We start from the raw sequence: 235718 nt of genomic DNA, 5'->3' as shown, positions 1-235718 counted from the left end.
CCCGCCTTTTTTTTTTTTTTTTTTTTAGAAACAGGGTCTCACTGAGTTGCTTAGGGCCTTGCTAAGTTTCTGAAGCTAGCTTTGAACTCACAATCCTCCTGGCTCAGCCTCCAGAGCTGATGGGATTATCAGTATGCACCACTGTATGCAATAAGTACTGTGCATTTTGTGGTTAAATTTACACACCATAGCCTAGTGGTTACAAGGGTAGCATCAATGCTAAACTGCCAGGACTCAAATTTCTACTTGGAAATGTTACTGGCTACTGCTCTGAGGTAAATCATTGAATTTCTCCGCTCCTCAGTATTCTCTGGTAAAAATCATCATTATCATTATCATCTCAAGAGGATGTTGTAGGATTAATACAAAGTGCTTAGAATGGTGTATGTTACCATTATTATCCTAAGAATTTTATAATTTTGTAATTGGAGATTGAAATTGTGCTGGGCATGGTGGCACCCTCCTGTTATATTAGCTACTCTGGTGGTCCAGATGCCAGCCAGGGCATCTTAACAAGATCCTATCTCAAAATTAAAAAGATCCTATCTCAAAATTAAAAAGAAAAAGACCTGGGGATATAGCTTGGTGGTAGAGTGTTCCTGAATTCAATCCCCAGTATTGTAAAAAAAGAAAGGAAAAGAGGAAAATTTGAAATTGAGATTTACCATTTGAGATGCTTATTACTAGAGTAAAATATGATTTGTTTTCATTATATTTATCATGGATCCAGTTACCTCTCCCAATTGCATTAAGTCTTTATTACTAGAGTCTTTTGGATTTTCTGGTAATACAATCACTTCAGCAATTCAAAGAACTTTATGCTTTCTTTTCAGATGGTTATAGTAATTCACTGTCTTGTCTTACTGCATTCAGTAAAATTTCCAAAATATGTTAAATAAGAAGAAGAATGGCAGACATCTCTGTCTAAATTCTTCCTGAAATATATCTATTTCCTCTAAATTTTAAGTTGGTTGCTGAGGAATTTTAAACTGTAATTTCTTATCATTCTTTAATTTTCCCTTTTATCTGTAGGAAATAAATAAAATTAATAATAACTAGTCTTGACTATTTTTACTCTCTTTTAGGCCCCTTAATTGTGCTTGCCTAAGGTTTACTTTTTTTTGGGGGGGGGGGTTACTAGAGATTGAACCCAGGGGAGCTACATCCCCAGCCCTTTTTATTTTTTATTTTTTTAATAGTAGACAGGATCTCTCTAAGTTGCTGAGGGTCTTGTTAAGTTGCTGAGGCTGGCCTCAAACTTGCAATCCTCCTGCTTCAGTCTCCTGAATTTACAGGCATGGACCACCATGCCCAGCTACCTATTTTATGATCCCTTTAAAATAACAACTTTTTGGACTTATTCATCTTTTTTAAAATTTTATTTTTCATTTCTAAATGCTAGCTTCTGTCATAATTATTTTCTGTTTTCTTTTGGTGTCTTTTCTTGGTGTTTTAATAACTTTTAAAAATGAGTACTCCCTTTATTTTTCCTGTGGGTTTTTTTTTTCTTTTAAGCTTGTTACCTTTATGGCAGTTCAGTGGATAATATATGATACAAGGTAATTAAGAAAGTATCCAGTGGTGTACTATTTTTGTTCATTCAACATTTATTTTGGAAATGTGGTGAGTTGTTTTTTCTTTTTTAAAACCAGCTTTATGGGCTGGGGTTGTGGCTCAGTGGTAGAGTGCTTGCCTAGCATTTGTGAGGCGCTAGGTTCAATCCTTAGCACCAGGTAAAAATAAATAGAAAAAGGTATTGTGTTCATCTACAACTAAAAATATTTAAAAAATAAAACCAGCTTTATTGCATTGTAATTTTTGTATTTTTTATTTTTTGATGGTATTGGGGATTGAATCCAGGGCCTCATGCATGCTAAACAAACGCTCTACAACTGAGCTATATCCCCAGCCCTTGCACTGTAATTTTTAAAAAAATTATTTTTAATTTGAAACAGTCTTTTGCTAAGTTGCCCAGGCTGGCCTTGAACTTGAGATCCTCTTACTTCAGCCTCCTGAGTCACTGCGACTACAGGATTCACCACCTTACCTGGCTACTGCATGAGCTTACATACAACAAAGTTGATCAGTTTTGAATTGTAGCATCCTGAGTTTTGAAAGATGTATTCAACTCTGTACCCACCGGGTCAAGACACAAAGTATTCCTATCACCCAGAAATTCACCCCTTCATCTTTGCAGGCACTTCCCCAATCCTGAAACTCAAATACCCCTGTTTTGACACTGTTACATAGCTCTGCCTTTGTTTATTTGTCTGATAACTCTCTTCATTTTTATTTTAAAACTCTATCGCTTTGCTTTAATTGTATTTCTCTTAAGTTATATGTACCTGAATTATTTGATTAATAGCAAAGTGTGACAGTCTTTTTGTTTTTGCTTTTGGTACAGGGGGCACTTTACAGACTGAGCTACATCTTCAGCCCTTTTGTTTTGAAACACAGTATCAATAAGTTGCTTTAGTGCCTCAGGAAATTGCTGAGACTGGCCTTGAACTTGTGATCCTTCTGTTTCAGCCTCTGAAGTGGCTGGGGTTACAAGTGAAGACAACTGTACCCAGCCTGACAGTCTTTTTAATGTGAGGATTCACTTCACTTGTGTTTACTGGTAAAGAGTGATGCTTTTGATTTTATTTTTTTCCATCTTACTTGTTTTTGTTTCATTCTAATGTTTTAGGGGGAATAGCACATAACTTTTATTTATATTTCCATGTTATGGAATTTCCAGAGAACAGTTTAGACACAGGGGCTTTTTATGCCCTAAGGAAATAAGAGGGCCTGGAAACCACTCTAGGGGAAGCCATGTTGGACTGACTGGAGCAGAATTGGGTTCCTGGAGCCAGGCGCCATGGCAAACCTGGAAATGTACCATTATCCAAAATAAATAAATAAATAAATATTTTTTTTAAAAAATAAGAGATTCACAGGACGCATTATAGAAGGTGTCCCATTTACCAGAGCCAGCATTGAAGTGTCTTGTATTAGGTTTGTGGAAAGAACTTGAAATCATTCTAGAAAAAGCCAATTAGAAAGGTAATTTTTCATTTTAGCTAGCTTTAAGTAGAAAGAGTGGAAACATGGATGAAACAATGGAAGATGAGACTTGTCATTAAGGTCTGTGGAGCCCAGGCAGTGAGGCTCACCTGTAATCCCACTCGGGAGGCTAAGGGAGGAGCGCAACTTCCAGGTTAGCCTCATCAATTTAGAGAGACCCTGTCTCAAAAGATTTTCAGGCTACATTTTTCACAGGGTATTATTTGTTTTAAAATGTTTACATTGATGCTGGGGATATAGCTCAGTTGATAGAATGCTTGCCTCTCAATGCACAAAATCCTGGGTTTAATCCCCAGCACCACCAAAAAAAAAAAAAGTTGCCTAAAATGTTTACATTGTTGTTAACTCTTCTTTACCTTGATTGAATGGATTGCTATTCACTACTTTTTTCCCTTATTACTTTGGAGTTTTTCATCCTATTATTAGTTATCATCCTCGTCGCTGCTCTCAGATACACACGACTCTTCTAGTATATAAAACAGAATAACTATTTCCAAAATATTATAATGATCTTCTACTTCCTCCCCACCCCAGTGAAATGTGATCTTGAGATTACTTTCACTACCCTTCTTTCCTCCCCCTTTTCTTCCCTGCCTCTCCTCCATTAGACTTCCGGAACACTTTACCTTCCCTTTATCCCTGCCATCTGATTCCAGAGTAAGATAATTTACTTTTCTTAGAATTTCCCTTGCAGTGTGTTCAGTTTCAAGAGTTCTTATTTAGCATGTGAGTTACACATTATAAATAAGTTTGGATATAAATACATAGATCATGGTTCATTACTCCCCGCTGCTTTCTTTCCTCTTTTCTTCATCTTCCCCTGTCTTAAAGTTCTGATTCATTTGTTCCTTAATTAGGGTCGTCTCTTCTCTCAAAAGTCTTTCTCAGATGAAGTATAGTGACTTCAGCACACTGTCAAATATCTTTTATTCTTCCTTGACTGGGTTCAAGTTGCAGGCCTTTTACTCATTAACCTTCATTCACTTTTGCTGCCTTTTAACTTCTAGGGTTGCAGATGAGAATAAAGACCTTGAAGCCTGTCAGGTGGTGCACACCTGTAATCCAAGCGGCTCCTGAGGCTCCCGAGTTCAAAGCCAGCCTCAGCAACAGAGAGGTGCTAAGCAACTCAGTGAGACCCTGTCACTATATAAAATACAAACTAGGGCTGCGGATGTGGCTAAGTGATTGAGTGCCCCTGAGTTCAATCCCTGATATAAAAAAAAAGAAAAAAGAAAAAGAAAAAAGAAAGAAAGAAAAGAAAAAAAGTCCTTGATTTCTGACAGAAAAAGTGTGTAGGACTCTTAGGTCTTTCCAGTTTCCTTACCTGTTACGGCTGTGTGTCTTTTTCTATCAATCTGGTCTGGAATTTAAGTCTTTTTCCAGCACATAGAAATGTCATCTATTATTTAATCATGACCTCTTCTTTCCTGTTCCCTTTCTTCTGGAACCCAGTGTGTTGCAGACCTCCTGGGTCTGTTTCAGTCTCTCATCTTTCACTACCAGACATGCATATCTATATTTTTATTGTACATTTTGAGATATTCTATTTCATTTTCTGGACCCATTTTTTGGGGGGGTTTCAGCAGTAGCTGTCCTCTCTTTTGGTACCTTTGGTACTGTTATCACATTTTCTAGTTCAAGGAAATCTTTTGTGTTTGAGCTTCATACTCACCTCCTTCAGGTCCTCATATTTTCTGTTAGGCATTCATCAGTTTCTGCAAACATGTCTATTTGCTCTCTGGTTTGTCTGTATTTTCCCAGCTTCAAAAGCTGAGAAATGCAATCCACTAGTAGGTTTTTTTGTTTGTGGCTCTTTTTTTGTTTGTTTTTGGTGGCAGTGTTGGGGGATGGTCAGGGAGACTGCAAAGTTATTGATTGTCCTTGAGAAGCAGGTTGTTTCTGGGACTTGTTTTATTCCTGAAGATCCTTGTCCTTGGCTCTGAGACTGTCCTCCAGAACTTGTCTGCAGGGAATTCTTTGCTGGGAGTCCAGTAGAGCCCAGTGAGAGGGGAAGTGGAAGGATGAGCCTCATTAGGATTGCCAACTACCCGAATCTTCCCGCAACTTCTCCCCACCACTCTGGTAGTCTATGTGTTATTGACAAATACTTATTTGATAATCATCAAAAGACTCAGAAACCATTAACAGTAGTTGCCTCTGGGAACTACCACTAGAATGTGGTGAGGAAGAGGTTTATATCAGGATTTTTATTTATTTATTTATCTATTTTTGCACTTCTGGGGATTGAACCTACTGAGCCACATTCTCAGCCCTTTTTTTTTTTAAATTTTTTTATTTTGAGAATTTTGAGACGGGATCTCACTAAGATGCTGAGGCTGACCTCAAAATTACAATCCTCCTGCCTCAGCCTCCCAAATTACTGGGATAGTAGGCATGTGCCCCCATGCCCAGCTATTGACTATGTTGTAGGATGTTTAGCAGCATCTTTGGTCTCTTCCCACTAGCATCTATCTCCTCCTTACTTTTGACCACCAAAACTGTTTCCAAGGCAGGGAGTACAGCTGAGTAGAGAGCATGAAATTAGTATGAACAAGGCTCAGGACTTGATGACAGTACTAAAAAAAGAAAAAAGAAGAAGTTTCCACACAAACTCCTGAATGTCCCCTAAGGGGCAGAGTTCCCCCCCTGGTTGAGAACCACTGCTGTATACCCTTTATTTTTTTAATATTTATTTTTTTAATATTTATTTTTTAGTTTTAGGTGGACACAGTATCTTTATTTTATTTTTATATGGTGCTGAGAATTGAACCCAGTGCCCCACGGATGCTAGGTGAACGCGTTACCACTTGAGCCACATCCCTAGCCCCTCTGTATACCCTTTCTATAACTGTAGCTTCTATTTGATTTTTTAATCACGTACATACACCATTTCTATAATTAAACACTTCACAGAGGTCACAGACAGAGAAGGAAATGTGAAGCTGTGGTGAGGAAATAGAAAATGTACAGTAAAGGATAGGGAACTAAATTAGCAAAGTAGGAAGAAATTTGGATATATGTAAAAAAAGTAGAGACAGAGTGAGTGAACAAGGATCAGAAACAGGAACATGAAGACCCACATTCTTCTGTCACTGAGGCCCCAGTACTACAGAGTTCCAAGATCCAGTAACATACTGCAGGGCTCCCAACTGCCTCATGTGTCCTCATAATAAACACTCCTTTTCCTAGTCTGTTCTTACAAAGTCCTAGGAGATTTAGTGCTCACCCAAAGGCAGGCTGCCACTGTACAGGCCAGTACCCCGTTCACACTTCTTAGCCTCACATTTTACGGTGGACTCTGATCAAGCAAAACAATAAGAGTAACGAGTAGGTTGAAAATACAGCTTATTAAAACTATAGAAAGGACGTTAGAAAACTCTTCTTGGAAAGAAAAAAACATACATCCATAAGAACTGGCTACTAATTCCTCAAAATTGCCATATTCAGGAGAAGAAGACTGTTGTATGATTGTAGATCAGGACAAAAGTTACAACGATACGTATTTGGTTCCAAATAAAATGTTTTTTTCAATAAGAAAGATTGGAAATGAGTGCTTGACCAGTAGTGAGGTCCCCATCTCTGCAAGTGTTCATAGGGTGGTTCCTGCAGTAGGCATAAATTTGGACCAGATCTTTTATCCTCCTTCTAGCTATATAATTCTAGAAACGGATAAACAAGACAATAAACCAAATTAACCCTCATAATAAGCAGAAATATCTCAGGGTCAAGTGACATGATAGTGCATGTGAGTTTAGAGAAGTGTGGCTCATGGAAGAATTGAGCAATAAGTCAAGATATCAAGTGGTTCAGCATCTTCCTTTGCCACTGGTCTGCTGACATTTCCCTACAGAATTACTCAGAACTCTGGGCTGCAAGAGATAAGGAAACCTAACTTTGACTTAAGCAAAAAGGGAATTTATTAGCTTTCATAACTGAAAAGCTCAGAAGGTGGATCTAGCTCTGCATGATTTCAAATTAAGGCTTTATCTCTCTGGATACCTAACTCTGTTTCCCTCCTGTAACCAAAACCAGCTTGGAATTTAAAACCATCTTTTTTCTTTTTTTTTACGTTTATTTTATTTATTTTTATGTGGTACTGAGGTTCGAACCTAGAGTCTCGCACATGCTAGGTGAGTGTCCTACACGGAGCCATAACCCCAGCCCCAGAATTCCATTTTTTTTTTTTTTAAAGAGAGAGAGAGAGAGAGAGAGAGAGAGAGAGAATTTTAATATTTATTATTTTAGGAGAGAAAGAATTTTAATATTTATTTTCTAGTTTTCAGAAAAACTAGGATCCAACCTGGGCCGCACGCATGCCAGGCGAGCCGCTACCGCTTGAGCCACATCCCCAGCCCAAACACAATGCCTTTATTTTTATGTGGTGCTGAGGATCGATAAAACCATCTTGACAGACTGCAAAGCAAAGTCAAAGATGGAGGGGCCTTAGCTAGATGATTCCAAGTCCCCTTCGCAACTATAAGTAATTCCTTAAGTTTTGTCATTGAATCTTTGTCTCAAAAACCATTCTTGTTTGGGTCTTAAGTTTATTTCTATTCTCTAAGCTGAGATCTCAGGAAGAGAGGGAAAGTTGGGTCCCCAGAAGTCCTAGTGGCTTCCTTAAGTATCTGCCCCTGAAGTTGCTTGAGACAGGGGACCCCTGGCTGGAATCATACACCATTAAGGCAATGGATCCCACCAAGAAAAGCACCTGGAGCTATGGAAAGGGAAAGGAATGTCAGCAATGACAAGCTGACCAGCTAAAGATGTGAGTATATTCTTAGTTTCAGAGACCAGTTGGGAAGCTGTCATGGTTCTGGTGTTCATCCTTCAGGAGTTAGGCCAGAGTACGAACTTTGGTGATGGAGACAAGGTAAGAAAGTAAGAAAAAAATGAAGGGTCATAGAGGAGAAAGAAGGCAAAGGAAGTTCAAACCACACATGTTGCATCCATCCATGAAAAATAAAATCGTTTTAAAGAAACTCAATTTGAGAGCAACTGCAAGAGGACAGTCATATCACCCGGCTTCTCATAAGATCGAGTCCGCTAAGTTAGCGAACGAGTGAGAAGGTTGCAGCGCCTGAGCTGGACTTTGGGGAGGCCTAAACAGTAGGACTACAACTCCCAGGATGCCGCGGAGGCGAGCAGTATTACGACTGCGCAGAGGTGGCAGTAATACCATGCCTTGCCCCTTGGGGGCGCTGGCGTCTAATTCTGGGTGCTGAGGGTAGTGGCTGGGAGAACGGGTCTAGGGGCTGAAGTCGCCTCCTGCGCTTGGAGCGTTGGAGCCCTCAGCCCTGATTCCTGGCTGGTACCAGATCCCCGCCTCTTCAAGGTTAGCTCTCACGATTTCCTAGCTCGCACACTCTGAGCCATCTTCAGAAACGCAGCAGCTCTCAGAACTCCACATCCTGCTGCCGGTGGCTACCCGCATCCGTTGTCCGCCCCCTAACCACCTTCCCTCCTACGCAGCCCAGCTGCCTGTTCTTACTGCGACCTGGGCGTCTCCTGGGGAGGCCCAGGTTGTGATCCTCTGAAGTCTAGGGACCCAAGGGCATTTTGTTTCTAGTGAGGGTGTCCCCTTCTCATTGTGACCATCCGGCCAGTCGAGAATCAAGCGCAGGGTTCCCTGCTCTGTGGTTTTCTTTGGGACTCATACTGAAGTGGGAAGGAGTGAAGCTTTGAAGTGAAAACCTCAGCTTCCCCTTTCTTCTGCCCCTCAAACCCCAGGTCTGTCAAGCTGGACAACGTCTACAGAGGCCCTAGAAGGAGATGGCCTACAGCTCAGACTCAACGTGATTCTTACCCCTGAGCCTGAGGTGGTTGGAGCTTTTGCCAGAGTGAGGGATGGATCATAGATGGGCTACAGGAAAGGTGGAAGAGACCCCGCTACTGGAGTGCAAGAACTAAGCAGTGTGCGAGAGACTGTGTTGTTACCAGGGCAACGAAGCTGACTACCTGGACCCATTCGGAGCTAGGTTGTATTATTGTGGTAGAGATTGAGAGGGGGGGTTGTTTCGAGTGCTAACCGGAAAGATAGAGGATGTGATAGATGGTGGCTCTCCATCTCCTCCCTACTGGGGATTGAAGGAGGACCTTGCACATGCTAGGCCAGTGTTCTATCACTGAGCTACATACCCAGCAGCTTTTTTTTTTTTTTTTTTTTTTTTTGGTATTGGGGTTGAACTCAGGGGTACTCAACCACTGAGCAATATTCACATTCCCAGCCTTATTTTGTATTTTATTTAGAGGCAGGGTCTCACTGAGTTGCTTAGCACTTCGCCGTGACGAGGCAGGCTTTGAACTCACAATCCTCCTGTCTCAGCCTCCTGAGCCGGTGGGATTACAGGTGTGCGCCACCCCTCCCGACACCAGGAGCCCTTTTTAATTTTTTTTTTTTTAATTGTATGCCAGGACCTTGCTAAGTTGCCCAGGCTGACCTCAAACTTGAGATCTTCCTGCCTCAGCTTCCCCAATAGCTGGGATCATACACATGTGTCATCACTCCCACCCTAAGCATATAAAATCTATCACCTTCTCTCCATCCCCACTGCTACTGCCACCAATTTCTCTCAAAGTTTGTAACATCTTCCTAAAAGCTTCCTGGCTTCAGTGCTGCAGACCTCCAGATCTACACAGAAGCCAGGGGAGTTAGTGCCTCTCTACCATATCTGTGTTCATCCCTTGCTTTAAACCCTCAGTGACTCCCCTCTACCTCATCTCCAGGATAAAGTCCAAACTTCTTGGTGTGGTTTATAGGCCCCATGTGATCTGGCTTCTGTCTCCCACCAGCCTTATATTACCATTTCCCCTTTCATATCCCTCCAGCCCTGGTGGATGAATTTCCATCAGCTCCTCCAAAGAAGCCCTTTGCCATATGGTTCCCTCTGCTCTTCTGTTGTGATTCATACTATGTATTATGTTCCTGCTTATAGTTTCAACTATAAGCTCCTCCAGAGTATTCAATTTTTCTCTTATTTTAATAATTATTGAGCACTCTCTTCTCCGTGTTTTACATTTGGTAATTCATTTAAGTCACACAACATCCTTTTAAAAATAGACATTAAGCCTGGGCGTGGTGGCACACGCCTGTAATCCCAGCAGCTCCTGAGGCTGAAACAGGAGGATCACTGGTTCAAAGCCAGCCTCAGCAACCGCGAGGTGCTAAGCAACTCAGTGAGACCCTGTCTCTAAATAAAAAACAAAATAGGGCTGGGGATGTGGCTCAGTGGTTGAGTGCCCCTGAGTTCAATCCCTAGTACACCCCCCCAAAATAAAAATAGACATCAATATCCTCTTCATCTTTTTTTTTTTTTTTTTTAAAGAGAATTTTTATTTATTTATTTAGTTTTTTGGCAGACACAACATCTTTGTTTGTATGTGGTGCTGAGGATCGAACCCCGGCTGCACGCATGCTAGGCGAGCACGCTACCGCTTGAGCCACATCCCCAGCCCCCCTCTTCATCTTGAAAACCTGAACTCAGTCTGGGCATAGTGGTAGACACGTGTAGTTCCTGCTACTCAGGAGGTTGAGGCAGGAGGATCACAAGTTCAAGACTAACGTGAGGAACTTAGCATGACCCTGTCTCAATATAAAATTTTCAAAAAGAAAGAGGCTGGGTAAGGCATGGTGACACACACTTGTAATACCAACCACTCAGGAGGCTGAGCCAGGAGGATCAAAAGTTCTAGGCCAACCTCAGCAACTTGGTAAGGCATATAAGAGAATCAGAAAGACTGTGCCTCAAAATAAAAAAATAAAAAGGGCTCAGGCCTACCATGCATGAAGCCCTAGGTTTGATCCTCATTACCGCAAAGAGAAAGAGGGGCGGGGGGAGGCGGGAATGAATGAGACTGAGGCTCAGTTGCTCAAGAACACACAGTTGGTAGTGGCAGGGGTAGAATTAGACGTTGACCTCAGATGGTCAGGCTCCGAAGCCCACGGTTCTAATGTCAATGCTAACCTGCCTATTGTGGCATTCTATATAGTACAGGAAGCTAGAGTTAAGAATAAAGCAGATGATGGGTGGAGAGGGAGGGCATATTAGATAGGGATTAAAATGAAAGTGGTAACAGGCAAAGCTGTTGCCAGGACCATAAGTGACAACTGAGAAATTGAAGTAGAATAGGATGGAGTGAACTGTTGCCATAGTGATGAAGAAAAGGCCAGAAGAAGTGTACAACAGGGGTATAGGTGAACTCATGAGGCATGAGGGGATTGATAGGGGAACTGATGGAGGAGCTAGGCCAGCAGATTGTAAGCAGGCGGTAGCACAGTTGCAGAGGTCATGGGGCTGGTGAGCTTGCTGACCCAGGGACAATGAGCTGGCCCTGAGTGCAAATCCTGGGAATGTTCTAGCAGCAGCAAGAGCAGCTGAGGAGCTGAGCTCCAGCCCTCTATCCCTAGCACCTACTTCCCTCTTGGTCCTTCTTCTGCAGCTAGGAATCCCCAGAAATGATCTGTGTGGATGGCAGCACACACCCCCACTCTTGTGGGGCCTGTTGTTTGTAGACTTCTAGGTAAAAACCGAAACACTTTTTGAAAAGTTTTATTTCAAAATATGACAGAGACAGCAGCATAGAGACAATATTGTCCTGTCAGGATTCTCAGGTTAGAAGCCAGGTTTGGGTCCCTCAGGTCATAGGTCCTAGGACCCTTCCAGCCTATGAACTCCCCAAAATGATTCTTACCCACATCCTCTCAGGTGCTTAGACCTGCCACAGTACCTACTTCCTGTGCCTGAAGAGACACTGAGGTGCAGGGTAGGCTGTGAGGGAGGGGATTGAGGGGAATCTGGTTGAACTCCGGAAGGAGAAAGAGGTGACAACCTGGGAGTGTGAGGGCTGAGAAGAACAAATAGAAAAAAGAAGTGGGGAGGGGGCCACTGTCTTTGCTTCCTCTATTCTCAGGAAGCCTTGGGCCTACCATACCCTGAGATGTCTCCCTCGCCGCTCAGATAGGAAATTCTGGGTAGGTCACCACCTGTGACTGGGTAATAGCTGGCAGTCCTTGGGTGTGGTTGGAAAACAGGCATGCCCCTGGCAGGGCAGCAAGAGTCCTTGTGACAAAGAGGTGGCAGTGCATGGCCACTGCTCCAGGCCCTCCTCCTCAGCTGGGTGCAGGCTGGCTGTTGGCATAGGCCTGATCTGGGAAGGAAGCCCGGGCTCTGCGTGTCTGGGCACACACTGAGGCATAGAGCTCTGGCTCAGGGCTGGCAGCCTGGGGCTTTGACTCGGAGTCCAGCACCACCTCTGAGTACTTGATGGGGGTCACAGGACTGGTGATCCGGCCCTGAGGAGGCCGCAGCTGCAGGCTGGTGTAGCACATCACCTCCTCTGCAGCCTGGAAATGAAGGCTGTCAGAGTTCACTGAACCCTTGGAAAAGACCCCCATGTCCTTCCCTCCCTTCTTCTTCAGCACCATCTGACTCACCCTGGTAGGACCTCCCGGGGATGGAGCCTGCTGGTCTGGTCCTGGCTCTTGAGACAGCCGTCCTTGGGCAGGGAACAGAACTCTGGTCAGCTTCTTGTTCCTCCTTCTACATACCCCCGACCCACCCACCAGGACCTGGCCCCTGTGCCTGTCCCTCCTCCGAAGCACCCTACCTGTCTGTAGATAGTGTAGGTTCCCATACAGGGGGACCTCTTCCACAGACCCTCCAGAACTGCAACACAGAATTGGGGGATAAGCGGGACTCCTTGGTAAGGAGGAACTCTAAGTTAACCCATCCCTTTTGTCCCCCACTCACCGTCCCTGCCCTGGCTGGCTCTTGCTCCGGCCACTGGTCCACTGGGACAACAGTGCAGCCAGTGAGATGAGAAGCATCAGTGTCACAGCTCCTAAGAGGGCCCACAGTCCCCAGGCCTGGGTTATGGAAGGGATTCCTGTGGATATGACAGGGTTGGGGTGGTGGGGGTTGTTACCGCCCAGCCACCTATCTCTACCTTTGCCAGCAAGTGGGACATGGAGCCACATGACCCCTCCCCCAGAAACCCCTGCCCCGCCCAGCTCACCCAATGCTAGTAGATCCGTGCAGTTGTCACCTCTGCTCATGACTGCTGATGTGAGAGTTGGGTCCATAAACACACTGCCCTGAGCTGGCCAGCCCAGCTCATGGCTGGACAGCTGCCACAGCCCCCCTTACTCCCATCCCTCCCTGGGTCTGGCCCCCACAGCTCAACATCCCCAGTACTGAGGGTGGCAAAGTTGCTGGTTTCCCGGAAGGAAGGGGGAGGGGAAGGATGATCTTGAAAGAACAAAGACCCCGCCCTGTGCCTGCACCTGCACCACTCTGCAGTTCCTGAGTTCCCTCCACACTCAGGCTGAGTCCCCTTCACCCAAGAACACCTGCAGGCCCAAATGTTCTGTGCCATGTGTAGGTGAGCCCATAAGGACCAAGGGGCAGAAGTGGCATGAGACATGACCAAAAAGGACAGGAGCCCCCATCCCATCTGCCACTTTATGTCCACTTGTTCTGTCTAACTCTGAGTCATGAATGGATGAGAATGTATTCCTTAATGAGCATGCTGTCAAGCGCAGTGGCCTTGGGGTGCCTGCAGTCTCATCACAGTCTAAGGTTGACTGAGAGAAAATATTTGCATGAGGCCCTGGGTTCCATTCCTAGCAACCTGAAAAAAATATATAATTATTGTCATTGTTATTACTACTATTATAGTGGGGGGAGAATAAGGAAGCTAGGTTCCCACCCCAACCTTTTTTTTTTTTTTTTTTGGTATTAGGGATTGAACCTAGGGTACTTTACCACTGAGCTGTGTCCCCAGACTTATTTATTTTTATTTTGAGACAAGATGCTCAGGCTGTTCTCAACCTTGGTGATCCTCTTGCCTCAACTTCCCAAATTGCTGGGATTATAGGTGTGATCCACTCTGGATCCATTTGACCCATTTCATCCAAACTGTTCCTAAGAACTCTCATTTCATTTAATTGTATTAAAGGAATTTCTGAACCAGGACTGTTCTAGCAAACTTATCTCAGTCTTTGCACTTGTTCTTTTTTCTTTTTGGTACCAGGAATTGAACTCAGGGACACTCATCCACTGAGCCACATCCCCAGCTCTAGTTTGTATTTTATTTAGAGACAAGGTCTCACTGAGTTGCTTAGTGCCTCACTTTTTGCTGAGGCTGGCTTTGAACTCGTGTTCCTCCTGTCTCAGCCTCTGGAGCTGCTGGGATTACAGGCGTGCTCCACAGCCGCTGGGTGCACTTGTTCATTTTGAGGGAGTGCCAACCCTGAATATAAATTTAAATTTAGATTCAAACTACAGTGGCCTGCCAAGGCTAGGAATAAATAGAGAAGTCCTGTCCTTTTGTTGCAGACAGGAAGGGAGTGTATTGTCTGTATAGGCCTTAAAAAATAAAATAAAATAAAATTCAGCTGTCTTTTTATTTGTTATCACCATATTTCAACAATTTTTAAAAATGTCAGTGACAAAATACTCTTCACAAAAAAATATTTTGTAAATCTTAGTTCTAAATTGTTGTAGTCACTGATAAGTTTTAATGCTATATAAGCTTCAAATAAGCATATTTTTTTGCTCCAAATTGGCACATTTTTTTAAAACATTGTAATATACATGGAAGTTTACACTCCCATGCAACCCCCCCCCCTTGGAACCCCAGGTCACTTAACCACTGAGCTAAGTCCCCAGCATTTTTTTTTTTTAGTTGTAGGACACAATACCTTTATTTTATTTATTTGTGTGGTGCTGAGGATCAAACCCAGTGCCCCATGCATGCAAGGCAAGCGCTCTACCACTGAGCCACTACCCCAGGCCACATTTTTAGTTTTTTGAGACAGTCTCACTAAATTGCCTAGGGCCTCACTAATTTGCTGAGGCTGGCCTTGAAATTGCAATCCTCCTGCCTCAGGCTCCTGAGTCACTGGGATTACAGGCTTTGGCCACCTCGCCCAGCAATCCAGAGAATTTTCACTTATGCAATAGCCCTTGACACAAGCTGACTTGTCTATGTGTGTTTAAATCTAGAATTAGTTCTTAACAGTTTGGAATTGTTCAAATTTGCTTTGAGTGCAATGTCTGTCTCCAGCCCCAAAGATAGCTACATATTTCTGTATTTAAAATAAACAATGAGCTGGGTTTAGTGGCACATGCCTGTAGTTCCAGCTACTCAGAAGGCTTAGACAGGCAGATCACTTCAGCTAGGAGTTTGAGGCAATCTGGAAAACATGGCGAATACACCATCTGAAAATAAATATATTGATTTAAAAATAAATAAAATAAACAATGAGAGGCTGGCTGACGGTAACTCAGTGGTAAAGCATGTGCTTCTTATGCTTGAAGACCTGGATTCAATCCCCAGAACAAATAAATAAATAAATAAACAAAATAAACAACTATAGCACCCTGATTGTAAAATCAAAGAAACTGAACTTGAGTTCTTATAATTCTCTCATTCTAGGTGAACTGTTGAGGTTTATTTATGTGGTATTTAAATTTTCTGGAATTCACTGTGAAATGGGACTTTTGTGAGTCTTTGCCAAATTTATTCTTATGTTTAAGATTTTCCTATTTGTATACCTGTTGCTTCACATGAAAAGAACTTTTTGAAATAATGTTTAATTAAATAATATTTAAGGGGCTGGGGATGTGGCTCAAGCAGTAGCGCGCTCGCCTGGCATGCGTGCTGCTCAGGTTCGATCCTCAGCACCACATACAAACAAAGATGTTGTGTCCGCCGAAAACTAAAAAATAAATATTAAAATTCTCTCTCTTAAAAAATAATAATAAATAATAATATTTAATATTTAATAATATTAATTAAATTTATTTTAATCAACTTCAGTGAAAGTCAACAAATCTGGTTATACTTCTATTGAATACAAATAAGATTATTTTTGACAAATTTGCCAAAGTTAAGAATCAAAAAAAGAAATCATGACCCTATTCAGCATTCCAACAGATTAATATGTGGATACAGACTGGGAGTGGTGGTACATGCCTGCAATCCCAGCAATTGGGGAGGTTGATTGCAAGTTCAAGGCCAGCCTCAGCAATTTAATGAGAACCTGTCTTAAAATAAAAATTAAAAAAGGGTTGGGGATGTGGCTCAGAGGTTAAGTGCCCCTGGATGGTTCAATCCCTAGTACCACACACACACACACACACACACACACACACAAAAAAAGAATTATAAACTCATTTTCATTTATTGTCCTGTAATATTTATTTGATTTAAAATTGTTAACTATATCTATTTTATACTGATCTGATTATATGTGGAGTTCAATAATAAAAAATGTTCACTGTTTTTTAAAAAATATTTATTTTTTAGTTATATTTCACACAATACCTTTCTTTTTATTTATATGTGGTGCTGAGGATCAAACCCAGGGCCTCCCATGTGCTAGGGGAGTGCTCTACCGTTGAGCCACAACCCCAGCCCTATCTGCATTTCTTTTCTGGCCCTTATTATTTGTTTCATTTTGTGATTATTACTGAAAGTAATTTTGTCACAGAGAATTTAATTTATTTCTTTTCTTCTTTTTTTTTTTTTTTGGTATTGGGTATTGAACTTGGGGACTTGCATATGCTTGGCAAGTGCTCTATCAGTGAACTACATCTGTAGCCCTAGAGGAAACATTTTTAAAATGATTCTTTTGATCTGGGTGTGGTGGCACACATCTGTAATCCCAGCAGCTCCGGAGGCTGAGGCAGAAGAATTGCAAGTTCAAAGCCAGCCTCAGCAATTTAGTGAAGTCCTAAGGAATTTAGCAAGACTCTGTCTAAAATAAAAAATAAAAAGGGCTGGGGTTGTGGCTCAGCTTTTAAGTGCCCCTGGGTTAAATCCCCAGTACAAAACAAAAACAAAAACAGAGATCCACTTGAAGCTAGGCATGATGGCACATTTCTGAAATTCTAGGGACCTGGGAGGCTGAGGCATCCTGGGCAGCTTAATGAGACCATGTCTCAGAAATAAAAAATAAAAAGCTCTAGGGATGTAGCTCTGTCATAAAGCACCCCTGATTTAGTCCCCAGTTCAAAAAAAAAAAATTCATTTGAGTGTAAAGTATACTAAGTATACCATTGACTCCTTATCAAAATTGATAATTTTCAGTTTTTTTTAAATTTAAAATTCCAATTTTAAAATCCTGATTGGTTAATTCTTTTGAAAGAATCAAAAGATCCAGCAACAGTGGACCTGAGTTCCTAAAGGTAACAGTCACCTGGCACTCATTTATCTCATCATAACTGGTCTCAACTGGCTATTTAGGTCAACTGAGCCAACCCACTTATATTAAGGGTTTGGACTTCCTTACTCTCCTACCCAGGCTGCCTCCAGGTAATCAATTAGACTCTGACTATTTCCCTGAGTGCAGATCTCTCCCTGCCCTGCCCTGTCCTCACTCCCTTTTGGAAAAACAAGAAGATACACCCATATTTTATTCATTTATTTGACACATATATACCTATTGTCGGCCATATGCCAAGCTCTGGAGATAGAAATGTGAAAGGAACATGTTTCTTTCTTCAGAGAACCTTTGGTCTAGTTGGGAAGATGGCCTTGTGTATCCCAGAAAATTAAAAGGCAATGTGGAATATAGAGTGGAACACCGTGCTGCCTGAAAAAGTGGAAGGCAGAAGGGTGAGCAATGGTGAGGCAGGTGGTATGGAGATAGGCAGAAAGGGTTGGAATCTCTCCTCTGCCTCTTCTTACCTGATTCATAGTTGACTTAAATTTCGGAATCCATAGTTTCTTCATCTCCCACCCCTTTGTACTAGAGATTGAACCTTAGGGTGCTCTACCATTGACTTAACATCCCCACCCCTTCTCAATTTATTTATTTATTTTTAAATTTTGAGACAGAGTCTCACCAAATTGCCTCCAACATGTGATCTTCCTGCCTCAGTCTCCTGAGTCCGCTGGAAGACTGCAGGCGTGCACCCATGCACCCAGCTTCTTTATTCTTTAAAATAGCCTAATTATATTTTTGAGGGGTGGTTGTGAACATTCATTGATTTCATTGAATTATTCATTGAATGCCTGTTAGTGCCAGGTGCTGTGCTAGGCATTGGGATAAAATAGGAAAATAGAGACGAGGTTCCTACTCTTGTGGGACTAATATTCTAGTGGTACTGAAGAAAGTAAAATTGTTGCACCAAGGAATGAATTAGAAACTGTTAAGGGTTCTGAACGAAGGGAAGGAACACACTTGAGCTCAAAACTGAAGGGTATGTAGAAGTCAACTTTGTGGCAAGGAAAGGACTATGGAATACCCGGGAGTTAGTATCATTTCAATCATTTCACTGCCTGACTTATAGTAGTAGCTGACAAGGTTTAAAATCACTAATAGCTAGGCACAGTCCTAAACTCTTTAGATTTTCCTATTTAATCATCATACAAACCCGTGAGGTGCATGCATATTACTACCTCCATTCCTCAGAGTGGAAACAGGTACGGAGAGATACTAAGTAACTTGGCTCAAGTCACCTGCTTTCGAGTTAATGAGTCGGGATTCTACTCCAGGCAGACTTCATAGCGTTTGTAGCATGGTACACAATAAATGGTGCCTGTTAATGAAAGGCCTCTACATCTGGCAGAGGGCAGAGTGGGAGGCTGTCAGAAAGAGGGAACTGCAAAAAGTGGCACAGGGAAGTGCTACCAAAACCTTTTAGTAGTCCATATTTTGGGTAACACCAACAATTTGTTGGTGCACAAAAAGCAGCCGCGCTGAGAATGAGCCCCGTGCGGTTGGTGCGCGCAAGCACGCACTGCCTGCGTTACTAGAAGAGATGACGGACGACGCCCACGCCACACGCCGCTCAGCTCCCCCGTCGCAAGCGCCGGGATCGCTTCTTGGCGGATAAGCCAGTGACTGGCGGGAAGGTCTACGTGCAAGCGCACGTGGCACTCTCTGCCGGTGGTCCGGGGACTTTCCCCTAGGCGGAAAGGTAAGGAACTAGTCCCTCGTTTGTAGCCTAGGAAACAGGCCTTCAGCACGAACTGCGGCTTTTGTTGTGCTCTGTGGCACTTTATAGCTCTACGAGAAACTTAATCTTTTGATTAGGGTGAAGAAATTGGTGATGAGGGATATAAAAGAAAGCATTTTCAAGCATAACTTTTTTAAAAAAGCTTAGGTTTCTGGGAGCATTTTGACTAATAGAATACCTAAATCGGTGGAAAATGAACTAACTTAAGAAAGCCAGGAGTTGGTCTTATGCAAATATCCTATGGTCACGCCCCACACGATTGGGAGTGGCCTCACTGGGGGATCCCGCGGGCGGGATCCGCTCGGGTCGCGTGCGCGCCTGCGCACTAGGGAGGGAGGGCAACGCGCAAAGTCTGGGCACCAAGCTTGCCCGCCTGTGGGCCAGCAATGGCCGGCGCGGTTTCGTCCTCAGGTGTGCTGGGGCTGATGCTTATATCTGCGCTGCTTGGGGTTCTCGGAGAGCCCCCCAGCTCCGACTTCGGAACACACCCAGGTACCGTGGAGGGCTGCTGGAGGGAGGCTGGGACTGCAAGGGAGGAGTCCTCGCTCTGCTGACGAGTCTCTTCTCTCCCTCCGCAGGACACCGCGCCCAGGTCAGCCTTGGGGCCTCCGAACCCCGGCGGCGGTCGCCGCCCAAAGATCAGCGCGAGCGGGACCAGGCGGGCGCGCTACCTTTGGGGGCTCTGTACACTGCAGCTGTCGTGGCTTTTGTGCTGTACAAGTGTTTGCAGGTGCGGGACGGCAGTGGGTGGGGCTTTCCAGGGCCTGAATTTCCCGTGGCGGCGCTATAGTATCAAAAACAGGACTCCGCTTCCCTTCTGTCTATAAATTGCAGTCAGTAGTTTCTTGGCTTTCCCACGTTATAGGGTTCGAAGGATCCAGACAGGTAATGGATAAGGAGGGCTCCTGGTAAATTGTAAATGAAGACCGTCACATTTACTTCTTCCACAATCCAATGAAGAGCGATCACTAAGTAAATAGTGGAGCTGGGATTTGAACCCAGCTGCTGTGTGTACTACGAAAGTGCAGTTCCTGGTGAGGATCCAGCCTTGGCAGCAGTTGATTGCTGCAGCCCCAGTGTGTCCAGAGTTCAAGACATCAGGCAGTCTCAGGTTCTCCTTGGGAAAGAGGCCCTGAAATATGAGCTGACAGTACATTTTGGTGGATTGAAACTGTTGAAATGGAAAGTAGCACCACCCAGGGCTGTATCTTTAGTCCTGATCCTATCACTCACTTGCATTAGAAAACAGGGCTGAACCAGTTTGGAGATTATATGAAACTAGAAGAGTTAGCTAGTAATCATCCCAAGTATACTTGACAGGCAAGGATGAGGATATGAATTTAATGATAAAATTTAGTAAGTTTTGGGGCTGGGATTGTAGCTTAGTGGGTGGAGCGTTTGCCTTGCATGTGTGAGGTACTGGGTTTGATCCTCAGCACCACTTAACAATAAATAAAATAAAGGTATTGTGTCCGTCTACAACTAAAAAAAAAATTAACAAGGATAGATTAATGAGTTTTATTCTTGGGCCCAAGTACAGTGAGGAGAAAACAACTTAGAACCAGCACCTATAAAAGAGGCATTACAGTTGACTATTAAGTTCATTGTGTGATGTGGCAACCCACTTCCCAAATCAGTACACTGAACAAGTTATTGTGCTCCATCTGCACTACATGCTCAGTAAAGCAACTGGAGAAAAACATGTGAATGGAGCCCTGACAGAAAAGATTTAAGATTTTATACCAGAAAAGATGGGAAGGAGGCAGGAGTGCAACCATTGTCTTCAGATTCCTGAGGGGCTATCATGTTGAAAATAAAGACATTATTTGGAAGGCTTTTGTCAGCATTATGGATATTCAAAGGAAAAATTTTTGACTTTGTGTATGAACTGATAACCAAAGCTTTATCAAACTGGAGAGGTTTGCTTATTCCTGGAGATAGTTCCACAGATAGAGCACATAGGGGGCATATTGATAGGTTGCTTCATGTCTCGGGTAAGAACCTGGACTAGAAATGAGATTCTCTAAGGTTAAAAACCCAATAGCTGGGACTGGGCTTGTGGCTCAGTGGTAAAGTGCTTGCCTAGCACATGTGAGGCACTGGGTTTGATCCTCAGCACCACAATAAAATAAAGTATTGTGTTCATTTACACCTGAGGAAAACAAATAAACAATAGCTTTCTACTGCAAATTCTCCTGTCCTTACTAGTTATGGGAGACTTAGGTGCTAGAGCAGAACTTTGTTGCTACTATATTGCCCTTTTCTTCTCCCCCTACAGGGCAAAGATGATGCTGCAGTTTTCCAAGAGGAGAAAGACAAGGAGGAATCATTGCAGTCAGGTGGGTTAAGCATAAGTCTGTCCTTGGTGGTGATGGTGAGGAGACTGGGACAGCAGAATGGTTACTTAACTTTGCTCCCCTTTTCTCCCTACACAGAGAGGCATCTGGCCCAGTTGACACAACAGCTGACCCAGACAGAGCAGCACCTGAACAATCTAATGTCCCAGCTGGACCCCCTTTTTGAGTGGTAAGAATTTGTGGCAGGTGGGAGTCATGGAGACAGTTTGGGCAGCCCCTGAGTGAGTATTTCTGCAGTGTGACTACTTTGGTTGGAGCCCAGCGGGAGCTTCTGAACATGAAGCTACAGACCATCCACCAGCTTCTACAAGACTGCAAACCAGATAAAGGTGTGGAGGTCCCAGAACCAGGTAAAGGGTTGAGAGCTGAGTCTGGTGATGGGGAGATAGTCTCTGAAACTGGAACATGCTGATCTTTCCTTTCACAGAAGCCAGCATACCTTCTCCTGAGGACTTAAGAACAGAGGAGGATGAAGAGGCTGGTGACAGTCAGGACTGGGAAGAACCCATAAATTGGAGCACAGAGACTTCCTGGGAAGTAAAGCAGGGGCTAAGGAGAAGATACAGTAAGACTGTGACAAAGGAATCCAGATACAGCTCCAGCCAGGAAGAAAGGACAACAGCTGAAGGTTTAGTAAAATAAAGTCTATCCTTTAGTAAAATAAGTCTGCTTCTGTGCACTTTTTTCTCTCCCCGTTGGTCATACACCCATACTAGGTGCCTCAGGCCTCCTTGAAAAGCTTCCCTTATTAGGACAAAAGACACTGCCTTCCAGAGTGAGAGCAGAGAAGACAGAGGGAGCTCCAGTTCTTTTCCTTGTATTCCTGAGGCTACCAGCACACCAACCTTCAGGCCCCCCCCCCCAATCCCTTTTTTCATAGGTGAAACAGAAGAATCTTTCCAAAAACATTTATTAAAATCCAGTGGGAAAATAAATTATAGAAAACTATATACAACATAAAAACAGCCACCCTTAACAAAGCTGCATACCCATAGAGGGCATGAGCTTACCAGCCCCAAATCCCCTCATCTGTGTTGGAGGGTCTAGTTCAGCTGAGGTTGTTAGCTGATTTCCTGATTTTTGTCTGCAGTACTGGGGACTGGACCCAGGGGCGGTGTACCACAGAGCTACATTCCCAGTCCTTTTAATAATTTTTGAGACAGGGTCTCTTGCTAAATTGCCCATGCTGGACTTGTACTTGTGATCCTCTCGAGTTGCTAGGATTATAAGCACCAGCCACCATGTCCCCAGCCTGGGTTCCTGATTCTTAAAATGATCCCTGTCAAACTAAGAAGGGTTCTGTACTTTTAGTGCTGAAGAAGATTCCTTTGTACTTCTGGCTCTGACCTATCCCTGAAGTATTCTGAGTTTTGAATTTGTAAGATTCCTCTAGTTCTTCTGGCTGCTGTGGAGAAAAAACAGTTCAGGTACTAACATGAGCACTCCATTTAGACACAGCCACCTGCAGGGTTGGGGGAGGTCCCAGGAGATATAGGAATGAGGTAGGATTAGACCTGTGATCCTGCTCATTTCAGTCCTGGGTCTTGTCACAGCACTCTTCTTGATATAAAGACAACACTACTCACCTGATAGCCAAAGTCAGACTGTGGTACCAGTGTGACAGCTCCTCCTGGTCTGTGGACATAAGCAGTAGCTTCTCACGGGGGAAGGACAACTAGGGAGAGACCACCTCTTAGTGCATGGCTCAGAAAGGTCCAGGCTGAAGCCCTTGCTATTCCATTGAGGTGATTTAGGACTGAGAACTATGAGGCTCAAGCCCCAGGTATTTCTCATATCCTCTCATTACTATGAAAAGGGACCCAGGTGAAGGAGATAAACAGGCCCAGCAGTGTTTGAGATATACTTTGGATCTAGGATTCCTGCTATTACTTACGCTGAGCAGTCCACCACAAGGGCCTCCTGAGTGGCCAAAGACCCTGCAGAGTTGACACTGGGCCATAGGATAGAGGGCTTTACAGGCAAAGGTGCCACTCTGCAGCAGGTGCAACTGGGGTCGAGGCTTGGCCATGAGGAGCACATCGGAGAAGAGAAAAAACATGCGAGGCCGAGGTTCCCCACTGGAAGGCACCACCAACAGCCACCCCTGGCGTAGGAACCAGCGTCCTGGGGGATGGGAGAGCTGTTATTTTGGTGCAGCTCCAGGATCCATGGGAATAGGAGGAAAGAGGTAGAGTTTGAGGGGCATGTGTGGGTTCTATAGAGGAAGAGATGATAGGCAAGAAGGATTTGAGGATTGAGATGAAAAAGTAAACAATCTACCTGAAGTAAGTCCCTTTGCCTGGCGTCCACTGAGCAGAGCCTGGATACGCCGGAGGTGCTGCTCATTCTTCTGTTTCTGACCAATGCTGTGGACTCTCTGGGCAGTCTCACTTATCAGCCGGGCAGCCCCTAGAATATAACACCTTCAACCTCAATGCTCACACACTTTTGACTTTGGGTGACTGATTGGTACCGGTGAAAGACAGGCTATGCTGGAGGAGACTGGGTCAGGGTTTAACTTCTTGAAGAAAAGGCAGGGCAATAAGGATATATTAATGGAAGCTAGGGACATACATTGTTGGAAATCAGAACCAGAAAAGGATACAAGAGCCAGCCTCCTGCCTGAGCTGAAAAGGAGCAAGAACTTACGTGTGAGCTGTTGATGGTCAGGACTATTGGGACCTGTATTTTCAGCCAAAGCAACAACCAGATTCTCATACCTGGAATTAACAGTGTAAGTCTACAAGGGGAAGTAGAGCCAGGCAAAATTCCCTTTGCCTCTGCTTGACACACAATCAGCCCCCATATATTCTTCAGTTGCAGGTCCAGGAAAGATCTGCTTCTGGCTACTGTATCCCCTTCTTTCATCTGGGACTTGGAACCTGGGCTCACACCATTTGGCCCGCTTCAATTCCACACTGAAGAGTCAAAGGCAGGCCACAGTCTGGAAGGCCAGGTCAGGATATAAAAGTTAATCAAACCTAGAAGGATGCTGCAGACAACCTATGAACCCTTAAACCCATTCCCAGGGACAGAGATTCTAGTGTAGGTTGGCCACTCATTTCAACAAACTTCTCCAGATAACTTGCCTCAGACCCTATTGCAGCCCCACTCACTTTACAGGGTTCCACAGTCTCAGACTATGGGTACTTGTGGGTTCGCATGTACTCTTGTAAAAACTTCTTAGAAGAAATCTGGCTCAGGAGAGAGCCAGTAGGTTGGGATGACCCCATGACATCCCCCAAAACTGAGGACAGCAGTTATACAGTCTCAAAGAGACTTGGTTGGAGTCGAGGGGAGTTCACTCACTGCTGCAGCCGCTGCAGAGGCAGAGGGAGCAGATCTTGAAGCTTAAGTCCCCCAAACTCAGGGCGACCTTCCTGAAGGTGCACAAACCTCCGAAAACGCTTGTTTTTCTTTAGTTGTTCCTAGAGTGACGGGAAAATAATTGGCAACAAGAGAAGCCACTCCTTATATTGCATTCATCTGTGTACAAACCCCAGCCTTCAGTAACTGTGTGCTCTGTGCTCCTGAGAGAAACTTGGTCTCCCTAGGGGAAACTCGACACAGGCTAAGCACCCAGAGCTCTATAAATGCAGGGATTATGTGAATGAAGTTTGGTTTCTAGATGAAGAGAAAATGTGAGGGGCAAGCTAGACACTAGGGAAAAGGGATGGATTTGAGGTCATTTCCAGGTTACCTGTAGGGTGGTCTGGGACCTCTCCGCATTAGCTGCAAATTGGGTGTAGAGCTCCAGGTGGTGGCAGAAGCCTTCCAGCCCCTGTCCCCAGTGTCCTTCTTCCAGGTAGGGAAGCAGCATTCTGTGTGGGCAAAGGCAGTAAAAGGGAAGCCCAAGAACTACTCAAGGACTCCCTCACTTAACTCTCATAATTCTACCCCGAGGTAGTGCTATTAACCCATTTTACAGATGGAGAGGCTGGCAGGTTAAGGAATTGGGCCAAGGCTACAGGTGAGAAAATTGGCAGACCTGATTCGCTCTGACTCAAGACAGAGCTCCTTGCCAGAAGTTATGGCCCTCCCTCTTCTCGCGCCCCTTCCACTCACTGGCTGGCGCCGTAGATGAGCTCCCAGGACCCAAATAGGGCCTGGCGCTCGGGTGGTCGTAGAGTCCCCTTGGCTTTCAGGATCCCCAAGAAGTACTGTGGAAGGAGCGAATACAGGTGTCGGGAAGAATGGGCCAATGCAAGCTGCAGCCAGACAGACGCTTGCCTGACTCCCTATATGCAGAATCCAAGACCCACCATACTCGGGGTCGTCACCTAGCAGAGACCTTCCCACACCCTGGGCTCCCAACCCCACACGAGGAGGCCGCTCGGGGCCCGCACCGTTGCCACCAGCCCTAGTTGTTCCTGGTAACGCCGCTCGGTCTCGAGCAGCTCCCTGGCGGTGCAGGCGCGTTTCCGCTCCCACCGAGCACGCTGCTCCCGCACCGGGCACCGCGAGCTGGGATCTGGGATCTCCATTACTGTCCGAGGGTTGATGTTTCCGGCCGCAGCCCGCCGGAGATTCAAATTCCAACGCTCCCAGGGCGGGGCCCCGGGTGGGATAGGGGAGGAGCTCTCAGGAATGAGCATGCGCAATGGCCATCGGCTCGCCTCGGCTCTCCTTTTCCTGTGGTCGCCCCAACACAAGGGCAACCCTGTAGGTGAGCGTGGACTGTGGAGGCAGCTGGATTTGGAGTCAGGACACTCAATAGGTGCAACCACTGGCAGAGCCTCATGTCTTTTTTTTTAAATCCCCTTTGGGTACCTGGGACTAATCTCAGGGACACTCGACTACTGAGCGACATCCCCAGCTCTATTTTGTATTTAGAGACATAGTCTGAGTTGCTTAGCACCTTGCTTTTGCTAAGGCTGGCTTTGAACTCGCGATCCTCCTGTCTCAGCCTCCCGAATCGCTGGGGTCACAGGTGGGCGCCACCCTGCCGGGCTAGCCTCAGTGTCTTATTTGTAGAATTGGGAATGGGACAATCATTACGGTATGTTCTGTCCTGGGCCCATGCCAGTCTACAGAAGGGGTTCAGTCATTCCCAATGTTTTCAACACCTTTCTGGCCCCTGAACAAACAAGTTTACAGATTTTAAGTTATTGTTTTATTCATTTCCTACTGGTCCAAAGCCTGACAGATCACTAGCTTCTGATGAGGATGTCAATTAAGTGGTAGTTCTGATTTGCTGTAATTTTGACCCAGGGCAAAAGCTTTGAGTTGATGGGTCCTTGCTGCCTTACCAAAAATGAAATGTACTTGGCCTGGTGTGGTGGCCCATGCCTGTAATTCCAGCAGCTGGGGAATCTGAGGCAGGAGTGTGGCAAATTTAAGGCCAGCCTCAGCAACTAAGAGAGACCCTGTCTCAAAATAAATAAATAAAATAAATTAAAAAAAAAAAAAAAAGAGGGCGAGGGATGTATCTCAGTGATAAAATGCTCCTGGGTTCAATCCCCAGTACCTATAAAATAAAAAATAAACATAAAATGTACCTGGGCTGGGGATGCGGCTCAGTGTTAAAAGTGCTTGGCTGGGTTTGATCCTCAGCACACAAAAAATAGATAAAATAAAGTGTACTGGGCTGGGGTTGTGGCTCAGTGGTAGAGTGCTTGCCTAGCACGTGTGAAGCACTGGGTTCGATCCTCAGCACCTCATAAAAATGAAAAAAAGATGTGTATGTCCACCTACAACTAAAAAACAAATACTTTTAAAAAATAATAAGGTGTACCAGCAGGGCTTGAGGCCTGAGGGTGAGGCAGGAGGATCTCTGTGAATTCCTGCCAGCCTAGGCAATTTCCTAAGACATTGTCTCAAAATAAAACTTATTTAAAAAACAGCTGGGATGTAGCTTAGCTGTAGAGTACTTGCCTGCCAAGTACAAGGCCCTGGGTTCAATTCAGTACAAAAAGAGTAATGATACAAGATTTAGTGTTATAAGATAATTATTGTACTATACATTTGTGTTTTGTGGGCCAGGTGTTTATCAGGGTGTAACGAGGATGGCTTGTTTATGTTAATTATGTTTGGGGCCTCAAATGCGGCAAAATGATTAAAATGGTTGGTGCTGGAATAAAAAAAATAGTAATGATAATAATAATAAATGTAGGGGCTGGGGTTGTGGCTCAGTGGTAGAGCGCTTGCCTAGCACATGCGAGGCCCTGGGTTTGATCCTCAGCACCACATAAAAATAAATAAAATAAAGGTATTGTGTCCAACTACAAAATAAAAAATAAAAAATAAAATAGAGTGTTTCCTAATTTAAAAGAGCAATAATTCCTAAAAAATAAGTGGAACAATTTAAATCTATGAAAATAGAGGAAGGTAAAACACAAAACAACAAAGTTAAAAAAAAAACCTTAAAAAATAATAAATGTACCCAATTTTCCTAATCTAGTCTTTTGAAAAACTGGAAATAGCCATGTGGTAAATTGGCAATGCCATTTTGTTAGTATGTATGTATCAGCTCTTTTTTGTGGAGGTACTAGGTATTGAACCATAGGGTGCTTTACCACTGAGCTACTTCCAACCCCTTTATTTTTGATTTTGAGACAGGGCCTTGCTAAGTTGCTCAGAGCCTTGAACTTGTGATCCTCTTGCCTCAGCCTCCAGAGTGTATCAGACTAGTGGTTCCTAAATGCATCTTAATGACTATGTGGACAAATATATGTGCCAGAATGTCTGGCACAGTGTTTGTAACAACAGAAAACTGGAAACCACCTAAAATGTCCAATGGAAAAGACCTGGTTAGAAAAATTATGGTATAGCCAGGTGCAGTAGCTTATTCCTATAATCCCAGCTATTTAGGAGGCTGAGGCAGGAAGATTACAAGTTTGAGGCTAGGCTCAACAACTTATTGAGAACCTCAAAATAAAAAAGTGTAGGGATGTAGCTCAATGGTAAGGAGCCCCTGGGTTCAATCCCCAGTGCTACCAAAACAACAACAACAAAACAAACAAACAAAAAATCCCCCAGCTATTTGAAGGAATAATATGAAAACATTAAAAATGATGTTTAAGGGGCTGGGGTTGTAGCTCAGTGGTAGAGCACTTGCCTTGCACATGTGAGGCACTGGGTTCGATCCTCAGCACCACATAAAAATAATAAAAAAGAAAACACTCATTATAAGTATATTGTTGAAGGGAAAAAGCAGGCTATAAAACTGGGTAACATATAAAAGGAAGACTAAATAATCAAAAGCTAATTGTGTTTTTAATCTCTGTGTGATCAGAGTGAAGATAATTTGGACAAAGATGTATTATGTACCTAACCTGTTCCAGACAGTGAATCACTAAGATTCAAGGTACAAATTCCCTCTTCACCTTCCAAGTATTCAGCTTTGAGCATGCCTTATTTATAATTAGAAGATACATTTCGAAGTAGGAAACAAAATGTTAAGAGAGAAACTACCATTTTGGATTCTCAGGAATCTGGGCCCCAAGCCAAGAACCAGGGGATTGTCAGGGTTCTAAGCTCCCCTCCAGCTCTGATATTCTAAGAATTCTAAGAATGGGAAAATGCTGGGCTTGGACCAGGCAGGAACAACTTGAAGATCTTGGATGGAGAAAAGTTAAGAGTTTGGATCAGACTGTATCTTATGCTCAAGTCCCGTGGAAACTGGTGACAACATATGGTTACACTGTCTCAAATGAATGAGGCACAGTTCATACTAAAAGCTCAAGTATGGAAAAAGCCAGAGAATTCCATAGTCATCAGTATCACTGTGACCCCAGGTGATGAGAACAGAACATCATAATGCCTGGTGGAGGCAGTTGGTGACCAGTATGTTTGAGGATGCTGCCATTGTGACTGTGCTTAAGGGAGAGAATAGAGCCTACTGTGAGCTCAGGTGAGGGAATCATTCAACTCTGGAGGAAGGAGAGGGAAAAGCTGAGAAGACATACTGAGGACATTCTGTGCATCCACTCTAGTTCCACTACACTGACGATAGACTAAATAGTGGCCCCGATAAAGACATGTCCAGGTCCATGCCTTTAACCTGCAAATGTGACATTCTTTGGAAAAAGGGTCTTTATAGATATGATTAAGGATCTTGAGATGAGATCATCTTGAATTATCTCAGTGGGCCCTAAATCCAAAAAGTGTGTTTGTATTGATACCCTGTGGGGCACACCTGTAATCCCAGCAGCTCGGGAGGCCGAGGCAGGAGGATTGCCAAGTTAGAGGCCAGCCTCAGCAACTAACCGAGGCAGCTTAGTGAGACTCTGTCTCAAAATAAAAAGGGCTGGGGATGTGGCTCAGTGATAAAGTGCCTCTGGGTTCAATTTCCAGCACCAATCAATCAATCAATCAATAAATGAATGAATGAATGAATAAAGTAAGTAAGTAAGTAAGTAAGTCACCCTGTAGAAAGACACAGCATCAGAGGCAGCTGCCACATGAAAGAGGTAGATAGATATTGCAGTATGCTGTATCCCGACCTGGGAAGATTCAGGACACAAGAATTTCAGGAGTTACTAATTAGCAAAAAAAAAAAAAAATTCTAGGAGCTCAAACCTGTTTTATGTTTGGCAGACTCCCATATGGTGTTATTGTCAGCCTCAAGCCCAGGAGTCATAAGAATCTAGAAGAGGCAAGGAAAGATTCCTCCCTGGAGGCTTCTTAAGGAGCCTGGCCCCACTAATACCTTAATTTTAGACTTCTGGCCTTCAGAACTGTGAAAGAATAAATTTCTGTTGTTTATACCTAGTTTTTGATAATTTTTTTGTTTGTTTTGTTTTTCTCAGATTTGGGGGATTGAACCCAGCGTCGCTCTAACATTGAGTTACAACCCAGTTTTTATGTTTTAATTTGAACCAGGTTGTTGTTACATTGCTGAGGCTGTCCTTGAATTTATGATCCTTCAGCCTCAGCTTCCCAAGTAGCTGAGGTTAAGGTGCGCAAGACTATACCCAGCGAGTTTGTGGTAATTTGTTACAGAAGCCCTTATTACAGCCGCCCTAAGAAACTATTAATACAGATGGTGCAATGGGCCAGAACTACAGGTCAGCCTCAAAGCTCCAGAAAGGCTTTGACCTGTCTTTGTTCCCAATCCTTGGTTGGAGAAAAGGGATCTTTTCTCATTCTACCCTGTCAGCAAATATCTCCCTCCTCTGCAACCCTGAGCTAATCAGAAACACGTTTAAGTAACGTGTTCCTGAGTGTTTGACAACACAGATCCAGTTGACAGAAAACTTGGTCTTAAACAACTGCAGCGACTTCTGCACCAGGTGGGGACTACCCCAGTTGATTAGTCCTGAGTATGCTGTGTCCCCACCTGGGCAGATTCAGGACACAAGAATTCCAGGAGCTCAAACCTGTTTTAGTGTTTGGCAGACTCCCAGCTGTGAAGGTGTGATCCAGGATCAGAGTCCACATCTCCACCCAGGCCAGAGGAACAGTAACTAGAAAGGCAAGGGAGAGACGGAACCATAGGGAAGAGTGTTTGGAAAGTTAGTGAGCTGTAACAGAGAGAGAGTTCAGCACCTATAGGCAGATATGTGATCTGAAATACTCCACAGATAGTGGGGAGGGATGTACATAGAGATATGGGGTCATAGCTAATGCTTCAGAGAAGTATACGGAGAGATCCTGCCTAAAAAAGAAAAAGACTCAAATGTTCAGAATATTTGGAAAGAAAAATGAACAAAAGCTGACTCATGTTGGAGAAAGATGTCTAGTTACAGTCTCCAGTTAGCATGGTACTTTTACCATCTCTGCTCCCATAACCTCTCACACCTCAACTAAATTAGTTACCACATTCTGTCTTGCACAGGCCCATCCAATTCAGATCTTACCATTTGCCTTCCAGGTTTTGGCTGCCAAACAAGGTGCTGACAACATAGCTCACTACCCAGATTGCATGCTGGATCAGAATGCTACAGAATTGGAATATGGCTTGGAATTTGGCTTTAGAAAGACAACCTAGAATTTTGGGCTGACTATCTCATAAGATGACCACTTGGAGAAGAGCTTTTATTTAGCCATACAAGTTTTGGGAACAATGAGAGTCACTCAGTCAAGGCAGATAATTTGGGGTGCCATAAAAAATGTGATGTCATCCTCCTGGGACAGCAGTGATTTGAAATACAAAGGTTATTTTTTTTTAAATATTTTTGAGAGAGAGAGAGAGAGAGAGAGAGAGAGAGAGAGAATTTTAATATTTATTTTTTAGTTTTCGGCAGACACAACATCTTTGTTTGTATGTGGTGCTGAGGATTGAACCCGGGCCGCACGCATGCCAGGTGAGCACGCTACCGCTTGAGCCACATCCCCAGCCCCAAAGGTTATTGATGATGAGCTGAGGGGAAGGAAGACATCTCAGTCATTTTGGTATTTTTCAAGCACCTGGCAAGGTGATCTACCTAATAGTTACTGAATAAAAGATTGACTCAATCAAATACTGGACCCTGCCCTAATGGTACTTAAGGTTATTAGAGCAGATAAAATGTCATAAATCACCCTAATATGAGTTAGATGGAGGGCAAGGTTATTATCAAAGGCGGGCAAAGAACTGTGGTAGCTCAGAGGCACTAGAGATCTCTTCTGGACTGGTGGTAGAGGGCTGGTGAAGGCTTCCTGGAGGAGTTGGCCTGTGAACTGAGTCTTGAGAAGAGATTTAGACAAAGGACACAGGGAGACAGTTTAACTCTATAGTTTAGCACAAGCACCAATGTGTCAGAAATGAAGCATTCAAATGGGGTTCTGAGGCTCCTCTATGCTAGGCATGACCCCTTTAGATAAGGAATCATGAGGACAATAGTGTTCCCAGGGAGGAGATGGGATAGTAGGGTACCCTGGATTAAGGGGCTGAAGCTGTATGCCAACATGATTAGAAATATTTCAATATACCTATACAACTATGCTGGTTCATGCTTGTTGAATGGCCCTAGATATGGACATGAAATGACTTGTCAGAGCCTTAGGGGCCTTTCTAAAATATGAGCTACAGAACAATGAAGGCTGTTTTCTGTTCCATGCTGCATCCCTAGGGCTGTGAGCAATACCCGGAGGATTGGAGGAGGCTCAATAAATACTCATTAAATGGGCAAATTAGGAGGCCATTCTTTTTTTTTTTTTTTTGTGGTGCTGGGGATTGAACCCAGGGCCTTGTGCATATGAGGTAAGCACTCTACCAACTGAGCTACATTCCCAGCCCTAGGAGACCATTCTTGATGTCCTTTCACTCTTCTACCTCATCCTCTTACATCCAATTTCCCCCTCCAATTTACGGTTGGGACTTACTCAACATAACATAATTGGCCACTCTCTTGCTCAAAATATTTTATGCCTACCCTTTTTTTCAGACTACCATTATCCCCATTAAAAAAAAAAATCAATTGGACTGCTACTTCTTCCTCTTCAAAGTCCTGATCAAATTTTACCTACTTATTACTTTCTGAGGCAGAAGGACTCTCTCTCCCCCAAAATATGAGAGTACTTGCCCTTGCTCACTGGACAGTGAGCTTCTTAAAGAGGGGATTCTCTTATTCATTTCCAGACACCCAGTCCAAAGCCCAGTGCTTGACATACAGAAGGTGTTAAATAAATAGCAAATGCAACAGTGAATGGCATTGGTTGGAAATGTAGCTCAGTGGAGGAGTGCTTGCCTATTACAGAGGATGTTCTGGGTTTTATCTCCAGCACAGCAAAACAAACAAACAAAAAGTCTTCAGTGAATGGCATTAAAGGCAATGAGAACTAGATTTAAAAAGGTGGTAAACAGTTTGGAGCAAAAAAAAAATAAACTAGGCATGGTGGCACATGTCCATAATCCCAGCAACTCAGAAGGCTGAGGCAGGAGGATTAAGTGCAAAGCCAGCCTCAGCAACTAAGCAAGGCCCTAAGCAACTCAGTGAGACCCTGTCTCAAAATAAAAAAATAAAAGGGCTGGGGATGTGGCTCAGTGTTAAATACCTGTTGGGTTCAATAGCCAGTATCCAAAAAAAAAATAGAAAAGGGGAAGAAAAAATGAATAGTTTGAGTTAGATGTGGTGGTGCATGTCTAAAATCCCAGCAAGTCAAAAAATAGGAGGATCACAAATTTAAGGCCAAGCTTGGGCAATTTAGCAATACTCTATCTCAAAATAAAAAAATACAAAGTACTGGGAATGTAGTTCTCAGTGGTAAAGCACTCCTGATTTCAATCCCGCATACCAAAAAAAAAAAAAAAAAATTGGGGGTTAGGAGTTTAGCTCAGTGGTAGAGCACTTGTCTCCCATGAGGCCTTTGGTTCTATCCCTAGCAACACACACACACACACACACACACACACACACTATCCCCAGCACCACACACACAAACACACACAATCCCCAGCACCACACACACACACACACACATACACACACACATACACACACACACAAAATCCACAGCACCACACACACAAACACACTATCCCCAACTCCACACACACACACTATCCCCAGCACCACACACATACACACATACACACACACTATCCCCAGCACCACACACACACACACACACTCACACACACACACATACACATACACATGGAAAAAAAAAACAAAAAAAGGGGGGAAAGGAGTTTATGAAAATGAATGGTTTAATTTGGAGTATGAGGAAGAGTGGGAGGAGATAAGATGGAAAGATCTCTTAGGAAAGGTTTTGAAGGGACATGCAAGCGAGAAGGAGAAAATGGGCATACTTTGGTAAGCAGTGAGAAACCAATGAAGGTTTTTGAGCAGGTGGAAAGATGAAAACAAGATAAATTTAGTTTAAACCCACCAGAATTTCTTTCAGACACCCAGTTTTTCATTCATACATTCAGTTTTTCATTCATGCTCAAATTTGCCTCCTACCTACCCTTCTACACATTTACCTATTTATCCTTACAGTCCCTGTACAGCTTGCCCTGCTCCATTCTGCTCCCTGGCTGGGCCAGAGGTGGGCTGCTTTCCCTCTTAGCCAGGTGACACAGGGGCCCCAGCTTCCCTGTCTTTTCCCTTCCTTTCTTGGGGCTGGGAAGCAGGCCAGGGTTAGCTGAGGCTGCTGCTGGCAAGCAGCTGGCTGGTGCCAGGGAGAGCCTGTATAGTGCCAGGCGGTGCCTTGGGTTCCAAGCTGGGCCCATGACCCCGATAACCTTGTGCTTGTGAACACACCTGCCCCTCACTCCACCCCATCCAAGCTTTGGTATCGGGGAGGGGGCACAGGGCCAGACAGACCCGCGGGACTTTGGCTCCATCTCTACAAAAGGGCACTCTGTGAGTCAGCCTGCTCCCCTCAAGGCTTGCTCCTCCCCCACCCAGCTCCTGTTTCCTATGCACGTACAGCCCGTACACACCACACCGTGTCCCGGGACACCCCAGTCAGCCGCATGGCTTCCCTGTGCCCCAGCCCCTGGCTCCCTCTGTTGATCCCAGCCCCTACTGTGCAACTGCTGCTGTTGCTACTGCTCCTGGTGCCTGCCCATCCCCAGAAACTGTCCTGGATGCAGGGGGATCACTCTGTGGGAGGAGGTTCATCTGGGGAAGACAGTCCACTGGGCCAGGAGGATTTGTACAGTGAAGAGGATCCACCTGGGGAGGAGGATTCACCTGAAGTTACTTCTAAACCAGAAGAGGACAACTCCCTGAAGTTAGAGGATCTACCAACTGTTGAAGCTCCTGGGGACAGTCAAGGTCACCCAAGTAAAGCTCCAGGGAACAAAAAAGGTAAGTGGTCATCAGCCTCCAAATTTAGGCTCAGTAGAATCATGCCACCTCTCCCTACTCCTGGCAGAGATCATTCAGGGAAGGACCCCTCCAGGGGGCTCCCACACCATTAGACCCCTCTGTCTTTCAGCGCTAGAAGAGGAAAGATGGGGAAAGGAAAAACATGGAGAACTGCTGGAAGAGATGGGAAAGAATGGGGAGATTGGAGAGGAGAAGGAGAACAGGACTGTCCAGAAAGGGGGGGATAGGTGAAGAGGAAGAGAGAATGTGAAGAAAAGAGGAAAGACCAGGGGGAGAGGGTGGGTACCAAAGGAAAGGCAGAACCTGTAGACTTTCTCAGCTTCAGTCTGCAAGGAAGAAGCTGGGACTAGGAAGAAGGAATCAACAACAGGAGAGGGACCTGATAACTTGATTTCCAAGCCAGGAACTTAGGGAAAAGAGTTGGAGACTAGGAAGGGCAGTGGAATGAGTATGGGAAAGGGATGAATAAGGGAGAGAGGAAAAAGATGGTCTACTGAGTTGGGCCTGGGGACTGAGGCACCCACCTACTCTACAGATCCAAAACTAGTGGTTGCAAACAGGTATCTCTGGGGCAATGGGGCCATTGTTTGCCCTCCCGGCTCCAGTGTTATGTTTGGTTGCAGTCCACTGCGTTTTTGCACGTGGTCCGCTTCAGACATTTGTTACCTGCTATGCCCTGTAAGACATCTTAATTTATGGGGCCCTGCCGCGAGGTGGGGGACCTATTTCTCCCGACCCCTGGGAAGGGATGGGCTCTAAGGCTGGCTTGTACATCCTTCTCATTTACGCAGGGGATGGCCACATTCATTGGCGCTACGGAGGTGAGACACCCACTCCCTGCAGAGATCCAACCTGGGAACCCGGCTCTGTTGATCTGCCCCACAACCATCCCAAGACTGGTTTCTGGGCGTCCCATTCACGGCAGGCTCCGGTCCCCGCAGGCTCCGGTCCCCGCCCACATCCCTGATTTCTATTTCCCGCTCCGAGGCCTCCAGACTCCACCCGCTTCACTTTTTCGCCCAGGTTGCTTAAAAGTTCCTTACCTAGTCACCAGACTTCTCCACCATACTCTCTATTCCCAGGCAACCCGCCCTGGCCCCAGGTGTCCCCAGCCTGCGCAGGCCGCTTTCAGTCCCCTATAGATATCCGCCCGGAACTCACTGCGTTCAGCCGCGCCCTGCGACCCCCACAACTTCAGGGTTTTGCGCTACCGCCACGTCCGGAACTGCGCCTGCGCAACAATGGGCATACCGGTGAGGGGGTCTGGGGTGGAGCCTCAGGGAAACCGAAGGGACTGTCTGGGGATGGGACTAAGATGAGGGCGGTTGGGGAGGTGCTTGGGGGTTAGGGTGGTTTCACCCGCGGGCAGGCGAGACAGGGTCGGGCTCACCTGGCGCTCCCCCCGCAGTGCAGCTGACTCTGCCTCCCGGGCTGGAGATGGCCCTGGGTCCCGGGCGGGAGTACAGAGCCCTGCAGTTGCATCTGCACTGGGGTACTTCGGATCGCCCGGGCTCAGAGCACTCTGTTGATGGCCACCATTTCCCTGCCGAGGTGAGCATCCGAGTAGGGGCCAAGGGGCGTGGCCCGAGATATACCCCACTTTGACGCCAGTGTTTTCTCCAGATCCATGTAGTTCACCTCAGCACTGCATTTTCGGGAGTTGATGAAGCCTTGGGGCGCCCGGGAGGCCTGGCGGTATTGGCCGCCTTCCTACAGGTACCAGATCTGCACACCCCTCCCACCCCCCGTTCCCTTCTTCCCTGGGGTCTAATGTATCTTGCAGTCAGAGATCCCATCCCCAAACTGTCACTCTGGCCTCTAGCCTTCATCCTCATTCAACACCCATGTTGAACCAGGCACTGGACCATAAAAAAAGATTCAGAAGCTGTGGGTCCTTGCCTCTAAGGAACTCACAACCCGTGGGAGCTGACATGATAGGTAATGGGAAGGACACAGTAAAATGGTGGTCAGGGAGGAGGTTAATTCTGAAGCTTTTGACAGGAAAAAAAAGGGAAACATTCCAACCAGAGAGAACAGTATGTGCAAATACAATGTGGCCCGTTTGGGGAATGGCAGATGAAACAGTTAGACATTGGAAGAAGTAATTTCTCTATTAACTCTTGTAACCTGTCATTTCCCTTCCTAAAATGCAGCATTTATTGACCTCTTTGGACCTTAATGATCAAGGATATATATGCCATGATTAGAGGAGGCCAGTAAAGGGAAAGGATGAGAGACCTGCTAGGCTCACTCACAAATGCCATACTCACAGCACAATGTTCAGAGAAATGCCTCAGAAATAGCACGTCAGGACCAGGTTCCAAAAGCCAAACATGAGTTATTAAAGTGAATGCAGAAGTAGCACAAATACAAGGTGTATTATGGTTTTCTGTGGGAGAACTATGCAGTGTATGTATAAAAGTTAGCAGAGCCAAGGTCCTTGAGGGCCTAGTATCCTAGTGAAGTGGCAGCTTCTCCTCCTCCTCCGCCTCCTCCTCTTCCTCCTCCAGTTTGAAACCCAATTCACCAAGCTCATTAGTTTGCAAAACAAGAGTAATAAACTTACTCAGTAAGAGTAATAAGATTTCCTCTCAGAGGTGAAGAATGGGGGAGGATTATTGGAAACCCACCCCATGTTTAGGCCTCCAGGCAAGGCCCTAGATTATAGGTATAAGTCTGTTTTGCATTTTCACCCCCAGGAGGGCCCAGAAGAAAACAATGCCTATGAGCAGTTGCTGTTGCATTTGGAAGAAATTGCTGAGGAAGGTCAGTTTGTTGGTCTGGCCACTACTTTCTATACCCTAATGCTTAAATACTTGCCCTGGGGAGCTGGGTATGGTGGCACATGTTTGTAATCCCAGCTACTTAGAAGGCTGAGGCAAGAGAGTTCCAAGATTGAGGCCAGGACAATTTAGTGACACCCCATCTCTAAATAAATAAATAAATAATAAAAGAAAGAAAGAAAAAGAAAAAAAGACGTAGCTGTGCAATGTGCATACCTGCATTTGTAATGCCAGTGACTTGGGAGCCTGAAGCAGGAGGATGGCAAGTTCAAGGCCCTCCTCAGCAACTTAGCAAGACACTGTCTCAAAATAAAAAGGGCTGTGGATGTAGCTCGGTGGTAGAGTGCCCTTGGCTTCAATCCCCAGTACCATTATTTAAAAAAAAAAAAAAAAAAAAAAAGCTTTTGAGAGCTTCAGATCTGAGAATGGAGATTGGATGGAGATGGGTGTGAACTAGCTTTGATCTGGATAATAACTGTGAAGTTGACCACAGGCAAGCTGTTGCCCATAGGCTTGATGATTCCAAACCAAAAACCAAACTGAAAACAAAGTTAGAAAAAAAAGGAAAAGAAAAGAAAAAAACGACAAAAAAAAAAAAAGTGTTTGGAAATTCCTGGGTTGAGTGTGGAAAGATACACTTTTTCTGAAAACTCTGTTTCTCATTCATAATCATCAAATATTTGAAGTTTTTAGAAACAGTTGTTGGAAATCTTTCTCAGTTGCAGTGGGTCATTTTAAACTTCACTTACTCCACTGGACCTTTAGGTTTTTGCTAAATGGAAAGAAGTGTGCCTTTGGAGGGTTTTTTTGTTTTGTTTTTGTGGCATTGGGGATTGAACCCAGGGGTACTTCACAATTGAGAAATATCCTCAGCTTTTTTTTTTTTTTTTAAATTTTGAGGCAGGGCTTCAGTAAGTTGCTGAGGCTGGTTTTGAACTTGTGATCCTCCTGTCTGTCTCAGCCTCCCCAGTGATTGGGATTATAGGCATGTGCCATCACACCCAGCTGCCTTTGAAGTTTTGTGTCTGTTTTTGATAATTATGAATATTAGTTTATTTACAAGTTATTCAAATTTATTTATTTAGTTATACCAGGGTTCAAAACCAGGTCTTTACAAGGCAAGGTCCATGCTAGGCAAGCATTCTACCTCTGAATTATTTCCCTAGCCTCATTTTTTCTTTTTAATTCACTCTGGGCTTAAATTGGTGATCCAGCAAGTTATGATGGTATGCAAAGTAAGAGTGAAGACTCAGTCTTCTTTTCTCACTCTGTGAGGCCTCATCGGATTGCTCAAAGCCCTTTACTTCCTTTTGAGTTGTCCTATGTGGAGTTATGGGAAGGGACCACACATAGTGAAGAAATATGCTCAGGGAGTTAAGTTGGCTTCTGGGAGGTGAAACTGTATCTCTCTGCCTCGGAACTTTAAGGGGACATAGTCTAAGTGAGACACCAACAAGTCTTCTCCACAGACTCAGAGATCTGGGTCCCAGGACTGGATGTATCTGCTCTGCTGCCCTCTGACCTCAGCCGCTATTTCCGATATGAGGGATCTCTGACCACACCCCCCTGTGCCCAGGGGGTCATCTGGACTGTGTTCAATCAGACAGTGAGGCTGAGTGCTAAGCAGGTAAGACTTGGGCATGGTGTGGGACCCTTTTGTTTCCTTTTTTTATTTTTATTTTTTTGTGGTGTTGGGGGATTGAATCCAGGGCCTTGCATATGCTTTGCAAACTCTCCACTAGTGAGCTACATCCCCAGCCCTCTTTTATTTTATGGAGTCTACCTGTACTATCCGTTGACCTTCCCAGCTCCACATCCTCTCCAGTTCCCTGTGGGAATCTCATGACTCTCGGCTACAGCTGAACTTCCGAGCCACGCAGCCTTTGAATGGGCGAATGATTGAGGCCTCCTTCCCTGTTGAAGTGGACAGTCACCCTGAGCCAGGTGCAGCTTTGTCTGGTGTCCCATATTGCTACATCACCCCAGCCATAGGTCCCTCCTCCTCACATGTCTTCATTTATATCAGAGTCTATCACTGGTGGTTATAGTCTCTGGCTCTAATGTCTCCTTTTTCTCTTCAGTCCACATGAATTCCTCCTGCCTTGCTGCCGGTGAGTCTGTGTCTCTTTTACTCTTAGCATCATTCAGCCCCAGGGGGTAATCAGGCCACCTATGCTTCCTCTCCTCTTCCTTGAACAGACCCCTGTCCCTAATATGACAGAGTCAGACTGGTGAGGGGGATTCCCCCACTGACCCCATGACTTAGTTGATTAGGATGAAGCTCCCCAAATGTTCTAGCATCCTCTCTCCCAAACAATTTTTACCTAGCTGTTAGGAAGAAAACCTTCCAGTGCATCCATGGTTCTCTGGGCTGGCCTCTTCCAGAGACAGAAGTCTGGGGCTGATGGTGTGGCAACCATTGAAGCAGGCCTAAAGGGACCCAGTGGACCCCAGGCACCCCTCTTAAGGTGGTCCTTCTCCTCTTCCTCTCAGGTGACATCCTGGCCCTGGTGTTTGGCTTCCTGTTTGCTGTCACCAGTATCGCCTTCCTTGTGCAGATGGGGAGGCAGCACAGGTATTCACTGACCCTCTCCTTCAGTACAGCTCTCCCACCCACCCTTTGTGGAGTGCATGCAAATTAACTCATCCAGGGCCAGTTTTCTGATTCAAGTTCCTTGTTGTATAGACACAGAAGTAGGACCAAAGAGGGTGTTAGCTACAGCCCACCAGAGATGGCGGAAACTGGAGCCTAGAAGCCCGGAACTTGGAAAATATGCAGATAAGCCAGCTAGAGGATTCTGGGGGGAGCTGGAAACTTTTTCCTATTTTGCCCACTAGATGATTCCTTTTTAATTTCCAAAGAATGTTTCTTCTTCTTCTTTTCCCCCCTAAAGCCACTGAAATGGGATCTTATAGTAGTGAAGCAAGATTGCACTCAACTTCCAGATTTTTTAAAAAAATAAATATTCCTAACAAAATGTGTAAGTCACCTTTTTCCCTCAAACCAGAAGGTTGGTATATTAGTTTCCCATTGCTGCTTTAACAAATTTTCACAATCTTGGTGGTAATGCAGATTTATTCTTATAGTTAGTCCAAAATGAATTTTAGGTGTCCAAGTCCAGGGGTCAGTGGGGCTGGTTCCTTTTTTTTTTGAGAGAGAATTTTTTTTTTAATATTTATTTTTTAGTTTTCGGCAGACACAACATCTTTGTCTGTATGTGGTGCTGAGGATCGAACCCGGGCGCACGCATGCCAGGCAAGCGCGCTACTGCTTGAGCCACATCCCCAGCCCAAGGGGCTAGTTCCTTCTGAACATTCTGAGGGTAGAAGGTTTCCTGGCCTTTTTCAGATTCTGGAAGTTCCCTGCATTCCTTGGCTTATGGCCCCTTCCTCGCATCACTCCAACCTCTGCTTTCATTGTCACGTGTCCTACTGCCTTTGATCTTTCTCCATCTTGGAAGGACCCTGTGATTACACTGGGCTTGCCCAGGTAACATAGAAGAATCTCTTCATCTCAGACCTTTTGCTCAGAGTCCCTTTTCCTATGTAAGTTAACATTTCATAGGATAAGAATGTGGACATCTTTGGGGGAGGGGGATTATTCTGTCCACCACAGATGTTATCCAGAATGGAGGTGACTGATATTTCTGAGATGGGTGTGTGTGTCAGCATGGGTGTTGGGAGGAGGGGTAGGCTACAAGCTACTAGGCTTAAAATTACATTGAGGCTTTTAGGCTTTTACCCTGTTGGAGGAAAATCTGTCTTTTCTTGCAGTTTTGTCTTCAGAACATATCATTTGACCCAGCTGCCCATTAGAATAGGGCAGTGCTGCAGATGACAGCTCCTTTGCCCTGAAGAGTAAAGGTCAGGATATTCCTCCACCCCTTAGGATCTTCTGCTTTCACATAACCTGTTCAAACCTCTCCTCAGTGAGCCTAGCACCCCTTCCCCAGGGCTCTGAATGAAAAGGAGTTCCCATCATAGAGCAAGGACTCAGGCCATAATCATTCTGATTCCATTGGCAACCAAAAGAAAGGCTTAAAGGGCCCTGGGATGCTGGTAAATCAGTTTTATTGGGTTGGGGTGGCAACTATACCCTGGCTGGGAGCAGGGCCAGCCCTCACAGGTTGTTGAGTTCCAGCAGGGTCTGGTCCAGGGTCTGGTGAATCTCCACGTTCTCCTCCTTGGCACTGGCCAAGGTCTCTGTGAGGGGAGGAAGCTGGTGAGGAGAGGGAAGGGAGACGGGGAGCATGGGGGAGACAGGGGGATGCCATGGACAGGGGAAGGTGACACAGACATGGGGTGGGTTAGGAGACACAGGAAGACATAGGAAGACATAAACTTTAGGGACCTATGGGCTCCCTGGCAGGGGCAATTGGATGAATTAAGCAGGACAGACAGATGCCTCACTTAAGGCCTATGTGGTTATGCAGGTGGGAATGGGGAGGTTTGAGTCATAAACTAGTTTACCCTCCTTCTTTAGAAGGTATAGCAAAAATTGAAAACCAAAGGAAAGACAAAGGCTGAGCCAGGAAAGAGAAGACCAGACAGACAGACAGACAGAAATGAGTTGGAAGACAGACCTGCAGCTGCAGTGGAAAGCCCTGTTGCTGATATCCAGTACTTTTTCAAACTTCATTCCACGATCTTCTTGTCCCTCCCCTGTAGCTCACCCCACCCTATTTCCTTTCTAATCATTCTGTTAGATCCTGGAATCCCAGTTAAGTGCTCTAAAGTCTGACAGGCACCAGAGGAGGCCATGGTACTTGATGGGGTCACACATGCCCACATGCAATAATGAGAGTCAGAGACAGAGACTGCAGTGCAGAGAGGTCTTGGTGTGGGTCACAGCATTTTGTAGGGGGATTCAAGGCAGGAGGTGAGGGTCACAAGATTGGGTGTGTCGGTAAAAGCCAGGGTCTCAGGAGTGAAGGAGTGGTCTGTGGCAGTGAAGAAATGCTCTCTGGAGGGCAGGAAAACAGCATGGAGACCAAGTTTAGAGTTTATTAGGCAGCAGAGAGGGCTGGAGGGCAGCAGGTGGAGGGCATTGTGCAGAGATTGAAGGATGAAGCCAGTGCCAGAGTGGGCAGCAGGGGTGATGGAGACTCTCCCTAGGCTGTTCCCAATCTGGCTGTGCAATGATGCCAATTTTTGCTCCTCCTATCTGCCCCTCCCCATAGAGAAAATGAAAAGAGGGGAGAGAAGGGGGCTGAGATGGTCACACTGATGTGGGCTCAGAGGGAGGTGATGTCATTGAGTGCGTTGTCCAGCTCCTCGCTGATGGCCTTGTACTTCATCTTCTGTGCATAGACTTCATCTGGGATGACCAGGGGAGAGGGGCCAGGTGGGAGTGTGGGAAGAGGGAATGGAGGGGAAGAAAAAAAGGAAAGAGAAAGGATGATGGGGAGAAAATGAATCAGAGAGGCAGAGAGAGTAAGAGAAAGCGACCAGAGAACAGGCTGGATGGTTTTGGGGGCTCCCTCCTCCCCTTTCTCTACCCCGTCTCTCTTTTGCCCTTCTCTTGCCCCAGCCTGGTTCTTCCCCTGAGCATCTGCCCTCCCAGGAACCTATGGGCACAGTGCTCTGAACAGGCAGGCATGCTTGCTGAAGTAGGAGAGGGAGGGTGCTTGAATCAAAGAGGGCTAAAGTCCTAAAGTTGGAGATAAAAGTAGCACCTGCCTGAGAAGAAGCAAGGCACTGGGAATTGTGAAAGTTAAAGAGTTATCAGATAAAAAGGAAAGGTGACCTTGAGTACAGCAGCATTGTTGATAACAGAAATAACCAGAGACTAGCAAATATCTGGATGTTTGTTTTCACCAAATGTAGTGTCTTCCATTAATGTTGTCAGGCAAACTCAAACACTACATCAAATAGCTGTCTCTTCAATCAAGAAGGCTCTGTGATTGGTTTCTATTGTGTTGTGCTTGGAGATGGCTTTGCTTTGTTAGATCAGTATTATGCAAAGTACATTCTACAGACCAGCAGCATAGTTATTTCCAAAGATCTTGTGAGAAATACAAATTCACCAGCCCTAGGACAGCAATCAATCACTTTGGATTAGAATGCAGGTATCTATGGGTATTTTTTTTTACTGAATTCATGAGGCGCTTAACCACTAAGCCACATTCCCAGCCCTTTTTATTTTTTATTTTGAGACAGGGTCTCAAGAAATTGCTTAGGGCCTTGCTAGGTTGCTGAGGCTAGATTTGAACTTGTAATCCTGCCTCAGCCTCCCAAGATGCTGGGATTACAGTCACCATGTCCGGCTCTATGTTTTTTTTTTTTGTGTGTGTGTGTGTGTGGTGCTGAGGATTGAACCCAGGGCCTTGTACATGTGAGGCAAGCACTCTACCAACTGAGCTACATCTCCAGTCCTCTATGGGGGTTTTTAAATGTGCTGTACAAGGAACTATACCCTGAGCCTTCTGCATGCTCAAGTCTAAGAAGTACAAGAGCTGATGCACTCTGGCTTGTTACAGCTTCTTGAATTGTGGGCATAGCCCACCAGAATTTGTGGAGTCCTAGGTAAGTCCAACCCTAGTTTATGAGTGGTAAATATAACCCGATGAGGAGATAAGGGACAGGCCTACAATGACAGGTGTGTGGGGGGAGTATCCTTTACCTTCCAGGTCATCAATGGTTTTCTCCAACTTTGCCACAGACCTTTCAGCAAATTCTGCTCGGGTCTCAGCCTGTTAATAAGGGTGGGATGAGTGACATGGTAAAGAATTAAGCATCTCAGAGAGACTCAGCATCTAAGTCAATCTTCTCTCCCATCCCTAGTTCCAGATCCCCTGTCACAGGCAGCCTCTGGCAGGGACAAGGATGGCTTGAGGGGAGCCTGGGAGCTAGAAGAGAGCTCTTACCTCCTTTAGCTTTTCCTCCAGCAGTTTGATCTCCTCTTCATATTTGTCCTCTTTGGTGGAATACTTTTAGGGACATACACATGCCATTAGTAATTCGCCTTCTCAAGTCTTTCATTTCTCCACAGAGGCCCTCAGGTTCCTCTAACTTTGCCTCCATTGAGTACCCAGCCCTCCCTGCCTGGGCCCTCACCTCCCTCCCCTGCAGGACCCAATCTTCACTACCCCTCTACCGCCTCTACCTTGTCCGCTTGGGCCTCCAGGGATTTCAAGTTGTTGGTAACAATTTTCAGCTCTTCCTCTAGGTCCCCACATTTACTGCAGGGGTGTGCGGCAGGGTGGGGTGTGAGGGCACAGTGAGGCGAGACAGCAAGGATGCATAGTGGGGGAAGGGTGGAGGAGAGAAAAGAGGAGCCAAGTGGTGAGAGTGACAGCAGGCAGAGTTTGGAAGCCCAGGCCCTTCCCAACCCTTGGCAGGTGAGAGAGAGCAGCCTGAGATGCTGAGGTGGGAAAGGGAAGATGAGCTACAAGAAAGTGGCATTGCCCAGAAAATTCCACAGAGGTCACTACCTCCTCCTCTGAGGCCATCAGGGACTTGAGGGCTTGGTCCATAGTTCGAAGTTCCTCCTCCAGCTGCCTGGCTCGGCTGGGGGCAGCAGGCAGGGGTCAGAGGATAGACCCTGTCCCTAGGGCACCCCAGGCCTGGGAAATCGACTGCCTACTGTGCAGGGTATCCCACAGCCACTGGCTCAGGTCCAGTTCCATCGGTCACCCCAGGGTATCCTTACCTCTCGGCCACCTCGGCTCTCTCTTCTGAGCGTTCCAGCTCTCCTTCCAGGATCACCAGCTTCCTGGCCACCTGAGAGCATTGGGAGAGAGCAGATCAGTGGTTACTGATTTGGGGTGTGAGGCTTGGGAATGGGAAGGAAGTGGGGTAGGGCTCTCACCTCCTCATATTTGCGGTCGGAGTCCTCAGCAATATGCTTGGCCTCCTTCAGCTGCATCTCCTGCAGCTCCATCTTTTCCTCATCCTTCATGGCCCGGTTTTCGATGACCTTCATTCCTCTGAGAGTCAGGGAGAGAGGTGAGTGTGAGGTCAGCACCAGCAGAGACAGGCTCCCTCCCCTGTCCCTGAACCTCCCCGCGTGCCCCTCTCCACCTCTCGCTCTCATCAGCGGCCTTCTCAGCCTCCTCCAGCTTTTGCAGGGCTGTAGCCAGGCGCTCCTGTGCCCGGTCCAGCTCCTCTTCTACCAGCTGGATGCGGCGGTTCAGGGAGGCCACATCTGCCTCAGCCTGTGGGCCAGAGGTCAGAGGTCAAAAAGCTTTGTTTGCCTTGGGTGAGTCAGAGGGGCTCCAGAGGATGGTAAGACTCCTCTCAGAAAGAACCTAGGCTTCCTGACTTCTAGATTTTAACCTGTTTTTCTACTAACTATCTTCTGTTAAAACCCTGCTCTAGCCCAAAACATTACTTGACAAGCTTCACTCCCCGGCCGTGGGGCCTCTTCTGGCACAGTGCATGGTGAGTCTCTTGATGGTTGGTCACTCTGTTCTTTTTGAGAGCATTTGAAGTGCTGAGACTGGTCTGAGGTAGCCCTGATTCCTCCTCAGCAGAGCACAGGGTGGGTGGGTGGGTGCAGGACAGGTAAGGGGGAAGAGTTAGGCCAAACAGACTTCACCATTGCTAAAAACGGCCAATCACAGAATTGAACTCAGTGATGTCACCAGCTGCCAGGCAGACTACCAACAAGGGATCCAAGAGGACACACTAGGTCAACATCCATGGTTATAGCGAGGGGCTTCCTACCAAGGCCCCTGGTCTTACAATATGGAAACAAAACCTTTGAGATTTTGGAGAAGGCCCATAAAAAACAAAAACTGAGGACATCCTGAGAAAAGAGGGCAGAGCAAGACAGGCCCCCATAAAGGAAAAAGAGCAGCAGTGCGGTTTGGTATTACGAGCACAGCTCTGAGTCAGACTGCTGTCTTGGAGCCATGGAGGCCACTCAATACTTGTGTGACCTTGGGCACCTTATTTAGTCTCTCTAAGCCTCAGTTTCCTCTTTCATAAATTGGTGTTAATGATCAGTTCCTTCTTTTGGAGACTGTTCTGAGATAATGTAGTGCTTCTAGCACTTCATCAATAGGACCATCTGGGAGACTTAAAAAACTAGCTCCATGCTAGATCCACTGAACTGAGACCTACAGGGTAAAGAATGGGAATCATTTTTTTTTTTCAAGCTTCCAAGTGATTCTGATGATAAGCCAAGTTTGGGAAATTATGAAACAATGTGCAGAAAAAACTTGAGCACATTGCCTGCACGAGCACACTCCAAAAGTTTCTCTCCCTCAAAGCCATAGAGACCCCATAGAGTTGTTTTTTTTTTTTTTTGTGAGTGTGTGTGGTGGGGGGATACCAGGGATTGAACTATGGGGCAACCGACCACTGAGCCACATCCTTAGCTTTATTTTGTATTTTATTTAGAGAGAAGGTCTCACTGAGTTGCTTAGTGCCTTGCTTTTGGCTGAGGCTGGCTTTGAACTCACCATCTTCCTGCCTCAGCCTCCAGAGCTGCTGGGATTACAAGCCTGTGCCATTGCGCCCAGCAACCCCACAGAATTTTAGGACTGGAAAGGATAAAGAGCCAGTGTAAGGGAAAAAGTGAGTGGAGGGGAGAAGCTGAGTGGCAGCACTGGTAGCAGAGGGTGTAGAAGACAGGCCCTGGTGGCACTACAGGGCAAGAGAAACACAGTACCATATATAGAAAGTGGATTATAGCTTGTCCTCCAGGTGCTGAAGGCACCTGGAGCTTGGCCACCTAGAGTGACAAGAGCCCATCATAGGCTCAGGGCCTGATGACTCAGTGTGGAAAGATTCTGGAGACATCACTGGTGTTGGGAAGGAGGATATTGGGGGCTACTCTAGAGAGATGAGACTCCGTATAAGGAAAACTCTCTTCATGGTGGTGGGATGACAAATGACGGCCAAGTTTGGGAAGTACTAGGGCCCTCATCACAGGTCTGACATTTGCCATTGCCTGCTGCTCAAGTTCCTCAAAGCTATGGCTGTTCTTTAATCAAAGGGAGAAACTGAGGCACTATATAACTACTGTGTTCAAGGTCACACTATAAATTTGATCAGTGTTTCCTCCCTACTTCTGGCACTGCTGCCCTGTCCCTATTCCCAGGGCTTTCCACTCCATCCACCATCCCCCCTCCAGCCCCCACCTAGCTCCTTGGGTTTCCAGTCTGGCCTCTAGCTGCACTGGGCCTTGGTTATTTATAGAGTATCAAATGCCCAGGGTCATCTTTGCTAGCAGCTGCAGGTCAGTTCCCTCCCATGTGCCAGGGCTGGTGAAGAACCAAAACTGGAGGCTGGAGGTCAAAGAGGCCCAACCCTGGGGGTTGGGAAGCATGAAGTATGGTCAACAGAAACAGGAATGTCATCTCTGATGTTCAGACCATACTTTATGCTAACTACTGGCACACCCTAACCACAGGCCCATCTTCAATTTAAAACAATTCCTGGGGGAAGGCAGATGAGACCATTGAGACAGGGATTCGTGAGAACCACATCTAAAGTCATATGCCATTCTTCTACCATTTGGTGGGGTTGGGAATCCTAAGAAGTAGACAAGTCTGGTTGGGGCTGGAGGTGCAGGCAGAGAAATCTCAGGGTAAGCAGGACCTGCCAAGGTGGCTGCTTTGGCATTGTGGCCCTGTCCTTCTGCCCATTAGCCTGGCATGGTCTGAAGCCTGACAGCTTAATGAGGGTAAATGAGGAGCCCGTTAGAACCTGAGCTGGAGCCCCAGGGTACAGCAGAGCTGCTAGAGCCAGAGGTCAAGGCCAGGGAATTTCTAATGGTCCCATAGGGATGTAACTCAAGCTAGGGCCCCATCTTTGGATCCCTCTATCTCTTCCTACCCACTAGTACCTCACACTTACACTCCACCCCCCAAATATAGCTGCAGTCTCCTTACCATTTTCAGCAGCAACATTAATTGAGGTAGACAGTAAATTCTCACACCCCCACCCCCACGATGACTCACTACTGGATGGATCACTGTACTTTCCAAAAGCTGGAACCAAATGGAATTACAAGACTTAAGTCCTGGAGGGAAGTGGTAGGTGGTTTTGATTTACCCACTGTCTTGTATTATTTGTGTAAGCCTGCCCTAGCTTGGGTTACGGAGAGGAAACTATTTCTGTGCTAATGCTGGGAAGATCTAGGTCTGCTTCACTACTTATCTCCATGCCTGGGACCCCTCCCCAGTTCATTAATGCCCCCCATATCCCCCAAGTCCACACTCACGTCGGTGGCCTTCTTCTCAGCCTGCTCCAGTTTCTCCTGGGCATCCTTCACCGATTCAGAATACTTTTCCACCTCATCTTCTGTCCCTTTCAGCTTCTTCTGGAGGGCCTGCTGCTCCTCTTCCAGCTAGGGGAGAGAGGAAGTCAGCTAGGCCCTGGTGAGGGCCTAGGAAGGAGGAGGGGTGTACGTGGGGGCTACTAAAAGATATTTGGAGGCTGTTGGGGAGGAAGAGGGATAACAGAGGACAGTCCAGTTGAGAATGTTGGGGGAAGCTGGTGAGGATAGAGAATAAATCTCAAGTCCCAAGGGGTAGGACCCATCGCTGTTATGCAAGGGCAGGAGTGGAAACTGAGGGACGGGCTCCCTGGGCAGCCATGGGTGAAATGGAGTGTGGTTTCTGCTGGGCCCTTGAGGGTCCTGTGAGGGCCCCGGAGGCTACTGGGTGGGAAAAAGCCTTGGGAGCAGGCCCAAGTTTGGCAAGGGCCCATCTGACCCTTAGTGGAGGGGAAGGGAGAAGAGGTTGCACTGAACGCACGGTCCCCCCACCTGCTTGCAGCGGTCTTCAGCTTGCTTTTTGTCGGCTTCGGCCTGTTCGGCGCGGTCGATGGCATTCTCCTTGTCCAGCTTCAGCATCTGCATCTTCTTCTTGATGGCGTCCATGGCTGCGGTGCGGGGTGGGCCGGCGGGCGGGTGGTGAGAACCTGGTGGACTGGGCTGGCTGCTAGGGCTCGGCGGACCAGGGCCGGGTAAGAAGGACTGAGCGGGACTGGGATGTCCCAACTGCGCGGGCGCCTAAAAGGCGGGGAGGGACCAGGCGGAGCCGGGGACCAAGACCCTCCCCCACCACGGCCCAAACCTTGTAGGGGCACAAGCTCGGCCCGGCCCGGGGGCGCAGCCGCCCCCTGCGCACACTCCGTCGGGCCCGCCCCTTGGGGTCCCGCCTCTGCCTCCCATCCCCTCCACCCCCAGCCAGCCGTCGGGTGAGAAAGTAGCCCGCGGTGGGCTGTAAAACTCCTGGCCCTGCGAAGGAGGGAGGGGACCCTTGGGTGGGGGGCTCCGCGTTTCCTCTGAGTGACAGCCGGACCCAGTGGCAGCTGCGGCTGGGGCCCCTGGGGCTATTTCGGGGCGTGAGCTCACGGCAGCTGCCCGGGCACAAGGACCTGCGTGTCCCCCCCCTCCTCTCAGCTGCAGCAGCCGCTGCCCTTAATTTAGAAGTTTCCTGTAAATCCCCCCAGATTAAATGTCTCTTGGGAGGCGGAGCTCCTCCGCGCCTCGAGTGCCTCAGTTTACCCCGAGTTCCAGACCGCAAGTTTGCGTTAAGGGCGTGGGGGTGGTAGCTCAGTCTCCCCATGGGCTGGGTGAAACTGGCCGGAGGAGCCCCCGTCACACTGTGGAACGCGGCCCGGCTTGCTGTCCCCCAGGGCGGGCCTGACCTCTCTTTCCCTAGAGTCCCCTTCCAACCCAGCTCAGGAGCCAGGGCCCTTCTCCTGAAAGCGCCGGGCGGCGGGGGACCCAGCTCCTCGCCTGCCCGCCCCGCCCCCCACGTGCCCCGNAAGTTCAAGGACTCATCTGCCTCCTGCAACAAAGACATACAGATTGCAGGGAGAGATAAAAATTCAGGAGACCAAAGGTGGGGACCTTCTGCCATTGGAGGGGTGCGGGGAGGGGAAGTGGAAATTCACCCCGGAGGAGGGGGTTGCGGAGGAGAGACCTGGCGGAGGAAGCCTGGAGAGAGCCGGGAGGGAGCGGGCTGCCGCACTCCCCAGGGCTTATGGAGCTGAAGGCTTAGGTTTTGGTGGCGAGTTGGGGGCAGTGGGGAACCCTGGGCTGAGGGCCGGACCTTGGGGTTGGGGCGCGGAAAAGCATTCAGATCTGCTTGGCCGCTTGCTTAGTAGACAAGAACAGACCTGACCTGACTACTCAATGTTCACTCCAACCTATCGCCGTGTGTTTCCCAAACTCTGCGAAAGACATCCATCTAGTAGGTTCTGCTGGACTCTGGGTGTTACCAGGGGCGCTCTCCCATTCTTCACTTCCCACATCCACTTAATCCTGGGATTCTACAAATTTGTTCCTCCTTGAAGTCGCCTTGGGACTTCTTTTGCACAATTCATGTAACCTGCGGCTTGAATGAATCTGTTTTGGTCTTGCTCCTGGTTCCCCAACTCATTTAACCCCTTGACATTGCTCCAAAGACCTGTTCATTTGTTTACTTATTTTGGGCTAGCGGGTATTGAATCCAGGGACGCTTTATCCCTGAGCTACATCCCCAGCCCTTTTTTAAAATTTTGAGACAGGATCTCACAAAGTTGCTTAGGGCCTCGCTTTATTGCTGAAGCTGACCTGGAATTTGGTATCCTCCTGCCTCATCCTCTGAAGTTGCTGGCATTACAGGCTTGTGCTACCAGGGCCCAGAGCTATCAAAGACCTTTAAAAAGTTAATGCAAATAGGATCCCAAATTCTCCAAAACTCCTCCCTAACCCCCCCCCCCACCAAGATGTAAAAAATCCACATTTCTTAATATGGTATAGAAGGTCCTTTGTTTAGGCCCCTGCCTATCTCCCTAGCCTCATCTCCGTTCATCCTCAACCTTGCCACCAATACTCAGACTTTTACTCCAGGTTGCATTCAGATTGAACAGTGTACAGGAGCTGGAAATAAGAACTTTCTTAAAGCTTCCACATTTTGTGCATTCTGTTTTCCTCTCTCTAAAATGCCCTTCCCCTCTGTTGATTCCTGGTGTCCTCTAAGACTCAGATCAAGTGTCAGCTTTTCTGGGAAGCCTTCCCTTCTCACTCTCTCCACCTAATAGGTGCTTGTTCTTGGTGCAGACTCCTGTGATTCTCATCCTAGTCCCATGTTATAACTTTTTGTATATGCTTGTCCCCTTCATTTGTGTGTCCTCCAGACATGGACTGTTGTTTTTCAATTCTGAATCCTGAGGGCCTAGCACAGCACCAGGCTGAGTTTTTACATACCAGGCAGAAGTTTTTACATACCAGGTTCTAGATACACTAATATGGAGTGTGTCTGTGTATACTAATATGGTGTGGGTGTAGAGGAACTCACAGTCTAGTGCCACAGTTCCCTCAAACTTTTGGTCTTAGTGTCCCTTACACTCTTTATTTATTTATTTATTAAGTTGTAGTTGGACACAGTATCTTTATTATTATTTTTTTTTAATGTGGTGCTGAGGATCAAACTCAGCAACTCGTAAGTTCTAGGCCAGCACAGCCACAGCACCCCCTTACAGTCTTTTTTTTTTTTAAAGATTGATGTGATTTTTTATACCTTTATTTATTTTTATGTGGTGCTGAGGATTGATCCTAGCGCCTCGCTCATGCTAGGCGAGTGCTCTACCACGGAGCCACAGCCTCAGCCCCTCCCTTACACTCTTAATAATGATCAAAGACCCCAAGTAACTTTTGTCGAAGTGGGTTCCATCTATCAATACTTTGCATATTAAAATAGAAACTGAGAACATTTAAAAATATTTATTAATTCATTAAAAATAGTAAAAATGGCCAGGCATGATGGGGCACACCTGTAATCCCAGTGAATCAGGAGGCTGAAGCCAGAAGAATTTCAAATTCAAGGCCAGCCTTGGTGACTTAGTGAGGTCCTAAGCAATTTAGAAGACCCTATCTCAAAAAAAAAGAAAGAAAAGAAAAATAAAGAAAGGGACTGGGAATATAGCTCAGTGGTAAAAGTGCCCCTGGGTTCAATCCCTCAATACCAAAAATTAATGAATACATATAATAAAAATGAATCCCTTACACATTAACCATGTTCACATAAATGTTTTAAATGGAAAATAATTATACTTTCCAAATTAGAGTGCGGCAATTATACAATTTTTGCAAATCTCTTTAGTATCTGTTTAGTAGAGGATAACTGGAGTCTCAAAAATCTGCTTCAGCATGCAATCTGTTGTGATATGCTGGTTTGTTTGAAGTACTGGATAGGAATAAACCCAGCCTCACACAAATATGCGGTTAGAAAAAAATACATGCTTAGAGCTTTTCCAGATAACTATGGGTATTCTTTGATGATACAACACCGAAGCTTGGACAAATGGTAATTTTTTAAGGGTTAGTTGCAGTGTAGACTCTGAAACCATATCAATGCCTGCCCCGTTTTCAGAACTGGAGGTTGAACCCAGAGTCTTGCACGTGCTAGGCAAGTACTGTACCAATAATCTCCATCCCCAGCCCTTCAAAAAATTGTATTATTTATTTATTTTTGTAGTACTGGGGTTGAACCCAGGAACACACGAACTTTGAGCTATATCCCCGGCCCTTTTTATTTTTATTATTATTTTTTTTTCGAGATAAGTTCTCATTAAGTTGCCAAGGCTAGCTTCAAACTTGGGATTTTAACTTAGTTGAGGATGGAACCCACTTTGACAAAAGTGGGATCTCCTGCCTCAGCTTCCTGGGTAGCTGGAATCACAGGTGAGCATTACCACTGCGCCAGACTAAAATTAGTAATTTTCTACTATTTCATCAAGTATATATGTGTGTATGTACATATATATTGTATTATTTTTATATTGATATTAAATCCAGGACCACTTTACCACTGAACTATATATATCTCCAGTCCTTTATTTTTATTTTGAGACAGGGTCTAAATTGTCAAGCCTGGCCTCTCCTGGCTTCATCGAGAAATCAACAATATTCTTAAGTGAAGCTGGCTTTTCTTCCCTCCTTCCTTCTTTCTCCTTCCTTCCTTTCTTCTTTTCTTCCTGGCCTCTCCTGGCTTCATCAAGAAATCAAGGATATTCTTAAGTGAAGCTGGCTTTTCTCCCTCCCTCCCTTCCTACCTTCCTTCCTTCCTTCCCTCCCTCCTTCCCTCCTTCCTTCTTTCCTTCCTTCCTTGTTTTGGTACCAGGGATCAAACCAAGGGGTACTTAAACACTGAACCACCCAGGGGTGCTTAACCACTTAGCCACATCCCCAGCTCTTTTTATATTTTGTTTAGAGACAGGGTCTTGCTGAGTTGCTCAGGGTCTCGCCAAGTTGCTGAGGCTGGCTCTGAACTTGAGATCCTCCTGCCTCAGCCTCCCAGGACGCTGGAATTACAGGGATCACTGTGCCTGGCCTATTTCTTAAATTGCTAATGCATGGTGCTGAAAAATACAACTATTAGTACAGTTTTGGGCACTGCCTTGATTTGTGCTAAGATATTTTTTACCTTGTCAGTGCAAATGTTGACAATGTGACAAAGAAAATTAATATATTATTATTATGAAAATAATTTTGACTTCTGGACCCTAAAAGGGTCTTAGGGATCCCCAGTGGTCTGAGGGCCATATTTGAAGACCTGCTGTTCTAATGGATATTAGAGCCTCTCCCCAGAAGTCTCCTAGGCTATCACCAGTGATAGGAACGTGAGTGGACACAGTTCCTGAGGACATGACAGGGAAGTAGCACCAGGAGTAAGCAGTTGTTCTGGTTCATAGCTGTAGTTCAGATTCTTGGATTGTTACTTGTCAGGGAGGTTGTAGAAGGGATTTGATCTCCAAGGTCCTTAACTCACGATGCTGTGACACTGAATCTGGGGTTCAGGGACCACAGCAGTATGTACTGGAATTGCCAGTCTGTGCGTCAGAGAAGTGATAATGCATCTCAGTTTTCCAGGGCTTAGCATGGGCATGGCTTAGTAAATATTGAATGAATGAATCACAGGTGACATGGGTGTCAGTAGGAAGTTGGACTGCCCTGAGGAGGGCGAAGTATTTGCATCCACTTTAAACTTACTCTAATGCAGGGGAGTAGATGGTATTAGGCTATGTTTGTGTTCTATTTCGAGGAAGAAATATTGTGGAAACAATATGCCTAGCAGTGGGATTGGCTAAAAATCATGCATGAAAATAGTGGCTAACCAAGAGGATTGCCAGAGGGCCCATGCAGTGTGGGCCCAGGGGTGTGAATGTACAAGGAAGTGGAATCATGGAAGCACACATCATTTACCTCCTTGACATGTCTCCTCATGGAACCTTCAGATGAGGCAAGCAGCTGGAGCAGGGCGACCACAATTAACTGGCCACTAGGGGTGCTGTTCCCCTCCAACTAGAAAAGTCTCACACCTGGGCCAAGTTCCACCCTCTTTCCTTTTAGCATGATTCTATACTGGAATAATCTCCCCATCCCACTTAATAGTTGTAGCACCCCAGACAGCCTCAGGTTTTAACCAATTCTGTAACCACAGTTCTTTTAGGCTCAGACACATATTTTATAGGCTGCTTATTTTTAGCAAAGATGCTTTGAAAATTCAAATTTGGTGAGGGATTAGACCTGTCATATACTCTTTAAGTAGTTACGAAGAACAAAGTATCCTGGTAGCCACAAAGAGCAATGGCAGCTGTTATCCCAGTGACAGAAGACAACACTTTGGTGAAGCTCAGGCACTGGCCAATGAAATGGAGACAACAGGAATGTGACTTCTCAGGCACAGCTTCCTAACTAGGATGACTTTAGGGATTTGAGTGCAAAAAGGAGGAAGAGGTCTGAGGGGGCAGATGCTCCTGTCTCTCCCAACTCCTACTTTGATCCAGATCAAGCTGGGTGACAGAACTCAGTCCCTTGCTCTTCCCTGCTGTCCAGGAATAAATGTTGTATCTCTTCAAGAAGCCAAGCAGGATTTGTAGGTAGAATATCTTTATTGGAGCATGATCTGTTGTGGGCTAACAACCCTGTAGCCCCATAGGTGGCTGGGGTTGGGGATAGATAGTATCAAAAAAGATGAGCCGAGCTGATGAGGCCGTGGGGACTGGCTGGAAGCTGCTGGCAGGGTGGAACGGGCTGGAGCCCTGGCAGGTTCAGACTGAGGTACAGCAGCGTTAATAATACTCTTGGAGCGTTAATACTCTGGGAAGGGGTAGGCACTTAGGGGTCCCAGGGCATGAAGGCACTTGGAATCAGGGTAGGGGCAGGGGATGTGCAGTGGGACTGGGCAGGGCCAGGCCCGGGGTTTGGCAGGCACTTTGGGGAGTGCTGGGGTTGGGCAGGTTGGGCCCTGACAGCCCGAAGGCTTTGGTAGTGGCAGGCACAGTCTCTGGGCTGGGTCTGCATAAATAGAAGTGGCATCCCTAATGCTCATCTCGAAGCTCTGAAGGTAGGAACTTGTACTGCTGCTGCCGGATCTGGGCCAGCTTCTTCCGAGCCTCCTCCAGCTCTCTTTCCTTCCGGAGCATCTCTTCTTGCGCTGCAATGATCTGAGGGACACAAGGCCAAGATCGGTTTGGTCAGTATTTTCATTAGGGGCAGAGCATGGGTGGGGTAGTGTGAGCAACAGAACTACCCTCCTGCCTGAGAGTGGCTCACCTGGGCAATGCCCCCAACCATCTTCTCCTTCACCACCACCGTCTCATTCTCCTGGTCTTCAAAGGCTGCAGCCTTTTGGGCTGCCTTCACCAGATTATCTGAGGCTCGCTTCACTGCATTGCCTGCAGCCTGAGCATGGAGAAAGCAGCATGAGTTAGAACTCAGTTAGGAGCCCAGCTGAGAGTCCCTAATTTCCTCATAGAAATGTACATCTCAGCAGCCCCAAGATGGCAGCCACCATGAAGAAGGCAGCTGCAGAAGATATCAATGTTACTTTTGAAGATCAGCAAAAGATAAACAAATTTGCCTGGAATACAAATAGAATACAAAAAGCTAAAGGATGAAATAGAAGTAAAAAAGAAACAACTCCAAAATTTAGAAGATACCTGTGATGACATCTGAGAGACACAGGGCCAAGATGTTTGCAGATGATGACTGTTTAATGATACCTTATCAAACTGGGGATGTTTTCATTAGCCATCATCAAGAGGAAACACAGGAAATGTTAGAGGAAGCAAAGAAAAATTTGCAAGAAGAACTTGATGCCTTAGAATCCAGAGCGGAATCAATTCAATGGGTGTTAGCAGATTTGAAAGTTCAGTTATATGCAAAATTTGGCAGCAACATAAATCTTGAAGCTGATGAAAGTTAATATTTTATAATACTCTTTTTAAACTTTTCATTTATTTAATGGAAACTTGCCTATTTTCACATGTTGTGCTTATTTATTTTATATACTTGAAAATGTATTTTGCATAACTGTTATATTAAGCTTAGGGGCTTTATATCATGTTATTAAAATCAGTTAAGGGCTGGGGATATAGCTCAGTTGGTAGAGTGCTTGCCTTGCATGCACAAGGCCCTGGGTTCGATCCCTAGCACCAAAAAAAAAAGAAATGTATGTCTCAGCATCTCAGGAGTGACAGTTGGATGAAGTATAACCCAAGGGACAATGGGATGGTCAGAATTCCTCACCTGAAGCCGCTTCATTGCCTCAGAGTCCTGGTCAGCCTTGACCTTGCAGGCCACGAGGAGTTGGGCTGTGGAGGCTGCTACCTGTTTGGCAGAGGAGATGAGCTTCTCCTGGCTGGCATGGCCTTGGACAGCTGCATTGGCTGCCTCGCACAGATTGTTGGTGGCTGCTGCCACCATCCGGGCCTACAGCAGGGAGAGTTAGATGAAAATATGCCTCTTGCCCTGGTCCATCCCTCCTCCAGCCTTTTATGCCTCCCCAACTTGAGACCCAGAATGTGTAGTATACTCACAGCAGAAATAAGACCCTGGGACCACTGCCCATCGTCCAGTGCATTGGCTGGAATGGCGCCCACCTGTGGAGGAAGAAGGAGAGCCCGTTAGACCTGTGCTCTCCTTATGTCAATCCTCTCAGGTAAGAATATGGTGTGAATAACAAAGCTGTCTCCCTGATCTCATTATTATTATTTGTGGTACCAAGGGTACCAAGGATTTAACCAAGGGGCCTTCTACTACTGAGCCAGCTATTTATTTATTTATTGGATACTAGGAATCAAATGCAGGGGCACTCAACTGAGCCACATCCCCAGCCCTATTTTTTTTTTTAGCTGTAGAGGGACACAATACCTTTATTATTTATTTATTTATTTTTATGTGGTGGTGCTGAGGATTGAACCCAGTGCCCTCACATGTGCTAGGCAAGCACTCTATCACTGAGCTACAGCGCCAACCCCTCCCAGCCCTATTTTGTTTTTTGGGGGGATTTTTTTTTTTGGTACCAGGGATTGAACGCAGGGGCACTCAACCACTGAGCCATATTCCCCAGGCCCATTTTGTATTTTATTTAGAGAGAGGGTCTCACCGAGAAGTTTAGCACCTTGCTGTTGCTGAGGCTGGCTTTGATTTTGCTATCCTCCTGCTTCACCCTCCAGATCTGCTGGACTTTTTATTTTTTATTTTTCAGACAGGGTCTCCCTAAATTGCTCAGGCCTTGAAATTACGATTCTCCCACCTCAGTCTCCCAAACAGCCTGGATTCTAGGTGTGTACCACTGCACCTGGATTCTGGGTATTAATATTTTAAGTATTTACCTTTCCTTGGGCAACCAGTTCTCTCTGGGCAGCTGATGCGGCCTTTACCAGTGCACTGGTGGCTGCTGCGATGGACTTGGCAGCTTCTAATATCTGTTCCTCAAAGTTCAAGGACTCATCTGCCTCCTGCAACAAAGACATACAGATTGCAGGGAGAGATAAAAATTCAGGAGACCAAAGGTGGGGACCTTCTGCCATTGGAGGGGTGCGGGGAGGGGAAAGCACTGACCTTGGGTTTGGCCCGGGGCTTCAGCTGCTCTAGCTTTTTGGCTGCAGCCTCAATGGCAGCTGCCGCTCCCAGAAGCTCATTTTCAGCAATGACTGTGGGGTCCTCAGGGTCCACCCACTCTGTTCCTGATGGGATGAAGGGGAAAGGAGGAGGCTAAGGTAGAGCAGGGGGGTCAGAAGCACTGGAAAATTTGGTTAGTACCACTAGGTCCTGGCACCTGTGGGGACTATGTTAGCTCAGAGATATCTAACCAGGAAGCAGAGATCATACCATTGTAAGGCTTTTCCTTCCCTCCCAGTCCCTGGTCACTTCTCACCCTTCATGGCCTCAGCAGCCTGTATGAGCTCAGTGACTGAACCAGCCACCCGTTTTGAGTGTCCTGTCAATTGCTGCTTCAGTTCTGGGTTTGGCTTCTGCAAGGTCTGGGGGGGCAGGAAACAAAAAGTATAACATCTTAGATTCCACTCTGATCTATGAAGCAGGGCAGACCATGCCACCACCCCATCCCTAAGCACTCCACAGCACAGCCCTCAAACATCATGCTGCCTATCCAAGTATACTCCGTGTATCATGCTGCACACATGGTGAGGAGCAGGGCTTTGTCACTCACCGGCTGACAAGGAGCAGCAAGCAGAATGATGAAATAAAAAGACAGATGATGAAGGTGCGAAAAGACAAGAGGAAGAAGAGGAAGTAAGAGGGAGAAACAAAGACAATAAGAATGATAGGGCCCCAGAGAAAGGGACTTTTGGAAACAAGAATGAATTTGGGAAATACATGGCAGGGTATGGAGGGAATTTTAAAAAAAAATAAGAGTTGGGTTTGAGCCTTGTGGGAAGAAGACTATGTATTCAGGGAGGCTGGGATGATGAGCAAACAATGCCCTCCTTACCAGCAGCACATGGTCCAGCAATTCCAGGTAGCCATTGGCACATTCTCGGCCATAGTGCAGGGCCCGAAGCCGTACATCAGGGGCTACTTCTGGGTGATAAGCTGCTTCCTGTCCCCAGAGTAATATATTAGCTTTAGGATTCCATAGACCTCCAGGCCTCCCAAGTCCCTGCAGTTTCATGGCCCTCATATTCTTCCCCAAGGCTACCTCACTATTAGCATTCCTACCTTGCAAGCCCGAAGCATATCTGCAATAGCACGACGGCTCAGATTGGCTGTGGCAATGACATCTTCCTGGCGACAAGAATTGCCAGCAGCAACAGCTTTGGCTGTTGCCATGGTAATACCCTTGGTCATTCTGATGAAATCTTCTGGGGTAGAGGTCTTGGCAGGTGGCTCTGGGGAACAGAAAACCTGTTGGAGCAGAATAAGAAGAAAGATTTTACAGTGACTGAGACTGTAAGACAATGTCATACTCTATGCTCATGTGATTTGCTCAATCATCTGTGATTGTTCAGCAAACATTCCTTGAGTATTTATTGGAGGTTAAGTCCTTGTGGACATTTGTACATAGCTAATGGAATTGAAGGCAGCTGATTGATGTTTCTACTGAAACATGACTGGGGGAGAGTTTGTTTGAAATGAAAATAGAGGCTTCTGGCTGGGGATGTAGCTCAGTGGAAAAGCACGTGCTTAGCATCTACAAGGCTCTGGGTACAACTCCTAGCACTGAAAAAACAAAGAAAGAAAAAAAAAAGTCAGAGCAAAGCAAGTAGAAAAGCCTACAGCTGGCAACAGCCTGGCATGCTCTTAGAAATGATAAGAGTCCAGAGGAATAGGGGCACAGAAAGCAGAAGAGTGGGATGTTGGCAGAGGCCCAACAGTAGTGGGTTTTAAGCAGTGAAGTAACATAATCTTATTTATGCTCAGGATTGAACCCAGGATCTCAAGCATGCTAGGCAAGCACTCTACCATTAAGCTCTATCACCAGCCCTAATTTAAAAATTTAAAAGATAATTTGGGCTACTATAGAAAGAATAGATTGGAGGGGCAAGTGCTGAAATGTAGAGATCAGATAGATACTATTGCATGAATTCGGCTAAGGACTGTTGATGATCTGGACAAGGCAGTGGTGGTAGAAGAGATGGGGAAGAGACAAAGTGAGATCTATCTGGAGGGAGAACTAACAAGAATTGCTAAGGAGAATGAAAGATTTTTAGATGTTAAAGCTGGGTTTCTAGCTTTAGAAAATGAGTTATTCAAAATTTCCATTTACTGGGATGGAGAAGACTAGGAAAGGACTAGGTTTGGAAGGCAGAAAGTTGAGAGTTTCAATTTGGATATCTGGTGAAAACAGAGCATCAGAAAGATGAGGAGAGAGGAAAGTGGTAGAGGCTGAAAGCAGGGAGAAGACTGGTATAACAGGCAAAGTGAAGGAGAGAAAATAAAAGTCTGAACAAGAGGGCAGACAATGGGGCTAGAGGGGAGGAATGAAAGGAAAAGGGCATGAAAGCAGTGCTGGTGCATACCTACAATCCCAGTGACTAGAGAGGCACAGGCAGGAGGATCAAGTTCAAAGCCAGCCTCAACAACTTGATAATATCAAGACCTTGTTTCAAAATAAAAATTAAAAGGACTAGGGATTGGGCTGAGGTTGTGGCTCAGTGCTCACCTAGCATGTGCGAGGCCCTGGGTTTGATCCTCAGCACCACATAAAAATAAATAAAATAAAGGTATTGTGTCCAACTACAACTAATATATATGTATTTGTTTATATAGCTAGGGATTTAGCTCAGTGATAAAGTACCCCTGAATTCTATCCCCAGTATTGCAGGGGGATGGTGGTAGAGAAAGTTAGAAAGGAAAAGGGACTAGAGAAGAGGAGTGGAAGGGTTTTGCAATGGCTTGGATGTGGTGAATAAGTTGGAAATCAAGGATGTTTGAGAACTCTTCATGATTTCAGGTTATGACCACTGTTTATAGAGGTGGCCTTGAGGCAGAACTGCATGGAGGCGGGCTGGGGATGTGGCTCAAGCGGTAGCGCGCTCGCCTGGCATGCGTGCGGCCCGGGTTCGATTCTCAGCACCACATTAAAAAAATAAAGTAAAGATGTGTGTCCGCTGAAAACTAAAAAAAATAAATATTAAAAAATAAAAAAAATAAAAAAGAACTGCATGGAGGCACTGCATCTAGGTGGTGATATCAAACAGATAGTTGAGATGAACAACGAACAGGAAGTCAGCTTAAAGAATGAAAATGAAAGTGATTAAACTCACCCAAGATTGGAATAGAGAAAAAAGGCTATTTTTACAATTCTGGAAAGGCCTCTGCATTTACTAGGTTGAAGGTGATCTAATGATGGCTACTAAAATGACGTTTAAGCAGCAAGAGAAAAGCCAGTATCAAGAAAGCCAAAAGCAGAGAGAATTTCAAAGAGATGTTTATTAACAGAGTCAAACGCTATGGAAATGTTTGAAGAGAATAAAGATCAAAAAGAGATCACTGAATGTAGCAACTAAGAGGCCTGTGGAGAATGGAGAAAATGGGAAGATGGTGGTGAAAGCAAATAGCTATCAAATGCTAAGGAATCAATAAGAAGGGAAAGACACACAAGAAGTTTGGCAATAAGAATGTGTTTAACTGTATTTGTGAATGTGAGGTACGTGTTTACAATCTATCATGTTCCCTCTCTCTGACCCTAGTTTGTGATGCCCAGACTTCTTGTGCTCACCGCCAGTTCCTGCCGTATGTGTTCTGTAGTTGCCTCCAGGGCCCGGGTGCCTTTGGTGGCTTCGTCTTCCACAGCTTTCACTGTCTTGAGCAGTGATGTCACATTGGTCACCATCACCTAACAGCGTCAAAGAGTGGGGGGAGGGGATCACTTTAAAATAACAGGAAGAAGTGCATTAATCACCCCCATCCTGATAGTGCTCCTCATTCCCTTCAACCTTGGCAGAATTCTTCAGCTGCCACACTGCAGGGTCATCCCCAACTTTGCCAGCTGCAGCCTTTGTTGCACTGATGAGGTCTCCTAGGGCCTTGGCTACATCCTTCACTGCATTGATCAGCACCACCTGTGTATAAGAGAGGTGGCTCTGGTCTATGGGAGAAGGAAGAGGAGCAGGAAGTAGTTCTAGCCAGAATTAGGGATATCAGGTGTATAGATACCTGGGTCTCAGGGTCCTCGGCTCCCAAGCTGGCTGCACCAAGCTTGACCACATCAGCAAGGCGGGTGATGGTGGCAACAGAAGACTGGGCAGCCTGTGCCAACTTTTCCTGGCTCCCAGCTGCATTCTGCACCAGGACCTTGGTATCCTCCACCAGCACCTTTGCAGTCTTCAGAATGCCCTCCCTGAGGAAGGGTCCAGCCTAGTCAGCTCTTCTCAGATCTGACTGCCCACTTGAGCTGACCCAGAGTTCCCAGACTAGGTTTTTCCCCAAACAAGCTAATGATATCCTGCCTTTTTCTGGCCCTATGTCCCAACCTGGGTGCTTCCCTCAGGCCAGTTCCCTCCTCACCGATGGTCAGCAAAAGTTTCAGCACCCTCACGGTTGAGCGTGCCAGCAGTAGCAAACATGATGGTGGTGTCGAGGTCGGCGATAATACCAGACACAGCACTGGCTGCTGTGATGCAGGCCTGGGTGCCACGATTCCCAGCCTGGAGTGCAGCCAGGACATGGGAGACCTGGGATAGGGAAAGTTACATGGTGCCATGTATAAGGGAAAGGTCATCCACGCTTGGAAGAAGAAACAAAAGGAAAGGGCTGGGAAGGCCAGAGGAGTGTGGAAAAGACTTCAGGTTGGGGAGCCAGCCCTGCAGCCCATGGTCACCTTCTCAGACACTCTCCGGGCACACTCGATGAGTTCTTTCTTGGTGTAGGCATCACTGGGGCTGCACTGCAGGGCACCTGCCTTGGTGACCAGAGCAGCACAGCCATGGCCCAGCTCCTGTACTCGGTGCTTGATGTGGGCACCTATCTGTGAGCAGGGGGAAAGATGGATTTTACAAGGGGCACTCAGGGCACCTCCACAGTATTTAGAAGAGTAACCAAGGATATTAGGATCACTGACAAATGGAATTGTGGAGAAAAGCTGCCAGCACACTCTTCTGGTTTCATGTCCTTTAAGCGGAGGTCACCTCATACACATGGAAAACAATAGCATGTAGGCACCAACTGGTGAGGTTGTGTTAAGCACAGTGAGGAGGAGGAGAGAAGCACTTTGTACTTGAGGGGTTGGACCAGAGGGCTGTGGATTACAATCTGGCCTGTATGGGACTGCAGTAGGTTTGGGGTTGGGGATTAGGTTGTGTCCGGCTAAGATCCAATTACTTGCTTTCTTGGAAAGCCAGGAGCTTAGGGAAGGATGAGCGCCATGAGTTTACAACAAGGAAGAGCTAAGAAGGGATAGTGCCAGTATAGACTTGTAGAAGAGAAGCAGAGGGTTGGCAGAGGCAAGAGAGGCAGGGCTGAGAAGTCCTTAGAACTTGAGCTATCTCCCTTATCCTTGTGACTGAAGGCTTTGATCTCCTCTGTCCCTATGTAGAGCCCTGATCACTCTTTAGTAGAGGGGCCCTGAGGGCATGTTCCCTTTTCTGCCAGATTAGATAAAGTCAGAGGGACAACCCTAGAGGCTGACAGATGGGAACAAAGGGCATGCCCCAGGGATTTCCTGTGAGGGGGTCAGGGAAGGTCAGAGCTGCCTCCACCTTTACCTCTTCATTTTCAGCAGCCACAGCTGCAGGCTTGGCCTCCAAGGCCAGCCGGCCATAGTCACTGGTCAGCTGGTTGGCGAGAGGGCCTAGCTCCTCAGGACTGGTGTTTGACTTGGTTACCTAATGATAACAGAAAAAGTCATGTTCTATCCAAACTCAACTCTCCAAGGGCAGTCCATTTACAATCTCCTAAACTCACCATCTCCTGAACAGTGACTGCAATGGCCTTGGCTGTCCGCACCATAGTTGTTTGGTAATCCACAAAGGAACCTTCTGGTTCACCCATTGGTCCTTCATCTAGCTGAGTGGGGGGAGTGGGGCAAGGAGGAAGACCATCAGGGTCTCTGGCACTGCTCAAGGCCCCAGGCCAGGATAACCTCCATACCCACAGGGACCCAGGAGTCTAACCTGGTTGATGGCCTGAGTGATGGAGTCCACCATGCCACCAACAACCCCTGCAGCGCTGGCTGCCTCATTCAGGGTGGTTGTTAGGTCCTCTACAGCCTCTGTCATCATCTGCACAGCTTCCTCCAGGGCTTCCTGGGTGTGAGCTGCTTGCTGTGGGGCACAGTGAGTTAGTGGAAGGGAACCCTGTTATTCCTGCTCCTCCCACTCTCCCTCCCCCTCACTACCTTGGGGTTACCACCAGCCTCCTTGGCAGTGTACAGCAACTGCAGGGCAGACTCTGCCAAGGTTTTAGTCTGGTCCAGAAGCGCCATCTGCTGCGGGTGGCTCAGAGTCTTGGAGGCAGCACCCACTGCAGCCAGGGTGAGTGGCTCAAAGTATTGGGCCATCTGGGACACCTGAGGCAAGGGGTTAGAATGGGGTCAAGTACTCTCTCTCACCTTTCCCAACCAGGACTCCTCACAGATCTTCCTAGGTACCTTGTGTCCCAGCTGGGAGGCTTCAGCTCTGGCCGCACTGGCCAGTGGCTCGATGAGATGGGATATCTCCTGCACTGCAGTGAGCATCTGGGTGTGCAAGGCCTGGGGATGCAAGTGTATATCAACTCTGATTGTGACCTGTAGTAGGATCCTGTGGTGCACAGAACCCTACTCTTCCAAATTTTTTTTTTTTTTTTTGGTACCAGGGATTGAACCCAAGGGTACTTAACCACAGAACCACAACCCCAACCCTTTTTAAAATTTTTTATTTTGATAGGATCTTGCTAAGTTGCTTAGGGTTTAGATAAGCCACTGAGGCTGGCCTTGAACTTGGTGATCCTCCTGTCTCAGCCTTCCGAGTTGCTGGGGTTATAGGTGTGAACCACCATGCTTGGCTTCCAACATTTTTTTGTGGTGCTGGAGGCTGAACTCAGGGCATTATGCACAATAAGCACACACTCGACCCCTGAGCTACGCCCCTGCCCCAATCTTCTTCCCATACAGAACTTCCTAATCCTGCTGGACGTGTTTCAGCTCTTTGATGTCTTTGTGAAGCCCAGTCTCTGATTCCCTATCTTCCTGGAGTCTGATGTCTTCCTTTTCATGTAAACTTTCCCTTTACCTCTTGAGAGATTCCTTCACGGGGAGCAAGCTGCTGGCTGACTGCAGCAAGGGAAGCCTGGTCTAAGTCCCGTAGACAGCTGTTCAGAGCTGCAATGGCCGTCTCACATTCCAGCTGCCCTGGGGCCTTGTCCCTGTAGATGCATCACAGGTTCCATACCAAGAACATCTCCTTTAAACAGGGCTAGTCTATCTCCTCCATGAATTCCCCAAATTTGGAGTAAAAAGGTGTCATTCAACCCTACTCCATCTAACTGTATCTAAGTGCCCACCTTCTCCATTCTGCCATGTTTGTCCCCCAGCCGCACCAGTTCTGCACCTCACAGTACCTCATGCTTGTAATGAGCTTCTTGATGGAGTCTGAGACAGTTCGGGAGTGGCCGGCCAGCACTGACCAGCGTGGGGGGTCCCGAGGATTGACTGCAAGGGCCCGGGCTGTCTGGATGAGTCCCCCAGCACTCTCCAACATTGTCTTGGCAGAGATCACAATGGGCTCCATGGCAGCCCGGCCCTAGGGAGAGGGGAGCAGAGAGGTTGGTCTCACAGTACCCCAGAAGATGAGGTGACATGTTAGGTCTGTCAGTTCTCTCTTCACTTTGTCTCACCTCAGGGCTGATCTGGGCAGGGATGCTGGAGAACTCAGGGTTTGATGCAAAGGCACTCAGATTGTCCACAGCCTCCAGCAGAGGGGCTGTTGCTGCCCTACACTGGGCACGGTTCTCTTCTGTAAAGGCCCCATCTAATGCCTGGAAATGACAGGAAGGTCCTGAGGATTCAGCTTGTAGACATAGAAAGTGAAGCCCATACCTCCCTCCAGAGCTTAAAATATTAGGAGACTGGCAGTAGCCACTGGAATAGGAAAGGGCTTAGGCTTAGTTAGAGGATCTGGCAGAAGGCCTCAGAGAATGAGTGGGAAACTGAGGGGGAGAAACCAGGGCAGATCAGGGAGATGATGAAATTCAATCACTGGAAACCTTGATGGTCTTGACAAGATTGGCTGTGCTATTGGCCACCTCCTTGGCTGATTGTACAAACTGGCGTTTGGCAGTAGGATTGGCTGTACGGGCAGAAGCCAGGCGGCAGCTGTTACACAGCGCAGAGGTGTGTTTGGCCACAATAGTGGCTGCAGAGAGCACCTGAGAAGACAGAGATATGGAAAACTCATGACAAGGGCAGGAAAGAAGTGCACATACCCAAGGAGAAGCCATTTTAAGGTTGGAGGATGGAGAACAATGTTCTTGGATGTCTAAATAGGAAAGACACAGTCACCAGATAAGTCAAGATTGGAAACAGAGATACCTAAAGATGAATTGAGGCAGTAGGGAGGAGAAGATGAAAGACAGATACATTAACGGAGAAAAACCAAAATAGGGCAACTGGGAGAATAATCTCAATCATCTGTAAGGAAGTTGTGAATTTAGCTAGAAGAATGATGAGAAATATGACAGAAGACATTACCCAAGGAGAAGCTCTGTGTGGAAGGTTAGAGATGGGTCCCTCCCCTCTCCTCCCCACATATGCTTCCTCTCCCTCTCTCCCCTTGAAGTCCAGACTGCTCTTTCCAGATTGCCCATGGTACTTGCTCCCTTGTGTTACCTGGGCCTGGGTACAGCCAGGCTCCCCCAAACTCTGACAGGCCATCTGAATTGCTTGGTTTGCCCTGGCAAACTGTGTGGGTTCCACCAGTCCTTGCTGTCCTGCTTGGCTGTTAGGGTCAGAGACGCCAACCAGATATGCTGCCTAAAGAGAAAAGGGGTGGGGGTGAGGAATAAAGATTGCAGGTCAGAAATGATTAGTGAAAGTAGGGACAGAAAGAAAGAGGAGTAAGTTTAGAGAATAGGGTTTATTTTTCTGAGTTCTACATAAGTGGAAACACCAAACTCCTATTTTGTTAAATATTTTTAAAAATTTCAGAAGATTAAAAAAGTAATTAAAAAAAAAAAAAGCTAACAATAGCCAGGCACTGTGGTGCATGCCTGTAATCCCAGTGGCTCTGGAGGCTGAGGCAGGAGGACCACAAGTCCAAAGCCAGCCTCAGCAAAAGTGAGGTGCTTACAACTCAGTGAGACCCTGTCTCTAAATAAAATACAAAATAGGGCTGGGGATGTGGCTCAGTGGTCAAGGGCCCCTGAGTTTAATCCCCAATGCCAAAAAAAAAAAAAAAAAAAAAAAAGCCAACAACAAAAAACACATACAAAGGATTTTAATGAATATCTATTTAGAGATGTGTGTATGTATGTGTGTGTTGGGCCCTATAGTGAAAAGTATAGCTTACTGTGAGTAATGGTGAAAAAGTTTCTCTCTCTCATCCCCCAACCCCACACATATAGGTAAAGTCTCTTTAAAGACAAAACTATGAAGGTTGTTAAGTTAATTAACACTGATGGCATCTCTAAGCTTCAGATATTTGAAAAACAGGAAGGGATGGGGATATACTGGATATAAAAAAGTTTTTTTGATTTATACCTCCATCAGTACATGAAAGCTTTGCTTTTTCCTGTTTATGTTTATCAGAAAGAAATGAAGAAACAAAAACAAAAAGATTTTCAAAAGCTCAGATACACAGAGCTGGGTATCCAAAATAATAGGACAATGGGAGGTGGAGTTTGGGGGAGTAGATGGTGGGCTTGCAGGGAGACACAAGTCTAAGAAGGACTCTCCAGCTAGTTTAAGGGTCAATGCATTAAAGTAAAACACTCTCCAAGCTACTAGGGAGTTTTATACTTGATAATGTAGAAAATGATAGTTAAGTGGTAACTCAAGTGACTAGAAATGTTGTTTCTGATACTATTTTAATAAAAAAAGACTTCACTTGGGCAGAGAGTGTGGTTCAGTGGTATAGCACTTGCTAGCATTCACGAGGCCCTGGCTGTAATCTCTAGCCCCCCCCCCACTAATAATAAGCAAAACAAAACAACAAAGCAACCTCACAGATGGACAGTGTGATCATAACTACAGCTCAAGGTTTACAGCAATCAGAATTGTTGCTATTCAACAATTGCTGTCGAGTATCTCCCCTTCAGGAGGGGGAAGCCCAGATTTCTTTTTTCTTTTCTTTTCTTTCTTTCTTCTTTAATATTTTAAAAATATATTTTAGTTGTTGATAGACCTTTATCTTATTTATTTATATGTGGTGTTGAGAAATGAACCCAGTGGGAAACTCAGATTTTAAAGAGTTGGCTTTGTAGACACAAACTTCTTGATTTATGTACATGTGAGGGGAGATGGGGCAAGGAAAGTAGGAATTATTCCCAGAACCTGTTTCAGGGAAATAACCTGTGCAGCTGCTTCAGTGAAGCCACAGAGGGCCTTGGAAGCTGTGGCAATGGCCTCCCCAAATTCTGGCAGGTTTCCATTCTTGGCATTTTGGGAGATGCCAGTCATGGCCTCACCCAGCACCTGAGGAACAGAGAATATGAGAGTTAGATGGTGTCATCTGAGCACTAAGGGCAGCATCTAGTTGGTACCATCTTCCTAGCCTCGTTCCTCCTGGGCTCCCAGCTGCATTTACCTTTGAGTTCTCCATGACACTGTCCAGGCAGCCAAAGTAGGACATATCATTGATGGGCTGGACTGGATTCTCCAGAAGTTCGCGGACTGTCTGTGTGAGTGGAAGGAGATAGGAAATACAAGACACCTCCCTCAGCCCCAAACCCAGAGCACCCTCCTTGAGCCTCTAACCCTAGCCAAGTGCTCACCTCCAATTCCCTCAGGGCGTTATCACACTCCTTCTGGCCTGGTGCCTGCTGAGTGCACATGGTGATGAGCTGGTTGATGCTATCAGTCACTGCCCTTGGGGGACAGAAAATTGAGTAAATAGGTTAATGGGTGAATAGGTGATCATTCCTAGGTCCTTTGTACACATGGGAAGTCTCTATTTCTCCCTTTTTCCTTATTGTTCCTAAGCTGGGGACCTCACATGAAATGCCTCCTCCCTAGTTTCTCTCACATGCCCTAGGGTTGGGCTTCCCAGTGCTGACTTACCTGGCAGCTGTAGCCAGCTGACTCTTGAGGTTGGGGGCAGCAGGGTCTGTGGACAGGGCCTTAGCAGCCAGAAGAAGTTTACTTGAAGACATGGAGATGCCCTTCAAGTTGGATACAACTTGGGCCCGGTCCTCCTGGCTCTGTTAAAGGTGAGAAGGTCATATGTTCTCCAGTCCCATCTTATTTGTCTCTAAAAAAAATCTTTTGTAGACATTCAGGCACTGCTAGAGAGTGGTGTAAGGAGGGAGCCAGGAGCACATCTAGTCTCTGTGGTCACCCAAGTCCTCCTAAGTGGCCCCCAAAGGAGACCATGTAACTAGACCCCCTGCTTTCATACCGGGGCCTGTCCTGCCATTTCCACGCCAGCTTCTAGGAAGGTACTGAAGTCCTGTCCAAATCGACCTGAAGCTCGAGCCAGGTCCTGAGGGGTTCCCCGGGAGGCCTGCACCAGTTCTGTGGCTGCCTGATTCAGCCCAGCAGCAGCTTCATTCAATCGGCTCTGAGCTTCTTGAAATGTCCCAGTGCTGGGAGGAAGCTGCAGGGTTAGAGAAGAATGGAATGGTGTGGGAAAGGAGGGTTGGGAGGGTAGGCACAAAACCTGAGGGGAAAAAAGGGGGAGAGATCTGGGCAGTCAGAATCAAAAAAGTCTATCAGTAAGAAGGGAAGGCTTAGAATATTCTTGACTCTTCTGTTCTCCTACACTTTGGTCCCCTTACCGAGTCACTCAGGAGTCGCTTGCTGGCATCTCCAACTGCTCTCAGGGCATTATCCACATCTCGTTGGCCGGGCAGGCAGCTGACACAGCGGTTTAGTGCCTGGGTCACTGCTTTAGCTACCTGAAGTGGAAAGGAAATAAGGTTGCCAAAGTGGGAAAAATCTAGGAGTTTTCGTCTTCCCCATTCCTGAGACACAGGAGATAACAAGTGCTCCTGATTCCGAAAGTGGAAAAGGAAAGGGGGTGCTCTAGCTGAACAGGCTGGGGTCAGAGTATCAAGTGAGTGATCAAACTTCCTTAAACTTGATATTTAGCTAGGCCCATGCTTTAGCCTACTGAGATACTTTTTCCAAGATTGGAAGAATGAAGGATAGAATCCAGGAAAAAGCTCTCATGAGCAGGTCCAAGACATCCCTCCGTCAGTGTGCATGAAGTTCTGATGGGGTTGACCTTATTAAGAGAGCAAGTGGCCCTTCCTAAAACCTGACCTGGGCAAGACGCTGCTGGCTCTCAGGATCCCCTGGGTGGCCAGCTGCCTTTTTTGCTTCCTCGATGAGGCTGCTAGCCTTGTCCAGTACATCACTGGCTGTGTCAAGCACAATGGCTTGCACTGTGGGATCTGATGTCAGAGCAGCTACACCCCTAGCAGCCTGGGCCAGTGACCGCAGCCCACCTGCCACATCCCGAGCAGCAATACCTGGGGAAAAGAGAGGAGGGAAGGGAAAAACTGCCTTCAATGGAGGGCTCTGATCCCAGTGGTTTCCTCTGTTGGCCCCATCCCTCATCTAGCTCCCATTTCCCCACCTCCCTACCATATGCCCCGTTCCTGGCCCTCTGCCTGCATACCTGCATAATTCTCATTGCCCTGTGCGACCTCCCCCAGCAGCTGGGCAATGGCAGAGCTCACTGCTTTGGTGCTGTTGCCAAGGTCCTGGGCACATTTCTCCATCTACACATGATGGGAGAAATAGGCTCAGGGGAAGGAGGAATGAGGAGAATGCACTTGAGAAGGTACCTGGGTACAGTTTAAATGACAGTTTCGGGCAGCTCTGTAGCACAGCTAGCAAGGAAGACGTTTGGGATTTGAGTAAGAAGATGTTAAGAATACTCATTATCAGGGCTATGGGGGTAGCTCAGTGGTAGAGAGCTTGCTTAGCATGGCTATAAAGGCCTGGGTTCCATCCCCACCACACACACACACACACACAAAAAAAAAAACCTCACCGTCTCCCCAGGTAAGGGTTTAAGCTTGCCATCTCGAGCTGCTGCCTTCACTTCCTGCAGATCTCTCTCTAGATTCTGTACCACACTCAGTGCAGAATCCATCTCCAAAGGCCCACATGCTTCCTGAGCCTGCAATGATAAGAAGGGGTTTGGGGTGTAGGAGGTATGGGTATGTCTCACCGACACCTCAGATTACACACTGTCCCTATAAAAGGTAATACTATACAGATTACCTATTATACCAGGACTCTACCCTCATTTCCCAACAGCCAAAAGTGGCTTTCATACCTTCTGGGCAGCTGTTCGGAGTTCAGCCAGTGCGGTGCCCAGGTTCTTAGCACACTGACTTAGCTGCATGGCTGAAGCCTGGTCCTGAATTGTTGGCACTGAGGCCTTCGCAGCTGCCACCATCTTCCCACCTGGCTGTTAGGGAACAGATGGGCAGATAGGGTGTGCCATCCTCCCTTTGAGCTTGGGTGTAGGGACTAATAATGGTCAGGACATGGTGAGCACTGGAGCTCAGTATTAGCAAACATTTAAATTGTGGGAGAAGTTGGTGCTGGCAAGGTGGGGAGGGCCTGGTCTAAGAGGAAGGAGAGGGCGCCTTGCCTGCAGGAAGCTCTGGCTGGCAGCAATGAGGGCTAGCTGAGCGCTGGGGCTGTCAGGTTGTGCTTGGCTCCCTCGGACGCCCTGTACCAGCAGTGGAATCTGTTCTGCCACAGCCTGTAGATAGAAATGTCATCAGTGCCACCTCCCCACAGACTAGGGAAAGTCCCCTTCTTCTCATCTCATGTGCCTCTTGGAGACTTACCTTGCAGCTCTGCACCAGCAGGGGCTGAGGACCCGCAGAGGCCTTGGGGGTGGAGGCTGCATGTTGGGCTGCAGCAATGGTCTGTGTGGCTGAGGCTGCAGCCTGTTTGGCTGCGTGCTGTGAGGACAGAGCAGTCAGGACAACCCAGGTATTTCCAAATTCAGTCCCAGGTCACCTGGCCCCTGCTATGCCCACAAGGACACACTGACTCTCCTGCACATCCCTCTGGTTCAAGCCTCTCACAGCACCCACACTCTCTTGTTCTTGTTGACTTCTCAGCCTCACCTCCAGGCGTTGTACCAGCTTTTTTTTGATGGCATTCTGTGCAGCTGCATTGGTGGCCATGCGGAGCCCCTCAGCCGCCTCTCGCAGCCGTTGCTGCTGCTCCTCACTGTCAGGGTGGGCAGCTGCCCCCTGAGAAAAGTGGACAGTCATCACCCTGCATCCCTGTGGACCCTCAATATGCTCTGCTATGACCCCTCTAGACTTGATTTGAAATACATTTGTTTTCCTGAGGTCACTTCTGTTTGTCCCACACTGAAAGATAATCACTATTGATAGGAACTGTCTTGGGAAAGTCAACAGGAAGCCTCAGGGGCATATGCATTCCCTCTGGGATGGCAAATCCCTTCTTTAGGTAGAATTGTTCCTTCTTTCCCTCATTTCCTGCCCCACTCCCTAAAGCACCCAGAATACTACAGAGAGTGCAGTGAGCAAGGATCCTTGGAAAAGTGAGGACTCAGTTTAGAGTAGGGACCTCATGATTCCTAAGCAGGGAACTGTCTCTCCCTGCAAACCAAAAAGCTCTAGAGCTCAACAGGTCTGGGAATCTTTGGAGCTTCCAAAAGGACACCAAAGGAATTTTGGTCCTCTGTACTCTTATGTCTTAGTGTCCCAATGCCTTGTCTTTGTGCTACTAGTGCCAAGATGCCTGGGACTGAAGGCCCATGCACCTCCACAGGAAAGATCAGGAAGGAGAGGAATCCCAGGCAGGTGGTGGCAGCAATGTAGGGAAAAGTAGGAACAGCAGACCTTGGACTGGACAGGAGGAAAGGGTATGGATGCCTGGTAGTCACAATGGCTGGGAGTCTAGGTTGCAGCCACCTGCAGCAATGGGGACACACTTGCTTCTTAAGTATTCTTTGTTCTTTTATATTTTCTATTTTTCCTGGGTCTCCCCATCAGATGAAGCTGAACATCTAGACCTTTCTACTTCCTTCAGGGCCCAGTCTGGGGTCTGCCAAGAAGGCTTTTTACCTTGGCAGCCTCCACCATCTTGGCTGTGGCATCAGCCAGGATCTTGGCAGCACTCAGGAGCTTGCGAGAGTTTTCCAGATCACTCTCTCCCTCAGCATCAGCCTTGATGGCATTGACCAGGTCTGAGGTGGCCTGGGCCAGGATACGGGCCTGTCGCACCATCTCTCCTGAGAGAACAGGGTATAATCAGGTTAGGAAGCTAGAGACTGAGAGGGTAGTGGGTGGAGACAATGGAGAAGGAAAACAGTGAAGACAAGGTAGGTGGGGGATTTTAGGGACAGGAAAGAAACTGGCAAAAGTTTTTGAGTGATTTCTAGCAAGTTCTTTTTCTCTGGGCTTAGGATCTTGGGGAAGATTTCCCTGTGAGTTCTTATGGGGGACAGGACAATCTCCCATGGGTTATTTTCAGGAAACAGTCTTGAGAAGACAAGACATTCTTTGTGAAGGCTTTTGGAATTAAGCAGGTAGTATGGGGAAGGCTATCTCTCTCTCTCTTTTTTTTTTTTTTTTTGCTTTTGTTTGGTACTGGGGATTGAACCCAGCCGGGAACGTGGGCCAGGCCACGTTTACCTTTTACCTCTGAGCTACATCCCCAATGTTTTTTTTTGTTTTGTTTTGGACACAGGGTCTTGCTAAGTTTCAGGTGCTGGCCTTGATCTTGTGATCCTCCTGTCTCATCTCTACAAATGCTGAGTTTACAGGTGTGTGCCACAGTACCTGGTAGGGCTAGCTCTTATATTTGGCATATTTGGGTGTGTACTTTGTTATATTTTTATTGTTTCCTTTTTTTTTTTTTTGGCACTGGGGATTAAACCCAGGCGTGCTTAACCATTGAGTCATATCACCAGCCCTTTGTATTTTTATTTTGAGATAGAGTTTCATGAAGTTGCTTAGGGTCTTGCCAAGTTGCTGAGGCTGGCTTTGAACTTGTGATCCTCCTGCCTCAGTCCCCTGAACTGCTGGTATTACAGGCATATGTCACTACACCTGGCTATTCCCCTACCTTTGGTATATTCTTTAAAATACTCCAAGGAAAGCAGAGCTGGGCTCATGTTTTTGCTTTATAGATGGGAAAGTGGAGATTTTAGAGATTAAACATTGAGCCTGTGGTTGCATGGCTGAGATGGCCACACGGTGCTGAGCCTTTAGGGGTAGAGTGGTTGGGTTGGCAAAGGAATGTCCAAAGGCCTGGGGAATATCATCCGGGCTTTTGTCTTCCTGGGGGTGGGTGTCCTTACCAGCATCACCCATGGAGCTGAAGATATTCTCAGTGACAGTAAGGATGGTGTCAGTGGCCTGGTCATAACGGCCAGCAGGCCCGGCCCCTGTGGCGTGGGCCTTTACATGCTGCAGCAGTTCATTCAGGGCCTGAGTGACAGCTGTGGCTGCTGCTCCTACCCCTCGCAACAGCTGCCCATCTTCTGTGGCTGCCTGGGAGGCAGAAACACAGCCTTCCACAGCTTTGGCCACCAATCTTCCGGCCTCTACCAGCTGCTCTTGACACACAGGTGAGCTGATTGTAGGTGCCACCACCTATGGACAAAGATGTAGGCAAGGGAAAGAAGTCATGAGGTGTTTGTGGTTTTCACATAGTCATTGGGATAGGTAATGAGGCCTCAAAACCCAAAGAAATAAAATGAGTGTCTGGTAATATCAGTCCTAGATGCAGGCGATAGTACTATTTGGGCTTACCTTGGTACAGGCCACCAATTGGGAGGTAGACAAGGCACACTGTGTGGCTGCAGCAATAACTTGGGTCTGAAGGCCTGAGTCCTCTGTTCGCTGGGCCACACTCTTGGCCTTGAGGACCAGGGCAGCTGCAGCACTTGCCACTGCCTTAGCTAGTTGCATTAGTACATCCTATGAGAAAATAGCAGTTAGTATGACCTGAGATTGAAATTGGGATCCATAGACATTTCTCCAAAGCATAAGCTGCTTCATTATTCCCAATGACTCCAATCAGAGGACAGTGTATGCAGAAGCAACCAGAACCTATTCCTAGTCCCTGCCTTGAGCAACCCAGCAGGACAGAAACCCCACCAAGGAACAAACCTACACCAAAAGAAATAGAGCCTACACCAAAGAGAAAAATGTACGAGGCGGATACACTCGAATGGTGAGGGAGGGATGGCACTAGTACAGTAGGATGGGGAGAGGAGGGACCTTTGGGGTCCTTCCTACCTCCAGCTTCTCTTTTTCCTTTCTTCTCAATCTTGGTTTGCAAGTAAGCAGTCGTCCTGGCATCTTGGGAACAAGTCCCTGAACTACTCTACCTGATCCCAGTTCCCCAGCCTTGCCTGGGCCAAGCCTCCTCATCTCCCATTGTGTTCTGCTCCCCTAGGAGGCTGGGGGAGAGGTACAGAAGCGAGTGTATGCGGCTCAGAGAGGACCAAGCTGGGAAGGCCCAGGCCAGAGGCCGTTACCGTAGGGGAATTGGGGGGAGATGGAGCCCCGGCCCCTCTGGGTGCACATATCTGCATGGGAAATTCAGGAGAAAAAGTCAGCTGTGGCAACTGGCATGGGGTGGGGAAGGGGAATAGCCAGAGGACCAATGTCCTCAGGGTAATGTGATTAGAGATTCAAGACAGCCTCAAGCTTGGGCAAGGGCTATATAGGGATGACAGGGCTAAGAATATCATCGTTGAGGGCCAAGAGTAAATTAGTAGGTTGTTTGGATTCAGGGATTCTCAATTCTTACTGCCCCCCCACTCGAAAAAAACAAAACAACAAAAAAAAAACCCTGTAAGTTCAAAGTGTCATTCCTGGAAAGAGACCCAGGTTGGTTTGAAGGGGTCAGTGCATAGAAGCAGGGACTGGGATCTGGATTCAGGATCAGAGGTTACCTCCTAGAAGCAGGGGTTCTAGGGACCAGGTAAGTCACCAACCTGGAAATGGGGGTCAGTGTCACTTTCCCCAATTTGCTGCAACAGCTCCCCACTGGCCTGGCCCACGTTCCCAGCTGCTTGTAGCAGGTTCTGACGGGGCTGTGGAGAGTGAACACCTGTCAGAAGCTGCCCAATATCTGCCCACGTACCAAAGGGTCTCCTAGTCCCCTGGGCCACACTTCCATCTTACAACTTGGACTGCCCTTTCTCCTTGGACTGGAACCCTGTGTCCACCCTCACTGCAGCCCCCTGGCCCCTGACCTCAGCACTGGCTGGTTGGGCACTGCGCAGCAGTTCTGACACTGCTCCTGCAAGACCCTTTGCTGCCTGTAGCAGGGGCCGGCCACTGCCGCCTTCATCCTCCAGCAGGGCAGCCAGCAGTTTCACCCCACGGGACATCTCCGTCAGGTTGGAGGAGATTGTAGTGACTGCACAGCCTACTGCAGTATAGTCTGTCTCTGCAGGGTCTCCTGAGGGCAGAGGAAAAGCATGAGACAGGGCAGGCTAGACAACAGGCTAGGGAAGGAGCATTGTCACACCCAGTTAGTCACATACAAGTCCTAAAAGAGATGTACACACATAGAACATTCCACAATGAGTCAAGGTACAGTCACACATGGAGCCAGTCACACGCATGCTTGTACACACTTGTCCTCCCTTCCCTGGCACACGCACACATGTTGGTATCCAGCCTACCTGCTGTCAGGTTCACCACAGAGGCAGTACCAGCTGTGATGGCATCTACCTGGGAGTGGATCTCATGCTTTGATTCATCCATCTTGTTCTTACGCCAGGCCTTGGAGGCCTGAAAGAAGGAAGCAAAAAAAAAAAAAAAAAAAAAAATCCCCCTTAGGATCTGTTTCTGGTTTGGTTAGTCCCTCTCTATCCCTTGGGAGCTCCAGCTTTAGGACCACTGGTCTCTCTTCCATTCCATACTCACAGCATCCTGGCCAAGAGGGGGAAGAGTGTCAAAATCATCCAGAGTGGCCTGGGCAGCCTGCACAGCCTGCATGCTGGAGTTAATGGTTCCGGTGAGGGCTTGCTGTGCTGAAGTCTAAAAAACAAGGGAAGGAGGAATAACAGAGGCTGGAACGGAAAGTTTAGAAGAAAGAGAAGTTAAAGGGAATTCAAATAGGAACACAGAAGCCTGGGCACTGCTGACTCCTAAGTAGGCCTGGCAGAGGGTAGAAGAAGGGCCCAGGTACTGGGGTGGAAGATGGGGCATACTTACCAATGGAGGCATGTGTCCTCGGTGCATCTGACCACTGGTAATCTGCTGCTGGGCAGGTGGCATGCTGCCCACCTGGAAGTTCTCAGGCCCAGAGGCTCCAGAGCGCATGATGGCAGGAAGGGCCACAGAACCATGCTCCACTTTCCCCACCCGATTATACTGCTGCTGAAGGACTGTTGACCTGGAGACAAGGTGGAGGACACAGGACTCCTCATCTCCCTGCCACCCTCCAGTAACACCGCCACAGCAGGTCCTGGGATCTGGGGGTTTATGAAGGATCATTACAGCCTATGCCTAGTGAAAGAACCATCCTAGGGATCCCTGTCCCCCAACAGTCGTTGAAGTCAAGCCTTGCCTTCCCTACCCAAGGGATGGGATCAGCCCAACTCTCTTCCTACTTTTTGGGAGACACTGAGTCCTCCAGCATAGTAGACTCCTCATCTCCCTCCAGCCCAAAGTGGTCCTTGCTTTTCTTCTGTAGGAAGAAAAAAGGAAGAATTGGGGGCAGTTAAAGAAGAGGAAGCTGGGAAAGGGAGTCTCTTCTTTCTATAGTCAGCTGTTTCACACCTGGGACCCCATTTCTAAAGGACTGGCTTGGGGAAGGTGTTGGGGAGAGGAGGTGAAGATGAGTCGACAGTGCTCACCTTCTTCAGGATGATGTCGATGTAGCCGGCAATAAGCTGTGCAATCTGCTCTCCCTCAGTTGTCTGGACTGAATAGTAGCCATCCTGATAATCCCCAAAGTCCTAGGGTAACAAGGTGGGGACTCAGAAGAAAAGTTAAAGTCTAACTAGAATGGAAAGTCGAAGTAACAGCTTTTCTGGAGTCGCACTCAGTGCACCTATCCCAAGAAAAGGGGAAAGACCTCTATAGCTGTCCCTTCTCAGAAAATCCCAAAGCCCTTCCTCATTGGAGTCCCCAGACCCACCAGGGTGAAGCTTTTGGGAGAGGCAGCCCAGCGTTTGATGTTGGTGAGGCTCCACTCCTGGATCACCTCCTTGGTCTTCTCATCCACACGCATCACACACTCTTTAGTGATGCCTAGAAGCCTGGGCACTAGCTTGTTCTTCCCTTTCATCTTCTCCTATAAAGCAGATTGGTGTTGGTATTTCAGGTCAGAGGTTGAATGAGAGGCAAACTGTCAGATTAGCTCTAGATCACAAGGGATGCTAAGGTTGTTAGGAGGGCTACACAAGGGTGTCCATGAATGGGCCTGGGACAAGGGAAAATGCTAGGTAGAGAGGGAAGTAGCGGTGGAGGACTGACAACAGGCAGGTGTTCCAGGCAAGTTTCACAAGATCAGAAAAGCAGAGAATGGGACTTTTGGGGAAATATTGGGAAATGTGATTGAGGGAAGAGTCAGAGACTTTCAGAGAGATAGGAAAGGACAAGAGTGAGAAATAGGAGGATAATGAGAGGGACCAGAACCCACCTTGACCAGGAAGAAGGAGACACCATAAGTCTTGAGGGAACGGGCTAGCTTCACATAGCGTACCTTGGCCTCAATCTCACTCATCTGCCCACAATTCTTGTGTGCCTTCAAATATGAAATGGAGAAAGATTCAGCAAAAATATGGGAATAAAGCTACAGCTAAGAAGTCAAGGTGATATGTTAACTGTATCAAGAGAATATTATGGGGACACAGAAAGGTTCAGGAGCGCAAAAGATGAGAAATGATGGAATGGGGACTGGCTAGGGATATACAGAAGCGATGACTCATGAGATATGGATAAAGAACTTACAGATAAGGATAAAGAACTTACAGATATTCTACAGTGAAATAGGTAGTTAGGAATTAAAAGTTCAAAGAGAAGGCCTTGCGGGATGAGTATTCAAATAATGGAGATAACACCTCATCCTTGGACAAAGATTATACTTTCACAGTAATTTCAGGCATAGTAGCCCATTTGATGCTCCCATCAATCATACACGGGGTGTAGGCACTTTTATCCCACATTAGAGGTAAAGAAAATATTGAACTGAATTCCATGGCAAAATTGGTGATGGGGCTGATATCAAAGCCCAAGTCTTCTGCTTGTTTGACACAAGACAGGTAGAAGAATAGCGGAGGGTAGAAGCAGGGTAAGCAGAGATGGGCAGTGGGCAGGGGTCCACTTAGTCAGTAGGATCAAGCAGCAAAGCTCCCAGATCATCCCAGACACTCTCCCCTACCCCATTCACCTGGAAGATCTTACGCTCTCCCTTCTGCTTCACATATTCCTTGGGCAGGAAGTCCTTCAGGCTACACCAGAAAAGGGAGGGTCAGCACATAGTGGACAGCATTGGGGGACATGTGGGACATCAATTTTGGGCCTAGGGGTATGAGGAAATGTCTAGGACAGTGCTACCTCTAGGGAGAAGGAGGACTCTAAGGAAACTGGGTCTGGATTATCTTCTGAAATGGAGATAACTTAACATGAATTCTTGAATGCAACCCGTGTCTCCCTCTGTGGGGAAAGGGGCTCATTAAATCGGAAGTTCAGTCTCTGAAAGAGAAAGGGTCTAGAGCACCATTTCAGGGAACCAAGAAGTGGAAGAACTCCCTAGAAGGATGACCATGCACTTAGGAAGCTAGAAAGTCATAATGAATTATGCATTCCTAGAAATACTAGTAGATGAAACTTGGGAGATTTTTTTTGGGGGGGAGCCGTATGCTAGGGATTGAACCAAGGGGTGCTTTACCATCAAGCCACATTCCCCTACACCCAGTACTACTTTTTTTTTTTTTTTGACAAGGTTTCACTAAGCTGCTAAGGCTGGCCTCAAACTTGCAATCCTTCTGCCTCAGCCTCCTGAGTCACTGGGATTATAGGTGAGTGCCATCATACCTGGCTACTTTAGAAACTTTTTAATCTAATTCCCCTACAAGGAAAATGTTATCTTATTTTCCTCTGGCTACTGCAGCAAAATTCTTCAGGGAATCTTAAATAAATAGACAAGAGTTACATACTTCTGGGAAAGGGAACAGGGGCAGAGATACAGCACTACAGTCACACACTCCAATGGGACCAATAAGGAAAAAAAGAATGATGACTGTGTGGGTCAAATCCTGGTTCCTTGGAAGAGAAGACAGGGGGAGAAGGTCTGGGATGGAGACAGGCTTTTTGGGGTGACAATGGTAGGGAGTCTGGGCCATGACAGAGCATGGGATGTGGGTTACTCACTCGAGGAAGCCAGCCTTGTGCTTCTGTTCGTTGTGGGGTCCAAACTGGATCTGGCATTGAAAGCCAGCAAATTCACAGGCTTTGTCAAAGGAGACAGGGTGGGAGCCATTCAGGATATCATCTCGTGCCTGGAGAGCATAGGAGGAGCAAATGTTGTGTGGGTGTAGTGATACCCCACAATGGCTGTCCTGCACCAGCCAAGTCCTTTTAATACCTGCACGTAAAGGAGGTTCAGCTGTACAGGGTCTCGGGAATCCACATTCTGGTCTGAGTAGAAGAACTTCCTCCGCAGCAGCAGTGTCTCATGCTCCTCTACTCCCTGTTCCCTCAGTGTCCGACCATGGTCCAACCAGTTCACTGGGACATAGAGAGTTCCCTCAATGTCAAATCCCCATTGCTCCTGAGCTGCCTGCTGTCTGGGTTTTTGTTTATTTCTTCATTTCCTACTTTCCCTCACTAAAATGTAAGTTCCGTGAGTGTAGGACTTGTTTTTATTATAGATGCATCCCCAGTGTGTAAAACAGTGCCTTTTACAAGCTGATGCAGAATAAATAAGGAATAACTGACTGCCCTTCCTGGCCCTCTCCCAAAGCCCTCTTTTTTTGTTTGTTTATTTTTTAGCTTTAGGTGGACATAATAATATCTTTATTTTATTTTTACGTGGTGCTAAGGTCGAACCCAGTGCCTCATGCATGCTAGGCGGCACATTACCACTGAGCCACAACCCCAGTCCCCCCAAAAGTCCTCTTTTTTCCAGTTGCTTACACTCATCATCTGTGTGCAATTTTTGCTTTAGTTTCTCCATCTTCTTTTCATCTCGTAGCAGTGTCTTGTCCTTTCGCAAAGTGCCTGTTCCCTCATCCTTTTTCTCTTCCATCAGCTCTCGAACCAGTGAATATTCGTCATGGTTGGTAATACCTGGGGAAGGGGGACAGTTTGATAACTTTCCAGGCACCACATCTAGATCTTATGGCAGAGTTGGAGCTTCCAGGCCTGGGCCCTCAGCTCCACCAAGACCCCTTACCAATGCGAGCACAGATGGTCATGAGCATGTCAGTAACAGTCTTGGAGTCATCCACCATGATTGTCTTCACAGTTCCATCTAGCATCCGGATCTTCAGAGGTCTCTGTTTCTTCCTGTACTCCATAGTGTCCTATTGGGGTAGGAGAAGGAGGTCAGGCCTACTTTAGGCTAAAGGCATTACTTCTATTTCACATGGCCTGAGGGGAGGAAACTAATTTACCAAAAGGAAAACTATCATGATTCATTCAAAAGTAGGGTATTATGACTGACTGTAACAGAAAGCAATATGGGAGCGGGGCTGGGTATTATTTATTTTATAAGAGAAAGCAACATGGGTTGAGCATTTACATAAAGCCCTGGGTTTAATCCTCAGAACCATTAAAAAAAAAATAACAAAATAAAGCAAGAGGGGGAGGGATCAGAGACAATAGATGTGGGTGCTGAAAATAGGAGGTGGGACAGTGATTGCTGATAGAAGAGGATGTTAGTGATCCTTGATGGACTGATACTCACCCCATTTCGGAGCATATAGTAATCCAAAGCTTTCCCAGCCTCCAGCCATATACCTTTTTTGGGGTCATCATCTGACAGAAACAGCCCGAAGTCGCTGGCTAAAAGAGAAGATGGATCACCTTAGACTTATAAAGACCCCACTGTGGCTGGCTACATCACTGCTCCTTACCATTTCTCCCATGACCTTAGGCCTAAAGAGGAAGAAGGGAACAATGGAGCATAACCATGAGGAGTGAGTAGTCTTAGGGAACTATGAGGTCATCCCTCAAGTTCAAGAGCATGGAAAGGAGAAGAGACAGAGGACCCCTGCCCCAGCCACTGGGTAGTTAGACTTACGAGGGCCAGCCAGGGCCTCTGGGATACGCTCACGAATAATGCGGCAGGCATCGTACACCATGGTAGATGGCTCAAACTGCATCGTCTTCACCACATTCCCAATGCTGATCTTCAGCGAAAGTGCAACCATGATGGCAGCTTCGGCTCTCCAGCCTGGCTATACCTGTCCTGCGACATTAGGGCATTAGAATACACTCTCAATTGGAAAAGAGGCTTACCAGTCAGTGAAGTTCTAGAGAGAAGATTTTTTGAAAGGGACTCACCAAAACAGACTAAAGCTGTTTTTTTTTTTTTTAAATTTAGTAATTTAAAAGAATTAAAGATTCATTACATTAAAAGGACCAGTTCTGATCATTTAAGACATCCAGGGGAGAGGCTAGTCTGCAGGGTACAATAGTGGATCTGAAATACTATGTTACTGTGGGCACTGCCCTGACCCACCACTGAAATTTTGTCTCCCTTCTTTCATCTAAGTGCCTCTCTTGCCACTTGTCCCTGCTCACTTCCTTTTCAAGTCCTACCCCACCTGTATTTTTCTCTCTGTCTCTTATTCTTCTCTCTGCTGGCTTTTCCCTGTCTGTGCTTTTCAGAGCTCTGCCCTAACACATCACGTGACCTCTTCTCTTAGCTTTAGCCTTTTCTGCAAAATGAAGACGTTATATGAGATAATTCCCAAGGGTTCTAAAGCCTGCAAACAGACTCTAGCTAGCCTGGCAGGGAGATCGAGTGCAGGCTCTTCTGGCCATCCAGGCCCACTCCTGCCCCAGCCTTTCTTCAACCTGAGAGGTTGGGGGGTGGGTGGCTCCTCAAGGAGCAGAGCCACATATCTGGTTTCCCTGCCAGTCAAGCTAAAATTATGATTCTCTAGTCCAAAGGGATCTCAGAAATTATCTAGCTAACTCTTGAATTTTGCAAAAGGGGAAGCAGACCCTGGGAAGAGAGGACAAAGTTTCAAGGCAAGTGAGAGAAAGAGCCCAGTCCTTCTAACTCAGTCCTTGTTCCTTCCAAGTCACCAAGTTGATACTCAGGTCTTGCTGCAACTCCTATGCACTCTCCGCTTCAGCAAGTCCTTCTCTGCCCTCCACCTCAGTTACCTCCTCTTACAGTATTAGTGCAGCTTAGCACACAGGGGTCTTACCCGGCTTTTCTGCTCTTGGGGCACCACATCTCAGAGGGCTAAAGGAGCCACTGTGGGCAGCAGGTGGCGCACAGGCTAGAAGAGGACAAGTCTGCCCAGCAGCTGATGATGTGACCCAGTGTGGTACAGGGATTGGGTGCTTCTTAATTAAGAGAATGAGGTCCCCATTCCCTTCCTGGCAAACTGCTAGCTTCAAGTGGGGAAAGCAGGACTGGCAAGCAGAGGTGGGGTGTCTGAACACAGAAGGCATTTGAGAACCAGGGAAGTTGGAAAGGGGTGGAGGGTAAAGAGGTCAGGAGAGATGAGTGGAGAGAGTTCAAAGTCTAGGTAGAAACAGGAGGCAGATGTGGGAAAGGTCTGGATCAGTGACTACTAGACCATTTCTGACCTTATAAATAGTCAAGAATCTCAAAAGAGAAAAACGATGGCTCACTCTCTCTCTTTTCTCCAAAAAAAGAAAGAACCCTTCCAATCTCCCCTCTTCCCACCTGTTCTCCTGGGGCACTTCTCCCAAAATGGACAGACCTGGCCATGGACTGCTTACCACAAAAGTGAGGGCTGGAGGGTCAGAGAAGCTGCCAGGAGTCTGAGGAGCTAAAGCAGGACTGAAAGGACCCTTCACCCTAAACTGAAATTGCATGTCTCCCCCCATTTCCTCCGGACATATGGACACCCACATCTTCCTCAGAGGCCTCTGGTGAGATCCCGATAAGGCAGTTGAGTCATGCCTACCCTAACTCCCAGGCTGGTCCTGAGTGGACATCTACAAAATTGGGTGAAGGATGGGGAGGGTGAAGGATGGGGAGGGAATTAGTGCACTGGGGGTAGTGGTGGCAAAGAACAAGGCCCCTGGAAGTATGAATAGAAGCTAACTGATTCCTGCCCTGGCCTAAGAACTTTGCTCCCTTTTCCATCATGTTTTATGGAACAGCAACAACACCCCCTCCGTGTCCCCCTCCCAGGGAACTCCTCCTCCCTCAATACATTCCTGAGATGCATTCCAGAGGAGTTGGGCAATTGGAGGGGGGAGGTGGGACAGAGGACAGGAGGTCAAATCCCAGCAAGGAATGGAATGTAAGTGTATTGGGGCTAAGGAATTTTAGGGTACGTGGAGAACATAGAGCAGATACCCACAAACAGAACTACAGAAAGATAAGGAGTTATGGAAAGGGACAAAGAGAGCGAGAAAGCTGAAGATGGAGTCAGAATGTAAGAGGGTTGGGGGAGTAACACTCAGTCTGTTACCAAATTTGGCCTCTGAGTCCTCAACCGCGGGGAGGGGGGGAGGGTTTGTGGGTGAGACTGACATATCCGGCCTCGGGCTGCTGGAGGCTCATTTAGGGCTGGACTGGACAGCTGAGCTGGGCTTTGGACCTAACTTCCTCCAACACAGCCCCTCCACATTTACACATGCACACTCATTCTCCCCTAACGCACCCCAGCATGTGCACAGACCTCTTTCCCACAAAGCCACCTACATTGTCTCTATATACATCTTATCTCAACCACACAGCCTCTACACGGATCTTCTTATAGGGTCCCCATCCCACACACATAGCTTCCCCACAAATCACAAGCATGCCATGCTTCAGTGCTCTGGTCCCCAGCATCTCTCTTCCTATTACGTACACATTCTCCTTCATTCACCCAGCCAGAATTCCTTGAGGAATGGGCCAAACTTTCAGTGGCTAGGAACCAAGATGAGTAAGACCTAGCCTTTGCCTTCAATGGGCTCCCAATCTTCCAGATAGGTGGGTAAGCTAAATAAAGAATTACAATAATGTGATGTGATAAAAGCCAAAGAGTGTGTGCTCAGAAGACAGATCTACTTCCAAGGGGGGGAGGGGGAAGTAGGAAGATTAGGGAGTGGGATGAAAAAATGTCCATGAAAGGTATCATTTGAAGTTAGGATTTAAAAAAATAAATAAATATAATAAGAAGTAATAGTGATCTAACATTTATTGACTATATATCCATTGCACTGTACACATAATTTCAGTTATCCTTACAACAACCCTGCAAGGTAGGTGTCATTATTTCCATTTTTACAGATTTGGAAACTGAGGCTCAAGAAAATTAAATACTTGTTCAAAGTACTTGTCCAAATACTAAGTTGGTGAAGTCAGGATCCGAACCCATGTCTCTCTGACTCCAAAGCCCAAGCTCTCTCCATTACGCCAGCCGGAGATGAGTCAAAAGTAGCATTCCAGGCAGGGAGAATAGCTTAAGCAAAGGTGGAGAAGCAGGAAATCGTGGAGGAGCAGTCAGGGAAGTGAGTAGGCAGACTGGTTGAAGCACAGGGTACCTGCAAGGGAGCAGTGGTGAGGAAGTCAGGGTTAGGATGGAAAGGCAGGGGAGGCCTACAGAAGAGTATGAGAATTTTACCTACTGGTGGGGGACAGGAGACAAAAGGAAGCTTTGAAGCAGAGAAGGAACATAACCAGAACTGCAATTTAGGAAAATAACTCAGAGATTGTTTACAAAGACATTGTTTAGTACAAGTAAGAAGTAAGGAAACCAGAGTTAGAATGGTAAAGAGGAAACCGCCACTCAGGAGAGACTTTTTGGTGGAGGGTACCGGGGATTTGAACTCAGAGGCACACGACCACTGAGCTACATCCCCAGCCTTATTTCATATTTTATTTAGAGACAGGTTCTCACTGAGTTGCTTAGCACCTCACTTTTGCTGAGTCTGGCTTTGAACTTGCGATCCTCCTGCCTGAGTCTCCTGAGCCACTGGGGCTTACAGGCGTGCACCTCCGCACCTGGCTCAGGAGAGATTTTTAAGAGGTAGAATTGACAATACCTAATGACAGTCTGTTCTGTCAATCTCTTGGACCAGAGCCCAAAGTCAGAATGGGATCTCTTAGCTTCCTATCATCAGTGGATAGAGCAGCTTGAATTTAGGTAAGGAATTGGGACTTTCCCAACTGGGGCAAGGATGAGGGAAAAGAAGACGGGATGTGATTAATAATCAGGTAGGAAAAATACATATACTATCAGTCACTGGATCAGGCTGGGGGAAAGGGAGGAGTGACTACATGGATGATGCCTAAGTCAGAGGAAGATGGAGTGAGGTTAGAGGCCAAGTCAGGCTATAGGGGTTTGAGAACAGATGGAGGATACAGTAAGTAGCTAAATTAGGCTGAGTAGGGTGGGGAAGTAAAGAGATATTGGCAGTGTCTAAAACTGGAGCTGTGGTGGGGGGCAGGGCAGTCTAGGGTATAGACAGTAGCTGAATCAGGATGGGTAGGGTATAGTCAGTGGCAGGGTCAAGCTGGGAGTGAAATGGGGGTGTGGTCAGTGGCCTGGCTAGGCGTGAGATCAGCAAGACCCAGTTTCCTCTTTGGGTCTCATTTCCTCTTTTCTGTTGGGGAGTGGGGGAAGGGGATCTATAACTGGATCAAGAAATTAAAAAAGACTCAGAACTAGTGGATGTACATGGCAGGGGCTGATGGGTGGAAAGGTATTTAGCAGATGACCAGGTGGTATGCAGGAAAGTGCAGGTTTGGGTGAGGGTAAATTAAAGTAGCATATGTGGATTAAGAGGTGGGGTTGAGGCAGCAGAGAGGATGGGAATGGCTGGAACAACATAGGAAAGTCAAAGGCAAAGAAAGTATTCTATAAGGAGGTATGACAAAAGGGTATGTAATCAGAGACAGGGATGAGAGTTGGAGAGGGACACTTAATATCTAGGGAAACAGTTAAAGGGAAGGCAGTGTAGCTAAACTGTCAGGGGATTTAGTCATCCCCTTCTCCCCTGGCAATAGTGTTTCCTTGTCTGCATCCCCCTTAGTCACCTGTCTCCTCTTCCCTAGGCAGTCCCCCACTTACCACTAGGCCTTGTAACATCTTCTGGGTCCCTGTTTATTTTCTACATCCCTTCTTATAAACAGAGAGTCAGGAATCCCTGTCCTCCAACTGTGGTAACCACAGTAAGAGCCTTGGGCATAGAGAGTGGAATAAAAAAGCTGGAATCCCAGATACCTCTGATTTTAGCTGAATCCCAGAATCCTGGTCTGAAATTAGTTTATCATCTCTCTGCGTGAAAGAAGCTCCTGTGACTACACAGGAATAAGGGACCTCTGCACAAAACAAAGGCATCTACTTACTACAAACTTCTTAAATTTTACCTGCTCAAGGTCAAGGACCCTGGCCTCAGCCACAATCCCAAAGTTGCCTCTAAATCCTAACATTAACCCTGACCCTAATTTGTTTCCTGATCCCCAGTACTAGCTTTAACATTCTTCTCTTTCCTAGCAGACACCCATACTGGTCTAATTTTTACCTTTAGCACCAGCTCTCCTGTCTATAACCTTAAAGGTTGAGCCCTAAACCTAAAACTCATTTGTAATTTGATTGCTAAATCTCATTTTCAGTTTGTCCTTAATACTGACCATGACACGGTCTTTAACCCCTAAAACGGACTACTAATCTAATTCCTGTTGTTGACCCTTAACCCGACCTTGCACTCTGACTTACAGTGGCCATTTCATAAAACAAAATAATGACCTTAATCTAAACCTCACCTACACAAAACGGACCTGACTCATAGGAATAACTGAAATTTTAGCCCCGTTTTATAACTTCTAAGCCAACCCCAACTAGTCCCAAACTCACCCAAAACTTTTCTACCACATACCCGCTATCAGCTAACACCAAAGCACATCGCCGCCCTGAGCCTCACTGCCACCCATTCCTCACCCTCCCCAAAACCTAGACCAGGCGGGGGACGGTTCCCAGGAAGGGCCTGTCTCCCGCAAGCCGGCCTACTTAACTCCGATACCTAGCTGAGACACACTGGACACTGACCTCTCCCACTGAACCCGAAACACCACACGCAGGACAGTCGGGGGCCCCGCCCGTCCGCCCGCCTTCCGGGCCGGGCCCCGCGGCCCCACCCCGAGGCTCCAGTTCGCCCGGTCCGGCCTACCTGTGCTGCCGGGCTCTGTGCCCCACCCGCCGGCCCGCTAGCCGCTCGTAGTCCTGTTTTGTTGTCGCCCCTCCCTTCGACACTCTCCGCCACTTCCGTCCCGGGAACGTCCCCCACCCGCGGGCGGCGCCCTGGGCCCGCGCTCTATGGTTGCGGGGACTGCAGGAAGCTGCTCTGGCCCCAGCTCTCGATGCTCGGGAGCCCGCCGAAGACCGGCAGCCCCTCCCCGGCAGGAAGCAAGGGTGCGGCGCTACCGGAGAAAACACCCGAACTACGCCCGAGTTCCCTTTCAGACTCTTTAACTCTTCCTTTTTCTAGCTTGGAGCGGAGGCGTGGCCGGATCCCCGAATCCCCGCCCGCAGGGTGTGAGGTAGCCGCGGGGACGTCCCAATCATTTGCATAGCCCCCGGGACGTGGCGCGGCCCGGAGGCCACTTCCGAGTTGGAGAGAACTCCAAGTCCCAATATGCCATGGGGTTGGATGCGTCATTTATGTTGTGTTGGAGGCTGAGGAGCCCTGGAGCTGGGAGTCGGCTCCGGCTTGATAGCGACTGCTAGCCCCCAGCGGGGCAACCCAGCGGACGGAAAAGCGAGGTAGGGGAGATGGCCTGGGGTCCGGCCTAGAATCCGGGGTGGAGCCGCGTGGAGGGGTGTACCTTTAGTTTCTGCCTATCTTTTCCGTAGATGTCCCACATGGAGCTGGCCTTGGACCCTGGTGACCAGGACCTGCTGGGCTTTCTGCTAGAGGAAGGCGGAGATTTGGGGGCTGTGCGGGACGAAGTCGTGGAGGCTCAGCTGGACGGGAAGCTGCCGCCCTCCGAGGTGGATAGAGGTTCTGAGGGGGAAAGCTCGGGATATCTGTGAGCCCGGGAATGGGGGTGGAGATCAATCAAAGCCTGTTAATTTGTTAGGACTCCGTGCAATTACTGAGCGACTGGGAGGCAGAGGATTTACTGAGCTTTCTGCTGAGTCCCCCACAATCCTTGGATGCTCTTGGATCCTCCGACTCTAGCCTTGTCCACCACGATCACACCTACTCCCTACCACAGGAGTATGTCACCGTCGATCTAGGTGAGTCTGAAATAAGCAGTTTTGGGGGAGGGAGGGTTCATGGGTCTGATTATTCCTACTATCCCTTTTTGTAGATAGCGGGAGCTGTGGAAAGGAGGTCCAGATGACTCCACTGCATATGGAGGAGCCCACTGAGCAGGTACTTGACTTGGTTTTCAAGAGGATTATTCCCACATTGCACGGGTGGGGCCAGAGTTCCCCATTTCTTTCTGACATCGGCCTGCAACTCTGCTGCCCATTTCCCATAACCCCAGGAGATTGCTAGGCTGATACTGACAGAAGAGGAGAAAAGGCTATTGGAGAAGGAGGGGCTTACTCTGCCCAGGACACTTCCTCTCACTAAGGTAAGGCTTCCATTGGTGAAGCAAAGGCTGGATGCAAATTCCCAAGTAGGCAAATTCTGTGACAAAGTTAGCAAATCTGTTGCTAGTAGGAAACTGGGGCAGTTCCTGACTTCGGTGTTCTTTTTAAGAAAAAATAAATTCAAAATTATCAGTGCAACATTAGTATACAGCCTTGGAAAGATCTGTCCAAGTGAAGGGCATTCTATTGGCTTCATGGTAATCCACTTCTTACTCAGTTGTAAAGTGTCTTGAGTTCAACAATTGGGACCAAGCAATATAATAAGAATAAGGATAAAATCCTGTTTTAGGTTGCAAGCAGTGAATGGCAACTTCATAGGCATAGTATTATGATACTATGAGGAAATCAATGTTCACTGGCAGAAAGGTTAAGGGAATTTTGAGTTCTTAAAAAGTACAAAATGAGTCAGCAGTGTGGTGTAGCTAGCAAAAAGTACATGGGATTTGGAAGCTATTGATAGAGGTGCTACCCCTACAAGGGCAGTGACTAATTTGCTCTCCTTTATACTAGTTAAAGGACATTTTAGTGTGCATTTTAGAGTTCATCAATGATTTAAAATTTTGTTGAGGTTTTTTTCCTTTTTAAATTTAGGCAATGTTAAAAGTGTCCTAAAATAGTTAATTAGGGTTTGTTCTATTTGGCCCCAGAGACTAGGTAAGTCTGATGGGCAGAAATTATAATGAGAAGCTGGGCACGGTGGTGCACTCCTCTAATCCAAGTGACTCGAGAGGCTGAGGCAGGAAGTTCACAATTTTGAGGCCAGCCTTGGCAAGTCAGTAAATCCTATCTCAAAAACTGGGGATGTATGTAGCTCAGTGGTAAAGTGCTCCTGGGTTCTATCCCCAATACTGCCCACCATGCCCCAAACCAAAAAAATAGAAAAAAGAAAAATTGTAAGAAGGCTGATGTTTGTTCAGAATAAAGTTTTAAAAAAATAAGCTTGTTAAAAATGTCCTGGCTTGTGAGAGGGTTAACACTGGTCCTTAGCATCCAGACAGAAGTAGAATGACTACTGGTCAGGGTAGCTGTTAGGGATTCCTACACTGGGAATATTGAACTTGGTTGCCTTCTTTGATCCAATACTCCTCTGATACTCTATCCCATCTTCTCTCAGATGGAAGAACAAGTTCTGAAACGAGTGAGGAGGAAGATTCGAAACAAGAGGTCTGCTCAAGAGAGCCGTAGGAAGAAGAAGGTGTATGTGGGGGGTTTAGAGAACAGGTATGAAAGGGAGAAGGAATAGAATAGCTGTGTTAAGGTTTTAAAGGGAGGATACGGCCATATTCCCATATTCCTTTTATCCTCCAGGGTCTTGAAATACACAGCCCAGAATCTGGAGCTACAGAACAAAGTACAACTTCTGGAGGAACAGAATTTGTGAGCAACCTTCCAGATAATTTCTCCCAAACCTGCCACTTAATGTTGTCTCTTCCCTGTTATCCTACACTTGATTTGTAGGGGCAGCTCCTCAAATGCAAGGTCTGGTCATTGGCCTTTACTCTGTCTATGATTACAAGAAGTTCCCAATGATGGGGATAAATTTATAAGTATCCAAGGAGTTAAGTACCTGGAAAGTGGAAGTAAGTTAAAGACCTCATAGGGCAGTAGTAGCTGAATGCAGTTAGGACTGTGGGGAGGGATGGGTAGAGAAAGCATTCTAGGCAGAGAGAACACGACAGTCAGGTTTGGCTGGAAGGCACATTGGGCTAGAAGGTAGAGAACACAGAGTACCTGGTGAGAATTATGTGCACTGCTGACCAGGCACTGACGAACTATTGAAGGTATTATTTTCAGTCAGGGAAGTGTTTTATTTTAATGAGGGACTCAGTATTTTGTTCAGAGAAGAAGTCATTTGCAAAAATAGGACAAAATAATAAGAGGATTCAGGGCAGAGGGAGGAGATGGGCATAACAGAGGTTTTCATTGTGGCTTAGGATGCCAGCAAGGAGTATTCAATACAGTACCCTCTTCTAGGTCCCTTCTAGATCAGTTGAGGAAACTCCAGGCCATGGTGATCGAGATATCAAACAAAACCAGCAGCAGCAGCACCTGTGTCCTGGTGAGGATGGTGTTGGGAGGAGGGATTCCTCAGGGGTGGAGACAGGAGTACAATTCAGATCCCTTTATCCCCTTTTTTCTATGCTCCAGGTCCTACTATTCTCCTTCTGCCTTCTCCTTGTGCCTGCTATGTACTCCTCCGACACAAGGGGGAGCCTGCTGGCTGAGCATGTTGGTAAGAGGATTAAGGATATCTTTCAGGCACTGACTAGAGGCTTAGACTCCTTCTGTGTTGTTTCCTAACAGTTCTTGTCTTCTCAGTGTTCCGCCAGCTTCGTGCCCTCCCCAGTAGGGACCTGCACCAGCTGGAGCTACTTGCACAGCAGTCAGACGTACAAAAGGACAACAGGAACCAGTTACTGGACAGCTCAGAACATACACTCCCGGCCCCTGGCAACTTTTCCTGCCTGCAATATCACATGCCTCAGGCTTCTCAGGAAGAGCCTTCTCTGCAGTGGCCACTCCCCAACCTCTTCTCAGAGCCCCTCTGCCCAGGACCCACTCTTCCCCTGCAGGCAAATCTCACAGGAAAGGGGGGATGCCTCCCTACCCACAGCCCATCACCTGTCATCTTGCAGGATAGATACTCAGGTTAAATGTGAGAATATAGGTGTTTCAGCAAAAGCCCACCCCACCCTGCTGTCTGTGCAAATAAAAAAAGAATAGGAGAGGGTTGGCTTTCACTCCTGTGCCCTGCTAGGATGCCTACAGGCTCAAACACACAACACTTACTGGCTTTGTGGGTCTTTTATTTGTACCCATGTGTGTCTATTATCCCATGAATGGATCTGGGGAAATCAACTGACCACCTCAAATATTTCATGCAGTGAGGGAAAGGGTAAGGAAATAAATAAGTGATTCTGATGCATGGTTCACCCTCAGCCCCTCTTTACTGGCACAGCAGGGTGGGGAAAAGGGGAAGGCATGATTGTCCTGGTGGCTCAGGGATGCAGGAGGTTTGGGGTAAGGAGCATCAACCAGGCTGGAGGCTGGCTCCCACAGTTCAGAGGGCTCACTCTGGGTTTAGATTTGCCAAGGCTTCCTTTGGTCCACATTTGGGCCCTGTTCTTGGTCCTGTGCTCTGTTCAACTATTGGCCTGGAAGCCTTTTTATGCTGCTGCTGTTGTAGGGCCAGCTGCATGGCCCAGATGCTTAGTGGCCGCATGTAGGCCAGTGAGCGGAATACCCGCTGCTGGCAATATGCTTCTGGGGTCTGGAAAGCCAGGCCCAGGCGTTCCCACACAGTACGGTAGCAGCCTTCAGCTGTCTGGAAGCCCTCCCAAGTCAGGCCCTGTGGGGAGAGATGGAAGTTACACATATAACTTAGCACTCCCAGTGTTATCAGATAGATAGAGAAGGGACAGATAGAGAAGTAAGGTCTCTGCCCTCAAGGAACACCCAGCTATTAGGGAGATAAAACTTAACCCACAGGGAAAAACCTAAAGGCAGCGGGTGGAACACATGCCAAAGAAAAGGGGGAGGCTTTATGGACCGATGATGTGGCACTGGGTTATGCCTTGATGTCTGGTGGATTATCAAGTTTTCTGGGCCACAGTACAGATGGTAGAGAGGAGAAGGAGTGCATTACATTACCTCTTGGATCATGGTGGCTGCCAGCCCATAGACTACACCCACCCAGACTTCATCAGACTGCACACTGGATCTATCGGGGACACCATGGGGCTGCATCCCATTCACAGCCCCCATGGCCCCTCCTGCAAAAGCCTGGACGTTGAGCTCAAAGATGGTTTGGAGAGCACGAACCACATGCGGGGTAGGAAATACCTGGAGGGTCAAGGGCAAAGGCAGGGACATGAATTATTATACTTGCTTCCCGTGTATTGGGGACAATCCACCTTTTTCTCTGGTTCTTCCTTTCAGTGTCTCTCACCTCAGTGTCACCTTCTCCTAGGCCACAGGCCCTCAGGAACCACTGTCCAGCACACTGATCAGACATGATACTACGAGATTGAGGCTGAGAGCTGCTATCATAGTTGTAATAGCGGCCTAGAGTAGAGGAAAGGTAAAATAAGCATCCTGGGCCCCTGCAGCTGCCTTAAGACTCCTCAGGTTGTCCCAACTCACCATTCCATAGCAGTCTCTCATAGGCTTCTTGGCCCCGGCTGAGGATGGAGGAAAACTTATCCTGGACCTCTTGTGCCCCACATAGAAGAGCCATCTGGACCATCACAGCCACAGCTGCCAGCCATAGCCCTCCACAGTAAGCACTGATCAGGGACAGGAGTTTGGGGGGTCAGACTGGCAACTCAAGCTACCCTCATGTAATCTAACAGTTGTTCTTTCTTAAGCCTTCCCCATCTCTTGGTGCCCAATTCCCCATCTCCAGCCTCCTGGAAATTCCTGCCCGCTCCCTGCCTCTAACCTGGGGCCTGTGGTGACCCATCCATCATAAGTCTGGTCTGCATAGCCTCCATTTTCAATGAGTCCATCATGGTCCTTGTCAAACTTCATTTCAGACTCCATTACAGCCTAGAGAAAGACGAAGAAATGGAAGACCTAGGTGCTAAGAAAAGATAATAGCTGGGCTCTCCCCAGATGCTAGTCATGCCTGACACACTGGCTACTGCACATGCATCCCTTACCAAACACACAGGCCACATGTCCTTCAAGAAGCCTTGGTCACCCGTCAGGTAATAGTCCCGATAAACTTGCAGCACAAACTTCAGGTTCAGGTCCTTCCAGTCAGCAGTATCATGGATCAAATATGCATTGACCCGGAGCCATGGCTCATCATCTGTGAGAAGGAAGAGGACCTGGTTCATTTGCATTGGTGGACAAAGTGAAGGGTATAAAAAGTTGAAGGAGGGCATTTGACCTTGAGGTGGAGGGATCTTTACCTGGGTCCCCAATATCATGGGGGATGACGTTCTTCCTTTTCACAGGTGCCATTACTCCACTCATCAGATATCGTCGCCGTGTCAGGTCCTCCCTGAGAGTTGCCAGAGCTGGAGAAGCAGACATACAAGTGGGAGGGGGAAAAGCATGGAATGGGCAGGTTTGGGATGGGGCGCAGAGCTATGTATGCCACCCCAGAGGGGAAATGAACAGGCAGATATATTTGGAGGAAAGTGGAAGAAGAGATAATCTGAGGGACCACAAACATTCAGGGATATAGGAAGCTAAGGGGAAAGACACAAAACAACACAAAAGTTACCCTCACCCATGTCATACTGTAGGCTGAGCTCGAGTTTGGGCCAGAGCATAACGAGAGCAAAGGAGGCATAAAAATGAACATCATATGTGTTGTACATGCGATACTCCTGGCCTAGAGGAATGAGGGAAGATACACTGTTGCCAGAATTCCTGCTTTCCCTTCATAGCTCCCTCCCCACATCTTCCAAAGCTAGAGGCAGAGCATTGCCTGTGATCTGTTCATGGTCACCACTGACCCCCTCATCCCATCAATACCCTGGATGGTAAAAATCATCATCTGGCTTTGTGATAGGTCACTAACTGACCTGAGGGGTATGGCCTGCCAAATCCCACAAGCAGTCCATACCCTCAAGATAGCCAAATCGACCATAGTCCCGCAGAACAGGGCGGAGCCAACACATGTTTCCTCCCAGCTCTTCTGGTAGGGAGTCCTCAGGAACTTCAAGCCATACTGTGCCTCCATCAGCAAGGAAGTATAGTTCATTGAACAGTGCAGATTTGTACCAGGCAGGCAAGGATCTGGGAAGTCAGAAGGAGGCAATGGTTTCATGAGTGTGGACCACCAAGGATAGAAAGGATTCTGGTGTTCAACATAGTGGAAATTTGGTGGGTAGCCAATGAATCAGAGTCCCAGTTGGAAGGGCATGCCCAGAAAAAAGGTAAGAGAAGACTCCTCTGGCACCTGTCATCTAATACTGGGCTCTGCCAAGCTGAGATCCTGTCTTCCCAGTCTGCATATCGGCATAGTGCATAGTGGCTAAGAGCAGGTGCTGCATCACCATCTAGGCCAAAGAATCTTGTATACCGCCTGTGGTAGAAAGAAACGGAAGGGATGAGAACACCTGTTCCAGGTCAGAGTTCTAGAGTCTTGAATCATTAAAGGTTCTTGGTCCCCACACCTGTAGTGGACTTGGCCTTTAGCTCCAAACATGATCCTGGGCATGTCCCAAGCCAGTGAAAACTCCAGGCGGCACTGGCCTCGAGGTGGCAGCTTGCCCGAAACACATACAGCCCCAGCAACGCCTTCTCCTTTCTGTGAGGGGGTGCTTTGGCCTGAGAATCACAAGACAAATCAGCAAAGGCACCCTCTCCAACACCAGGGCTGGGGTCCCTAAAATGAGAACAAGGCCTGTTTATTATCAGGTCTCCCACCCCTAGTCCTTAAGACAGGTACAGTCTTTCTTCCCAACCCTCCCAGTCAGACCCCCCATCACCAGCAGGGGAGTCCAGTTGTCCATCCTGAAGTAGGTCCTGCCACACCTGCTGCCCAGTACTGTCAGGGTCGAAGGCTGTGATGTGGGTTACTGTGGTATCTGCCTGTTAAGGGGCCAAAAACTCTGTGAGGACAAGCTCCACAAGTATGCTGGATTCTGACTAGCTGTCCAGCTCCTCTTACATACTATCGCCTCCAAGTTCCAGAGGCTGAAGGACTCTGATGAGGGTGGGACTTAGGGGTTGAAGAAATGAAGAGAGCATGATGTACTGGGGGTGGGTCTAGAGTTAGGTTAAGGGTAGGGGCTAAGGTAAAGGGCAGGCTCTTCCATTACCGTGAGTCGTGCAGCCACAGCCATGGTGTAAGGATTTGGAAGGGTTGGGTGATGCAGCAGTAGTCCCTGTACAGTCTTCCCGTCTTGCTCCAGACAGAAGGGCTCATTCCACAAACCCCCTGGGGCATCGTCTTCACCCCCTAGTCCATTCCGCATGGAGAACATGATGGACACATCCATAGCTTCATCCCCTTCATTTTCCACATCCCATACAAAGACTCCTACAGGTAGGCTGCTGTCCTGGGGACAAAAAAATTGGACTCACACGGTCTCATTGTAGCCCTTTCTGGTCTCACTCCCCAGGATTATTCCTGGGCAAGAAGGACCTATCTCATATATCCCCAATGTACTCTTGTCTTCCACTTGCATCTCCCCATATTCCCAGGCAAGCTGCCTACCAGAGTACATAGAAGACAAGGTGTGTGATGTTCATGGCTCCAACCCCTCCCTTTCACAGGTCATGGAATATTCAGCAGAGGTGGATCTGGGGGAGGGAGGGCAATGGAGGAAACAGAAAGAGAGCCTCACCTGGTAGTCATGGGGCAAGATGGGTGTGATCTGACGGCAGGTGAGGGTGACATTCTGGCCAGGAAGCTGATAGACAGTCCAGGCTCGGGGATAGAGGGCGTGGTAGAAAGCAAAGTACCCACACAATCCCCAGTTCCAGCTGCGCAGGACACTTGGGCGCTCCAGGGACAGAACTTGCTGGTATACAGTCTGCCCCTCCCGACGCAAGCACACTGTGAACTTGATCAAGAGGGCAGATAGGCTGGAACAGGGCAACCCACAGGTACCACACACTAGTCTTCCTCCCCTTGAGCAGTTCCTCCCCTCCCAGAGCCTGGATCCTCACAGCTGCACCACCAGCCTCAGTTTATCCCCCAGGCCTTCCTCTAAGCTCAGTAAGCCACCAAGTCCTGCTGCCTCCCCCATTATCTAGCTCCCAGGTTTCCTCTTTCCTTTCTACTACTATGGTCTCCACACCCTAATCTAAGTCTACAGTCTATGCCACTTCTTATCTGGTTAGCAGAGTGATCTTTCTTACACACAAATCAAGATATGTTAGTCTCTGCTTCTAATGTTTCATTGACTCCTATGGTGTAATGCTAAAGTCTAAATTCTTTTTGCCCCTTGTTAGTACTGGAATTGATCTAGGGATGCTCTGGGACTTTTATTTTTTAATTTTATGATAGTGCCTCACTAAGTTGCCCAGGCTGGCCTAGAACTTGTGATCTTCCTGCCTCAGCCTCCCATGTAGCTGGGATTACAGCTGTGTACCACTGCACCTGGCTGAAGTCTAAATTCTCTTACCTGGCTTCCAAAGCCCTTCTTAATCTGATCTCTACCTCTTTAAACACTTATATTCTGGTTACATAAAATACTTCCTGTTCCTTGAGCACACTACATTTCCTCCTCCATGGATCTGCTCATGTTCATTCTCCATCTAGTAACTCCTCCTGAACCTTCAAGGGCCAGGTCAGATGCTATCTCTTCTTCCTCCAGTAGTGAGTCATTCCATGTGTCCCTCTGTTGTAGCATTTGTGTATTATGTCAAAATGTATTTAATTGCCATTCTATTTCCCTGATTGCTCTATCGGTTCTTTTGAGACTCTTTTAGTTCACTGATGTGGCCCTCTGCAGAGCTGGCATGTGTGTAAAGCGAATGAGCAAGTCTGTACCATACAAAGTCCCTTTTCTTAGTAGACTATCTATCCTCACCTTGCCACTCACAGTCTCCCGTTTTCTCTAAGTTCTATTTCCCCAACAAAAATTCAAGCTGCTAAGGCTGGGGATATAGCTCAGTGGTATAGTGCTTGCCTATGTGTAAGGCCCACCACACACACAAACATATACATTCTCTTTCTCTCTCTCTCTCTCTCTCTCACACACACACACACACCCCTCCTGGAGAGTAGGAGTTATGAGAGATTAATAGCTCTTCTCTTGGTTCAAACTACTCCTGGTATTTTTACTGTACAGAAAATAATTTTTCATGTTCTTGGAACAGTACATAATGGTTAAAACCACAGGTACTTTATCATAGAAAGAACTGGTTCTAAATCCCAATCTTTCCTTTTACCACTCATGTGACCTTGGATGTAATACAGCCCTCTCTGGCTCTTAGTATCCCCATCTATAAAATGAGCATAGGATTGTTTTTAATATTAAATATACAAGAAGTCTAGCACAGGGCCTAGACATATTAAGCATGCAATAATTATTTTAACTGTAAAGTCATGATTCCAGAAGGCATTCCCTTGGGAAACCTAAGGGATGAGGCAGAGGGGGATCTTGGGGCATTGGGTGGGGCTAATAAACTTGAATTAAGAAGGGCACTGTCATCAATGGGACTAAGATCTGTCAGTCATTTCTCCTTTGAAGATGAGCTGAAAGCGGGAGGCATTCCTCAAACAGGGAAGAGGAACAGAGGAACTTGGTAGATAAATAAAAAGGTAGGCCATTAGAAAGATATGATGAAAGGCAGGCCATGTACCTCTGGCAACTTAAGACCCAAACAATGTAGAAGCAGAAGGGGACAAGAAGTTTCAGAAAAGGAAAGGGCTAGAGAAGGTTGTGGGGGCCCTAGCCACAGAGACCTGTGATTCACACAAAGAAGTTGACCTCCAGCTGAAGGTTGAACTATGATCTTTTTTTCTCGTTGACTTTAGAGACTTGGTTTTCATTTTCCTTTTTTTTTTGGTGGTGGTGCTGGGGATTGAACGCATGATACGCAAGCACTCACCCAACTGAGCTCCCTAGCCCCTTAATTTTCCTTTCTAATCCTACCAAATGTTCTTTCAGCCAGGTTCAGTGAGCTGGGAACTCTCTGTACTCCTTGTGGTGGGTTCTGGCTCAGCTAGTAGAATTGGGGCCGCAAGGTAGATAGGAGACATTTAATACAGAAATGCCAGGGCTGTTTCCTTGTTCAACAAATGTGTGCCGTGCGTGTCTTATTCCCACTGTATATCCTAGAAAGGACTGAGCACACAAAAAGCATCCTAAAAGTCTTTCTTGGATTGAATCCTGTCTACATTTAACTGTCCCACCCTAGCCAAGAGGCTCTTCTTTGAAACTTTCCTCTGCCTCTTGGCTCTTACTTGGTCAGCAATGACTGTCTGGTGCTGGTACATTCCAGGGTTAAGCTGCCAACGACAGAACTGGCCTCTCCAGCCACGGGTGATAGTGCCTCCCCCGATGCCACCCAAGGGACAACCTAGAGAGAGAAACATGATGGTTAGTGGGGTAAGGGGAGAAGAAAACAATGCCTTTCTCACTTTGTGGACTATAAAAACCACTTCCTCTAAAAACCTAGGGAATGGGGCAGTGCAATTTGCATAACCTGGAAGCCTCTTTGCCTAACTCTATAGTAGACCTGAATGCTACAACCTTTCTGAGCAGGGCAGAAGTGGGGTGAGGCTCACCATAGATCTGCCTCAGGGGTACACAATTGAACATGTCGATAAAAGGTGTCTTCTTCTCTACCTGGGTCTTCCGGTACCACCACTTTAAGTACCTGAGGAGCAAGAGGTAGTGAGTACAGGGGTGGATAGGCAGTTCTTCACAGGCTGCAATGACTTGCCTTTCAACATCCAGCAGTGACATCCCATTAAATGTAACAAGGCATCATCACCTTGGCTTCCAAGCCTTTCCTTGTCTTGATTATTCTACAGTTCAAGGCCCCTTCATTTTCCCAGTTGCCCCAGCCATTGGTGTAGGATAGCCTTTGTTTCTCCTCTTTATTCTCTGCAAAAGGGGCTTTCTGATCTTTCCTTTCCTCTCCAATTCTACTACTATTGCTTTAGTTCAAACCTTAGGAGCTTTTGTGTGAGATGTTGAAAGGGTCAGTTATACTTCTCTGTCCACCCACCCACTCTACCACCCACTCCCTACCTCCCAAACAGGTACAGGCTGCCAAGATAACTTTCTTCTTTTAAAAATGATTATTTTTCTTTTTGATTATGAAAAATGAAAATCTGGAAATACACTAGAGAAAAAGAAAAAAATATCTCACCCAAAGAGAACCAATATTTTTGTATCCAGCCATTTCCTTGTAAGTCTTCCTTTTTAAATTCAGCATTTAAACTATAAGCTTTCAGATTTTGCTCTTTCATAATATTCCAGTAAAGTCTTCTAAAAATCCCAACAATTTCCTGGTCTTGTCCCCACTTTATAGCCAATAGACAAATGACTAAGGCTATCTCCAATACGTAAATCATTCCATTTCAAGGCGAAGAAAGCCCCAGCCTGCCTTCTAATCTTATTTCCTACAAATTCTTATTCAAGATGGATCTGCACTAAGCATGCCCTGCCAGACTCTTTTCCACTTCTACTCTCTTCTCTGGCCCAATGATTTTATACCCGATGTCCAGTGACACCACTTCTAACCAAGTAATTAGGTAAGTATACCCTAAAGCCTGTTCCCTCCATCTATAAAATGGGCATACCTCCTGCCCTAGCTATCTCATAGAGTAAATGAAATATCAAATGACATGACAGATAAGAAAGCCATAAAGTGGAATACCTGTGACAGGTATGCTGATTGTTATTTCAATGTTCTCCATGTGAGCCTGACAAATTTTTAAGTTTCTTGGGGAAAGGGATAGTGACAAAGACTAATTCAGTATTACTCTCAGCTCTAAGTACAGGGCAGGGCACATGGTCTGCAATCCATAAATGGTTGCTTACAAATGAATGTACAAACAATGGGACACAACAGACTTGAGCTAAGGGAGGAGAAATGTGATTAAGGAACAGGGGGCAGTACATTATGGAGGCAGGGAGAACAGCTCTGAGGATGAAGGATGAGATGTGGGGAGGCAGAGGTCTTCTTTGCTAGCTTAGAGGAAACTAGAGTTTGGTACTAAAGGCCAAAAGGGATTGGTGGAAGGAAGGTGGGTGCAGCTGTGATTAGGACAGCCATGGAAAAGAAATGAAAGATATGAAGATAAGCAGAACAAAGGACTATTTGGCATGGAACAATCACTTGATAAATATTTATTGCATGAATGGATTCTGGTTGAAGGGAGTCATCAAAATTGAGCTCCCACCAAGCCCAGGCCCAGAGAACTCCATCTTGCTGTAGCTCCTAATGAGAGTTCCTCCAGTTGGGCTCCGTCTTAGCTTTTGCATTCCCCTAATTTAGGAGCTGGCCTTCTCCATAATTTCTGCCCTAACTCAAAAATTATCATTCCAAATTTTTCCTTGTCTCACTCCTGCTTTCTTCTCAATGAAGACTATTCTCTCATTCTAGAAGTTCTGTGTTAATGGCTCCTACCCTATCCTGGGATGGGGAGCCAGGGTCCAGAGGACTGAGCAAAACTTCAGGTCTCTGATTCAGCTCATATTTAGGGACTAAGGGGCTAGAATGCCCAGATGTTTTTTACCTCATGGTCCCCAACACATGCAACCAACTGTACTTGTCTCAGTACCCTAGATCCCATTTTAACCCAAAGGTTTTTAGGGTCAAATTTGGACTGGATTAGTTTCAGAAGCAGCCTGGAGGGATGATTCTTCTGTGGTACAGGACACTGCAGGCACTAACAGAGGAGTCAGATGTCTAGGCAGCACCAGGTCCTTCCCATAGTCCAGGATTGGGCTTAGGTAAGTGACCTTCCCACCACAACCCTCAACACTGGGGAAGTGAAGGATCCCCTGCTTTAGAAATTATCAGGACCCAGTTTCCCAACATATATACCTCCCTCCCCAGCTCTGTGTTTACTGTGTGGGACTGACTCAGGATGACCTCAGGGTGATGCTTTCTGGCCTCACATCCACCTGTTCCTGTTAACAAGTATGGTTTCTCATCATAGTCTTTGAACTCAGTGGGAACCCAGAGGGTTTCTACAGCCCAATAGGCTCTGTGGGTGTCTGTAATCTTAAGGTAGGGGAGAAGCCAGGGCACCCTCTGTAAGACTATTACTAAGACCTCTGGGGACATCTATAGCAGCACCTCTCTGATCAGAAGGCATCTTTGCGGAGCTAGGGGTGAAGTTCAGTGGCAGAGCACTTGCATGCAATCTACCACTGAGTTGTTTCCCCAGCCTACTACTCCCCCCACCCCCACTTTTGACACAGGTTTCAGTATGTTGCCCAGGCTGGCTCTGAACTCCTGGGCTCAAGCAGTCCTCCTGCTTCCACCTCCCAAGTAGCTGGGATTACAAGTGCATACCAGTGTGCCCAGCTCCCTGTCTTTGCTTTTTATATAAGCTGTCTGATATAATAGAGAATAGAGTGAAGTTCTCATTACCCTCTCCTTGGGGATGACAACAGGCAGGCTCTCACCTACTCACTGGAGCTAAACTTTGAGGAAAAGAAACCAGACCCAGACAAGTGTTGGAAGTGTAATACTGTCTGCTTAAAGATGGTACAGAGAATGCTCCAGCTGCTCAGAGTAATCTGGGNACCCCGGGCGCCTGGAGGACCCGAGCTTCTTCCGGTCCGGACAGCCGGGTGCTTCCGGCCGGAAGGCGCTCCCTGAGCGGGGCGGGGGGGCGGATCTGAAAGGAAGTCCCGCCTCTGCCGCGCCACCTACGCCGCGGACGCCGCAGCGTACCTGGCCGGGTCCCGGAGGGGCCCGGGCAGGTGAGGACCTTGGTGTCCTGAGACCCTGGGTTTGGACCGTGCGAGGTGACAGGCGGCGGTGGTCTTGGGCTGGGATGTGAAGTCTTGAGGGAAGTGGGGTGTGGAGGCCAGCCTGTGATGGGGGGACTAAGCCGGTGCTAAGGGGAGCTGGGGTCTGGGGACCAGAACGACGCCTTCCCCCTAGGCAGTACAGGGTCAGCAGCCCCGTGACCCTCCTGTCCTGCCAGCTACCCAAAATCCTGGCATTTTCCTCTGGTACCGAGGTGTTGACCACCAGTCCTCTGACACTTGTAAGAAAACCCCCATATATTGGTCTCTGGGACTCAGTTCTAGACATACCCCTAGGTTCAGGCTCCCTCCCTGTCATGTTACTGACCTCTGATCTCCCATGTTTCCTTCTAGATCTGAATCCAGAGCTGCCATGATTGAAGTGGTAGCTGAGTTGAGCCGAGGTCCTGTATTTCTGGCGGGGGAGGCACTGGAGTGTGTGGTAACCGTCACCAACCCCTTACCTCCTACAGCCACTTCTGCATCCAGGTGAGGATGCTCCTGCTGAAGGTGGTGGCCCTTCTGGGAGGAAGCTTGGTATCTCTGGTGCTATGACAGAGATCAGGTTGTTCAGTAGCTATACCACCAACTTCTTGCTCATTGTGTTCTCATTGTAGGAAAGGGCTATTTAACAGAAGGGGTGGATGACATAGCCCTCCACTCTCCTCCTCCCTTCCCTAGCCCTCCCCATTTCCCTTTGTACTCATAGTATACTTTAATGTAATGGTTTCTCTTTGGGGGTTCCAAATTTCCTGATCACTAGGATAGCCTTCTAACCTTGTTGGTCTCATCAGACAATGTGGTAGGGAGTTTGGGAAAGCATTTGTGAGGTCAGGAATTACCCTCTGATGTCTCCTTTTCCTCTTTCCACAGTGAGGCTCTGGCTTGGGCCAGTGCCCAGATCCACTGCCAGTTCCATGCCAGTGAAAGTCGAGTAGCACTGCCTCCCCCTGATTCTAGTCAGCCAGATGTCCAGCCTGACAGTCAGACTGTGTTTCTGCCACACCGAGGTTAGAGATGGGGCATTTGCCTGGGGTTCGGGGGTGGTTGGAGTCATTGTCACCCAGTGTGATTTTAAGTTGTTCTCGTGTGTTACAGTCCGTGTCACACTGGGGATGTAGAGGAAGGTAGCTGGTGCTTTGTGGTGTAAGAGTCTGTCCCATATCACAACAGGAAAAGAGGTGGCATCCTTTCACTGCCTCCACTTGCTTTACTAGCCTTGTCTGACATTGGACAGTGGAGTCATTAAATTGCAGTCTTTCCTGATTTTTATAGGTGAGAGAGGTCAGTGTATCCTTTCTACTCCACCAAAAATTCTATTTTGTGACCTGAGGCTAGACCCTGGAGAGTCCAAATCATGTGAGTGACTGTCCCTAGCCCTGGATTGCCTTCTAAGTCTCCTGGAGGGAGGACTCCTCTGGCTGCCTCTAGCTGCCCTGACTACTGCTTCCCAACCAGACTCCTACAGTGAAGTGCTGCCCATTGAGGGACCACCCTCCTTTCGGGGTCAGTCGGTCAAGTACGTCTACAAACTGACTATTGGCTGCCAGCGTGTCAACTCACCCATCACTTTACTTAGGGTCCCTTTGAGGGTTCTTGTACTGACTGGTAAGTAAGGGTGCCTGGAGGGAAGGGCTGGAGTAGAGCATTGCCAAAGCAGAAATAATCTAAGAGGGCTTGCAAGCGGGGCTGCAGGGAAGCTTTCTTAGGGATGGTGCTAGGGAATTGGGGAGGGAGGGAGCGTTCTGGAGATTATGTCAAGATGTTGACCTCATCCAATGCTTTCCTTACTTGCACTTCTCTCAGGTTGGAGTCTAAACTCAAATCTCTATTTTCATCTGTTCCCTCCTAGCACTACCTCTTCACTTTTTCTCTCTCTAGGCCTTCAAGATGTCCGGTTTCCCCAGGATGAGGCTGTAGCCCCATCTAGTCCATTCTTAGAGGAGGATGAGGGTGGCAAGAAGGACTCATGGCTTGCTGAGCTAGCTGGGGAGCGTCTCATGGCTGCCACATCCTGCCGTAGCCTCCGTGAGAATCCTTTCAGAATTGTTCCACCCCATTCCTCCTTGCAAATTATTCCCATGTCAAAGACAGTCTCCTAACTACCACATGTTTTTGTGGATGATCTGATTATCTCACCCCGGATTATAAAGATAAGTCCCACCTTTTGGCCTCTGGAACACAGTGCTAGACATCCCCCAGAGTAGACTCCAGGCTTATAGTGTTTCATTCTCCCCAGATCTGTATAATATCAGTGATGGTCGAGGGAAAGTTGGGACATTTGGCATCTTCAAATCTGTGTACAGACTTGGCGAGGACGTGGTGGGAACCTTAAACTTAGGGGAAGGAACTGTAGCTTGTTTGCAGGTAAGAAGGGAGACTGGGGTGCTGGGCTTGAAAGGCTGTTGTAGAAGGAGGCCCTACAGAGAGAGGGGTGGTATGTAGAAGTGGACAGTGGGGTCACCCAGGGTGCCTTTGGTAAAAAATTTTGAGATTGGGCTACTCTGTCACTTATGTCTGCATTTATAAATGCCTGCTTGCATGTAACTCTCTTCTTGCTCCTAGTTTTCAGTAAGCTTACAGACCGAGGAACGGGTACAGCCTGAATACCAGCGGCGCCGGGGGACAGGGGGTGCTCCCTCTGTGTCCCATGTGACTCATGCCCGGCACCAGGAGTCCTGCTTACATACTACCAGAACCAGCTTCTCTCTCCCCATCCCTCTCAGCTCTACCCCAGGCTTCTGCACTGCCATTGGTGAGACACTGACCAATATTGGAGAAAGAATAAAATTCTGTATTAGCTAGAGTGTAATGGGTCTTGATTGCTAACACATTTCCCTATATACCTATGTTCATCCTGTGACCCTTAATGTTTTCTCAGAGCTTTAACCTCTACCTCTGTTTTTGGATGCATAGAACCCTAAACTCTTCAGCAGCTTTGTAGAATTCCTTCCCCACTCCAACCTACTGGGACTCTGTGATGCACTGATCTCTAATTCTTCAGAACATTTACTTCAATCTATGTAGTCCTGACTGTCCCATTCTTGGGTTATTAGGTAGTTGATACTGCTCTCCTTAACAGATTTCTTCAAAAAATGCCCTTGATCAGAACTCCTTGTGACTTCCCTTTTCCTGAATACAAATTTTGTTTTGTATTGTTTCTCATTCACTAACCACATCCTGCTGTTGGCTTTTACTCCTGCTGGCTTCTAATGCCTCTATCTCTCTTTTTTCCCATAGTGTCCCTGAAGTGGCGACTGCATTTTGAATTTGTAACATCCCGAGAACCAGGATTGGTACTCTTGCCCCCTGTGGAACAACCTGAACCTGCTACCTGGACAGGTCCTGAGCAAGTGCCTGTAGACACCTTCAGCTGGGATCTTCCCATCAAGGTGCTGCCTACAAGCCCAACCCTGGCCTCATATGCTGCTCCAGGCCCCAGCACCAGCACCATAACCATCTGAAACTGGCCCATCTACCCACCATGACACTAGCTTCTTCAAGATTCTGAGAACTTAGCATGTGGACTCTAGCTGGAATCCACTTTTTCTACCTAGGACCTAATAGCACAGACAATTGAGAGGCAGTCTGGGCTGGGAGTGTAGCTCAGTGGTAGAGCATTTGTCTAGCATGTGCAAGGCCCTGGGTTCAATCCCAGCACGGGGCGGGGGTGGGGGGCGGATATATATATATATATAAAGAGAGAGAGAGAAAGAGGCAGGCTTTCAGCTATAGCATTAATTTATTTATTCAGAATAAATTGGCAGCTGCTAGTGGTTTCCCTGGAAGTGGCAACAGCAGTGAGCAGTCTGCAGACAGGTGATCAGTTGAGTTTAGCCGGAGTGAGGAGCAGGAACCCCAGGAACAGGGGTGTTAGCTGAGCCCCACTCTGGGTCGGGTCTTCCCCCTTTGCAGGGCAGCCGAGGGTCTGATTTTTGCACCAGGGAGAACTGGCAGGTTCCTGCCTCTTGACGTACCTCACACTCAGCAGGGAAGTCGATGGGGTGCTGAGACCTAGGGAACCAAGGATGGGGAAAGAGCTCACAGTAAAAGCCCACCTTTATGGTACCCCCATTCTTTCTCACTGCTGCTGTCTTCCTATATCTTCTTCACCTACTATACAAGAACTTTTGGGCTATGTAGCAGGAGTATTTTCCTTCTAGATCTGCTTCCACCTCCCTGACTTTGTGGCTTGAAGCTTTATCTTTCTCATTCTTGTACGTACTTTCAGGTCTGGCCAGTCTCATACTGCCCTTCTTATTCATTCTAACCTCATAGCAATCTAATCACCCCCTGGCCTTCCCTCAGTCACTCACATCAGAGGCATTCCCTCTGGCCATTCTTGGTTACTCACGTGTCACAGCAGCCCACACCAACAGGATGCAGACAGGTGCAATGGAAACAATCCTTGCGGAGCCAAGACTCACCCAAGGTGAAATATTTCCCCTCATAGTGACAGGGGGCTAGGGAAGAATGAGAAATGTTAGTAGGCATGGGAGGGGTGACAGCAGACAGTCTCTTCTGGTCTGAGGTTGGAGAGAGTCTGTTCATACTATCCCTATATTTAATCTTTCTGTCCTGTTTCACAGCTAAAAGGAATCTGAGTAATTTGATTACCATCATCTGTAAAGCCCTCATCATCACCCCCAAGCCCATTCCTTATTCTTTGATTTACTCAAGTCTCAACCCACTTTACCTTGAGCTTGGAAGTAACACTTGCTGTGGACTCCTGGGTACTGCAAGAAAAGAGACATCACCAAACAGATGATCCCCCAGCCTCCTAGGATCCCTTTGGTCTGTCCAGCCCAGAGCATCCTCAGAGCCATTCTTGCAGCACTGCCCTCTTGGACCCTTCTTAGCTTCTGTTCAGGATACTCTGATCTTGTCCTTTTGGCTCTTCTTTGCTTTGCTCCTTGAGTCTTTAGTTTTGCTCTTTTTCCCTGGCCTCCTATCTCACACCATCTCCTTGCCCTCTGCTCTCACAGGCTGGGATGTTTATAAAGTGAGGACCCTGGCCCCCTGCTGAGTAGAGCTGGAACCGCTGTAACTCTGTTTCCTGAGGTGAGGGCATGAAAACAAGAGGTCCAGCTTTAACAAGCTGTGAGAGCTGATTCATGCCCCAGCACGGCTAGAAGGAGGGAGGTGGCTGTGGAAGGGGCACTGGACTGGGCAGTTCCCCAAGCAAGGAGGTGGGAGGGGTGAGAGCTCCAGGTGGTCCCAGATCTCCCTGAAATGGAGAGAGGAAACATTCCACCTTCCCCCACCCCACCCTCCACTACCACCACCAGGAGTGTGTGTGCTGGGATCCCTGCCTGAACCGGAGGGAGGTATTTCCTGGGGATGGCTAATTCTGTGCCCTCGCCAAACCAAGGAGCTACAGCAGGGTGCAACAGCCAGAGGCTCCAGGAGAGCGAACAGGCACCTGGAGTGGAGAGCCTGTTTCCTTCAGATCCTGGGGCAGGTTTTCTTTGATGCATTCAAGAAACAGGGCTGCCCTTCAGAGATGTTGGGAGTGAGGGGTGTTTTCCTCAGGCATCCCAGAGATGAGCTATCCATAATTTATCACCCGCAAACATAAAGCAGCTGCTGTAAGACTGCCTCATGTCTGGGGATACTTCTGTTCCCATTTCAAAGAGGAGCATTTTCTCTAGGCACCCTAATCACCTGCTTGAATCACCTGTTTTACAGAGGGGCCCCATCTTTATTCAGGGTGGAATGAGGCTTCAGGAATTTATCTTTTGGCATTCTCCTTTGAGTTTCCTTCAGGTTCTGAAGGACTCAGATGGGTGATTGAGAATGTAGGCCAAAGAGATAGGCTACTGGGATTCAGATCCTGACTTATTAGCCATGTGACTTTGGGCAAGTTACTTCATCTCTCTCAGCCTATTTCCTCATCTATAAGTCAGGGATAGTAACGCCACATCATAGAGTTGTTATGCAATAGCATAGGGAATATTCTTAGCACTGTCTGGCACATAGCTACTGTGTTGGTGCTAAAGCTCACAGACAAAATGGGTGGCATTCTTTACTTTGAATGACACGGAGTAGCTCTGTGCACAGCTGAGGTCATCTGTTGAGGACTGCTCTCTCACAGCCAACTTCTTCCCTTTCATGTATATGCTCTGTGTTATCCCTACCACCTCCTTCAAACATGCATCCAGGAATATTTTGATTTGGGTCCTAATATTGAATTCTAAGTGTCTGGTTTGAAAAACAATGTTGTTGATCAACCTGCTTTTTCCTCATATCAGTGCCCTCATATCTTGCCTGGGAAGAGGTGTTCTTTCTCATTTCTTTCCGGCTAACTTTAGAGCTTCTACTTTTTTTTTCATTAGGATTCTGATCCATTTCTTCCCATCCACACTGAAGTGGCTGCTCAAGTTCTATGTTCTGATCACTCTAATATTAGCTTTCTTTTTGGTACTAAAGGCCCTGGTCAAACTGGATTTCTTTGACTTTTCCACACTTTGAAGGCCCATGCTCCAGCTCTTCCCCTCCTACTCATGGGGCTGATCACTGCCATTGTTACCATTTTTCCTCCTAAATGTCTGCTTCCATTTACTTCAAGACTTACTCTGTCACCTGTAGGTACAACTACTTCTGGCAAACTTTTTCAGAGGACCACCCTGTCTGTCAACATCCTCTCCATTCAGAAATGACTTTCAGTGCACTTCAAACTCCCTAGCAATCCTCTTCCAAAATATTCTTTCAGAGGAGTGCCAAGATAAGAAAGAAAAACTCACAATTGCAGCAGGGTGCCCTGAGGTAGGCTGGTGTGTGGAATACCATGGCCTTCGACTGCTCACTTGGTTGGAGCCCCGGAATTAGAAGCCCTATCTGGCACAAAGGCCCAGAAGTCTTGTCAATTGTCAGTATCTCTGCGGCTATCTTTGGTGGGGTCCAGCCAATGTCCAGGAAGCTGAGCCATAGACTATAACCTGGGGCCGACTCCATAGGGGGCAGGCGTGAGTGGAGAGCGGGAGTGCATGGAGGTGGCGGTTGTGATGCTGGAAGGTGAAGGGGCCTATTATTCATTGGTGTGTGAGGTTATGGATACAGGAAAAATGAGGGTTTTCGCCTGCAATGGACATGCGGTCAGTATATAGGGGCAGGAATAGGGGGCTTTTGGGAAAGAGGCTTGGTGAGCCAGGATTCCTCTCCCAGAAGTTAGAGGGGTGGGTGTGGAGGTGTTGGTTGATCCAAGTATGCATTCCTATTAGTATGTCCATGTGTAGGGAGTGTCAGTGCTTGGGGTCCAGCCCTCTGAGTCCCAGGGAAATGGCCATTTGGGGCACTAGTGGCGGGGGGCACAGTGGTTGGCATGCACTGCCAGCGCAGGAATAAGGAAAACATCCGCCGGAGGCCCAACCGGGCAGCGCTCCAGCGGAGCCGGCAGGTGCGCGGGATGAGGAAGTGAGCACATTCCGGCTCCTTCTCGGCCACCCGCCTTTCAGTGAGTCACCGCGGACCCCCGCTGGCCTGCAGCCGGATAGGAGCCACCAACTCCCGGGCCAGGAGGGAGAGAGCAGCGGCCTTTGGGGATGGTGGCACCTGGAGATTTGGGAGCCTGGACCCCAGAAGGATCATGGAAAAGCCCAGAAACCATGGGGGAGGGGTATCTGTGCGGACAGTGTCCTGTTGGTACAAGGGCAAACCGGAAAGCACGCTGAGTATGTAGCTTGTGACTGAATGGAGTTTCTTGGGATGAAAGTCTCTGGGAGAACTTCATGTACTGGGAGAGGCCCTAGAAAACTCACACAGAGAAAAGGGCCCTGGGGAAAACCTAGAATCTTGAGGAGGTACTCAGAAAGGGAAGAGGAGCCCTAGGACTGCAGTACCAAGAAGAAACTCCAGGTTGGGCCTTAGAGAACTGAGAGACTCAGTGCAAGGAAAGATACTCATCAGATGAGAGGTGGAACTGGCTAGTCCCCTCCAGAGACCTGTGTGGACAGGGGAGGTTAGGCAACAATTGCGATTTGGTCATTGAAGGCTTTTAGTACCAGGATGAAGAAAGTCTATTTGGCCTCCCAGGTAGAAAAAACCATCATTGGTCTGTGTCAGAAAGAGGTGGCTGAAATGCAAAATTATGTGTCCAGCATTATTGCCTGCCATTCAGTTTTTGCCAAAGAAATTAAGCATTAATCTCATTTTTATAGTCATTTGAAATTGCATGAGTATATCTATCATGATTAAGTAAATTTTTTGAATTTTAAAAACAAAATTTTAAATAAAATTGAAAAGTTGAAAAATGATTCAATATTTGATTTAAAACCTAAAGGCAGGTTCTTACAATTAGTTATATGGTGTTGGGCCTTTCCTTTGTTGCTCTTTGTGACAATTTTATCTCAGTGAGAGGACTGAATTTTGTGAGTCAGTGCCTCATTTCGTCCTCATCTGTAGCATAGCACATCTGCTTCTTTCCCTCTCCTTCATCTTATCCTTTTTTTTTTGGGGGGGGGGGGGGGGGCCTTGCACTTGGTAGCAAGTGTTCTACCACTGAGCTACATCCTCAGCCCTTTTAAAATTTTTATTGGTCTGAATAAATTGCCCAGGCTGGCCTCAAACTTGTGATCTTCCTGCCTCAGACTCCCAAGCTATGCCAACTTTATCTTTTCTTTCTTTCTTTCCTACTGGGGATTGAACCCAGGGGTGCTTTATCATTGAACTGCATCCCCTGCCCTCCCCTACCCTTTTTTTTTTTTTTTTTTTTTTTTGAGACAGAGTGTGGCTAAATTGCTGAGCCTCCTGAATTTGCAATCCTCCTCCCGCAGCCTCCTGAATCTCTGGGTTTACAGGCCTGCATCACTGTGCCTTCCCAGTTTGTCCACCTATTTGGTTGTGCTGGGGATTGAACCCAGGGCCTTGCCCATATGAGGCAAGCACTCTACCAACTGAGCTAAATCTCCAGCCCCTGTCCAGCTATGTTTACTTGACTTTTTTTCCTGCTTAACTCTTTAACCTGCCCTTATATATCCTGAACCAAGTAAAACATTTCTTGGGGCAGGGCATGGGTCATTGAACTCCAGTCTACAAAGACAAGTAACAATTCTGTCATGGACATTAGGTTACTTACTATCTTCTGTGGGTAGTTATGTAACTACAAAGTTTCTATGTTTACCCTGTGGCTGATAAAGAGAAAGCTAAAGCTGTTTCATTCACTGGTAGTATTTCTCAAGGTGCTTCCTCCTTTTGGTACTGGGGATTGGAATGCATCCGTGCTATACCACTGAGCTACATCCCTAGACCTTTTTTGCTTTTTGAGTCAGGATCTTGCTAAATTGCCTGGACTAGAGTTGAGGTGCCTCTTGCCCCTGCTCCCCTCCCACAAGTCATTTTAAAGATCCTTAATTCTTCATTTGCCTTTGGTCCCAAACAAGAAAATCTGGGTCAGCTAGTGAAAAAAAAAAAAAAATTTTTTTTTTTCTTCTTACTTTGGATCCTGTTGCTTTCCTCCCATGCTATTTCAGCCCTAGCCCTGCCCTATTCCCAGTGGCCTTTACCTTCATTCCTTCTGTGCTCTGCTGGGCATCTTTAGAGGAAAACTTCACACCAACTTCCTCTACTATAAATTTGCTCCCTCCCTTCATCTCTACACTTGTCTTTGCCAACATACACCACAACTTCTTCCCTACTTTTTTTTTTTTTTTAAAGCCCATATCCCTTCCTGGCTCTTTTCCATCTTTAACACTCTTGTTGAAATCCTCCCCCCTCCTTTTTTTTTTTTTTTGATGAGAACTGGGGTTTTTTAAAAGGCTAGGCTTTGGTTATTTATTCTGCATGATCCACTTCTGCCTTCCTTCCTCTTCTATCACCTTTTTTCTTATTCTGGACTGTTTTGAAACTCCATTATGCTTATTTTCACCCAAAGCCTTACACTTTTATGATTAAAATTATTCCTCTGAATTCAGTAAAAACTACATTTTTTTTTAAATATTTATTTTTTATTTTTATTTTTCGGCGGACACAACATCTTTGTTTGTATGTGGTGCTGAGGATCGAACCTGGGCCGCACGCATGCCAGGCGAGCGTGCTACTGCTTGAGCCACATCCCCAGCCCAAAACTACATTTTTTTGTATAAAAATAGTTCTCAATTCACATCTCGTTCAGTCTCTTCTCCCAATGTTTTGCATCCAGAGATGTGACAGGTCCATTACTGTAAAGTTCATTGAGTGAAAATTTAAGATTTCTTAAAATAATAGATTTAAGATTGGTGTTGTGCTAAGCACTGTGTAGTGAATTTCATAATCCTGGTACCAGATTCCTAAATGCTTACAAACAAAAAATGCTATCACACATGTGCATGAATGTTGCCATACACTTCGCACAACAGAACCAAAAGCCAACAAATAAATAATGCACACACAGGCACATACAATTACATTACAATCAAGCCAATTACATTTTGGGGTGGAAGATGAGGGTAGGTAAGCAATTAGGATAGAAACAAAAAACCAACCTTTAATATTTTGTTTTCAGACTAGAGAAGGGTGAGAGGAAAGAGTTATCCCTGTGAAGATGGTATCTTCATAAAAGAAGCTGAGTTTCAACAATTGGGAAGGATGACTTTAAGGCTGTGGTGAATGGAAGGAGGATGGGTGGAGGGCCAGAGTTCCAAGAACACAAGGTTGCTATACCCAGCAGCCCAGTATTCTGACAGAGAATATAAAAGATTTTCTCACTGTGATACTGATTGCAACCATAGTTAACTTTCTAATAATCCATTTTGAAATTTGTCTATCTCTATACCATTGGAGTCATTCTTTTTTTAAAAAAAAAAATATTTATTTATTTTTTCAGTTGTAGTTGGACACAATATCTTTATTTTATTTATTTATGTGGTGCTGAGGATTGAACCCAGGGTCTCACATGTGCTAGGCGAGCGCTCTACCGCTGAGCCACAATCCCAGCTCTGGAGTCATTCTTTTTTTTTTTTTTAATTTATTATTATTATTTTTTAGTTGTAGATGGACACAACATCTTTCTTTATTTATTTTTAAGTGGTGCTGAGGATCAAACCCAGGGCCTCACACAGCTAGGCCAGTGCTCTACCACTGAGCCACAATCCCAGCCCTCCCTGGAGTCATTCTTAACCAAAATTTTCTTTATTATTTTTTCTACTTACAAATTCCTATATTCATGATAGCCCCCTACCAATTAACCCCTAGTTAACTACTATTAATTTTCACCAAATTACCTATCTACCTGTATGCTTTGATTTTTCCTGCCTGCTCCACAATCTACTTATGGTAGTAGTGGCTTAAAATTCCACTTGTGACTCTTGCCTTTATCTCATTTGTAGATTACTGATTTCTTAAAATAATAGATTTAAAACTTGATACTTTGAAGGATTCTAGTTTTTTATTTTTTTTATTTTGTGTGTGTGTGTGTTTTTTTTTTTACCCAAAACAGAATTTACAGTTCTACTTATCTTTAATAAGCTCTTTGCCCAGCTGTCTCTATTGAATGGATTGCTTCTTCCTGAGATGGAGCTGCCTGTTCTACCATTATCAAGTTTAGTAACTAGAGAGTAGTGAAGCTGAAACATATCTTGCTTATCTACTCCTTTTCCCCTCTTAATTCTACTCTTTGGAACAATATGGGAGACATCAGTTTTCAATATGGCAGCTTTTTAAAGATTTGAAAAGTTTGGGGTTTCTTTTTGTTAGCTATTTGTCTAAGCTTTCTCTTTACTTCAACATTGTCCAATGGAACTTTCTGCCAAGGTGGAAATGCTCTCTCCCATGTGAGCCACATGTGACTCTTAAACATTTGTAATGTGCCTAGTGAGACTGAGGAACTGTATTTTAAAATTGTATTTAATTTTAATTTAGCTAGCCCCATGAGTCCAGTGGCTTCTGTGTTAGTACAGCTCTGACTCTTTGGGAGTTAGTATTTGTCACACAGTTCTCTTCTTGGCCACTTCATAAATCTTATAAAGCATGGTAAAAATGTGTAACTTGCTCTTGAAGTTACTGTCTTCTGAGGCCATCTCACATTATGCAACTGAGAAATAGCTCAAACTCAACTCCCAAAGCCCTGATGAATAATGTCAAATTTACCAAAGTTTTCTTAGAAGGGCAAGAAGGCAAGGTTGTAGCTCACATCCCATACCCCAAAAGAAGAACTTAAAAATGTCTTCATTGAATATCTGTCTTTTCCTAGAGTCCCATTCCCTAGTGGCTCCCATACTGGCTACCAAATCACCCCTCTCTTCTCTCCTTCTCTTCTTTATCAAAAGAAATTCTTTTTCTCATTGAGCTTTGCCTGTCCATTTTCTTTAAGCACCACCATTTGCCCTCTTCCCTTCTGAGGAGAGTTTTTAGGTGTGCTTTTTAAATTCTGGGGGATGGTTACTGGGGATTGAACCCAAAGCCTCATGCACGTAAGGCAGACATTCTACCACAGAGCTCTACCCTAGCCCTCAGCTGTGCTTTTGCTTTTCTATCCTGTCTGCTTTAAAACCAACAGGCATTTTCTGGACCCACTTTCTTGGGGGGTATAACTAGGGGAAGAAGGTGATAAGTACATATATATTTTTTCCTCTTATACATAATTCCTGAATTCCTTCCAGTAGTCCTCTCATCTTTGCTGGACATTCTTTTTTTTTTTTTGCATTGGTTTTTTTTTTTTGGCTGGACATTCTTAAGCATTGTTTTACAGAAGAATCTTTAGTGTCTTTTTTTTTTTGGTGGCGGGGTGTGTGGGTACCAGGGATTAAACCTAGGGGCACTTAACCACTGAGCCACCTCCCCAGCTAATTTTTTTAAAATTACATATTAAATATTTGAGACAGGGCTTTCTCTTTACTAAATTACTCAGGGCCTTGCCAAGTTGCTGAGGCTGGCTTTGAACTTGTGATCCTCCTGCCTCAGCCTCCTGAGCTGCTGAAATTATAGGTGTGTACCATAATGCCGGCTAATGTCATTTTGTCATTCTATATCTACAGTTGAATATATCCTAAAGCTACTTTTATAGATAGTTCCTTTGTCAATTTTCCTTTGGTTTTTTGCTCTTAACTTTTCCTTCTATGTTATTTGTAATAGGTTTATCATTTTTACCGGTCCAGGCATAAATATGCCACATCCACTGAAGGAGCAGCATTTATTTTTCTGCTGCTTGTCACTCAATATCTCATCCTCCATTGATTAACTTTTTGACTCATCATTGTTGTCCATACTTACTTCCCTTTATTGTCTGTTGTTCTCATCTCTTCCAATCCATCTCTGAATAAAATTCACTTTTTTATTTTGGGGGGTGGGGTGGGTACTGGAGATTGAATCCAGGGACACTATCACTGAGCTATATCCCTAACCCTTTTTACTTTTCTGTTCTGAGACAAAGTCTTGCTAAGTTGCTGAGGCTGGCTCTAACATGTGATCCTCCTGCCTCAGTCTCCTGAGTCACTGGGTTTTCAGGCATGTGCCCCTTTGCTGGGCAAAATTCACTATTAAAGATAGATAATTTTCAGGGTCTCAAAAATATTTTGAGGGATCTTACATAAGTCTTTGTACTGGGACCTAATTTTGTATACGTAGCATTGATTTCCCTGTGGATTGGAACTGATGGGGTTTTGGGAGCAGAATATCCTCTCATGCAGAGTTTGCCAACCTTGGCACTGTTACCATTTGGGGCTGGATTATCCTTTGTTGGGAAAGGGGTGCTCTCCTGTACATTGTAGGATATTTAGCAGCTATTCACTAGATGCCATTGGTATCCTCTCATTTATGACAACCAAAAATGTTTCCAGACGTTGCTTGTTCCAGGTAGGCAATATTTCCCCCATTCCAGTGTTGAGAACTATAGTACTAGAATAATTGCCTTCTGAATTTTATTAGTTGTACCTTTTCTCCCCAGATGCCGATTTTGCTTAACCTGGCCTGTAAAAGTGTGGTCTTTGAACTTACTTGATAGGAGATTGCCTCTCAAATCGGGTTCCTGAGCTTATCCTAGATCTACTGAATCAGAAACACTGGAGGTAGAATCCAGAGATGGGATTTTTACATAACAGTCCCCCTGCCCTTAATCAGGTAATTCTATGCCCTAGGTTTGACCCTCCTGTGGCATAACTGCTGCATTACCCACATTTTTTCCTACAAGTCTTCCTGGTGCTTCAGCTTTGCTTCCGCTCTTGGACTCATGATGCCAACACAAATAGGGAGGCCTCAGGTAACCAGGACAACTGGAGCACAGGAAACCATAAAGACTCAGCGCTCCCACAGGCATCACGGATGGTGGCTATCCTGGCTTGCTTTCTCCTTAGGGACTCAGTCAGCCTTCTTACTTCCTAGCCTCAAAGTACCCAGACTGGAAGATACCCAGGTCCATACCACAGATCCTGACTTCACAGACCTGGTAATGGAATATGGAATGGGCAGGGGCTGGGGATGTGGCTCAGCACATGCTTGGCATGAAGTCAGGGTTTGATCCCAAGAAAACAAACAAGACACAAAAGGAATGGTGAGGGAAGCTTTTGTTCTAACATTGATATTCCATGTCACCTTGGTGATAACTAAATGGTGAATTTTTTATGGTAAGAATTACATTTCCCCGAGAGCTAGTTAGATTACAAGTTTTGAAGTCAGGATGTTTCCATTTATTTATATTATTAATACCTATTTCATTGGACCTTGAGTATTGGATGTTTTTCATCCTCCTCACTAGATGTTCATAATTTGTTTTGGGCCAGAAGATTTAGAAAGGTACTATTTTTTTTTTTTTTATTGTGGTGCTAGGGATCCAACCTAGGCCCTCATGCATGCATGCCAGACAAGCACTCTACCAATGGGCCACAACCCCAACTTAGTAAAAAGAATTTAAAAAAAAATTTTTTTAAATTTTTGTTATTGAGGATTGAACCCAGGGACACTTAACCACTGAGCCACATTCTCAGCCATTTTTATTTTTTATTTCAAGATAGAGTGTCCTTAAGTTGCTTAGGGCCTTACTAAATTGCTGAGGCTGCTTTTGAACTTGCAATTTGAACTTCTTCAGTCTCTCAAGCCACTGGGATTTTATGTGTGTGCCACCACACCCAGCTCAGCAATACACTTTTAATACACTGGGAACAGGTAAGGTTTAGCCAGAAAAGAATAGTTGCTAAATAATGAATTTAGATTTAATTTACACTTCATTATCAAAGCTAATCATTTGTTTAAGGAAAATCATCTGGCTTGGTTAAGTCCTGTTAAAATCATGAATAAATGAAAAGCTACTTAGATGCTTGAAAATGTTAAATTGACCACCTCCATGGAGCATTCAAGACAGATTAAAGTAAGGGACCGAAAAGATCCCTTAAAGTAAGGCAGAATTGCTAATTCTTTTCAAACAGTGGAAGGACTGTCATGTGGGGGAGGGATCACATTTACTTGGTTTAACTCCAGAAGGTGGAATGAAAACTTTTATTTAGACGACAGTAATAGTGGACACATTTTGGCTTGATAAGGATGAACTTTTGAATAATTTTAGGACCCCAAATTGGAATGAGATAAATTATTAGGGAGTGAATTATTTGTGACCTCCATTACATTCCTTATGTAGAGGTTAGATTACCATTTGCACAAGTTTGGATAAGGTTTTGGTCATTAAATTAGGTTTAACCTGTAAGGAGAAACAGGCAAATTTAGCCAAAATCAATTCATCTTTTTTTTATTATATGATTCTGTGGCAACTGTTCAAGTTATTACTATTTTTTTAGGCATTTCTGCCAAGTTTACCCCCTGAGTCATTCAACATTAGAGTTGTATAAAGGTCTTTAGAGAGTTCTCAAACTTTGTTCCTTAGCCTTCAGGATATTCATGGTCTCAGAAGTGGTTGAGAAGGGTGAAGTGAAAATCTCTGGGCCCTTTACCTATGCTTTAACCAGAACAATCTTGCTTTTATTTGTTTTAAAAATTAGATTTCCTTCAAGAAGGAGGGCTGCTAAAAAAAAAAAAGTGCATTCAAGGGTGCTGGTATTCTAATATCTTTATTTATGGAGGGAAATTTAAGATATGGACCAGGGAAGTGTCACACAGCTAATAAAATTCACAATCAGTTTTCAAATCTAGCTCTTCTAATTTTTTTTCCTTTCTCATTTTTCTTTTTGGTGGTGCTAGGGATTGAACCTAGGGTATTACACATGCTAGGCTAGAACTCTGCTATTGAGCCACATCTTGAGGCTGGCGTCAAATTTGTGAACCTCCTGTCTCAGCTACTTGAGTTGCTGGGATTTATAGGCGTGAATCACCATACCCAGCTTTCCCTCCTCATAATTCACTAAAAGTATTCTTTTGTTTTGTTGGCCTCCACCATAATCTAGAATTTTATTTCTTTAGATTTACTATTTTATATTAACCACAAGTAGTCTCCTTTCTACTCAATCTATCCTCCTTATGGTTGGCATCATATATACCATTGCCATTTTATTATTTTTAAAATATCTTCATTGTGAGATTTTCCTGCTGAAGAATCTTCTCTCTATTGCCTTTAGGACTTTTTTTAGCCTATAATTTTAGCATTCTTTAGGATTTTCCTGTTCAGCTTAATGTAAGACCAAATCCATCCTAGTATGAGTAATTAATGGGCTATATAATAGTGAGAATAACTGAGTCCCCCCCTACCCTACCCCTAGACTCCAACTTTGGCAGGGATTTTCATGTGTATGGTTTTGTTGTTGTTGTGTTTGTTTGTTTTTTTTTAACAGGAATTAAACCCCGGGGTGCTTAACCACTGAGCCACATCCCCAGCCATTTTAATTTTTTTTATTTTGAGACAGGGTCTCGCTAAGTTGCTTAGGACCTTACTAAATTGCTGAGGCTGACCTCAAACTGTGATCCTCCTGCCTTAGCCTCCCAAATCACTCAGATTACAGGCATGTGCCACCATGCTTGGCTTTCATATATATAGTTTTAATCAGATGTGATGAGAAGATAAAAAAAATCACAGCTAGTATACAACAGTTTCATAACAACATGTATAATCCTATTTATAGCGTGCTTGCATAGAAATTGGAAGAAAACACATAAACCTATTGACATTAATTCTGATGAAAGAGGTTGAGAACAGGTGGGGAGTGGGCAGGTGAGGAAGGGGAAAATTGAAATATATATTTCTCTACCAAGATGAAGCTTCCCAGGATAGGAGGGAAACTGAAAGAACCCATCTTGGAACTGATGGAGAAGAGCTTGGTAGCCAGAAACTACTCGACTGATTTGCCTGGCTCCATTGCTCACCATTTCTTTGGTTATTGTATTATTGCTAAAGAAGTAAGTAAAATCCCAACAGATAATTTGGTTGTTCAAGTGCCATCCATTGTTCTATCAAGATGCACAGAGAAAGAATCTAAGGGAAAGAGTTCCTAGGGAACTCCTTGGTTTCTGTTAAAGGAGGGAAAACACTTGATTTTAATCTTCCAACAAAGGCTATACAACAGAGGTGGTGAGTTAATTGCTTGAAAGAACACCAGAATACTCAGAGGAAGAACATGGATGCTGGAAGCTAAAAATGACAAATTTCCAGTTCACTAAATCCACCCCCTTCACACACACTTTTTATCTATACCTTGATCCTGGGACTTTTTTTACACTTGACCCAACCCAAGCCTTCTGGTATGATTTTAACACTTCCTGAAGATTGACAGACCATGTGTTAAGGGGTCAGGAGAGAGGAGAAGTGCAAGATGGACAGGTAGGGCAGTTAGGGTTCACATTTGCTTTGATTCCATTCCTGTGCCTGTGCCAAAAAGCCTTTTTGGTGCCTGATACTTAAACTTTGAAGTTGAATTACAAATTTTAAAAAAGTATTCATCTAGCTTTTCTAACAACCTACATCTCTGATGGTGGAGCCATTCTTTGCTATGCCATATCAGAGTGGCCAAAGGGGCATCTCTGACTATCTCCTGTGCTTGTGTGTGGAGTGGTGGTAGTGTCCTGCTAGATGATTCTCTGCCATCTTGAGAAGGTCCAGGCTCTAAGCTGGTTATGTAACAATGTTCTGTTTTTCCTACAGCAGGGATTCTTTACTTATGAACTATTGACCTTTTGATAAAAAATGGCTCATTTTAATCCTTTTCATAGCTTGGGGCTGATTTTTAAATTTGAGTTAATCATGAAAGGGTATGCAAATTTACACTATGAGTTCTTTGGATGGGAAAACAAATTCCCTAACCCACTCCATTTCCACTAGATAGACACATCCATTACTCTGGCATGTTTCAGAAGGCTAAAAGAGCAAGGATAATCTTATGCTGCCAATGAACTAATTAACCTCTGTTATGATTTGTTAGACAGCTACCATTGATAACAAAAAAAGAAATTTTTTCTCTCTCTTTTATCTTTTAGTATTAGGGATTGAACGCAGGGGCACTTAACCACTGAGACACATCCCCAGTCTTTTTTATTTTTATTTTTGAAACAGATCTCAGTAGTTGCTTGGAGCCTCACTAAATTGCTGAGGCTGACCTTGAACTTGTGATCCTCCTGCCCCAGCTTCCCTAGTTGCTGGGATTACTGCACAAAAAAGACTTGTAAGTAACTCCTTAACTGTCTCAAAATAGTTATGTTTTCCATTTTTTAAAATAAAATTTACACATGAAAAGGTGCACAAATCTTAAAGGACCATCTTAAGTCCTATGGTAAATGTATGATTCAGTGAGTTTTCACAGATATGGTGTATACCTGTGTAGTTATCTCCCCAGTCAAGGTATAGAACCCCTTATTATCCCCTCATTATTATTATTATTATTTTTTTGTTTAAAATTTTAGTTATAGATGGACACAACACCTTTATTTATATTCATGTGCTGCTGAGGATAGAACCCATTGCTGCATGTGTGCTAGGTAAGTTTTCTACCACTGAGCTACAACCCCAGCCCCTACTTTTTTATTTTTTTTGGAGAAATGGTCTCACTATGTTGTCCAGGCTGGCCTTGAACTCCTGAGCTCAAGAAATTCTTCTGCCTCAGCCTCCTGAGTAACTGGCACTACAGGTGCTTGCTACTGTGCCTAGCCCATTACCTTTCACATCATTTTCCCTCACCCAGTCATCTGATTTCTATTCCTGTAGGTTTTTGGTGTTTTTTTTTTTTTTTTTTTTTTTTTTTTCCTATTGTAGGGCTTTNTTTTTTTTTTTTTTTTTTTTTTTTTTTTTTTTTTTTTGGCCTATTGTAGGGCTTTATAAACAGAAGCACAGAGTGTGTATCCTGTGTTTGGCTTCTTTAATTCAGCACACTGTTTTTGTTGTTGTTGTTCATGTGTCTGTGTATATCAAACATAAAGTATTGTAGAACAGTGTTTCATGGGGTGTCCTATACCACAGTTTATTTATCCATTCATCTGTTTATGGGTATTTGGGCTAATTTCCACTTTTTGGAAGCTGCTATGAAAATTTACAGACAAGTCTTTTTGTGGAAATATATTTGTATTTTTCTTGGATAAATACCTGTGAATGAGACATTAGATCCTGTGGTAAGTGAATGTACTTGATATAGAATGAGCTGCTTAACTGTTTTCCAAAGTGCCTGGACAATTTTACACTTACCAGCATTGTGTGAGAGTTCCAGTTACTCTTCAGCCTCATTAGCACTTAGTATTTTTAGTTTTTAAAAGAATAATTCTAGTAAGTGTGTAGTGGTGGGTGTCTCATTGTGCATTTTCCTGATGATTAATGATATTGAACATCTTTTCATGTGCTTATCTGCCATCATTATCTCATATTTGGTGGAGTCTACTCAAATCATTTGCCTATTTTTTTAAAAAAGTAGAATGTTTGGTTTCATTTTATTGAGTCTTAAATGTACTTTATTTTGGATACAACTCCTTTGTGAGTATATGAATTAAAAATATTTGCTCCCAGTTGGTGGCTTGCCTTTTTATTTTCTTTATATGGTGTCTTTTGAAGAGCAGAAGTTTTAAAATTCTGGTCAAGCCTAATTTCTTACTTCCTTTGGCCAATTATTGCATTTAATTAGTTTCTTCCTTCCCCAAACAGGGGAAGGAAGAACACTAACAACATTAACCTAAGAATTTTAAATATATACTTTGCTGACTTCTTTTTTCTATTTATGTATTATTTTTATATAGTTTGCTTCATGGAGCAGGAGGGAAGTTTACTGCCATTAAGGTCAACTCTCTCAAATCTTTCAAACAGTCTTTTCCTTGGGGAGTTGTCCCATAAAATTCTAATCATTACTATTACACAATGTCAAAATACCTTATATATGTAGCATCAGCAGCACACATGCCCACACCCAAAGAAGCAAAGTCATTTCCTATGGAACTCGTGTGTGTGGTAGGTGATACCATGATTGTGGATGAACTCACCAAGGAAGTCTGGGAAGAAGGATGTAGAAACTGGAGGACAGGAGCTCAGAGGAAAAGCCTGTAGTTCAGAGGATGAAGAGGCTCTTCATGGTGAGAAATTAGTTGGACCTTGAGAGTGGAGGATGAGTAGGAGTCTGGGTTGTTGTAGAAACTATTGTAAGAGATTTTGGAAGGAAGTGACAATCACCAGTGTCAAATGATTGAGGTGTCACTGGAGGGACATGATGTCACCTGTAAACTAGTAACTTTACTATGTTCTTCCTCATTTAGATCATTTACTAAAATTTGACACTTGACTATTCAACTCTATAACAAGTATTTATTATTGAGCTAAATGCAAGCTGTGGAGGTGTTGTCTCTTTCTCGCTCTCTCTCCTTTTGTTCTTTGCAGTGCTGGGGATTGAACCCAGGGCCTACACATGCCAGGCTAGCACTCTACCACTGAGCCACATCCCCAGTCCAATTATACCTCTTTGTAGACGAGTATACTGATCATTTATACATGAAAGCTCTATCAATTTTTAATGGTTGCTTTAGTTCATTTTGTGCTGCTGTGACAATGCTCAAGAGTAGGAAATTTATAAAGAACGGATTCATAGAGATCCATTTCTTCCAGGCCCAGGGGTCTTGCTGGTGAGGGCCTTGCTGCATCATTCCCTGTGTGGAAAGTAGAAGGGTGGGGGGAGAGAAAGAGGGAGAGAGAGGTCAAACTTATTCTTTTTTTTTTTTTTAAAGAGAGAGAGAGAGAGAGAGAGAGATTTTTAATATTTATTTTTTAGTTTTTGGCGGACACAACATCTTTCTTTGTATGTGGTGCTGAGGATCGAACCCAGGCTGTACACATGCCAGGCGAGCGTGCTACCGCTTTAGCCACATCCCCAGCCCAAACTTATTCTTTAGTTAGGAACCCACTTCTGTGATAATAATCTTGATCCATCCATGAAGGGACAAGTCCTTAGGACCTAATCACCTCTTAAAGGGCCTACCTCTCAACTCTGTTGCATTGAAGATTCAATTTCCAACACATGAACTTTGGGTGACATAGTCAAACCAGAACACTGGTATATTTGTTAAATGAACTTATTTCAGTGATGTTTAAAATAACTCTTTATTCTTTCATCCTTATGGAATCTTTTTAAGAAAAATTTTTTTAGATGTTGATGGACCTTTATTTTATTCATTTATTTATATGCAGTGCTGAGAATTGAACCCAGTGCCTCACACATGCTAGGCAAGCACTCTACCACTGAGCCATAATCACAGCCTCTCCTTGTGGTATCTATTTTTTTTTTTAAAAGGAGAGAACATTTTTTTTTTAAAGAGAGAGAGAGAGAGAATTTTAATATTTGTTTTTTAGTTTTTTGGCGGACACAACATCTTTGTTTGTATGTGGTGCTGAGGATTGAACCCGGGCCGCACACATGCCAGGCGAGCGCGCTACCACTTGAGCCACATCCCCAGCCCCCCTTGTGGTCTCTTTAAAAGAAAACTCTCAGACATTTTCATTACAAAAGTAATAATAATCATTGAAAATCCAGAATATGTGTGTGTGTGTGTGGGGGGGGGGGAGTGTTAGCCTCTGATATCCCCAAGAGATAACCACTCTTAATATTTTGATTTATGTGTATGTATATTTTAGGTGAAAGTGAACATTCTGTACATTTTCAACCTTCTGTTTTAATGACATATGGTAAAGTCTTTGATATATCTCTGAAAAAATATTTAGTGGGTTGCTTAGATTTTAATATACAGGCATAAAAATTTATACAGTATCTGTAGGTGGTGAAATATAAGACAAGTTAGTATGTGACAAAACTGGGATATTACCATTTCAGAGTCACATCTATGTTAGTCAAAAAACAACTTTACCCATATTAATCATTTATTTCATTCAAGTAATTTAGAATAATTTCTGGCTTTTATTTTTATTTATTTTGTTTATTAATTTATTTTGGTACTGGGGCCCTTAAACACTGAGCCACATCCCTAGCCCTTTATTTTTTATTTTGAGACAAGGTCTTGCTAAATTGCTGAGGCTGGCTTTGAACTTGGGATTCTCCTGCCTCAGCCTCCTATAATCTATGAGTCACTGAGATTATAGGAATGTGCCACCATGCCCAGCAATTTTTGGCTTTTTAATTATAAATAAATTAATAATTTATTTATAATTAAATAATTATAATTATTTGTTACCAAATAATTGAGAATAATTATTTGTTACCAATAAATGCATATTTTTAAAGATGAAATAACAATGGATGTTATTTTTTCACCTATAAAAAAGACTTTTAGGAAATAATATACTGTTTATAATAATGAAAAATTAGGAGAAATCTAGAATTTTTTTTTTCTTTTTGACAATAGGGATTGAATTCAGGGACACTCTGCCATCAAGCTACATCTCAGCCCTTTTTAAATTTTTATTTTGAGACACGGTCTCACTAAGTTGCTCAGGCTGGCCTCCAATTTGTTGTCTTCCTGCCTCAGCCTCCTGAGTAATTGGGATTATAGGTATTATTTGGAGTTTTTATGTAAGACTGATCTCTGACTCATCCCAATGTTTAAGGGTTGTCAATCATGTTCTGTTCTTTGTCAGCAGCCCCCTTCCCATGTTATCCTGAGGACTGGGATTTAGTTCACTTTGGATAGGAAAGACCCTTTAAAATTACCATAATAGTTAACATTTACATAAATTTTTACAGCACACAAGTTTCTTTAATATTTATTTTCAGTATAAATAGGTCTTACTCTGGGGATCCTGGAATCTGTTTTTTTTTTTTTTTAACTTTTATGAAGTTAGTTTAAAGCTTAGATTTGAAAAGAAAACATGAGGGTTGTTTTGATTTTTTTTTTCTTGTGAGCCACAAGTGATGGGTAGACTTTTTTGACCTTTTTGTTAGCAGTTGAGTTACTCTCCAAAGCTGACAGGAGGTGTTCTCAGCTGTCACTTAGTGGGAGAGGCCAGTATCACATTACCACTTTTTTCCTTCCCAGAGATCTAGCGGGTATTGTGGACAATGACTGAATACCCTACTGCTCACATGGTGTTTATGCAGCCATATAGATAATGCCTGTTGTTTTTAGAATCCTATTCTCATCTAAACACATGTTTTATTTTTTGATTATCATTCGTGGTTCTCAAGGAAGAGTATACATCAAGTCTTGTAGTTCATCTTGTCTGGTGTTTGATCCAGATTTGTTTCATGGAAAATCAAAACAATTGACTCAGTTCTAGGGCCAGAAAGACCCAACCAATCTCAGTTTTGTTTTTGTTTTTGTTTGTTTGTTTGGTAGCAGGGATTGAACCCAGGGATGCTGTGTCTCTGGGCTACATTCCCAGCTCTTTTCCTTTTATAATTTTTAAAAATTTGAGACAGAGTCTCACTAACCTTTTTTTGGTGGGGGAGGGTACTAGGTATTGAACTCAGGAGCACTCAACTACTGAGCCACATCCCTAGCCCTATTTTGTATTTTATTTAGAGACAGGTTCTCACGGAGTTGCTTAGGGCCTCACTTTTGCTGAGGCTGGCTTTGAACTCTCCATTCTCCTGCCTCAGCCTCCTGAGCCACTGGGATTATAGGTATGTGCCACAGCTGAGTCTCACTAACTTGCCTGGGCTGACCTTAAATTTGTGAGCCTCCTGCCTCAGTTGCCCCAGTTACAATGTGTGCCATCACATCTTGTTTAGCTTTATTTTTATGACATTATACATGAAATTATTTAAATCATGTTTTGTGCCTTTTTTTGGTACCAGGGATTTAACTCAGGTGTGCTTAACCACTGAGCCACCTCCCCAGCCATTTTAAAAAATATTTTATTTAGAGACAGGGTCTCACTGAATTTCTGAGGCTGGCTTTGAACTTGTGATCTTCCTGCCTCAACTTCCGAAATTGAGGATTATGGGCATGAGCCACTGTACTCAGCAATACTTATTTCTTGTAAGATGTTTTAGTCATAATGCTTTTCTTTATACCTATTAATGTGAGACTACACTTTCTATAATACTTCATTATTGTCTTTTGGCTCCAAATTATTGGCTTTCAGAAAAGCCCTTTTAGTTCTGATATCACCATTCTGCCCCCCTGATGTTTTTAATCTCTATGATGGCCCATTTTGTCCACTGCACAGTATGATAATCACTGAAACTGTAAAGGTCAGGCGAGCGTCGGAGGAAGAGACCACCAAGAGACTGTCTCATGCAACAGCAAAGGGTTTATTGGGGTCCAGCATGCTGGGGCTCAGAGCTCACTTGAATAGAGCAAAGAGCCCTGAGAACAGCTTAAGCAGAGCTTATATACTTTCCTTGGAGAGGGCAGGGAGGGAAGTTCATTGACGGGTCAGGGCGAGTGGGCGGTTTGCCTGCAACTGGGTGAGGGGATACATTCTGCAGTTTGGCAGTTGGGGACAGCACATTTTGGGAACAAGATTAGCAAACAGTTCTCAAGATTATTAACCTTTCAAAACTTTGAGTTTTATAAAACAGAAATTGTTAATTTGAAAGGCACCAAATCTGTCTCCCCCTGTTGCAGGTTTAGAGATATTTGTGGGATAAAGAAGCAGAGTAAGCTGGGTGCAGTGGCGCAGCCTGGAATCCCAGAGGAAGCTGAGGCAGGAGGATTGTGAGTTCAAAGCCAGACTCAGCAGAAGCAAGGTGCTAAGCAACTCAGTGAGATGTGAAACTTGTCTCTAAATAAAATACAAAAATTGGGTTGGGGATGTGGCTCAGTAGTTGAGTGCCCCTGAGTTCCTGAGTTCAATCCCTAGTGAAGAAAGAAGAAGAAGGAGAAGGAGAAGGAGAAGGAGAAGAAGAAGAAGGAGAAGAAGCAAGGGGAAAGGTGATTGGAGAGGAATATTAGTGGTAGGCACGTGCATAATTAATCTTTGTGGCTCTTCTTGTGATGCATATTCAGAAATGGTGGCATTAGCATGATCTGAGGGTGATTTCAACCTCCTGACACCAAAAGGCCACCTACCATATACCCATGCAGACGCAAGTGAAGAGTTGGTGGTTTCAACAAAAACAGCCTACAAGCTGGGTGTGCTGTGGTGTGTGCCTGTAATCCCAGCAACTCGGGATGATGAGGCAGGATGATTGCAAGTTCAAAGCCAGCCTCACCAAGTTAGTGAGGCCCTAAGCAACTTAACAGGTCCCTGTCTAAAAATAAAAAGGGCTGGGAATGTGGTTCAGTGGTTAAGCACTTCTGTGTTCAATCCCCAGACCAAAAAAAGAAAAAAAAAAAAAAAAAAAAAAAAAAAAAAAAAAAAAAAANGCTTTAGCATGTGAGGCACTGGGTTCGATCTTCAGCACCACACAAAAATTAATAAAAGTATTGTGTCCATCTACAACTAAAAAAAATGCTGTTGTTGGGAGCCATGTTGCACAGCTGTAATCCCAGTGACTCAGGAGGCTGAGGCAGGAGGATCATGTTCAAGGTCATCCTGGGCAACTTAGTGAGACCCTATTTCAAAAGAGAAAAATAGAAAGGACTGGGGATATAGCTCAGTTGTTAAGTGTGGCCCAAGTTCAATTTCCAGTACCAAAAAGAAAGCTTTTATTTGCTATTCTACCCTCAATCTGTCTTCTTTCTTTGTCTGACAATACCTGTATTTTTTTCTCACTTAGAAGATGACTTTACCTCCTCATTAGGAATATAGTTGAAATCCTTATTTCATATGACCCTCCCTTTGTTTCAATGTATTGTAGAAGATATTAAATGAGTTTTTTTTATTAATGCCCTGAAATTGGGGGCAAAAACTGGGGCCAAGGAAGCACAAAGTACACGTTTTAGAGATGGTTGCTAATAAATTAGATCAGATAACTTTCTAAGGCTTACAAAGAAGTAGCAGAACTGGCCCTGCTACTTCCAATCACTGATCCAACCCGTCCCTTACACCCAACCTCCATTCCCAACCTATCTAAGATATGACTTTAAGGGAGGGAGTCAGGAGCCTGCCAGGAGTGTGTTCCCCTTCTTTCCCTCCCAAACAAAGCAAGTGGATATCAAAGAGAATCTACATGAAGGAGAGGCTGACTTTGTGTTCCTTGGTTAGACAGTTTAGACAGTGCAGTTGCTCAAGTGCTGTACCTAGCTGAGAAGGAAGGCAATTAGAGACAGGTGGAAGGGCAGAGTGAGGGAATTATCTGTACTCCTTCTGCTTGGCTTAGCAAGGATATGCAAGTTTCTATGATGTAAGGGATACTGAGGAAGATAGCTGAACTTGAGTCATCTTGCTGGTAACACATTCAAAAGTTGCTTGCTGAACAGAAACTAGGAGGATTAAGAGATGGTGCATGCCTGTAATCCCAGTGACTCTGGAGGCTGAGGCAGGAAGATCACAAGTTCAAAGCCAGTCTCAACAAAGTGAGGCGTTAAGCAACTCAGTGAGACCCTGTCTCTAAATAAAATACAAAATAGAGCTGGGGATGTGGCTCAGAGGTCGAGGCTCCTGAGTTCAATATCTGGTACCCCCCTCCCCCAGAAAAAAAGAGATGACTTGGAGTAGAATTGTCTACATTAGGACATAACTCAGTGGAGAGGCCCCAAAGGACCTTCTGAAGAATGCACAAATGTTCCATATTGGAGCTAGCATCTTGACATCTGTGAACAGTGCAATTGCCACCATTAAATAGACAGTTGTCCCTTTCCTTCCTGCTTTCCTCCCAGTTCTCAACCACTGAAGAACTAGAACCCATCTAGAGAAACTTCCAGAGGATTAGAAAGAAGAGGAGAAGCATCAGAAGGGACCTAACTCTCCTCCCCACTTCAGGTTCTTTATGCCATCGCTCAAGTCTGGGATGGAAGAAGGGAGGCGATTAGCTCTTCACTGGACCTGAGAGTGGTGTTTTAAACTAGGATGGGCTGAGTTTGTAGGTAGCCAAAAGGGTACAGAGTGTTATGGACCGTGTCCATAATGTTGTGAAGAAATGCATATAAGGTGTTTGTCATGGCATAGATGAAGTCTGTGGTAAATCTGGGAGTGGTAGCACATACTTGTAATCCTGGCTACTTGGGAGGCAAGGCAAGAGGATTGCAAATTTAAGGCCAGCCTTGGCAACTTAGATACTGTCTAAAATTTTAAAAGTCTGGGGATGTAGCTAGGTGGGAGTGCTTATCTGGTATGCAGGAGGTCCTGGGTTCAATCCGCAGAATTGCCAAAAAACAAAACAACTGAAGTCTATATCTAACTGAAATACATTATATTTACCTATCACTAAATCCATATTTAAATTTATCTATCACTAAATCCATCCCTGAATCCATTTTCCAGTCTTTCCTTGAAGTCTCAGGGGAATTATTTTTTTCCTTTAATGTGAATTTCTCCATCTATACTCTTGTTTACCAATAAGAAAACATTTCTTTGACATCTAAAATATATTGCCAGTGTTGACATACAAAGATGAAACATGGTAAAATTCCTTCTGTCATGGAATGTACCACTTAATGGAGAAGATGGAGAGTAACTACCTAGTTTAAAATCAAAGCACTAAGTAAGAGATTATGAAAGATGGTCTGGGAAGGTCTTAAAAAAGAGTAGTTATAAGGTAGGAGAAAAGGTATTTCAGGTGAGCTGGGACTGTGGCTCAGCAGTAGTGCACCTGCCTTGCATGTGTGAGGCACTCGGTTTGATTCTCCGCAGCACATATAAATAAATAAAATAAAGATCTATCAACAACTAAGGGGAAAATATCTTTAAAAAGGATATTTCAAGATGATGGACAACACATAGGCATGAAATTAGGCAGCTCATTTAGGAAATTATACATAGGTTTGTGGGTTTAGAAGACATACATGGCTTCAGAGAAAGCTGGAGATCCTGTGGGTGAGGGTTCTTATTCTGTATTCTGTAGGCTAGTGACTCTAAATAGTAGTAGGACTTCCCCTGGAAAGGCATTTTAGAAATCATGGGCATTCTTAGTTGTGATGAGGGGTGGGGGCTACTGGACTGGCATTTTAGTAGTTGGGGACCACAGATGCTAGACGCTGCAATGTGAGAACAGTTCCACATAACCAAGAATGTATTTCATGAAAGAAGGAATTTTGTCTTAATCTTTGTATCTAGATGCTGATAATACACTTTAAATGTAAAAAAAAATGTCCTGAAGTCTGCATGATTTAGATATTCTGAGTTCTGCAAGATCTTTGTATGTTCCACTGAACAGTTGTGTAGGGTATATATAAAAAAAATCTTGTTTGTTATCCTAACACTGGTGTTTAATGTATTATCTTTCTTTATGGAATGGCTTCTGACCTTATTTATCACTTTTTCTCTATGTTTTTTATTGGTGCATTAGAGTTGTGCATAATGGTTGGATTTGTAGTTACATATTAATACATGCATGCAAAAAAACATAATCTGGTCAATATCATTTCCCAGTAATTCCCCCTTTCCTCCCTTCCTCCCTCCCCTGATCTCTTTACTCTACTCTATTTATCTCCCTTAGATTTTCATGACAGATTTTATTTATTTTAAATTCTGACTTACTCATTACTGTAATTAGGTGGGAGTATCTGAGTACTTCCTTAAATCTTTTTTTTTTCCTCCTCCTCCTCCTCCTCCTCCTCCTCCTCCTTCTTCTTTTTTATTTTTGATACCTGGGATCGAATCTAGAGGCACTTAACCACTGAGAACATTCCCAGTCCTTTTTATGTTTTATTTTGAGACAGGATCTTGCTAAGTTGCTTAGGGCCTCCCTAAGTTGTTGAGGCTGACTTTGAATTTGTGATCCTCCTGCCTCAGCCTCCTGAGTTGTAGATTTTATTTGTGGTGTCATACCACCATGCCCAGCTTCCTTATCTCTTCTATGCATAGTCATTCAACCATTTGCATATTGAAATACCTATTATTTTATTATAAACTATTGTATTTTATTTCTTGTTTATATTATAGTTAGAATATTTTGTTGATGCTTTGAAATTGTGTGTATATGTTGGTTGCATCATCTATGAATTTCATTTTGGGTTAATAAAGCCTCATTTACAAAATATTTATTAGAAGAGGGAAGACAGTCTTTTTTTGGTGGGGAGGGTAGCTCTATTTTGTATTTTATTTAGAGACAGGGTCTCACTGAGTTGCTTAGTGCTTTGAAGTTGCTGAGGCTGGCTTTGAACTTGTGGTCCTCCTCCCTCAGGCTCCTGAGTTGCTGGGATTATAGGTATGTGCCATTGTGCCTGGCAGGAAGACTTAGTTTTGATAGCATCAGGAGTCACTATATAGCCATTGATTTTTGGTGTTATTTTGAATTTCAGAGCTCAAATATTTTTGTTTATGAATTTCTTAAAATAATAATTCCCTCACACAGTTTTAAGTTGAAATCTAACACTTATTAACACAAGTTTAAATTTACACATTGTGAATAGGAGATAGAAAATATTAATCATAAATCAAATAAACTGAGAATTATATTTTGTGATGATTTAATAAAGCAGACTTTTAACTATTTTATTGAATAAAGCACACCAATTATGAAATAAGTCACTGAGTACTTTTTTAATTCATGGGTTTTATTGAGTTTATCTAAAATTTTTTGGTGGCTTGCAAAACTTTCCAGTTGCATTTTTCTGTTTGTTTTATATAGGTTATTAAATTTTTGTATAGTAAAATTCAACTTTTTAGGTGTATTCTAGATCTTTAAAAGAAGATGTGTCACACCACCAATAACAACAGAAGAAGAAAATTACAAACCAATATCCTTGATGAACACAGGTGAAAAAAATCCTCAATGAAATATTTGTAAATTGAATTCAACAGCACACTAAAAAGTTCATACTCCATGATCAAGTTGGTTTTATTCCAGGGGTACAAGGATGGTTCAATGAGTTCAAGTCAATAAATATAATATACCACATAAGTAGAATCAATGATAAAATCACATAATCATCTCAATAGATGCAGAAAAAGCCTTTGACAAAATCTAACATCCCATCATGATAAAAGCCCTGAAGAAATGAGATAAGAAGGATCTTACCTCAACATAACAAAGGCTATATATGAAAAACAAATGGCCAACATTATACTAATTGGGGGAAAACTTTTTCCTCTAATATAGGTCTAAGATATGGATGTTCATTTTCACCATTGAATGTAATATTTGAATTTTTAGCCACAGCAATTAGGCAAGGGAAATAAATAAAAGGGATACAAATAGGAAAGGAAGAAGTCAATTTATTCCTATTTGCAGATGATATGATTCATACCTAAAGGCTCCATCAGAGGACTTTAAGATCTGATAAACAAATTTAACAAAGTAGCAGGATACAAAATCAACATATAAAAATCAATAGCTTTTCTATGCATGAATAATGAACCTGCTGAGAAATCAGGAAAATAATTCTGATTTACTATAGCGTTTTTAAAAAACTAGGAATAAAATTAACCAAGAAAGTGAAAGACTTCTACAATAAAAACCACAGAACACTGAAGAAAGAAATTGAAGAATTAGAAGATGGAAAGACCTTTCATGTTCATAGATTGGCAGAGTTAATATTATTAAAATGACCCAATTGCTGAAAACAATATATAGATTTAGTTCAATACCCATCAAAATACCAATGATATTCTTTGCAGAACTAGAAAAAACAATCAGAAAATCCATATGGAAACAAAAAAGACCCTAAATAGCCAAATCCTGAGCAGAAAGGGCAACATTGGAGACATGACAATATCAGATTTCATACTACAGAGTCATAGTAACAAAAACAACATGGTACTGGCATAAAAATGGATGTGTAGACTAGAGGGATAGAATAGAGCTATTTATTTATTTATTTTGCTTTACTGGGGATTGGACCTAGGGTCCTATGCCTACTAGGCAGGTGCCCTACCACATTGAGCCCTACTCTCAACCCAGAACAGAACTTTTCTACATAATGAGTATAAAAAGCTACCGCCATCTGATTCTTGCCAAAGGTGCTAAACACTTACATTGGAGAAAAGACAGCCTCTTTAAGAAATGGTGCTGGGAAAACTGGGTATCCATAGGTAGCTGATTGGAATTTGGTCTTTCTCTTTCACCTTGTACAAAAATCAATTCAAAATGGATCGAAGACCTAAGTGTAAAATCTGAAACTTTGAAACTGCTAGAAGAAAATGTAGGGGAAACATTTCAAGATACAGGCACGGGGCAATGACTTCCTGAATAGGATTCCAGTAGCTCAGGAAATAATAGCAAAAATTGACAAATGGATTGCATCAAAGTAAAAAGCTTTTTGCACAGCAAAGGATACAATCAACGGGGTGAAGACAGAGCCTGCAGAAAGGGAGAAACTCTGCCAGCTACTCTTCTGACAGAGAATTAATATCCAGAATAAAGTACTGAAAAACCTTAATACCAAAACCCCAAATAACCCAATTAATAAATGGGCACACGAATTGAACAGACACTTCTCAAAAGAAGTACAAGTAACTGGTAATTGTATGAAAAATGCTCAATGACTTTAGCTATCAGGAAAATGCAAATCAAAACTACATTGAGATTCAGTTTCACCCCAGTTAGAATGGTTGTCATCAGGAAAGCAAAATAAGTGCTGGTAAGGACACAGAAAAAAAGGAACCCTTATATTCTGTTGGTGGGAATGTAAACTAGTAGACACTATGGAAATCAGCATGGAGGTTTCCTCAAAAAATTAAAAATAGGATTACCACGTGATCCAGCTATACCACTCCTCTGTATATACTTGAAGGAATTAAAGTCAGAACATTTGGGGCTGGGGTTGTGGCTCAGTGGTAGAGCACTCCCCTAGCACCCGTGAGGCACTGGGTTCCATCCTTAGCACTCCATAAAAATGAAATAAAGATATCATGTCCACTTCCAAGTAAAAAATAAATATATAAAAAAATGCTACAGAGATGCCTGCCCACCATGTTTATTGCATGGTTATTCTCAATATTTAAGTTATGGAATCAGTCTAGATACACATCAAAAGATGAATGGATAAAGAAAATGTGGTATATATTAATGGAACATTATTTAGTCATAAAGAAGAATGAAATCATGTCATTTGCAGGAAAATGGATAGAACTGGAGATCATTATGTTAAGCAAAGTAAGTCAGACTCAGAAAGACAAGTATCATGTTCTCCCTCAAATGTGAAATCTAGGGGAAAAAAGAGGATGTGAAATCAGAAGGGAGAATATTAGAGGGGAAGGAGAGAGGGAAGAAGAGGGGTTGAGGGGATGGAAGTGATCAAAGTATGTTAAATGCATGTATAAATATGCCACAATGAAAACTATTATTCTGAATAATTAGTGTATATTTAAAAATGTGTCACTAACATATTTTCCTTTGGCTGTACTGGTTATAGAGAATTATAACATTGGCTAAAACACCCCATTTCTATTTTATTTTATTTATTTGATGGGGCTTGGAATCATATAACACCCCATTTCTAATGCCAGGCTTTACCCTTCAAAGAATATGAATACAATGGGGAAAGGCCAGAAAACACATAGTTTAAGGCATCTTGGTTAATCTTTAAAATTTTCTCTAGGCCAATGCTTTCGTTTAAATATCCTTTTGCTGGGTACTTTGGAAGTTCTTACACCCTAGGACAATGAGTCACAATAAGACTTGGCATGGGTGAAGGATATGTCTTTCTTTTGTAAAGTGGGACAAGGACTGATGTCAGCATAGGTCATACTCAGGCAGATCAGTTTTAGGAAAGGGTACGTATGAAAGTTGAGGATCTGGAACCAGTTCTGTATATATATCCCTTGGAAAACCTTTTTGGGCTACCCCTGTTTGATGGCCACTGCCCAGAGGTTTCTTGAAGGTGCCTCAGAGGCTCTCCAAGAAGGGGGAAAGAGAAAGGGATCTCAGGACCATTCCTACTGCTTCATCTGGAGCAGAAGCATTTTTTTCTTCCAGAAGGGCATTTTTTCTTTTTAGTCATTGTCATCTACTCCTCCCCCTCCTCCTAAATTCTGTTTTACATTTAAACTTTTTATTTGAAGGAAGGGCTTTGCTGCTAAAAATAAGTGTGAAAAACACAGCTTCCATGGGGAACCATTTAAGGATTTTAAGCAGGAAAGTGACATAATTAGGTTTTTGCTTGAAAAGGTCACTTTGGCATCTGAACACATTGTGGAGGCTAGGAGGGAGGCAAACTGGATATCCAGAGACTTGAAATGGTCCAAAGGAAAAATTATCAAAACTGGCAACTCTGGGCTCCATCCCAGAGTGGCAGCATCTACTTTAGATGGAGCAGGGGCTTCTGGGATTGCCAGTTCCCACCCAGTGCCCTCTCCATTTGCCTAGTTCCTGAGGATCTTGTCCCTGTCCTCTATCTTTGGGACCCCTGCCTTAAAGTAATCTTTGATTCATTGCTCTTCTTCTTGCAGATGTGATCTATCACCAAGGCTCATTTCTTCCTTTAAGTTATTTGAGTTTTGTTTCTTCCTCTATTTCCATCCCATCAGCCTACATTAGGCACTATTTCATGATTAGATTTCTCTAGTAACTCTTACCTCTTCTTCCTGCTTTCAGTTTACCTGCCAATCAGTCCCTCGTTGCAGTTGCATAACTATTCTATTTTTCATATTACAGCACACGCAGAAATAGTTTTGTTTTGTCAAAATTTTGCTTCAGATTTCTTTCCCTCTCCCCAGTTTTCATCTTCTCTAGAAAATTCCAAGCAAAATAGAAGGTTAAAATAGTGATGGATGGGGGCTGGGGCTGGTGCTCAGTGGTACACTTGCCTGGCATGTGTGAGGCACTGGGTTCGATTCTTAGCAGCACATATAAATAACTAAAGGTCTATCAACAACTAAAAATACATATATATTTTAAAAAATAGTGATGGATACTTTTCCATTCTCTGGAAGCTGTAGGTACCCTGTTTACCTTTTTCTGGTGAGTTATTTGAAAATTTGTCAGGACTTAAAAGGTGAGGGAACCCATTGGCACTTCCCTCTCGACACTTCTCAGGGAAAGATTTTGTGAAGAAAGTGGAATTTTAAGTGGAGTAGAGCAGAGCCTATAACAGAGAATATTACATTAGAGATTTTATACTATCTGATGTTCCTCAGAGGTGGCAAATAAATACTGGGGTTGGTAATGATGGTGAAGGGTGACAGTGGGAACACAGGGAAGCAGTCTATGAACTTGGGAAGAAAAGTCATTGGAACACTCACAGAGATGTTGGTCCAGCCTGGATAAATAGACAGGCAAAATACCATTCACCTGGAGGTTGAATCATCAAGAATATATGTGTATATTCTTTCTCCTCCTGACAATTATTAAATTCCTTTTGAAAGAGTCATTGACAGTCTATGATGCATTTTCCACCGGAAAACCATTCATCTGGAGTGTGTTTTCAATAAAGCCGATGTTTCTGGCTCCCATTCATCTTTTATTACACATATGTAGACAGGTAAGGTGGAAACTGAAAATATTTTGAATTTAAAATCTTCTTTCTTTTTTGATGGTGCTGGGGATTGAATCTAGGGTCTTGCACATGCTAAGCTTGCATTGCACCCCCAAGCCCTTAAAAACTTTTTTAGCTCCTCCAAAGAAAGAGATGTATGAATTCAGAGTAAAAACCCTTGGTGCCTTTACAATCATAGCAGCTTTTTGAGGGTGTTGGGAAGGTGAAGTGGACTCAAGATCTGTGTGCTATGTGGTTCTGGAAGGGAGCAGGAAGTGGAGGATAGTGGTGCAGGAACCACAATGGTTTGACCTGCTTTCAGGATTCCCTCTCTGCCTCGCTGGGGCAAGGGAGAGAAATACAGTAATACAGAATTATAATATCTTTCCTTGCCTTCTCTACACTTTACTGATCTTCTCTTTTCACACTGCTGCCTCCTTTTCCTTAATGAAATGTGTCATGTAAAATGTACCTTTCATGACTTATTTGATCTTACTTTTCATGGCTATTCTCTGCCCTCTGTTGGTAGATTCTCTTGGACCTGTCTGTTTTATTCTCTCACACCTGTGTGATGAGGGCAACTGCATATAGTTAAAGTCTTTTTCTGTAAGTCTAACTGATCAAGTGGAGACAAGACTGGATGATGTTTTGTTTCTCTGGAATCCTGCGGGGATGGGAGGCACAGTCTGGTGTAGAGTAAACCCAAGGATCCAGATTTAGTTGTGAAATCAGGTCACTTATAAAACTGTTCACTGCTGTCAGTTTGGGGCATCAGGGACAACCTACCATGGAGAAGATTAATATGAGCCTGAATCCCATGGTGGTTCCAGAAGTCTGCTAAAGTCTTGAGTGTGGCTGGGATTAGGATTTCTTTCTGCTAAAGAATATGGCAGCTTAGAAACTACAACAACTTCTAACAGCTAGCCAATTTGATGCTCTGCAGTTTGGTTATGGATCAAAACCAATCCAGAAATATGAATCAGTGTTTGGGTTGACTCTGTCCAGAAGACATTACAGGTGATACCTGTGGATTGTAGGAAACCATAATGACCCTACAGAAAGGATGCTGGGACCCTAGCTGGGTGCTTCTTAGGCCAGTAGAGTCTATTTTCTCACACTTTGTACGTGCTGTTCTATGGCTTCCTTTTCTCCTGGGTTTGAGGCAGCAGACATTGTCATTGGGGGCTTGCCTTTGATCTCTGCGCCCTAGAGATTCCAACAGTATGTTCCTCAAAGGAAAAGGTTATATCATTCTGCTTTCTTTATATTCACCTCTACAGATTGTGCACTGTTTCCAGAGTTCAATAAATAAATATAATATCAAAGAATAAAATGGCATTGTCCTTAATATCCTTCCCCAAACCACTAGGTGTCGCCTTCATCTCAGAGAAACTGCCCCTCCTCAGTTTACACTCCCACCCCTCCTTCTGCTCAGGAGCTCTTAGCTTCTTGGCACTGTGATTTCTGAAGTGGCTTGAAGCAGAAGAGAAACGGTGGCTCTCAGCAGGGAAAAGAATGGGCTTATGTGCATTTCCTTTGTGACAGTTTGAGAAAACTCCCCAAGGTCCCATAGCAGTTCCCCCTGCAACCATGATGTCATCTCTCACAAGCTGTTCCCCAGGATGGGATCAGCACTCCAGATGTGGGTACTTGGGTGAACTTTCTAGGTTGGAAGCTTGAGGGGGGCGGGGCAGGAGAAGGAGGAGTACAATGGACTTCTTTGCTGGGGCCAGCTGGCTTAGTCATTCTATAAGCATCCATCAGGTGCTAGCCTCTGCTGTACCGGGAGACAAAAGAAAGAAGAGGCCTCAGAGCAGATGGCTAGTGGAAGCTGGTGGGCTATGGCTGACCTCTGAGGACATGTGGAGGGCACAATAGGGACTGTGGTGTCAGGAAGAGGGTGAGTGGAGGGTTGAGTCCCCAAGAAGGAGACTCATGGGCTTCATAAGGTCTCATGAAGAACGGAAGGTGAGAGCCCCTTGGTGCCTGAGGGACCTGTCTTCCAGGGAGCAGGCTTGTCTTCCTACTGAAGGAATGACAGGTCTCTGTCTTTAGGAAGGTAGTATGGTTTTCTACAAAGGGGACTGGCGAGGATACCATAAGTTTGGGGATTCTTGACTGCTTCCTGCAGATTGTAGCGAGCGAGGGACTCAGGGAGTTAAAGAGAAGGCACCTTAAGAAGAGCAAGGTAAGAGAGGAGGGGCAAGACGGCCATGGGGTCGCCCGTGAGATGGAAAGAGAGCGGCAGGGTGGACCAGGGGCTTGCGGGAGGCCCTTGGAGCATGGGGACGCCCGGGAACCTCGCCGGCCTGAGAGGCGCTGGTGCGGAGCCCCCAAGCGCTCACTGNNGGAGCGGAGAGGAGCGGGGACACGAGCGGGGACACGGGCGGGGCCGCCGCAGCTCCGGATGGGACCAGCGTCCGGGCCCGTTAGTCCAAGCTGGAGCTTCTGGAGAAGCCTTCACAGGGAGATTTACCCCTGCCTTTCCCTCCCCTCCGGCCCAGGCCTCGCTTCGCTGCCCGCCTGCCCATGTCCCAGTCCTTCCGCGGCGCGGGCGCCCTCCCACCTTAGCCCCTTGGTCCTGTTTTTCGCAGCTCCCTGCCCTCCCAGCCCCTTAAACTGTGAGGTGCCCCCAGGCCGTTTCTTTGTACCCCCTTCCCCCCACCCGCCACCCCATCCCAAGCTCAGATCCCCTTCTCTTTCTCGGCTTTGGATTCGTCAGGCCACTTCACCCTCACTGTCCCCATCCCGGTCGCAGGCCCCCTTGGTCCCTCTCTCCTCCTGCCACCCTACCCTTAGTCTTAGGTCCTTCCCCTAGGCTGGTAGCCCACTCCTTCCCCACCCCAAGGCTTTCTCCCATCTTCTCTCCCGGTCCCCAGCAATTTGTGTATCCAGACCGACTTAGCTTGTCCCTGTTTCTCTTCCTGGCCCTCTTTCCCAGGCGCCAGGCTGGGTGGCGCTTGTGCCTGCCCGGTAGGCCAGAGTGGCCCCAGGTTCTGGGGGCGGTGGGGCTGCTGCTTTATCCCCATGGCACTGCCATCATTGCTGCTGGTGGTGGCAGCCCTGGCAGGTGGGGTGCGTCCTCCTGGGGCTCGGAATCTGACGCTAGCGGTGGTGCTGCCAGAACACAACCTGAGCTATGCTTGGGCCTGGCCACGGGTGGGTCCTGCTGTTGCACTAGCTGTGGAGGCCCTGGGCCGGGCACTGCCCGTGGACCTGCGATTTGTCAGCTCTGAACTAGATGGCGCCTGCTCTGAGTACCTGGCACCTCTGAGCGCTGTGGACCTTAAGCTGTACCATGACCCTGACCTTCTGTTGGGCCCTGGTTGTGTGTACCCCGCTGCCTCTGTGGCTCGCTTTGCCTCACACTGGCGCCTTCCCCTGCTGACTGCTGGTGCAGTGGCCTCTGGTTTTGCGGCTAAGAATGAGCATTATCGTACCCTGGTTCGCACTGGCCCCTCTGCTCCCAAACTGGGTGAGTTCGTACTGACACTACACGGGCACTTCAATTGGACTGCCCGTGCCGCCTTGCTGTATCTGGATGCCCGCACAGATGACCGGCCTCACTACTTCACCATCGAGGGCGTCTTTGAGGCCCTGCTGGGCAGCAACCTCAGTGTGCAGCACCAGGTGTATGCCCGGGAGCCAGGGGGCCCTGAGCAGGCCACCCACTTCATCCGGGCCAACGGGCGCAGTGAGTGTGGCCCGGGCTGTTTTAGGGTCGGGGGAGGAGGGTCACTGTGTTTGTGAAGCTCAGCACTGGGTAGCTGAAGATGGAACTAGGCATGGAGAAGCTATGTGTGATGGTTGGAAAGGAGAAATGATTGTGGACAGAGCACCTGGGAGAGGGCTCCGGAGTTAGAAGAGAGATTCCTAGTTGTCATAGGCAGAGGGGTTCATGGTCATCATAGGCAAATGTAAACAATAGGAGCACAAAAAAGTGAAGCTTGTCTTGGTAGAATGTGGGCCTGGGGGATGTTGAGTTTGGGGAAGCAATGTGGGGACCCTAAAGTACTGGATGTGTTGATGACCACTCTGCAGTCTGTGCCTCTTTGTGAACACAGAATGCACACCCCCTCTTTCCCCACCAGACTGGGGCTCTGGGACCCTTTGGTGGTGTACAAATAGAGAGAACTCCTTAAATGGGTTCAGGGCTCAGCAGATATGGTTGGGAAAGGCAGATAAATCTCACTTTGAGAAATTCTGAGCAGCCAGCATCTTCAAGCCTAGGGAAAGGCAGGGAAGAGGAGCAGCAGGCAAGGCTCTGGGGAAAGGTCTGGGTTGAGTGATCACTCCTTTTTTCTAGGGTCTGGAGTCAGGCTCTGACTTCTGCCAGATGGTCCATATGGCCTCAGGGGACTTATGACATGGGTTTCATGGGGGAAGATGGGGAACATCTGCTGGGTGGTCGATAGGTAGGGCACTCTCTTGCTAAAGAGGGACTTGCAGATGATTGAGAGAGGGGATCATGTGGGGGACTGAATGCTTTCTCAGGGTGCTCCTCTGTCATATGCCTGCTCCCAGTTGTGTATATCTGCGGCCCTCTGGAGATGTTGCATGAGATCCTGCTTCAGGCCCAGAGAGAGAACCTGACCAATGGAGACTATGTCTTCTTTTACGTGGATGTCTTTGGGGAGAGTCTCCGTGCGGGCCCCACACGGTCTACAGGTCGTCCCTGGCAGGACAATCGCACCCAGGAACAGGCCCAGGCCCTCAGACAGGCCTTTCAGGTATCATTTGAGCCCTATCTGAAGGAGGAGGGGACGAGGTACTTGGATGGGGATTATCTGTTTCTCACACGACCTCACAGAAACGCCAGAAGCAGAGCACAAGTTCTGAGCTACAGAAGTGAAAGGAACAGGCTTTCAAAGTCTAGTATCTGTCTTTCCTCCTTCCCCAGCTTTGTGACTTTTGTTGTGTCTGTCAAAGATCCCAGAACACTGATTTTTCTAAGTGCCAGTAGTAGGCTACACTGTGTGTGGGGGGGAAAGTTCAGAAAAAGATCTGAGCCAAACCCCCAGGAGGCCTTCCACTCTTTCTGGAGAGGCAATGCATAATTGTAAACTGTTAGAAAAAAATTCAAAAAAGGGTATGAGTATGTGCCTGAAACAGACAATGAGAGCTTCAGGGTTTGGGCAGGGTTGTGGGCAGGGTTTAGGGAAGGCTTTTTATAATGGAAGTGAGACTTCATTGTGATTTTAATGATAGATGCCATGTTCACAGAGTGGAAAAGGGGATCCAGGCTGCCTGGGCAAAAAGAAAGATAGGCATGGGTATGTTTAGGGGACCTGGAAAATACTGGAGTATTCTTCTTGTCAGCAAGAAAGAAGGGCTTACTTAAAGCAGAAATAGGAAATAAAGTTGCAAAAGTATAATCAGATTAAACAGGGCTCTAAACTTTAAGCAGTAGGGCTTGAATTTTGGGTCTTTGACATTTGTTTGTGAAGTTAAATTTAGTGACAGAATTCAGGTTGCATTAGATGAGAAGGAGACCAGGCAGTGAGACCAACTACTAGGTTAGAAAGGAATGAGGTGATTGAACAAGGATGATGATAGTAGGAATGGAAAGAAAGGAATTTAAGAATTTGTAGAGAAGGTTCACATGACAGTTCATTTCCCTCCTCAGCTCCAAACTTTTAATGACTTGTTACCTCAGAATAAAATCCTGACTGCTCATCATGACATCAGAACATATATAGTATGTTCTTAACCCACTGTTTCTACTCACCTCCCTTGTCCTCAGGCCCAGAACTCCAGCTGAGTAGCTGTGCTCTTTCCGTCATCCCAAATCCCTTCCTTGCAAAACCATGCGGGGGTGGTGGGGTGGTGGTGGTGGGAGTAGGGGGGCCAGGGTTGTGGCTCAGTGGTAGAGCGCTTGCCTAGTACACATGAGGCACTGGGTTCAATCCTTAGAACCACATAAATGTAAAATAAAGACATTGTGTCCACCTAAAACTAAAAAATAAATATTAAAAAAAAACATACCCATGAATCCTCAGACCCATAAATCTTTCCCTGGTTCCCTCACTAATTTTTTCTCTGAATCATTTATATAAGTGTTTCATATTTATTTATCCATATCCCTTGTTTTTCCCCAAAAGAATTTGAGGTGGTTTATGGGATACCTTGAGGTCCTTTTCAACCCTGAGATTCTTTGGTTCTAAGTAGACATGTATAAGGGCTGGACCTGGGTGGCCATTCTTCTCCAGTGAGTAAGGTTTTATGTGGCTGTGATTATATATTTGGTTGTGACTGACGAGTGTCTGACTGTGAATGACATATCTGTTTGCATGCCTGAGTAGGAGTCTGTGACTGTCACACTTGAACATGGCAATGACAGACAGGTTTTATTTATGCTATAATTTTTTCCTAAAACAGCCTTCTCACCTTTTGTGTCTGGATAATGCTTCCATATTTTTTAAGACTCAGACCATTTTTTTTCCTTTCTAGGAAACAATCTTTAAATCTTCAGGTTTCCTACCCTTTGCTTAACTCTATCATAGAAATTTTTCTGTGATTTGTTTGAAGACTGACTCATTTTACTAGTATTACTGAGCATCTTTTATGCCCCAGTGATTGTACTGGTATTTGGTAGAGAACATAATAGATATATTTTTGGTCTTTTTGGAGTTTACATTTAATAGGAGAGACAGACACAAATATAAGCAAATATAGGAACATATTGTGATTAGTGTTGCCAGGTGGGGAGGTGAGTGGATAAGAAAGAAAAAGGAAGATAATAGATGGTATGAGAAGAGAACAATGAGGGGATTATGGTCAAGGAAATTCTGTTACTCTCCCAGATGAGCTGTGTTCTTTTTGTGGGAAAAAAAAACACCTCTTTCTTGTATGAGAATTTCTGCCAGCTAAGAGTTCCCAGCACTTAGAATAGGGACCTAATCAACTAACAATCAATTATATCAATCAATCCTCTGTTCTCCCCTCAATTCAGGTCTTATTGAAATAGGAAAATAGAGAAATATTTTGCTACAACAGAAAGAGAAGGGAAGTAGGTGGTGAAGAATACGCTGAGGGAAATCAGGGTATAGTGATGTGCTCCTGTAATCCCAGGTTCTTGGTAGGCTGAGGCAGGAGGAATCATGAGTTCGAGGCCAGCTCTGGCAACTTAGCAAGACCCTCTGTTAACCAAATCAAACCAAAACAAAACCAAAGAATATGCTCAGGGGAAATCCAAGGTGTGGTATAGGGTAGGATGGGTTGAGGGGTGGTGAGGTTCCCTCTGGCAAAGCTTCTTTCAATTCTTTCCCAGTGCTTACACAGAACAGAGAACAGGGAAGTTGGGTGGCCAGCTCCAGCCAAGGATGAAAAAACAGAGCCCTTCTTCCAGAGTCACTGGCCTACTGGAGTCCTAGTCCAGGCTGGCCTGGAAAAAGATGATAGGTGAGGCAAGGTGGCCCTGGTGTAAGTGTCTGAAGCCTTTTCAGGATGGTATTATACTTAAGACAAAGTGCCAGCACAGACTGGATACCAGCCACTGGGGGAGAGGGCTCTGAGATTAAATATGTTGATATGATTTTTTTTCTCCCATTTAGTCATAGCAGTTCATGGTCAGAGATCACACTCATATTTGCATTCCACATGTCTAATATGTAATGGGCATTTAATACATATTTGTTGAATTGAATTAAAGTGTGTGTTTCGGGGCAGGGATGAGACTAAAGAATTGGTTCAGAAAGTAGTAGAGCTTGGTACTATAAACCAAGGTGATCAACCAGGAGAGGGAAGAAAAGTAGATGAGTAAAACTAAATAAGCAAATGAGTAGGGTCTGAGGATCCAGAGGCCCAGGCTGGACAAGTGGGGATGACAGGGTTAGATACCCAGGCAGAGGGGCTGGGGTGTAGCTCAGTGGTAGAGCGCTTGCCTAGCACGTGTGAGGCACTGGGTTGAATCCTCAGCATCACATAAAAATAAATAAATAAAATAAAGGTATTACATTCATTTACAACCAAAAAATAATAAAAAAAAGAAACCCAAGCAGAGAATGGTTTGACCAGCCTGAGACTGGTTTACAGATGGGGAATACCTGCAAGCAAGAATGGAGGAAAGCACTAAATCAACAGTTAAAGCAGACCATCTTCTTGGAGACCATTTGATGTCTCCTCAGGCTACTGTTGACAGAACCTCCTGCTGTGGCCAGAGCAGGTCGCAGAGTGGGTGGCACAGGCGGAGGCAGGCACCTCTGGCCATGCACATTTCCTAGGTGCAATGTGCACTCCTGGCTACCACTCACCACTGAACCCATGTTTGGCCATCTTTGCTTGTTTTTTTCCACCTGGGGTCCACTGTGAAATGGGACTCATTTACCTACCTTCACCTTCTCTCTAGCCCCTGAGCAAGCACAGAAACTGTTTGGAGTTGTTTTTTTTTAGAAGCTAGTTAGTGACCACAGCAAAACAGTCTAACAGTCGTTTTCAAAGTTGGTCTTTGGGATCCTGGGGGGCCCTGAAATCCTTTTAGGGGAACCATGAGGTTAAAACTATTTAAAAAATAATACTAAGATGTTATTTGCCTTTGTCACTCGCAGTCTGGTTATACAGTGGAGTTTTCCAACTTGTGATGACATCATGTTTCTGACAGCCATGGAAGGCATGCTTCTGCATTCTTATATCTTCAAAATCTATCAGTTTTAATTTCTAATATGGAAAATACTGATAGATAAAACCCATATGAAGTTCTTTGGGATCATAATTTTTTATTTTTTATTTTATATTTTTAGTTATTGATAGACGTTTATTTACTTACACGTGGTGCTGAGAATTGAACCCAGTGCCGCACATGTGCCAGGCAAGTGCGCTATCACTGAGCCCCAGCCCCAGCCTGTTTTTAAAAAATAGTTTTAAAAACTATTTATTTTTTATTTGTAGTTGGACACAATACTGTTATTTTATTTTTTTATTCTTATGTGGTGCAGAGGATCGAACTCAGGGCCTTGCACGTGCTAGGTGAGCGCTCTACCGCTAAGCCACAACCCCATCCCTGGGATCATAATTTTTAAGACTATAAAGGCATGCTGAGACCAAAAATTTCAATTATTGCTAGCCTAGCAAACAAACCAACCTAGAGAATTACTGTGTTAAAAAAAAAGTGTTAAAAACCTCTCATGGCCTTTATTGAAATATAAATTATGTAAACCTGGTCTTTTCCTTCTTTTTTTAAATACTATTTATCAATAATGTCCTACCTCTTTATTGTTCTTTTATTCTTGGAACAGTTGTTAATGAATGAACCCCATTCCCCCGCCACATTATTATTATTATTATTATTATGCCTGAGTGGGAGAATATTAGAGCATCTAACTTCTTTAGCAAAAATAATTACATCTTTTTTTCCTTCTTTCATTCTTTCTTCATTCCTTTTTTATTGCTTCCTTTTTTTATGAAAGCAAGCAAGCAAGCAAGAAACTTGACTCTTCTCTGTTTTTTTTTTTTTTTTTTTCTGGTTTGGCTTTTTAATATTGTTGTTTTTAAAGAATAATTACATCTTGAAGCAAACTCCAATTTAATATAGTGAATGCATATTAGAAGTTGGCTTCAGTCAGGAATGGTGGTGTGTGCCTTATATAATCAAAGTGACATAGGAGGCTGAGGCAGGATTGCAAGTTCAAGGCCAGCCTCAGTAATTTAGCCAGTCCCCAAACAACTTAGTGAGATCTTGTCTCAAAAATGAAAAAAATGAAAAGGGCTGGGGATATAGCTCAGTGGTAAAGAAAGAAAGCAAGAAATTGACTTCATTATTTCCTACCTGGAATGAATTTATGGATTGTAGATCATATGTGATATATCTAGTACCTCTGTGATCCACATGTACTTTCTACAAGAATGAATAGAACTTAAAAAAAAATTAATTGTAGATGGACACAATACCTTTTTTTAAATTTTTTTAAACATTTATTTTTTAAGTTATAGGTGGACACAATATCATCTTTATTTTATTTTTATGTGGTGCTGAGGATTGAACCCAGTGCCTCACGCATACTAGGCAAACGCTCTACCTCTGAGCTACAACCCCAGCCCACAATACCTTATTTTATTTATTTATTTTTATGCAGCACTGAGGATTGAACCCAGGGCCTCACATGTGCTAGACAAGTGCTTAACCACTGGACTACAACCTCATCCCCAAAATGAACAAAACTTTTTTTTTTTAATATTTTTAGTTGTAGATGGACACAATACCTTTATTTATTTTTTATATGGTGCTGAGGATCGAACCCAGGGCCTCACACATGTGAGACAAGTGCTCTACCACTGAGCCACAACCCTAGCCCCTGAACAAAACTTTTAATGACTAGATTTTAATCTATCATTTCACAAAGCTAGGTTCATAAAGTATATTGAATTGAAGTCTTCCCTTGAAGTTATAAGACCTATTTCCTGTCTGAGCAGAGGCCAGTCTCAGTGACAGTATGACCTGAATCTGAGAGGTCCAGCAGCTAAAGAAGGGGAAACGTGAAGTTTAGAGAGCCAGGCATGCACTTCATGGGTTAAAGGGAGCCTGGCAGGTGAGCATGAAGAGACACCTTTGAGTCATGTGCCAGTGTGGGCAAGGCTTCACATATCATTTGCTTATCTATGCAATGTGTGTGGGCATGTGACTTGTGAGTTTGTCCCTGTGATTCGTCTGCTATTTATTTAGTAAGCAGGACAATGCTGCTTATGGTAGGTGTTCCATACATGTGGAATGACTGAACTCACAACTTTTCACAGGTAGAATTTCTGTCTCGAAGTATTTCCCACAGTTGCCATAGGGGTTGAAATCTCTTTAATTCACTGTGTGGAGGCACTGTGTGCAAGTGACCCACATGAAAATGTCAACTTCGAACCAATAACATTAAACAGTAATTAACACTTTGGAGAGGAGCTGTTGATGAGTGTTGTCCTTGATAGATATTGGTACTTGGAAAAGATGGGATGGAGGGCTTCTGTGAGAGCTGTGGTAGCCCAGCCTGGGAGGCCTGGTGGTGGTAGGGAGTTCAGGAAGATGATGGGCTTGGTTTGGGAATGGAGTTAGCTTCTTCTGTTGCTTCCCAGTCTTACTTTCCCATCCTTGTCTGCCTTTCATGGAGGGGTGCCACTCCCCTCACCCATATCTCACCTCCACATAGTTTCGTGCCCTTTTTAGCCTTTGCACTCTCCTGTGTATATTTAATATCGTGTATTTTACCAAGTTTCCCTATTCTGCTTCTCTCTTCCCCTCATGCTCACTTTGAATCCTGTATACTCTTTCCTGTGTGCTGCTGGTAGACTGTATTGGTGATTACATATCGAGAACCCCCAAATCCTGAATATCAGGAATTCCAGAATCGGCTGCTGATCAGAGCCCGGGAAGATTTCGGTGTGGAGCTGGCTCCATCCCTGGTAAGTAGATAGATCTCTCTCTCCTTGAGAGTCAGGCAGACTGGGAGAAAGGGCTCCCTCCTTAACTCAGCATCAAGTCTTGGCCATGGAGCAAGCCGCACTTGGGGGCTATCTACGTCTATCCAAGATATTTCTTTTTGCTGTAGGGACCAGTTAGGTAGGGATGGTACTTTAGGAATGAGAGGAGGGAAGAAAGTAAACCAGAAGGGAGAAGAGGTAGAAGGATATTCCAGGGCTGGGAAAGGTGGCTGGGAAAGGGCCCTTGCAGGACACTTGGAGAGCACTGCTGAAGTTGCCACCCCCAGATGAACCTCATTGCTGGCTGCTTCTATGATGGGATCCTGCTCTATGCTGAAGTCCTGAACGAGACAATACAGGAAGGAGGCACCCGAAAAGATGGACTTCGAATTGTGGAGAAGATGCAGGGACGAAGATATCACGGTAATAAAAAGGGGCAGATGGAGGCCTGAGGGTTGATAGCAGGCTCAGGAGTGGAGTGGGCAGAAGAAACACATCAGGCTCCACAGGGAGTCAGTAGGGTTTGGGATCTTGGCTGAGGTAGACACACTTCAAGAACAGGGGCAGGCTCAGACTCTGCAGCAGCAGGGCAGAGTTGGGGGACAGGATAGGGGCCTAGGGTAGACCTCAAAGTGAGAGGTACTCTTTTTTATCCTAGGTGTCACTGGACTGGTTGTTATGGACAAGAACAATGACCGGGAGACTGATTTTGTTCTGTGGGCCATGGGAGACTTGGATTCTGGGGACTTTCAGGTGATGGGGGAGGAGGCAAGGAAGAGAGTACAGTCCTGTAAAATCCAGCTTTCAAGTGTTTGGTGGGGGCAGAATCAAAGGTCCTAGGGGCAGGGACTTATTTTTGCTGCCAGAGCTGTACCCTGGCTGGGAGAGAAGCAGCAAAATAGCTGGGGTCTGGGGGAGGAGGCTGGCGGGAGCAGGCCTGTGGGCCCAGTGTTCTGCTTCCTCACAGCCTGCAGCCCACTACTCAGGAGCTGAGAAGCAGATTTGGTGGACAGGACGGCCTATTCCCTGGGTGAAGGGGGCCCCCCCCTTGGACAATCCCCCCTGTGCCTTTGACTTGGACGACCCATCCTGTGATAAAAGTGGGTGTGTGCAGGGACTGGGAGCAATTCTTCCTCCCTTTACTTTCCATTCTTTACTTCCACCCTTGCTGACTCCCTGCTCTTAGCTCTAATTTTATCTCTATATCCGTTGCCCTACCTCCTTACCTCTCCCTCAGGAAATCTGTCTACTCCTTGTACCTGTGCCTCTCCCTTCCCCATTCTTACAGCCTCCCACCCAGTCTTTCTCAGGGTCTCTCTCTCCCCTTCAGCTCCACTTTCTACTCTGGCAATTGTGGCTCTGGGCACAGGAATCACCTTCATCATGTTTGGTGTTTCCAGCTTCCTAATTTTCCGGTGAGTTCTGGGCTTTCCACCGACCTGTTTCTTACCTCCCCATTGCCACAGGGTCTCTGGCTGAGGCCAGGGGTTCCTGTAATGTGAGTTAGGGGCAGCAGATCACCTAATCTGGTGATTGTCTCAGACTTAGTGACATCTTCCTCTTTTACCTTTCTCTTTGGTTGTCTTTCAGCCTAGGTGTTTGTTCTACTTTTGGTTCTAGCCTGGGTTACTAAGTAGTGATTTTGAGTGGGGTTAAGGTCAAAGATGACTTTTCTATGGATGGTACCATTTTAAGAAAGAACTTGCATCTCCAACCTCTAAGTTTGTGAGTACATATAGGCATGTGCCAGACTTGTAGAGAATATGTACTTATTTTCTAGTCCTGTTCTGTGTCCCCAGTGTAACAACTGTAGCTTTAGGAGCTGCAGGGAAGCCCCTGCAACCCTACTGTTGGCTTGGGGGGCACAGGATCGGGCTTGCCAGTCAACTGAGTGTACAGTCCTTACAGAAAACTAATGCTGGAGAAGGAGCTGGCTAGCATGCTGTGGCGCATTCGCTGGGAAGAACTGCAGTTTGGCAACTCAGAGCGTTATCATAAAGGTGCAGGCAGTCGCCTCACACTGTCACTGGTGAGTCCTTGTCTCTGTTGTTCCTGCTGCCTCCCTCTGAGTTCCTGTCCTTTCCACCCTGGACCTTTCCCAGCACATTGGCCTGTAATGATAGCTCCTGCACTACCACCATCATCTAATGTTCCTTTCATCCTTCCGCCTCCATGTTGCCCTTGGCCCCAGCGGGGATCCAGTTACGGCTCGCTCATGACAGCCCATGGGAAATACCAGATCTTTGCCAACACCGGTCACTTCAAGGTGAACAGTCATCTGCTTGTTCTGGTCCCCACCATTTCATCCTGTCTCATCCCATCTGCCACCTCTGCCCCTTAACCTCTTCCCCTCATAACCCCTTCTAAACCCAGCTGGTCTCCTGGATGCTCTCACGGTTCTTCAGTATTTCCTAGCACCAAGAAACTCCTTCTGATACTTACTTTCCTTTTCACTTTCCACCCTCACTATCAGGGAAATGTTGTCGCCATTAAACACGTGAATAAGAAGCGCATTGAGCTGACGCGGCAGGTTCTGTTTGAACTCAAACATGTATGTAATGCTGAATGGGTTGAGGGTGAGGGATAAAAAGGGAGGGGGAAAGGATAGGGGGAGACTATGGAATACTAACATTGCCTAGGAGGACAAGGGGTTTATTTATAGTTGATTTTAAGTTGTAGGTATAACTAAGAGAAAGGTCCTCTTATAGTGGGAGGTTTCTATATCTGATTTTTAGCTCTTTCAATTCTCCTTCCCATTTTTTCTAGATGAGAGACGTCCAGTTCAACCATCTTACTCGCTTCATTGGAGCATGCATAGACCCTCCCAACATTTGTATTGTCACTGAGTACTGTCCTCGTGGGAGTCTACAGGTGAAGGATGGGTGTAGGGGATAACAGTGTGTGTGTGTGGGTGGGGGGATTCCCCAAAGTTACATTGACTTTGTGCCAAATGATAGCCACTGGGACTGGGACAGACACATTATAAATCTATTCCATGTCACTTACCAGGATATTCTAGAAAATGACAGCATCAACTTGGACTGGATGTTTCGTTATTCACTTATTAATGACCTTGTTAAGGTGAGTCTCTCCCACTCCTTAAGAGCTTATCCTCTTTTAAATACCTCCATCATTCAGTCTTTGCTATGATCTCTCTCTTCCTAGTCCTCTGAAAGTCCTGTTCTCTCCATCTCCCCTTATTCCTGTCATTGGGTGATAGTGGATAAACAAAGATTCTGGGGTTTATATTTGGGGGAGTGAGATTTATAGGCCACAAGGAGTCCTATACTTGGAGAGAATTTTTGTCTTTCTGCCCTAGATATCTCAGATGTTTCTCCAGTATCTTTTTAATAGCCAAAAGATCATATTAAAATCCCTACACAGGGAAAAGATAAGTGAAATATCCAAGTGTATTTACCTCCTGTTTTTACTCTCATCATTTTACTCTCTGACCAATATTTGGCACACCTATTTTTTTTTTTTGTTCAGAAACCAAAATTTTAAAAAGAACATTTACTGTTTAGACTAAGAGAAACCAAGGAAGATTGTACTTTATTATTCTTCCAGTATACTAGGTTTCAGCTATTTTGAAATACCCAGAGGCCAAGGAATTGTGGAGGCATAAAATTGAATCCTGCATGGGTTAGACAGGTGTTGAAAAGAAAGTCTAGTGGCTCACACTGCATTGTACCTGAAGCCGGCTTTGGTTTTCTGCTAAAATCTCATGAAGTAGTTTAAAATTTGTGTGTGTGTGTGTGTGTGAGAAAGTTTGCCATCAAATGAGAGAGAAAAATATTAGGTAAAGTTGATACATATAAGAAAACATGACTCTTTTGAGAGAACAATGATTTGATGGAAAAGTGGTTTGGAAAATATCCTTGCAGTTTCCACACAAGTAAATTCAGAAATTGGGAAATTCTTGAAGTTTTGTGGCTAGAAAAAAGAATGGAAAGGAAGAGTTCACAGGGACTAGTTTTGAGTTGTTCCAAGTCCAGAGCTAAACATTTAGCAGAGGTATTTTATGATAGCATATAGAACTTATATCCTTTGTGTGTGTATGTTACTGAGGATTGAACCCAGAGATACTGTATCTGAAAGATGCATCCTCAGTCCTTTTTAATCTTTTTATTTTGAGACAAGTTTTCACTAAGTTGCCCAGGCTGGCCTCTAATTTGTGATTCTCCTGCTTGTCTCTCAAGTTGCTGGGATTATAGGCATGTACCACAGTGCCTCACAGTCCTACTGGCACTGACTGGGGTGGCTCCCAGAGTTTTGTTTTGGGGAAGCACAGCCCTGTCCTTTTAAGATCTTTTAGTTTTTGGAAGCAAAGTTTCTCTCATCTCTGGGCCTGTGGAGCCAGCAGCCTCAGGCTTCTGCATTGGCCTGACAGTTGTCTTCTACTTTTGTCCATTTTCCAAGTTTTTCTAATTTACTACTTTCTCCACTTTCTGCTGGTCCAGCATCCCCTCTAGTAGAGCATATTCATCCTCCATCCTGACCCACATGTCTATATATACATGGTTATGTGTTAAAGTTTACAACTGGTTAGTCTTTGGTGCATCTAGCTACTCTTGTAACAGGGTCTCAAGTGTGTCTTCCTATTAGTAGCCTAATTAGGCATTAGAGGCCACCACGAGTGCATATTATTCTTGGAGTTCTCCTTCATAATTCTTTTCCTTTCACTATTCAGAAAATTGACTGCCTTTCCAGGATAGTAAGTGGTAGCTCCTCTTATTCCTGCTCTTAAGCATTTTTTATATTGCTGGGTACCTATATATATTCATATTACCAGGAAGGAATGACTCTCCTATTCTTCCTGCTTCCTTGTATAGAAACTATTTAAGGGATGCCTTCCAAAATCAGCTTATTGTTTTTATGGTCCCAAGATTTTTAGGTAGCTAACCTAGTGCCCATCTGTTGGAAAGGGTATAGTTAAAGTCAGTTATGATCCAGATACTTGATCTGTATCCTATCCTGCAGGGCATGGCTTTTCTCCACAACAGCATTATTTCATCTCATGGAAGTCTCAAGTCCTCCAACTGTGTGGTGGATAGTCGTTTTGTGCTCAAAATCACAGACTATGGCTTGGCCAGCTTCCGATCAACTGCTGAACCTGATGATAGCCACGCCCTCTATGCCAGTGAGGCCTGCCCCATAATGCACTTTTTACACTGCTCCTCTGGCCTTGATCAGTTCCACTTAGGGAGGGTGGGAGAGGGAGACAAGTTACAGTAATAAATGAGTGGGTGGGGGTACCCTATTTGGGGGACCTGGCTAGCTTGTTTCCTCTTTTCAGAGAAGCTGTGGACTGCCCCAGAACTGCTCAGTGGGAACTCCTTGCCAACCACAGGCATGCAAAAGGCTGATGTCTACAGCTTCGGGATCATCCTGCAGGAGATAGCACTTCGCAGTGGTCCATTCTACTTGGAGGGCCTAGACCTCAGCCCCAAAGGTGAGAGTTGATCTGCTATCCATAGTCTTTTCTTCCTTGGGGGACTCTGTTCTTCATCCAAACCTTTTATCACCCTCAGAGATTGTCCAGAAGGTAAGAAATAGTCAGCGGCCATATTTCCGGCCAAGCATTGACAGAACCCAACTGAATGAAGAGCTAGTTTTGCTGATGGAGAGATGTTGGGCCCAGGATTCAGCTGAGCGACCGGACTTTGGACAGATCAAGGGTTTCATTCGCCGCTTTAACAAGTGAGAAGACACTAAAGGGCAAGGGCTCCACAGGGATAGAAGCCTCATCAGGTCTTCATGGATGAAGTGGGGCTGGTGGGTTGGATAGAAAGTCTGGGGAGTCTTGAGAATCTTGGAGCAGGTGACATATCCTGGCCTCCCTGCAGGGAAGGTGGCACCAGTATATTGGACAACCTCTTGCTACGCATGGAACAGTATGCCAATAACCTGGAGAAACTGGTGGAGGAACGCACACAGGCTTATCTAGAGGAAAAACGCAAGGCTGAAGCTCTGCTCTACCAAATTCTGCCCCAGTGAGAACTTTGTCCCCCTTCCTGAATTTTCCTTTCGGATTCAGCTGTTGAATTCTGCCTCAGTCTCCTGAAAGCCCATTTCCCAAGCCTCCAAACCTGTTTTGTTATATCTTGCCATAGTGAGCCCTCCTGGCTATAGACTAATTGCTTTCATTCTGTCTCCAAATGAGCTGGGCTCTTTCTGGGGTTTCTCATGCTTCCTCCTTAGGACACTGTTCTACCTTGCCTCTGCTTCAGCAAGTATATGTAAAATAATCCCAAATTGAAACACTGTGTCCCCACCACTTATGCACCTTACTATGTGCTAGACAATGTCTTCTCAACCACTTTCCTTTTCCTTCACCAACCCCAGCTTTCCCATTACAACTTAGCTCTGTCTGCTGCAGCCACATATTGCTTTCCTCTTTCCCTCTCCCACATCTTTCTTGGAATTTCGCTCACACTACACCCTTGTTCTCTAGTTCAGTGGCAGAGCAGTTAAAACGAGGAGAGACTGTACAGGCTGAGGCCTTTGACAGTGTTACCATCTACTTCAGTGACATCGTTGGCTTCACAGCATTGTCAGCTGAGAGCACCCCTATGCAGGTAAGAGCCATGTGTGAGAGGTAGTGTGTAGGATAGGGACCTGGGAGCTTCACTAATAGGGAAGACTAGTTCATTCTGGAGTTCCCATATTTTGTTAAGAGTTTGTAGCTTGAGAATGCTTAGAAAGTTGGGCATGAGCTTCAGGGCCTCTTCTATCTTCTTAGGTGGTGACACTTTTTAAATTATTTTAATTTAGGTGGTGACACTTCTTAATGACCTGTATACCTGTTTTGATGCCATAATTGACAACTTTGATGTCTACAAGGTGAGAGTTGGGGTTGCCTTCCTACTGAGACCCCTTTAAGGTCCAGGCTCCTGGAACCTCCCCACATAGATTACCCACTCCATGGTCAGTTTTCACTCTAGGGTCTCTAGAGTGCAATGCTGAAGTGCACTTCGTACATGGATGTGGCTCCAGGATTCTAATTGTACATTCAGGTCTAATAACTTGTGAACCCTTAAGCTTCTTTAATCAGAACCATCACAGACTTTAGTCCCTATCTCTCTGAGTATATAAATATTGCCTACCCATCTTCTCTTTTTCTCCTCCAGACATGGAACAATCCATACAGGATATGGGTACAAATTGATTCAGTGGGGTGAGGGGCAAGTATGAATAATGTTGTAAGGCTTTTTGTTGAAGTCACCGACTTGGCAGAGAGTTAGCTTTATTGTCCTTGGGAGTGCAAATGAGCTGTATTTAAATATTGGCTTTATAGCTAGCTTTGTGGTCTTAGGTAAGTAACAGCACCTCCCTGATCCTTGGTGGTTTTAAGATGGGAATAATAGACTGAGTGCAGCAGTGCACACTTGTAATTCTGACTGTTTGGGAGGTTGAGGCAGAAGGATCACAAGTTCAAGGCCAGCCTGGGCAACTTAGTGAGACCCTGTCTCAAAATAAAAATAATAAAATAAAAGGACTAGGATATAGCTTAGTGGTAGAGAACCTTGGGTCCTGGGTTCAGTCTCCAGTATCAAGGAAAAAAAAAAAAAAAGGAATAAGAGATTGTATGGGAAGTGCCTAGCACTGTGTAGTGCATGGTAGATAATAAATATCCATTCCTGCCCCTTCCCTTTGGGTTTACTGATCTATAGTTTCTGTAACAAAGAACTCCCATCAGATACATCAGTTATTCTATCAATTGTTTCTATTTTCCTCTATTTTATTAAAAAATCTATTTATATAATTATTTTCTAAACCAAGAGTAAGTTTCAGATAGAGGACCAGTTTATCCCTAAATTCTTAGTGTGTATATCCTAAAAATTTCACAGCACATTTCCTAAAAATAAGAGCATTCTCTTGTATAACTTTGGTACAATTACTAAAATCAAGTGCCTGCTTTCTCACTGTCTGGCAGTTTGGGTGGTCTGGCTCATGTCATTGGTCTGCTTTACCTTCTTGCCAGTCTTTGTGCTCTTCAGGTTAGCTCGTTTTCTTGCTTTCCATTTCCTGGCAACAGGGCCTGTCTGTCCATGTCCTGTTGTGGAAAGGGTGTCTAGTCATTCAGCAAATGCTTACTGAGTATTTGCCAGGGTTTCTTGACTGCCCTTCTTCCCAGATTCTCAGGACTACAGCTTTTATTTTTTAGTTGAAATTTTGGCCTCCCAGGTGGTCAGGATGATGCCTGATACTGTCTAGCTTGTCTACAGGTACTTTTTCTCATTCCTACTGATACAGAGAGAAGTGATGTTTTAATCCCCCTCTAAATCAGGTGGAGACGATTGGGGATGCCTACATGGTGGTGTCTGGCCTCCCAGGCCGAAATGGTCAACGCCATGCACCAGAAATTGCCCGGATGGCCCTAGCGTTACTAGATGCAGTTTCTTCCTTCCGTATCCGCCACCGACCCCATGACCAGCTGAGGCTACGCATAGGGGTTCATACTGGTAAGACTAACTCTCACTCCAACCCTAGATGTCATGTTTCCCAGGCTCTCTCCAACCTGTTTCTTTTCATAGGGCCAGTCTGTGCTGGGGTTGTTGGCCTGAAGATGCCCCGCTATTGTCTTTTTGGAGATACAGTGAATACTGCTTCCCGAATGGAGTCTAATGGTCAAGGTGAGACATTAGCCTTCAACCCCAGCCTCAGCCTCACTCTGTCTTGCTCTCTTCTTTTCAGAGCTCCTCCAAATCTTCAATACAAGAGATCACAACTCCTAAGTGGCCCATCCTTGTGCACATTTTGGTTCTAGTGAATGTGTGTGCTGGGAGGACTGGGAGCCTCCTGGGGGGTGGTTGGTTGGGTAAGGTGCTCTTCAGCACTGCCAATTCTTCTATTTCCTTTTTCTTTGACTTTTTTTTTTCCTATCATACCCCATGCTACCCCAGCCCTGAAGATCCATGTCTCCTCTACCACCAAGGATGCCCTGGATGAGCTAGGATGTTTCCAGCTAGAGCTTCGGGGTGATGTGGAGATGAAGGTGATGGCAGGCCATGGGGAGGGGGTCATGGAAAGGGAGAATGAAAGTGATTATGTGGCTGGGGGTGAAGAGAGGGAGATCAAGGACTAACAGAAGAGTCTGAACCATGTTTACTCCCTCTGCTTCCAGGGAAAAGGAAAGATGCGAACTTATTGGCTCATAGGAGAGCGGAAAGGACCTCCTGGACTGCTGTAAACCCTACATCTTCCCAAGCTAGACAATCTCCTGCTTCTGGCACCTGGATGAGCAGTAGCCACCATCTCTCCATATACCAGAAACAGACGTTGTCACATGAGATGGAAAATGTGCACAAAAACCCCACCTTATATGGAAGTCATAGCCCTCTGCAGCTCAGTTTTGTACATATATCTGTCCTTCTCTGGTTTGGTCCCCTTCTTCCCTACCTCCTGTAAATATATATATCTAAACCAGAATATTTTGGCCAAATATAAAATAACAAGAAGTAGTAGTCATGGTGTCATAGTCTGGGGTAGGTAACTCCAAGGAAAGGTTATAGGGTATGCACACAGTGACTCACAGAATCAGTCAATTAGCAGTCTCAGGATGAAGAACCTTTATGTAAAGCTCCTTCATCAAGTACAGAGGGAATTAACTTCCTTCTGCTCACCTCTCTGATATAAGCAGAAACAGATTCCAAATTCCATATCCAACTTCCCCCTTCAACTTTTACACAGGACCCATTCTGCCCCCTGGATGCCCCTGCCCTTCTCTCTGACAGGCAAGGGAAGACATTTCCCCTAATTGGTGGGGATAATTCTCAAGTTCATAGGGCAAAGGCTGACCCAGAGTCAAGGGCACTGGTGTTGAGAAGCTGCAGTTCTTCCGGAACGGTGTGTCCAGTGTCCTGATGTTACTGACACCCTGGATCAATGCCAACATGAGGACAGGTCCCTCTCCCCACAATAGACAGACTCTTCCCTGTCTTCTCTTCTCCATCCCCCCACACCTAGTCACTCTCACACACCGGTAACTGCGGTGCCCTCTGAATCCAGAAGCTTTCAGGCTGTTCCCGACGATAATCATGAGGCTGTAGGGAGAAATACTGAATAATTGGACTTTGGTCCTTTCTCTCAACTTCTGGACTAGGAACTTTCCCACCACCTATCAATCAGAGCCCTGCTGTGCAAGTGGGGTAAGATGGGTTCTCACCTTCGTTGGGGCAGGAGGCCCTCCTTGCACCAGCTCCATTCTGTAGTCATGGTGTGTCACTGACTCCGCCTTAAAGGGCTTCTTTATGGGTTCCAGATCTGCCTGTACCTCTTTACTATGCAGCCCTGGGAGATGTCAAGGCCATTCTCCCCAGTTTTGCTCTTCCCCCTCCCCCTCCCCCTCCCCTAGTTTCTCACCAGATCTGGTGGTGCAGGAGCATCTCCACCATGGCTTCACGCTTCCCTGTGGGAGGGTGAAGTGGGAGTGTGATTACAAAGCAGGCCCCAAAAATTAAAAAAAAAAAAAAAGAAAAAGAAACAAATTTGAGAAAAGGAGTGGGAATCTTAGATTTTGCCCTTATATCCATCACACAATCCACAGTCCCACCAGAAATTCCTTCCTCTTTTTTTCTCTGCCTGATGGGCTCATTCTGGCTGTCATGCTTCACACCTTGAAGAGGCTGAGAAAGGTTTCTTGGGGGCTGGTATGAATCCTTCTGGGTGGTACTCGAGGGCATGGGTGAAGGTGGTTGGGTGGTCAGCAGTCCCTGGTGTCCATGTCGGAAGAAGAAACTCTCAGAGATATCCTGCCAGTTTGGAACTTGATCCAGGTGGTTTGTAGCTCTCTGTGGGCCGTAAGTTGAATGACTGTGATATCCCTTGTTATCTACCCTCATCACAAACTATTGGCTCCCCTAGAAACTTGGGTCAGCCTTCAAAAAAGAAAAGAAGGTCAAAACTTAATACCTCTTCCTCCCAGTTGTAGAGGAGGCACTGGCCCCGTGGCATTGTTTCATAGAGAAACTTAGGCTTCCCTTCATCTTCTCGGGTTTTCCACAGCCCTCGGGCACCAGGTTCTGAGACTTGCAAAGATTCCCAAGATGGTTGTTTCTGAGGATCCCAGTGGCAGTATTGATTCCAGGAGGTATAATTAGGAAAAAGATCTGGCCTAAGGTTTTTGAACCTTTGAGGAGTGCTGGGCCTGGGCTCAGGGCCAGGGCTAGAACCTGGACCAGCTCCAGAGGCAGGATCAGGACCTGAGGCAGGACCGAAGCCTTGGCCAGAGGTATGGCCACGACCAGTGTCAGAACGAGGGATAGTGGCAAGGCCAGAGGGAGGGATAGTGGCAAGGCCAGAGGGAGGGATAGTGCCAGGGCCAGAGGGAGGGATAATGCCAGGGCCAGAGGGAAGGATAGTGCCAGGGCCAGAGGGAAGGATAGTGCCAGGGCCAGAGGGAGAGACAGTTCCAGGGCCAGGACCAGTGAGGAAGCCAGGGCTAGAGCCACTTCCAGGACCAGTGCCAGAACTAGGGACTAAACCACGGTCAGGAACAGAACTGGAGCCAGGGAAAGAACTATAGCCACGGAAGCCAGGACCGGGGACAGGGCTGGAGCTGGAACCAGTTAAAGGGTCAGAGCTGAAGCCAGGAACAGGAGCAGCTCTAGAGCTAAGGTCAGTTGTAGTATAGGGATGCCTAGCAGTAGAGGAAACATAGTCAGGGTCAAAGCCAAGACTTTCACGGCCTATTTGTGGGGTTCCAGCATAGACTGCCCCAAGAAAATTGTCAGAGGAGGGCTCTGTGAACCTAGAATAGGGTGCTGGGGTCTCTGTAAATAATGCAGCTGCTCTGGCGGAGGCGGCGGCTGCGGCAGCTGATGCAGCTGCATCAGCTGCAGTGGTTGCGGATGCCAGGGCTGATGCATGGCCATGTGAAGAAAGAAACGGTTCCGAAACAGTCCCTAGTTCTTCGGCGCAGGGTTGTACTTCTAAAGATCTAAAAGAAAACAAAAGCGTCAAGGTATCAAAAGCCCAGCAGAGGAAGTCCGCTGACCTTTCTTGTCCCTTTTCACTTGCAGCCAGAGCTGTGGCTCTCACCGCGACGGCGATCCCTCTGTAGATTCGTTGGGCTCCATCTTCAGGCTTCAGCTACACGGTTGCCATAGAGACAGCAAAAAATTCCAAGAGACTGCGCAGAACTAAAGCTGGGCGGAAGTGGAGGGAAGAGGTGGAGGCAAGTCCTCTGAGGGGCGGAAGTCTTAAACTGGGTGCGCTCTCCGTTTTCTGGTCCCGACTCCATGCTGCCTCAGACGCGGTTTTAAGGTTCCATTGGCCTGAGACCTCGACTTCCCTGTTCAAGCCTGATTCTTTGCGGCTAAGGTGATTCTTTATGGGGATACCTTGGAGACTGGCATAGGACCGTGGCATCGGACAAACGCCTAGTTGATGTGTTGTGGAGGACCAATAGTAGCTTCCTCTTAATTTGCTTGGTTCATTCTCAAAAGTGAGGAGTGAGGAGGCTTTAAATTGTTTTTAAGGATGAAAATATATAAAACAGTTAAAGAGCAAAACAGAGAACATATGGAGCAGCATATAGCTAACAGCTGGTGTGTTCGTGTGTGTATGTTACTACTTTTCAAATATTAGGCCCTTATATTGACTACCTTCCTCCCAATTCCCTTTTGAACCTGGTTGGGCCTCTCAATGAAGTCCAGGATGCAGCTAGTCTTACACCTGGGTTTCAGTCTCTTTCTACTCATTCAGGCTCATTCCTACTGCTACTTTTCTAAAGTTTGACCCAGGGCAGATTACTAGTCATGAGGCATATCTACAGGCAGGTGCTTTTTTTGACCACACAGTGGGCTTCCTCAGTGTCTCTTACTTTGATCATTGTCAAAGGAGCACACAGCAGAATCACTCTTCTTTCCCCTTTGTGGTATAAATCCTTTTTATTAAAGACAGGCATGCAAAAGTGAGGGAGAATAGGTTTATTAGCATCACAGGGTTCCTTTTCCCATCCAAACATCCAGATCTGAGTTTCTTGGGTCAGTTGGCAGGTTCAACCTGGAGGCCACTGGAGCTGCCGGCCCCCAAGTACGTGAATGTGAAGGTGATATACAGATTGTGCTCCCAGCTTTCCATCATTGATCACTGAAATAGAGCTTGAAGTTAGGGGGTCAGGATTATGGGAGAGGTCAAAGAATGAAGATCATATTGAGGAGCAGGAATTCATAGATGAGGGACCCATGGGCCAAGTCACTCACCAAGTCGGTATCCATCTCCCAGGCCCTCAGCTTTTGCTGTTTTCTTGGCTACAAGGAGAAGGTGTCCTAGAAGCTATAGGGAGAAGGGAGGGACATAGTTGTCTTTATTCACAGAGGGCAAAACCTCTAGCTTTACCAGGGCTCTTCCCACAACAACTCCTGGCCTTGTTCTTCCCACCTGCTGGTCTTCTTCTTCAGCCTGGCTAATACGAGGAATGGGCTTCTTAGGAATGACCAGAAAATGCACAGGAGCTTGAGGGGCCACATCACGGAACACCAGACACTGGGAGCAATGACAGGCCAGAGACAATCACATTAGTTTATCAGGCTAGCTGTATCTATGAAATTCCTAAGGGGTTTGGTTCCCACCTGTTGGTCCTCATATAGAATGTCAGCTGGAAGGCTTCTGTCCAGGATCCGGGAAAAGATGGTTGGAGCTGCTCCTCCAGGAGCTGCCTGCTGGGCCTTAGCCACTTCATTCCCATTTATCATACCTGCAGCTCCTCGGACCTGCAGGAGAGTCAGATACACCCAAGGGAGGGAACTGGCAATAACTCTTCCATGTACTCAGTTGGAGCTGGCAGAGTTGTGCTTTGATAGTTATCAACCTATTACATGCTGGTATTCCATATGTAGGGTGTGTGTGTGTGTGTGTATGTATATATGTATATGTGTATGTATGTATGTGTGTGTGTATGTATATATATATATATATATATATATATAAATGACTATGAGACACTGGGACATAACTGGCAATATTATGCAAGATTCAGGAGTGCAATTGATTCCTGCTAATGTGTGTATAAAATCTAACATGTGCAGGGAAAAGGATCCAAAATGGGAGTCTCAAGATTTATGTCTCAGTTCCTGTTCTAACACTGAATTACCTCAGAAAAATTTCTTCTGTAGCTTCATATAAAAAGGGGCGGTTTGTATTATCTCAACACAGCTTGAAGGTCTGTATACTCCCACCTTGTTAGTATGTGTTCACTTATTTCCATTACTTGTTTTCTGATATTTAAGCCTGGTTACCTGTTTATTTAGGTTTTAATGCATATGTCCTGTTTGACTCTAGCTCTTTCTCATTTGGGTGTCATGTCTGATCTCTTACGTGGATTTTAACTCTAGTAACTTACATCAGTGGAATTACATATTAATTTAGCCAGGCAGTGGTGCACACATGTAATCCCAGAGGCTTGGGAGGCTGAGGCAGGAGGATTGCGAGTTCTAAGCCAGCCTCAGCAATTTAGCAACTTAGTGAGACCCTGTCTCTGAATAAAATACAAAAAAGGGCTGGGATGTGGCTCAGTGGTTGAGTGTCCCTGGATGGTTCATTCCCCAGTACCAAAAATATATAAATAAAATAAATTAAAATAAAAAATAAATAAATCAGCTAAATGAACTCAGTCCTCCCCCAGTTATCCAGGAGGAAGAGATATACCCGTTTCCCATGGACTCAGAGAAAAATAAAGTCAGTGCGTCATAATGGGGGAGAAAAGAACTGGACGAATTAGGCTCTTGACTCCCGAGTTGCTACTGCAAAGTGGGGAAGATCAAAGGTTAACACCTTTGTTTATTAGAAGGCCCAAGGGAGCAGGCAGAGGACTTGCTCTGAGAGACCTCACTTTCTACTGAGGGAACTGAGGTGACCGGCCAGCTGGGCTTCAGACAACGGAGGGCAGCAGCTGCTGCATTGACCCCGTCCTGACCTCGGCGCCAGGGCCTGTGCGGGGAGGCGGTGATCGCTAGTTCGCTACACCCGCAGCCATCAAGTCCGACCTCACCGCACAATCCTAGAGCTTGATCCTCAGAAAGGGCAGTGGCTCTGCAAGGCTGCTGGGTTGCTTGCGCCGTGGCTCCCGCCACAGAGGGCGTCAGAAACTGAGGAAGTCCCTCCTTGTCCCCGCGGACACTTCTCACCTGCACCCCCCGGGGCCCAGAGGCCGCCAAGGCTCTGCTCGCCGCGCGCAAGCTGGCGGCTAGCACCACCGCAGCAGCCATCCTCCCGGAGCTGCGGGAACCGCTCACTCGTCCCGCACTCTGCGGCCTACGGAAGGTGGGCAGTCGGAGAGGGAAAGCTGGGGTCATTGGCCCCTTCCGCGGCCGGGGGCGGGCCTGGCCACCTCCATTGGATCGCGGTTCCGGGCGCTACTCAAGCCATTGGCTCCGCTGCCACTTTAGAGGCGGAATCTTTTCATCCAATTGGCTGCATCTTCCAACGCAGGGCCAATTCCCACTCCATTGGCTTCGTCTTTTAGCGTAAAAGTTCCTTATTGAGTGTTGTCTCTAACTGATTTCGCTACGAGATAAATTTCCAAGGATTAAGAAACTTGGAGGTGTAATTTTTCACCTAGTTGGCTTTGACTCACAGCCATAGCTCGGTTTAGGTTAGGGACCCCGAGCTTTCACGTTCCCGGCTAGTCCTTCTCAGTTCTGGCCCCTACTGGTGGGCTGGAGGAAGGGGGCGGGCTCCGTCAGTTGCTGCACAAAGGTCTAAACGTACTTTGGATCCTTTCACTGTTTTGGCCAGGCGGCGGGCAAGGTTCTGAGGGCATTAGGTACATGTGGTTCCAGGAATCACCTGGGTGGGGCTAAAGATGAACCGGAAGGGGGTCTTTCTAATTGGTGGTGTTGATACCCAGTATTTTCTCCACACGGGCGGTTTCAGTCACTTGACCATTTCAGAGATTTTTTTTTTTTTGTGATACTGGGATTGCACCCAGAGCCTCAGGCACACTAGGCAGGCGCTCTACCACTGAAGTACGTCCCCAGCGCCCCTCACCTTTTGGGGATAATTATTTTCAAATTTTGAGACTGGGTCTTGCTAAATTGCCTAAGCAGTCCTCAAACTTGGGATCCTCCTGCTTCAGCCTTCCAAGATCACAGGCTTGGGTCACCGCGCAGTAACCATTTGGAAGATTTTAAAAGGCAATTCATTCTTGTGTTCTCATTAACACATTCACACCATAAATTATTTCCAGGTCAGTTTTTTTTTAATTGGTTTTAGATATATATGACAGTAGTGTGTGTGTGTGTTTTATATATATATGTATATATATATAAATTATATATATAAATTATATATCTATAAATTATATATATAAAAATTTTATATATATATATATATATATATATATATACATATATATATAATTTTTTTTAATCGGGTGAAGATGGGAACGTCCTACCTTTACTGCACCAAAAAGCAAAGGAATATGCATCTAATGTTCTTTTCTAATCAAGAGTATGATATAGTTAGCTCAGGAGTTTTCAGGGAGACAGGTTCAGCTGGGGTTCATACTTTTGATATAAGAAACATCGTGTCACGAAAATACTCAAGACAGGGTGAATTTAGTCTGAAGTTTAACACAGGATAAATCTCCACTGTTTTTCTTTTTTAAAAAAGCACATGACCTGCCACATACAGGAGCTTAATAACTGTTTGTTGAATTAATCAAATTTGGTGTTACATTTTTTTATAATATATGGCATATTATTCTCCCATCAATTTTTCAAATTATTACATAGGCTATGTCAATATATCAGGTAATGGGGCTGCATACTATTTCCTTAATGAGTTTACCATAGCACTCTGTAGCTGACTTTTAAATGAATTAGTTTTAGATGAATGGTTATCAAGGAGCATATAATCAGTATTGGAAAATTCTTCTAGAGTTAGTACAGTCTCCTTTTCTTTAAAGTTGTGGTGCTGGGGCTTTATGCCTGCTATACAAGGCTCAATCACTGAACTACATCCCTAACCCTACCTGATCTCCTTTATATAACTATATTATTGTTAGAAAGTCCATTGTTCTCCAAAGGGCAGACATTTTTTTTTAAATTTACTTTTTAGTTTTCGGTGAACACAACATCTTTATTTTATTTTTATGTGGTGCTGAGGATTGAACCTAGTGCCCGTGCATGCCAGGCGTGCCAGGTGAGCAGGCTATGCTTGAGCCACGTCCCCAGCCCCAGGGCAGACATTTGATCCTGTGATGTTCCCTAGGGGTCTTAGTAGTCTAGGCTGTATTCCTTCCCTTGGTAGGACAGACGACCTCCCTAAATGTGAGGAAATGTAGAATGACCTCTTCTCTGTATCCCAGAGGCTTCCTTTCTCTATGCTTCTGGGACACCTGAAGACCTTAAAACTCCCTGGAGAAGGCAAGAGGTAAGTGGAACTGAGATCTAGAAGAGGAAGGAAACCAGCCTGGAGGGATAGTGAATACAAAGCTTGTTAAAACTGGTTATTTCCTTGGGTTTTCACAGAGAACAACACTGGTTAATCCTGCTTTACAGATCCAGAAACCAAGGCCCAAAGTGGGGAAGTTCTTCTCTAGAGGCACAGAGCTCCATCAGTGTCAGGCTTTCCAACTCCTGGAAGAATTACCTATCAACTTCCTTGTTACTCCCCCAAATTCACTGTTTTTTTCACAGTTTTCTCTATTCTAAGTCCTTGTTATCACCTACAGCTGTTCTCATGTGAAAGCTGTAATGCTTTGCAGGCTCTGATTGTTGTCTTCTTAATTCAGTCCATGCCACTACAACTGCTACTGGACCTCATTAGAGACTTTTATTCCCTTTCAACTCATCAATTGATTCCTGGAATCATTTTCTTTCCCTATTTGTATCATCCACACCCTCCACATCTTTATGCCAATTCCTTTTGCCTCATTTTCCTGATAATCCTTCCCGACAACCTCCCATTTCCATCTATCAGGTAATCTAAACATTTTTCTTAGGTTTTTCACTTCCAACTGTACCTGAATCCTAAACTATGATCAGGATTTTCTCCAATTCCCCAACATTAGCCTGCTTAAACTCTCACCTTTCCCTTTTTGTCTCCTAATACTCCCTCATTCTTATCCTCTTCATAGAGAAGCTATCAGAAGGGAAATTCTCTAATATGTTTCCTGAAGCTCAGTGAAGGCTCCAAACTTTCTTTCCTCTTCTTGGTCTCAGGAAGTGATGTTCCTTTTTGTTCAGAGCATATCCCTTCACCTCTGCCTGATCTCATACCTTTTCTTTTTCTCTGGGATCTTGTCTCACTAGGAATCTTTCCTCTTTCTTCTGCATCTTTCAAGGACATTTTATCTACTGGTCTCTTCCCCCTTTCCTTCCTAAAAAACTGCTTCCTTGACTCCATATCTCCCTCTGGATATTGTCTGACGTTTTCCCTGCATTTTTCATCCAAGCTTCTGGAAGAGTCCCTTTCAAACTCATAGCTATTTTGTTTCTCCCTCTACTATACCAGTATGAAACTGTACTCTCTGAAGTCCCCACTTTCTAATTGTAAAATCCAATGGGCACTATTTAGTCTTTATCTTACAGAAGCCCTAGCTACATCTTAAATCATTGCCCACTTTATCCTTCTTGAAATTCCCTCCCTTCTTGGCTTTCTTGAAATCACTCTGCTTGTGATGTCACAGCCAGAAGGTTGAATGTGGGCATAATGTGGGGCAGATAGCTGGATCCAGCCTTTATCCTGCTTGGTGCTGTCTCTTGCCCCCAAACAGTGCCAACTCTAATGACTTTTGGTTGGCTTTTGGCTCTACTGCCCCATATAGGACTACGTCAGATTCTAGTGGCTTCCATTTTATTGCTGATCTGGGCCAGGCTCAGAAGGGCCTATGCCGTTTGTTGAAGTGTATGTCCCTGGAGGATGGGAGAGTAAATGTTTAAAGGATCAGGTATGGCGGTCAGATGGGGGACCAGGCTGGAGTCTGTGTGGGCTAGGGAATGCAGGGGAACTAGGGTGGGGACTGGGATGACAAGGGAGCCTTTGCATCTGGAGGGCCTCGAAGTCAGAGCTGTTCAGGATGGTTTCTTGGAGGACAGGCATGTCTGCAAATGTCACATATTCTGCTCCTGGGGGTAGAAACCAGTTCAGGCATTGGATTTGGGGAGTGAGAAAATACAGTAGTCCTGGAGGGGACAGTTAAGGTGCCTTTCTGCCCAGCCTCCTGACTACAGATGCTGGGCTGGCCCCCTGTCCCAGATTGCATCCTTACCATGAGGTCTCCCTCCTCGTCGGCGTGTCTCCTGGGTCTCAAAGAAAGTCTCATGTTCCTCCCAGCGCCGGTCACAAGCGGCACAGAGGAAATTAGACTCAAAATTGTTGCAGCCACAACCTGAGACAAAAGGACAGCCCAGGAGAATATAGAGAATGGAGAGGCATCTCCATGGGCTGACTACATTCTCAGCTCTTCCTTACCCACCAAACACCAAACAAGTATCTTTTTTATCAGCTCCCCACTCTCCTCCCCAAACTATTTGCATCCTATACTCACTTCTTCCCACCCAATACTCCCCTGCATTAGAAGTTACCACGATGCCTGCAGGGATGAGTTCCAGTGGCTGCATGCTCTTCATGGCTATGTTTGTAGCGACATTGAGCCCTCCAGTCCTTGGGATCAAAAGTGGCTCGTCTCTTGAGCCAGAATTCACCCACCTCTTCTGGGCGTGATGGGATGAAGCAGAACATGAGGCAGCGGCACTGACTCACATTGCAGGGCACAGTTATGTCTATGGGACAAGGATGGGTGGTAGGGTTGGATGAGCACCTGACAGGGCCTGGCCTGCCCATGCCAAATCCTCCCCATATTAACACACACACACACACACACACACACACACACACACACAGTTTCACATATCCCAAGACATGATGACAGAGTTGTCCCTCCATACCTGACAAAGGCTGGTCACTTCTCCCCTACCTGAGATAATGTGGTGCTCTCTCAGTAAGTGTCCACAAAAGCACTTGGACTCATCCCCAATCCGGAAGCAGTCCCATAGGTAATGGGGACAGCGCCAACCAATGTAGAGACCTATAAATGGTGAATAATAGGGAATTGTGGAAGGAATGAATAATATGGAAAAGTGAGAAAGAAAAAAAAATCCTAAGCTCTCCCAGATATTTTGACCTATTTCGTGGGGTCAGGGTGGAGCTTCACCTCTACCCCAGGTATGTTTATCTCCACCCCACAGTCCTCACAGCTACCCCATTGACTTTTTCCCTCAAGGTTTTCTGATCATCCCATGTCTTCAATTCCCTTCCTATCCCAGGATCAATTCTATATGAGTCCTCCAGAGATGACTGAAGAGTCTTCAGTTTCTGAGCAGGAAGATTACAGGTAAAATTTTGTTTGAAGGTGAACATGAATCTCACTGAGTTCTTTGTGACTGTGGGGTTTCTTTTCTCTTTCCCTCTCCACATTAGAACCCAGCTTTGCTTTGTTCCTTTGAAGTGTTAGACACTTAGAGGTGAGGAAGAGGAAACGTGGCCAGATATACAGTATGTGATAGGGATTGGTTCCTAAGGAGAATGGTTAGTGACAGACCCTGAAGAAGAGGAGGTGGTTGGGAACCCTTGGTACCAGGAAATAGAAGGAGGACTTCCCCTATCTTCTCTAGATTGGCTCCTTCATATGTCTCTTCTGTGTTCCTAGTGTTAAGGAACTAATACCCTCTTTGAGCCTGAGAAGGGCTGCCTGTTGCTCTCCAAGGCCCAGGAAAAGGGGGTAGGCCAGAAGTTATGGCTGTTGAAGACCAAGAATATGTTCTGAGACTAGGAAAGGAGACATAGAAAGGAAAGCAAGCTTAATAAATATCCCTGAGAGCAGGCACCAGCAGAAGGCTACAACCTTTGAGAGCCTGGTTTCAGCAGTGGGATCTGAAGCTTTCTGGCTTCATGGCCAGTCTCACCATGAGGCAAGAGTGGTGCTATGTCAACATGGTAGGAGAACCAGAGAGCACCTCCCACTCAGATTTTCTCATCCTTTGTTCTTCTAACCAAGAATTCTGCCTGAGTCCCCATGGAGTAGGACCTGAGGCTGCAGGACTCTTATTCCCTTTTGAAGTTTCAACTGAAATTTCACCTCTTCCAAAAAGTTGCCCCTGATTTCCCTTGTCTGTCTAGGACCCATTCCACAGCTTCTTGTGTTATTCCTACCATGATTCCCATTAGTGTGTGAGCTCCTTAAGGGTAATACCTGTCTTTTCATACACATCTCTATTCCTAGCACAGGGCCTGGCATGAAATAGGTACTCAGAGAACACAGACTGCCTGACTGTGTGAGCAATTCTAGGCATAAACCTGAAGTTCCACAAGGAAAAAGAATTGGCATGCTTTGTTTTTAACTCTGGCCAGGGTCACAATCCACAAATTTGTGCCTCAGGCCAGGTTTCCTAGTCTTACCCATAGCTTCTTAGGACCTAAAACCTGTTCAGATGCGTCTTTTGGCTTGGCTGATTCTGTCTTGATGCTGACAGCTTGTAGTACCAATGCCCTATTACACCAAGAAAGCATGGTTGAGGCAGTGTCACAATGGAAATGGGTGGGAGCCAGGATTCCACCAGAGGAATCCTGAACCCTGTCTGGAGTAACAGGACACAGTGGATAAGCAGGTGATGTACAGAAGTACAGAACAAGGGTCTGTGCCCATAGATCAAGGCTTGGCCTGAGATATGGAATTACCTGGTTATCTTTATATGTTAGGCCTTATTTCCATCTTAAGGGAGAGGAAGTATGAAAGACTTTTAGTGATTCTGAGTTGCCCTCAGGATATAATTCCAACTCTTTAGCTGGGCACAGAAATGCCTGCATAATTCTTCCCTTCCAAAGCTGAGCTGGGTTACTCCCCCTCAAAAACACTATTTGCCAGGTATAATATACTGCTGCTGTTCCTTAAGCTGCCTTGTCATGTCTCACCTTACTCTTTTCTTGACTTGGCCGCCTCTCCTTACTATCTTACAGATATCAATTGAGAAATCTTTCCTTGTAAGACATTGTTCCTTTACTACCAAAGATTGGGTGTCCCTCTTCTCTACCCCTGCAGCATTCTTGGTATAGAAATTATTAAAGTGAATTATAATTGTCCTTATTGGTGTCACTTATTAGAATGCAAATTAGTTTTTTGGACTCTAATGAGGAATTTTGTTTTTGAAACTTTTCCAATCCCACCACCTCCACAGCTAGGCTCGTACTGGCACATAGTTGGTGCACAAATATTTGTTGAAATAATTTAAAAAAGCTTACATTTGACATTTATCAACATGTTACATGTACTGTCATGTAGTCATTACTCTCTAGGGACTGAAGATACCCAGTATTAAAAGGGGGCCCCAAATATCTTTGATCAGGATTAAATTACACTTCCTGTTTCAATAGGAAAATGAAGGCATTCAATTTAGAAGAAGAAATGAGAAGAAGGTAGTAGACAAGAGTGTCTAAGAAGGGAAACTAACAAATCCTATATTTGCAAGAAAATAAGCAAGAGTAACAGAAGATATTAAAATAAGCAAAAAACAAAACAAAACCTGTCTCAATGCCTGAAATAAACTGAGAAGCAAATTAGATCATTGTGACTTCATTGGCTAGAGGTAGAGTGGGGAGGGATCCTGCATGGGAATGGGGAAAGTAAATTACACAGAGAAGGGATAAGGATATGGAATTACCTGGTTATCTTTATATCTTAAGCCTTATTTCCATCTTAAGTAGAAAGGAAGTATGAAAGACCAACATAAATGTAGTGACATATATAAATTTATTCTAGAAATCTCAGAATCTTCTCATCAGGTCAGGGTGGCCCTCTTACTGAAGTCAGTAATCCCTATAGATATGAAGTTCAATAACACAGGTAGACATTGTTAAACACAGGATGGTATGTGTTTACACAGCTCGTCTGCACACCCATTACAGAGATACTCAGAGCATGCTGCTAACAGCACAGTTAAAGGTACTAGCTCTGGACTGAGACTTAGATTCAACAGGGCTAGAGGACACAGCTCTCCTCTTCAGTGGGGAGACTCAAAACTTTTGGATATACAAGTTATCATGGATTTCACAAGCAGGGATGGCAGCTTTTTTTTTTTTTTTTTTGTACCAGGGATTGAACCCAGGGGTGCTTAATCCCGGACCCACATCCATAGCTCCCTCCCTTTTTTTGGGGTATTTGGAATTGAACTCAGGGGCACTCAATCACTGAGCTACATCCCCATCCCTATTTTGTATTTTACTTAGAGACAGGGCCTCATTGAGTTGCTTAGCACCTTGCTTTTGCTGGGGCTGGCTTTTAACTCATGATCCTCCTGCCTCAGCCTCCTGAGCCGCTGGGATTATAGGCATGTGCCATGTGCCCAGCCTCCCAGCCCTTTTTATGTTTTATTTTGAGACAGGGTCTTATCTTTCTGTGTTGACAGCCACACTAAGTTGAGTCTGACTTTGAACCTGTGATCCTCCTGCCTTAGCCTCCTGAGCTGCTGGATTATAATCATAAGCCACCACACTGTGTGAGCAATTCTAGAAATAAACCTGAAGTTCCACAAGGAAAAAGAATTGGCATGCTGCTTTGGGATGACAGCTTTTAATTGAGTTGCACCAAAGAGGCTAATGGTTTTTGCCATATCAGAACAACAAGTCTCCTGGAGACTGACCATGGTCCTGGGCCATGTCTGCCTTAGGATCTGTCTGGTACAGGCTACCTGGATCTGGGCCCTAGATCTTGGGCTGGCCTCTGGCCCTTCTGTTTTTAATAAATTTATTAAAATTATTATGGGCCATCTGTGCTTGCCTGGACTTTGTATGAATATTCTCACCTTTTGTCAGACCCACACTGCTATTTCTTGGCTTACCCGCTTGCTCCCCTTCCAGATTCCAGGCAGAATGGCATGGCTGTTTCCACAAGGGGCAGCTATCTATGGAATGGGCAGGTTTCCAGATCCTATTGGATTGGAAGATATCCATGGGCCCTCTTACAGGCCTCTGAAAGGCCACCTAGGCTCACCTGTCTGGATTCAGGGATGCATCCTTCTCCCATTGGAAAAGATGATTCAACTGAGCACCAGACTTCTCCCTTTCCATTTCCTTAGTCAGGTCCATCAGCTCTGCCTGCTTAGCAGGGACCACTGGGCTGCCTATGTAACCTGGGAAGGAAGGGGATGAGTAACCAGGCGAAAGTGAGAAGTCCCTAAAATTAAGAGGAAGGGCCATGTCCAAGAGGAACACAGTCCTCTCCTTCTGGAGTAGGTCAAGGACAGTAGACAGTGATGAGAACAGGGGAAAGGGCAGGAGCAATTACGGCCAACTCCTTTCTTCTCCTTTTTCTTGCCCAGCTGGTGTTCAGGATGGGCTGTCTGAGCAGTGATGTCATTGGTATCCATTCCCTCCTTGTTCTCCCCTGAATCTTCCTTCTGCTTGGTAGATGTATCCATGTGGTTCTGGGCTGAAGGGCCTGAAACGAAGTGCTTTGGAAAAAGCTCCTGGGAGGATGTCCTTGTCCATGAGACCTCAGTGGAAGAAGACTCAGAGAGGTCATCATCGCTCAATGTATCAGAGGAAGAGAGCTGGTTTACTGGTGAGGACTGAAAAGCAATATGCTTCTCTGGTACTTCAGAATTGTGAGTCTCAAAGGTAGGGGCTTCCAAAGGGACCATGGAGGCTGACTCTTTTAAAGAGGTTACATAGATAGAAGGCTCCAAAGGATTTTCAGAGGTATGGGGCTCTAAAAGGGTCTTGAAAGTGGATTTATCTAAAGGGGGTTCAGAGACAGAATGCTCTAAAAGGCTCTCAGAGGCCTGGGCCTCTAAAGGGATCTGGGAGATGGAAGGCTCCAAGGTAGTTTCAGAGAGGGGGGGCTCCTGTAAATCTTCAGTAGAGGGGTCCTTGGAAGAGGGGTGTTTCTTGGCATCCATGGTGGTATGAGGCTCTTCTGTGACCTTGTCTGCTTCAATCTAATGGTAGAATAAGGTACAGGCTTCGTTAGTTTTAGACTGGAGGGTCTACAAGTCAGGACAGAGAGCATAGGGTTCACAGGGTTGGGGGCGGGGGTGTTATGGAATTAGGAGAAGATTCTCAGTACATGTGAGACACAAGAAGAAAACAAAAAGAGTGTCTCCAATCCCAATTGATTCAAATGTATGAATTGCCAAGATCATTGTAATGTCATGTGTAGCTAATTAAAAAAAAAAAGAGTGTCTCCAGGTATAATGCCAGGAGGTTCTCTCATGTGGCAAACATGATGAGGCATGCTGCTAATGGGAGGTTAGGGAGCTGAAACTTAAAAGTTTGAAAGGCCGAAGTAGGGCTGGGGATGTGGCTCAAGTGGTAGTGCACTCACCTAGCATGGGTGAGGCACTGGGTTCAATTCTCAGCACCACATAAAAATGAAATAAAGATATTGTATCCACATAAAAAACTAAAAAAATAAATACTTTAAAAAAAAAAAGAAAGGCCGAAGTAGTCAGAATCCCATCAGTAGATGGTAGCAGAGGACCATGCCCTAGGAGGGAGTCTGAACATAGCTATTTGGCCAGTCCAAGAGTTGGGTCCTAGGTATGTCTTTGGCCCCTGGAGGTCAAGCTATGGCATTCCAGAGATTGAGAATATCAAGCCAAAGTTGGGGTTGGCTCTCAAGAGTGAAGAGTATGCCATGATGCCTAAGGCAGGGAGGCCCTGTCTGTAGTCTGGTTTTGTTTAGGGACCACATATACCCTCTCTTGATGACGTCATTTATATTTAAGGATTCAACTACTTCTAGCTGTGTGCTGCTGACTTCTAAGTCCATATTTCCAGTGTAGATCCTCTCTAGACTCTTGTATTTCACACTCACCCAACTGCCCATGGGACATTTCTAAATGGATGTCCCAGAGACATCAAATTGAACTCTGAAAATTATCCTAGTCTTCTTTTTGCTAAGTCCTGATCTTCAAATAGGTAATGAGAACTGCATTTCTATTTTCTAAAAAGTCTTGATACGCATTCTCTCCTTTGCTATTCCTCCAATTTTGTTCATGTTCTCATTATTTTCTGCCTGAATTGTGTAATAACTTTGCCTCTGTACTGCCACCCTCAGCATATTAATTCTTTTTTTATTGGTTGTTCAAAACATTACAAAGCTCTTGACATATCATATTTCATACATTAGATTCAAGTGGGTTATGAACTCCCATTTTTACCCCAAATATAGATTGCAGAATCACATCGGTTACACATCCACATTTTTACATAATGCCATATTAGTAACTGTTGTATTCTGCTACCTTTCCTATCCTCTACTATCCCCCCAGCATATTAATTCATTTACCCATTATTTTATTCATTTATGTAATTTACACTTTTTGCAAAGAGCCTGATCTTATGCTTTTACTCAAGCACTGTACTAAGCCTTGGATTCAGCTGAGTTTGGGAGAGACAAGTCAACTAACGATGACAAGGAATAATTGATATTATGCTGGGGTAAGTATAGGATGCTATGGGGCTGTCTAATTCCTCCTGGAAGGAGGCCCCAGATAGGTAGTCCTTCTTCCTGACCCAATCAACACAAACCCAACATTAGTCTTGCCTTGCTTAAAAGCATTCAATGACTCAGTTTAAATTTGGATTAAGTCCAAATTTCTTTGCCGTTGACATTCAAGGTCTGTTATCATTTGCGACACTACTGAGAATTCCTGCCTTTACTTTCTCTGCTCTCTACTTTTTGCCTTGCTCCAGAGACACTAGATATATCACTTCTTAAACTCATTGGGTGGGTGCAGTGGCACATGACTGTAATCCCAGGAGTTTGGGAGGCTGAGGCAGGAGAATTGCGAGTTGAAAGCCAGCCTCAGCAACTTAGAGAGGCCCTAAGTAATTCAGAGACACCCTGTTTCTAAATACAATAATAAAAAAAAAAGGGCTGGGGATGTGGCTTAGTGGTTAAACACCCCTTGGTTCAATCCTCAGTACCAAAAGACAAAAAACAAAACAAAAACAAACAACAACACAACAAAAAACCCATAATCCATCAGAGCCTTTCCAAAGGAAAGTTTGGGACGGGAAGTAGTGACAGAGGTAGGGTGATAAGTGGGAAGAGGCTCAAAGTCACTTAGAGGGAAAAGTAGCCGGAGGCTGAAGAACTAAAGAATGGGAGGAAAGGAAAGGGAACCAGAGGGGGAGGAGGGACTGAGGGATGGGGAGGAGAAGGATGAAAAGTAGAAGGTGGCAGGACAGGTATTAGGAGGGGACGAGGTTGAAGGTTTGGGTGGGAAGAACCATTGGAGAAACTACATACCTTTGGGCTTTGGCTTGGTTGTTGTCCTTAGATCAGGAAATTCTGGTAGATTGAAGAGCAAAGTGTCGATCCCAAGAGAGGAGATGATCTTGGTTGTGGATGAGCTCGGCTGCAGGAGGTGAAAAGTGAAAGGCCTTGCTTGAAAGTCTATTGTTTGGGGAGACTTGAACATCCGCAGACCTTCGCAAAGGGGCTCTTAACCTTACCTGGGGAGTGGCGATAAGGAAGAGGGGGTCCAGGGTCAAGGAGAGGGGATTGACTGAAACCCCTAGAATCCGGGCCGGGAGAGGAGGGATCGGTCACCAGGACAACCGGAACGCCCAGTATTCTCCCTGCCAAATAGCAGTCTAAACATCTTTCTCGAGGCTGCTGTTTCCTGAGGGGACTACCTTGGACCTGCTAAGGGGGTTTTCAGCGAGTCTCTAGGTAGGAAGTGTCGATATTGTGGGTACAACCGTGGGGAGTCTGGATTTGTGAGGGTCCCTCTAGGGTTCCTGTGAGATACCTGTGAGGTGTTCAGTGGGGGCTGTGAGGATCTGAGGGGTCAACGGGCTCAGTTGTATGAGCGAGAAGGGAAGGGTCTCAGGTGAATTGGGCTGGGCGGAGTCTGTTCTCGAAACCCAGCAGGACTAAGTTAGAGACCAGTAGAATTGGTCAGGGGGCGGGCTTTATTGAGAGGGACCAATCGGACTGGGACAGGGGCGGAGCGTCATACGACGTCAGGCCCAGGCCGCCGCCGCGGGGCCTGGTTATCGCCGGTTCAGCGCAGCCCGGAGTCGCCCAGGCCTGAACTCCTACCCAGGTCCCAGACCCCGGCCCCAGGCCCTCGAGGACACCGGAGGCCACCCCTAGGGGGTGGGGAACGGAGCCGCGGGTCAGCTCTGCGAGCGTCCCGTATTGGCCAGTCCGGCCCCGCCCCCGCCCCGGGCCATGGCCCAGCCCTTATCCCGGCCCCTCATCCTATCCCAATCCCAGTTTTGGCCTCCGGCCCCGCCCTCGCCCCATTTCCCAAATCTGTCCCAACCCCGGTCTGGGTCCCAGCGAATGCCAAGGTCCGGGTCCCAATCCAGGGCCCCCCTCCAGTCCCAGTCCTTGTCTCTGGCCTGGCTCCCATCCCGGCCTCGGCTCTTGTTTCACCCTCTGTCACAAATTCTAGCCCAGCCTTTGCCCCCACCCCATTCCCAGGGTTCGCTTAAGTCCCTGACCCAACCTCGGCCCTTGCTCAGGTCCCCACCACAGTCCCACCTTCCATCACACCCCCTGCCCTTATTCAAGCCCCAGTGCTCAGCTCAGCCCAATCCATTATCTCAGCCTTTGCCCTCATCTCTGTGTTTACCCAAGTCTCTCCCGCTGGCCCCCCGCCCCTCTCATACTCTGCCCCTCTCCCAGCCTCGACTCAGGTCTGGGCTCCAGCTGCCGCCAGCCCTATTGCTGTTGTTGCTGTTCTCTGTCCTTGGTCCAGGGGCTGGTGAGTGCGGAAGCAGGAAAAATTGAGGCAAGGATGGGGTTCCAGTAGGGCTGGGTGGGCTGGGGAGAGATTCAGGAGAGATGGGACCTGGGGAGCTAGATCTCTGGGGAAGAAGTGGGGAGAAATAGGGAGGAGAGAGGGTTTATACAACAGAGGAATTGGCAGCATCAAGAGTGGAACTGGGTTTGAGACTCAGCAAGTGGCTAAGAGTCCCTAGATCAGAGACTTAAAGATTTTCTCTGCTGGTGTGTCCATCTTGACCCCCCTTGATTCTGGCTTTTCCAAGGAAGTCTTGAGGGCTTTGCTCCTCCTTCTGTCAAAGTTTGATAGGGGAAGACATAGCCTTGTATCAGAAGCCTCTAGTCCACTCTGAGAAGATATGGCCTAAATCTTTGAGATATTGGATATGCTTAGTGCAGAGTATTGAAGATAACATGTAGCAAATAGATGGACCTAGATTAGTTGCCAATATAATGAACTTTCTTCTTGTAGTGAGTCTTTTTTCCAAACAAGCTTGATTTGCCTAGAAATAATTCTTGATAGTTTTAGAGCATGGTTGAAACCCAGAGGCTGTTTTACAGATGGGGAAACTGAGGCTCAGTGAGGGAGCAATTTTTAAAGGTCATATCATTTATAAATGGTGCTGGGGCTAGAAAAAGATTTCCTAAATCCTGTCCTTACTAGTGTTTCCCTCTTCCCACCCCATTGCAATGTACACTGAATAGGAAACAAGATGAAGTAAGGAAAGGTTCAAAGTACAACCTCTCTTCTCCCCAGTCTGCCTACAAAGGGGCTTCATCAGTGAACTGTTTATTATTTATCAACTGTCAACCTGGGGCCACCATCTAGCCCAGAAAGTAACTTGGCTACTAAGAGGTCCAGCTTCTTAGTGAGTGGAATGAGGGAGGAAGAAGGGGTCCTGGCCTAGGGGATTTGCCATATCAGTGGCTCCATAATGAAATGACTGTAGTCTTCATGGCCTCAGCTTCTAACTACCTTCTAATTACCTCTGCTGGATGATGGCACTCTAGATCACATGGAGATGTGCCTAGTGGAATCTTTGGCAATAACAGCTAACAGAACAGCTGTGGGTAAATGTGGGTTTCATTGAGCTCTGTGGGTCTGATTTAGTGTATAGACTTGAGGAGATCAATGCAAGCCAGAGGTCACAGACCCTGCAGAGATGCCTGCACATTTATATGCTGTGTGTTAACTGAGGGATCTGTAAGAATATTGGCATGTGCAGTGTTTGTACATGTTTGTGTGTTGATGAGTATAACCACAGGTTTTTGTGGGGTACGTGTAACCCAAGTGTCCTCAGAATACCTATGTTTTTGTGTGAGCATGAGGGGACATGTGGTTCATGCATAAACCTCTTCATCTCTATCTGCTGCTTGTACAGACTTATCACTGAAGTGTTACCTTTAGAAGTAGATGGTTCCTAGGTTGAAGACAGTGTTCACAATATGTAGAACTAATCCACTGGTCTCCAGCCCATCTCCTAGAAGGAAGGAATCATTGAGGAAGATGGGGTTCAGTGTTGATTGTTACATTTGGCAAGTTGGGCACTCAGCAGAGTCAGCAGCCCATCAGCTTTTCAGTTTTGATGAGGGAACCCATACTGGTTAGTTAGCCTAATCCATAGCTTCCATCCCTGCCACCAGAGTTTCTTTGTTCATGAGCCCACTGGGCTGGCTAGGGGAGGAGGGAGACTGCAAGCCACAGTGTATAGGGCTGAAAGTTGTGGATAAAAATATGATTGCCCAGAAGCAGGTTCACTGCTTTGGGGAGAATTATAATGAAACTGAAAAAGAATTCCAAATAGGCCCAACAGCAGGTGGGGCTTCCCTTAGTACTGTTATTAGCCAGTGCCTTGACAATTGTGACCTGGCATTCATGGGTGCTCTGTGACCTAGTGGTGGTGATGGGCTTTGTTTGAAGAGAAACTGTCAGTGTCATAGGATCATCATAGTATAGGACTGCACAAATTCTTATTGTTGATTTCTGGATCTTCTGATTCTGTCTCTGATCTTTGGGTCATTCCTTAGGTTTAGCTGACTCTGGTTGATAACCTGGGCATGCCTTGTCATTTTGAGAAATGATCTTTTGGTGAGGTGTGGTAGCACATGCCTGTAATTCTAGTGACTTGGGAGGCTGGGGCCAGAGGATTGCAAGTATGAGGCCAGTCTCAGCAACTTGGAGGGATCCTGTCTCAAAATAGAAAAGGGTTGGGGATATAGCTCAGTGGTAGAGCACCCCTGGGTTCAATCTCCAACATGTAAGTATGTGTGTGTGTGTGTGTGTGTATGTATATAAGTATATAATATAAATATATTAAAAATTCTATTTTGTTCTACCTAGTGCTGTTAGGAGCAGTGTCAGCCTCCATGTATGTATATGTGTGTGTATGCATGCATGTGCACATGTGTGTGTGTGTGCAGGGGTTAGTAGTGGTAAATCTCCCTAGCTTCATCATAAAAGTACTGGGACATCAGGATAGGATCATCTGATCTTGGCTAAGGCCTTACTTATGTTTCTTCTTTGGCACAGCTCTGATAGGCCCTGTTCAAGTCCCATATAAAAGCTTGGGGTGAATGGAGCTGTGGACCCTTTCTCAAGGATGTGTCCCCAGAACCACTTCAAGGTTCCTCCCAGCATTCTCAGCTGCTGCTCACTCTTTTTTGCCACCAGCCTATTCTGTGACCTCCACAGCCCCTAATCACTTTGGGGATGGCTTACTAGTTCCCTGATTCTTCAGGTCATACTACTATCTTTCAAATCCCAGGACTCTTTGTGCTCATCTATCCATGTTTGCTAAAAGTCACAAGCTGCTGTTTACACTAGCTCTCTGAGGGACTGACCAACATGTCTCCTAAGAGTAGCAAAGGCTCCGCTACCAGCTTTGAGCAGGAGCAGCCCTTCCCTAAACCCAGCAGAGGGTGCTCTAGAGCTCTTATTTTTTGTAACAGAATCCAGGCTCTTCAGCTGTAGGCCTTCTGTTTCACAGTTGTCACAGCCAGGGCTCCTAGAAAACCTGCCTTCCCCATCAGTTGGTCCCGATGTCCTTTATCACTCTTGGATGCATCTCCATTGCTTTCTGAGTGCTGTGCTGTGAGCCTAGAAAGGTTCCTGGGCAGTGCTCAGCTTGCAAGGTGGCAGATCTTTGCTGACAGTTGAAACTGATGGTACTGTTGGAACTGGAAAGAGTAGTGCTTGAGTGTAACCATCACCTTTGAGGATAAGCACAGACCAATTTAGAGCAGTGACTTCTACCTATATAGGGAAGCTCTCTGGAGTGTCTGTGACTCTTAAAGTTGCCTCAGTTTAGTGGGGCCAACCTTTACCATGTTCTCTCCTTCAGTAGCCATGCTTTTCTAGATGCCTTTTTCTTTGTTATTTCAAGGAAATAACATTTTGGGAGTTTGTGTCTCCTGTCTTTAGAGACTGTCAGATTTAAACCCTTTTGATATTTCCTGCTTGCCTGAAAACTCCCTTCCAGAAACTCCCCACCCTAACCCCTGTTCTGCCTGAAAATACTTGATTTCCCTACCTTCTCACTTGTCATTAAGACATGCTACTAGGCTTCTATGGGGACTGGTCTGAAGTCTCCAGAGTGGTCAGACTCCCTAGAGCTTTACTCTGGAAGACCTTGCCTGTCTTTTAGAACCCTCTTTTTCTATCCAGATAAACTGCTGGGTTATTTTCACCACCACAGCAGTCCTAGTCACCACATGTTGGCTTGGATGGTACTGACACCACGTTCCTGCTCACCTTGGCTCTGCTCCTGACAACTATGATCAGGTATCTCGGTATTTCAGCTAGAGATGACCGCTTCCTCCCCACCTCCCAGCCTGAATATTCCCAAGTGGTTTGAGATTCCACTGGGTCACCAAATGACTGCCTCACAGGGCCTCCCTCAGGGTAAACACCCCTGGCTGCTTACTCTAACCCTAGAGGGCCTAATGACTCTCTTTTCCTGGGCATTCTGCTGGTGGTCTGCCAGCTCCTGTTCTTGCCTCTGCCACCCAAGCAGGCCCCCTTGTAGCCTCACCACACCTTCCCCTCCCTTCTCCTGCTCTGAGCTAGTATACAGACAGCTCTTGTGAAGCTTCTGAGGGATTTTGCTGCTCCTAACCACCAGGGAACAGAAAGGGGCAGAAAATAAACAAGGAAGTTACACAGTTCCATGCTGACTCCCAGGCCCCACAGGTGGAGTTCTAGCCTGCTCAGTGGCTTAAGAGCCCATGCCAACACACACACACACACACACACACAAACAAACAAACACACCTTCTATACCTCTGTTTTGCTAGGTTGTTAGGTTTGGTAAGAAGAAAACAATGGCTCCTAAGTAAGGGGGCAGCTGTAGATTATCTAAAGGGCCCTGGTTTTAAATCCTCAGTTTGGTCTAGGTAGGAGCCTCAGTTTCCTTATTTGTAAAATAAGATATTTTTTCTTTTTCCTTTTTTTTTCCTTCTTAACAAGGTCCCTATAAGGATTATACCAAATGCTTACTAGGGCATCATGAGATCTACTTCCTGGCTTGGAGGAGAGCATTTGTTGATTTGGTGCTATGGTTAGGGTGACTGGCATGCCTAATGGAAATGCCCTCTGTTCTGTTCTGCTCTTTTATCTTTCTCCTACTTCCTAGGAGGCCTTTTCCTGACTGATTACTCCACCTGCTCACCCCGAAAGCTGAGTCCTTTTCGCTCCTTTGCCAGCACCGAGCTCTTCCACTTCCATGTTCCTGAAGACACATTCCTGGCAGTTTGGAACCTCATCATATTCAAGGAGCAGGGAGGAACCTTTGGAGATCACTGCCCAGATCAAAGTGTGACTGTGTAAGTGTCTGGGTTGCCCTCCCACTTCCCCTTCTAAATCCAGAACACTTTCCAAACTAAAGTGTGACTTTATGAGTATGTAAACTGATCTCTTGACCCTGATCTTGACCCTTATCCATATTGGAGGGGGTGACTGAGGGCCGTGAACTCTGTCATCTAACTACTTCCTGACTACTGTATAATAGTGTGAGCAACTGAGCTGACCCTTTTCCCCTTATAGCCTGAACTTCTAACCTGGAACCACTTTATTGTATGGGTCAGTATAGGGAATCCATTTGTTTTTCTGATGATGAGGTACAGTTCTCCTTTCTTTCCCCCATTTCCTATCTCCTATTCCATTGCCTGCTTTCCTTCTCTCCTAATTCTGGTCCCTCAGGTATTTCCGGTCCGGGGCACCCCCTGTCATCAATCCCCTGCATACACACTTCCCAGGGGACACAGCTGTGCCTGGGGTTTTCTCACTGACCCTCAGCTGGACATTGCCCAACCGCACCTCAGGCATCTTTAACGTCAGCAGCCCGTTACCTGGGGACTGGTTCTTGGCTGCCCACCTTCCCCAGGCGCATGGCCACATCTCTGTCAAGGTGGGTGTATATTGCCCAGGGTAGGAGGGATCAGAGTTGCCTCTCCATCTCTGCTGAATTTATTGCATGGGCTACCAGTCACACTAATCTTGAGCCAGGGTGGGCAGCAGCACAAGGGTGGTTGTGGTAGAGCATGGCTTCAGGCCAGCAGGTCATTTGGTGAGATAGTCTGCAGGATACAACTTGGGAGCCTTAGGGAGATATAGTGGTTCCAGGAAAATGAAGACAAAGTCCATAACCTGGAATTAGAGGTTCTGGCACTGGGGTGTAGTGTCCCTTCCTATTGGAACTTACTAGGGTTAATCAAGGTGACCAGAAGCCAACAAGAGACTGGTCATATCTGCTGTACAAATTCAGCACTGGTCAAATCTGCTGTACAAATTCAGCAGTGTTGTTTCTAGGATCTTGTTTACATTTTGGCTGGTGAGATCCCTGAAGTCTCTCTTATTTCACAGCCTAATCTCTAGAACAAGAGGGAGTATGTTGCTCATCCATCATAGTTTCAGACAGCACTCCTCACCCTGTGGAAACCATAAGAGAAGCCCTCTTCTGTTAAAAGGAGATTTTGGGTGGCCAGTGTCCATTATGACTTGGCCTTCATTTGATTTAAATATCAGCACTGATTTTACAAAGCAGAGATTATTAAAGTCTAAAGGGCAGGTTAAAGGTCAGGGTGCTTCTCTGGTTGGGAGAGGAAGGAAATGTCACAGTGTTTTCCTGCCACTCTCATGTGTTTGGCTGGGTTTCCTCGCAGTTGTAAGGAGAGCTGTAAGTTTCCTACTCCTGTTTGTTGGAGAAGGGGGGAGGGCATGATGATTTGGACATTGTCAGAGTGGGATAGCCATATGTGTGGGGCTATTAGTAAGGGCAAAGGTCAAAGCATGAACAGAGAAAATATTTAAAGAACAGGACATTATAGAATAAGAAAGCTGGTGGAATTTGGTCACTGATAATTGGGAGTGGAAGAAATTCCCACCCAGGTCAATATTTGACTTTGATATATCTCTCCAGGATAAGTTTCTTGAGGAATGAGACAGTGATTGTGTCAGACTCACCTCTTCACTTCCTGTTGGAGTCCAGCATTAAGAACATGTGTTAATAATGCCTTTGAATGAGCTGTGAATTGCACAGGGACAAGTACACTGGCTTTGTTGTTGGCAGAGACATGAACTAGGAATGAGGTAGTCTCTGGAGGCCTCGATAATAGGCCTAGTTTTCCTAAGAGTGATGAGGAAGAGAGCCTGGGAGCCCTCTGGATGAGTTCATGCTGGAAGCTTACCTGGAAAAGGCTCTGGGATCTAGGTAGGCCTTGAGCTGTATCAGAACCAGGGAGGAATGTCTTCATGGGTCTTTGGCCAAATTTCAAAGAACCTGCTCCTAATCCCAACTCTGATCCTTGACTTGCTTTTTGAGAACTGATGAGGAGACTCTTCAATCCCTTCTCTAATTATCCATAATCTTCCTAAATGAGCAGAGGATCCTGGGGCTTAGTCCTGGGCTGGGATTATGGCAGCTGTGGCCTGAGTAGAAGTGGACAGGGTTTCTTATAGCTGCCAAATTGGGAAAATGGGGAATCAGAGATAGTAGTACAGAGAAAGGCTGCTCTAAACCTAAAGCATGATTCAAAGTGCTCAGATTAAAGGGAGCTGGGTAATAAGAAAAGAACCAGGTCTGCCATGCTTATTTACTTCTATTTAGAACAAGTCCTTGCTACTGTAGCTGGAGCCTCAGCCAGCAGGGCTCCCAGGCAGCAATGTGACTAGGGGGAAAGGGCACAGCTCTTGCTCATGAGGTGGCAAAAGGTTTAGACACCAAGAAGATGTAACTCTTTAGCCAGTCCTGCTCTAGAGGTTAGTTGTGTGTGATCCTTCTAAGAATTTGATTGCCATCTGAACTCTTATACGCACCTCCAAGCTCTCCATACCATGGCTAGTTTTCCACACTCAAACCCATGGGTTTATGCCCAGAACATTCCTCCATCCTCTCTACTTGTGTAGTCCTTGTACCATGGTTGTTCTGACTTCCTGTGAGACTCATCAAACACAGGAAGTTATGGGGAATCAGGAATAGACTTAGGTGAGAGCTAAAGAGTTCCAACAATGAAAAGGCAGTGTTGTTTCTAGGATCTTCCTCAACTCTGGGGATAAGCTCAGATAGCCTTTATTCCTTAGTCCTTTTGCACCTGCTTGTACTAGGCCTTGTGTTGGGTGCTGGGAACACTGGGGTAAATAAGATATATATTGGTGAGATACCGGAAATGTTTTAAGAGGACAAAGGAGAAATGGCTAATTCAGTTTGAGAGTTTGTTGGAGGTGATATTTGGCAAATGTTAGAGGAAGTAAGACCTAAGGATGAGGAGGGAAGGCATTCCAAATAATGGGAGTAACATAGGCCAAAGTTCAGAAGGGAGAACTGGAGTAGTTCAGTGTGGGCTGGGTGTTAGGTTGGGTGAGGAAGGTGGAGGGATTAATGGAAGTCATCTCTTGAAGGGCCTAGAAGTTTGAACTGTATCCTGAGACTGTTGAGGAGCCTGGAAAGGTTATAAGAGGGAAGTAATTTATCTGGTATAGGCTGCTCTTCTGAGCTCCAGTCCCACACTCTGCTAGAGCCCATATCTGCATTATTTATTACTAGTACCCAGCACATTATCTGATCCATGGTGGAGCCTTGGCAATTTTTTTTGCCCTCCTGCCACCTTCTCAAACTCTTATTTCCCAAACTGACTTAATTTCTCCTCCTTCCCTTGTTGCCTTCTTCGTGTCAACCACTTCTGTCTTGTTTCCCTGTTCCCAATATCCTTGCCTTTCCTGTCTTGAAGAATGTGTTCGTTTTACAGTGCCTAGTTGCCAGCCTGCCTGGAGAGGCTGGCCTTTGGCTTGTAGATTTCAGCTGGCACCCAAATGGCTCATAAGGATACTTCATAAGGAGAAACTTCTCCTACATGGATAGGTGTAGGTTCTCCTCAAAGCCTTCCTCTTCTGGGTCTAAAATTTGAAACTAAATAAAGGGTGAAATAAAGAAAACAACCAAAAAGAAAACAAAGAAGCTGAGTTTATGGAGGAAAAGAACCTGTTCGATCCACTAACTAGGACTAAGTTTGACTCAATCTCACCTGAAGTGGTTCAAATCTACTAATAGTACCATTGCTATTTTTCCTCCTCCTTCTAAGTTATTGTATTTATATATTTCAAATAGGTAATATATGCACCTGGTACAACATTCAAATGGTACAAAAGGCGTACAGTGAAAAGTAAGTCTTCCCTTTTTCTCCTCCCAGTTCCCAGTTTCTCTCCTCAGAGTTAACTTGTAATCAGCTGTTAACTAGTTTCTTATATTACTCTTTCCTTCTTGAAGTACTTTCTCCTCTTGACCTTTGTAACATTATAGCACTGTCCTTGTTCTCCTTCCCACTACCCCTGACCCCCTCTCTTTCTCTTTTCCTGGCTGCTTCTCTGCTTGATCTGTATGTACTGTAGTGATCTGATGAATGGTCCTAGAACACCTCCTTTTTATTTTTTTATTCTCTTGCTTGGTGTAACCAGCACAATTGTTTAAAATATCATCTATGAGTTAATGCCTTTTAAGAGTAGGCAGCCAGTCCTAATTTCTTTGAATCTCAAACTCAATTTTCAACTGCTTATTTGGCATCTGCAATTGGATGTCCAAGAAATGTTTCAAGCTTAGTATGTACAAATCAAAGCAAAGTTAAAGGTAAAAAACTCTTTGATTCCCATTTCACTTCTTCCAATCCAAGCCTCTTCTTTTTCCAGCTATCTTCTTAGTAAATGTCACTGTCTTGATTCCTATTTTCTCCATAACCAATCCATAAAGAAAAATTTTTTGTCAACTTCTAAAGTGTTTCAATTCCATTTTTATCCATTTCCACTCTTAGTGTACCTTCTCTTAGCTTTCTCCTGGGTCACCATGTTAAACTCCTAAATGGTCTCCCTGCTTCTGCTTCTGCCCCTTGCAGTCTCTCTGGCCATCATTTACTTTCCTGTTGAGTTGGTGCTGACAACTGTGGGCAAGGGAGCTGGGCCAATAATAGGCTATTTCCAGAGAAGGCCAAGTTTCTTTGGGCATCTTCCATCTTTTAAAGAAATGCAGCTCACCCATACAAAGACATTCCAGAATCCATCTACCTTGTCTTCCACACCAGGATCTTTCAGATTGTTTCTCATCTACTTCTAATTCTTGACTCTCTGGTTTCTTGAGTTTCTTTGCTTTGAACCTGTTCCTTCCATGGCTGTTAATGTTGGCTTGGTCTGTTGATTTAGTCTGAACTCTCTTACATGGTTTCTGCCTTGTCAGTTCTTGAGGACCTGACTTCTGGGCCCTTTCTCTGCCCTGTAACTTCTCTGTTTTCTATTCCATATCGAGGGAAGGGGCTGGACATGCATGTTTTACAGTTGAAGGAAGGAGCCCATTTTAACTAGAGAAGTCATGTCATATGATCCTTACTGAAGCCCACAGCAAATAGCAAACAAAATGTGGAGCAGTGTTTATATCCCTGAACTGTCTAGCAAGGAAATGGGCTACTTCCTGAGCATGAGCCCCACCCTCAGGACTCACTCACTGAAAGATTTTTGTGGTGATTTCCAACTTAAGAGGTGGGGCCACTGAAATGCCTTGTTGAGAGTATTTCTGATCCTTAGGGTATGACACCATAAATGACAGACATGTGCTTTGTATATCAGAGAGGGAAATTTGTGAGCAACTAGATTGTTCAGTAGCTCTTTGGAAGAACCCTCTTTTGACACTTAACTTACTTGATGGCTATTATTTCAACTTGATGGCTGTTTTTCTTCGGCACCCAGTGTGTGCCAGATCCATGCTAGGCACTGGGGATGCCATTCTTGTTCCAGGAAGAGGATAGTGAGATCTTCTGGCTATCATCTCTCAAGGCCTCCTTCCAACCTCATGGAACTTGGCAGGGAGTCAGTATCTTGACTGGATTATTCCATGGCATGAAACTCAATGGAATGTCAGGGCCTAGAAATTTTATTTCAGAACAAGGTTTGGAGGTATGTCCTGGTCAGAATAACCACATAAGTGGGTCATGGCCTTACTTTCTTGGGCCAGCAGAAGACCATTTGTCCAGAAGATTATAGGAAACAAATTAGGAGACCACTCTGTCCCTTAACTGTTAGGTTTTTAGAATTATGTATCTGAAAATGCTGGAGAAGAGGCATCATAACAAATGGGACTGTGTTCACTGGAGTAATGGGGCTCAGTTGGCTGGGGTGGTGTCAGTGCAGTAGAGAAGAATGGGCTAGGTAAGTTGTCCAGGACAAGATAAGCTGGGGGAAATGTTGTCCTCCAGTGTCAGAATAAATAGTCTCAGGCTGAGGAGACAGGTGTAACTGTGGGTCTCAAGGACAGAGAGGTGGGAAGGGGATTCAAAGATGATAGGTTTTGGCTTCAAAAATGTTCGAGCTGCCCCAAGCTGGTATGTTTCACTATTGATTCATTTATTTATTTTTATTTTGTTTATTTATTTTCATGTTGTGCTGAAGATTGAACCCAGTGCCTCACATGTGCGAGGCAAGAGCTTTGCTGCTGAGCCACAACCCCAGCCCCTATTGATTCATTTATTAAACAGACATTTATTATGTATTTTGTATACTACATTTGGCTTTATATCGGAAGGAACAAAAATAAAATAAAACAAAGGTTCTTGTATTCAAGTTACAAAGAGTCTGGAGGTTGCCTGAGAGGTGATGAGTAACCCTCACTGGGAGTATCGAAGCAGAAACTAGACAAGGGAGGGAACAAGGTGGGACATAAAAGCAGTGAATGATTCAGATGGTGGTGGTGGTGGTGGTGGGAGTTGGCTAGGAAGGCTTGAATGAGCTTCCCCTGACCCCCACCCCCCAGAGAGCCAGTGTTCTGGTCAGGGAATGGGGTGGTTTGAAATTACAGCATCTTGGGGCTAGATAGGAATGCTAAAGAGAGAGGGTTGGGTTGGGAGAAGCACAAGGGCCTGATTATTGGGTGGGTTTGGGCTTAAGTCCCCAAATCTGTCAGTGCTGAGGATCACAGCAGACTTTGAAGACCCCGGTAGACAGAGGAGATCAGAAATGACTGCTCAGGCAGGAAGGACCAGAGCTTAGAAAGACCACAGTCAGAGCCCTGGGATCAGGTGGACAGGGGAGGGGGATGGGCAGGGAGGGTTCTCTCTAATCTATTTAGCAGATTCCTTAGCTTTGGTTTACTAGCACCCCTGCTGTCTCTCCTGCTCCTGCCACCCTTGCTTCTGTCTCAGGGTCTCCAGGATGAGTGTCAGTATCTCCTTCAACCGCAGCTGATTGTCCGGCGTTTGCTGGACGTGGCTGTACTGGTTCCTGGCCGACCCTCAGAGCAAACCCTTTTTCCACACAATCGCTCAGCTCTGTACAAGTAAGTCAAATACTCTATACTGGGCCCCTTTTCACTTCCATGTTGGATCTTAAGCAGATGGCAGGGTTGTTTTGGTTTCTCAGCTACCTGCCTGGTCCTGTTCATCCTCTGGCTGAACTAGATGGCTGGGTGACCCAGAACCCCCAGGGTGGGTTGGATTCCTGCCTCCTCTTTTCTAGCATAGAGGGCAAGACTTGAAAAGGCCACCTATGCTCCTGTGTTTCCTATCCCCTCCCTGTTCCCTTCTTCCTCATGTTTCCCTCCTTCTGGTGTCCCTCTCACCTCACTGTCCTTTCTTGCCCCCAACCTCTCCTCTGCCCAGGGTCTTTGTGCCCAGCTTTACTTACAGGGTTTCAGCGCAGCTGGTGTGTGTGGGGGGCCGAGGGGTGTCTGCCTGCCCTCTGACACTGCGCCTACGTCCCAAGGCCCCACCCTTGCACAACTCAAGCTCCGTGGCCTGTGGCGGTGCCTCAGTATGCCAGCTGGAGCTGGCACTGCCCCCCTGGGGGCACTGGGTCTACGTGCGTGTGGAGACATCATACCGGGGCCCTGGCAGGACCATCCGCTTCCAGCTATGTGTGTGGCTACAAGGTCAGAACCCTCACATGTACCCCAGTCACTCAGCCTGTACAAACATCCATGACTGGGAAATGATCTGGATTGCTGCGTTCAGTGACCCTCTGCCATATGTCTACAATCTTCCCCATCCCACCCAGGTTTCTTCACATTCCCTGAATCCCCCACAATTTGGGCCTCCAAATCATTAATGGCATTGAGATCATTGTTTTGCACCTGCCTTGAGATAGCTGATGACTCTTCATTATTTTTCTTGATTTAAACCTCTTTCAATTTCCTGGGGTAGGCAGGAACAGCTAGGATTTCTGGGGATACTATCATTGCCAAAGTCCATGCAATTCAGTGAGACGGTCTGTCATACTTAGTTACCTGTTTCAACAGTGTTTCACTGCCCTTAGGGGAGGGACAGATGACCTTGATTCCTTCAACATGATGTTATATTAGCTGTGTCCACTGGGAAACACCTGGACCCTGTCTTGCAAGCTGGATGCCCTACACTCCCAAGAGATATCATATTCTAGTTCTTACCCCTCATATCCTTTGATAATTCCTGTCTGGCTCAGTTCTGGTTTGTGGTGTGGCTGTAGGGCTGTGAGGGCTACAGGTGTCAGCTCTGGTTTCTTCTGCTTTACAGAGTGCCCACAGCCCAGTCTGTCCCGTGCCCTGGTCCCTGGAGCTGCTATGAACATGCCTCAATCACTGGGCAACCAACCACTTCCTCCAGAGCCACCATCCCTGAGGACTCCTGCAGAGGGGCCTGAGGCCACATCTCCACCTGAGCACTGCTGGCCAGTGCGCCCGACTCTGCGCAATGAGCTGGACACCTTCTCTGTCCACTTCTACATCTTCTTTGGACCCAGTGTGGCTCTTCCACCTGAGCGCCCAGCTGTGTTTGCCCTGAGGCTATTGCCAGTTCTGGACAGTGGAGGTGTCCTCAGCCTGGAGCTCCAGCTCAATGCGGTACTCTTTTGTAGAATGGAGTGGTTGTCCTGTGGGGGAGTTGAAGGGGAAGGTGTCAGCGGTGTGGAGGGCCTTGCTTCCTCCAAAAAGCCAGTCCAGACTGCTTCCACCTAAGCTATTGAATGGGTCACTTCCACCTATCCAACAAGACCATGCTCCCATTTTAAGAGAACTTGTCTCAGTCCAGTTTTGGTCAGAAAGCATGCTCTGCATATTGACTCTGCTGAGAACAGGCTGGGTCAGCCAGGGCAACTCAGAGTGGTCTGAGTTTCCATTTTTGTAGGCTGACTGCCTTTGCAGAGGGCCTCTCTAATGGTAATTGGTAATTGTTCATTTTTTTCTTGCATATCTTCTGTAAAGAGGGGCTCACCACTTCTTGTGGCCAGGCAGTCCTTGTTTGGGTAGCTCCTTTTGCCAGTGATGTTTCTGACATTCCGTCAAAGTCTGCCTGCAAGATTTTTTTTTTTTATCTTTGTCTTGCTCAGAAGTCATAGCTAGTAAATCTATCCCTGTCCTTTTAAAAAAATTAATAGACGTGCTAGGCACAATGGCACATGCCTGCAATCCCAGCAGCTTGGGAGGCTGAGGCAGGAGAATCTTGAGTTCAAAGCTAGCCTCAGCAAAAGCAAGCTGCGAAGCAACTCAGTGATACCCTGTCTCTAAATAAAATACAAAATAGGGCTAGGGATATGGCTCAGTGGTTGAGTGCACCTGAGTTCAGTCCCTGGCATCAAAATAAATAAATAAAATAAAATCAATAAACTACTTTTTTAGCGCAGTTTTAGTTTATAGAGTGAGCAGAAAGTACTCAGTTCAATGCCCTTCTCTGTCTGCACAGTGTTCCCTGTTACTGACATCTGATCTTGGTGAGGTGTGTTCACTATATCCCTATTGTATTTGAACAGCCCTCTGATGTTTCCCTTTAGATTCCCCAAAGTTGAAACAACCTTGGTGACTTGGGCCCCTAGTATTCAGATCTCTCTTTATCTGCCACTTCTTCTCTGGTCATACTTCTACTGGTCATCCTGTCTCTGAAATAAATGATCTGAGGTAGTCTGACCAGAGTGGCAGGCAAACCTTGCCTTAGATTAAGTGAGGTCCAGTGAGGTCTGGAAGGGTGGCTGGTGTAGGAGTCTGGCGGGAGGTGGTGGACCCACCTGAAGAATCTGACAACCTCATCTCAATACCTTTTCCTACAGAGCTCTGTGCACCAAGAAAATGTGACAGTGTTCGGATGCCTGACACATGAGGTGCCTTTGAGCCTGGGGGATGCTGCAGTGACCTGTTCCAAAGGTGGGGTGAGGAGTAGGAGGGAGAGGAGGCTGATGTCTGGGCTTGGTGGGAGATGGTGTGGAGGAAGGACAGGGTCTCTGGGCAGTGGGTAAAGGTGGGTAGAAGGTTCCTGGATCCTGACCCCAGGCTGACTGCTTCTCCTCCCTGTCTCTCATGCTTCTTCTTTCTTCCCTCTCCCTTCCCTCTTCAGAATCCCTGGCTGGCTTCCTGCTCTCAGTCAGTGCCACCTCCAGAATGGCCAGGCTACGTATCCCATTTCCACAGACAGGGACCTGGTTCTTGACTCTCCACTCCTTGTGTGGTGTAGGGTCTCGGTGAGCAGTGCAGCATGGATGGGGGTGGAGTGGGGAAGACCCCGGCTCCAGGTAACAGTCATTGTGTGTACAGGTTTGTGCGGTGTCACAATGCAACTGCTGAAGTGCGGCTGCGCACTTTCCTGTCCCCGTGTGTGGATGATTGTGGACCCTACGGCCAGTGCAAGCTGTTGCGTACACACAATTACCTATATGCAGCCTGCGAGTGCAAGGCTGGTGAGCATGCTGGCAAGGGAGTGGGCATGCTGGCCTTCCTGACCCTGGGAGGTGGCTTGGAGTGGGGAAATGCTGGGCTCCAACATGGGCTTAGGACTCTGGGGGCCAGCAGAAGTATCTGCTGAACTTGTGGCTACCTCCTGTTCTCTACCCTGTGCCCTCCCTACCTACAGGGTGGCGGGGCTGGGGCTGTACCGACAGTGCCGATGCACTCACCTATGGATTCCAGCTGCTGTCCACGCTTCTACTCTGCCTAAGCAACCTCATGTTTTTGCCACCTGTGATCCTGGCCATTCGGAGCCGGTATGTGCTAGAAGCTGCCGTCTACACCTTCACCATGTTCTTCTCAACGGTATGTGATGCATCTTTCTCTTTACCATGTTCTTGTCCATAGTGATGCATGAGGGTCTGCATTTCCATCATGTTCTCTACAGGCTGGGGGATGCATACCTTTAGGATGGCTTTTATAATAGTATTCTAACCTCCCATGGCATGCATTGAAAGTGATAGTTTTGGTAAAGACCTTGGGGTAAAAATGAACAAAGCTGTTTGCAACTGAATACAACAGGGTGAGACTCTAGCTGCCCCATACTCTGTTCTTCTGGAGGGCCAAGGACAACTCTATTCAGCACACTGGCCAGGAGACAATACAGAAGTATGTCTATACCTTCACTCTGATCTCCTCTGGGTGGGGACAGGAAATCTATGCTTTTACCCATATCTCTGCATTGAGTCTTCACCATCATGTTCTTTCTTTCTTTTTTTTTTAAATTTTTTAGTTGTAGATGGAAACAATATCTTTATTTTTTATTTATTTATTTTTATGTGATGCTGAGGATTGTACCCAGGGTTGTATGGTTTGAGGCAAGCGCTCTACCACTGAGCCACAACCCCAGCCCCTCATGTTCTTTCTTGATATGAGCTCTAGCTCCTTTGTGCTCATGTTCTCAATCATCCTGGGGGAATTTCTATTATCTTTAGCATGTTCATCTGTAGCGCATGAAGATATGTCTCCCATTCAGTCACCATGGGCTTCTTGACTTCTCATAGGAACTTTTGGAAGGCAGAGGAGATTTAGAGACAGGTAGGAAAGCCTGGGTCTCAGATACTTGGTCCTGAGATATCGTGGGATATGGCAATGTGATCTAAAACCCCAGCTCAAAGGAGTGCATTTTGATATAGATTTGTAGAATTTTGTTGTTGTTTTGAGATGGGGTCTCACAATGTTACCCAGGCTTGTCTGGAACTCCTGAGCTCAAGTGATCCTCCCACCTCAGCCTTTTGAGTAGTGAAGGGCTACGATGTATGCCACCATACCTGGAAAGATTTGTAGTTTGGAGTCCCTCCATTCTCAATAATGGAATCTCCATGATTCCTCCCCTGAATTTTTCTACTTCTCTTAACCATAAAAGTTCATATCACAAACAAAAATTTCAGGTACTATTAGGGAATGTAGAGAAGTGAATCTACTAATGTGATTTTCCCCAAAGGAGACTTTATGCCCCACCAAGATTCTACATCTAGGGATCTTGTCATCTCATCTGTTCTTGGCATCTTATGGCATAGAGTGCCTGCCCATGAGTACTGCAGGAATCTTAGAGGGATTCAGACTGTCCTCATGTCTTGGCAACAAGGATACCACAGAAACCACTGGTGCCTCCCTGGTGTCCAGCATTACTAGATCAGACATATGTCCACGTTACAAAAACCTACTTGTCATCTGGGAGAAAGTAAAGGTCCAATGTGCTTAAACTGAGGGTCCTACCACCTGACCCCCAATGCTGGTCCCTGGTTGAGGAAGTGTGGGCTACAACCATGTTGCACAGACCTTGACCCTTTAAGCTGCATGAGAAGAACATATACCAGTTTTTCTTGGTTGGGTCCCTTTTCAGGCCTGCTCTGATAGTGGCGCACTCTATTTTTATATTAGACACTGTCTCCCCTTCTCATTGCCAGATGCCCTCCATACTGTTGCTCACCAAATCCTGTAGCAACAGCTGTTCCACCAGCCCACTCTTGGCTTCATGCAGGTGGAATGTGATTCACAACTGGTATGAGTGCTTCAGTGTGTCAGGAGCATGGAGCGTGTGGGGAAAGCATATTCAGTCCCCTGGACTTGGCACAAGCATCCTGGGCATTGGCTCCAGAGTGTTCTAGGCTGGATGACCTTTCCTTTTCTGGATTCAATGACATGTTGACTTGAGAACAAAAGACCTTCTTTTCCCTAGTAGGAGTGCTGAGAGAGAGAGAGCTCCCACTTTCTCAAACCAGGCAAGAAGCAAGAGAGTAAGGAAGAGCTTCTGGCTTTAGGTGTTGGCTGGAGTCCTTCTCTGACTCCTGTTCTTTTATTACATGGGCCAAAATGAGAGGTCCTGGTCATCCAGTTTCCAGGGAAGTTTCCCTATAGTCTCTCCTTTCCCATTCTTTCAGGAGTCTAGACTTGTTTCATTCTGCAGCAGTTCCATTTGAGGAAGCATTGGTCATGTTGCAGTTGACAGTACCAGGGCAGTAGATGACAATCAGGTTCCTTGTCTTAAAATCTAGGATACTATACTCCTGGGATTGTTACATGGGTTCCTAACCAGGGCACAGAAGCAGAGAGCAGGTTTATAATTCAAAAGTTTACAGATATGAAATATGGGGGGAAAAACAGGCCACAAGCTTGCTGTTGATTTTGTATGTAGCCAAACAGTTCAGATAATAACAGCAAAAAGACATACATGTACTGAATATGTGTTGTGTCACATTCTGCTAATTTAATCCTTACAGTAGAACTATATAATAGGTAGGTCTTTTTATTCTTTTTTAATTTTAACTTTTTGTAGATGAAGGAAAGTTTTATACTTTGTCTAAGAGAGAAGGTGAATGGTAGAGCCTAGATTCTCATTCAGCCTGACTCCAGGTCCCTTACGAATAATCATTGAGATATATTGCTCTTCTGATATCCTGGACAGTGAAATTATTCATAAATTTCTAATCTGACTTCTGTTCTTCTGATATCCTGGCATATATAAACTCATGACCTTAGATTAGTAGTTCTCCCCACATTCTTGTGATAGTTTTTTTTAAATTTGTAAATGTATATGGATAGAATGCCTTTATTTTATTTGTTTGTTTATTTTTTTATATGGTGCTGAGGATAGAACCCAGTGCCTCAGGCATGCTAAGCAAGTGCTCTGCCACTAAGCTACAGCCCCAGTGTGATAATTTTTTTAATTTTTTTTTTCAGTGCTGGGGATTGAACCCAGGACTTCATACATGCTAGGCGAGTACTGTATCACTGCACCACATCCCTAGCCCTTCTCCAGTTCTTAAATAATATACCAAACCAAACCAGGAAGAACACTGCAATTGTGCAGTGCTCACCCTTTCGGTGCAAGCCACAGATCCTTCACAGTGCTACTTATAATCAGATCCCAAAAGGCCCAGTTAGAGCCCACATCGTGGGCTATGCAGCCTTCCTTGCTGATTGCTGACATCCTGGCAGCAAGCCCACCCTCTCATTACCTCTTCAGTTCCTTGACCTGACACATGTAATTCTCAGTGGCCCTTAGCAAAATCCCAAAAGTGTTTCCAAGAGAAAATGAATTTAGGAAACAAAAAAATGAGAGTGACAGTTAAGTTACAGTATATGCTGAGTGTAAGTATCCCAATGTGTGCATGGGTACCCTGTTTTGGAGCATTAGATGAACTATATTATAAAAATGTTAAATTGTATAGAAAAAAGAATTTAGGATAATTTTCCCAAATTTACTTCAGATAGAATATTATGTTAAATAAAATAAGTTTGACTTATAATATCAAGGGTTGATTTGGACACTAGAGAGAACAAAGGAAAGAAGGTGGGATGGGGGCACGAAACTCTTGAAAATAGATGGGAGACCAGTAGAAAAAGGGGGAGAGGAGTGAAAGAGGAATTAGATTGACCAAATTGTGTTATGTGCATGTATAAATATGTCACAGTGAATCCCACTATTATGTATAACTGTACCAATTAAGAAATAAAACATACAAATGTCCTCATATATAGTATCCAAATCTGAGAAAGTCATTAATTTGGATTAGAATTATTTTAATAGAATCCAGTTTGTAATGGAAAATTTTAAATTCCCGTTTTTCTGTGTCATTTCTACCACTTTTTATTGCTGTTGACAAAAAATACCAATCTAAAAATAAGCCCACACATTTCAATGGAACAATTCCCTCACATGGCAATTTAATTTAACCCTACTCCTGTGGAGTTTCCACAACCTGAAACAATCACTACGACTTTTTATTGTATTAGGAGAATTCTAGTCACAGAATATCAGTGAGGTGATTTCTCTAAAACATCTCTACTCCAGAGACAATATATGCATTCCCCCGAGTCTTTTTTTCAGTGCATAGAAATTCCTAGAGAAAGTCGGCTCTTAATGTGTCTTCACTATTTGGTTAATTCAACACTGCTGATCTGTATCTTCCTTTATTTTTGATCAAATGATTCATTACAAGTTCTTCTTCCAGACACTTTGGGACACTTTCTATATACTTGAAAGTCATGTATATGAAGCAAATGCTTAGTTAAGCCTGAAATATAAAAAGATGTTTGAAAAAAAAACACTCTAAAATGTGAAATAGTTTGGGTAATTTGGTGGCTGTAGTGCTTACAATCTGGTCTTAGAAGTGGAGAATAATCAGTGTTTTATAGCTAAAATAGAAAAAGATAAAAATGTTGATTTGTTTAAGAACAAAATCAATCAACAATTAATCAGCATGTGTAAGAGAAAAATCTGAAAAATAAACAAATCTCAGGCATAGTCAAACATTAATTCTCCGTAGTGTAGGAGAGGTGGATACTGTCCCCATATTGTTCCCTGTGGTGTTCTCATGGTGTTCCCATGTTGTTCTCCTGGGCCTTGATGACTGCCTTTTTGCCTACTGTGTGCTCCCCTTGGCACTGGATGGGAAGGGATGAAGAAGGCCAATGTGTGCAAGTCCTGAAAGTGAAGTCCATTTCATAATCCGATTGATCTATCAGGAGAAACTGGAACATTTAAGGGAATTGGCGGGTCTAGGCTTTCAAAGAGGCCAGAGCTAGACCCAAAGTGTGGGCCAGGGATGGCGATTATTGATGGAACCTATGATGAGCATGAGGAGAGAGGGAAGGGATTGACCTCATCTTGAGAGATGTGTGCTCCCCTACTCCTGGCCTGGCACACTTCACAGCACATTCCAGAAGTGGAAAGATTTAGAAGGCGAGGACCAAGGTCAAAACTTCCAGATGCTTATGGCTTATGAGGCAGACCTGGCCTCCTTACCACATTCTTCTCAGGAGTGGGGAGTTGAGCATTTCCTGGTTCTTCTCACCTGTAGTCTCTCACCTCTGCTTCTCTGACAGCAGTATACCACCCCTGTGGCCTCTTTCTCTAGTTTTGTAGACCTAGATCTTGGCCCCAAGTTCCTTTAACACCTGTCATTTCTTCCTCCAGTTCTATCATGCCTGTGACCAGCCAGGCATTGTGGTTTTCTGCATCATGGACTACGATGTGCTACAGTTCTGTGATTTCCTGGGCTCCCTAATGTCTGTGTGGGTCACTGTCATTGCCATGGCTCGGTTACAGCCCGTGGTAAAGCAGGTCAGTTTGGATTGGGCCCTGGGGGACAACCATAGCCAAAATCTACTTGAAACCCACTCCTGCCTTCTCCCTGGGGGATTTTCCAAGTACCTCTGTCCATTCTGGCCCAGTCCCTAGAGTGCTGTCACTTGGCATTAGCCCAGCCCCGGAGTCCTCTTTCCCTAGGTGCTGTATTTACTGGGGGCTATGCTGCTGTCCATGGCTCTGCAGCTTGACCGACATGGACTCTGGAACCTGCTTGGACCCAGTCTCTTCGCTCTGGGAATCTTGGCCACAGCCTGGGTAAGGGCTGGGAGGCTGTGTGTGTTGGGAGGCAAGGGAGGAAGACTTGGATGAAGGGCCCTGGCCATCTGCTCTCCGTTTAAGGTGGGCATGGATTCTTGTTACCACCTGCTGTTCATCGTGTACACTGTAGTCTTGGCAGGTGCCTTTAGGTCACAGCTAGGGCTCATGGGAAGCCTGAGCATGACTGGCTTTGGCTTGGGTCCCAGGGCCTTACATTTCTGAGCCCCATTTCTCTGCCTCCCCTAGACAGTACGCAGCGTCCGCCGCCGGCACTGCTACCCACCCACGTGGCGCCGCTGGCTTTTCTACTTGTGCCCAGGCAGCCTTATTGCAGGCAGTGCTGTCCTCCTGTACGCTTTTGTGGAGACCCGGGACAACTACTTCTACATTCATAGCATTTGGCATATGCTTATCGCTGGCAGCGTGGGTTTCTTACTGCCTCCTCGTGCCAAGACTGACCACCGGGTCCCGTCTGGAGCCCGGGCCAGGGGCTGTGGATACCAACTTTGCATCAATGAGCAGGAGGAGCTGGGCCTTGTGGGCTCAGGAGGGACCACTGTCAGCAGCATCTGTGCCAGCTGAGTGGGGCTTTGGGCCAGGCCCCTGAGGTTATGAACCCTTCCTAGGGATTTTCCTGGGAATGTGGAGCCCTCCTGGTGCCAAGAGATTGTTGTATTTCTTGAGGACATGGAGCATTTCTCAAGGACATCAAACTCTTCCAGGGACCTGGAGCCCTTCCAAGGACATGGGGAACTTCCTGAGGGCTTGGAGTTCTTCTGCAACCATGGAGTCCTTCTTAAGGACTGGAGCTATGCAGGGCAGAGAGCCCCCTCAGGACCAAGGAGTCCCTCCTAGTGGCATAGAGCCCCTAGGATATGGAGCCCTCCTATATAGACACTAGGGAGACACTGCTCTGTTAGGAATGTGGCATTGTTCCAGAGGAAATGGAGTCCATCTTGGGGAAACTGAATCTTAAGATTTTCCCAGAGACTCAGCAACTCTGGCCTCAGGCTTCCTTCCCAGAAGCAGCATCTGGGCCTGTGCTGTGCTGGAAAGGGAGGATTGTAGGACAGACGTAACTGGAACTGGGGCTGGGTGGCTGATGTCCTGAATTGATGCAGGTGGGATCTGGAGTGTCTCCAATGAAGTATGTGCTGGTTCTGTGCTGCCTTTTTCCCCTGGGCTCAGGGAGTGGGGAGAAGAGGAGGAGAGGGTCCCTGAGGTAATAGAAGGGGTGACAGGACCCCAGCCTACAGGAGCTGCTGGGAGCCTACTGTCTGAGGCTTCTGCCCTATCATGTACACTCCTGCATCCCTCTCATCTGGTCCCTGTGTTCATTTCTAAACAGTTCCTGGTGCCTACTTTTCAATTCCTGTGGGACCTAGACTGCAGTAATTAAGAGGGGTGTGTGTGTGTGTGTGTGTGTGTGTGTGTGTTGGTCACATATAAGCATGCACGTGTTTGTGTATGCTGAGATGCTTGAATCAGTGAGACAGACCTCCTTCATGATAAGCCCACACTCACAGGAAGGAAGCTGAGGTGCCAGGAAATTAAGTGACAGGTACAAAGTTCAACTGTGCAAGAAATATCACAAGAATGTCACTTCTATTTTGAGCCTCCATTTTTTTTTCTGAGTACCAGAAACAATCTTTTGTTAATTAGGATTTAATAATTTCCATCAGGGTCATAGCTGAGTTCTGAGGGTTTTACAAAATGCCAAGATATTGATGTTGAAAGGAGCATTCTCTCTGGCCTCCAGAGAGAATGGCCTCACCCATCCACTGAGACTTCCATCATCCCATTTGGTTCCCAGTTAGCATTCCAGGTAAGTCATCTGGATGAGGGAGAGATCTTGTTCCTATCTATATAACCCTTCTGGTTTGAAGGTCTGTGCCACATGCAAAGACCTACAAGATTGTCTAAGGCCTTTGTTATGTGGACACCATGAAGCCATTTCTACTGTGGGGTCCTTTTCTGAGTTTCTCTTGACAAACAAGGCATAAGTTGCTCTTTTAAATCCTACAGACCCACGCAGGGGCTTGGCTCAGGGCCCCTCCCTTTGGGATCTTTTTGTGGCAGTGATATCACTTCATTTCCTCTTCCTTTCTCTTCCTCCATTTGTTAATCTTAAGGAGAGGATGGGGGAAGCCTTATTGTTACTTGCCATGTTTTCTCCCAAATCTTTTATCTGTGCCTTAAGTTTTTTTCTGTTCCCTTTAGGGACTAAGCTTTTGATCCTCAAATGCCAGGAAAATCTCCCTTTATCCTCTCCTCCTACAATCGCATCTCTTCCTTGGAGTTACTTAGTAGAGAATGATGTGGCCAAATGAATTGTGAGAATGAAGATATATGACCTTGGTGTCTGTTTTTACATCAGAAATTTTATTTTCTTTCAATACTCATTTGGATAGAGCCATGTTACTAAGATGCTTGAACCCAATTAGCTGGGATTCAGGATAGAGTTAGTGGAATCCAGAAGACACTGGAATAGGCAACCGAGCTAGGACACACCTCACTCTGCTAGGATGGGTTGGAAGGGGCTTCTGGAAATGAGGGGCTTGAATGAGGATTAAATGAATTTCTATAATGCCAAGATGTTGGGAGAGTGTTCTCTGAGGTCGCCAAGTCCATGTTATATCCCTTCCACGAGATTCTTATCATTCCATCTGGTTCCCTTTCAGTAAAAAACTTAGAACAAAGCATATTCCCTAGGCTAGTGTGTGACGTGTATCCAATATATACTAGTCAAAGGCCGTGGAGTATTGGGATGTGGGGGGAGACTGAGGGTGAGACACAGGCAGGAAGGAAAGATATTTACTCAGAAAACTGAAGAGTGCAGTGTGTATGGGCCATGTTTGTTTGTGTATGCCTATGTGCATTTGTGCGTGAGTGTAGTGGGGTGTTGTTGGAATGCAGCCAGTGATGTAGTTGGACAGGTAGGTGGGTTCTGGTCTTTGCTCAATAGGAAATGAGGAACTGGCTGGTGCAGGGGACAGGTTTTAGGGAGAGTTTGGAAGATGAGAGTGCAGTTATACAACTGTTGCACTATTTGAGAGAGAAATAGTAAAAACTTTATGTGGCATCAGTAGAAAGGAGGGGACCACTTTAAGAGCTCTTAGGAGATAGATGGTGCAGGACTTAATAACTGATTGAACATGTAGGTGGTGAGGTGTGAGAGAAAGTCTAGGATAACCACTATGTTTCTTACTTGGGGTGATGGTGTCACTGAGATGGTCCCACCACTTGAGGTTGAAAATGATTTAATTTTGGACATTTTGAGTTTGAGGTGCCTATAGGTTCATGGGGGGAGGGGATTAGCAATAAAACCAGGCTGGGTATAGCACTCAAACCAGGCCTAGAGCCCTTGTCTCTCCCCTAGCTTGTCTTATTGGTGACAGGCCAAGAACCAGACCAGCCCTGCCTTCTATAAGGATGGGGCTGTGGTCAGCTGTGTTAGTGCTCATTTCACATATCTTTACACAGCCACACTCTTAATTCCTGACCACTGGCAACTGCCTGTAGCACATTCAGCACCACAGAGCTCAAGCCCCAATGGTGAGCTGCTGGGTGAACATTTAGTTCAGAAAAACTGCTCCTGGGAAAGCCCTGAGGGCTATAGAAATAGGTAAGATATGCTGACTTCCAGTCCTGAGGGAACTCAAATGGTGGTGAAATCGCACAAAAGAAAGGATGAAGTACAAAGGGAAAGGTGCCATAGGATGTAAAGAGGACAGTCTCAAAGTGCATCAGAGAAGATTGCATGAAAGAGATGGTGTCTGAGCTGGCTTTGAAATTTCATCCCAGGGTGACTGAGAACAGCAGGAGCAAAGACCTGGAGGTGGAGAAAGCGCAGAGGATGTAGTAAGGGGCCAGCCTGTGTGGAGGGGGAGAGGAAATCAGGCCAAAGAAGCAGATGTAGCCAGATTCTGGGGAACTTGAAGACTAAGCAAAAGAATTTGAACTTAATGCTGTGGTGATGGGGAACCATGAAAGATTGTTGATCACAAGAGTGATAAATCAATTGGGATTTCACATTAAATGGCAAAACCACTATGAGAGATGTAAGAAATTTCATTCAGAGACTAGATGGACACAGTCATGGGAGCAGCTGGAGAAACCAATGAAAACTGGTACCTCTGCATTAGGTGTTGGGCATAAAGTTGCTCCAGGCCTCCTGGCTGGCAGTCAAAAGGAAAATTGAGTGTGAAAGGGGGAGAGGAAGGGCAACGGAGAACCCAGGATGACCAGTGTCTGGCTCTCAGTGCCTTCAAATTCATTGACATAGGTGACTTGAGGGAGTAGCTGGCACCTTTTGCCAATGGAGCTGAACCTGGCCCAGACTGAGGACAGCTGAAGGAGGAAACATGGCCAGAACTAGGAGAGCCAGTGCATTGGTAACACAATGTCCCCCAAGGCCTGGTGCTGTTCACCTTTGCCTTCCACCCTATGTGCATTTATCTTATGGGCAAACACAGCTCACCCATAAGGGAAGGAAATCCCCAGAAGCACATTTCCAATCTAGCTTGGATGACCCATTGGAGAGCTATAAGTGAGCAAAGCTGGGCTTTCTTGAGATGATTGATCAGGCAGCAGCCTGTGAAGGAAACACCATGAAGGAAAAGGAAACCAAATCTCTACGAGCACCTGGATAGGAGCTGCAGCATAGCGTATGGTCATTGGGTACTCACAAACCTCTCAGTCCTTTTGACCTATCACACACATTCTCCATGTGAATCTCCTGTCCTTGATGTTAGATGTGACCATGAGCCTGGTGTTGATCAAAGGAGTGTGAGTGGAAGTAGCATGTGTCACTTCTGAGTGGGAACTAAGGTCAGTTCAGGCTGTGTTACGTTCTCTTCTCCTTTTGTTGTGATGCCTAGCCATGTTGCAGATGGTAACTGCTTTGTCATTATGGGTACCAGAAAGGAGAAGATAAGGATTCAGAGCAGAACCCCAACTAAGTCCTTATGGACCTGGGGCATAAACAAGAAATCGATTGGTTTTAAGCCACTGAAATATGAGGGAGGCCATTACCACGAGATAGGTTAGTTCATCCTGACAGAGACAGAGGGCAATGGTAAAGTTGGCTAATTTCCTGGTGCACAGAACTCCCCCAAGCAGAGCTGTGACAGCTGCTTTCACCTCTGCATTTCTTAGGCTGTAGATGATGAGGTTCAGTGAGGGTGTCACGGCGGCATAAAACAGTGTGATAATCTTATCCACATTGGGATTCTTTGCCTTAGGCTTGAGGTACATAAAGTAGATGGTCCCATAGAAAATCACCACCACTGTGAGGTGTGCAGAGCAGGTGGAGAAGGCTTTGCACCAGCCTGAAGCAGAGGGAACCCGAAAGATGGCAGCCAGGATGAAAATGTAGGAGAGGCAGATGAGCAAGAGAGGGGTCACTGTCAGGATGGTTGTAGCCACCATCAATACCAGGGCATTAAGGGAGATGTCCCCACAGGCGAGTTTCAGCACTGCTAAAATCTCACAGAAGAAGTGGTTGATGACATTGTGGCCACAGAAGGGGAGGCACCAGATCAGGATGGACTGTAGCAGTGAGTTGACAAAGCCTGTCCCCCAGCTCAGCGCTGCCATCTGCATGCACATCTGTCCAGTCATGAGCTCTGTGTACCTGAGTGGGTGGCAGATAGCCACATAACAGTCATAGATCATCGCAGCCAGGAGCAGGCACTCTGTAGTGCCCAAAGCCAGGGTCAAGAATATCTGCAGGGCACAGGCTGGGAAAGAGATGGTACTTCTGGTTTGTAGGAAGTTGGTGAGCATGAGAGGTATGAAGGAGAAGGTGCCACAGTTGTCTATGAGGGAGAGGTAGCTGAAAAAGAAGTACATGGGGTTGTGCAGGTGGCGGTTCAGCATGATCAGCAACATGAGGAGGGAGTTCCCCAGGAGATTCATGCAGTAGATGCCCAGGCAAAGCACAAACAGGACCACCTCTAGGTCATGGTGCCCATGGAGCCCCAGCAGGACATAGTCCATCATGGCTGTCTGGTTTGTCTCCTCCCATCTCATCCTCTTTGCTCTTTCATTTGGACCACACAGCTTTTAGAAAGAAGCTCTTGCTGGTGTGGGGACCAAGGGTGCTGCTGGATATGTGACTTGCAGTGTATCAGCCTCCCTCTCTGGAACCGAGTTTTATCATCTGTACAAGGAGAGAGAGGCCTTCAGGCCTGCATCTGGCCCTCCCAGCTCTGCTGTTCTATGGACTTTGAGGGGAATGTGCAACATCCTGGCTCCCTAGACTCTTGGCTGTTCTTCCCAGGAGATTTCAGAGGGGACAGTAGAATACAAATATATGTGACATGTTTTCTTTTTTTTAAAAAAAAGTTCCTACCAATTCAAAGGAACCATCTTTTCTCAGTTATGACTTCCTATTCCTAATAATGCCCACTGTATTTCAGATTCTTTCATTCAGTGATTCATTCATACTCTGTGATAGGTATTGTTTCAGGTGCTGGGGCTATACCAGTAAGAAAAATAAGAGGAAAAAAAAAGATTCCACACTGTCTCTGTTGTACCCGCACTTCCTTGACTGAGGTGACATTCTGGGAAGCAGGTATATGATGGCTGATCTTACCCAGTGTCCCTCAGGGCCCTGGGGATGGAACACTTTGGTGTGTAATTCTGAATTATGGTCATTTCTCCTTAAGGAATCAGAAACCATTCATTGCTTTTTCAAACGAACACACATGAACATTTGTACCCTGCCGCAGTCTGGCTGGGCACAATCAGGAGCCACTTGTCAAAAGAAACTAACTTTATTTTTAGAACCACACACGGCAAACAACACAGCCTCTCAGGAAAAACCCTCAGAGCCCCAACTGCCACCACCGGCTTCCCACAAGTCTCTCTCTCCAACACAAGCCTCTCTCTCCAACACAAGCCTCTCTCCACCTCCCACAATCCTCCTGCTCTTGAGGCCGATTGGCTGGGTCACGTGGGCGGAGCCAAAAAAGTCCCCCAATGAGCAGCTCCGTGGTCTGAAAGGGCAGGGAAACAGCCCAATGAGCATCACTGCAGAGGAGCCAATCAGCTAGATGTTGCTGGGGCCGCTGTGAGCCAATCATCAGCCGGCAGCTGGAAGTTTGCTGGCAGCTGGAAGTTTGCTGGGGCCCCTTCGGCTGTGGCTCTCAACATCTCCCCCTCTCTGTTTAAACAACAAGCATGTGGCTTAGGGACCGTGCCTGCCTTAGGTTGTCCAATAGTACATATGGTCCTTACCCGTTAGGTTGGTACCATTGCAATTGGATCTTACCCGTCACTGACTACCGGTCCAATATACAGCCACACCTGTGGAGAGGTCTTTGTACCAGCGGGGGGGTGAGGTTCTTTGCCTCACCTCTGTTGGCCCCCAAATTTTAGCTGGACAATCATGACAAGCAGAAGGGAGGAAGATACACCAAGCCAATTGACGGCTCCTTTTGGAAAAATTGTACCACCGATGACATCATCAGCAAAAATACCCCAACACTACCACAAGTCGCTGCACCAACAGATAGTTCACAATGCATACAGGTGAGTTCACAATGTGTCCAGGCAAGTTCTGCAAGCAGTTCAGTGATGGCTATTGCAGAAGCTGTAGATTGGTTTTATCTTTGACTTCACCAGCACTGGGATGAAGATAGGAATTCTGGCAATAATGGCTAAAGAAAAAATTATGTAACATTCCAGAAGGCACTAAAAGAAAACAATTTTCTTAACAATTTACATTATCTTTAAGAGAATTATTAAATATAATGAAAAGGAAAGGTGAAAGTAAACAAACAGATCTGTTAACCTTCTTTTTTGTTTACATATTAAAACAATCCTCAACAGTTGTTTACCCAATTTAAATTAAACCATATAAATCACGTGAAAAAAAAATATTTGGATCCATTTTATCATGAGCGCTCATCATATATGATATATGGACATACATACATTCAAACATATAACACAAAACACAAGTGTGCACACATAATATAATACATACAACACATAACATTATAGTAAAGGCCTTATAACTTTTTACAGGTGAAATCTCCATTGCAATGTTTAAAAACTCTATAGTCAAAAAATAGAACTGATCAGCAAAACATTAACCTAGGTCTGTATGAGCTCAAAAAACAAAATAGAACTTCATGATATGGCAAAGGGCAATAATAAAATAGATATTGAAAAAAGCATCCTGGTTCTGTTGCAGATGTAAGAATAGCCAAACTGGAGTTTTGGATATCAGTTGTTATGGATTTGAGCCAAATCATCTTCTTTTTGGTCTGTAGAAATCGCTTTAGTTAATCTTTCTGGAATCCAAATCGGCTGCTGTTCTCCCTGTGGAAACACATAAACAGACCCCCGACTCCAGACAATCACTGGGTCAGGACCTTGGTTAATCTCTCTGGAATCCAAATCGGCTGCTGTTCTCCCTGTGGAAACACACAAACAGACCCCCGACTCCAGACAATTACTGGGTCAGGACCTTTCCATTGTCCTGTTAGAATATCCTTCCAAAGTACCTTGGGCTTATGTACATTTTTTGGACACATATGCCTTTCCGCAGCACTAAGTCCTGATGAATCCAAATTTAAAAAGTTTAGAGTAAAAAGGGTTATTTTAAGTTTATCTTTGGGGAATATATACCCCTTCCCAATTCCTTCTTTTTGCTTTAATAAGTACATTTTAATAGTTTGATGAGCTCTTTCAACTATGCCTTGTCCCTGTGGATTGTATGGGATTCCTGTTATATGAGTAATGCCAAATGTTGAGCAAAATTGTTTAAAAGAGGTAGAAGTATAACCAGGGGCATTATCTGTTTTTAACTGTTTTGGAACACCCACAGTGGCAAAATTTTGTAAGCAATGAGCTATAACATCTTTAGTTTTTTCTCCGGCATGAAGGGAGCCCATCAAAAATCCAGAAGAAGTATCAACTGTAACATGCAAATATTTTAATTTTCCAAATTCTGGCAAGTGTGTGACGTCCATCTGCCAAATATGGTTAGGTATCAATCCTCTAGGATTGACTCCAAGATTAACTTGTGGTAAAAAGGTCACACAATTTTGACATTGTTTTATTATTTGTCTAGCTTGTTCCTTAGTTATTTTAAAACGCTTTTGTAAAGTATTAGCATTGACATGGAACTTTTTATGAAAATTTATAGCTTCTTCTAGTGTAGAGAAAATATGTATGTCATGTGTAGTTTTATCTGCTAAATCATTGCCCAAACTAAGGGCTCCAGGCAATCCTGTATGTGCCCTGATATGTCCTATAAAGAATGGATCTTTTCTGTCCCAGATTAGACTTTGTATAGTGGAAAGCAAAGAGAAAACAGTAGAAGAAGGGGAAATCCTACCAGCATCTTCAAGAGATACTATAGCATTAACTACATACTGACTATCAGAAAATAAATTAAATACAGAATCTTTAAACATCACAAAAGCTTGTAAAACTGCATTAAGCTCTACCTTTTGAGCTGATTGTTTGGGTACTAAAAATGTAAAAGTTTGATCAGGGGTAACTACTGCTGCTGTACCATTATTTGACCCATCAGTGAATATATTTGGAGCATTCATGATAGGTGTTTTTCTTGTCATTTTTGGAAAAATTACAGGATGCAATGACCAAAAAGACAATAAAGGATTAGATGGTAAGTGGTTATCAAATGAAACATTAGATTTGCACATGATTATTGCCCAAGTATTTAACTCATTAGCTAACTCATCAATTTGATTCATAGTATATGGAGTAATAATTTTATTGGGAGAAATTCCAAACACTCCCTTTGCTGCTTTTATTCCTTTGAGTATTAATTGTCCTACAGCCTCAGGATACCTAGTAAGAATAGTGTTAGGAGAATAAGATAAATGTATCCATAATAATGGACCTTCTTGCCAAAATACTCCTGTAGGAATATTTTTTGTTGGTAGTACAATAAATAATAAAGGCAAACTTATATCAATTCTATCCAAATGCATATTTTCCATATATGTTTCAATGATTTTTAATGCCTTTCTTGCTTCAGGCGTTAACATTCGGGGTGAATTTGGATCTGATGGACCTTTTAGGATATCAAATAAAGGTCCCAACTCTCCTGTTGGTATACCTAAATAAGGCCTTATCCAATTTATGTCTCCTAATAACTTTTGAAAGTCATTAAGTGATTTGAGTTGATCTACTCGTATTTGAATTTTTGGTGGACGGACCATGGTTGAGGATAATAGAACTCCTAAATAATTAATTGGAAAATTTAATTGTACTTTATCTATTGCTATCTCTAGATTATAATTTTTTAATAAGTTTGTAAGTGTGGCATAACATTCTAGCAATGTGTTTTTATCTTTGTGTGCTAATAATACATCATCCATATAGTGAAATATTTGTAGTTCAGGATTTTGATTTCTAAGTGGCTGGATTACTTTGTTAACATAAATTTGACACATAGTTGGGCTGTTAGCCATCCCTTGAGGGAGTACTTTCCATTCATATCTCTGATCAGGACCTTCATGATTCAGTGCAGGGATAGTAAATGCAAAACGTGGACTATCCTCAGGATGAATTGGAATTGAAAAAAAACAATCTTTAATATCTATAACTAAAACATACCAGGTTTTTGGCAAAGCAGACAATTGAGGAATCCCTGATTGAGCAGGTCCCATAATAACCATCTCATTATTAATGGCTCTTAAATCTTGCAATAATCTCCATTTACCAGATTTCTTTTTGATGACAAAAATGGGAGTATTATGGGGAGATACAGAAGGTTGTATATGTCCTTCTGCTAATTGTTGTTTGACCAGGTCATGGGCTGCTTGTATCTTTTCTTTAGTCAGGGGCCACTGAGGAACCCATACTGGTCTTTCTGATTTCCAAGTAATTTTTATTGTCTCAGTGGCCCTTTCTGAAAATCCAACCCATGTCTGTCTGTTCCTTGATCTATTTGTATTGGTGCTGCTATACCTTGTTCTTGTTTTTCTAATCTTTTTCCTTTCCTAAAACCTTGTCTAGTCATAATAGTGGGTGCATTTTGGTTGATGTTATTTGTTAATGTCAAACCTAATTGATCTAGGACATCTCGTCCCCATAAATTTACGGGAAGATGATCCAATACATATGGCTGTATAGTTCCTTCACATCCTTCAGGATCCTTCCAATCTAATACCATTGCACTTCTATGGGGATTAGTCGCCACTCCTAGGCCTCGAAGCGTTTGAGTGGCTTGTTGTAATGGCCAATGTTTTGGCCATTCTTGACGAGAGATGATGCTAAGGTCTGCACCTGTATCCAGTAGCCCATTAAATTCATGTCCTTGAATATTTAGTTTTAGCATGGGGCGAGAATCTAAATTTAAAGAAAGCATAGCCCAATCTACACCTGTGGAGCCTAATCCCTTGGAACCTCTTTCTACAGTACGACTGGAAAATTTATCATGTAGGCTGGGTATTATTAGTAACTGTGCTATTCTATCTCCTGGTGAAATTACTGATATACCCTTTGGAGAACTGGCTATAATTTTTATTTCACCTTCATAATCGGGATCAATTACCCCAGGACTTATCATAAGTCCTTTTAGAGTAGAAGAGCTGCGTCCCAATAATAAGCCTACTGTTCCTTTGGGAAGAGGTCCTTTCACCCCTGTGGGAATGATTTGAACTCCCATCTCTGGAGTTAGTACTGCTCTGGCGGAGGCGCAGATGTCCAACCCTGCGCTCCCTCTGGTTTGTCTGATGAGGGATCTGATGGACAATGTGTCCTGGGCACTACCCTGATGGGGTTGCTGGGTTCCTCCAGTGCTCCGTATATTTGTGGTTTTGGGCCCCGGAGCATTGGGCCCCCCTGTCCATTTTTTGGCAATGGAGCCCGATGCCTTTCTCCACGATATCGTGGATAAACACCTGGTCCTTGTTCGTTTTTTGATAATGGAGTACCCTCTATGGTGGTTTGAGAACGGCATTCATTAGCCCAATGTCTCCCTCTACGGCATCGTGGGCAAATACCTGGTATTCTACTCCTTTGATACCTAGTTTTGTTAAACCCTCCTCCAATGGGGCAATTCCTTTTAAAATGTCCTGTTTGTTCACAATTGTAGCATGTTCTTGGCCTGGCATCTAAAGCCTGTTTTACTGCAGCTGCCACAATTTGCCCTTGTTCATTAATGTCTCTGGCATCTAAAGCCTGTTTTACTGCAGCTGCCACGACTTGCTCTTGTTCATTAATGTCTCTACATAATTTAATATATGTGTTTAAATCTTCATGTTTCCATGGTCTAATGATATCTCTGCACCAACGATTCGCTTGCTCATAAGCCAGGTGTTTTAGTAATGGCATTGCTTGTTCTGTATTCCCAAAAACTCTGGTAGCTGTTTGAATAAGCCTATCTACAAATTCAGCATAAGGTTCATTAGCTCCTTGTATTACCTTAGATAATTGACCTTGTAAACCTCCATGTCCTTGTAAAGTCTTCCATGCCTTAATTGCATCTACAGCAATTTGTGCATATACACCAGGATCATATGCAATTTGTTGCTGCTGATCCTCATAAGGTCCCTTTCCTAACAACATATCTAGATTTCTCTGAGGATAACCAGCTGCTGCATTTCGCCTAGCCGTCTCCTTGCAAAATTCCTCATTGGCAACCTTCCATAACAGGTATTGTCCTCCATTTAGCACAGCTTTACACATATTAGCCCAATCTGCTGGCGTCATGTTCAAGTTGTTAATGGATTCGACCATGCTTACAGTGAAGGGTGCTTGAGGACCATAGGTTGTTACAGCCTCTTTTAGCTGCTTCACTGTTTTGAAATTTAAAACTTGGTAAAATCGCTGCCCTCCTGCCTCAAATACAGGGCATGTTAATATTTGAGATCTTGTCTCAGGATCCCAACTATCAACTGCGGGGGTTGGGGACCTCCCAGCATATGGAGGTGGCCTTGTTAGTTGGACACTTACGTCCTCTGGTGATAGAAAGGTGTTAGTAGCAGTCTCCTGTAGAGGTGGTGCTGTTGGTTGGACACTTACACCCTCTGGTGATAGAAAGGTGTTAGTAGCAGTCTCCTGTTGTAACTTTCCCCCTGATGGCTTTTTCTGTTTTACACTTTCTTTCTCTGTCTGACTAGCTTGAGAGGCCTTCTCTTTTACTTGAATCTTTTCCTCTGTCTGACTAACTTGAGAGACCTTCTCTTTTACTTGAATCATTATGTCTTCTTCTTCCTCTACCATTGTCTGAACTGAAGGCTTTGGACTAAGCAAACAAGATATGAACGTCCACAATGGCAATGTGCCAACTGGCAGAGTCCCTGGGCTTTTCTTTTCTATTCTTTTTAAATCTTCACCATGATGGTTCCATTGTGATATATTTAACAACTCCTCCTTAAAAAGCCATGGGCTACATTTTTGTATTGTATCAACGTATGCCCTGATTGTTCTTGATTTTACTGAGATGCCTCCTTCCTCTAACAATTTACTTAACACTCTTTCAGTTTGTTTTTTACTAATTTCTGATCCCGTATTTCTACTATAATACAACCCAACAAGATAACGCCTAACAAAACTGAAACAGAGTGAAACAAAATTGGAACAACACAAAATCATTATAATAGCCTCCTGAAATGTCCATCCGTCCTTTCTCCCTATCTGTTCCTCAGATGTGAGCGGTTTTTCTTCCATCTTACACATCTCCAGGGACAGGCAACTTAAAACAAAAGTGAAACAAAATAACAAAAGAAGAATCTTAAAATGGCTACCCATCCTCTTGCCCTGCCCTCAGGGGCGAGCAGTTCACTTACCCTCAGTCGCTCCCCGTGCGAGCCACCAAATGCCGCAGTCTGGCTGGGCACAATCAGGAGCCACTTGTCAAAAGAAACTAACTTTATTTTTAGAACCACACACGCCAAACAAAACAGCCTCTCAGGAAAAATCCTCAGAGCCTCAACTGCCACCACCGGCTTTCCACAAGCCTCTCTCTCCCACACAAGCTTCTCTCCACCTCCCACAATCCTCCTGCTCTTGAGGCCGATTGGCTGGGTCACGTGGGCGGAGCCAAAAAAGTCCCCCAATGAGCAGCTCCGTGGTCTGAAAGGGCAGGGAAACAGCCCAATGAGCATCACCGCAGAGGAGCCAATCAGCTAGATGTTGCTGGGGCCGCTGTGAGCCAATCATCAGCCGGCAGCTGGAAGTTTGCTGGGGCCCCTTCGGCTGTGGCTCTCAACAGTACCCCAATAGAGGTAGATATAGAGGTACAATAGAATTGCTGGTCACAGGATTTAGCCCTGGTCAAGAGAACCAAGAGACTCACTTGTGGGCTTCCTAGTTGCTTTTTGGGATAAGTGAGATTGGCAGGGATACCAGGCAAGTAGGCACACCTGGAGCTCATCTAGCCTTGGCGTGGCCAGTTGTTGACTAGCTTTAGAAAGGCAGGAAGGAGGCTGAGGTTTGTTCCTAGCAGCCTCCATTGCTGTGCCAAGCTGGTCTCAAGGCCTTCTTGGAATAGGACAGTGTTAAAATTCACAGGAGGGAGCTCTCATGTCCCCAAAGCCCAATAGTGTTGTCAGCACACGAGAGCTGTTTTAGGGGTCAGGTGGCTACTACAAGCTGGTGCCTGTGCCTGGTGCTGAGAGTACGCCAGACACAGTCTTGTCTTCTGCCTTCCTGGAGCTTACAAGCATTCTCTGGATCTCAGCAAGCATCCATTCCTTCCCTGGCTTTAGACCTCTGACATTGTTCATGAGTCTAGGGTGTAAAGATCACTGTCAAACCTGGGAAGAAGTCCTGGGAGGGTGATGTCTCTGCTCCATGTGTGCTTACAACATGACCTATGTTTATTTCAAATTCTGACACATGTTTTCAGACAGGGGATAGTGGAAACCACTGGGTGTGCCTCTCTCTCCTCACCCTGGCCTCTGATCAAAGACCCAGAGGGAGAGGTGCAGGCATTTGAGGCTTCTGGCAGCAGGCTCTGCTCCTGCCCTCCTGTCTCACTTCCACAGCACACCTCATGCACACCTGTTCCAACCTGGTCAGACTATTGCTATTGCTGGGCCAAAGGCTGCTGGACTGTCCTTTGTTGTTCACTTATTCTTCCAGGCTGAGTTCACACTGTGCGTTTGTGTGCTACCCCCTCTGATGGCACAGGGAAGAACTGACCATCCCATCAGTTGATGGTTGTCCAGTTTTAGCACAGGTTAATTTCATTGTGCCTTGAATTCTGGCAAGATTGCTGATTCCCTCCGTCTGACTAGATTGTTGAATATTGAGCTATTGGAGAGAAAGTGCTATGTTTGGTTTATCACTGTCACCCTCCAATTGCCCTGTACCAAGGAGTATCAGTGGTTGCCATTCTAATGCAAGTGACCATTTATTGAGCTCTAATGCTGCCATTCTTCCAAAAATCTTGATCCCAGTGTCTCACCTTGAGATCAACCCCCTTCTCTATCCATCATACCCCAAAAGATAAATACAAACATTTGGAAGAAATGCTTTGGGGGCCAGTTTTACCTGGAGGGACAGTCTTTGTTTCTGGAGCACTAGATCAGGAGCAAGGTGGGTTTCCTAGCAACTTAAGGGTCAGGTCATAGCACATTCCTGTCTAGTAGAAACAGCCATATAGAAGGAGTATGTGTATAGAAAATGTGATGCTCTTCAGATGAGCAACAGCTTTGATTATTACATGGGCATAGGATGCGACTTGTGGGAGAACCAGTAAGGATGGGCTTGGTTTTGCTGCAGTAATGCAAAGATATAATTTTTTAAAGATGTATAATTTTTTAAAAAATTATTTTTGTGGTTGTAGATTGACAGCATGCCTTTATTTTTTTCATTTTTATGCAGTGCTAAGGATCTAACCCAGTGCCTCACACATTCTAGGCAAGTGCTCTGCCACTGAGCTACAGCCCCAGCCCCCAAAGATGCATAATGTTTATGAATTAACATGAAGAGGTTTCTTGCCTTCTCATGCTGCATGTCCACTGTGGGTTTCAGGGGCCTGTCCACACAGTCCCTGGTGGAAGGAGGCTCTACAATCTGGGCTTTACAGTTATGTGGCCAGGGAATGACACCTAGAATATCTTCCACCAACAATGAAATGCTCTGACACAGAAGTGACACACTTCACATGTGCCCACAACACACTAACCCTGACTATTTGTAACGTATGTCCAGAATGAAGGAAGCCATCGCTATTACTGAGCAGCTCCTCTCTGGGTGACTTTTTTTTTTTTTCAGCACATTCAAAATGCTATTCTAGCATCTCTCTGCCAATGTCACACACTCTATCATGTCCCCGAATCAGATTCACAGAGCAGTAGAACACTGAGTGGCTCTGAAAGTAATGGTCTAGTTTCACTTCACAATTTTTATAACTTCTTTGTACTGGGTGATGCATGGAAGGAGCCCTGGAGTGGGAGTGTGGGGCCCAAGTTAGATTCTTGGCCTTTGTTCTAGCTTCTGACTTGATCGAGCTCCTTTTCCTGAGAAATGAGGTCAATTATGTGACCTATGGACTCTATAGTCTTGCGAACATTTTTTTTCTGAATCTTTATAGAATCCTTCAACTCTGTGCTCAAAGAAACTAAGGTTCCTTTGTAAGGCTAGTAAACCTAACTTTACCCATTTAATGCTTATTTTAGGCTTCACACATATTTTAAAAGAGAGGAAGGGGCATCACAAACAGGAAGCTTCAGGTCCAGCTTTCGAAATGCCTGAATCTGGGGTTCCTGGATCACCATGTCATGTTGTATGGCAGAGGAGTTGGCATGGGCTTGAATTCAAACTGACTGGGTGTCCAGACCCTGTCATTTGCTACAGGTTCTCCACCCAGGTTCCTTACCTGTAACAGGAGGTAGTGGTATATCCTTGTTGGGCGAGTATCAGCTGGGGATCAGTGAGCTTAAGTAGAACTCTTACTGCAGAGTCTGGCCTGGGGTCAATGTGGATCCAGTGGTGGATGATATTATTATTATTATTATTATTATTATTATTATTATTATTATTATTATTTCTCCTTCTCCAAGCAAATATTCTGACTTTGAGATATTTCAAAAAGCTTTTTGTCCTACTCACTGGCTTGTGACAGAATTGTGTGCAGAGAGCTGGAGCCAGGTGAACTGCTCTGAGGTTCGAGAGAGCCATGGAAGAAGTGCTGAATTCATTACGAGCAGCTTCACTAGGCTGGGGTGGGCCAGGCTGAGGGGCCCCAAGGACTAGAGACCTAGTCCCCTGACACACAGACAGCCTGCTTGTCTCTTGCTCCCAGGGACCTGGTAGTCCCTGCCCAATTTAAAGTTCACACTCTCCAACTATTACAAAATTTCAGGTTAGGCAACTAAGGGGCCTGGGCTTCAGAAACTCAGGTCCATTTTGCTGTCTCTGGAGTGCCTTGCTGGATTGAGTGGGCACAGGAGAGACACTAGGAGAGCACAGGCATGGGCAATCTTCCTTTATTCCTTTGTTCCTTCATTCGTTTGTTCTTCTTTCTGGACTCGGACTTGAACCCAGGGATGATTAATCAGAGTGACCTCCCCAGTCCATTCCATTTCTTAAAATTTTGAGACAGGATCTCCTTAAGTTGCTGAGGCTGTTCTCCTGCTTCAGGAGTCTCTGGGATTGCAGTCATGTACAACTGCATCTGCATGTTCTTGTATTCTCACAGGAAATTTTGGAAGGCAGAGGGATCTCTCTTTGTCTCTGGACAAAGTGTGGGTAAGTCTGGATCTCAGGGTCCTGAGATACTTGGTCCTGAGGCATCATGGGACATGGCAATGTAATATAAAATCCCAGCTCAGAGGAGTACATTTTGAAAGAGATTTCTAGATGTTTTGTTGTTGTTGAGATTGGAGTCTCACTATGTTATGCAGACTGATCTAGAATTCCTGAGATCAAAAGATCTTCCTGCTTTAACCTTCTAAGTAGCTTGGGTTACTGTATGTGCCACCACACTCAGCAAGATTTGTGTTGGAATCCCCTGAACTCTCATTATGGAATTTCCATGATTCCTTTCCTGAGTTTTCCCACTCCTCCTTACCCAAAAATGTTCGTATCACACACAAGCATCTTATATATTATAATTTTTCCATAATTTTGATTGGTGAATCAGCATCTTGGATATCAGGAAATAAGAAAAGTGAATATACTAATGTGATTTCCCCCCAAGTAGGCTTTCTGCCCCACCAAGATTCTGCATCTAGGGATCTTGTCATCTCATCTGTTCTTGGCATCTTGTGACATAGAGTGCCTGCCCATGAGTACTGCAGGAATCTTAGAGGGATTCAGACTGTCCTCATGTCTTGGCAACAAGAATACCACAGAAACCACTGGTGCCTCCCTGCTGTCCAGCATTACTAGATCAGACATATGTCCACATTATAAAAACCTACTTGTCATCTGGGAGAAAGTAGAGGACCAATATGCTGAAACTGAGAGTCCTACCCCCTGACTCCCCAGCCTGGTCCCTGGTTGAGGAAGCATGGGCTACCACCATGCTACAGAGACAGGCCTTGATCCTTTAAGCTGCATGAGAAGAACATAGTCCAGTTTTTCTTGGTTGGGTCTCTTTTCAGGCCTGCTCTGATAGTGGCTCACTCTATTTTCATATTAGACACTGTCTCCCCTTCTCATTGCCAGATGCCCTCCATACTGTTGCTCACCAAATCCTATAGCAACAGCTGTTCCACCAGCCCACTCTTGGCTACATGCAGGTGGAATGTGATTCACAACTGGTATGAGTGCTTCAGTGTGTCAGGAGCCTGGAGCGTGTGGGGAGAGCATATTCAGTCCCCTGGACTTTGCACAAGCATCTGGGCATTGGTTCCAGAGTGTTCTAGGCTGGCTGACACTTCCTTTTCTGGATACAATGGCATATTGACATGAAAACAAGAGACCTTCTCTCTAGTTGGAGTGCTGGAAGAGACTCCAGTGCCTAGCACCACAAAGAGAGCTCCTACTTTCTTAAACCAGGCAAGAAGCAAGAGAGTAAGGAAGAACTTCTGGCTTTAGATGTTGGCTGGAGTCCTTCTCTGACTCCTATTCTTTTATTACATGGGCCAAAATGAGAGGTCCTAGTCATTCAGTTTCCAGGGAAGGTTCCCTATAGTCTCTCCTTTCCCATTCTTTCAGGAGTTTAGACTTGTTTTATCCTGCAGCTGTGTTTATTTGAGGAAGCATTGGTCATGTTGCATTGACAGTACCAGGGCAGAAGCTGACAGTCAGGGTCCCTGTCTTAAAATCTAGGACAGTGGACTTCTGGGACTGGTAAACAGGTTCCTATCCAGGGCCAAGGAACAGATAGCAGGTTTATAATCAGTGCTTACAAACATAAAACTTGTTGAAAAACTCCTAAACAGGCCACAAACTTGCAGTTGATTTTGTGTATAGCCAAAGGGTTTGAATAATGATAACAGCAAAATGATGTCTACTGAACATGTGCTGTGTCAGACACTGCTAATTTAGTCCTCATATTAACACTGTATTTGGGTTCTCTAAAGGAATAGGATCCATAGAATATATATTATATATATTAAATGTAACATATGAATATATAAAGAGAGTGTGTGTATATACATACATATTTATGCATATATATGTATATATATATGCATGTATATATGTATGAATTTAAAGGTGGATTTATTAGTTTGGCTCACATCATCAAGGCTGTATTGTCCCACAATGACTGTCTGTAAGCTGGAGAGCCAGAGAAACCAAGAAGGATCTGAATCCCTCTGGCCAAGAAGCTGGAGTCTCAGGGTAAGAGGGACCAACGATGTAGTCATGGCTCTATGCTGAAGACTTGGAAGCCTCCTGAAGGGTCACTGGAGGTGATTCCAGGATGAAAGGCTGAAGAAGCCAGTCTGATGTCCATGGGTGATGGGCAAAGCAACAGACACACCTGCTCTCATAGAAGAGAGCCTGCAGGTACTGTGTGGCTTCCTCTTCTGCTTTTGTTCCATCTGTAGGACCATGCTGCTCACTTTCAGCTTGCTGTCCCCCATGCCAGTTGTCTCTGGAAACACCCTCTCTGACTCTGTTGGAAATATGCTTTATTAGTTAACTAATCATCTCTCCATCTAATCAAGAGGATACTCAGATTTACTATCACAAATCCTGTAATAAAATGCATAAAGTTAGATTCTTATAATTTTTTTTGTAGATTAAAGAAAGTTATATAGTTTGCCTAAGGGAAGAAGTGAATGGTAGAGCTTAGATTCTTACTCAGTTTGACTCCATGTCCCTTAAACTATGATATACCCACAGCAGTGAGTGTTGATCAATTTCTATTATGACTGTAGTTTTTCAGAAGTGTTGGAGTATGGAAACACATCACCTTAAGTTAGAGGTTCTTCCTAAATTCTTGCATAGTTTTCCCCCCTTTTTGTGGTGCTAGAAACCTTGGGCTTCCTGCATGGTAAGCAAGTGCTCTCTCTACCACTGAGACACATTCCCAGCTCTTCCCAAAATTCTTAAAAGAGCCAATCAGGAGATCAAACATATAACCACACCAAATATAAAAATCCATCAGGAACGGGATACCCAACCATGCCATCATGCAATGCTTATTCATAATGTCCGATACTTCACAATGCTACTCCAGTCCTTATAATCACATCTGAGAAGGCCCAGTTAGAGCCCACATTCTGGGCTGTGCACACTTTTTTGCTGATTTGCTGACATACTGGAAGCAAGCCCACTTTTTTATTACTTGTTCTGTTCCTCAAAGCCTCAAGAATAATTCTCAGTGACCCTTAACAAATCCCAAAAGTGTTTCCAAAGAAAATGGAATGAGGAAACAAAAAAGAAGAGAGTGACATTAAGTTCCATTTTATCCTTAGTGTGAATATACCAAGGTTTGCATGGTTTAAATAGATTTGCATTTTAAATTTGACATTCTCTGGTGCCTGGATACCTTATTTTGGGTCCTCAGATGACCTATGTAGTTACATTATAAAACTGTAAATTTCCTCAGGGGGAAAGGAAAAAACAATTCCAAAGAAGGTGAACGATTTGGATTAGAATTATATTAACATAATCCAGCTTGGAGTGAAAATTTATTTTGTTAAATTCCCCAAATTTTCTGTTTCATTTCTGTCACTTCTTTTCATTATTGTTGACAAGAGAAATACCAGTCTAAAAATTAACCCACACAATCCAGTAAAACAATTTCCTTGAATGACAATTTTAATGAACTCTACCCCTGTGGATTTTCTATGACCTTCAACAATCACTTTGACTTTTTAATATGCTTAGAGGATGATCGGCTATAGAATAGTAATGAGAAGAATCTCACAATTCTCTCTACTCCAGATATTACTGGCATGGATACAGGGATCCCCAGAAATTTCCGGGCCCAGGTTCTTGATGTTCAAACAAAGAATTGATCAAGACCTATGAAGTTGACAAGCAAGGCAAAGGTTTATTGGAAGTAAAAGCATACACTCTGGGAGAACATAGTGGGCTGAGCTGCAAAGTAGCTCAAGGTTCTGACTAAACAGTGGAGTTCACTTTTATTGGGCTGTGATAATTTTACCTACCCCTTTTCCCCTGGGTGGATTGGGGTTGATTGGAACCTTGATTGACAGTTTACTTTAGTGTAATTTTTTCTTTACTGGCTATGTGTAAATTTATTTTTCCTTGGGAAATGCACACAGGGGGAACAAACCACAATATTAATGATATGTTAACTAGCAACAGGTGAATTTTAGGTCAGTCCCTCAGATTATTGCACATACACAACCAAGATCTGGAACTTTCACATTAGGGGCTTGAATTCCCCCTTGTGGCCATCTAGCTTCCTCCGTTAGTTGCAATATAACCCAGTTTTCCTTCAAAGAAAAGTGATTCAGACAGTGTATTAGGTGGGTTAAAAGCTTGGGGGTGTTACCTACATTTCTGTCTTTGCTATCTATCCCTTTTTATGCTCTAAATCCTACTTAACACTGAGAATGTTAAGTAGACGATCAGATGATTTCCCCAAATCTCCACACTCCAGAAACAATATCTAGATTTTCTCACAGTCTTTGTTCAGCATAGAATATTTCACAGGAGAAAGTCAGTTCTCAGTGATTCCCCTGGGTGTGTCTTCAATATTTGCTGATTTGGCTTTGCCTCCCTTCCCCCATGCTCTGTATCCTGCCTTATCAAAGATAGAAGGATTTAATACAAGTCCCTTTTCCAGAAACTTTTGGTCATTTCCTTCCTTCTATACACTTGAAAATATGGTTTAGGAGCAAGTGCCTCATTAAACCTGAAAGGTGAAATGTTTGAAAAAACACCCCAAATCCTAAATGAATTCTGGGTAACTTAGTGGACTATAGTACTTGTGTCTGGTCTTTGAAGCAGAGAATAAGTGATGTCTTCTGTACTGTATTAGAATGGTGCCATTCCTGAAGATGGTGCCATCACTTGGGGGTTGGGGATGATTTCCGATTTGGACATGTTGAGTGTGAGGTGCCTGTGGGATCCCTGGTGGGAAGAATACCACCATAAGACAGAGCCAGGCCTAACAGCCAAGCAGGTCAGCAGCCCTTGGCTGTCTCCTGACTTGTCTCACAGGAGACAGCCCAAGGTCCAGAGCAACTTGCCTGCATCGAGGACAAGACTGTGGCCAGCAGTACTGCTGCTCCCTTCACCTGTCTGTACATAGCCACTCCAGGACCCCTGGCACCTGCCACTGCTTGGAGATACTCAGCACCACTGGACTCAGTGCTCAAAGCTTCTGGGTAACAAGTCAGTTCAGGAAATCTGCTGTAGAGAAAGCCCTCCCAAAGCTACAGCAGTAGGTGAGACCTGGTGGCAGGCTGCCCCCAAGGAGCTCTGATGATGAGGAAATGTCACAAGTCAGGATGAGACAGGTAAAGTGAAAGGTGCTGTAGGATATAAAGGGGACAATCTCAAAGTGCATCAGAGAAGAATGCATGAAAGAGATGGTGTCTGAGCTGGCTTTGAAAACTCATCCCAGTGTGACTGAGAACAGCAGGAGAAAAGACCTGGAGGTGGGGGCAGTGCAGAGGATGTAGTGATTGGCCGGCCTGTGTGGAGGGGGAAGTGGAAGTCAGGCCGAAGAAGCAGATGCTGCCAGACTCTGGGGGCCTTGAAGACTCAGCAAGGATTTGGACTTAATGCTGTGGTGATGGGGAGCCATGAAGGGTCTCGATCAAAAGAGTGATGGATCAATTGGGGCTAGACTTCAATGGCAGAACCACTATGAGGAATGTGAGGAATTTCTTTTAGAGACTAGAGGGACAGAGCCTTGGGAGCAGCTGGAGACACCAATGAAAGTTGGTACCTCTGTGTCTTGTGGTGGGCCTGAAGGTGCTCCAGGACCCTGGCATGACAGTCTGGAAGAAGGTGGGTGTGAAGGGAGAGAAAGGACACCTTCTCTTCTCGTTTTGTAATGGTGCCCAGCCATGTTACAGATGGTAACTACTTTGTCATCATGGGTCCTGTGGTGGGGGTGAGGGGTGGATAAAAGGAAGCAGAGCAGAACCCCAGCCAAGCCCTTATGGACCTGGGGCATAAGTGAGAAATCTGTTGGTTTTAAGCCACTTAATTAATGATTCCATTACCACAAGATAGGCTAGCTCATGTTGACTGACAGAGTTGGAGGGCAACAGTAAACGTGGGAGAATTTTCTAGTGAGCAGACCTCCCCCAAGCAGAGCTGTGACAGCTGCTTTCACCTCTGCATTTCTTAGGCTGTAGATGATGGGGTTCAGTGAGGGTGTCACGGCGACATAAAACAGTGTGATAATCTTATCCACGTTGGGGTTTTTTGCCTTAGGCTTGAGGTACATGAAGGAGATGGTCCTGTAGAAAATCACCACCACTGTGAGGTGTGCAGAGCAGGTGGAGAAGGCTTTGTGCTGGCCTGAAGCAGAGGGAACCTGAAAGATGGCAGCCAGGATGAAAATGTAGGAGAGGCAGATGAGCAGGAGAGGAGTCACTGTCAGGAGGGTTGTAGCCACCATCAATACCAGGGCATTAAGGGAGATGTCCCCACAGGCGACATCCTTCATTTCCTACTTGACTAATAGTCACTGGGCAAGTACTACGAGCTGGTGCCTATGCCAGGTACTGAGAATACAGCAGAAATAGTCATGTCTTCTACCCTCCTGGAGTTTATATTCATTTATTCACTCTCTAGGTCCCAGCAACCTTGGACACATCTCTTTCCTCCTTTGCTTTAGACCTCCAGTATTGTCCGTGATTCTGGGGTATAAAGACAATTGTCAAATCTGAAATCTGGAAAGAAGCCATGGGAGGGCTCTGTCTCAGCTCTGTGTGCACTTACAACAGACCTATGTTAATTTCAAATTCTGACATTTTTTGTTTTTTTTCAGGCAGAGGAAGGTGGTAATTCCCTGAGTCTGCATCTCTCTCCTCACTCTGGTCTCTTACCAAAGACCCAAGAGGGAGAGGTGCAGGCATTTGAGGCTTCTGGCAAGACTGTGGCCTGCCCTCTTGCCTCACTTCCACACCACCCTTCACACACACCTGCTTGGCCAGACTACTGCCATTGCTGGGACAAAGGCTGCTAGACGGTCAGGGGCTCATGCATGCTAGGCCAGTGTTCTACTTCTAGCTACGTCTCCATCTCCTGCTTAGCTTGTGGTGTGGTCTTAATTTTTGTGCTATACTGTCTCCACTGGTCACTTGGCCAGGTGGCAGGAGGGGAGCAGACATTGACCTCTTACCCTTAGACCCTTTGTTGTCTACTTATTCTTATAGGCTGAGTTCACCCTGCATTTTCTGCATGCAGCTCACTCTGATGGCTCTGAAGGACTGTCCACCCAAACTACAGGATGGTTGCCCTGCATTAACACAGATTAATTTCATTGTGCCTTGAATTCTGGCTAGATTGCTGATTCTCTCTGACTAGACTGTTGAATAATGAGCAATTGAAGCAAAAGTGCTGTGTCTGGTTCATCACTGTCACCCTCCAAGTGACCTGCCCAGGAGTATCAGTGATTGCCATTCTAATGGAACTAGGCATTCATTGAAATCCAGAGCTGCTATTCGTCCCAAAATCTCATCCCAAAGTCTCACCTTGGGACTAACACTCCTTACCCGCTTCCCTGTCCATCACACTCTTCAATAGAATGATGCCACCATTGTGATTGCTGGGAGATGAGCCTTGTGATCCAGGTTTCTGCCTGTGGGAAGAGTTGCTCTTTCTGGAGAGCTACATCAGGGGCATGGTGAGTTTCCTTGCAGCTTAAGGGTCAGAGTATGGCACATTCCTAGCAAATAAAAACAGCCCAAAGAAAGGAATCTGAGTATAGAAAAGCCAATGTTGCAGGTGCCCAACAGCTTTGACTACAACCCAGGCAAAGGATAGGACTTTGGGGAGAACTGGTTAGGATGGCTCGGTTATGCTGTGCTAATGCACAGGTTCATATTTTTTATGACTCAACATGACAGAGGTTTTTTGCCTTCTCATGCTGTATGTCCACTGTGGGTTTCAGGGGCCTATCCTCAGAGACCCTGGTGGATGGAGGCTCCACCATCAAAAGCTTTACCAGTTATTATGGCCAGGGAATGACACCTGGAGCATCTTCCACCAGCAGTGAAATGCTGTGACACATTTCACACCTGCCCACAATACCCTGACCCAAAGTATTCTTAACACATGCCTAGAGCAGCTGAGCAGCCCCTCTGCCTTTGGGTGCCATGTTGTTTTACCGTATATTCCAGGGCATCTCTCGGCCAATGTCACACACTCTGTCATCTTCCAGAAGACTAGATTCACAGAATGATCGGACACTGAATGGCTCTGAAAGTAGTGGTTTCAGTTCACTTCACAATTTTATACCTCTTGAATGGTGGGGTGAGCATGAAATGAGCCCTAGAGTGGGTGGATGGAGCCCAGGTTTGATTGTTGGCCTTTGTTCCTGTTCTGCAGTCTGACTGGATCCAGCTCCTCTTTCTGAGAAATGAGCTGGTCAGTTAGGTGACCTCTGGACTCTGTAACCTTGCAAACATTTAATCAGACTCTCTAGAATCCTCCAATCCTGAGGTCAGAGAAACTAGAGTTCCTTTGTAAGGAAAATATCACATGAATCTCATTGGCTGGTAAATCTAACTTTACCCACTTAATGCTTATTTTAGGCTTCACAGATCATTTTAAAATAAAGGAAAAGGCATCACAGGCAGGAAGCTTTAGGTCCAGCTTTTTATTTATTTTTTTTAATTGGTACTTGGATTTGAATCCAGAGGCACTTTACCACTGAGCCACATCCCCAGCCCTTTTTATTATTTTTAAAATTTTATTTTGAGAGGGTCTCACTAAGTTGCTTAGAGCCTCCCTTAGTTGCTGTGCTTTACAATTAGGGTCCTCCTGCCTCAGCCTCTGGATTGTGCAGATTACAGGTGTGCAATGCCTGCCCAGCACAGGTCCAGATTTTGTAATGCCTGGATCTGGGGTTCCTGTGTCACCACTTCCTCTTGTGTGTCAGAGGTGTTGGGGTGGGCTTTGGAGTCACACTGATTGGGGGTCCCATCCCTGTCACTTGTTAACAGTTTTCTCAATCCAGTTCCTTACCTGTAACAGGAGGTAGTGGCATTTCCTTGTTGGGTGAGTGTCAACTGAGGATCCAGTGAGCTGAAGTAGAGCTCTTCCTGCAGAGCCTGGCCTGGGGTCAATATGCAGCAAGTGGTGGATGATATTATTATTATTCTTGTGTCTCCTTCTCCAAGCAAATATTCTGGCTTTGAAATGTTTTAAAAAGCTTTTGTGAGACTCACACACCAGATGACTGCTCCTCCTAACCACTGGCCTGTGGCAGAATTGTATGCAGAGAGCTGGAGCCAGGTAAGATGACCTGAGGCTTGGGGGAGCCATGGACGAATTGATGAGTTCACTACCAGTAGATGCACTGTTGTGGGGTAGGCCAGGCTGAGGGGCCCCAAGGACTAGCGTCCTGGTCCCCTGCCATGCAGACAGCCTGCTTGCATTTTGTTCTCAGGGACCTGGTAGTCCCTGCCCAATTTAAAGTTCAAACTCTGTAATGACACAAAGTTGCAGGTTGGGTATCTGAGGGACCTAAGTTCCTTTCACTGTCCCTTGAGTGGCTTGCTGGGATGAAGTGGCCACAGCAAAGAGACTGGACAGAGAATCTGATGATGGTCTCATTGCAGTCCAGCCCCCTGGATATTACAGGTTCTGAGAGTGGGTCTCTCCTTCACCAGGCCTGGTCACCTGGACTGAAGTGGGCTGTCTCCTTCCAGGATTGCTGCAGGACCTGAGTTTATTCAAACCGAAAGAGAATCCATTGCTTCATCATGTGGAGACCAAGAGTGTGTGAGAGGGAGCTTTTCTAGCCAGGATCTACTCAGGCACGTGGGTGTGTACAGGTTTCTTTCTTCCTTGCCTCCCTTCTTCCTGTCCTTTCACCATAAGGGTAAACAAATTCACACAATTCAGATATTGAAAAGCAGACTTTAATAAACAGCAGAAGGTATCTGTTGCCACATTATATTATGATTTGTGATCTGGAATTTTATCAGGAGCATAGGTCAAGGTAAACAACTGGAAGACTATTCGCACTTATTCCATCTGTTCACAGAACAGTGCTCTTTGATTGCCCTTTGGACACTTGAGTTCAACAGACTCATTCTGTCTCCTTTGTCCCCTCCTGCTCACTCATCTTCCCCATTTCAGGGTTCAGTGGTGGCAAGTCAATGCCCACAGTCAAACCTGAAACTGGCATCAGCCTACAGTCCTCCCTCTCCCTCACCCATATCTGTAATCCCAGAGATTGCATATATATATAATGTATTTTGTCATGTATTAAATCTCTATTTCCCAAATATCATTGCACATATATAATATATATGTCAATATCCTCCACATATTTCTCAGCCCCACCCTGTCTGCTTCACTGTCTGCCTGGTTCAGCCTCATCAAGTGTCTGGAAACTGCTATGTCTTCCTCAATTCCCAGCCCTTGGCTCAGGCCCTATCCTTTGTCCTCTTTTGTAGAGCAAGAAGATCTCCCATTTCTTAAAATAGATTTCTTAATTACTTTCTTTTTCTTTCTGTCTCTTTCTCCCTCCCTTTCTTCATTCTCCCCACCACCCCCCACCACCAGGGACCCTCTATCTTTGAGCTACATTCCCAGTTCTTCTTTCATATTTTCTTTTGAGACAGCATGTTATTAAGTTGCCTGGGCTGTCTTCGAACATATCATCTTCCTTCCTTCTTGTAATATTATTGCAAGAAATAATGTTTTTTAAGTCCAAAGTCATATTCATTTCAGAAATATTGGATGATATTGAAAAGAATAAGGTAACAGTACTTATCTGTAATCCTATCACCCAGAAATTATCTCTTACTATTTTTTCATAGTTTTCCAGAATTTTCTACATACTTTTTTTTCATCGGTTTATGAATGATACTTTTAAAAAATAAATGTATTAAATATGATGTCTTGTGATCTGCTTTTTTTTCTATTGTATTGTGAACATTTCATCATCAAATTCTTCACAAAATAGGTTTCCTAGCAACTGTATCACATTTCATCACTGAACCTTCACCAGAATTTATTTAAACACACTTCTGTGATTGGGCATGAAGAATAGGATACATATATCCAATCCTGGAAGGAGACAGTCCACTTCAGTCCAGGTCCCAGGGGTGGGTGATTGATGAAGAGCAAGTTCCCTTAGAGCCAGGTGATGTTTCTAGGTAGGAGTACTGAAAACAGGGGCTACTGCTGCTGCTACTAAAGTGGGAAGTTCAGGGCTCCAGCTGGGGCAGCTCTGGGTGGTTAGTGTCCCAAGGTCAGACACGTTTGGGGATGTTGGACTTGAGGCATCTTTGCTGCATCTACGGTGCCTTCCCAGAGGGGCTAGGCCTTGCCTGTCATCCAACTCCATCTCAGCTCTGCTCATCCTTGAGGACTCAGGCTCTGCCAATATAATGGCTACACCTGTGCTCATTTATATATTTAGAAAACTTGTGAGGGGCCTGAGGTCAGGCAAGACTGGACTCTGGGACAGAGTGGTATCAGAAACTCGCTGGTTTTGGAGTAATTACGGGAAACCAAGGGCACAGGAGAGTCACAGTGAAAGGAACAGAGTGGGGTGGCTTCCTGGTTAAGGTGGCATGGGACTGAGCCTGAAGGGCCAGGCAGTCCATTTATATGTGTAGTGTGTGCTGGGGGAGGCTGCCTTATGGGGAGAACCCCAAAAGAGCTCTGAGTTGGGGAGAGCAAGGAAGGGCAAGGCTCACATTTACCTGGTGTGTGGCTGTGAGGTGGGAGACTGTGGGGTGCAAGGCTAGGGAGCTACATCAGGTGGGGTCAGCTGTGAGGGCCTTGAAGAGCACCCCCAGTGTCCTGAAGGCCTATCCCAGGTGTCCATCAGAAGAGTGATATGATCCCATTTGCTCTCTGGATGCCCATATGAGGACAGATTAGAAGGGGGAATAAGACAAAAGTCTTAAGACCAGACAGTAGGTTGTAAAGGCTGAGTGAAAGCCTGAGACCATAGCAAGGCGAGGAGCAAAGGGTGATTTGTGAGCTATTCTGTGGCAGGATTAGTGGGACTTGGTGCTTCCATCCTAGGATGAAGGTACATGTAACCCTGTGCCCTGCCCCACATTGCCATTGGTATACAGGAACCTCACCATGACACCAAGCCCCTCGGCCATGCAGAGCCCTTCCCTTTCTCACCTACAGGCCTTTCTCCTGCCCCACACTGTCCTGACAGCCTCCTTCACCTCCTTGTTCCGTAGGCTGTAGATGACGGGGTTAAGCATGGGTGTGACCACGGCGTAGAGGACTGTAAAGACCTCATCAGAGATGCGGGCCTCCTTGCTCTTGGGTTTCATGTACATGAAGATGACAGTGCCATAGAAAAGCAACACCACAGCCAGGTGTGCTGAGCAGGTGGAGAAGGCTTTGCGGCGGCCGGCAGCTGAGGGTACCCTCAAGATGGTGGCCAGGATTAGCATGTAGGACAGGCAGATAAAGGTCAGGGGCACAGGCAGCAGCAGGATGGCACCCACTAGCAGGAAGGCCTCGCTGACTGACGTGTCACCACAGGCCAACTTCAGCACTGCCAGGATCTCACAGGTGAAGTGACTAACCATGTGGTGGCCACAGAATGGCAGCCTCATGACGATGACTGTTTCAGTCACTGACTTGAGGAGGCAGAGAACCCAGGCAGCCCCCGCCAGCAGCAAGCAGAGCCGGGGGCTCATGAGCACGGGGTACCTGAGTGGTCGGCAAATGGCCAGACAGCGGTCATAGGCCATGATGGCAAGCAGCAGGCACTCTGTGGAGCCCGTGGACAGACTCAGACACATCTGGATGGCACAGCCAATAAAGGAGATGGTCTTCTGAGATGACAGGAGGTGAACCAGCATCAGAGGCACAAAGGTGGATGTATAGCAGATGTCCAGGATGGAGAGGTTGTCCAGGAAGAAGTACATGGGTGTGTGCAGGCGGGCGTCGAGGATGCTCACTGCCACAATGGCCGTGTTCCCCAGCAGGGTCACCAGGTACATGGCTAAGCAGAGTGGGAAGAGCAGATGCTCCAGGACTGGGTAGCCAGAAAATCCCTTCAGGAAGAACTGAGAGACCACGGTCCTGTTGACAGACTCCATGTGAGTAGGCCACACAGCTGGGATGGAAGGAAAGAGGGTACATGTGGTGGGAGCTCACGGAGCCTCTTGTGGGATGGGGTGGATTGCTAGGGTCTTCTGCTCTCAGACACACTCTCTGGCTTTTGGGCAATCCCCTCACCTCTGTAGACCTCAATTTACCTATATGAAAAATGAGGATTCAGAACAGTGATTCCCTAAGAGAGTGTTAATGGAAGTGGGGGGTGGGCAATCTTAAAAATCAAGTTGAGGTCAGGCTGGATTAATGAAAACAAACAAAGCTCTTTATAGGAAGCCTTTGATATGCTAATGTGATTCATCGTCCTCCAAATGCAGTGTAGAACTTGTGCTCTCCAAGCTGATTTGACCCTGGGTACCCATTTCAAAACACTCCTTAATCTGCTGTAGATAAGTGTTCTGTGAACATAGTTTGTGAACCCAGGGGCTGCAACTTGAATGAACACTAGAATCACGTTGTTGACACCACTCCCTCCCAGAGGTTCTGACTGAGTAGGTGTGAGCGATGCTGCTGGCACAGGTACCAACCACACTTGACAACCCCTTGGCTAGATGGTCTCTGAAGGTCCTCTTGGTTTTCAGGCAACCTCTGAGCCATTGCTTACACTGTTCCTATGGTCTGCAATGTCCTTTATCCCTCAGTTGCAGCAGTGGGTCTAGTCTTCAGGTACTGAGGTTTCCATGTACAAATTGTACATTGTGACTTGCTTCAGTGGGGCTGTTGGCCTCTAAGTCTATCAGTGGACACATCCACCTGTCCCCACAGGGCCTGCTTTGTCATTTACTTTGTATGTGTTAGACCTTCAGAATCTGCCTTCATTGTGGGCTTTCTAGCTAAAATTTAACAGACCTCCTGACCTACCCCCAATCCCTATTTCCTCTGGGCCAGAGCCAGGGCTGCTTGTCTGTGTGTACTCTGAGGATGTCCCATGGAAATGCCTTGAGAGGTCAACTTGGCTCTCCCTGGTATAGGTCGGGAAACTGAGGTTGTACGGTCGGTCTCTGGTGAAGTGAATCTCAAATACAGCCCTCCCAACATTATGACCACAACACCATGTTTAGAGGGGACAGTTGCTCCCATCAAACCCCAAACGCCTATGGTTCTAGATGATGGTCCTTCTTCAATGTCCTCCCCACAATCTTCTCACCTGCTGAGCAGCATTACTCAATCTCTCCTCAATGTTTCAGAGCACCTGGCATGGTGCCTTTGACCCTATGAGACCCTTGGCCAAAGCCTTGGGCCGGGAGGTTCCGCTCTGCCTCACTTGCGTGCAATGTTTTCCTATTTTCATTCTTCCCTTGTTTATTCATTCCAAAATCAAGAAGTAACTGATGAACTATTATGTGCCAGGCATTAGGGGATAAGTCAGGACAAGTATTCTCCCAGGTCACTGAATCCAAATACTTTCCAGGAAGAAATTCCCTCTACTTTCCCAGGTTTGGCCTCACCCTGCTTCTTTTTGCACACCCCTAGTAATGGGAAGCCCATTTCTTCTTTTCTTTTGCTAACACACCACCTGAAGGGTACAGTGGGACTCTCCTGCCTGTCAGGTGACCAGGCAAGGTGGCCCCTGTGAATACTCCTTCCTCTCACATGATAAGTCACCAGGTTCAGAATGTATCCCTATACCCTGAACCTTACCTTGGGGAATTAAGGGCCATTTCTGCAGCAAAAGAGATCTCTGATCTAGTCCTAGGCCTCAGGTGGAAGGTCTGGCCTCAACCAGACTGTGTCTAGAGTTGTCAGGGGGAGTGTGAACTGGGAGGTCACTCTGAGACCCAATAAGGAGTCCTCCCTCTCCTTTGGGCTCCATAGTCTTGCATTTGTACTTTTAGGCTGCTGCTTGCCTCTCTCACTCTCTTTCTGCCTGTTTCCCACTCCTACCAGCCCACTGGGCTGTCATCTCCTCCTTCTCCTCTCTCAGGTTCTAGAGGCCACATTGAGGGTACCAGCTTGGCCACAGCCAACTTCTTCCTGTCTTGTAATGACTTCCAGGGATTGGGATAAACTGAATGGGTAGGTGGCTTCCAAACATGGGTTTCTCCTAGCTTGGATGACACTCTGGCAAAGCTGGGAGGGGTTGTATGGATTAGCTGGACTACCCCCTTGTTGTACATGAAGACCCAGGCCCAGAGAGGGGAAGGTGCTTACACAGAGTAACACAGTGAGTGGGAATGGAAGCCAAGCTCCCAGTTATTCCTCAGAATCTTGACTGCTTCCTCTACCTGCACTTCCCCATTTCCCACTTACCTTCAGGCTCTTTTGTGTCTGTGTCCCTGGTTACCTGGAAGATGTTTCTGAAGGTTTGAGACCAGAGTCTCTGACTAGCCTTAGGGGGTCACAGGTCAATGAAGTTGGGCTGAGCCTCTTCTGTGCAAAGGATTATGGTGGGTATACTTCAGCCAAGATTCCGAAACAGAAAATTTACTCTCATGAAATTCAGTGAAGCATTTGAAAGTTGATTTAATTAAGTGAAGCTTTTAGAATTGAGCAGAATATTCCAAGTGCTTAGATTTTGGTGGTGTTCTCTGAAGTGTGTCAGATACAGTAGAACTCTGGTGGGCTCAGGGCTGAACAGTTTTTGTAGGAAGCAGGAAGTCCCTGGCCTGGGCAGCTTCCAGCTCCATCCTGGCTAACGGACAGCGTGGGGGCGAGCAGCAGGCCAAATGGAGGTGGCACTTTTCAAAGCTCTCTGTGTACCAAGGGACTGCTCAATTCTCAAGGCAATTTATGAGGAGAAGAAGAAATGTGCCCAGTTTAGAAACTTTGGGGGTGCTTCAGGGATGATGTCCCAAAGACCCAATTACACAATCTACTTAGAGATTTTAATTGGCGTGGAAAAGTTGGAGAAAGTGGCTCACGGCCAGGGATCCATCCTCACAGGTCAGTCCCCAGTCAGTGCTGGTCCAGGAGTGTTTACAGAATGAAAACATGAATGGAAATATGATCAATTAAATGAATGCATAAGCAATTCTCTATGAACAAATTTAAGAATAAATGAATGAGTAAGTGAAAAAATGATAGGCAGAGTTGCTTTCCTGGGAGTCAGGGGGATGGTCCAGCTCCCATAAGGATCTTACAAAAGTGCAAAATCTGGAGTGAGGCAGGGGAATGACCAGGATGAGGAGACACAGACAGAATTCTATAATATCAGAGCAGGACGTCCCTAAAGGCCACCCTGTCTGATATTCACTATACAAACCAGAGACTGCCCTTGAGAGGTGCAGGAACCAGCTCAGCATCATCAATGAGGCAGAAGTACTGTTCATTCTGACGCTGATTTGCCCACTCTTTTTTTTAATATTTATTTTTTAGTTGTAGTTGGACACAATACCTTTATTTTATTTATTTTTCTGTGAGGATTGGACCCACGGCCTCTCACGTGCTAGGCGAACGCCTTTACTGCTGAGCCACAACCCCAGCCCCGCCCCCCCCCATTTGTCCACTCTTGAACCTTATGTCCCTCAGCCAATGCAGAGCTGGTCTGTCCTTGGGAGCCAGTGACTGTTTTCCCCCATCCTCAGCAGCTCCCACTTCCTTGTGTTCAGAACATCCAGCCTGATGGTTCCTTCAGGAAGTTCCTTCTAGTTAACAGAGTCCATGATTTTGCAGGCTTCATAGCCTCTTTAAAACAATATCATAGGACTGGGGATGTGGCTTGGTGGTGCTAGAGTGCTTGCCTGGCATGATCTCAGGCCTGGGCTTGTTCCCTGAAATAAAAATAGCATCACTTTAATTTGTAACTGGGTGTTGTTGTTGTTAAGTTTTATTTAATTATTTTAAAACAAGTAATTTTATTAGCTTTTTATTTACTTACAAAAGTAATACATATAAAACATTCTTGTAAAAAATTTGTAATATAAATATGTAATATAAAAGTGACACTTCCTTTCCATGTCCCCTACAGCCCCCTTCCTCAAATGTAACCAGTGTTATAAAATGCACACCCACCCACACCCACATACACATTTTTTTAGTCATTTGCATATGTCGATCTATACATAGAAATAGATTTTGTGATCATATGTACTTTTTTAGTATGCTTTTTTTTGGCTGCAGCTTTATTGAGGAATGTACAACTGCACATATTCATATAATATAATTAGATGAGTTTTAATATATGTATTCAGCCATGAAATCATGACCACCATCTAGATAATAAACTTACCTATCATTCCACAAAGTTTTCTTGTGCTCTTGCTAGTCCATTCCTCCCGGCTCCAAACAGCAACCACTGATCTGATTTCTGTAACTGTAGATTACTTGTATTTTCTAGCATTTTACGTAAATGAAATTATGCAGTATGTACTCTTTTCAAAATCTGGTTTAATTAAGAGCAGATCCCAGCTAGTTGTGAGGCTGAGGCAGGAAGAACAGCAAGTTCAACTCCAGCTTCAGCAACTTGCACTTGTCTCAAAATCAAAATAAAAAAGGCTAGGCATGTAGTTTAGTGGTGTGCCTGGGTAGTCTTAGTACAACAACAACAAAAAATATATATGTATACATATGTGTGTGTTTATGTGTGTGAGTGTGTATATATATATATATATATCTTCTTTGCATCAGCATAATTATTTTGAGTCATCTATCTTACAGTTTTAAATAGTTCTTTTTAAAAAGTATCTTTATTTAGCTATAATTAAAATATCATATACAATTCAATAGATTTTAGTATATTCACATAGTTGTGCAACCATCATCACAATCAAGTTTAGAACTTTTTTTTTCAGTAGTGAGTATTGAACTCTGGGATGTGCTAACACTGAGCTACATCCCAGTCGTGTTTAGTTTTTCATTTGAGACAGGGTCTTGCTAAGTTGCTGAAGCTGGTATACTGCCTTAGGCATTACAGGAGGGTGTCACTGCACCTGGCCAATTTTAGAACATTTTTATATTATTTCCAAATGAAACCCCATACCCATCAGTTGTCTCTCTGCTTTACCCCTCAAACCTTCTTCAATCTCAGGAAATCACCAATCTACTGTCTCTCTTAAATTGCCTATTCTGGACATTTAAAATAAATAGAATCCTAAAATATGTGTCCATTTGTGACTACTTTCTTTGATTTATTATACTGTTTATTGCTAAGTAATATTCAATTGAAGAGATATTCTACTATGATGAGATTTTGTGGGTGAACATGTGTTTTCATTTCTTTTGAATATTTTCCTAGGAGCAGAATTGCTGGGTCAGATGGTAATTCAATAAGTGACCTTTTGAGAAATTGCCAAACTGTTTTTCAAAATGGCTACTTCCTTTTACATTCCCATTAACAATCTATGAGGGTTTCAACTTCTCCACACCCTCACCAATTAATATTTTCTCCTTCTTCTTCTTCTTCTTCTTCTTCCTCCTCCTCCTCCTCCTCCTCCTCCTCCTCCCCTCCTCCTCCTCCTCCTCCTCCTC

At 45.4% G+C, this 235718-nt stretch overlaps 18 protein-coding genes across 47 annotated transcripts; 7 read left to right on the top strand and 11 right to left on the bottom strand.

Moving 5' to 3' along the window:
* Window positions 1-11596: 11596 nt before the first annotated feature.
* Window positions 11597-13276, bottom strand: Sit1 (signaling threshold regulating transmembrane adaptor 1). Of its 2 annotated transcripts, none has more exons than XM_015492508.2 (5): window positions 13078-13271; window positions 12813-12948; window positions 12670-12728; window positions 12497-12558; window positions 11597-12406 (listed from the first exon to the last, which is right to left on the bottom strand). In XM_015492508.2, exons 1-5 carry the CDS (start codon window positions 13142-13144, stop codon window positions 12173-12175), a joined length of 558 nt encoding a protein of 185 aa, XP_015347994.1. In that variant the 5' UTR covers window positions 13145-13271; the 3' UTR covers window positions 11597-12172. The 2 variants fall into 2 exon arrangements, with proteins under 2 accessions (XP_015347994.1, XP_048639364.1); XM_048783407.1 differs by having other exon boundaries at window positions 12086-12419; window positions 13078-13276.
* Window positions 13277-19334: 6058 nt separating this feature from the next.
* On the top strand, window positions 19335-22052 carry Ccdc107 (coiled-coil domain containing 107). 2 transcript variants are annotated; one of them, XM_015492366.1, is made up of 6 exons: window positions 19335-19523; window positions 19610-19761; window positions 21310-21370; window positions 21467-21557; window positions 21626-21717; window positions 21816-22052. In XM_015492366.1, exons 1-6 carry the CDS (start codon window positions 19418-19420, stop codon window positions 22028-22030), a joined length of 717 nt encoding a protein of 238 aa, XP_015347852.1. In that variant the 5' UTR covers window positions 19335-19417; the 3' UTR covers window positions 22031-22052. The 2 variants fall into 2 exon arrangements, with proteins under 2 accessions (XP_015347852.1, XP_015347851.1); XM_015492365.2 differs by having other exon boundaries at window positions 19336-19523; window positions 21626-21738.
* Window positions 22053-22280: 228 nt separating this feature from the next.
* On the bottom strand, window positions 22281-36378 carry Arhgef39 (Rho guanine nucleotide exchange factor 39). 3 transcript variants are annotated; one of them, XM_048783405.1, is made up of 10 exons: window positions 36253-36378; window positions 30709-30795; window positions 25377-25548; window positions 25089-25209; window positions 24698-24816; window positions 24038-24108; window positions 23669-23797; window positions 23283-23512; window positions 22975-23063; window positions 22281-22793 (listed from the first exon to the last, which is right to left on the bottom strand). In XM_048783405.1, exons 2-10 carry the CDS (start codon window positions 30767-30769, stop codon window positions 22778-22780), a joined length of 1008 nt encoding a protein of 335 aa, XP_048639362.1. In that variant the 5' UTR covers window positions 30770-30795; window positions 36253-36378; the 3' UTR covers window positions 22281-22777. The 3 variants fall into 3 exon arrangements, with proteins under 3 accessions (XP_048639362.1, XP_048639361.1, XP_015347849.2); XM_048783404.1 differs by lacking the exons at window positions 30709-30795; window positions 36253-36378 and adding an exon at window positions 25735-26094 and having other exon boundaries at window positions 22281-22790; window positions 25454-25548; XM_015492363.2 differs by lacking the exons at window positions 30709-30795; window positions 36253-36378 and adding an exon at window positions 25735-26046 and having other exon boundaries at window positions 25454-25548.
* Ca9 (carbonic anhydrase 9) lies at window positions 34479-40852 on the top strand. The gene is made up of 11 exons (XM_015492362.2): window positions 34479-35070; window positions 35883-35912; window positions 36174-36344; window positions 36500-36642; window positions 36715-36807; window positions 37791-37857; window positions 39344-39501; window positions 39683-39818; window positions 39956-39985; window positions 40368-40449; window positions 40561-40852. The coding sequence occupies exons 1-11, from the start codon at window positions 34734-34736 to the stop codon at window positions 40625-40627; spliced, it is 1314 nt and encodes a 437-aa protein (XP_015347848.1). The 5' UTR covers window positions 34479-34733; the 3' UTR covers window positions 40628-40852.
* Window positions 40853-41928: 1076 nt separating this feature from the next.
* Tpm2 (tropomyosin 2) lies at window positions 41929-49947 on the bottom strand. 4 transcript variants are annotated; one of them, XM_015492360.2, is made up of 9 exons: window positions 49594-49947; window positions 49048-49173; window positions 45897-46030; window positions 45685-45802; window positions 45526-45596; window positions 45308-45383; window positions 44741-44803; window positions 44497-44566; window positions 41929-42077 (listed from the first exon to the last, which is right to left on the bottom strand). In XM_015492360.2, exons 1-9 carry the CDS (start codon window positions 49705-49707, stop codon window positions 41995-41997), a joined length of 855 nt encoding a protein of 284 aa, XP_015347846.1. In that variant the 5' UTR covers window positions 49708-49947; the 3' UTR covers window positions 41929-41994. The 4 variants fall into 4 exon arrangements, with proteins under 4 accessions (XP_015347846.1, XP_015347845.1, XP_015347847.1 ...); XM_015492359.2 differs by lacking the exon at window positions 45308-45383 and adding an exon at window positions 44980-45055 and having other exon boundaries at window positions 49594-49907; XM_015492361.2 differs by lacking the exon at window positions 41929-42077 and adding an exon at window positions 42863-43191 and having other exon boundaries at window positions 49594-49907.
* Window positions 49948-55693: 5746 nt separating this feature from the next.
* Tln1 (talin 1) lies at window positions 55694-89237 on the bottom strand. Of its 6 annotated transcripts, none has more exons than XM_048783396.1 (59): window positions 88996-89237; window positions 82925-83092; window positions 82589-82686; window positions 82076-82205; window positions 81817-81969; window positions 81266-81408; window positions 81052-81179; window positions 80069-80129; window positions 79319-79423; window positions 78815-78970; window positions 78531-78632; window positions 78285-78361; window positions 77887-78067; window positions 77596-77709; window positions 77352-77460; window positions 76917-77125; window positions 76656-76754; window positions 76194-76244; window positions 75463-75630; window positions 75009-75303; window positions 73771-73937; window positions 72799-72927; window positions 72514-72630; window positions 72312-72425; window positions 71991-72125; window positions 71703-71831; window positions 71325-71427; window positions 70967-71175; window positions 70480-70599; window positions 70101-70298; window positions 69764-69903; window positions 69478-69571; window positions 69291-69380; window positions 69056-69178; window positions 67376-67519; window positions 66754-66915; window positions 66385-66525; window positions 66109-66290; window positions 65781-65913; window positions 65159-65260; window positions 64907-65077; window positions 64683-64832; window positions 64474-64575; window positions 64275-64394; window positions 63392-63538; window positions 63079-63245; window positions 62728-62911; window positions 62508-62633; window positions 62291-62407; window positions 59788-59973; window positions 59561-59668; window positions 59279-59281; window positions 58985-59090; window positions 58669-58793; window positions 58440-58565; window positions 57642-57704; window positions 57352-57534; window positions 56377-56505; window positions 55694-56267 (listed from the first exon to the last, which is right to left on the bottom strand). In XM_048783396.1, exons 2-59 carry the CDS (start codon window positions 83052-83054, stop codon window positions 56142-56144), a joined length of 7680 nt encoding a protein of 2559 aa, XP_048639353.1. In that variant the 5' UTR covers window positions 83055-83092; window positions 88996-89237; the 3' UTR covers window positions 55694-56141. The 6 variants fall into 6 exon arrangements, with proteins under 6 accessions (XP_048639353.1, XP_048639354.1, XP_048639355.1 ...); XM_048783397.1 differs by having other exon boundaries at window positions 82925-83087; window positions 88996-89120; XM_048783398.1 differs by lacking the exon at window positions 76194-76244 and having other exon boundaries at window positions 88996-89236.
* Window positions 56588-57071, top strand: LOC107147809 (prefoldin subunit 4-like). The gene has a single exon (XM_048783406.1). It carries the CDS (start codon window positions 56768-56770, stop codon window positions 57026-57028), a length of 261 nt encoding a protein of 86 aa, XP_048639363.1. The 5' UTR covers window positions 56588-56767; the 3' UTR covers window positions 57029-57071.
* A 209-nt stretch (window positions 89238-89446) lies between the features above and the next one.
* On the top strand, window positions 89447-93350 carry Creb3 (cAMP responsive element binding protein 3). Of its 2 annotated transcripts, none has more exons than XM_015492356.2 (10): window positions 89447-89588; window positions 89679-89816; window positions 89906-90065; window positions 90140-90204; window positions 90320-90409; window positions 91543-91649; window positions 91737-91805; window positions 92403-92487; window positions 92577-92661; window positions 92748-93350. In XM_015492356.2, the coding sequence occupies exons 2-10, from the start codon at window positions 89679-89681 to the stop codon at window positions 93080-93082; spliced, it is 1134 nt and encodes a 377-aa protein (XP_015347842.1). In that variant the 5' UTR covers window positions 89447-89588; the 3' UTR covers window positions 93083-93350. The 2 variants fall into 2 exon arrangements, with proteins under 2 accessions (XP_015347842.1, XP_048639359.1); XM_048783402.1 differs by having other exon boundaries at window positions 89657-89816.
* Window positions 93219-101075, bottom strand: Gba2 (glucosylceramidase beta 2). 5 transcript variants are annotated; one of them, XM_015492354.2, is made up of 16 exons: window positions 100630-101072; window positions 100306-100421; window positions 97736-97954; window positions 97208-97447; window positions 96875-96977; window positions 96560-96713; window positions 96343-96468; window positions 96007-96179; window positions 95668-95772; window positions 95345-95452; window positions 95090-95241; window positions 94870-94976; window positions 94572-94714; window positions 94378-94493; window positions 94080-94271; window positions 93219-93777 (listed from the first exon to the last, which is right to left on the bottom strand). In XM_015492354.2, exons 1-16 carry the CDS (start codon window positions 100808-100810, stop codon window positions 93499-93501), a joined length of 2514 nt encoding a protein of 837 aa, XP_015347840.1. In that variant the 5' UTR covers window positions 100811-101072; the 3' UTR covers window positions 93219-93498. The 5 variants fall into 5 exon arrangements, with proteins under 5 accessions (XP_015347840.1, XP_048639356.1, XP_048639357.1 ...); XM_048783399.1 differs by having other exon boundaries at window positions 97736-97976; window positions 100630-100756; XM_048783400.1 differs by lacking the exon at window positions 97736-97954 and having other exon boundaries at window positions 100630-101075.
* A 2558-nt stretch (window positions 101076-103633) lies between these two features.
* On the top strand, window positions 103634-112089 carry Rgp1 (RGP1 homolog, RAB6A GEF complex partner 1). 3 transcript variants are annotated; one of them, XM_015492345.2, is made up of 9 exons: window positions 103634-103789; window positions 104192-104326; window positions 104711-104847; window positions 105113-105196; window positions 105296-105445; window positions 105719-105865; window positions 106077-106204; window positions 106403-106592; window positions 107078-112089. In XM_015492345.2, the coding sequence occupies exons 2-9, from the start codon at window positions 104211-104213 to the stop codon at window positions 107299-107301; spliced, it is 1176 nt and encodes a 391-aa protein (XP_015347831.1). In that variant the 5' UTR covers window positions 103634-103789; window positions 104192-104210; the 3' UTR covers window positions 107302-112089. The 3 variants fall into 3 exon arrangements, with proteins under 3 accessions (XP_015347831.1, XP_015347830.1, XP_015347832.1); XM_015492344.2 differs by having other exon boundaries at window positions 103678-103834; XM_015492346.2 differs by lacking the exon at window positions 103634-103789 and adding an exon at window positions 103907-104079.
* Window positions 107563-108663, bottom strand: LOC107147805 (microseminoprotein, prostate associated). The gene is made up of 3 exons (XM_015492348.2): window positions 108534-108663; window positions 108192-108300; window positions 107563-107851 (listed from the first exon to the last, which is right to left on the bottom strand). The coding sequence occupies exons 1-3, from the start codon at window positions 108661-108663 to the stop codon at window positions 107671-107673; spliced, it is 420 nt and encodes a 139-aa protein (XP_015347834.1). The 3' UTR covers window positions 107563-107670.
* A 28158-nt stretch (window positions 112090-140247) lies between the features above and the next one.
* Window positions 140248-159363, top strand: Npr2 (natriuretic peptide receptor 2). Of its 6 annotated transcripts, XM_048783393.1 has the most exons (23): window positions 140248-140399; window positions 140631-142193; window positions 143024-143229; window positions 149765-149878; window positions 150184-150319; window positions 150555-150649; window positions 150864-150996; window positions 151227-151311; window positions 151796-151925; window positions 152088-152162; window positions 152370-152447; window positions 152663-152767; window positions 152906-152977; window positions 154877-155036; window positions 155193-155348; window positions 155428-155596; window positions 155743-155889; window positions 156351-156474; window positions 156671-156739; window positions 158187-158361; window positions 158434-158532; window positions 158803-158894; window positions 159024-159363. In XM_048783393.1, the coding sequence occupies exons 2-23, from the start codon at window positions 141527-141529 to the stop codon at window positions 159087-159089; spliced, it is 3153 nt and encodes a 1050-aa protein (XP_048639350.1). In that variant the 5' UTR covers window positions 140248-140399; window positions 140631-141526; the 3' UTR covers window positions 159090-159363. The 6 variants fall into 6 exon arrangements, with proteins under 6 accessions (XP_048639350.1, XP_048639349.1, XP_015347825.1 ...); XM_048783392.1 differs by having other exon boundaries at window positions 140251-142193; XM_015492339.2 differs by having other exon boundaries at window positions 140252-142193; window positions 151805-151925.
* Window positions 159364-159453: 90 nt separating this feature from the next.
* On the bottom strand, window positions 159454-162077 carry Spag8 (sperm associated antigen 8). Its single transcript, XM_015492343.2, has 7 exons — window positions 161939-162077; window positions 160811-161837; window positions 160515-160689; window positions 160262-160307; window positions 160065-160179; window positions 159880-159942; window positions 159454-159776 (listed from the first exon to the last, which is right to left on the bottom strand). The coding sequence occupies exons 1-7, from the start codon at window positions 161974-161976 to the stop codon at window positions 159582-159584; spliced, it is 1659 nt and encodes a 552-aa protein (XP_015347829.1). The 5' UTR covers window positions 161977-162077; the 3' UTR covers window positions 159454-159581.
* A 736-nt stretch (window positions 162078-162813) lies between these two features.
* Hint2 (histidine triad nucleotide binding protein 2) lies at window positions 162814-165474 on the bottom strand. Of its 2 annotated transcripts, none has more exons than XM_015492342.2 (5): window positions 165028-165474; window positions 163474-163614; window positions 163283-163387; window positions 163105-163177; window positions 162814-163002 (listed from the first exon to the last, which is right to left on the bottom strand). In XM_015492342.2, exons 1-5 carry the CDS (start codon window positions 165193-165195, stop codon window positions 162989-162991), a joined length of 501 nt encoding a protein of 166 aa, XP_015347828.1. In that variant the 5' UTR covers window positions 165196-165474; the 3' UTR covers window positions 162814-162988. The 2 variants fall into 2 exon arrangements, with proteins under 2 accessions (XP_015347828.1, XP_015347827.1); XM_015492341.2 differs by having other exon boundaries at window positions 162814-162991.
* A 1847-nt stretch (window positions 165475-167321) lies between these two features.
* Fam221b (family with sequence similarity 221 member B) lies at window positions 167322-175727 on the bottom strand. Its single transcript, XM_048783116.1, is given in 8 exon segments — window positions 167322-168972; window positions 169116-169235; window positions 169432-169629; window positions 169824-169934; window positions 173892-173902; window positions 173904-174030; window positions 174186-174837; window positions 175716-175727. Coding segments are annotated over 8 exon segments (1413 nt in total). The 3' UTR covers window positions 167322-168790.
* A 2128-nt stretch (window positions 175728-177855) lies between these two features.
* On the top strand, window positions 177856-203759 carry Tmem8b (transmembrane protein 8B). 5 transcript variants are annotated; one of them, XM_048783390.1, is made up of 14 exons: window positions 177871-177957; window positions 178545-178623; window positions 183275-183464; window positions 183841-184048; window positions 190314-190447; window positions 190770-191038; window positions 191658-191983; window positions 193183-193276; window positions 193467-193590; window positions 193664-193806; window positions 193980-194158; window positions 199275-199421; window positions 199587-199703; window positions 199957-203759. In XM_048783390.1, the coding sequence occupies exons 7-14, from the start codon at window positions 191705-191707 to the stop codon at window positions 200311-200313; spliced, it is 1440 nt and encodes a 479-aa protein (XP_048639347.1). In that variant the 5' UTR covers window positions 177871-177957; window positions 178545-178623; window positions 183275-183464; window positions 183841-184048; window positions 190314-190447; window positions 190770-191038; window positions 191658-191704; the 3' UTR covers window positions 200314-203759. The 5 variants fall into 5 exon arrangements, with proteins under 5 accessions (XP_015347820.1, XP_015347821.1, XP_048639347.1 ...); XM_048783389.1 differs by having other exon boundaries at window positions 177951-178029; XM_015492334.2 differs by having other exon boundaries at window positions 177856-178623.
* Window positions 203760-204671: 912 nt separating this feature from the next.
* LOC107147800 (olfactory receptor 13C7-like) lies at window positions 204672-205920 on the bottom strand. Its single transcript, XM_048783115.1, has one exon. The coding sequence runs from the start codon at window positions 205737-205739 to the stop codon at window positions 204672-204674; it is 1068 nt and encodes a 355-aa protein (XP_048639072.1). The 5' UTR covers window positions 205740-205920.
* A 22826-nt stretch (window positions 205921-228746) lies between these two features.
* LOC107147798 (olfactory receptor 13J1) lies at window positions 228747-230624 on the bottom strand. Its single transcript, XM_015492333.2, has one exon. It carries the CDS (start codon window positions 230294-230296, stop codon window positions 229358-229360), a length of 939 nt encoding a protein of 312 aa, XP_015347819.1. The 5' UTR covers window positions 230297-230624; the 3' UTR covers window positions 228747-229357.
* Between the last annotated feature and the right edge of the window lie 5094 nt (window positions 230625-235718).

This window comes from Marmota marmota, unplaced genomic scaffold (genome assembly GCF_001458135.2).
Source record: "Marmota marmota marmota unplaced genomic scaffold, marMar, whole genome shotgun sequence".
NCBI classification, from domain to species: Eukaryota; Metazoa; Chordata; class Mammalia; order Rodentia; family Sciuridae; genus Marmota; species Marmota marmota.
This window is presented reverse-complemented; position numbering and strand designations above follow the sequence as displayed.

What these genes read in the sequence shown, in the direction of transcription:
- Sit1 (XM_015492508.2), bottom strand. Translation starts at nt 13,144, where the DNA reads ATGGACCCAACTCTCACATCAGCAGTCATGAGCAGAGGTGACAACTGC. An exon ending in CACGGATCTACTAGCATTGG is followed by an intron (nt 12,949 to 13,077) that starts GTGAGCTGGGCG and finishes TCATATCCACAG; the next exon opens with GAATCCCTTCCATAACCCAG. An exon ending in CCCCGGGAGGTCCTACCAGG is followed by an intron (nt 12,407 to 12,496) that starts GTGAGTCAGATG and finishes CTTCATTTCCAG; the next exon opens with GCTGCAGAGGAGGTGATGTG.
- Ccdc107 (XM_015492365.2), top strand. Translation starts at nt 19,418, where the DNA reads ATGGCCGGCGCGGTTTCGTCCTCAGGTGTGCTGGGGCTGATGCTTATA. An exon ending in CGACTTCGGAACACACCCAG is followed by an intron (nt 19,524 to 19,609) that starts GTACCGTGGAGG and finishes CTCCCTCCGCAG; the next exon opens with GACACCGCGCCCAGGTCAGC. An exon ending in TGTGGAGGTCCCAGAACCAG is followed by an intron (nt 21,739 to 21,815) that starts GTAAAGGGTTGA and finishes TTCCTTTCACAG; the next exon opens with AAGCCAGCATACCTTCTCCT.
- Arhgef39 (XM_015492363.2), bottom strand. Translation starts at nt 25,983, where the DNA reads ATGCTCATTCCTGAGAGCTCCTCCCCTATCCCACCCGGGGCCCCGCCC. An exon ending in TGACCATCAACAGCTCACAC is followed by an intron (nt 23,798 to 24,037) that starts GTAAGTTCTTGC and finishes GTTATATTCTAG; the next exon opens with GGGCTGCCCGGCTGATAAGT. An exon ending in GGCAAAGGGACTTACTTCAG is followed by an intron (nt 23,513 to 23,668) that starts GTAGATTGTTTA and finishes CCCATCCCCCAG; the next exon opens with GACGCTGGTTCCTACGCCAG.
- Ca9 (XM_015492362.2), top strand. Translation starts at nt 34,734, where the DNA reads ATGGCTTCCCTGTGCCCCAGCCCCTGGCTCCCTCTGTTGATCCCAGCC. An exon ending in GCCACCATTTCCCTGCCGAG is followed by an intron (nt 36,643 to 36,714) that starts GTGAGCATCCGA and finishes TGTTTTCTCCAG; the next exon opens with ATCCATGTAGTTCACCTCAG. An exon ending in TATTGGCCGCCTTCCTACAG is followed by an intron (nt 36,808 to 37,790) that starts GTACCAGATCTG and finishes TTTCACCCCCAG; the next exon opens with GAGGGCCCAGAAGAAAACAA.
- Tpm2 (XM_015492360.2), bottom strand. Translation starts at nt 49,707, where the DNA reads ATGGACGCCATCAAGAAGAAGATGCAGATGCTGAAGCTGGACAAGGAG. An exon ending in GCCGCTGATGAGAGCGAGAG is followed by an intron (nt 45,803 to 45,896) that starts GTGGAGAGGGGC and finishes CCTGACTCTCAG; the next exon opens with AGGAATGAAGGTCATCGAAA. An exon ending in CCGACCGCAAATATGAGGAG is followed by an intron (nt 45,597 to 45,684) that starts GTGAGAGCCCTA and finishes CAATGCTCTCAG; the next exon opens with GTGGCCAGGAAGCTGGTGAT.
- LOC107147809 (XM_048783406.1), top strand. Translation starts at nt 56,768, where the DNA reads ATGACATCTGAGAGACACAGGGCCAAGATGTTTGCAGATGATGACTGT.
- Tln1 (XM_048783396.1), bottom strand. Translation starts at nt 83,054, where the DNA reads ATGGTTGCACTTTCGCTGAAGATCAGCATTGGGAATGTGGTGAAGACG. An exon ending in TCTCCTTCTTCCTGGTCAAG is followed by an intron (nt 78,971 to 79,318) that starts GTGGGTTCTGGT and finishes TCTGCTTTATAG; the next exon opens with GAGAAGATGAAAGGGAAGAA. An exon ending in GAAACTTTTGCTGACCATCG is followed by an intron (nt 62,912 to 63,078) that starts GTGAGGAGGGAA and finishes ACCCTTCCTCAG; the next exon opens with GGAGGGCATTCTGAAGACTG.
- Creb3 (XM_015492356.2), top strand. Translation starts at nt 89,679, where the DNA reads ATGTCCCACATGGAGCTGGCCTTGGACCCTGGTGACCAGGACCTGCTG. An exon ending in GGACACTTCCTCTCACTAAG is followed by an intron (nt 90,410 to 91,542) that starts GTAAGGCTTCCA and finishes ATCTTCTCTCAG; the next exon opens with ATGGAAGAACAAGTTCTGAA. An exon ending in CTTCTGGAGGAACAGAATTT is followed by an intron (nt 91,806 to 92,402) that starts GTGAGCAACCTT and finishes ACCCTCTTCTAG; the next exon opens with GTCCCTTCTAGATCAGTTGA.
- Gba2 (XM_015492354.2), bottom strand. Translation starts at nt 100,810, where the DNA reads ATGTCACTGCTGGATGTTGAAAGGCAAGTCATTGCAGCCTGTGAAGAA. An exon ending in AGCCCAGTATTAGATGACAG is followed by an intron (nt 96,180 to 96,342) that starts GTGCCAGAGGAG and finishes CTGACTTCCCAG; the next exon opens with ATCCTTGCCTGCCTGGTACA. An exon ending in TGAGAGACTGCTATGGAATG is followed by an intron (nt 94,494 to 94,571) that starts GTGAGTTGGGAC and finishes CCTCTACTCTAG; the next exon opens with GCCGCTATTACAACTATGAT.
- Rgp1 (XM_015492345.2), top strand. Translation starts at nt 104,211, where the DNA reads ATGATTGAAGTGGTAGCTGAGTTGAGCCGAGGTCCTGTATTTCTGGCG. An exon ending in ACAGCCACTTCTGCATCCAG is followed by an intron (nt 104,327 to 104,710) that starts GTGAGGATGCTC and finishes CTCTTTCCACAG; the next exon opens with TGAGGCTCTGGCTTGGGCCA. An exon ending in CACATCCTGCCGTAGCCTCC is followed by an intron (nt 105,866 to 106,076) that starts GTGAGAATCCTT and finishes CATTCTCCCCAG; the next exon opens with ATCTGTATAATATCAGTGAT.
- LOC107147805 (XM_015492348.2), bottom strand. Translation starts at nt 108,663, where the DNA reads ATGGCTCTGAGGATGCTCTGGGCTGGACAGACCAAAGGGATCCTAGGA. An exon ending in GTGTTACTTCCAAGCTCAAG is followed by an intron (nt 108,301 to 108,533) that starts GTAAAGTGGGTT and finishes ATTCTTCCCTAG; the next exon opens with CCCCCTGTCACTATGAGGGG. An exon ending in GGTGTGGGCTGCTGTGACAC is followed by an intron (nt 107,852 to 108,191) that starts GTGAGTAACCAA and finishes TTGGTTCCCTAG; the next exon opens with GTCTCAGCACCCCATCGACT.
- Npr2 (XM_048783393.1), top strand. Translation starts at nt 141,527, where the DNA reads ATGGCACTGCCATCATTGCTGCTGGTGGTGGCAGCCCTGGCAGGTGGG. An exon ending in TGGATTCTGGGGACTTTCAG is followed by an intron (nt 150,650 to 150,863) that starts GTGATGGGGGAG and finishes GCTTCCTCACAG; the next exon opens with CCTGCAGCCCACTACTCAGG. An exon ending in CTCTACCAAATTCTGCCCCA is followed by an intron (nt 155,890 to 156,350) that starts GTGAGAACTTTG and finishes CTTGTTCTCTAG; the next exon opens with TTCAGTGGCAGAGCAGTTAA.
- Spag8 (XM_015492343.2), bottom strand. Translation starts at nt 161,976, where the DNA reads ATGGAGCCCAACGAATCTACAGAGGGATCGCCGTCGCG. An exon ending in ACAGAGGGATCGCCGTCGCG is followed by an intron (nt 161,838 to 161,938) that starts GTGAGAGCCACA and finishes GTTTTCTTTTAG; the next exon opens with ATCTTTAGAAGTACAACCCT. An exon ending in TCTACAACTGGGAGGAAGAG is followed by an intron (nt 160,690 to 160,810) that starts GTATTAAGTTTT and finishes TACGGCCCACAG; the next exon opens with AGAGCTACAAACCACCTGGA.
- Hint2 (XM_015492341.2), bottom strand. Translation starts at nt 165,195, where the DNA reads ATGACCCCAGCTTTCCCTCTCCGACTGCCCACCTTCCGTAGGCCGCAG. An exon ending in TTCTATATGAGGACCAACAG is followed by an intron (nt 163,388 to 163,473) that starts GTGGGAACCAAA and finishes CATTGCTCCCAG; the next exon opens with TGTCTGGTGTTCCGTGATGT. An exon ending in GGGAGATGGATACCGACTTG is followed by an intron (nt 162,992 to 163,104) that starts GTGAGTGACTTG and finishes GCTCTATTTCAG; the next exon opens with TGATCAATGATGGAAAGCTG.
- Tmem8b (XM_015492334.2), top strand. Translation starts at nt 178,086, where the DNA reads ATGGCCCAGCCCTTATCCCGGCCCCTCATCCTATCCCAATCCCAGTTT. An exon ending in GCTATGTGTGTGGCTACAAG is followed by an intron (nt 191,039 to 191,657) that starts GTCAGAACCCTC and finishes TCTGCTTTACAG; the next exon opens with AGTGCCCACAGCCCAGTCTG. An exon ending in TGCAGTGACCTGTTCCAAAG is followed by an intron (nt 193,277 to 193,466) that starts GTGGGGTGAGGA and finishes TTCCCTCTTCAG; the next exon opens with AATCCCTGGCTGGCTTCCTG.
- LOC107147800 (XM_048783115.1), bottom strand. Translation starts at nt 205,739, where the DNA reads ATGAGATGGGAGGAGACAAACCAGACAGCCATGATGGACTATGTCCTG.
- LOC107147798 (XM_015492333.2), bottom strand. Translation starts at nt 230,296, where the DNA reads ATGGAGTCTGTCAACAGGACCGTGGTCTCTCAGTTCTTCCTGAAGGGA.